The following is a 245,142-nucleotide window of genomic DNA, read 5'->3' on the forward strand; positions in this document are numbered from 1 at the left end:
GTAATGAGCAGAAGGATTGAGAGTGGATTGAGTGGAGCGAGAGTCAAGAATAGTGTGTGGATTGATTTTTGAAAGAGAGGTCTTTCATTTGTGTAATCGGGCCAAGGCCAAGACTATGTAATTATTTTATTGTGAATGAAAGATATTGTGTGTGTGATCAATTATCAAGCTCGTGGAAAACCTAATTTTTCTTTTGTTTCCTTTGTATTTGGGACGAGTGATTATCCCTTTGTTTTGCTATGTTTCACACCTAAATCATATGATTGATAGAATTCAGAGGCTTTATTACAAATTTCATTGTTTGGTGCCACTTTAATCCTGATCGTTGGATCACCCATATCGGGTCGGCGAAGTTTGTTTGCATAGTTTCAGTCGCGTGAGTGTAAATCCAATTTACACTAAGATTTAGCACAAAACACAGTCGGATCTGAAATCCGGACTTGAAATTTTATCGACGGGAACATATACCCTTATCAGGTCTATAAGACTGATTGGATCGGTGCATTGAAGTGGAAGGAGTCTGGCCAGTGGACATTTTGATTTGCGATCTTGCGATTCAACCGTGGTCGTTGGATCATGAACTAATCGCAACCGTTGGATTGTGAAAGTAGTTTTGCAACAGTGAATGGTATTTCAAGTGGCTTAAGAGCTGTAAGAGATATTGAAGGTTGGTCCCCCGATCCCATTCACCATTCGACATGTAGAAGCGGAGGAGAGAGAGAAAACCATTTATCGGGTGGTTAACCCACGGCTTGTTGTCTCATCCAAAATATCCGACAGCCGTCAAATCAAACGAATCTAGATCAACGGTCACAAAGGATCATGCACATTGACTTATTAGTGTACGACAAAGCACGCCAAAATTTAAAAGGTAAAAGTCATTGTTTTGACCTCTTTCCAAAGGCATTATGGTTTAAAAGGAAAAGGTCAAGTTATAATAAAAACGTGAATCGTAGGGTGATTGTTGGGGTTTATTAAGCCACTATTTCCACCTGGATCATTTGTGGTATTAGAGAATAAGCTAAGGTTGATTGCAGAAAAATGTCGTCGAGGAGAGGAGCTGGCATTGGTCGAGGAAGAGCTAAAGAAAATGCAGTTCTGTTAGAGGAGATCCAAAAGTCTGCGTACGAGAATGGAAACAATTGAGACTGCTCAGAGAAGAATACCTGATGAAGGAGCTGACAGTACTAAAGAAGAATCTTCTGAGGAAGAAGAAGAGGAGGAAAATGAAACTACCAGAGTTATCAAGATGTTGGTGAAAGTAGGAGGAAAACCAAACATGGAAATTCCCACGTATGAAGGGAGTCTCAATGCAGAAGAGCTAATGGATTGGATCAATTCATTGGACAAATATTTTGACTGTGAAGAGGAAGATGATGACAAAAAGAAGGTGAGATTTGTAGTTACCAGATTGAAGGGTCATGCAGCTATCTAGTGGGATGAGCTATAGACATCCAGAACGAGGAAAGGAAAGTCCAAGATAAAGCAATGGGACAAAATGGTGAGTAAAATGAAAGCCAAATTTATGCCTAAAGATTATCAGTTAAATATTTTTTAAAAATTGCAAAATTTAAGGCAAAAAGGAATGTCCGTTAAGGAATATATAGAAGAGTTTTATAGACTGAGTATTAGAGAAAGACATGTAGAAGATGACATGGAGAAGGTAGCTATATATATCAATAGATTAAGGTATGACATCCAAGATGAGATTAGCTTGTTGAGTCTGAAGACTATTGGAGATGCCTATCAAGCAGGTTTGAAGGCAAAAGAGAAGATGTTGAGAAAACAAAATCACGGGAATAGAGGAAGAAGCTCAGTAAGAGGTAGAGGAACTACCAAACCAAGAGGACAACAACATCAGCATGAAGTAAGAAGCTCAAGTGGCAAACCACCATAGAGGGGATAATTTAACATAGGAAGATTTGCACCCAGAGGAAGAGGCTGAGGAAGAGATGTTCATAATTATACATGTGGAGAGTGGGGACATGTGTCATGGGACTGTCCTCATAATAAACTAGCAAGTTAGAGGAATGAAAATGTGGTTGAGGCAAAGCTAGAACCACCTCGACTTATGGAAAAGGAATAATCCCCTGAAGTAGGAGAATCATTGTTATTGAGAAGGACCTTGCTTAAGGCAGAGAAGGAGATTGAAGAACCAGCTCATAGGAAGAGTTTGTTCAGAACTACATGTAAATCTAAAGGTAAGTGTTGTAAAGTGATAATTGATAGTGAAATCACTGATAACCTTATTTCTACAGAGATGGTGGACAAGCTAGGATTGGTAAAGACAATACACCCTACTCCTTACAGAGTGTCATGGTTATAGAAAGGACATCAGATTATTGTGATAGAACAATGCAAGGTTGAGATATAAATTGGTACGTATAAAGATGTGATATTGTGTGATGTAATTCCCATGGATGTATGCCATGTATTACTGGGAAGACCATGGCAATTTGATCGAAAAGATATTCATGATCAGAGGAGAAACACTTATACTCTAGACAAGGATGGAACTAAACATACATTGCTTCTATTAAAGGACGATGCTAACAAAGGAACACCTGGAAGTAGTGTTATGATGATGAGTGGGAAAGAGTTGTTACAAGAGGTTGAAAAAGGTGAAGAAATGCATTTTGCTGTCCTAGGGAGACCAAAGGTAATTTTAACTTCCACAAACTTGGATGATTTTCCTAAAGAGGTTAAAACTTTGTTAAATGATCTTTCTAATATTATTTTGGATGAGTTGCCAAATGCATTGCCACCAATCAGGAGTATTATTCATCATATTAATCTAATACCAGGAGCAAGTTTGCCAAACAAAGCATCATACAAATTAACTCCTCAAGAGAATGCAGAAGTTGGAAGACAAGTGCAAGAGCTGATGGATAAGGGGCTAATTAGACAAAGTCTTAGTCCATGTGTCGTACCAACAGTAATCAGTCCAAAGGAAGGAGGAGAATGGCGTATGTGCACAGATTCCAGAGCCATAAACAAGATCACTATCAAGTATAGATTTCCTTTGCCACGCATGTATGATTTAATGGATTGTTTGAGTGGATCAAAGTATTTTACTAAAATAGATTTGAAGAGTGGATATCATCGAATAAGAATTCGAGAAGGCGATGAATGGAAGATTGCATTTAAAAAAAACAGTGGGTTGTATGAGTGGTTAGTGATGCCTTTTGGACTCACTAATGCACCTAGTGCATTCATGAGATTGATGAATTAAGTTTTGAAGGAATATGCAGGCAAGTTTGCCACTGTTTATCTTGATGATATTCTATTTTTAGTAAAAGTAAGGAAGAACATCTAGAGCATCTTAAATTGGTTTTAATAACTCTACAGAAAGAGAAACTACTGATAAATCTGAAGAAATGTAGTTTCATGAAGGAAGAATTGATTTACTTGGGGTTTGTAGTTTCTAAAGAAGTATTGAAAATGGATCAAGAGAAAGTCCGAGCAATTTGGAATTGGCCTATTCCCAGAAATATATTTGAGGTAAGGAGCTTCCATGGTCTTGCAAGTTTTTAGAGAAAGTTTATCAAAGGCTTTAGTCAACAAAGTGAAAGTTTGTTCACATGTTGTGGTTAAAAGAGTTCAATTTCATAACCTAATTGGTCAAAAGCCAATTTTACTAAGAGGGTTGGATCTCTCAAGAAATGAGTTGTATTTCATTATTGTAATAGTTATAAATTGTCTTATTTTAGTTTCAAAAATGAGTTGTTAGCATAGGTGTGTGGTAGAGCTAGGAATTAGAGATTTGCTATTAGATTGATTAAAAATAGAGGTTGAGTTGTTAGGCACAGTTAGAATAATCCTCAATTGATAAAAAGAAGAAAAAATGTAATGAGCGGAAGGATTGAGAGTGGATTGAGTGGAGCGAGAGTCAAGAATAGTGTGTGGATTGATTTTTGAAAGAGAGGTCTTTCATTTGTGTAATCGGGCCAAGGTCGAGACTCTGTAATTATTTTATTGTGAATGAATGATATTGTGTGTGTGATCAATTATCAAGCCTACGGAAACCCTCGTTGTGCTTTTGTTTCCTTTGTATTCGGGCCGAGTGATTATCCCTTTGTTTTACTATGTTTCACGCCTAAATCATATGATTGATAGAAGTTGAAGGCTTTATTATAAATTTCATTGTTTGGTGTCGCTTTAATCCTGACCGTTGGATCACCCATATCGGGTTGGCGAATTTTGTTTGCATAGTTTCGGTCCTGTGAGCGTAAATCCAATTTACACTAAGATTTGTTGTAAAGCAAAGTCGGATCCAAAATCTAGACTTGAAATTTTATCAACGGGAACCTATACTCTTATCGGGTTCGTAAGACTGATTGGATCGGTGAATTGAAGTGGAAGGAGTCTAGCCAGTGGACATTGTGATTTTGATCATCCAATTTAACCGTGGTCGTTGGATCGTGAACTAATCGCAACCGTTGGATCACGAAAGTAGTTTTGCAACAGTAAACGGTATTTCGAGTGGCTCAAGAGCTGTAAGCGGTATTGAAGGTTGGTCCCCCAATCCCATTCACCATTTGACACATAGCAGCAGAGGAGAGAGAGAAAACCGTTTATTAGGCAGCTAACCCTCGGCTTGTTGTCTCATCCAAAATCTTCGACAGCTGTCAGATCAAACGGATCTAGATCGACGGTCACAAAGGATCGTGCATGTTGACTTATTGGTGTACGATGAAGCACGCCAAATTTAAAAGGTAAATGTCATTGTTTTGGCCTCTTTCCAAAGGCATTCCAATTTAAAAGGAAAAGGTCGAGTTATAATAAAAAGGTGAATCGCAGGGTGATTTTTTGGGTTTATTAAACCATTGTTTCTGCCTGCGTCAACTCTGTTCTTCGGTGTTTGTTTCCGCCTACAATACTAGTTCACTGGACTATTCGCTCCATGTCCTGGCATCTTGGTTATACTCTAATGGTCCTGAAGCCACTTGACAAGGATCAAGACATCAGAGAAAGGTACAAGGATATAAAGGCCAGGAATGAGAGGCTAAAAGCGTAGACTTATGCATAATAGCTAAAGATGGTACCTACAAACCAGACAAGGCTAATGTCAACCTATGATGTGAAAGAGGTCAAATGCATATGACATTCATGAAGCCCACTACTCAACAACCAAGGACAACAGTGGACTTCAAAAGGGTAGATTTTAAAGTACTGGCAAAGCACATACATCATATTGACCAGATTGAGTTGCACAAATAGACAGGGGAGATGATTTACTCCACCTTGACAGGGAAAACCATCACAACTCATCAATTGCAAAATTCCCTAAATAACATAGCAGCCCAGTTCCAATTAGATAAGGCCTCTTCATAGGCTAAATACACCAGAATCAAGTCCTTAGAAGACTTAATAATTGAGTTGGGACATGATCCCAAAGATGTGAAGGCCATTGAAAGACTGATCAAGAAGAAAAATGATGACATAGCTGCTTTAAAGAAGCAACTTAAGATTCCACCACTACATCACCGACAAATAACAGAAGTCCTAGAGACCCAAAAAGGACAAGAAGAGCTTATGGACTTAGTCCTAAAGCTAAATGACTAGTTGAAAAAAGTAGACAAAGAATTGGACACATTGATTCAGTCCAAACAAAGTGAACTAGCCACCACTTCTACAACTGCCATTCCCACAGTAACAACTGCACTTCCCTCGACACTAGCAGCATCCTTGGCACCAACAGCTCCACCTGCCCAGCACTTCCAGTCACAACTGAGTCTACAATAGCAGGCACTTCAACAAAAAAAACAACAGAACTAGTGAAAGCCATGGAGGAAATGTCCATCCAGGCAACGGAACTTAAAAGGCTTAAGGAGAAAGTGGAAAGCTTAGAAACTGACTAAAAGCTTGCCCAACTACAACAGAGGGAAGAAACACAGAAATCCTTAAGGATGCATGAGAAGATTAAGGTCCTTGAAAAAAATTTAACTCTACAAAAGCCACTAGGACAGACCAAAGAGATGCTCTGGGCCAATATCATTGACTCTGTCGATGATACCTAGCCTTCAATTCAAGTAATATTTGAGCAAATATAACTGGTCAAAGTGGCCACCAAAGCAATTCAAAAGGTAAAGGATGACTTAGGAGACCAACCTGAGGATGTTAATCTACTCATACGCTTCTTGAACATCAAGAACAGGCATGAACTAAATGAGCTTGGTGTGGAGGACAGAACTGAAGCCATCATAGAAGTCAAACAGGTTCTTTCTAAAAGAAACCTTATGCTTAACCTAGAGGAAAAATGTCATAACATGCAGGTGGGCATTGATAGATTCATGGTAAAGTTTAAAATTTTGAGGGATAAAGGCCTTCCAAGTCCTATGGTCATCCATGACAAGCTAATGACCCAATTGGATTATGTTGATAGATTAAGGAAGTTTTCCAAAGGACAAGTAATCACTTCAAGAATCAAAGCCTTGCCAACAGGGAAAGTATTGTATGATACTTTAGAGAATCTGTTTTTCCTAGAGCATAAGGTGAAACATCTCTTCGTCACCAAGCCTAATTTTGCCAAATACACTGAGGCAGACGAGATCTATAGGAGAATGCTCAAAGTAAAGTTACCTAAGGATGAATGGTGGGAAAAAATGATAGATTTACTATAAGTTACCACAGTAAATATGAATGACAGCCAGATGAAATAGGTGAACAGGGTCAAAGAGTAGCAGGTTAAAGAGTATCAGTAGAAGACTAAAGACAAAGATGATTCCAGTGTACAAATATCAGCCAACTTAAAAGGGCTCAAATTCAACTACCATAGCCAACACTACCACAATAAGAGGTACATCATGATGCAGTTTTCCATCTATCTCTATCTTCATGCTTGAAGATATTTTTATTTCCTTAATTAAATCTCAAACTGTTATGAGATATTTTGTAATATTGTTTGTATAAATACTTCCCATTTCGAAGTATTGAGGGTGGATTCGAAGACATTTCTATAGACCTTTATCTTAAAATCAAAGCGTTATTGTATCAAAATTGGATTGGCTTGGTGGATCATGGAATAAAGTTCAGACATTTTACAAGATTCTTGTGTAAAGCGAAAATCAAATAAGTATTCTCTCATGTGTATTATTTTTTTTTCCTTATGTTTATTAATAATCATATGTGTTTGTATGAAATCTGAATGGTAAACTAGGAATGATATTTCAGAACTTTCTTTAATGCACTCTATCTTGGTCATTTACCTTCTTATTGTTTTCTACTAAACTATCTTAGTTAGGGAATTCTTAAATGCTCCCTTACTTCTGTAGTTTCTCCCTGTGGTCTATGTAGCAAAGGATTCTTAATTGCTCTTTGTTGATGATCACCCTCTATTCCTCATTTTGATCCCGGTCTAAGGATTCTTCATTGCCCTTTTACCCTCGTTAGAATCATTCCATCCATCAGCCCTTTGACGATTTTCCTTTTTCTTTGCTAGCCTGCCTTGTGAAAAATCCCTTTAATGATCTAGTCTAGTTAAGCTATCATTTTATTGACTCCATAGCCCAATGGCTTAAAGACCTAGCCCTATCCATCTGTTCAAAGAATTCCACCACCCAACTTTCAATCAAAATCAAAATCCTCATGAACACTAAGAACTAGCCTAAAATCTAAATAAGAAACAAAGTTAAATTATAAAGAGAGAGCCCTCTCTGGACTTAGGTTGGCTAGAACCTGAGTCTAAAAGATTTGGTTTGTGGTTATCTCGGATTATTCCTTCTTTTGATAACTTCTAGGGAAAACTTCTAAGTGATAACAGGGTCCACCAGTAATTTTAAAACTGTTAATTTTACTGTCGATACTCATAAGCTTCCAACGCTTGACAAGATCATTTTGCACATGCAAACTAGGTAGTTGATTGTAAGTGTTTTGCACAAAACAAATGCAGTTGCTATTAAATCGGAGAAAATGTTGAACAGGGTAATTCAGCAATTGAAGTTGGAGAAAGCCAACTCCAAGGCTCTAAATGCCCAAGTAGATGAATTAAAGAAATTATTGTAAAAATAGGTGTCAACCCTGATGATTAACCTGCAATACAAAAGTTGTTATAATATACTAAGTTAGAGAATAGGGTTTTAAAGAAGAAATTGAATTTTCCTACAGGTGAGCATCCCATTGCTGCAGGGATAGCTGAAGTTGAAAATGAAAAGGAAAAACTTCGACAAGATGTATTGCAGAAAACTGAAGAAGTTTCTTTACTTAAAGAATCTTTGGATAATCTGCAACAATAGGTAGATACTTATGTTTGTACAATAGTAATTCCAGCTAATGCAGAGGATCCAGCAACACAAGTATTACAATTGGGAACAAAGCTAAAAATGGTTGAGCATGATGTAAAGAAAGCACTAAGGGAATTGGAAACAACTTGTAAGTTATTGAATTTAAGTGAAGAAGAAGCAATAATGGAAAAGGAAAACACAAAAAAGTACAAATAGGATCTTCTAAGGGCTAAAGAGGAAATTAAAAGACTGAAGGAGAAAATGAAGGGCAATATGTCCTTAATTCAAGCGAGGGAGATTGTATGGGATGAAATCATTGAAGTTGTCAGAGGCATCTAGGAGTTCCTTGTTATTATCTCCGAGGAGAAATAAATTGTCCGAGACATGCAAGGTGTGGTTATGCAAAATAAGAAAAAAGATTTAGATAGATCAAAGCTTGCAAAGAGAATGATAGATTTTATTAATTCTAAGTCTACTTCAGAACTAAAGGAGCATGACATGCTAGACATAGCTCAATGTGCAATAGATTTTAACAAGATGATTGTCAGAAATATTTACAAAAATACTGCTGAGAAGAAAATAATGGAGATAAAGGAAGCAGTTTCCAAGTTTAACATCCTATTTGATAAAAGGGTTAGAGCTAGACTTCCTTCTTGCTAGGATCTGTAAGGAAATTTTCTACCATGGAAGACATATGAGGCTTTGGTAGTTGAGGCAAAAAGAAAAGTTGACAACACTCATGAAAAGATAGCATTAATGAAGGGAGCCACTATTGTGAATTACCTTAATAAATATTTTAAGCTTCTGTGGATGGTGAAGAATCCGTTTACAGATAAGCCTACTTATAGTAGGATTACAACATGCAGGATAACACTTGACAAATTGGAAGAAGAACCAAAGTCAAATGTACCATTGTGGAGAAAATGCAAGGAATGGATGATAAAACAAACCAAAGATAAACCAGCAGGACCACCTACTCAAGCCACAGATTCAAACAATGATCAACAATCACCAATCGTACTTTAATTTCTTTTACTTTATGTTATCTTATTTCTTGAGAAAAATGAGGTGCCTTTTCCCCTCTAATGTAATGTTCTGTAATGCCTTTTACTTTAGACAGTTGGAAAGTAGTTAGGTAGTTTGAAAGTTTTGGTAGTTACCAACTGTCTCGTCATGTATATAAACAGGGAAAATTATAGACGAAAGGTCCTAATTTTGAAGAACCTGAAGATTGTACTATTTTGTACTTGATAGATTGATGATTAATGATAGAATCAAGAGTTTTCCATACAGTGTTGGGTATGATTTTGTAATTTCTCTATTATGTGTCATTATGTCTCTTCCTCTCTTTAAATATGGTAATGAAGATGCGGGTCTTTGTTTTCTTATGTGAATAAAATTAAAATTCCTTAAAAGAGCGCTCCCATATTTAAAACTCCTTTCTCTATGTTTCTTCTAAGTTACAGATGATAGTTTCTATCAAACACAACATATTGTCTTTAATTTCTCAAAATATTCTTCATAGAGCATTTATATTCAGCATCACATGGCATCTTGAGATTTTCATATCAGCTAAATATTAATGGTTTAAGGTCAGGTCCTTCAGATCCTTCAAAAGAAGATACATTATACAAATAAGTGACATGCATAATAAAATTTAATGTCTTAAGAACAATTTCTCTGCAACCTAGAAATTGGGTTCTTAAGGGACAACAGGTGGGTTGTGATCAAAATTATATTTTTCCTAGGGAGATCATCCAATCTCTTAATAATCAAGGTATTTTTCATCTTATTTAGTTTTATCTCCACCTTAAGGTTAGAGTCCCACAAGGGTGGGAAACAAGTTAAGACCTGGGCCTAAGAGATCACCCAACTACTATGTGGGATATCTACATCATATATATCATGTTGAGTCATATTTATCTCTCAAATTCTCCAGACAATCTAGTTTGGACCTGTCATACTACTGGTAGATAGAACCCTAAGGCTGGGTATCTCAAGGTTTCTTTTGAATCTCTCCATGTACAACAACTCTAAAAGGGAAAATGATTTGGAAGGAAAAGTGTCCTACAAAATCAAATTTTTTGAGTGGCATATGATCCAGAACAAAGTATCGATCTCAGGAAACCTTTAGAAACATTCTTTGCATGCCCCAGGAAGATATTCTCTGTGCCATTTGGAGGGAAAATCAGCTCTCCACATTTTTGTTTATTATCTCTTTTTAAAATTCAGTTGGTCAAAAATGGGTTGGATTATGAAGTTGAATCTTATATGGGAAGGAGAAAATATTGAATGTTGTCTATAGAGATGGTATTTAGGACATATTCCGAAGTAATATAATGTTCTCTCCTTTGTTTATGAATGGAGAATATGACTAGAACACAACCAAGCCATTTTTTATTTCAATCCCTCCTATGGATGTCAAAATGGAAACTTAGTGTCTTGGAATCATGACTTCTAATGCACATGTCCCTTCCTCTCATCCATACTCCTTTTCTATGGATATTCTATTCAAACTCATTTTAGTTGGGCTTTCTTTGATGGTGTAGAATAGATGAGTTCGCCAGAATGTGGGGAAGGGGGTATACTATGTTTCTCAGATATAGACTCGAGTCTCCTTTAGCGTTAGTTTCAAGGGTCCTCCTACAAACAGTCGGGTTTAATTGACAATGTTTAAACCACTTATCCAACTTGATTTTGATCATAATGTAAATCAATTACATGTTTATGAGGACTCTACTTTGGTCATAAATTGGATGAAATGAGTTTATAAGCTTTCTGATTTTTCTCTTTTGTTGCTTTTCAAAAATATTCAGAACATGATTGCTTTAGTTTCTCACATAAATTTTGATCATGTCTACAGGAACCAAAACCAAGTTTCAGACTCCCTAACAAAGCAGAGTATATAATTTCCTCGAGAGTCTGGTTGGTCACAAGATTAGAACACAGTCTTAAAAAATAATCCATCCATCATCACTGGGTAGATGATGGGACCTTAAATCATCTAAATAACATTACGTAACTCTTATCTCTATTTGGGCAGCTTTTAAAATTTTGTGATGTATATGGTCTATATATTTATGACAATTACCAACTAATATATGTAATTCTACTTGCTATAGTGATTGGTCATGGATAATATTGGATATAAACAAAGGATGGGTCACACTTTGAATATAATATTAGTACTTATTGCAACCTTCACGAAGATTCATATTATAATTTGAATATAGAATATTCATAGTTTATAATATTAGTCACATTGAATATAATATTAATACTATTCATATCATTCATCTGGGTTTATAACATAATATGAATACACAGTCTAACTAATGTACTAAATGAACCTTTGATAGGCACTTTTTTCTGGTTAATTTTGCTAAAAACTTGGTAGAGATTTTTAAGAATCGTAAGTCATACTTCTTTAATATGAAAAGTTCTAGTGCCTGTGGGACCTTTTAATGTGTTGAATTCATTTATGTGTTCAAAATTGCATTTTAAACAATAGGAAATCACAATCTTGGTCAAAATTGTATTGTTGTATTCTCACCCAAAAAACAATTTCATCTATTAGTTAGACTATTCCATATGAATATGTCATACTTTAATATAATATTGGCACTTCTTCTAGCCTTCAGGTAGATTTATAACATAATTTGAATATGAAATATTCATGCTTGATAATATTAGTCATTATTTGAAATATCTATCCATATTATTTACAAATATTTTTATTTAAGATCACATCAATATATTTTTTATTATTATTTATATTGTTAAACATATTTTCAATTTAATTTAAATCCTAAATATATATATTGTAGTATAAGAATTGAGTTGTAAATATACATTTGCTACAAAATAGAAAACTTTTATTTATTATTATATCTTTTAGGAGGTCCATTTTAGACCTCAAATTTCTCTAATATGATTGTGTCCATGCAATATTAAGAGGAAATGGTGTTTATTGTGTTAGCGACCGAAGAACAAAAGAACAATGTTCTTTCAAATTTGAGTTGAAAGATAAATTCCAAAATGGCTTGTGCTAAGTTGGACATGAAGCCATCTCACTCTAAGAGAAGTTTTATTATGATGAATAGAGCTGGATGAGACATGAAAAAATCTAGAGAAGAAAAGTATGTAACCAAGAATGGTTATGTAGTCACAAGAATAAGTGAAAGAGGCACAAATTTTCCATGTGCATATTAGAATGATATGTGAATTGAAGGATTAGTAGAAGAGTTTTAGTTGTAGTTTGTGGCCGCAACATAAGGTTGTTATTTTATCTTTCCTAGAGAGTGTAATGTAGGGGCATTTGATCGAGATACCCTATAATTCTTTTCCATCCCTCTGATCCCATCCAATGGTCCAAATGCCATTGTAGTGGTTGATTAGATTAACAAAGAAAATTGGTTTGGGTCACCATGGAAATTATAATTATTTCCTATCACCTCCTTTGATGAATGAGAGTATCTCATCAGGTTGAATTACTATAGTGAAAGGAGTAGTGGACGATCAATTTTTTTAAGCCATTCTATCTCTTCCCATTTAGTGATAATTGTTTCTTGTGTTGCCTTATTTTCAGTTGTGGATAGAAGGGGGAGTCAAAAGCGTGATCAGGTAATTAGTTGAATTGTGGAACTGATGGAACTCAGGCCACTGCTTAGGACTCCATGAAACTTCTAGGAATGATAAATAACATGGAAACAAAGATGCTAATGCAAAAAATTAACTAATTATTTGATCATACCCCTACCAACCATGACAGACATTTTGTCAAACACATCACACATATGCAATATACATGTCATAACAACATATCTAAGCATAGGGGTCTCACACTTATCTGTGATCCGCTAGGAAGCATTGGTGCCTCATCCCAATAACTCCATTACCATCTATTAAGCTATATATTCATTATAAATTCATTGATTAATCAAAACATGATGAAAGCCATACATCATCATTGTCATGAAACTAACTCATAACCAACATATAACCAACATAAATATCAAGGATATAATAGTCATATAAACCACATATAAACAAGTATATTTGACCATAAAATACCAAGGAGAATTAGCTCTTATTGATGAATGCATAGGCCAACCAGGTATGGGACTTCCATGAACCACCCGACCATAGATTAGGTTGAACAAAATAATTCTTTCAACCAATCACCCTCGTGCCATATTCCAAGCATGAACGTGGGATCTCATAAAACAAATCAATCAAAACCAAACTAAGTCTTTCAGAGGTCAAACCACCTCAACCCTCAACCAGTGATTCCACCTGATGTTTTGACATCACTAACCATTACCAGATTGGTCTCTACCCATGCTATCCAGGGCTCCAGAGTGTTTGTTCCAGCCAGAGCTTCCAGGACTAGTAAATCAACACACCAAGGGCTTCTAGAGCATTTTTCCAACCAAGGCCTCCAGGACTAGTAACTCAACCCAAGTTGTTATAGGGCTTCTATTATACAACAAAATGACCTCCTCATCAACTCAAAGGAGAAATACACATTGGTTGGAAGAAAGATCTAAGTTATAGGCCTATTTTCCAAGGTATCGCACCCCAAAAAAAGACAAGAGGAATTATAACGATTTTTAGCTTTTAGACAAAAGTGTTAATCCCTAGGTTAACACTCTATTTTTCCTAAAGGGTAGTGTTACTATATATTTATGAGATTCTTAAGGTCAAAGTGTGAGTTAACTGATTGACACTCTGCTTTTCACTCAAATGTCAGCTCAAAAAGCAAGAAACATCTACCTCACGTCTCACTAAGGACATTTTTATTCCTAATAGAGCTTCACAGGAAGGGAAAGACCAATAAATCGAGGCAACATCCAAGCCTTTTCCTCATTTGAACTCATGAAATAATTGGAAAGGATGAGCCTCTCTCCATCTATAAATTGAAAGCTTGTTCATTGTAACAAATTTCGAATGGTGGTTGAAAGTTTGAAGAGCTTAAGTATTATTATGTTGCCAAGAAGTTGAGAGAGAGAGAGAGAGAGAGAGTGGAGCTGGAGGACTAGAGGAGGCTTGATCCAGCCAAGATTGTTGTAATCATCCTTCTTCTATCTAATAATATAGATAAGTTTATGTTTTCTATACTTGATGGTGTCGATATTGTATTTCTTTAGATGTTGGTTCGATGGTGTGATTGATAAGTAGCTTAGATGCACGTTGATTTATATTTTCTTATATTTTAATGCTTTGGTTGTAAAGGTTCATATCTTGTGGAGATTACACTTTTTCTTTTTTATGTGTAGGTTCTGATCTGTTGGGTTGTGTTATATTCTTTCCACGACTAACCCACGTAGTTAAACGGGGGGTTAGAGGGGGGCGGCAGACCCCCTTCGTTGTGCCGATTGTGCAGTGGGGGGGTCACAGGGGGGGCGGCAGCCCCCCCTGTCCGAGGGGTTTGAGGGGGGCGGGTAGCCCCCCTCTACGGGGTGCGGGGCAGCGCCCCGGGAAAAATTTTTTTTGGACCCTATATTAGGTTGGGCGAACCTACCTATGGTTTTGTGCATGTTTTTCGCACATGGTATTGGACGCGATGGTTTTTCGGTCCATGGTATTGGATGCTTCGGCATGTATAAATATGTATTGTAACATTGAAAGGAACATAATGAAAAATCAAGCTGGTAGTCCCAGTTTTGGGATCCAGGGAAAAATCTCTGTGCATATGTGTTTTATGGGTTATGCTCTCGCATTGTTTATTTTCTTTGTTTAAGAATTCGTATGCAGGTAATTTCTGTACAGGGTTAAAACCTACATTTGGTATCAGAGCTGTTTTGGCTTCAAGGGGACGCCTTTGTTGCTAAGGGGTTTCGCTCGGGCCTGTGGTAGACCTTGTTCAGTGGGAGATCTGCGAGATCGATTCTAGTGGTGAAAGAAGATGGCGAGCAGTGGAAAGATCGAGATTGAGAAGTTCAATGGTCAGAGTTTTCAGTTGTGGAAACTCAAGATGGAGGATCTGTTGGTCGATAAAGATCAGTGGATCGCAGTAGATCCGGGTACTAAACCATCGGGAGTGACCGATGAAGAATGGAAGAAATTGGATCAGAAGGCAAAGAGCACAATACGATTGTGTGTCTCAGATTCAGTATTGCTGAATGTATCAGGGGAAGCTACGGCAAACGCTTTGTGGGTCAAGTTAGGGACTTTGTACCAATCTAAGTCTCTGGTGAATAAACTGTTCCTGTGGAAAAAGCTGTATAACCTGAGGATGAAAGATGGAGACTCGGTGACAGAGCATCTGAATGCGTTTAATATTGTGGTAAGTCAATTATTATCTTTTGATATTAAAATTTCAGATGAAGATAATTGCATCAGTCTATTGTGTTCTCTACCAGATTCGTGGGATAGTCTAGTTATTGCAATAGGTAGCAATGCAACTACTTTGGAGTTTGATGAAATAGTCTCAGCCTTGCTGACGGAGGAGATGAGACGGAAGAATATGGACAACCAGAATGGTGATGCCTTGTCTGTACGAGGACGGTCCCAGAACAGAAACAAAAATAAGTCATCGAGTGGGAGATCTAAATCTAGATGGAGATCTAAATCTCCAGGAAAACCTACAAAGGTGGTGTGCTGGAAATGCGGAAAGGAAGGGCACTTCAGAAGGGATTGTAAATCTAAAGCTCCTGATAAAGGAAAGGGATCTGATGATGCTCCTTCTGCAGAGGCGAAAACCACCTCAGATGAAGGTGGGGATGTGTACTTGGCTTCTTCAAGTACACATGTAGATCATGAGGCATGGTTGATTGACTCAGGTGCATCCTTTCACTTCACTCCCCATAGAGAGTGGTTCTGCGAGTATGAGAAATACGATGGTGGTGATGTATTCTTAGGAGATGATAGGAAGGCTAGAATCATTGGTCGGGGAAAAGTAAAGTTGAAGTTGCAAGGTGGAAGGGTTAGAACACTTCCGGGTGTTCTACATATTCCTGCATTGGCCAGAAATCTGATTTCTGTAAGCAAGTTGGATGATGCAGGTGTAAAGACGGTGTTCGAGAAAGATACTTGCAAGATGGTTCGAGGAGCACTGATATTGATGCGGGGAGTTCGGATTGGAACTCTGTACAAGCTGCAAGGTAGCACTGTTGTTGATGGGTGCAATAGTTCTATGGTTCCTGAAAATGGAGTAGAAAATCTAGTGGTCTCTGGAGAGAAGACTATGTTGTGGCATCAAAGGCTTGGACATATTGGAGAGAAGGGCCTTCAAATACTTCATGGTAAAGGTATGGTAGAAGGTATGAATGATAGCTCTCTAGATTTTGATTTCTGTGAAAATTGTGTGTATGGGAAGCAGAATTGAGTGAGTTTCCCCTCTGGTGGTAAGAGGACGAAACAGATATTAGAGCTTGTGCACAGTGATGTGTTTGGACCTGTGAAGGTTCCATCACTGGGTAAGTCTGTGTACTATGTATCATTCATAGATGACTTCTCAAGGAATACATGGATATATTTCCTTAAGAAGAAATCTGAAGTCTTTGACAGGTTTAAAGAATTTAAGGCTCTGGTGGAAAATCAGACAGAGAAGAAGATAAAGGTGCTGAGGACAGATAATGGTGGAGAATTTTGCAGCAAGGAATTTGAAGAATTTTGTAAGAAGTGTGGTATAGCACGGCAGAAGACTACTCCATATACACCTCAGAAAAATGGAGTCGCAGAAAGAATGAACAAGACGTTGATGGAAAGGGCAAGAAGCATGCTCAGTGGTGTCGGGTTAGGACAGGAATTCTGGGCAGAGGCGGTGGATACTGCACGTTACCTGATCAACAGATCACCCTCATCAGCGTTGGAGGATAAGACTCCACAAGAAGTATGGACTGGTAAGAAACCCTCTCTTTCACATCTGAGGGTATTTGGATGTGATGCATATGTACATGTTCCAAAGGAGAAACGAACCAAGTTGGATAGTAAATCTGAAAAGTGCATCTTTATTGGGTATAAGGATGGTTTAAAGGGTTATAAGCTTTGGAACCCAGTCACACGGAAGGTTGTGTACAGCCGAGATGTGGTGTTCAGAGAGGTAAAAGATGTTATTCAACATGAAGTCCAACCAAAGGAACCTGAGAAGATAGAGTTTGAGCCAAAGGAGGAAGAATCAGACTCTGCAGCAGAGGAGGAATTAGAAGATGAAGAGCCACAAACTCCGGCTGTGAGAAGATCAGGTCGAGAAAGAAGGCAGCCAGAAAGGTATAATCCATTTGCTTTCAGTTCAAATTTTGCTTTGTTTGTTACTGATGATGATCCCAGAACTGTGAAGGAAGCAGTGGATTCAGAGGATGGAAAACTCTAGAAAGAGGCCATGGTTGATGAAATGGCATCTTTGCACAAAAATGAGGCTTGGGATCTGGTAGAGTTGCCGGCTGGAAGGAAACCCATTGGCAGCAAATGGGTGTTCAAGAAGAAGACTAATGCAGAAGGAAAGGTGGAGAAATACAAAGCTCGGTTGGTAGCAAAAGGTTATTCCCAGGTGCCGGGAATTGATTTTGGTGATATTTTTTCTCCTATTGCCAAGGTAGCTTCTATTAGACTACTTTTATCTGTTGCTGCTGCTTTTGATTTTGAGGTAGAACAGATGGATGTGAAGATAGCATTTCTTCACGGGGATTTGGAAGAGGAAATCTACATGAGGCAACCTAAAGGCTTTGCAGTGAAGGGTAAGAAAGAACTGGTATGCAAGTTAAAGAAGTCTCTGTATGGGTTAAAACAGTCACCAAGGATGTGGTATCAAAAATTTGATACATTTATACGGGGACTTGGCTTCACCAGAAGCAAAGCAGATCATTGTGTGTATTTTAAATTAATTGGTGACCGTGTTATTTATCTGGTCTTGTATGTGGATGATATGTTTCTGGTTGGAAATGACAAAGAAATTATCCAGGATTTGAAGACCCAATTGTCCTCCAAATTTGACATGAAAGATCTTGGTGCTGCAAACTATATTTTGGGCATGGAAATTAAAAGAGATCGGGCAAAGAGGAAGCTCTGGTTAAACCAGAGGAAGTATGTCGAGACAATACTGCAGAGGTTTAATATGCAGGATAGTAAACCGGTGAAGGTTCCTATTCCTGTAGGTGTGAGGTTATCTGCTGAACAGTGTCCCAAGACACAAGAAGAGGAAGAGGACATGTCCCGTGTTCCATATGCAAGTGCAGTCGGTAGCTTGATGTATGCAATGGTCTGTACTAGACCAGACATTGCACATGCAGTGGGAGTATTGAGCAGGTTTATGTCAAAACCTGGGAAGGAGCACTGGACAGTAGTGAAGCGGGTTTTCAGGTATTTGCGTGGCACTAGTGATTATGGTTTGTGCTACCAAGGAAGACCAGGATTGGACAGAGTGTTGGATATTCATGGTTTTGTTGATGCAGACTGGGCTGGAGATCTGGATCAGAGAAGATCTACAAGTGGGTATGTGTTTAACCTATTTGGAGGTGCAGTCAGTTGGATGAGTAAGAAACAATCTGTAGTGGCACTATCAACTACAGAGGCAGAATACGTGGCAGCCACTCATGCAAGCAAGGAAGCAGTTTGGTTGCAAAGATTGTGTTCAAGTATGGGGTTAGTACAGGGAGCTATAAGAATAGACTGTGACATCCAAAGTGCAATTTTCTTGGCAAAGAACCCTGCTTATCATTCAAAGACAAAGCACATTGATGTTCAATATCACTTTGTGAGGGATATGATAGAAGACAAAAAGGTGTTGCTGGTAAAGGTGGACATTTTGAAGAATACTGCAGATGCATTGACAAAATCTGTGAGCTCTGAGAAGTTCTCTTGGTGTAGAGAAACAATGGGTGTTTCAAGGATGGAAAAATGACTAAGCTCTCCTGTGGCCCCCTGTGGAAAGAAAACAACAAGTGGGAGATTGTTGGGTTGTGTTATATTCTTTCCACGACTAACCCACGTAGTTAAACGGGGGGTGGAAGCCCCCCTTTGTTGCGCCGATTGCGCAGTGGGGGGGGTCACAGGGGGGCGGGTAGCCCCCCTCTATGGGGTCCGGGGCAGCGCCCCGGGAAAATTTTTTTTTGGACCCTATATTAGGTTGGGCGAACCTACCTATGGTTTTGTGCATGTTTTTCGCACATGGTATTGGACGTGATGGTTTTTCGGTCCATGGTATTGGATGCTTCGGCATGTATAAATATGTATTGTAACATTGAAAGGAACATAATGAAAAATCAAGCTGGTAGTCCCGGTTTTGGGATCCAGGGAAAAATCTCTGTGCATATGTGTTTTATGGGTTATGCTCTCGCATTGTTTATTTTCTTTGTTTAAGAATTCGTATGCAGGTAATTTCTGTACAGGGTTAAAACCTACATGATCTAGGAGCTGGCGGAGAGGTCTTCAACTTTGCCACACTGAGATCTCTAGCAGAACTACACGAAGGACTGGCGTAATCCTTCTCCTTTTTCTTTGTCAATCATGGATTAATATGAATATATGTGTGTTTCCTTGCAAAAATTGTAGTTAATATCAAAGAGTCTATCGTGGGGCTTGTGAAGGGGCAAGAGCATATTTCATCCACAACCACCCATGCAATAAACCCTATATCAACTTCCAAATTGTTTGTCGAACCAAGGCTTCCAAGACTAGTAACTCAACCCAAGATGTTACAAGGCTTTCAAAGCATTTGTCCAACCAAGGCTTCCAGGAACTAATAACTCAACCCACATCCAAAGGAACATGAGCACCAACCAGAAATCAAAAGTAAAACCCACAACACCATGGCTATTCAAGAAATGGTAAGGCTAGGCAAAGCCATTGTCAATCTAGGCAATCCTCCATGCCAATGACAGATCATAGCCAAATGATCACATGCATATGTCATGCATGCCAAAACTAGTAAGGAAATCATACATGCAACTCAGTACCTGCAAGAAAAATCCATTGTAGCTGTTGATCTCGATGTCCTCTATTGCTTTCCTACTTTTCCTTTTCCTTCTTGCTCCAAATCCCAAGTATGTCACACTTCTCCAAGAGCACTCCAAGAAAACTCTAAGTGTCCAAGAGTATGAGAGAGAGAATTGAATGAGAGCTCCAAAACTAAATTGACAAAAGTCTATGAACTAATCCACATAAGCCTTTTTATTAACGAGGCCTCTATTTTCTTCAATTTTCCATTATTTTCCTTCATTTTCCTCCTCACATGCAACCTATGACCTTTCACCTTCCTTTTCTCCTATTTTCCATTATTTTCATAATTAAATGCCAATAAATGCCACTTTTCCTTTCCAAAGCCTTAACCATTTCCTTTTCCAATGTCCATGGCCATTAGTTAATCAAAAGTGATCCCCATCACTAAGTTTTTTCCCAAAATTCATCTTGGAATACGTGTCCCATGACCAAGGTATTATTTTACCTTTATTAAATTTTACATGGATTTTTTACTAGGCTTGTTACAAAATCATCCCCCTTGGGGGGACACCGTCCTCAGTGTTCAATGACACCAAAAACCAACAAGAATGCTAAAAGAAAAACATACTACCCTTGGAGATTTATAACTTAGCTCATTGCAATATTTACAATGATCAACCTGTTGAAGAGAAAACCAACATGAAAACATAACATCATGATAGTCATAACGACATGACACCCATACTGGTTATTGGATATTTATAACATAGCTTGTGGCAGTATTTACATCCATATACATATGTACATAAACCAAAACATCGCACTAAAACATATACAAACACATATACCAAAACATCCACTCAACCAACGAATAGAGAAGGATACATAACCCGCATCTAATCCGCCATCTCCCATCTAGCTTCATCGGGCCCAAAGTGCTTCCAATGCACTTTAACCTACTTGATTGATCGGTTCTGAAGCATGAGCATCTTTCTCTACAAAATTCACTAAGGTTCTGGTTGGAATTCGCCTTTCAGATCTACCTATAATACATACCAATCAATCATATGATCAACATCTTTAGCATACTTCTTAAGCAATGACACGTGAAAAACATCATGGACTTTCACTTTTAGAGGCAGTGCAAGTTGATAGGCTACTGGTCCAATCCTTTCAATAATCTTGAAAGGTCAACAAAACCAAGGTGTTAGCTTGACACCTGATCCAATCCTCAAGGATCTCTTCCCTGGCTTGATACACAAGTACACCTATTCCCCAACCTGAAACTCCTTAAACAACCTGTTCTGATCTGCATAACTTTTCTGTCTATCCTGTGTTGTATTTAGATTCTTCTTGATTACCTACATTTCTTGTTCCATCTCTGCCAACATATTTGATCCTATCAATACCCTGTTGACTAGATCACTCTAACTAATGGAAGTATTGCAACCTCGCCCATAGAGTGCCTCAAACGAACTCATCCTCAGAGACTCCTAATACCCATTATTGTAAGAAAAATATACCATTGGAAGATACCCTTCCCACTTTTGTTGTTGATACATTACATACATCCTTAACATATCCTCCAATATCCTGTTGACCCTCTCTATTTTTCCCTCTTTCTACAGATGATAAGTTTTGCTAAAGGTCAACTCTGTACACAAACCTGCAAATAATGCTTTCAGAAACCTAGAAATGAACTTAGCATCCCTCGCTGACACAATTAGGACTTTTTTTCTTTTTTTCTTTTTTTTTGAATATGCCATGTTAACATGGGTCTCGAGTTTGTGGGAAATGATGTGTGTTTTCCAGTAGATTATTTGCAGTTGAAGATGTAAACCTAGGTATAAGATCTTCATCTTCTTTGTAATGTTTTTTGATAAAAGTTTCAATTACGTTATTGTTATAGACATTTTTGTGCCTCGCAACATGGAGCATGAAATGTCGATAATTACAGGGATCCTCAGTCCCTAAACATGTTGTTCTTACCCCTAAAAGAGCAAGGTCAGCAAACCACAGCACTTCCCATCAGTTCTCCACCTGAAAACACTCAAAAACAGGCTTATTTTGGATCATGTCAGCTGCTCCACTGAGCACCTGCGCTGGAATGCAACTGCTCCTCCTTGTACCTGCGCTGGAAGTCAAATCTAATGAAGGCTACCTGCGCTGGGCGAGATTGGCCAAGTGGCACAGTCATTCTGCAAGGTGTCAATTGCCCAGGAAGCTTCCAAACTGACACTTGGTTCAAGAGATTCGCCCTGTGATGAGTAAGAGGTACTTGATCTCCATGTGTAAGCAAGGATCTCCAAGTGGACTCAAGAACTGAAGATTAACTGAAGAGGGAGAGGACACAAGGCAGCTTTATGTCAGTCTCAAGCTGACTCATCCTCTCTTCTTCTATCCTATATATAGAGCTCTTCTATGAGGTCTAAGGAGGCTGGAATTTTGTGCAAAGTAAGGAAGTGCTGTTGGTTTACAGTTAGAGCTATTGGGTGATTGCTTTTATAGAGGGGAAGAGGAGATTTCTTGCTGCTGGCGAGGTGCTGCTGGATTGGAGCCATTTATGGTTGTAACCTTCTTAGAACCTTTTTCTTCTATCAATAAAGCTTTGATGTTCTCCTATATACTTGTATTGCAATGATGTATTGTTTTCATCTGTATATTTGATTCATCCTAATCCATGCATCAGTTATGAGTACATGTTTCTTGTAGTTTCCCTCTCTTGTTTTTGCAAGATCTTTGTGTAGCTGGGCCGGCAAAGGGAGCAAGGAGCTGGGAACAAGAGGCAAAGATAGAAGACAGGATCGACAAAAGCGAAAGACATCGGTTGGTCAATCTTTTCTTCCTTCTCTGTACTTTCATAAAGGAAAAATATCAAAGCTTTACTTTCAGTTGTTGCTAAGGAACTATCACCCTTAGAGTAGGGATAGGGTCATTCCGAGTCGGATACTTTTCCCCACAACAAACTGGCGACTCCGCTGGGGAGCCTAGTATCTTGTTGGTGTTTGTAGTATCTTTGCTATTCATTTCCTGAACCAAAGAGTACCAAATCGAAAAGCTTTTGACTATATCAAAAGCGAAGTAGAGGGGCTGCTACTCTTGCTCATTTTTGAGCAGATTCATGATTTGAAGAGCTGATCTACAAAAGACTCTTGTACTCTTTGTGATAGCTTTTCATCCTCTTGATCATCCCTTAGCCTGTACTTGACCTATAGCTTTTTATTTCAGCAAAAACAGTGCATTTTTGAGCTTTTTATGACCCGGAAATCCTTGTAAACGCAACTCTCGTGTCCCAGAGCAGGCTGTCCACAGGCAGTCTGCATTACAGCGCAGGTACTCCCTTCGGGAACTGCGCTGAAAGTCAATTTGACAGACCAGAGCCTGCGCTGGACCTGTTAGCCAGTGTCTTCCAGAGGTTTTCCACTGTGTCTTAGCCCTGTTTTCACTGATTTTTTGCTGCTGATTGCTGGTCATTGTACTTGCTGTAAACCAACTTTCCTTGACATTATTCCGCCTCAGTTGTGTGATGAAACTGTGATTGTTCTTTCAGTATTTCTTGTTTCAGTTACAGTCTCCCATTGTGAAAATCAAACCAGTATAGCTGTGGCCTCTTAGATCCTGAACTGTAAAAGTGTCTTTGTGATCTTAAGAGCTAGTTTTATTACTGTTCATGGCTGTTTGAGTTTGTTTGTTTTTCATTTTATGGTTTGAATCTATACATTTCCAGTGTCTAAACAAGTCGATCTTAAGGTGTCTTTTGATTTTGGACAAGCTTGTTTATTTTCGCTTGAAATTAGATTCGAAATTATACAACAGTTTCCTTTCTGTCTTACATCAACATTAAGGAAAAAGAAAAGAAATATCTGCATTGTGCATTTTGCATTTGACTGTGTGCTTGACGATTTAGGAAAATTTTGCATTTTAGTGTGTGTTCTATGATCTGTGGAAAAAGTTGTGTCTTTCTTTTCCCTCAGTAGATTAAGGTTTTCAAAGTTGAAAGATTGAAAAGATTTGCTTCTCATCTTAGATTGCATATAGGAAGTTGTATATATACATCTCGTGGCGACCCTGAAAGGCAAACTGTTAAGCAAGATCAACATTAAAATAAACTCAATTTACATAACAACGCTTTGTAACATAACGCAAACATCTAGAGGTCTAGGTAGAGACGTGTTCCGGCATCGTTAAACATAGTGACTGTCGATCTCTACGAAGGTGGGTGATTCCTCCTGAGAGTCGGTGGCACTAATACGGACTTGTGCTCCCGCGTACCGTCGCGTATATTGGGAGACCCCTATAGGCATTTATCCTTTATCCTTAGGAAGCCGTGTCGGCCGCCCTACTGATCGCGATGCAGTGAACACAGCATTCACGAAGATCGACCACCCGTACCGTAAAACGTATTCTGTGGTTTCGCGAAAGGTTTGGCACACCCTCTGCCTAGATCTCCAGAGCAGTTTCTTTTGGCCTTTTTCAAACTCTATAACTGAAAAAGTCCAACCGAGCATTTGTCACTTCGGGCTCGTTAAAACATCGAAGGCGACTAGAGTCATCTTTAGCTTTTTCTTGACTCTTAAAACATGAAAAAGCAAGTTTGTGTCTAAAAGCGTCGTTAATAAAATTTATTTTAAGCGGAACATAATCACCTGTTATTCCCACGTTGATCTTTCAGTTGAAAAGTATGGAGCCCACCAACCAAGGAAGCAACCTTGGCGGAAGTCCAAATCCCTTCTCCTCTTGGGGAGATGTTGGTGCGCCTCATATGGCAACATTGTCACTTCCAGGATTGACAATTGGCCTACCTGTATGGCTCTTTTCGACTAATGTAGTCCAGATCGCCACTAATCCTGAGCAGTCGAATCAACAGTCAGAGCAGTCTAGAACTACCCACCAGCCTTCCACTTCTTACAATACTTCCTCTGATCCTTCCTCTTCGCAAGGTGGAGCTGGCAAAAGTCAGCCTCCCAAGGGGAAGAAGGAAAAGAAGAAGAGAGAAAAGAAGCAGAAGGGGCCTATGGCGAAGGCGACTGGGGGCAAGCAAAAGGCAGCTGACAAAAACCCACACACTGCACCGACCGGGCCTAAATCGCCATGTGTCATTTGCAAAGGGACCCACTTCCATCGTGATTGTCCTTGTATTCCCCGGATACTAAGGGACTGGTCCCCCAGGTTGCACAATCCGGTAGCATCAACCTCTGGTAGTCATGTTGATTGCAGTCCATCAACCAGCGAGAGTGAAGGACGAAAAGGGAGACCAAGATCACCCTGTATGTTGTGTGAAGGCGATCACGCCATTCACCGATGTCCATTCTTAGATGAGGCGAAGAGAGTTTTGGAAGATCGTCCGGTATCACCGTTACGACTTCCTCCTGGATACCAAAAACTCGTGCCTAATCCCTCGATAGTTGAAAATCCAGCTGGCCCGCTCAAGTGGTCAGCTGAAGCGTCAGTCACTGAAAATGAACCTACTGAATCTAGACCGGACGAAAGTCCAAAGGTCGATACGGCAGTTGACCCGGTTCTACCTTCAGAAGTTTCATCTTCGAATGACACCGTCGCCGAAGAGTCATCTTCATGCGACACCCTCACTGAAGAGAATAAGGATGACACCATCCAGGTTCTTTTCATCAGCACCGACTCTGATGAGCGTCAGGGCAATGCGCCCATTCCTTTATCGCAGGAAGGAACATCATCAGGGTCATATCCGGCCGTATATTCGGTCCCACCACCAAGCAACCTGGTTGTATCCTTTGATTGGAATCAACTAGGCAGACCCCGGTTACCAGCCAGTGTACCATTCAGAATCATTGTCCAGATCTATAGAATGATCATGGCTGGTACTATCATTGATGAAGGGGCGTCTGTGAGTATCCTTTCCTCTGTTGCTTGGAAAACACTGGGTTCCCCGGCGCTTTTACCTGAGTTAAGAAATCTCTCAGGTTTTGATAAAGGAACCAGTCGACCGTTAGGAATCCTCCCCAATGTGCCTGTTACATTGAAAGGGAAGACCGTTAATTTGAACGTGATGGTCGTCCAAGGACCCTTGGATTATAACCTACTCCTTGGACGCTACTATATTTATTGCATGGGAGCGATAGTCTCCTCACTCTTTAGAGTAATGTGTTTTCCACACGAAGGAAGGGTGGTCAAGCTCGTAGACCAACTTTCGTTTCCGGGATCTCGCATCGCAAATAGTCAAATACCATTCCTAAATGGTCTGTTCACTCAAGATTCGCCTCCACCCCCAGTCCTCCTTCCTGATGAGTGCGAGTGATTCGGAAAGAAAGACTGGAACCCAGGGGGCATGCACCCTGGTCTGCTTCGGGCAGAAGAAACCCTGGGTGTAAGGAAGAATTTCCGCAGAAGAATAGACTAGTCCGTACCCCGTCCGGCGGTGGAAGAGGGGTTGTTCTAGAATAATATTCTTTTGTCAAAGTTATGTGAGTGAGATAATCAGCTTCTCGCTCCCCTTGTCTAAATAATCAGGATACCGAGGAAGGGGACCATTTGTGGTAGCAAGTAGTAACCATCTTTGAAGACAAGCCTCACCCATTAAAACATATGTTTTGAAGGATAAGTAGGGGCAGCCTCCAAAGAAAGAGATTCTATTGCTGCAACAGGTGGTCGCCATCTTTGGTAACCCGATAATAGACACCGCCGAAGAAAGGGATTGATTTGCGGCAGCGAATAGAACCCTCTTCGGATAATAAGAAAGAGGCAAGCCTCCCTCAATAGTACCAATGTTTTGTCTTTGAGTAGTGTTCTTCCATTGTCACAAATAGCTGTTTGTTAAAAGTGGGCCGACGGGAAGCCTGAGTACTGCGTAAGACCCCTTAAAATAACGAGAAGACAAGTATCGTTAACATTAGATTGGCAAGATGACAAATAACTGTGAACACCCAAAGAAAAGCAGAGGTAGGGGAGAGGAGGGGCAGCCTCGAAATTCTATCCTATACCTGGGGGCATGCAAACTTTTGGAATGTAAGCAAGGGACGACTATTTATTTTTTTTAAATTTTTAGGTCCTCCCTTTAAACCTGTAGGTCTAACCCTTTAAACTCGTAGGATTAGCCGTTTCCGACCTTACATGAAGAAAGCCTGTGGGGCAAAGGTAAAAACTTGCCAAAATTGGAGCATAGCTTCGTGAGATAAAGCTCCTTAAAAAATAGCTATCTCACAGGAGGCGTTCTTATTATGACTGGTATATCGAGCAGTTTTAGCACATAGTTCATGCTCGTTAAAAAATAAACGCAAGATCCGAGCAGTTTTAGCACATAGTTCATGCTCGTTAAAAAATAAACATAAGTTTATGAGCAGGCTTTCCTTCAGAGTTCAAGCTCATTCAGAAAAAACGAACCGGTAAATAACCTTTTGAGATCGTAAATTCATCAGCCATAAAAGCCTTGGTTGTGTTTGTACACCGTCACCTCCACTGTTCATTTGGCCGATCATTCACCTCCATTTGTGTGTTTACCTCTTTTGAGAAACAGCTGCGAAGAGTGATTTCACCTAGCCATCCTTGTGACACTGCCGTGATTGGAAAATTCCAACCTGTACCTGGAATCTGCTGCTATCCCTGTTTATCACTCGTTCCTCAAAAGACGAGTCTTCTTTGAGCTCTTTTCACTGACTCGTAAAATATGAAAAGTTTGCCGAGTTTTGGCCTTCCAGCTCGTTAAACGACCGGAACGCTATCCCTCCTCTAGATTTTAATCTTTTTTGGACCTGAGGGATTATTGCACAAAAAGATCGAGCGCTTGTTTTGTTCGGCTCGTTAAAGCAATCGAAAACCCATCCCTTCTGTATTGTTTTATACTTTTTCGGACTTAAGGGATTAGATGACGAAAAAGGAATTATGGAGTTAACTTTCTGTACCTTTTCAGACTCTCTAAAAATGAAAAGGACCGAGTTTTCTTTGTCGTTAGACTCGTTAAAATGATTAAATAGCGACAAACTTGTCTTTAGACGAGAATGAGTTTCCCTATCGCTAAGCTCGTTAAATCATAGCGATGGGCTTGCCCGAAGGGCAGGTTATAGAACAAGCATATGTTATCCTCCTCAAGCTTGACAAAAATAAAGAGGTACTGGTCAGAAATGACTGGGGAAAAATTGGGAGAACATCAAAGCTTAATGGTAGCAAGTCACTCTTGAACATGACACTTTTCCTCCGTTCCACATCGGGTTGGGTTGTTTCATTCACCGGTCTCATCACCATGGTCTTCGCCAAACCATCCACATTTGGGGTAATGCTACCGATCCATCGCATCAGTGTCGTTATATGTTCAAGAGGGGTCATTCTGAAAGTGTCAACCGTGTCCCATCCACTGCCATACATTATCCTTCATCCATTCATGATCGCCACCCTGAATCATATATCACAGTTTGTTTTCACCTCCACTAAAATCATTAGCTCCGTTCCGTGTCATTGATGTGGGATTCATTAAGGCCCTCCTTTGACGGATCGCTTCTTGTCGACTTCAGCTCATTATCCAAGAAGTTGATCTAGGAACAACCCCATCAGTACTTTGAAGCTTGCATGCCTCAATGGCAAGTTTCTCACTTCCGGCGACAGGTATACATCAATGACCTTCGACCAGAAGATTTTGCGTGGCGTTCGACGCCAAGTCCTTTATTCACGCCACGTGAATTGTACTGCAGTACCTTGAGGGTCATTATCATTATCGGTGATTCCTCTCGCGCTTGTTAACGGTTTTCATCATTGACCGGTAATCAAGCGATGTCTTTCCATGTTCGACTTCAGCGAAATTCTCACATGGATCGACTTGTACTTAGAGTGAAGATCGAACGAGTTTGAAGACCCCGGATCTAGTTTCATCCATCCGGGCTGCGATACATATTCAGGAAATATAGAAGCATTTGTCGTGTACATCATTGCAGCAGATGATCATCCTACTCAAAGGATGATAATTTCAGCAGAAAATTATCAGTCTACCATCAGACGATCGTCTGTTCTATGTACGAAAATGTATTTATAAAGCTGAGCATGGGAATGCCCACCTCAGCTAGATCATGAAAACAGAATGAAAAATAATGCATTGTATTGTATTGTATTACAGGGCACCTCTCAGCACTTGAATGAACTTCGGACCCTCTGGATAAAGCATTTCACCCGATAAACGGCCTCATACTTTAGGGGGCAACTGTTATAGACATTTTTGTGCCTCGCAACATGGAGCATGAAATGTCGATAATTACAGGGATCCTCAGTCCCTAAACATGTTGTTCTTACCCCTAAAAGAGCAAGGTCAGCAAACCACAGCACTTCCCATCAGTTCTCCACCTGAAAACACTCAAAAACAGGCTTATTTTGGATCATGTCAGCTGCTCCACTGAGCACCTGCGCTGGAATGCAACTGCTCCTCCTTGTACCCGCGCTGGAAGTCAAATCTAATGAAGGCTACCTGCGCTGGGCGAGATTGGCCAAGTGGCACAGTCATTCTGCAAGGTGTCAATTGCCCAAGAAGCTTCCAAACTGACACTTGGTTCAAGAGATTCGCCCTGTGATGAGTAAGAGGTACTTGATCTCCATGTGTAAGCAAGGATCTCCAAGTGGACTCAAGAACTGAAGATTAACTGAAGAGGGAGAGGACACAAGGCAGCTTTATGTCAGTCTCAAGCTGACTCATCCTCTCTTCTTCTATCCTATATATAGAGCTCTTCTATGAGGTCTAAGGAGGCTGGAATTTTGTGCAAAGTAAGGAAGTGCTGTTGGTTTACAGTTAGAGCTATTGGGTGATTGCTTTTATAGAGGGGAAGAGGAGATTTCTTGCTGCTGGGGAGGTGCTGCTGGATTGGAGCCATTTATGGTTGTAACCTTCTCAGAACCTTTTTCTTCTATCAATAAAGCTTTGATGTTCTCCTATATACTTGTATTGCAATGATGTATTGTTTTCATATGTATATTTGATTCATCCTAATCCATGCATCAGTTATGAGTACATGTTTCTTGTAGTTTCCCTCTCTTGTTTTTGCAGGATCTTTGTGTAGCTGGGCCGGCAAAGGGAGCAAGGAGCTAGGAACAAGAGGCAAAGATAGAAGACAGGATCGACAAAAGCGAAAGACATCGGTTGGTCAATCTTTTCTTCCTTCTCTGTACTTTCATAAAGGAAAAATATCAAAGCTTTACTTTCAGTTGTTGCTAAGGAACTATCACCCTTAGAGTAGGGATAGGGTCATTCCGAGTCGGATACTTTTCCCCACAACAGTTATAACATCAACCAGGACCCTAATATCAGTTTCCTAGTTGCCAAAAATTTTAATTGGGGCAAATGTAACCATACCTCTCTCACTATTATTATCTAAAGTGAGATAATTAAAGCATATAGATTCATGTTTAGACGATATTTTTTTCTACACGGTAACATCTCATTTCTTACATTTTACACAGAGCATTGTAGAACAAATATTGACTAAAAAAGTCAGGTAAGTTCTTATATTCATGTGGATCACATCTAGCATAAAGATATTCCTTTTTAACAAGAATTCATTCAAAACACATATATAACAACTAGAAGTGGAAGGCTACTGAAAAAAATATCGAACCTTATTTAAAAAAATTAAAATAACCATCATAAAAAAACCAAGGTCCGTGAAAAAGCAAGACGCACACAGTTTTGATCCTTAATGCGGAAAAACACCAAATCACCAGTAATACTAGAAATTGCCCCAAAATGTGCAAAGAGACGCAGATAGGTTTGTTAAAATGGAAAAGTTGTATGAGGAATACAAGTGAAATAGATTTTCTAGACAATTTAAGTTCATGCGAAATGATTTCCAAATCCTCTATGTCCATGCTTCTTAGGCCTCACATTTTGTTCCTTTTTTGGCACTTCATTACTAAATTTCTTTGCAACATTAATTTTTTTCCTATTTCACACTCACTTTCCTCTCCATTTGATTCTTCTTGTGCTATTGTTCAATTTTTCACATCTCTGAGGTTTAGAGGACATTCCTAGGCTTTATGTGTCTATTGGAAATCAAGCACCTTAAGGGTTTTTGATCTCCAAATCCTTTTAAACCTTTCCTTTCTTAAATATTTTGACCTCAAATTTGGTGCCTCGAGGTTTTTAAAGTATGATTTGAAGTTTTCTCTACAATGTTTTGTTCTTTCACGTGAACTTCTCTCTGTAATACTGTTTAGACTCCTTTCAATATCTAAAATTTATGAGTTTTGCTTTGTGAGATTTTTTCCTAATTTCATAAAAGCCTTTGTTTGATATCAAAAAGTTTACATATAAAAGCCTTTGTTTGATATCAAAAAGTTTACATATAAAAAAGGTTTTATTTCACGAGTTTCCTTTATGTTGTCATAAAACCCCTTGTTTGACATTAGACCCGCGAGACACTATATACAATAGAGGGAAATAGCGTGACGTGTTTTAATGAATAATATGAATAGGCACGAGAAACCAGGATTCTGAATTTTTGTTCATGGAAATGCAAAATATTCAAACATGTTTTCACTTTAACATCTATATGCTAAGCAACTTGACAAATTCATTATACAAGCAACTTTTGTTTCTATATATAATTATATTCATTAAGTGAGCATTTGGTTATTCACATATTATAATATTATTTTCATTCCAAATAATAATATTATTTTCATTCCAAATAATAATATTATTTCCATACCAAATAATTTGCGGGAATGAATATTTTGAATAAAAAATATTATCAAATTATTAAAAATATAATGCATTAATTATATAATGAAAGAAAACAAATTGAATTAGGATGTCATCTCAGTTCTAATTTTCTATCCATAACATAAAAGATAGCAAATTATACTAAAAAAAGAATTCAAACATAATTTAAAAACACAGATCTGTCCCTTATTCCTAAAATAAAGTTCAAATATGACTTTCCTATATAATCCATATGGGTTACACCAATAAGTTATAAATCTTGTTGATAAATGATATATTTTAAGAAAATAATAAATTAAACATAATAATTGTTCATAGTTGAAGAGATTTTGGAACATATCTCATCATTTCATCATGGGATATGTTCAAAGATCATAAATAAATAAATGAAAGTATTAATTAGTCCATTTGATGTATTTTAACTAAGAAGAGAGAGTGATTTTATAATTTGAATAATATCTAAAATTTGTTAATTTAAAAAATATATAAATATTATATTATTAAAATGAATAATTTTATTTGTTTATTTGATGGTTTGATCTGGGGGATTTGAACCTTGAATCACATGGTTTACATAATATGGTGATCACCAATTGAATAGCCCTTATGCATTTTTTATATTTATATTGTTATTATATTACATATGTTCCAAAGTTTATCATATTATTTGTGGGAATTAAATCTAAATGGAAAAGACCTTAATCTTTCCTCTAACCACTAAAGATAAAAATTAACTATGATTGTATTACTTAAAAACACATGCTGACTTTGTATTTTTATCTCTATAATAAATGCGTATAAAAACTATAATAATTTATAATACTAATTTTTTCCAGAAAAAATATAGAATGTCAAATATGCAACAAAAAGAAGAAGGAAGAAGAAAAAGACAAAGACATTGCTAATTGGTTGGGTAAGCTTTCCATTTTGAAGAAGAAGAAAAATACAACGATGACATTGTTAATTGGTTCGGTCAACCCATTTTTTCTTTAATACTATAATACTATAAAAATTGACTATAAAATAATTGTCAATTCAAAATATATATATAAATTTTAATAAAATAATCATAAATTAGTCACCATATATATAAATATAAACATTATTTATAAACAATGAATTGTCTTAATTCATGGAACGCTTGTGCCACTAAGAATGTCAAATATGCAAAAAAAGAAGACAAAGACATTGCTAATTGGTTGGGTAAGCTTTCCATTTTGAAGAAGAAGAAAAATACAACGATGACATTGTTAATTGGTTCGGTCAACCCATTTTTTCTTTAATACTATAATACTATAAAAATTGACTATAAAATAATTGTCAATTCAAAATATATATATAAATTTTAATAAAATAATCATAAATTAGTGACCATATATATAAATATAAACATTATTTATAAACAATGAATTGTCTTAATTCATGGAACGCTTGTGCCACTAAACTTCCTCACCTTGTTTTTTCATAAAGCTTTTTTATATTGAAAGTTTTGGAGGTCTGAGTGATATACCTCCAACTAGGAAGCAATTTCTTGAATCCTTCGAGTCTTCTATTTTTAGCTTTCTTTCTTTCTTTTCATCAAACTTTGAACTTTATAGAAAATCACTTATCATTTTGCCACGCTAGACAAAGAACAAAAGTCATCGATGAGCATTAATGATGCACTCAAATTCATATAATGGACAACCAAACAAAATTCGATATTCTAAACTAGGTTCTTGATGAGGTGTCCATGAATGTCGGCAAACAAATATAGATGTGGCGGGAAGCGAAGCCAACAGATCTTTTCGAGACTCGATGGAGGGATGGAATTTTATGGACAAATTACTTGTCACATGTGATTTTGCTAGTTAAATATAGCTTAAAATCCTTCATTTTTCTCAATAACATTTAAATCAATAACAAAATGAAAATTAAACTTCCAAGAAACCAATGGATCATATATTAAAAACAAACTAAACTTATATCTAAATCATGGAACTCAACCTTCAACATAAAAGATATATGAATCATATATTAAGAACAAACTAAACTTATATCCAAATCATCGAATTGAACCTTCAACATAAAAGATATATGAATCATATATTAAAAACAAACTAAACTTATATCCAAATCATCAAACTGAACCTTCAACATAAAAGATATATGTATCATATATTAAGAACAAACTAAACTTATATCCAAATCATCGAACTCACCATTCAACATAAAATGAAATAAATGGAAACTAAAAAAAGATATGTCTTAGTACAGGAATGAAAAGGACATCAAGGAGTGAGGTAAGATGCTTTTGCATGAACTTGAATGTTAGTACATAAAAGTATGGTATTGCACTAAATTGGAATTAAGTACATAAAAGTATGGTGTTGCATTAAATTGTAATTAAAAAAGAATATCTTTCTTTCTTGTTTATTGTGTTTATATTTTGGTGGAATATTGTAATATGTTGTGTCGAATTACTTATCATTTAGAAAGGATTCATGCCAGAGAAGTAGTCATATTGAAATTGGTGCAACTTGTTTGTTGAGGTAATGGGAGTAGATTGGAAGAGAAACCGAATGTTGAGTTGTCCTGATCAAATTGGATGATGAGATTCTCTTGCATAAGTCTTAATTTGATGCCACCAGATCCTCGCCCCCGTCAACAAAATCTAGATACAATGAATTTTGCTTGTACAACCGCTCCATAGAGTTATCTCCAAGGATCCTCCAAGTAGTTTTTACCTACAAAGCAAGATTGATCGTCAGCACAATGGGATTTGGATCAATGCTCCCTCTATAAGGAGGCTCTCTAGTACTGTTTGCATCGAAATAAACACCCTGACCCAAGGGGCCGTAGGGCAACACCAACGAAACGTGTTTGATCTTCATGCAGTTCACCATCTTGGTGTAGAGGGCCATGAGAGAGTTGTAGATGGGGGTGGCCAATTGCGTGTAGCACACGACAGTGCTCAACTTGGTGTCATCGCATCCCCCTTTGCTGATTTGCAACTTCTCTGTGTCGATCAACACCTCGACGCCATTGACTTTGATTCTCTCAACACTGATATAAAATCCGTGCGTGGAGGGGTGAGTGGAGCCGAGGGATTGTGGATGAGGTGGCGGGTGAGGTTTGTAGTGTATCTGCCTTTTAGTTGAGAGAAGACGAGCAATCCGTCACCAAAGAATAGATACCCGTTTGAATTCTCTTGTGGCAGACTGGTGGAAAACTTGCAACTAAAACCTCAAGAAGTGAAGAGTCGAGGTTGTAGTGCATGTGTGGACGAGCTCATTCCAGCAATGCCAGTGACCTCCTGAGGCAAAGGGGTGCGATCAAAATCATATTGGCAAGGGATGGGCAGGAAGGGGAACTTGGTGGGGTGGCCTAATTCCTGACTGTTGCAACTACACAAATTGCCTCTCCAACAACACTGGTAGTTTTGGTGTCCCAACATAATAATTCTATGTAGATGTCACTGAAATGCCACTCGATAGGATCATGGCACCACCAGCGATTGAAATTGCCATGACATCCAAAGAACGGTGCCACGTTAAGTGGAACTAAACAAATTTTGAATAGATGTCACATTGGACAATAAACTTGAATAGATGTCACATTGGACAATAAACGCAGACATGACGGATGTCAAACTAAAATGAAAAAGGTAGACATGAGGTGATCTGATTCAAAAGAAATGCCTATGAGCATAATTAGTGTCGGAAAAGGAAGGATGCTACCACGAAAATAACACCAGTTTCGAAATCTATAAAATTTGTAATATAAATGATGTCAAATAAGCCATATTTATCTCCTAATTACTTTGTGTATGGATTTATTTACTTTATATTCCAAAAAAAAAAAGGAAACTAGGAATGCATACGTAAAAGGGAAATTAGGAATCCATTTTAGTATACAAATAGGTAAATAACAAACACAAACCATTAATACTGGAAAAGCACTAACCCTGTCAAAAAATATATAAAATACCCAAATAGGCAACGACGAGAAGACATAAAAAAGACACTCACCCTATCAAAATATATATATAATACCCAAATAAACAACGATGACAAGCCATCAAAAAGGCACTAACCCTATCAAAATATATATATAATACCCAAGTTGGCAACGACGACAAGCCATCAAAAAGACACTAACCCTATCAAAATATATATAAAATACCCAAGTTGGCAACGACGACAAGCCATCAAAAAGACACTAACCTTATAAAAATTATATTACTCGTCACTAGACTGGAGAGGCCAGAAAGGTCAACAAGGGAAAGCAATGGAAAAACATACGTCACTAGATTTGAGAAGATGACTATAAATATAAATATAAATATATTCAGTATATTTATATAAAAAAATTAATAATACTATGAATATTGAAATTTTTATAGACATTACATACTAAATAAATGTTAAAACGGAAAAATAATAAAAAAAATGAATTTAAATATAGGAAATAGTAAAAAAAAAATGAGTTTTTAATTAATATCCGTTTTATAAAAAACTATAAATTTATATATATATAACTTAATATTTTATAATATATAAATTTTAAAAAATGTTGATTTACAAAATAACTATGATAAAATATTTATACATTAACAAGAATATTGTTGCTTTATTCAAAGTTGTTGTTGGATGATTTTCAACCACGCATAAGCGGGTGCAGCACCGCCGTAATTTTTCCTTTTACCAATACTTGAGTACACGGTCTGCGCCTACTTCAACACTCAGTCAATTTTCCAGTAAGTGTTCTTAACAATGCAGCGAAAATAACTTACCATAAATTTATCTTCTTCAATTATTCTTTCAACCTGTCGTGTCGTGTGGTCGTGCTGCACTGGCCCGCGGCCAGCACGACACAACTCCACACCTGAACTGCGAACCTGTCCGCCCGACTTTCCCTTCCGCGACGCCCAAACTCTGCCCATCGGTGCGGTCCATAGTGAGGGCGCATTGCCCGCATGCAGTGCGACCTGCCTGCCCGGACAGTAACCCGCCCCGCTCTGCCTGTCCGCGCTACCAAGCCCGACCCGCCCTCTGTAATCCGCCCGCCGGTGCAGCCCTCTTACCCGCGTCCTTCTCTTCCTTCCGTTTTCACCCAACTCCTTTCGCACTTGTTCTACGATGTGGAAGTCTGAGTTCGATGTCCCTTCGTCGAACGCCATCCTCCTTACTTATACGCATCCTTTCGCCCAAGGGCCGTGTCTCTCGAGGATAACAAGGGTCGGCTCCATCAACATGCATGCCCGGCTGACCTGCCACATAACCTCGACACGCCCCATTCCAACGAACCGCCGCGTCCCTTCATGTGCACCGTCGCACCCATGGGTCGGCTCCAACACCTCACCGATTACACCTGTCGCCACACGTCGCACACCTGCCCGCATCCTAACTCGTCCACACATGGTCACCTCTTTCATCCGAGCACGCAACAAGGGTCGCCCGCACGCCTTCCGTCGGTGGCTCGCCCATCGTGCAGGTATCAAGGGGCGTGCGCCATCCCCAACATGGCGCAAGCGACATGGGAACCCGCATGTCACGCCCCCAGGCCTACAGTATTCTTTCAGCCGTACTTGGCGAGGTGCGGCGCCACCGAACACTTTCTTTTCACCAATACTTATGTTCATGGACTACGCCTAACCATTAGTGTACTTAGTTTGTTTTTCGCAACCAAGTATTATTATGTTCCCTTTATGCCAATGAACACCCATACACATTCATTATCATCAGCAATTATACATGAAGAACACAATTGCACAGTGTAAAGGGAGGGGCAACTCCCTGAACAATGAGTTTGCCCGAATACAATATATTATTCAACTCTACAACGTTTACGAGGCTTTACAAGTATACTTGGGAAACACCAAGTTTCATACTTAGCCAATTTTACAAATAGGCAACACCTCTGTGTGCCAACCGAGTTAATTGCCCGAGCTGGGCGGGCGCGCCCTCACACGAGCTGCCAACCGTACTCGTCGACCGAACCTCGTTTACCGCTGCACGACGGGCTGGCGACCTCACCCGAGTCACCCAGTTGTTGGATTGATCCTTATCTGGTGTTGATCACTACTTTGAGGTGTGAAATCGGGTTTATATTTCTAGTATTTAATGTTCAATTATTAAAGTTTGTAATTTCATAGAAAATTTAAAAAATGGTATAATAATTAAATATTTGTAAAATTATTTAATAAATTAATTAATTAAAATATTAAATAATATTTGAGTAGGTTTAATGGTTAAAAAAGTTACACTCTAAAATTTCAAGAGAGATAGAAAAATGTGGAGTAAGTGCACCTCAACTTTAGGTGTACTGAAGCCCTCAACTTGGATCTCATTAACTCAACTTATTCCCTCTACGGGCTCCATGTTTCTTGTTTTACAACATCACCATTGTCTAGAAAAACTTCACCATTATTTCTTAAGTATTTTGTTTTGAAGTAGCTCGATAGGAACTTGCAACGATGTGTTTGCTAGTGAACACCGGAGGATACAAAAAGCAGAGAGGGAGCCTTGGCAGCACTGGGTGAATTGCTAAGACAAGGCCTAGAAGGTAAAGCTTCATGTGTAGTTAAAGAGTGGTCACATTTTCTTAGTCAAGTAATGAAGAAATTGCTTACAATTGAAATGGTTGGTTTGCTTCCTTAAGAAGGTTAACAACGACAATTTTTCATAACTCTTTAGAAGGTTAACAACAACAATGTATCATAAATTGTAATTTCTTCTACATAGCTTTGTTAACTCATTTTCGTTGGATTTATCAAGAAAGCGCCTTGCACGTGTATGATTTTCTGAAGAATAAACTGAGAGAAGGCCACAACATACCATACAATGTGCTCATTGCAGATTTGAAGGTTGGTGGGTGGGGATTGTCAATTGAAGGCTATTGTGTTGTTGAGATTTCTTTATTAATATTGCGTGTCTGTCCTTGTTCCGATTTTGATTGAGTTTCCTAAGGATGGGGTTGATCACTGATAGCTAGGAATGGTATGTGAAGAGTAGCATAATGGTTATGAGTGCTATATGAAGAGTAGCATAACGTTTATGAGTCAATTTCACTAAGAACAAATTGTTTCAATTTGTGATGGACCTGCCCAAATATAAATTACTAAATTTCCTTCAATTAAACACCAATTGAAGAATTGATTTCAACCTTATGTTTAATCCTTATTGGTTCTTGCAATATTTGTCAAACCACTTTTTTTTATACAACCACTTTTTATGTTTACAAAAATAATATATAAATTAAGTAAAAAAATTAGATAATTTTCCATATTTATTACTTTGAGAAATTAACATAAATAGATATAAAAATATACATTAAAATTTAGAAATATATAAAATTTTAAAAACATAAAAAAATACACTTGAAAAAATTAAATTTAATATATTAATTATGAAAACTAAAATATATATATTTTTTAATTTAAAAATCTTATCAACTTTTGTTACCCCTTTTGAAACAATTGTTAATATATAATTTATCATTATTCTAATGCTTATTATGGGTTATGCCCATAAAAAATTCTACTTAATAAAATTAATATTTAATGAAAATAAAAAATTCAAAGTTTCGTAGGTCGATTTAATAAAAAAATGTTTTATGGGTTGAATTTTTTTGGTATTATTTGTTCGTTCATCGAAAATTCGCAACAGGACGAAGTTTGTTAATTACAATTGCAACTGGTTAATCACTCCTATACACGAATATTTTGAACAGGTCTAAGGTTACTTTTTATACACGAATATTTTGAACAGGTCTAAGGCTCCATTACGTACGTCAACGTCCTCCTCATTCTCTCGTCTTCTATTTCTCTTCCTCTTCTTCTCTGCTTACCGTGTCTTACATTTCCTCTATTTGTCGTGTCTTCATGCTTTTTCTGCGACGTTACACTGTGCTCTGACCAGCTGCCATTAACGACGAATTCAAGAAAATAGCAAGAAGTTTGATACGCTCTTCCATTCCATACCATCAATAAATGGGTGAGGGGTTGTAGCTTCAGCTGTCATATTGCAGCTGCCTCCTCCTCACAGAATGACGAGCGCTAACTATCTGATTGCTCACACTCGCAAAATTCATCTCTCAAAGCTTCTGTTCAGTCCTTTCTTGACGGGGGCATTGAAATCCGATGTTTTAGAATGCCCCAACTCCATCAAATCGGAGGTGAATCAGACTTGGAAAATCAGGCTTTCGCTTATATTGATAAAGCTTATCCAGATTGCTGCTGTACCATTAGCCATCTTGGGGACCTGGATAGAATTCTATTTAAATCTGCTTTCTCAGAATGGTGATTTGCTAAAAATACTGTTCAGGCCACTCACTGGTGACTTGGGTGGACAAAAGTGGGAAAACTTTTTGAAGAGTTCAACTCTTGACACGTATTGATTAATAAATTCATCTCTTCGCATCGACTTTTTTTAGAATTTAAAACAGAAACCTGTTTTAATTGACTTTTTTAGAAGAAAAAACAGAAACCTGTGGGCACAATGCAATAAACAATTCTGTGGGTACAATGCCATAAACATGGACTTTATGTGAGGAGTATATGCAATGATTGCGTTGGTTTCTGTCGCCTTTCTATCATGTGTCATTTTTGTCGCGCTGGAAGTGCGTTTTTTTAATATTAATTTCTCTGTTTGAATATTAATAATTTTGGGTGATTCTACGACTTGGGTGGACAAAAGTCGGAAAACTTTTTGAAGAGTTGAACTCTTCACATGTATTGATTAATAAATTCCATCTCTTCGCATGGACTTTTTGACTTGACTCTTTCAGGAAAAAAAAGCAGAAACCTGTTTTAATTGACTCTTTCGGAAGAAAAAACAGAAACCTGTTTTAATGGACTCTTTTAGAAGAAAAAACAGAAATTTGTTTTAATTGGAAATGAAGATTCTTTTTAAAGAAAAAACAGAAATCTGTTTTAATTGGAAATGTAGATCTGGTTTAAATTAAATAATTAACTTTAAAATATAAATAAAATTGGATCATTGATTTAATTAACTCTAAAATATAAACAAAATTGGATAACTCATATGCCATCAGTATATTATTATAATATTGTCAAAAAGATTATTCACATTCAAAACAAAAACATAACATAAAATGAATAGGCACATAACACAATATAGAATGGATATAGTGTATATGTATATATATAATGAATGAATATATTTATATGTATGGTAGAAAAAAAATTAATTAATAAATTTTTTAAAGAGTGTTTTTAAATATATAAGTGGATTCATTAATAATTATGAATATTTAAATTTATAAATTTTATAGTTTTTTTTCATTGTAAAAGAGGTTTTAATATGAAGAGATTTGATTCCTCAAGGTATTTGCTAGATCCAGATTAAGATAATCTAAGTTGGTATAATTCCCTTTTTTAAATAGACCATATTCCACATGAATATTTTGACAAAATACCATGGATTCTCAATACCATGGGCTATTTTCATTTGCTATTATTATTTTATTTTAATAAGATTATTTTTAATTTGTTATTTTTTTACCTAATTAAAATGTTTACATTAAATTATATTAAACTTTTAGTTTAATTTGTTTATTTATTTCTATTTCTATTTTTATTTTTATGTAATTTGATTTAGTTAAAAGGTCAAACATTATATCTCTCCCACACTAACCTCCCATACTAAACTAGAAACAACTTCTTGCCACAAAAATATATTTTAAAAATCAATCTAAAATTTTTGTTTAACCTTTTTATCATATGTCCTTACACAATTACTTTATTATAAGTTATATTTAAATTAAAAATATTATTATTTTTATTTATTAAATAAAATAAAATAAAATTATCTAGTTTAATAAAATTATAAACAACATAGGGCATTAAATCCCACACACTTAACATTTGAATGAAGTGTATCAAGGAAGAAACTCTAGACGCACAAGGCATTAAATCCCACACACTTAGCATTTGAATGAAGTGTATCAAGGAAGAAACTTTGGATGCGAGTCAGTCAAGCTTTTCGAAGGAGCAATTGTTATATCACTCATTTGGTTCGTGGTAAACAATAACAGAGGGACTTTTGGCATGGAAAGAGTGTTTCCAGTGATTAAATTGGTTTATGGCTTGCACGACACCTACCTGGTTCAACCATACCTTGCGTCCCTGTTCGCAACAATTTCAAAGTTCGGTAATGCAGAAGCTGCTAGTTCAAGTTGGTAGTTTGGGACTTGGACCTAACACGTTTGGTCACATCAATGGAAAAATTCGAGACAATATAGGCGTTGTTGCTCTAGAATTGGCCATTATCACTCTTTCTTCTCTTGCAGTTTAGCTATTACTTGTCAACATCTTGTGTTTGTATATTTTGTATTGCCCTGGCAATTTTTTTGTTGAGTTCTTTGTCAATTGGTGGGGGTTGGTGATAGGATATTTTGGCGATGAAAGTCATGGCCCTATGAGTGCTAGTTTTTTTGTGCATGGTAAACAGGAGCGTGGTCAGTACTAGGAATTGTGGGGAGTTGGGAGAGAGCAAAGTTCAAACTTCGAACGAGGAAGGTCACTTCAACATTATGTTTTTTTGTCTCATGGTGTGGTAGGTTGACTTGAATGCGAGGTGGAAAGGGTTAGTGGGAGTTGTAGGTGTGGTTGTTGACGTGGCAAGCCGAGCCAGCTGGTAGTCCCTTTTCATTGAAGGTGGTGTATCGGGGTCTGGCCTGTGGTGTGCGAGTGGTGAATTGCTTGAGAGACGTGACATGTAAAGGCAACGAGGAAGAGTAAGGCAGGATGTTGGCCCAAGAGGCCAAGGGGCAATTCACCATGGAGAGAATTAGGACTTTGGGGAAGCAGTGGAACAACCCAGAGACCAGTCACTAGAGTGGGCGTTCTTACCACCCCCTTTCGATTCTTTGGACTCTCAACTTCACCAAGTCACAGTGCTTATGGAGCAGCTGGCTTAGGACCACCACAATGATAGAAATGAGGTCATTTCTTTCATGAATGACCTGCAGCACAACCAATGGTAGATCTTGGGCCAAATGGCCTCCCTCCATTGTGGACAAATGCATCGGAAAGAAAGTCTAGAGCATCTCGAAGGATGAGTGAGGCATGCAAAAGCCCGTGTACATGAGGCATTAGGCTAGCAACATAGTGAATTAGATGCATTTGATTTCTTGGGAATTTTTGGTCTATATAAGTATATAAGTAATCTGTGTTTGAGCAAACAATTTTTTGTCATTATTATCCGTTGTTTTTGGTATATACCTTCATACCAACAAAAATGAAAGAGAATCTTCGAGGAGAGTGTGATTGATATCTTTCCACCCCACCCAAAAAAAACAAAAGTCACAGGCTCAATATAAATGGAATACGCATGCTTACTGATCTATGTCTTTCTTCAATCCACGTCATGAGTGGGTAACAATAAAGATTTAAATAAAGCACTATTTAAATCTTTATCTTTATTTCCGGAAAAGAAGAGAATATTAACACCTCATCTCTCGTCCCCGCGAAAAACACAAAACCATAGTCACAGGCTGAATAAACTATGGTCGGATTCAAGAAAATATAAATGAATACGCATGCATGACCAGGTAGGTGTAATAATGAAGAACGTCTTTCTTCAATCCACGTCATGACTGGGTAACAACGAAGAACGTCTTTCTTCATCAGTGGGTAATAATAATGAAGAAAGTCTTTCTTCATGAGTGGGTAACAATGAAGAATATGTGTGTTTAAGTGGGTGTATGTAATAATAAAGAATGTCTTCTAGAATGGTAACAATGAAGAATAGGTGTTTTATTTTTACATGGGTAATTCGACACTCTCCTTTTTTTTTAATTGGACACTTTCCTCTTTGTGCATCACATGCGCTTTTTCTTTTTTTAATTTGATACTTTCCTTTTGTTGTGTGATATCATATTTGTTTTTTTGTTAATTTGGAATTTTCTTTTTTGGGCCAGTTCAAACCTTTCTATCTTTTTTAGACGCCCATTACTTCATTTTCCCACTTAAGGAAAGTAAGCAGAGGGAAAGGCAGCACTTGACTTGGTCAACGCCCAGTCTTTTTACTTCATTTACCACCATTTAAGGGAAGGAAGGTCTTACGTGTGAGTGGGTACTTAGCTTCCTTACGCTGATTGGGCGGTTACCCTATTGGGCGTATTTACTGTGCCTTAGGCATGCATACTGGGTGGTTTCTTTACTTGGCGGGTTCCTTACACGTACTGGGTGTACTTGGTGGACTGTTCGTACTTGGCGGACTGTGGGGTGCCTTACGCGGACTGGGACAGGGCGGACAATTAGCTCTAGGCTCAAGGTGAAAGGCTGTTGAATGATTCGTGTGATTTTTCTTTTCTTAATTATGAGACATGTACTTTTTCTTTTCTTAATCATGAGACTTTCTTCTTTATGGCATTATGCAAATTTTTGAACAAGCCATTTCCATGTTTGGTTTCTTTCTAATTGTTATTTCAATTATTTTGGTGAAATCCACCATAATTTTGGCATTTCTACAATTTTAAAGCTTTAATTAAAGCAATTCTTGGCAAGATGAAAAAGGGTTGATTAGTAGTTTGCTTATTGCAAACATGTTTAGTGGTGTGCCATCTTTGAATAAGGAGTCTGGCTCGCTGGCTAGCCCTAGTCCAACTAGCACCTCAAAGGAGAATATTAGTAGGAAATGCATCAACCAGAAAGCAACAGAAACCAATCTTGTGTTGCCATTGGGAGTTTGTCTAAATGACATTAAAACGATGTAGTCGAGAGATTTTCCAACAGGAGAATGAACATGGAGGTACTGAAACATAGGTTTGCTAGTACTTTTCAAGAGTTGTTGGGTTATTTACCGAAATGTATGATTCTGGCAAAGGGCTAGTTGGCATGGACTGTGAAATTGCGAGAGGATGCCAACAAGTTATTGGCACAACATTGGTTTTGGGGTTCTCAAGCCCTCTTCTTGAAAAACTAGCATTTGGACTTTGATGCCCAAATTAAGAAATTGGAGGTTACTACAGTCTAGGTGTGTTTGTTGGGATTTCCTTTGATCTTTTGGTTAGATGATGTGTTTTGGGAAATTGGAAATAAAATCAAGCATTTCTTTGAAGCAAACAACTTGTTTAAGGATACAGGTTATATGGGCATGGCCTAGATTCTAGTAGGGCTTAATGTGACAAAGGGTTTGAAAGATTCCATTAAAATTTCGTAGGGGGACTCCAATATCAAATAACCCCTTGACTATGAGGGTATACCCTTTCATTATGGCCACTATCATACTATAGACACCTAGGAGACGACTTTCAAATGATACACAAACTCAAGAGGTGGCTCCCGAAGTTTGCATCCCCTAGTCTGGAAACTCTGGTTTCAAAAGAAATGGTAGAGGTGAGCAAAGCGATAGAGGAGGTGCCAAAGCTGCTTGATGAAGTCCCTATGTCAACGAAAAATGGGATAAAGGACATGGAGATGCATATGGACATTTCAAAGGTTTCAGTTCCAACGACCACTTCTAGTATGGTTATTGGTTCCCCTTTTCTTATCCCTTCTATTCATGAACTCTTCAATCAACAGTTCAAAAATTTAGGGTTGGGGTGCAAATCGAGTTCAGATACCCCAATCTCTGGGATTCCAATTTCTTCCCCTTCCGGCTCACCTTCTATTGCACCTTCCTAGTCATTGCCACATCCAAGTCCTCCTCAAGCTCCTTGCTCCTTTCCTTCTTTGGGGCCTCCCCACTCCTCCTATAACCTCAGGCCTCAACCTCTCCTAGGACTCTCAAGAACTCTTTTGTCACTTTCCAAATATGGGTGGGGGTCGTGGCTACATTCAATCATCTCATCAGGTCCAACAGGTTTAAGGTGAAAAGTCGAATATCTATAGGGAAATATCAAAGGCTTCAATAAAAATCAGTTCAAGTAAAAAACAATCTATAGTTAGGGCCCTTAGAGCCAAAACCCCTTTGGGGGTTTCCTCATGACTATTTTTCTCTCAATATTTAGGGACTGGCTAGCCCATAGAAAAACTAGCCTTGCAGCGCTTAGCAGAGACGATAGGGTTGTATGCCCTTTTTTGGAAGAATTAATGATGGAGGGAGAAATATATGTTGTTCAGTCGTCCCATATCTTCAAAGGTTGGAAATTCATGTTTATAAATGCACTAGGAAAATATGGGGGACTCATATTTCGCTGGAAATCACTTGATTATATTTTTTGATTTGCTTGGGCCACCATGCATGCTATGGTAATAGATATTTGGTCTCAAACCTTGGACATTCATTTATCACTTTGCAACATATATGGCCCCTTTCTTGACAAAAAGCCTTTCTAGGATATTTTATAGTCACTACACTTCTCTCACCCACATGCTCTCATTTTGGGTGGGGATTTAAATATCTCCTTGGGTCTTGGGAATATTTGGGGTTTTGTAGCTTGAAGGGATCTAGATGAGGATTTTTTCATTGTTCTTTTTGACAAATGGGGGATGATTGATCCCTTGCCCCCAAAGCTTCTCTGACTTGGAGAAATAATAGAAGCAACTCTGATAGAATTGCTAAGTGATTGGATTATTTTTTGGTTGTTGAGGAGCTAGTGGATTCATATTTTTGTATTAGACAACAAGTTTCCTTTGGGGGCCTTCTGACCATTGCCCAATCATCCTTGAGTTGTAGTCCTGTGGTAAAAATTCCCCCCTCCCATTTCAATATTAATCCCCATTGGTTGGAGAATCCCTCCTTCATTCAAGAACTCTAAGTTGGTTGGAGGTCGTACGCTTAGATAATCAGACATCTTCCCCCTTGCACTTCTAAGAAAAAACGATAAAAAAACTATTGCTATTTCATGGGCTTAAAGAAATAAAGAGATGGATTCCAAGTGATTGGTAGAACTGTAAGACAAAATTAAAGACTTCTTACAGGGTGAGGATTATGGCTTTGGCTTCAAGGATCATCAATATCTTCTTCTTGACCTAGAACATCAAAGACAAAAAATTCATTTGGATAGGTAAAAAGGAGTGGAGGACAAAATATAGGGCCCTTTGGCTTTAGGCGAGAGATGAGAACACTAGATTATTCCAAAAAAAATCCAATCATAGGAAATAGATAAAAACTATTTGGTCAATATACAAGGAAGATGGCTCTCAGAATACCTCTTCCCGCGAAATTTCTAAGATAAGGGTCTCTTTCTTTAGGAACTTCTTTAAAAATAATTGTGGAGTTAAAATTGACCACATCCTCAAAATTTCTTCCCATTTCCAAAAATTTGTGGAGGATGTCGATAATGACTTTCTCATGTTATAAACCATAATGGAGGAGCTGAAAAATACATTGAATGGTTTTCATAAAGGTAAAAGCCCTGGTCTAGATGCCTTGCTTATTGAATTTTTCATAACCTACTTTGAGATCATTATCCATGATCTTCTTCAATTTGTGGAATACTCAATACTAAATGGCCATGTTTTTGGTCCCTTTAATTCCACTTTCATAACCTTGATCCCAAAAATCGACAAGCCTACTTGTTTTGTGATTTTCACCATATATCCCTTTGTAACTCTATATACAAAATTATTTCTAAGATTATTGTCTCCTGTATAAAAAATACTCTCTTTGATCACATCTCTCCCAAAAAAATTAGTTTTCTACATGGCAGGAAAATTCGCGATGCCATTGGGATTGCCTAGGAACGTCTCCATTTGATTAAAAAATAAAGGAAGTAGGTGGTGTTGTATAAAGTGGATCTTTATAAAGCTTTTGACTAAGTAAACTTGATTTTAATTTGTATCCTCCTTCTACATCTTGGGTTTCATCAAGATTTTGTGGCCTGGATCTATAACTGCATCAATTCTTTGTCCTCTTCTCTTTTGATCAATGGAGTTATCTTAGAATTGTTTGATGGGGAGCGGGGCTTAAGAAAAGGTTGTCCTATCTCACCTCTTTTATTACTTTTAGTTGCTTAAAGTCTTAGTAGAATCATTTACTCTACATGTGCCCAAAGATCTTTTAAAGGTATGCAATTAGGTTAGAATTACTTCATCTCCCATCTACTCTTTGTTCATGACATCCTTATTCTTTGTGAAGAAAATATACATTACATCCAATCTCTAAAATCCATTTTGAAGGATTTTTGTAAGGCCACTGGTATGTTTATAAACCATAGAAATCCTCCATATATTGTTGGGGTATCCACGACCATTTCAATAAATGGTTGGCAAGGATTCTTGAAGCAAAAGTGGATGATATCATGGGGGGTATCAAATACTTGGACTTCCTGCTCAAGCCAAATAACTATAAAAAAAATATGCTAGTGGTTGATTGCAAAAATTGAAGAACGAATCAAATTTTGGTGTAATAAATGGTTATCTCATGTGGGCGGGTTGGTTCTCATTAAGTTAGTCATAGAGGCCATTCCGATTTTTTGAGAAACTTTAGCATGGATCCCAAAAGGAATCATTAAAAAAATTAGACAAATCTTCCTTCACTTCCTTTGGGTCGGTATAGAGGACAACAGACCATTTGCTTCAACTTCCTGAATTCAATCACATTCCCCACAATACTCGGGGGTTTTCGTTTAAAGGATTTTTTTGGTCCTCTTATGCTCTAGTTGGAAAAAGTGGTTGGATATTTCTTCTTAGGTAGGCGCTATGGGGAAAATTTTTATACAAGGAATATGATTCCCCTACCTCTCTATATGACTAGATACATGTGACTTCCAATAACCATAAAGGTGAATCAATCTTCTAGAAGGCCATTTCTAAAGCTTTTGGTCTCATTAGGATGTGTCTCTATCGGTAGATTGGGAATATGATGGATCTCATAGTGGGCAAGTATCCATGGGTGGGTTGTGATCAAAATTATATTTTTCCTAGGGAGATCATCCAATCTCTTAATAATCAAAGGTATTTTTCATCTTATTGATATTTATCTCCACCTCAAGGTTAGAGTCCCACAAGGGTGGGAAACTAGTTAAGACCTAGGCTTGAGAGATCACCCATCTACTACTTGGGAAATCTACATCATATCTATCATGTTGAGTCATACGTCTCTCTCGAATTCTCCAAAAAATACAGTTTGGACCTATCGTACTACTGGTAGATACACACTTAAGGCCAGTTATCTCAAAGTTTCTTTTGATTCTGTCCATGCACAACAACCTTGAACGGGAAAGTGATTTGGAAGGAAAAGTGTCCTACAAAATTTATTTTTTTGAGTGGAATATGATCAAGAACAAAGTATCGATCTCAAGAAACCTTTAGAAACATTCTTTATAGGCCTTAGGAAGATGTGCTATGTGCCATTTAGATGGAAAATCGACTGTCCACACTTTTGTTTGTTATCTCTTTTCAAGTTCAGTTTGGTCAGAAATGGGTTAGATTCTGCAACTGAATCTTATTTGGGAAGGAGAAAAGATTGAATCTTGTCTATAGAGCTAGTATTTAGGACATATTCCAAAGAAGTATAAGGCTCTCTCCTTTGTTTATGCATGGGGAATATGGTTAGGGCACAACCAAGCCATTTTTTATTTCAATGCTCCTATGGATGTCAAAGTGGCAACTTAGTGTCTTGGAATCATGACTTCTAATGCACGTGTCCCTGCCTCTCATCCATACTCTTTTTCTAGGAATATTCTATTCAAACTCATTTCAGTTGGTATTTCTTTGATGGCGTAGCATATATGAGTTCGCCAAAAGGTGGGGAAGGGGGTATACTATGTTTCTCATATACACACTTGAGTCTCCTTTAGCGCTAGTTTGGGTCCTACTAGAAACAGTCGAGTTGAACTGAAAATGCTTAAAATCCTTCTCCAACTTGTTTTTGAACATAATATCAATCAACTACATGTTTATGAGGACTCTACTTTGGTCATAAATTGGATGAAAGGACTTTATAGGCTTTATGATTTTTCTCTTTTGCCTCTTTTCAAAAATATTCAGAACATGATTGCTTTACTTTCTCACATAGCTTTTGATCATGTCTACATGCACCAAAACCAAGTTGTAGACTCCCTAACAAAGCAAAGTCTAGAATTTCCTCTAGAGTCTAGCTGGTCACAAAATTAGAACACAGCCTTAAAAAAGAATGCATCCATCGTCACTGGGCAGATGGTGGGACCTCAAATCATCCAAATAGCATTACGTACCTCTTATCTCTATTTGGGAAGCAAGTTTAAAATTTTGTGATGTATACGGTCTATATATTTATGACAATTACCAACTGATATATGTAATTTTACTTGCTATAGGGGTCAATCATGGATAATATTGGATATAAACAAAGGATGGATCACACTTTGAACCTGTGAAACAAAGGGGAACCTGTTGGGGTGGCTTGATTCCTAATTGTTGCAACTGCACCAACTGCCTCTCCTACAACACTGGTGGTTTTGGAGTCCCAACATAATTATTCTATGCAAATGTCACTAAAATGACACTCGATAGGATCATGGCAACAATAGCGGTTGAAATTGCCACTGCATCCGAAGAATGGCACCACTTTAAATGGAACAAAACAAATATTGATCAAATGTCACATTGAGCAAAAAAAAACAGACAGGACAAATGTCATGATGAAATGAAAAAGGCAAACAAAACTGAGAGGTGAGTTGATTCAAAGAAATGCCTATCGGCATAATTAGTGCCAGAATATAAGGATGCTACAGGGAAAATAACACGAGTTTCAGAATGTGTCAAATTTTTTAATATAAATGATGTCAAATAAGCCATATTTATCTCATGATTGTTTTGTCTATTGATTTATTTACTTTATACTCCAAAAAATGGAAATTAAAAATGCATACTTAAAAGGAAAAATTAGGAATCCATTTTAGGATGCAAATGGATAGATAACAACCACAAGCCATCATTACTGGAAAAACACTAACCCTAGATATATATATATATATATATATATATATATATATATATATATATATATATATATATATATATATATATATGCAACGATGAGCAGCCATCAAAAAGAGACTAACCCTATAAAAAATTATATTACCCATCACTAGATTCGAGAGGCCAGAAAGGTCAACAAGTGAAAGCATAATTGGAAAAACATATGTTACTAGATTTGAGAGGGTGACTATAAATATAAATATATTCAATATATTTATATAAAAATATTTAATAATACTATAAATATAGAAATTTTAATAGAAATTCCATACTAAATAAATCGTAAAAAGGAAAAATAGTAAAAAGGTGAATTTAAATAAGGGAAATGGTAAAAGAAAGAATGAGTTTTTAAATTAATATTCATTTTATAAAAATTTATAAATTATATAGATATATATAAAGATGTTGATTTAAAAAATAACTATGATAAATTATTTATACATTAACAATAATATTGTTGCTTTATCCAAAGTTGTTGCTAGATGATTGATCCTAGGGCCATTGGTGTTGATCACTACTTTCCGGGTTTGTAATTTCCTGGAAAATTTAAAACATGGTATATGAATTAAATATTTGATAAAATTTATGGGACGATACATCTACATTATTTGTTTAATAAACCAATTAATTAAAATATTAAGTATCATTTGAGTAGGTTTAATGGTTAAAAAAGTTACATGCTCAAATTTACATGCTCAAAGTTACATGCTCATTGACTCAACTTATTCCCTCTACAGGCTCCATCATTCTTTTTTTACAATGTCACCATTGTCTAGATAAACTTCACCATTGTTTCTTAAGTAGAGCGATAGAAAAAAGTGAAGTATTTGCACCTCAACTTTAGGTGTACTGGAGCCCTCAACTTGGATCTCATTGACTCAACTTATTCCCTCTACAGGCTCCATCATTCTTAATTTACAACGTCACCATTGTCTAGATAAACTACACCATTGTTGCTTAAGTGTTTTCTTTTTATACTTTTGTTTTACTCTAGGCACTCCTCCCCTACAATCAACCCCATCCTATATCTCCACTCTTATAAATAAATTTTACTTGATGAGGTTAATGCATATTTTTTTTGTATGCTCCAGTTATGATATAGATTGAAGCAACTCTAGAGGAACTTGCATTGATGTGTTTTCTAGTGAACACTGCAGAATGGAAAAAGAAGAGAGGGAACCTTGGTAGTACCGTGTGAATTGCTAAGACAAGGCCTAGAAGGTAAAGCTTCATGTGTAGTCAGAGACTGGTCAGGTTTTCTTAGTCAAGAAATGAAGAAATTGCTTGCAATTGAAATGTTGGTATTCTTCCTAGAGAATGTTAACAACAACATTTTATCATGATGCTTTAGAAGGTTAACAAAAATAGTTTATCATAACTATTTAGAAGGTTAACAACAACAGTGTATCATAAATTGTAATTGCTTCTACATAGCTATGTTAACTCATATTCGTTGGATTTCTCAAGCAAGTTCCTTTCACTTGTATGATTTTTGTCTTGGTTGTTTCTGAAGAATAAAATGAGATAGGGCCACACCATACCATACAATGTGCTCATTATAGATTTCAAGGTTGGTGGGTGGGGATTGTCAATTGAAGGCTACTGTGTTGTTGAGATTGTTATATTGTTCTGATTCTAATTGAGTACCCTAAGCACATGATTGAAAACTGATAGGTAGGAGTGCTATGTGAAGAGTAACATAATGTTTATGAGTGCTATATGAAGAGTAGCATAATGTTTATGAGTCAATTTCACTAAGAACAAGTTGTTTCCATTTGTGATGGACTTGCCCAAATATAGGCTACTAATTTTCCTTCAGTTAGGCACCAATTGAAGAATTGAAAATTAGGTTCAGGCTTGTGTTTAATCCTTATTGGTTCTTTTTGTACCTGGGTAGGATCAACTTCCTACAATACTTGTCAAGATACTTTTTTGTGCAACCACTGTTTATGTTTTGAAAAGATAATATGTAAACTAAGTAAAAGGATAGGATAATTCTCCATATTTTTTACCTTGATAAAATAACACAAATGAGTATAAATATATACATTGAGACTTAGAGATATATAAAATTTTAAAAACATAAAAATATACACTAAATAAACTCTTTCTTTAATAGTGTAGCATATATGAGTTCGCCAAAAGGTGGGGAAGGGGATATACTATATTTATTAGATACACACTTGAGTCTCCTTTAGCGCTAGTTTGGGTCCTACTACAAACAGTCGAGTTGAACTAAAAATGCTTAAAATCCTTCTCCAAATTGCTTTTGAACATACTATCAATCAACTACATGTTTATGAGGGCTCTACTTTGGTCATAAATTGGATGGAAGGACTTTATAGGCTTTCTGATTTTTCTCTTTTGTCGCTTTTCAAAAATATTCACAACATGACTGCTTTATTTTCTCACATAAATTTTGATCATGTCTACAGGCATCAAAACCAAGTTGCAGACTCCCTAACAAAGTAGTGTCTAGTTGGTCACAAAATTAGAACATAGTCTTAAAGAATCCATCCATCGTCACTGGGCAGATGGTGGGGCCTTAAATTATCTACATAACATTACGTAACTCTTATCTCTATTTGGGAAGCAAGTTTAAAATTTTGTGTTATGAGAATTACCAACTAATATATGTAAGTCTACTTGATATAGTGGTCATTCATGGATAATATTGGATATAAACAAAGGATGGATCGCACTTTGAACCTGTGAAACAAAGGGGAACCTGTTGGGGTGACTTGATTCCTGACTATTGCAACTGCACCAACTGCCTCTCCAACAACACTGACAGGTTTGGAGTCCCAACATAATAATTCTATGAAAATTTCATTGAAATGCCACTCGATAGGATCATGGCAACAATGGTGGTTGAAATTGCCACTGCATCCAGAGAATGGTGCCACTTTAAATGGAACCAAACAAATCTTGAACAAATGTCACATTGAGCAAAAAAAACAGACAGGACAGATGTTAAGTTGAAATGAAAAAGGTAGACAAAACTGAGAGGTGAGTTGATTCAAAAGAAATGTCTATTGGCATAATTAGTGCCAAAATATAAGGATGCTACCGGGAAAATAACACGAGTTTCAGAATGTGTCAAATTTTTTAATATAAATGATGTCAAATAAGCCATAATTATCCCATGATTTCTTTGTCTATTGATTTATTTACTTTATACTCCAAAAAAGGGAAATTAAAAATGCATACTTAAAAGGGGAAATTAGGAATCCATTTTAGTATACACATGGATAGATAACAACCATAGACCATCAATACTGGAAAAACTCTCTCTCTCTCTCTCTCTCTCTCTCTCTCTCTCTCTATATATATATATATATATATACCCAAATAGGCAACGACGAAAAGCCATAAAAAAGACACTAACCCTATCAAAAATTATATTACCTGTCACTAGATTCGAGAGGCCAGAAAGGTCAACAATATTTGAAAAAATATATAATTGGAAAAAACATATGTTACTAGATTTGAGAGGGTGACTATAAATATAAATATATTCAATATATTTATATAAAAATATTTAATAATACTATAAATATAGAAATTTTAATAGACATTCCATACTAAATAAATGGTAAAAAGGAAAAATAGTAAAAAATTGAATTTAAATAAAGGAAGTGGTAAAAGAAAAAATGAGTTTTTAAATTATTATTCATTTTATAAAAAATTATTTATATATATATATATATCTATATATATATATATATATATATATATATATATATATATATATATATAGATGTTGATTTAAAAAATAGCAATGATAAATTATTTATACATTAACAATAATATTGTTGCTTTATCCAAAGTTGTTGCTAGGAGATTGATCCTAGGGTGATTGGTGTTGATCACTAATTTTAGGATTTGTAATTTCATGGAAAATTTAAAAAATGGTATATTCATTAAATATTTGATAAAATTGATGGGACAGTACATCTACATTATTTATTTAATAAACCAATTAACTAAAATATTAAGTATCCTTTGAGTATGTTTAATGGTTAAAAACGCTCAAATTTAAAGAGCGATAGAAAAAAATGGAGTATGTGCACTCAAATTTAGGTGTACTAGAGCCCTCAACTTGGATCTCATTGACTAAACTTATTCCCACTACAGGCTCCGTCATTCTTGTTTTACAACATCACCATTGTTTAGATAAACTTCACCATTGTTGCTAATAAGTAGAGAGATAGAAAAAGGTGGAGTATTTGCAGCTCAACTTTCTCTTGTGTTCCATATGAAAGTGTAGTCAGTAGCCTGATGTATGCAATGGTCTATACTAGACCAGACATTGCACACTCAGTGGGAGTATTAAGCAGGTTTATGTCAAAACCAGGGAATGAGCACTGGACAATAGTGAAGCGGGTTTTAAGGTATTTGTGTTGCACCAGTGATTACGGTTTGTGCTACCAAGGAAGATCAGGATTGGACAGAGTGCTGGATATTTGTGACTTTTTTGAGGCAGACTGGACTGAAGATCTAGATCAAAGAAGATCTACAAGTGGGTATGTGTTTAACCTATTTGGAGGTGCAATTAGTTGGATGAGTAAGAAACAATCTATAGTGGCACTATCAACTATAGAGGAAGAATACATGGCAGCCACTCATGCAAGCAAGGAAGCTATTTGGTTGCAGAGATTGTGTTCAAGTATGGGGTTAGTATAGGGAGCTATAAGGATAGAATATGACAACCAAAGTGCAATTTTCTTGGCAAATAACCCTACATATCATTCAAATACAAATCACACTGATGTTCAGTATCACTTTGTGAGGGATATGATAAAAGACAAAAAGGGGTTGATGGTAAAGGTGAACACTTTGAAGAATACTAGCAGATGCATTGACAAAATCTATGAGCTCTGAGAAGTTCTCTTGGTGTAGAGAAACAATGGGCATTGCAGGGATGTATAAATGTCTAAGCTCTCTTGTTCTCCCTTGTGGAAAGAAAACAACAAGTGCGAGAATGTTGGGTTGTTATATACCTAGGGGGGATAATATGGGGTACCAAGGGAGGTACCCAAGGTAATAATGTAATAATGGGATGGGCCATAGTAATATATAAGGTGGTTAACCCATATCATATAAGGGACCACAAGTAGTTAATAATAATGTAATGGGCCCATGGTATTAGTTGATGGTATGAGGGAACCATGGTAATGACCCATGGTATTGTATGTATGAGGCCTATATAGAGGCTAGAGACCCCACAAAGAAGATAGTGAAGGAATATTGTATGAACAGGCATATGGCTTCTGGAGTGTTCTCCTTCCTCAAGGAGTGAATATATGGTGTTGCTCTACCTTAAGGGTTTGATCAATAAATAATCATTTCATATTATTTCTGGGTTTATTTGCATTTTCTTATATTTTCATATCAGATCTACAAGAAGTGGTATCATAGTACTTTCTTGGGCACAAAAGTGGAATTTTTTTTATTTTTTTTTGCAGGATTTCGGGGGCGACGAGTTTGTAGATCATATCTGTATGTTTTGGTGAAAAATCTGCAAAATCTAATTGCAGATCTATATTATTTGTGAAAAATAGCTGATTTCAAAAACAAATCGGTTGAATTGGAGTCCAGATGAAGGAAATATCGTTGATCTAAAAATCAGTGGGGTTGCAGACAATTTTCAGGGCAGCGATTTTGCGGCACAGATATAGACGTCTTGGTACAAGATCTAAAAAATATGATTGCATATCTGGATTCTATGTAAACAAATACCCGATTTCAAAAAAAAAATCAGTCGAATCGGAGTCCGGATGAGAGAGATATCGCTGATTTAAAATCAGCTATTTTTGCAGAAATTTTGGTGACGACGGGAGAGTTGCAGCGCAGATCTGAAATTTTAAGTGCCGGGATCAAGATTTCTATCACATGGGTAGATGCAGAATGATTGTTCCATTTCTGAAAATAGGTCATAATAGGGATTCTGAACAATATTGACGAAACTGTGACAATTTCAAATTTTCGCCAAGTAAGTGAATTTTTCTCAAACCCTCTTCATGGCGATTCTATATTTTACAGGAAAAGATGATGGTCCTACTATTGAAGAATTCATACAAAGATACAAGTCACAACATGGGACATATTGGAAGATTCCAATGATGATTAATATGAGAGATGAGGCTCAAAAGTGGAATTTATCACTTGACTTAAAACAGTTGCTCAAACTTTCAGATGCAGAATTTGAAAAAAACTTTTTGGACAAATGGTCTCGGGCTAGAAAAAAGGAGAATGACACAGATAAGGGGTTAATTGCTACGGGTGTCTCCTTATTGCAGGTTCATGGATTGATTCAGAAGGAGAAGATCGTTATGTCTATAAATCCTAGTTGTAAGCATAATTTTATCAATGTTAATTTGGCAAAAAAATTGCAAGTTCCAACAAAACACATTGAAAATATATAGGTTGATAATGAGGATGTTCAAGTTTATAAAGATTTGAAGCTTTCTATGGATAAGTATGTGTTGCATTGTGACTTTTATACTTCAGATATGGATAACATGGATGTTATTTTGGGATATCCTTGGATGGAATCTGTGGGTACAGTCAATATTAATGTGCAAAAGAAATTCCTGAAGCTCTGGTATAAAAAGAAGAAAATTACATTACATGATATTTCCATTAATAAACAGGTAGAGTCCAAGGAGGCTAAAGCAGAAGATGTTCCAGGGTCTGAAATATTAGATGATGAGCTAGTGATGATAGACAATCAAACACAAACAGAGACGGAAGCAGAAAAGGTTACAGGTGCTGATACATCAGAGGAGGGCTTAGTGGTTGAAGTCATATTGGAAAAAAAGACACCACAACAGGTACTACAGCAGGGTGAATTAAAGAAAAAGACACCGTGGGTTAAAACTTCAACATATCATCACCCACATCACCCCGCAAGAAAACAACCAACACGATGGAAACCAACTAGCCACAAGGACAACAACCCCCATATGATGGACAATGAGTAGCCTAGATCCACCTACTACACATCAACACTGAAGAGCTGCAACGGTTAACTTCTATCTCAAGCGAGCGAGGCACCAACGAGATCGAGGGTTCATATTTCTCTTGGATGGCTAGATGCACGTGCATGGTACCAATGGACTACTCTTTTGAGTAGATCTTATTATTTTTGTTCTTCCCATGTTTCGGGGACGAAACATGCTTAGGGAGGTGGAATGTTATATACCTAGGGGGGATAATATGGGGTACCAAGGGAGGTACCCAAGGTAATAATGTAATAATGGGATGGGCCATAGTAATAAATAAGGTGGTTAACCCATATCATGTAAGGGACCACAAGTAGTTAATAATAATGTAATGGGCCCATGGTATTAGTTGATGGTATGAGGGAACCATGGTAATTACCCATGGTATTGTATTTATGAGGCCTATATAGAGGCTAGAGACTCCACAAGGAATATAGTCAAGGAATATTGTATGAACAAGCATATGGCTTGTGGAGTGTTCTCCTTCCTTATGGAGTGAATGTATGGTGTTGCCCTACCTTAAGGGTTTGATCAATAAAGAAGCATTTCTATCTATTTCTCTCTTATTGTTTCTGGGTTTATTTCCATTATCATATATTTCTTGGTTAGATCTGTAACATGGGTTGTGTTATATTCTTTCCATGACTAGCCCACATAGTTAACCAGGGTATTAGAGGGGGGCTAGAGCGCCCCCCTTTGTTGCGTCGATTGCATAGCAGGGGGGTCACATGGGATTTGAGGGGTGTAGGTAACCCTCCTCTATGGGGTCCGAGTAGCGCCCCATAAGATTTTGTTTTTTGGACCCTATATTACGTTGGGAGGACCTACCTATGGTTTTGTGCATGTTTTTCGCACATGGTTTTGGATGCGATGGTTTTCGGTCCATGGTTTTGGACGCGATGGTTTTCAGTCGATGGTATTGGATGCTTCGGCATGTACAAATATGTATTGTAACATTGAAAGGAACATAATGAAAAATCAAACTGGTAGTCTCGGTTTTGAGATCCAAGAGAAAATCTTTGTGTATATGTGTTTTATGTGTTATGCTATCGCATTGTTTATTTTCTATACTCTAGAATCATATGCATGTAATTTCTGTACGGGGTTAAAACCTACATGACCAAGGTCTTATTTTATCTTTATTAAATTTTACATGGATTTTTTACTAGGCTTGTTAGAAAACCTTCCCCCTTGGGGGAACACCGTCCTCGATGTTCAATGACACCTACAACCAACAAGAATGCTAAAAGAAAAACATACTGCCCATGGAGATTTATAACTTAACTCGTTGCAGTATTTACAATTATCAACCTGCTGAAGAGAAAACCAACATGAAAACATAACATCATGATAGTCATAACGACATGACAACCATACTGGTTATTGGATATTTATAACAGTTCTCGTGGCAATATTTACATCCATATACATATTTACATAAACCAAAACATCGCACTAAAACATATACAAACACATATACCAAAACATCCACTAAACCAACGAATAGAGAAGGATACATAACCCGCATCTAATCCCTCATCTCCCATGTAGCTTCATTGGACCCAAAGTGTTTCCAATGCACTTTAACCTACTTGATTGATTGGTTCCGAAGCATGAGCATATTTCTTTGCAAAATGCACTATAGTTCTGGCTAGAATTCTCCTTTCGGATCCACCTATAATACAGACCAATCAATCATATGATCAACATCTTTAGCATACTTCTTAAGCAACGACATGTGAAAAACATCATGGACTTTCACTTTTAGAGGTAGTGAAAGTCAATAGGCTACTGGTCCAATCCTTTCAATAATCTTGAAAGGTCCACAAAACCAAGGTGTCAGCTTGACACCTGATCCAATCCTCAAGGATCTCTTCCAGGGCTTGATACACAAGTACACCTATTCCCCAACCTGAAACTCCTTAAACAACCTGTTCCGATCTGCATAACTTTTCTGTCTATCCTATGTTGTATTTAGATTCTTCTTGATTACCTGCATTTCCTTTTCCATCTCTACCAACATATATGATCCTAACAATACCCTGTTGACTAGATCACTATAACTGATGGAAGTATTACAAATTCACCCATAGAGTGCCTCAAGCGATACCACTGGAAGATACCCTTCCCACTTTTGTTGCTGATACATCCCATACATCCTTATCATATCCTCCAATAACTTGTTGACCATCTCTATCTGTCCCTCTTTCTACAGATGATAAGTTGTGCTAAAGGTCGACTCTATACACAAACCTACAAATAACGCTTTCAAAAACCTAGAAGTGAACTTAGCATCCCTCCTTGACACAATTAGGACTTTTTTTCTTTTTTTTTTTTGAATATGTCATGTTATCATGGGTCTTGAGTTTGTGGGAAATGATGTGTGTTTTCCAGCAAATTATTTGCAGTTGAAGATGTAAACCCAGGTCTAAGATCTTCATCTTCTTTGTAATGTTTTCTGATGAAAGTTTCAATGACGTTATAACATCAACCAGGACCCTAATATCAGTTTCCTGGTTGCCAAAATTTTTAATTGGGGCAAATGTAACCATACCTCTCTCACTATTATTATCCAAAGTGAGATAATTAAATCATATTGATTCATGTTTGGCCGATATTTTTTTCTACATTGTAACATCTCATTTCTTACATTTTACACAAAGCATTGTAGAAAAACTATCGACTAAAAAAGTGAGGTAAGTTCTTATATTCATGTGGATCACATCCAGCATAGAGATATGCCATTTTAACAAGATTTCATTCAAAACACATACATAACAACTACAAGTGGAAGGCTACGAAAAAAAATATTGAACCTTATTTAAAAAACTTAAAATAACCATCATAAAAAAAACCAAGGTAGGTGTAATAATGAAGAACGTCTTTCTTCATGAGAGGGTAACAATGAAAAACATGTGTGTTTAAGTGGGCGTATGTAATAATAAAGAATGTCTTCTAGAATGGTAACAACGAAGAATAGGTGTTTCATTTTTACGTGGGTATCACAATTAAAGTAAATGCACACGTTTACGGATCTATATCATGAGTGGGCAAGTGTAATAATAAAGAACTTTTTCCTTTAATGCATGTCATGACTGGGTAAAAGCCTTGGTCTAGATGCCTTGCTTATTGAATTTTTCGTAACTTACATTGAGATCATTATCCATGATCTTCTTCAACTTGTGGAATACTCAATACTAAATGGCCATGTTTTTGGCCCCTTTAATTCCACTTTCATAACTTTGATCCCAAAAATTGACAAGTCTACTTGTTTTGTGATTTTCACCATATATCCCTTTGTAACTCTATATAAAAAATTATTTCTAAGATTATTATCTCCTGTATAAAAAATACTCTCTTTGATCACATCTCTCCCAAAAAAATTAGTTTTATATATGGCAGGAAAATTCGTGATGCCACTAGGATTTCCTAGGAATGTCTCCATTCGATTAAAAAATAAAGGAAGTAGGTGGTGTTGTACAAAGTGGATCTTTATAAGGATTTTGACTAAGTAAACTCAATTTTAATTTGTATCCTCCTTCTACATCTTGGGTTTCATCAAGATTTTGTGGCCTGGATCTATAACTGCATCAAGTCTTTGTCCTTTCCTCTTTTGATCAATGGAGCTATCTTAGAATTGTTTCATGGGGAGCAGGGCTTAAGAAAAGGTTTTCCTCTCTCACCTATTTTATTACTTTTGGTTATTTAAAGTCTTAATCGACTCATTTCCTCTACATGCGTCCAAAGAACTTTCAAAAGTATGCAACTAGGTCATAATTTCTTCATCTCTCATATACTCTTTGTTGATGACATCCTTATTCTTTGTGAAGAAATTATACATTACATCCAAAATCTAAAATCAATTTTGAAGGATTTTTGTTAGGCCACTGCTATTTTTATACACCATTAAAATCCTCCATATATTGTTGGGGTATCCACGATTAGTTCAAGCAATGGTTGGCGAGGATTATTGAAGCAAAAGTGGATGATATCGTGGGGGGTATCAAATACTTAGGCTTGTTGCTCAAGTCCAATAACTATAAAAAAAGAAAATTCTAGTGGTTGATTGCAAAAATTGAAGAATGAATCAGATTTTGGTGTAATAAATGGTTATCTCATGTGGGTGGGTTGGTTCTCATTAAATTAGTCATAGAGGCCATTCTAATTGTTTGAGAAACTTTAGCTTGGATTGTTACACAAAAATATCGTCACCATGATTATTTGTAGTCAGTATGGGTCTATCATCACTTGTATTGTCCTCCTAAGCAAGTCTCAGACCTCAGCTCTTCAAATCAAGCTTTGGAAATGAGAGAAAGACATTAAAATTCAATGTAACTCTGGTTCCGCACTTTCTCTCATGGTCACCTGCGGTCCCGCACCTTCTGTGTACAAAAGCTGCGGACCTGCCCGCTCTGTCCCTAACGGTGTAGGTGCGGACCCCTGTGAAAGTCAAAAGGCGCAAGTTTTATCTTAAAAAACTCACTTTGGGTTAATTCTAGAGGTTTCTAGAAGGAATTTTGATGTGGATTGTTCACTCTGAGGTGGTTCATGCATCCCAAAAGAGAAGGAGCTAATCCCTTGATGAGAGGAGCTATCCCTTTGAAGGAGGGATTTATCCCTTTGAAGGAGGACCTAGTAACCTCCCTCCATTGCACTATAAATATAGGCATTGGGCTAGTTGCTAGAGAGGTTAGAAGCTGAACATTTTTTAGGGTAAATGCTGGTGAAATCAAGACTTCCTAGTTGAGCTTAAGAGGAGAGATCACACATCTTTTTGGCTTCATTGGGGAGTGAGTGAAACTTGTCAAAGTAGAGGAGACTTTTTGCTGGACCCCGGGAAGAGCTTGTACAGCGTCAAGGCAAAGGTTGTAGAGTTCTTCTTCTTTTGAATTAATACAATCAAACTCATTTTTCTCAACAAGTATCTTATGTTATTTGTTTCATGGACTCCTTGACTTTCATGTTAAATATTTTTTTATGCAATTGGCTTTTCAGGTGCTATTTAATTTTTTTGCCTTGTTTGTGTTTGTAGATTTGTGAAAAGGAGCTCATTTGGATCGAAGGAGCGAGGGCATCCACAAGCTTGCGTTGGACCTAAGGTAGGCCCTAAAAGCACTTGTTTGCTATTGTTAATCAAAGCATATTTCGAGAAAGATAGTGTCTGGTTGGTTTGCTTGTCATTAGGTCTTCTTTAGATTCTAGGACGGTCTATCTTGTCCGCAATATCGACTTATTCCGTGCGACAAAATGGCGACTCCACTGGGGACTTGATTGTTTTCCTTGTTTTTACTTTGACCTGAGAAACTGTATTTTTGTTTCTGTTTTTGGCTTGTTGTGTGTAAAATTGGGTAGAGTTTGTAGATCCAGGGTTAATTTTCATTTTTCATAGCTTTGGGAGAGGACCGCACCCTAGCCATTTGACACAGTGCGTACCTACCCGCAGCTTGGCTTTTAGCACAGAGCGGGACCACACTTGTGCCAACTGTGGGCCTGCGGACCCTGTCAAAATTTTGAAAACCCTAAGATTTCCTCTGTTAGTCAGCTTAAATTGTGTTTAGAAATTGTTATCCACTACCCAGACCTGCATATAACTTGTCAAAAGCTTTCCTTGGATTGATTTCGTTAGTGTTAGGGTTTTAGGTGAAATTCCTAGGAGATTTGCTTGTTGGGTTTGTTTTTCATTTTGGTTATGTAGTGGCTCTGAGCTTAGAAGCTGTAGGGACTTCAGATCACCTTAGTGTCTACCAGCCTTCTTATGAGTCTGACCATTGATGAAATCTCCCCTTTTTTGAGAAATCCGCTTTGAGTTTTCTCTTTACAAAACTTCGAAAAGCTTGTGTTTGAAAGTTTGGATTTTCATTTTCAAAAAGAAAACAAAATTAGTTGTTCTTGACTGATTTGTGATTTTGAATAAATTAGTCCTTAGCTTACATCTAGCTAAGTAAAACATCCTTAAAAAAAAACTTTTAGTAGGCTTTGACTTCAAATAGGTTTTTATAGTTTGTAGATCTCAAAGTTAGTCGTTTGCATTAGTTTTGAGTGTTTTATTAAAAAATATAAAAATCTCTTTTGGAAAAAAGTTTGTTTTTTGTAGTGATTGAGTGCTTTGAAACGAAAAAGGGAATTTTTTGTGAAATAACTAGTTGTCTCGTTTTTGAGTGCTTTGGAAAGGGAAAGCTCTTCTTTTAATTTGTTTAATTGAGAAAGATTTGTGTTTACAAAGTATTTGTATTCTCAAACTCTGTCTTAGTTTAGAAGTTCATCGAAGAGAAAAAGATTGTTTAGATCATCTTAGGTGCATTTTTTAGTGATTTTGAGTTGAGTCTTCATACCACGAGTTTCATCTCCGCACCTTTGGACTTAAACAAAAACCACTAAAATTAATGCTTAAAGTAAAATTCACCTAGTAACATTTTTATTTCTAGGGCTCTGATACACCAACTTAGCTTAGGCTAGTGTCTTGGAGTAGGAGAGTAATTAACTCTCCAAGACAGTGAAAACAAACAAGTAGCTGTATCTTGTGGTAGGGAAGAAATCCAATTGTTGCATTTATGCTCTGGGAAATCTCCTCTTAAAGGAGAAGCACGAGATCATGTCCGAACCAGTGTGGGAATCAATCCTTCCTCATTGGGAACGACGCCAAATATTCACATATTAAAAACGGTAAAACTCGGATTAACCATTGTCGTGGAGCCTGGGGACACTTGTTGGTAAACCTTGGATTATGTCAAGGAGCCTTCAAGGGGATTGAGCTTGCTACTCTGCCCTTGCGTGCATCTCGGATCGTAGACTGTTCCCCCAGGTGTATTTGTCTCAGCTGGTAACCTTAGTGACCATATTCTTTAGGACTCTTCCTAAGGTGACAGTGGTGGGAAGATCCCACTATACCTGGAGCAGACGTCGGCTAGACTCACTTTGATTTTCTAGGGGGTTCTCTTCACTCGAGACGGTTAAGTGGAGGAACTTGTGCCAGTCTATTCATTAAGCAGGTTGCCGAGGTAACTATTCCAACCGCCATTTCTGTATTGAACTTTGCGACATTGGATTTCATCACCAACTATTGTTTTCGGTACGGAAAGTTACTGTTTGTGTGTGTTTGATCTCCTAGATTCTTTAGGCGTGTGATTCAAATTTGTTTGGTTCTTTAGAGACTTTAGGTGCTTTTCATTGAGATTTTACTTTGTTTGCGTGTGAAGTAGTTAAAATTCTTTAACTGTGGCTGAATTACCAAGGGAGTCCCATAGACTTTGGGGCCAGTCTCCTGAGTGATTAAACGTGGCTGAGTTACTGAGGAGGTCTCGTAGACTTCGGGGCCAACCTCCTGAGGAAGTATCGAGCCAGTTTGAAGGCTTGAAAGTCCTCGTAACTCCTAGAGACAGTAGAGTTGGGTCACCTGAAGAAGGAGACTCTTCTTTGATAGTACATCCTGATTTTCAACCATTAGTAGCAGATTATAATCCACAGTCAGTGTCTATTTCCGAAATTGCTGCTAGCTTTTCATCTACTAGTGATATAGGTGAGGAACCAGAAATATCTGAGCCTGAAAGTGAATTTGCTGCTACTCCGACATCGGGATTTGTTTCTCCAACTTCTAGTGGTCCTGGTTCACCTAGGGTAGAAAGAGTAATCAACTAAGATCTTCCTTCTGGAGTTATTGCTATTGAAGAACTTGCTCCGGAAGAAGAAGTAGGCATCCCTATCCCTAAAAATCAACCTGTTATTGAACTAAGGGAGCGTGAATCAATTTTTTACAGTCCACCTAGGAGTAGTTCTTGGTATCTTTCTTTGACTAATTTTCTAGAAAACTCAGGGTTACGTTTTTCACCACCTCGTGCTCCTTATCACCCAACACCTAGAGGTTTTTATACTCCTGTCAATATGGCAGGACAGTCATCCATGTTTACTCAATCGCCTGAATCTTTTTTGTACGGCGGTCCTTCTGTTCCCTCCGGGTATCAGTCACTTTCTGGTACTTTTTCGGGAGCATCTCCTCAACCCATTGAGCAAGGGTTATTAACTAAAAAAAATGGTACTAAACCGTTGAGCGTAGAAGACATTCTTATGATGTCAGGTTCTATTCCCAATCCTCAACCTCAAGGTGGCCAGTTACCGCCTGGGGGGCAGCCTCAATTAACGCCTGGGGGGCAACCTCAAGGTACACAATTTTCATCTGGGGGGCAACCTCAAGGATAGTACATACCTATGGGACAGTACGTTCCTCAAGGTCAACCCCAGACTCAATATGTACCCCAAGGCCAACCCCAGTATCAATTTATACCTCAAGGTCAACCCCAGTATCAGTATGTGCCTCAAGGGTATCGACCCCAAGGTCAGTACTCGAACCAAGGTTTCCAACCACCCCAAGGTCAAACATATGTTCAAGGAACGGGAAATGTACCTTTCAATTATCAATCCTACCCTCAACCTGGTTATGGTCCTTAGTATTCTCAACCTGTTATGGGTCAGTACCCTGGAATGAATATAGTGTGGGATCCATCACAAACTCAACAGGTATTGCAGCCAAGTGTATAGTTGTCATCTCAAAATGGACAACCCTTAGTTTCTGGTACATCCCAGCAACCAGTCCAGTCTAACATTCAAACTTCTGTACCTTCGGTAGTTTCTCAGCCTGGGCCTAGTACACCTCGTACTCCACCTCAAACGACTGCTACAACTGCCGCAACATCTGTTCAATCTACCCCACCTACTTCTGGAGTATCGACAACTCCGGTTTCTACTGCTCCTGTATATACTCCTCAGACATCTTTACCACCATCTGGATCTACGATTCAAACTTCGGTTTAGATGCCTGTAGGACAACCTGGTTTAAGTATGGTTATTCCAAGTCAACCACAATTCACTTATCAACCGTACCAGGGACAGTACCAATTCGGTCCTGCTGTGCAGCAGCCAGTCTATCAGTATCAACCATACCCTGGGTACACTTATCAACAACCTCAACAACCCCAGTACGGTCCAGTTAATCCTGGTTTTCCGGGAGGATACAATATCCCAAATGCGATTCTTATTCCTAGTTATCCTGGATATCCTCCTCCTGGAGCTGGTCTCATGACCCAGAGTTTTAGGGATCCTAATCGGCAGTTACCGTTTATCGCAACTTTGAACTTACCTGACCTGTCGCACCTAACGAACGATCCCATTAATTATCTTCCGTTTTGGCCGCCAATGCCGAATAAGTTGCCCAGTGATATTGCCAAGTTCGAAGGTAAATCAGGAGAGGACCTGTCGAACCATGTGATGACTTATCACCTCTAGTGTGCGTCTAACTCCATTACATATGATTCAATCCGTCTTAGACTTTTCTAGTGCACTCTAATTGGTCTCGTGGCCAAGTGGTACATTGAGTTACCGCGATGCACTTTTTATAATTTTAGTCAGTTAGCTACCTCGCTTTTAACTCATTTTCAGTTGCCAGTCCAATATGACAATGGCACGGAACTGTTAACTTTGCTAAAACAGTCGACATCCACTTACATTTCAGATCATATAGATGAGTGGAGACGTCGACGACGTTTAGTGAAGGTATTTATTCCAGATCAAATCTTGGCTGAGTGGTTTGTAAAATATTTGTTGCCAAAGATCACTGAAGATGTTGCTAAAGTCGGAGTTGTTACTGAGGAGCAAGTCATTGCTGTTACAAGGAAAAGTGTCTATATAGAACTGCTCTATCCCACTAAGGTGTGACAGCTGCCTTAGAAACAAATAGAGAAAAGCTACTTTCGTTTTTCCTTTATGAATTATAGATAGAGAGGAACAGAAAGACCAACCTCTGTCTTGCGCTAATCTCCTGATTTGATTCCTCTCTTCTTTGATAGTCTTCAGCTACCTGCTCCCTTGCACGCCCAACTTCACAAAGTACCTATAAGATCATAGAAGCATAGCACTATACAAAGACATGGATCTATAATCATAAACAATCTAGGATCAGATGTAAATTGACCATACAAATGTAGCAAGCATCAATGACACAAAAGCATGGAGGAAAACTTGAATAGCTTTTATTGATAAACAAGAAAAGAGCCAAGAGGAGTTACAACCAGTTGTTCTGACCCAGCATCAACCTCCCAGCAAAGAAGCCCCTCTTCACCTCAAACAAAGCTTAGATCACCCAACAATCTGATGTTTGTCTCAAGAAACCAACAACAATTCCTTACAATATGCAAAATTCCAGCCTCTGGATCTCTGGGATGAGGGATCCATATATAGATATATGTAAGGGGGATGAGTCATCTTGTGATTTGATTAGTGTCTTCCCTCTGATAGTTCTTGCTTCCACTTGGAGATTGATGGTCTCTTACTCATCCTTGGTCGAATTAAGTGAGGCAAGTGTCACAGGAGAAGCTTCTGGAAGCTTCCATTGCCTCTCCACCTCGCGAAATGACACTGCCATTTGTCATTTCTCACCCATCGCACCCCACAGAAGGGATTTGTGAAATGCAATGCACACACACAATGTATTTAGGTGAGATGCAACACACTTAGCCAGTGGAGCAACTGAAATGATCTTGTTTTGACCAATTCTGAGTAGTTTTTCATGGAGAACTTCTGGGAGAAGCTGTAATCTGTTGACCTTGTTCCTTTAGGGGTTAGAACAACACCTTTAGGGACTTAGGAGCCCTTGGTTTATGGACATTTCATGCTTGGGGTTGTAGGGCCCAAAAATGTCTATAACAGTTTCCCCCTAAAGCATGAGGTCGTTAATCTTTTGATGTCGGGTGAAATGCTTTATTATGACGATCCGAAGTTCTTTCAATGCTGGGAGGAGACCTGTAATAAGATACAATACAATACATTATCTTCATAATATTTTCATGATCTAGCTGAGGCGGGCATTCCCATGCTCAGCTTTATAAATTCATTTTCATGTACATAGGACAGACAATCGTCTGAGTGTAGACTGATGATTCTGATAGAGCCATCATCCTTTTGATTGGATGATTATCTGTGCAGCAATGATGTACATTTAATGTCTTTATTTTCCTGAATATATATCGCAGCCCGGATGGATGAAACTAGATCCGAGGTCTTCAATCTCGTTTGATCTTCACTCGAAGTACAAGTCGATCCATGTGAGAAATGTTCTGAAGTCGAACATGGAAAGACATCGCTTGATTACCAGTCAATGATGTAAACTGTTAACAAGCGCGAGAGGAATCACCGATAATGATAATGACCCTCAAGGTATTGCACTACAATTCACGTGGTGTGAATAAAGGACTTGGCATTGAACACCACGCAAAATCATTAGGTTAAATGCCATTGATGTAAACCTGTCGCCGGAAGTGAGAAACTTGCCCTTGAGGTATGCAAGCTTCAAAGTACTGAATGGGGTGTTCCTAGATCAACTTCTTGGATAATGAGCTGATGTCGAAAAGAAGTGATCTATCACAGTAGGGCCTTAATGAATCCCACATCAATGACGCGGAACGGAGCAAATGATTTTAATGGAGGTGAAAACGGTCTGGTGATATAAGGTTCAGGGTAGCGGTCATGAAAGAATGGAGTATAAATGTATGGTAGTGGGTGAGACACAGGTGAATTCTCTGAATGACTTCTCTTGAACATATCGGCGACACTGATGTGATGGATTGGTAGCATTAACCCCAAATGTGGATGGTATGATGGGACCATGGTGATGTGACCGGTGAATGAAACAACCCAACCCGACTCGGACATGGAGTGGAAGTGTCATGTTCAAGAGCGACTTGCTACCAACAAAGTTTCTTCAAGTTTTCTTCCCAATTTTCCCCAGTCATTGCTGACTAGTACCTGTTTATTTTTGTCAAGCTTGAGGAGGATAACATATGCTTGTTCTATAGTTTTCCCTTCGGGCAAACCCATCGCTATGTTTTAACAAGCCTAGCGATAGTGAAACTCGTTCTCGTCTATCGACAAGTTTGTCGCTATTAAAATTTTAACGAGTTTAACGACAAAGATAACTCGGTCCTTTTCAATTTTAGAGAGTCTGAAAAGGAACATAAATGAAACTCCAAAATTCCTTTTTCGTCATCTAATCCCTTATGTTCGAAAAAGTATAAAACAATACAGAAGGGATGAATTTTTGATACTTTTAACGAGCCGAACAAAACAAGCACTCGATCTTTTTGTGTAATGATCCCTCAGGTCCAAAAAGATTAAAATTTAGAGGAGGGATAGCACTTTCGGTCCCTTTAACGAACTGGAGAGGCCAATGGCTCGGAAATCTTTTCATATTTTACGAGTCAGTTGAAAAGAGCTTAAAGGAGACTCATCTTTTGAGGAACGAGTGATAAAAAGGGTAGCAACTGATTCCAGGTAAGGTTTGGAATTTTCCAATCACGACAGTGTTACAAGGATGGCTAGTGAGATCACTCTTCGCAGTTGTTCCTCAAAAAGGGTAAACAATCAAATGGAGGTGAATGATCGGCCAATGCAAAAATGGAGGTGACGGTGCAAACACGACCAAGGCTTTAAAGGCTGAAGTATTTCTTTCACGATGGTTATTTACCAGAAATTGGTTCATTTTTTAATGAGCTTAAACTCTGGAGGAACATGTGCTCATTGCTTATGTTTATTTTTTAACGAGCATGAAGTCCGCGCTAAAACTGCTCGATGCAGGTTTATTTTTTAACGAGCTTGAACCTTGCGGTAACACTGCTCAAGGCTACGTTTATTTTTTAATGAGCTTGAACCCTGCGGTAACGTTGCTCGTGATAAGTTTGCATGCCCCCAGCATAATAACGCAAATCAAGGTGCATGCCCCCCAAGCTTCATTGCATTCATCTCGGTGGTTGTAATGAAGGTTTACCTTCGAGATCTTCGAAAGACTGGACTTGATTTTACAAGATCGTAATCAAAGACTCGATTTGGAAAGGGAGTCATTTCATTTTTTAATGAGGTTGACACAGTAAAAGAACTATCCTCATAATCCACCATATTTACAGTATTTGATAGGAAATCAATAACTGAAGGATGATAAAGGTCATCAGAAGTATTTTCTTCACAATTCGGAAGAAGGGAACGATGGTTGTAATCATCCCATGGTGCTCCTTCAATTACCATTGATTGAACAATTCCTTCATCGATGACATGCACTCGCGACCAAGGATCTAAAGGGGTACCATATTCCTTAGACCTATCTATCCAAATGCTTGATGAGCGTTGATTTGGGTTTGCCTCCCATGCTAGGAACATTGATTGCTACAATATTTCTATTAGGGCGATGATCCATGCTGACAAAATGTTCAGGAATCTTCTAAATTTAGAAGATATCATGTTGCAGGTTCCCACCGTCGCCACTTCCGCCAAATTTTTTGGAGGCGGTAGGGCAAAAGTACCCATTAAGGCAGGGTCTTTTAGGTGGCCTACTCCGATATTTTGAAGCGAATGATTGCTTCCATGGATCATTGGAATGCTTCCCAAACTTGTGAATTGTTGGGGAGAAATGTTTGTTGGTCGACGATTGTAATTCCTCCTTGGAAGGGAAATGCAATCTTCCTGAAGTAGGTCGACACAACTACTTCCATGGCATATATCCAGGGCCTTCCTAGTAGGATGTTGTAATCGAGGTTTTCGTCGATTACTTCAACATTAATTTCTACTTTTTTTCCCCCCAGTTCAACTTGCAAGTTACTTAAGATCCCGTATGGAGTGTATGATCGTCCATCAAATGCTTTTAACGTCGTTGAAGATCTCGACAAGGGTGGTGAGCCTAAATTTTTCCAGCAACTCATCGACATAATACATGTAGATGCCCCCTCATCAATAATTGTTCGATGAACAATTTTGTTCAGGGCTTTCACTTGAATAAGGAAAGCTAGTTGAGCTGGTAACTGAGGGTCATATCCTTTATGATCAAAGGCCACAAGATTGGAATCCATTGGGTCAATCCCACCTATTGCTGATAATAAAGTTTGCTTTTGGGAGGGGCAATTTTGCAGTACGTCAAGTGTCGACATAGCGGACGACGATTGGGAAATTAGAAAAACTAAAGTTTGAAGAACTTTGTGAAATGTTAAGTCAACATGATAAAACTTTTGGGAAGAAGAAGAAAGTTGGTGAAGATGTTTTTCTCATAGAAGCCAGCACAAGTAAGTCATCAGCAGATAGTTCTCAAGGAAGAGGCAGATGGAATCAGAATCAAGCAGCACATAATCGAGGTCGAAGCCAAAGCAGAGGCAACAATTTTAACAGAGGAGGAAGAAATAATTTTCAAGGTAGAGGAAACAACCAAGGAAGAGGCAATTTTCAAGGACAAGGATATAATAGTCACGGTAGAGGACAATCTCAAAATAGAGGTCAAAGCAGAGGCAGATGAAAATCTTCAGGAAGAGGAAGAGACTTAAGTCAAATTGTGTGTCGAAGATGCAACAAAGTTGGCCATTATGCTGAAGATTGTCGAACTTCACTTAATAAAATTCCCAAGTTTCAGCAGCATTCAGCACAATTTGCAAATGATCAAGATGAAGATAACTCAGAATATGTTTTTACTTCCTCACCAGCAACACAAATTTCATCTCATCTTAGAAGTGACTATGAAGATGCCTGGATCTTGGATTCCGGCAAAACTCAGCACATGACTTGTCGACGTGATTTTTTCTGGAATTTTCAAGAATTCCAACTTAATTCAATTTTTCTTGCTGATGATACCAAACATACTCCTTATGGAAAAGGAGTAGTGAAAGTTTTTCTCCCTGACATTGGAGAAAAATTGATTTCCAATGTATGGTATGTACCTAGTTTCAAGAAAAATTTGCTCTCTTTAGTCACGATTCGACAAGCAGGACATCAGGTAATTATTGAAGATGGTTTAGTAAAGATTAATTAAGTGAAACAAAACTTGAAAACAGTTATGATAGGTTATGAAGATGGAAAACTGTTACGGATGAAAGGGACAGTTATTCCAAGGCATTTTGATTTTGCAGGGGCAGTGACTACAGGTATTTCACCTATCATACTATGGCATGTAAGATATGGACATTTGAATTTTGAGAGTCTTTCTCAATTGCAGAAACAAGGAATGGTTAAAGGAATTCCCACATTCAACAGGGAAAATGCAAAATGTAAAGCTTGCATTTATGGCAAACAAAATCGAGAAAGTTTTCCAACAAGTTCATGGCATGCAAACAGGCGGCTACAACTAGTTCACAATGATGTTTGTGGTCCACTACAAACTTCATTTAGAGGTTGCAAATATTTCTTACTATTCGTTGATGATTTCAGCAGAATGACTTGGGTTTACTTCTTGAAGAACAAGTCAGAAGCATTTGATAATTTTAAACTTTTTTGCCAACTTGTTGAAAATGAAGTCAAAGAAAATATAGGTACTCTCAGGACGGATAATGGGGGAGAATTCACTTCAAATTAATTCAAAACTTATTACAGTGAAAATGGCATAAGACGACATCTCACTAATGTTTACACTCCACAGCAAAATGGAGTAGTCGAAAGAATGAATCGCACTTTGTTAGGAATGGCGAGATCCATGTTAACCTTCAAGAGGTTAAGTCCAACATATTGGGCGGAAGCAATTCATACAGCTGTCTACTTAAGAAACAGATCTCCAACTGCTTCTTTAGACGGAATCACACCTTATCAAGCTTGGTTTGGTTTCAAACCTCAAGTTAAACATCTTAGAGTTTTTGGGTCAGTGTGTTATGCCTTAGTTCCGAAAGAAAAACGAACTAAGCTTGACTCAAGAAGTTTAAAATGCACAATGATTGGCTATTCTGATGAGAAGAAATGGTATCGTCTTTTGACCAATGGAAAATTCATTGTGAGCAGGGATGTCATTTTTGATGAAACAAAGAGTAAGAGTGCTGAAGGAATTGAAAATCTTCTTCACAAATTAGAAACTAAGGGAAGTAAAAGAAATGGACAAATGCAAAGTCAACCAACTTCACCAAATTGGTATGAACTTGATTTTCCTTCCTCTGAAGATGAGTCATCCAGTCCATCTACATCAACAACATCATCTGGGTCTTCTAGCAGTTCATCCGCATCTCCAAGCAGCAGCAGCTCTTCAGACAGTGAGTCTCCACATTCTTCACCTGAACGACGTACATCAGTTTATATTAATCCTCTTTGCAATGATAGGGACTTTACAGAAGCGCAAACAAGTGAGCACCAACTTCCGAAATGGGCAGTTCAACTTTTGAAAGATGTAAAGCCTGGTGAATAGAATAAAACTGGCACCAGAAGGGCACATAGAAGTGAAGGTAATTTTGCCTTGATAGCAAATGATTTTACTGAACCTTCCACATACAAAGAGGCAGTAAAACATAAAGAATGGCAACAGGCTATGGTTGAAGAATATCAAGCAGTAATTGATAACAACACTTGGAAACTTGTTGATTGTCCAGCAAATGTTAAACCCATAGGGTGCAAATGGGTTTACATAATTAAGTATAATCAGAAGGGTGAACTTGAAAAGTATAAAGCACGACTTGTCGCAAAGGGTTTTGCATAGCAGGAAGGCATTGATTATGAAGAAACTTTTTCTCCAACAGCTAAATGGAACACCATCCGATTAACAGTTGCATTAGCCGCTCAAAAAGGATGGAAAGTTCATCAAATGGATGTGAAAAGTGCTTTTATCAATGGGGATTTACAGGAGGAAGTGTATATGACCCAACCACCAGGTTTTGAAATGGAAGGACAAGAACATAAAGTCTACAAATTGATCAAGGCTTTATATGGGTTAAAACAAGCTCCCCGGGCCTGGTATGCAAAGATGGATGATTACCTTAAGAAAGTTGGTTTTCAACGAAGTGAATCTGATGATACTTTGTATGTGTGACAATAGGGCAAATATCTGGTAATTCTTGTTATGTATGTTGATGATTTGATCATCACTGGCAATCATGATGATCATATTGCACAGGTCAAAAAGGAATTACATGCAGGTTTTAAGATGACAGATTTGGGATTACTTAACTACTATCTTGGAGTTGAAGTCTTCCAATGTCCACACCATATTTTCATTTCTCATATTAAGTATGCCGCAGAGATTCTACAGCGATTTTGCATGCAAGATTGCAAGCCTGTTCTCACCCCCATGGAGCAAAACTTGAAACTTTCAAAATTTGACGGGGGGGGAAAAGCTGGACAGTACAACTTACAGACAGTTGATTGGAAGCTTGATTTATTTGACAAATACTCGTCCTGATCTATCTTATGCAGTCAGTATTCTTTCACGTTTTATGCAGGAACCACGAGACAGCCACTGGAATACAGCCAAAAAAGTTCTTCGATATATCCAAGGAACAAAAGATTTTGTTATTCTTTACACAAAGACTAAAAATTTTGTACTTGGTGGATATTCTGATGCCGACTTTGCTGGGAGCATTGATGATCGAGCATCAACATCAGGTTATTTAATGAATATGGGATCAGCAGCAGTATCTTGGAGTTGTAAAAAACAAGCTACAGTGGCCACTTCTTCAGCAGAAGCAGAGTACATTTCAGCATGGGAAGCAGCATGTGAAATTGTTTGGTTGTGCCAAATTTTGCAGGACTTGGGCATTTCTCAGGGAGAAGCTACATCATTCTTCATTAGCAACCAATCAGCCATCAAACTTGCCAAGAACCCAGTTTTTCATTCAAAGACAAAGCATGTGGACACCAAGTATCATCATATCAGGTCTCTCATTGCCAAAGATGTCCTCAAACCAATTTATTGTCCTTCCGAAGATCAGATCTCCGACATTTTCACGAAACCGCTTGGCAGAATAAAATTTACTAAGTTCAGGGATGAACTTGGTATTTGTTGTAATGTATCTTTGGATTATAGGGGGGAATGTTAGATGATCCAAAATAGTTTATTATCATAGGTTATAAAATTGAAATAAAATAATTATTAATTTAAGAAATTAAATTAATAATTATTATTCTAGAATGATTAATTAATGGAGACAATTAGAAATTAGTATATTGTTGTAACAAGATATGGCTCTCCAAATGTGTCGTATCTTAGGCTCTATTTTAGGAGATTAGTTAGCTAGTTGGTTTGAATAGCATTTAATGTAAATGGACACTTGTTATTTAATAAGTGATCCATAATTAGAGGTAGTTAGGACATGGAGCTTATAAATAGCTCATTGCAAGAGTGTTTGGTTGTTCGGGTGTAAACTCTTGCAAAATCAATTATGTAATTATTTTTTTCTGATTAATAAAATTACGTGTCTGAGGACACTTCTGCCATTACCAGGTCCTCTACTATATTATAATTCTGTGCTACTTTTGCACGAGGATTAAATGTCGATTTGTGTACTACTCACTTTTGCGACTTTATCATTGGTTCAGGAATGATGGGTGGCACAACTTCGGTCAAAGTCATTGTCGAACTACTAGGTTGTTCATTAGCCTTGTTATTCGACAGCTGTGGATTCCCGTAATCTTTATTCCTTGTCAAAGGATCATTTTGCTGCTTTGAGATATACAACATAAGCACTTGAGATCGGGAGGCATTTTGATTAGCAACTATTTTGGTTCCCGGGTTTGGAAACGGATCAGTCAATACTGCTGAGGTTTTTGAACTCTTAAAGAGTTTCTTAACTTTAGCTTTATGTGGACAATCTCTCGTCCGATGATCCTCATCACATATATGACACCCCGCAGGGGGTTTCCTTTGCCCATAAGGGTTTGCAAAAGGTTTTCCAGGAGATGACTCATCCTGCTTCTTTTTCCTCCCTTTCTTTTTCTTCTTGCCCCCTGGTTGCTTCAGTTTTTTTCCCTTGTCAGTTGACACGGCATTTCCTTCCGAGGCAAGAAGTTCCTCATTTGCATTTTGACTAGAAATCTTACAGGCCTTTCTAGATGTAGCCTTTGTCGATCTCGTGTCTGTTGCACCAATCACACCATCGTCGGCATGAGAGTCATTATTTGATTTAGGAGGAGGAGGGACTGAGAATTCTGGTCTAGGAGCGTCAGATATTTTATCGTAGAGCGTGCGAGAATCAGTGTAAACCAAGTCTAAATATTGTGCACGAGCAATAACTTGCTCTTCGTCGACGACTCCCCCTTTTGCCACATCTTCCGTGATGGAAGGCAATAATGACTTAATAAACCATTTAGCTAAAAGTTGATCAGGAACATACGTTTTTACCATTCTATGACGACATTGCCACTTATGTATATGATCAGATATGTGAGTGGCCGTTGTTTGCTTGAAATTGGTAAGGAGTTTTGTTCCCCTTTCGTACCTTATCGGTAACTGAAAATGGGTTAAAAAGGTTGTGGCTAGGGTACTAAAGTTGTCAAACGAAGCTCTAGGTAATTCGATATACCATTTTGCTGTCGGACCAATTAACGTCCTCTGGAAAAGGTGAAGCCTAATCGAATCATCCTTTAGGGTGTTTGATGAACACCACAGATGAAATGTCATCACATGATTTGACGGGTCTTCATCCGGATTTCCATTAAATTTAGGAATATCTAACGGAAGTTTATGCGGAATTGCTGGCCACCAAGGGGCATAAGCAATTGGATCATTCGTTAGCCGGTTTAGATCTGGTAATTCGAGAGTTGCTACAAAGGGCAACTGTTGGTTCAGGTTAGGCGAAGCATACCCAGGATAAGATGGAATCGCCTGAGCAGTGGGTCTTTGCATACCATCATAAAATATTTGATGATGGTAACTTTGATAAGGTTGATGGGCATAACCATTATAATATGGTTGTTGATAACCGCTTTGGAAATGCGGTTGGCCATTACTTACAAAGACTTGTTGCTCAGGTCCTTGATATGATTGCTGGAATGGCGGTTGTTGAGATTGAATCAGCCATGGTTGTTGGACCATTTGTTGTTGCTCAATACTGGATGATTGACCAAGATGAGGAGTCATAGTACTTGTTTGAGCCTGAGTCGCTCCAGATAAGGAGGCACTAACCTGAGGTTGTGATTGAGTCGTTGAGACAAGAGGTTGTTGTATTGCAACCTGAGAAACTTGGGGTTGACCTACAACAGGTAGTGCTTGTACTTGCGACGCAGTCACCATAGCAGGTATAGTGGGAATATTCGACACAGGGTGGACTGGTTGCATTGAATATACAACCCTTGGTTGCTGAGGCAGTATTGGTACCCAACCGCTGGATGTAATTCCAGTTTGACCTGAACTTTATTGTAAACTCCCATATGGTTGTTCTCTGGGAGGGAACAATGAAAAGGCATATTGACCTCCATATGGTGGAAATCCAGTACTTAAAGGGTAGATTGGCCTTTGAAGACACATGGGATCAATTTGTTGAGTTTCAACATAAGAAATACCAGATGATAATATGGATGAAGAAATAGGAACTAACCATGTCGTCGAAACAGTCCCTGATTGGACTCCGGCTTGTTGTTGATAACTTGACGGGACAGATGGTATACCATCGAACATTGTTGAGTAGCAGCAAGAGGCTCTGCCACTGCTGCGTCGGAAGACACAGTCCTGGATGTCAACGGTTGTTCAGACATATCTAGTCTATCCAAAATATTTTCTAGCGATTCTACAAGAACTTTGCGACGAAGGGAGACTAACTTCTAAGACCAGCGTAGGAAAGGTGATGATTATTCCGTTTAAAATAAATTTTAGACGCTTTGACACAACTTGTTTTTCAATTTTTAAGAGTCGAGAAAAAACAAAAGATGACTCTAGTCGCCTTCGATTTTTAATGAGCCTGAAGTGAAAAGTGCTCAGATGGACCTTTTCTGTTAAGGAGTCTGAAAAGGAATGAAAGGGACTGCTCTGGAAATCTTGGTAGAGGGATTACCAAACCAATCGAAAAACTGCAGAATACTTTTTACAGTATGGTAGTCAATCTTCCCGAATGTTGTGTTCAGTGCATTGCGATCGATAGGGCGGCAGACACGGCTTCCTATGGATAAAGGATTAAGCCTATTGTGGTCTCCCAAAATATATTGGACGGTACATGGGAGCACAAGTCCTTACTGGCACTTATCATCTCAAAGTGGAGGAATCACCCAACCCTCAGTGAGAACAACAGTTACCAGGCTTTATGACGCCGGAATACGTCTCTAGCCTAGACTTCTAAATGTTGTGCGTTAAGTTCGAAAGCGTTGTTAGATTCATTGAATTTATTTTATAGTTGATCTTGTTTATGAAGTTTGCCTTTCAGGTTCACCGCGAGATGTAGATGTAATTCCGAAAATGCAATCTAAGATGATAAACAATCTTTTTATCTTCTTTGTGCAATGAAAATCCTAGCTACTAAGGAAAGAAAGACAGAATCTTTTCACAAAGAGCAAAGAGCACACTCTAAATGCACTTTCCTAAATCAAACCAATTAGACTGTCTATATGCAAATGCACATGCATGTATTTGTTTTCGACTTTCTTAGTATATGAATGATAAGAAGAAAGTTGATGCACAAATCTGAATTTCTTTTCAAGCGACAAATATCAACAAGTTTCTTTTCAAAATAAAAAATGGAGACGATCACAACACCTTATGATTTTGAAATGAATACTCGTTTTCGACACTGAAAAATTACAAATTCAGACCAAAAACAATAGTAACAGGATAATCGACCATCTACAGCAATCAAACTCTTTCCTATGATTGAAATCGACACTTGCGACAATTTCAAATCAAAGGAAGACAGTACGATTACGCTACTTTTGCAAAGGAGAACTGAAAATGATTCAAAAGACACACAAAAAATTTTACAGTTCTTTTGTACAAAGGAGGTGGAATAACAGCACGGAAAAGGGGTTTCAAACAGACATATATTGATCACACACAGCAAAATTTAGGAATAGAACTGGAAAGAATGAATCACAGAAACCAACACTGCACAAAGCCTAATCTGATCAGCGCACCTGCAACACAGAGAATTTGAAATGCAGCGCACCTTCTCCACTCGGGAAGTGCGCTGAAGTATAGATTCTCTGAACAGTACCTGCACTGGGCCAGAAACGAGACTCTGTTTGGGTTCCGGGTCACAGTTTGCAGTTCAGTTCTTGGGTTTTGGCCGAGCAAAAGGTAATCAATAATGCAACAATCAAGGGTAGATCTAAAGAGGATCTAAGAGCTATCACAAGGGCAATCAGAGAGTTTGTGAATCAGTTGTTTAAATCATAAACAAATCCAGTAGATGGATTGAAGTAGAACTTATCTACTTTGTATTTGCTATGGCAAATGTAGTTCAAATGCTACCTCTAAGTTTATGAAATAGACAACAAGGAATGATAAACAAACAAACTAATTCGTCCCCAGCGGAGTTTCCATTTTGTTACAGGGAAAAGTGTCTATATAGAACTGCTCTATCCCACTAAGGTGTGACAGCTGCCTTAGAAACAAACAGAGAAAAGCTACTTTCGTTTTTCCTTTATGAATTATAGATAGAGAGGAACAGAAAGACCAACCTCTGTCTTGCGCTAATCTCCTGATTTGATTCCTCTCTTCTTTGATAATCTTCAGCTACCTGCTCCCTTGCACGCCTAGCTTCACAAAGTACCTGTAAGATCACAGAAGCATAGCACTACACGAAGACATGGATCTATAATCATAAACAATCTAGGATCAGAAGTAAATTAACCATACAAATGTAGCAACCATCAATGACACAAAAGCATGGAGGAAAACTTGAATAGCTTTTATTGATAAACAAGAAAAGAGCCAAGAGGAGTTACAACCAGTTGTTCTGACCCAGCATCAACCTCCCAGCAAAGAAGCCCCTCTTCACCTCAAACAAAGCTTAGATCACCCAACAATCTGATGTTTGTCTCAAGAAACCAATAGCAATTCCTTACAATATGCAAAATTCCAGCCTCTGGATCTCTGGGATGACGGATCCATATATAGATATCTGTAAGGGGGATGAGTCAGCTTGTGATTTGATTAGTGTCTTCCCTCTGATAGTTCTTACTTCCACTTGGATATTGATGGTCTCTTACTCATCCTTGGTCGAATTCAGTGAGGCAAGTGTCACAGGAGAAGTTTCTGGAAGCTTCCATTGCCTCTCTACCTCGCGGAATGACGCTGCCATTTGTCATTTCTCACCCATCGCACCCCACAGAAGGGATTTTTGAAATGCAATGCACCCACACAGTGTATTTAGGTGAGATGCAATGCACTTAGCCAGTGGAGCAGCTGAAATGATCCTGTTTTGACCAATTTTGAGCAGTTTTTCATGGATAACTTCTGGGAGAAGCTGTAATCTGTTGACCTTGTTCCTTTAGGGGTTAGAACAACACTTTTAGGGACTTAGGAGCCCTTGGTTTATGGACATTTCATGCTTGGGGTTCTAGGGCCCAAAAAATTCTATAACAATTACTTAAGCACAGTACCTTGACTTGGTCTATACTCAGTCAGGTACGTTACACGAAAAATCCCCGATCTTCCCAAGCAAAATCAAATCGCTACAGCTCCTTTGGGATCTCATGCCGCCAATGGTATGATTGGTACGGTTAACACTAAAAGTAAGAAGAAGTCTTCCAAGGATTCTTCCCCTATTATAACCTTACCTGATTCCCCAACAGGAGATTCTTCTGCAAAGATTTCCGTCGATATTCACGTTGTAGAGTCATCTACAGCCAAATCAAAATCCGGTGGGAAGAAGAAAGGAAAGAAGAAGAATAAAACGGACAAAAGTTCAAAGGAGAAACCTGAAAAGGCAGAATCCAATGATGAAAAGTGCAAACCTCGTTATCCTTGTCTCATTTGTGATGATGAACATTTTACAAGAGACTGCCCTCATCGTGCAGAGGTTGCGAAGATTGTCAAGGGTTCCCAAACTCCTGCTGTTTTGAAGGATCCTTTTCCGGCTCAAGACAGTAAGATGATAGGTTCATCCTCAAGTGCCAATGAAGAACCCATACTGATGATGTCCCATGTTAGGATTGCGACGATCGCAATATTATGGTAGTAAAAGTCCTGTTGATGGTAAAGAAGCAGAATCTTCTCATTCTAATCCATCAACCTCAGCTCCCGGTTCCGATCCACTACAGATCGAGAAACCTAATCCAGACTTGGTAATCAAACCGCCTGCCAAGGGTATACTTTGAAAGTCAGCTTTCAATCCACATGTGAGAGTGACTCAGAATTATAACATTGTTGAGGATTTAGCTATTTCACCCTCAGCAATGTCGTCTTTGGAAGTGCTGCAATCATGTCCAGCACAACGTAAATTACTTTTGTCAGCTATAGGAGCTGTTGATGTTCAGGACCCGAACCTAATAATCTTCGATCTAGAAAATAGTACACCGCGTTTGCCTCATCAAATAGCTTTCCAGATTCCAGTGATAGTAAAAAACAGGCCTATTCATCGGATTGTAATTGATGAGGGAGCCTCAACGTGTATTATGTTGATACAGTGTTGGAGATCGCTTGGTTCTCCTTCGCTAAATCAATCCCCGACGATTCTAAATGCTTTTGATGGCTGTGGGTTTCATCCTTTTGGCATTCTACAGGATTTGCCTATAGGGGTTGAAGGAAAAACCGTTAGTCTAGATGTGGAGGTGGTTAATGCCCCTCTAGATTACAACCTTCTCATGTGTCGAAGTTGGTCTTACGCTATGACAGCGGTCGTTTCATCGGTCTTTCGAGTAATAAAGTTTCCACATAATGGAAGGATCGTAACAATAGACCAGCTGGCTTAATTTTCATTTGACCTAGCCTCTTCGGAGAGTATTCAGCATGTCAGTAAAACGACTATCCCATATAAAGATGTTGGAGTAGGACTAGTTAAAGATGCCGGTTTACTGGGAACTTTTCCTTTTCCTCCGATCAACGCATCGTCTTCATTTGCAACCATTCATATGATTACATCAGACACCATTGTTTATGATGATCCTTGGATCATTCCTTCTGAATCTGAGATAGACTCATTTGGCAATGCCATGCCTTTGAGTCCATATGAACTTGCCTATGAAGCCGTGCAGTCGTTTTCCAACCCATTTTCAACCGAAAATGACTTAATGAATGTGGTCCCTGAGGAATTACTTTTCACATCAACCTCGGATTTAATCAGTTTTCTGAACTTGTTCACTCTAACGAGAAAATTCGTGAAATCCTATATGTAGATGATTTACCATGGGAAGATCTCCATCACAGATCTTCATTTTTACCCGAGATTGATCGTTTTGAAAATGATTTCTCATCAATTTTTACAACTGAATATGTCAAGGAACCTTAGAATCCAATGAAACATCCCGATTCAGAGTTAAATTTGGGAAACATCTCTCGAACTATTCCTATTGACATTTCGGTTAAGCTCGGAATTGTTGAGAACATTCATATAGGTGCCTCGTGTACAGATGACAAAATTCAATTATATAAGGCCCTATTTCAAGAATTCAGCGACGTGTTTGCCTGGTCCTATGAGGAAATGCCAGGGATCCCGCGATTGTTGTTCATGAGATCAAGACTTACCCGGACGCTAAACCCGTCTGACAACGTTTGCGTTAGATTCACCCACGAAAAGCTGCTGCAATCAAAGCAGAAGTTGAAAAATTATAGAAAGTAGGTTTCATTTATCCGATCCCGTTAACGGATTGGGTATCGAATATTGTTCCAGTTAACAAAAAGCAGGGAACAATAAGAATATGCATCGACTATAGGGACATTAATCGAGCCTGTCCAAAGGACAATTACCCAACTCCCTATATCGATCAAATCATTGATGATTGTGACGACAGTGAAATATTCTCCTTTATGGACGGTTTTTCCGGATACAATCAAATCAACATTCTACTTGCCGATCAACCAAAAACAACTTTCATTTGTCCATGGGGGACATTTTCTTATTGCAAGTTACCTTTTGGGCTGAAGAATGCCGAAGCAACTTTTCAAAGGGCGATGTCTTATGCGTTTCATGACATCAAGCACATTGTGCAACCATATCTCGATGATTTGCCTGCTCATTCATTACATCAAGTTGATCACCTCATCTATTTACGAGCAATCTTTATGATATTATCATAGGCATTATCATATTCGGTTGAACCCACAAAAATGTGTCTTCTGTATAGAAACGGGTCGATTGCTGGGGTTTGTAGTTTTGAAAGCCGGCATTCGCGTTGATCCCTCGAAGGTCGAAGCTATCATTAAATTGCCTCCACCTTCGAGTCTTCGCCATCTCCAAATTTTGCAGGGGAAAGCAAACTTTTTACGACGATTCATTCCTAACTACGCCGAGGTTACAAAGGGTTTTACCCAGTTGTTGAAGAAGAATACTCCATTCTATTGGGATGAGATAGCTCAGAAATCTTTTGATGCACTCAAACACACGTTGACCCATGCACATTTATTGCATCCTCCCAACTACAACCAGGATTACTTCTTGTATCTCGCCGCCTCTCATTCCACCATTAGAATGGTCTTAGTTCAAGAAGATGAATCAGGAACTGAACATGTGATATATTACCTTAGTCGGACTTTAAATCCAACTGAGCTAAAATACTCACATGTGGAGAAATTGGCATTGGCAGCCGTTCAAGTTGTCCAACATTTTCGTCACTACATTTTACTACGTAAAACTACAGTAATTTCGAATTGCAACCATATGATCTACATTTTGACCAAGAAATTGCTAGGGGGCAAGTATTCAAAATGGATTGTTATCCTGCAAGAGTTCGACTTGGAATTTGAGAAATCTAAGTCTAAGAAATCTTTAGTTTTTGCGGAGTTAATGTGTGACTTCCCGCGTGCTGACACGGAAACTGTGGCGGAAGAGCCCATTGCGGACGAATCCTTGTTTCTAATCAGCATTTTAGATCCGTGGTATGGGGATATCATCGTTTATCTCCAGACCCAATCTTTTCGGCTAGAAATTTCAAGGTCAGAACGTCGAAAAATTCGATTCCAGTCCCAACAATTTAGGATTATTGGAGATACTCTTTATCATCGTGGGGCAGATTCTGTTTTTCGACGTTGCTTAACTCACGAGGAAGCTGAAAGGGTTCTAAATGACTGTCGCTTTGGAGCGTGTGGCGGTCATATGTCTGGGTTTTCCATAGCCCAAAAGATATTGTTATATCTCTGATCCAAAAGATATATGAGAATAGAAATAAACCCAAGAATAACAAGATAGAAATAGATATAAATGCTTCTTTATTATCAAACCCTTAAGGTAGGGCAACACCATACATTCACTCCTTAAGGAAGGAGAACACTCCACAGGCCATATGCATGTTCAACAATAATCCTTCACTATCTTGACATGGAGTCTCTAACCTCTATATAGGCCTCATACATACAATACCATGGGTCATTACCATGGTTCCCTCATACCATCAACTAATACCATGGGTCCATTACATTATTACTAACTACTTGTGGTCCCTTACATGATATGGGTTAACCACCTTATTTATTACTATGGCCCATCCCATTATTACATTATTACCTTGGGTACCTCCCTTGGTACCCCATATTATCCCCCCTAGGTATATAACATTCCACCCCGCTTTGTATGTTTCGTCTCCGAAACATGGGAAGAACACAAATAATAAGATCTACTCAAAAGAGTAGTCCATTGGTACCATGCATGTGCATCTAGCCATCCAAGAGAAAGGTGAACCCTTGGTCTTGTTGGTGCCTCACTCGCTTGAGATGGAAGTTGACCATGGCAGCTCTTCTGTGCTGAGTTGTAGTAGGTGGATCTTCGCTCCTCGCTATCCATCATACATGGGTTGTTGTCCTTGTGGCGAATTGGTTGCCATCTTGTTGGTTGTTTTCTTGCGGGGTGATGTGGGTGATGATATGTTGAAGTTTTAACCCACCGTGTCTTTTTCTTTAATTCTCCCTACTGTGGAGCTTGTTGTGGTGTCTTCTTTTCCAATATGACTTCAACCACTGAGCCCTCCTCTGATGTATCATCACCTGTAACCTTTTCTTCTTTAGCCTCTGTTTGTGTTTGAATGTTGATCATCAAAGGCTCATCATCTGATATGTCAGTCCCTAGAACATCTTTTGCTTCAGCCTCCATGTGCTCTACCTGTTTATTGATGGAAATATCATGTAATGTAATTTTCTTCTTTTTATACCAGAGCTTCAAGAATTTCTTCTGTACATTATTATTGATAGTACCCGCAGATGCCATCCAAGGATATCCCAAAACAACATCCATATTATCCATCTCTGAAGTATAAAAATCACCATGCAACACATACTTATCCATAGAAATCTTCAAATCCTTATACAGTTGAACATCCTCATCATCCACCTGTGTGTTTTCAATGTGTTTTGCAGGAACTTGCAATGTTTTTGTCAAATTAGCATTGATGAAATTATGCTTGCAACTAGGATTTATAGAAACAATGATCTTTTCTTTCTGAATCAATCCATGAACCTGAAATAAGGAAACATCAGTAGAAAATAACCCTTTAGGTTCCATGGTTTCCTTCTTTTCTGTGAAAATAAAATCTTTGCTAGGCAATGTGTCTATCCCAAGTCCAAAACCTTCTATTAGAACATTGATGCTCTTGCCACCATTGTCGTCTTTCATTGTCCAAGTACATGCTCCCCACCATAAGCTGAGTCTCATCATCTAAGATGTGATTCAAATTGAAATACTACTCCATTTTTGCTAGCCATCTAGCTGGATGAGAGCCATCAAATTTATACAAGTCCCTCAAATTCCGATTTGGGCCCGCCATCACAAAAAATTTGGCGAAAATTTGAAATGGTCACAAGTTCGTCAATATTGCTCAGAATCCCTATTATAACATGTTTTTGGAAATGGAACAACCATTCTGCATCTGCCCATGTGATAGAAATCCTGATTCAAACACTAGAATTTCAGATCTGCACTGCTACTCTCCCGCCATCACCCAAAATTTCTGAAAAAAGAGTCGATTTTAAATCAGCGATATCTCCCTCATCCGGACTCCGATTCAACTGATTTTTTTTTTGAAATTGGGTATTTTTTCACAAAGAATTCAGATCTGTGATTATATTTTGCAGATCTTGTGCTAGGATTTCCAGATCTGCGCCGAAAATTCGCCGCCCCGAAAATTTATCTGCAACCCCACTGATTTTTAAATCAGTGATATCTCCTTCATCCAGACTCCGATTTGACCGAATTTTTTTTTAAGTCGGGTATTTTTTCACATAGAATCCAGATCTGCAATTATATTTTGCAGATCTTGCACCAAAACGTATAGATCTGAGTTGCAAACTCGCCGCCCAAAAATCCCTGCAAAAATATATATAAAAATAAAAATTCTTCACTTTTGTGCCCAAGAAAGTGCTCTGGTACCACTTGTTATATCTCTGATCCAAAAGATATATGAGAATAGAAATAAACCCAAGAATAACAAGATAGAAATAGATAGAAATGCTTCTTTATTATCAAACCCTTAAGGTAGGGCAACACCATACATTCACTCCTTAAGGAAGGAGAACACTCCACAGGCCATATGCCTGTTCATACAATAATCCTTCACTATCTTGACATAGAGTCTCTAGTCTCTATATAGGCCTCATACATACAATACCATGGGTCATTACCATGGTTCCCTCATACCATCAACTAATACCATGGGCCCATTACATTATTACTAACTACTTGTGGTCCCTTACATGATATGGGTTAACCACCTTATTTATTACTATGGCCCATCCCATTATTACATTATTACCTTGGGTACCTCCCTTGGTACCCCATATTATCCCCCCTAGGTAGCTATGATACCACTTGTTATAGCTCTGATACCACTTGTTATAGATCTAACCCAAAGATATTATGATAATAGAAATAACCCAAGAATAACAAGATAGAAATGCTTCTTTATTGACCAAACCCTTAAGGTATGGCAACACCATACATTCACTCCTTAAGGAAGGAGAACACTCCACAAGCCATATGCCTGTTCATACAATAATCCTTCACTATCTTGACATGGATTCTCTAGCCTCTATTTAGGCCTCATACATACAATACCATGGGTTATTACCATGGTTCCCTCATACCATCAACTAATACCATGGGCCCATTACATTATTACTAACTACTTGTGGTCCCTTACATGATATGGGTTAACCACCTTATTTATTACTATGGCCCATCCCATTATTACATTATTACCTTGGGTACCTCCCTTGGTACCCCATATTATCCCCCCTAGGTATATAACAGATATTGCGCACTGGCTACTTTTGGCCGTCTTTATTTAAAGATTGTATTACGGCAGTCCGAAAATGCCACAACTGCCAAATTTTTGATCGAAAGATGCGCGCTCCACCTGCTCCTCTCCACCCTATAATTATCGTTGGTCCTTTTGCCAAGTGGGGTATCGATTTTATTACATGTAACCCTCACTCGGCCGGGGGGCATGCGTATATCATCCTTGCGGTAGATTATTTTACTAAGTGGGCCGAGGTGATGCCTACATTTGAGGCAGATGGAAAGACAACTGCAATTTTTGTGTTCTATCATATAATTGCTAGGTTTGGTGTCCCACAAGCGATAATCACTGATCATGGGCGTCATTTTCGAAACGTTATGATGACCGAACTTACAGGCCAGCTTGGTTTACGTCATGATAGTTCAACCCCTTATTATCCACAAGTGAATGGTCTGGTTGAATCCATCAAAAAAATTTTAGTCATCATGATCCGACGAGTCATTGGGATTCATCGGTCGAATTGGCACAACATGCTATTTTCAACGCTTTGGGCATACCGAACTTCAGTAAAAACATCAACAGGGTTCACTCCTTTCCAACTAGTCTACAGTTTGGAAGTTGTGTTACCCATTGAATGCGAAATCTCGTCACTGCAAATGGCCATCGAGTTACTTCCAGCCACTTCTGAAGAGGAAAAGCGTTTGTTATACTTGGCTCAATTAGATGAGAATCGACGTGATGCTGCGTTGGCGATCGAGACTCACGCAAAACGAATGAAAGCTCAGTATGATCGAAATGTGACCCCTCAAAATTTTTTGGAAGGAGATCTAGTCTTAGTTTACGATCAAGCTAATGATAAATTAGGCGCTGGAAAATTCGTTCCTATGTGGCATGGTCCCTATGTTGTCAAGCGAAAGCTAGCCAAAGGGGTCTATGAATTGGTAGACTTTGACGGGGACTCTTTGGGTAAACCTAGAAATGGCCTTTACTTGAAGAGGTATTATGCTTAAAATAATGGGTATGGAGATTTAGTTAGGATAATTTTTTCTTTCTAGTTGGTGTGTTTTAGTTTAAACAGTGTGCTTAGCTTAGAGAGTGTTTTTCGTCATTATTCCTGCTTATCTTGGTTTTACTCTTGATATTGCAGATGTCGATGCCTCTCCAAACATACATTGGTTTTGCTGATGGTGCTTGTCGTAATACACGAAACATCTCTTCCGCAGCTTGGGTTATCTATTCGCCCTCTAACGAGTTAGTATCTATGCATGGGGTAACCCTCGATCAAAAAACGAACAACATTACCGAGTATAGTGCAGTGATAGAGTTATTATCTGAATCTATTTCATTTGGGATTCAGAGTTTGATAGTGAGGTTAGATTATGAACTCATTGTATTACAGCTTAATAGAGTGTATGCCATTAGAAATCCAGTGTTGTTAAGATTATTTTTGAGAGTGTGTCTCTTGGAACGTGAATTTGATTATATTGAATATCAGCATATTCCAAGGTATTTAAATACATTAGCAGATGCAATTTCTTCTCGAATGTTAAATAGACATTTGAATAATCATACATGTAAATTTAAAACCATTCCATAACATGATTTACAAGATAAGCCGGTAATAGTGATATATATATAGGAGTGTGTCAAAAAATACATCGTCCTCGATCATAGGTTGAAAAACACCTTATGGTCGGCAGAAATGATAAGTACAAAAAAAAAATGTCACATGTGCCCACAATAGGCGATCATCCTATCACTGGTGATGATCTCTATAAGAAACCACTACACGGGCCACCTTGCAAAGGAACCTCCTAAAAGGTCCTGGGACCCCAATCACATAACGCTGAAGTCGACGAGGAATGTCGTCTATAGTGGTCTCCGGAATATCTCCTGTCAAGCGCTCAAGATGACCCTCCAACTCAGCCAAAACCTCTGCTGATTCGTCCTGTGGGGCTGGCACGGGTGCAACTAGTTGCCTCCTCTCGTAAGGCCGGAGAGCGGCTGGTCGCTGTGGACCCACATCTGCATTTGAAATTTTTACTATCAATTTTGAGACGATGAAAAAATAACAAAAAATTAAAATAGAAAAAATGTTGAAAAGGATTTTACCTGACTCGTCCCACTGCTCTCCTGGTGGAAGAACTATGTCTGGGTCACCACGAAAATCTATCCCAGTGTAAGGGAAGTCCTGAATGGAAAAGACCTGGTTTTCCAGCCGTTGGAAATACTCAGGTTTGAATCGAGCAACCTATGTCCTCTCGTGCGGGTGACGGGCCATGACTGCGACCCATAGCATCAGTTTGGGCTCTCGAGGAAGCCCAACTCCAATAGTAAGGTGCTGTGGGATCAACATAGGAACCCTCTCTAGACCAAAATTCACGACTAAAGCCCCATAACCAAAGGTCTTTAGTCATCCGTTCTTGGCCCTGGTCAGTTGGCCTTTCACATTGGCCAACACTGCATCGCACCAGTTGAAGATGGTGCCTCGAAAGCAATCAACTGCCATACGCATCTGGGATCCGGTGGCAATATTTAATGCGACAGCTCTGCAAAGTCTGGTGACAGTGAATGCAATTACCATGAGCTCAGGACGGGATATCGTATTTACGTCTATCCCTTTGTCTCTAGCCTAGCTGTTGCAGTACTCTAGCCGGAGGCTATCGACAGACTGGCCACCTGGCCTAGTCCCGTGGAGAGTCAAGTATTTGCCTCTCTTAGGCAAACCATTCAAGAAATATATGTCCGCCAACTCGATTTCGAGCTGGTGGTCGCCAATGAAAAACCACTGGTCCTGTATGCTCCATCTGTCAACCAGCCACTGTAAGAAATCCACCTGAGCCCTCATGCCAGGAATGGCCCAGAATTTATACAAGTCGCACGCCCTCAAAGCATCAAGGGAAGGCTGATGATTCCATGCGGCAGCATCCACATCCTCATGCTCTCGTTCACGCCAATCTAGCATGATGTACTCTCTACATCAAGTATAAATAAAAATTAAAATGCTAGAAAATATTTTGTGTGGTCCATTTTTGAGAATTTTTTGGTTAAAAACCCTTACGGCGGGGACCGCACCCTCCAGGTTAGACACAGTGTGTGGGACCGCACTTTGTCTATATGAAAGGTGCGGACCCCGAGCTTTTTCCCAATGGAGAAAAATTCGGGGTCCGCAGGCCCGCAATGGTAAACCTGTGGGCCCCCGCGCGCGGGTTTTGTGCCTAAAAACCCTCCCAAAAATGAAATAAATGACTAAAACAAAAAATTAAACGGTTAAAAATGAAGAGTGGGATGATGTGGATTACCTGGAGAAGACGATGTTCGATTCCAACGGTTGGATTTTCTGCAATCTTCACGGGAAGTTTTCTGAGCAAAAGCACTATTTTCTCACCCAAACTCAAACGGTAAAAATGAATTGACAAAGGCCCCTTTTATAAGTTTTTTGAGTAAATAAATTGCAAATTTGTTTATGTTTCACTTTGAAAAGGTATTTTGCGACATTTTTATCCATTTCAAACAGGTATGAGTAATGTTTGTGTTTTTGTGCAGAATAAAGGATTATTCACACGAAATCTATCATTTTCAACAGAAAAACATGTAGAGTCATCTTTAAGCTCTTTTCTGACTCCTAAAACATGAAAAGATTACCGAGTGTTTCTTTTAAACTCGTTAAAATGGAATTAAAAGACGGTCCACTTACATCTCTTTTCCGACCGTAAAAACATGAAAAGATTGCCGGATTTTTGTCGTTTCAAATTCGATATCAGTCATAAAACGACCTGTCATTGATCACTTTTTTACTTTTTCGGGTCAAAGGCACTAATGACGAAAAGTACTCCTTGGTCGTAAAAGATCAAGCGGTTCTCTCAAGTATTATTTTATACTTTTTCGGGCTTGGGAGACACAAATTTACGAAAAAGGTCAACCCTGGAGTCTTCTTAAGTTTTTCAGACTCTCTAAAATTGAAAAACGCTGAGTTTCTCCTATACTGGACTCGTTAAAATTTCACAGTAAAGGACCTGTTCAATTACAAACAGGAACGAACCAATCCTTCTTAGGGTTTGAATTTAAACTAAGTTTGATGAGCTTATAATCAAGCAAATGTTATCCTCCTCAAGCTTGTCAAAAATAAATAGGTACTTGCCAGAAATGGTAGGGGAAAAGAGAGAAAAATGAGCCTGTTTGTCATACTTTGTAACCACTCTTGAACACGACACTTTCATTCACCTGGGTTGGGAAATCTTTTGCCTAACAGTTGATCAAACCACATTGAAAGTCTTCAGCCGGTTTCTGGGCATTAATTTTGGGTCAATTGTCACCAAGCCATCTTTCGTGTCGTTATGTGTTCAAGAAGTCATTGCCAATAAGCCATTCATCTGCAAAATATCTGTCATCCATCTTGACCATCCCTGAGTCAGTCCTTGCATCTAAATTTCTTCAACTTGATCTATGATTTCGTGTTTTGGGCTTGCCTATGACGGATCGCTTTCTATCGACATCAGCTCATTATCTAGAAAGATGATCTAGGAATCATCAGTACCTTGAAGTATGCATGCCTCAATGGCAGGTTTCTCGCCTTTGACGATAGTTTACATCATTGACTTTCGATCAAAGGATTCCGTGACATGTTCGACATCAACACATTTATTCGCATCTCATGGATTGTACTGGGTACTTTGAGAGCCATTGACATCACTGGTGGTTTCTCTCACACTTGTTAACAGTTTACATCATTGACTGGTAATCAAGTGGTTTCTACCATGTTCAACATCAACACATTCATTCGCATGGATAGAATCGTACTGTTTCGGGAAATAGAAATGAAGACCTTGGATCTAGTTTCCACAACCAGGCTGCGAAGAATTTTGTATTCATTATATAATGGACTATTTATAAACAGATGGCTGCGTCCATACTATGTCCACATGAGTCTTTACTTGTGATGTTTTACAAGATCATTCCTGTATCAGAGCAGTAGTTAGTTTTCTAGTCAGTTTTAATCTAAGTATGGGAATGCCTACCTCAGCGATGATATGATCTCATATATATATCTTGCATTGAATGTTTTTACAGGTTCCAACCGGGCTCTCCACAAGATGATCCTTGAAATGATAAAGTACTTCACTCTTCCTAAATGATAAGAAATCCTCATCTACTACAGACTTCGCACTTTAGGGGGCAATCTGCTACACAAAAATATTGTCACCATGATTATTTGCAGTCAGTATGGGTCTATCATCACTTGTACTGTCCTCCTAAGCAAGTCTCAGACCTCCTTGACTTTCATGTTAAATATGTTTTATGCAATTGGCTTTTCAGGTGCTATTTAATTTGTTTGCCTTGTTTGTGTTTGCAAATTCGTGAAAAGGAGCTCATTTGGATCGAAGGAGCGAGGGCATCCACAAGCTTGCATTGGACATAAGGTAGGCCCTAAAAGCACTTGTTTGCTATTGTTAATCAAAGCATATTTAGAGAAAGATAGTGTCTGGTTGGTTTGCTTGTCATCAGGTCTTCTTTAGATTCTAGGAAGGTCTATCTTGTCCGCAAGATCGAATTATTCCGTGTGACATGGATCCCTAAAAGAATCATTAAAGAAATTAGACAAATCTCCCTTCACTTCATTTGGGCTAGTAGAGAGGACAAGGGACCATTTGCTATAGCTTCTTGAATTCAATCACTTTCCCCAAAAAACTTGGGGATTTGGGTTTAAAAGATATTTTTTGGTCCTCCTATGCTCTGGTTGCAAAAAGTGGTTGGAGATTTCTTCTTACGTAGGTGCTATGGGAAGAATTATTATACAAGGAATATGATTCCCCTGCTTCTCTGTATGAATAGATACATGCGACTTCCAATAGCCATAAAGGTGAATCAATAATATAGAAGGTTATTTCTAAAGCTTTTGGTCTCATTAGGATGTCTCTCTATTGGAAGATTGGGAATAGGATGGATATCATATTGGAAAAGGATCCATGGGTGGTGTTGTAGCATCCCTTGTCATTTGAATTTTATGTTTTAATATTATCACAAAAATAAAAACAAAAAAAATAAAAATAAAAAAATCAAATATTATGTTTAAAGTTTTGAAAAATTAAAAGAGGATTTGAAAGTCCAAAGTAGTGACTTGATTTATGCTATCGGCGACATTCAAAGCAATATAAGGTGGGCCCGACTCATATGCTAAAACTCAAGCAATTTTATGAAATGTGATCAAACGATGGCTTAAGAGGCAGGCAAAGTGCTCTGCGGGAGAACAATGAGCATGAGTTATAATTTAGGCTCAACCCCCGCAGTTGACCATGACGTTGATATGGTTGACCAAGATCTACGGCCTATGATTGTTGTGGGGGTTCAAGCCTGATGAACCTCCCGTACACTCCCTAACCCCACAGCGGGGTCACCCACACCGTTTCACTCCACCTCACTTCCTCCACATCACTCGTCACTCTCATTCATTACCATCCACCTCACCCACCATACACCGTCATCTCATCTACCACCCCATTAATTCGTTACATTAATTATAGGTTTCCCTCCATTTTGCTTACCATAGAAATAAAAGAAAAGTAAAAAACCCCGTTGCATTAGTCATTTTCTTTCAATACTGAGCAACCTCACTTCTAGTTCAGCATTCCAAGTCAATAACCTATTTGGCGCGGGATCCCCCAAGGGCATGTTTGGGGCTTAGAGCCAAAATTTTGGTCCAATTTTTTTATTCCAATGTAAAGACTCCACATTTTGTGGGCACGGAGCGCATAGTTGTTAAAGAGTCATAGGGTTGTTCGCCCTTATTTTGATAATGTAATTTCAGTTGTAAAAGATCTACCCATGGTTCGTGAACCATGGGATTGTATAAATAGAGAAAAGCTCTAAGTATATAGAGACATACAAAATGGAAAAGCAATGAGGATGTATGTGAGATAGCTCTGAAGTGTAAGTCTAGTTTTGGGTCGTAGTGTAGGTAGAGGCTCTGCAGCTGAGTGCGCAGAGGCCTAGAAGTCCACAGCTCAGTGTGCGGACCCTTGCAGATGAGTGCGCAAGGTGAGTTGATTTTGTAATCATCTTGAAGTATTAATAAAGAGAAGTTTCTATCATTTCTGCATCTTTATTTCCTATTTATGCATCTTTCATTGATGCAGGAGCATCATGGTTCTAAAAATGTGTAAATTTAGTAGAATCTAGGTGGTCTTATGTTTTCAAAAGAGTGGTTTTCCTAAGTATATAATTAATGTAATTTTAAATATTTTGAGTGATTTAGGTGAGACATTTAGAATAGGAGTTAATTAAATATTGTGAGGATATTTGTAAATGTTCTCGAATGTGGGAGAACATGAGTGATGATGAGTAATTAGTATGGATTGAGATATTGTAAATCTTAGAAAGTAGTTTGTGATTTATGGAGGATCCTCGGGATTAGTTGAAAGTTGAGATCCTTAAGGGATAAAGAAGATATTTTAGGAACTAATTGAGGAATTAGAGGATTCTTAGGATTTAGTTCAGATGATTGAGGATTTGAACCAAAATTAGTTAACATAATCCTTTTGTGTATAATTTGTAAATCTCGAGGACTTAAAAGAGGGAGTTAGAGAGAGAGAGAGAGTTAGAAGACAAGAAGCTTGGATTGTGAGCCTACAGGTATTGAAATGAGAAAGGGCCATTGATACAGACCATGTAAAGGCCGATATGGCCAAAGCTAGATTGTAAACAGGTTTTTATTTGTATATGTACATTTGTTTAATGAATGAGGAGATTGAATTCAATGTGACATTCATTTTATGTGCTGAGTGATCCATAATTTTGAATTTATGGTTTCTGTGTGATAAAACATGATGAATGAATTCAAGTTGAATTTATGAAAGTCCTTCTGAGTGACAAAAGACTTACCGTCTGGGTAGGATCCATGTGATTTTGGTTTGGATTTAATAGATGTATGTACAGGTCAAGTGAAGAACGAATTACGAAATATGGAAGAAAGGAAATAACACAAAGAGTACTATGTATTCCAGCTCGAAGTGGTGTTAACGAGACAGAGGTATAGTTGCAAGGCAGAGTAAAGAAATTAGAGAAGCATCAACACATTGCTTCTAAGCGGAGAAAGGAGTTGGCAGAATTGAACTTGGTATCAATTCGATCTAGAGGTGAGAAATAAATTTTGTGGAGGCGCAAAGTTTGGTGGAAAAGTGAAATAAGCCAAAGTGAAATGCGTAACTGCTGAGGTTATGAGTCTACGGGTGTCTTGATCGGGGTTGAAGCACCGTACTAAATCCTAGCCATCGATCTAAATTTCAACTGCTTACGTGACAGTCAACTGCGAGGGTTAAGTTGTTTGGTAACCCATGTGTTAGTTGAAGGGACGCAAACCGTTGGATCACTCTTGATGTTGACTGTTGGATTAATATCACATCGCATCATTCATGAGTGAATGAACCCTAGCCAGGAGAAATTGCAATATGCAATATGTGACGATCGGGTGGCTATCAACCATCGGATTAGATAATGAAATCAACAACGTAGAGTGAAGTGCCTGTGTAAAAAGGGAAAGTCAACGTGGGACTAGTCATTGTTCAATTGTTGTTCAATTGCTGAGCGGACCCGAGGAGTTTATGGACACGAGTTTAAATCTATTTGAGGTCTGGTCTTATGCATTCAGGTGGGACTGACGTTCGTTGGTAGATTATGTGTTATATCGCTGTTAGGAGATTGGTGGGTTTTTTTGGTTTAAAACCACAATCTAAAGGCTTCTGATTTCTATAGGTGGGCCATAACCCATAAGTTCACGGTAAGGTGATTATGAAAACTAGGGAAATTTCCTTTAGGTTGTTTTTCCTACGTCAGTTATATTAGCTATGAATTCCACTTATAATGATTATATGATGTGCGACTATGTATAAATGTATTGGTTAAGTGAACACAAGTAAGAACATCTATTTAAACGAAGCTAATTAAGGTTTGTTAATAGATAAGTAGGATACTTAGCCCAGTTTGGGAAATAGCGCAGTTCGCTACCCTAGCAGTGAAAATGCACTTCAACCCCTAGTTAGGGCTGCGAGAAAGATGATTGTAACAGATCGTGAAGGTACTGAAGGGTGGAACAGAGCACGAAGCAATCTAAGCGAAGGCAAGTATAGTTGGAATAAACTGACATCACAACCATCTCAATGGTGTAGAAACTTGGTTCCAGCATCCCCCCATACTACTTCGGGTGAGACTTCAATCCGTGCTCCACGGGTGGATGTCGAAAGGGCTAGTAGTGTAGGGATTTGTTTGGATAACTAACATTGAACCTGGGTCAGGCTCCCTCAAGCCAAAAAATGGTTTCATTGTTGGGACCAAAATATGCATAGAAGATGTGTGATTTCGTATCATTGGAATCCAACTAAGAAATAAATCGAAGGCTAGTTGGATAGAATAATTCACGAGTTCACGCGCAAGAAAAAAGAAACCTGCAACTGTCAAAAGAACAGTGGTTAGATGGCTACCTGTATACAGAGATCCACGAAATCTTTTTCGCGTCCTTCCCTACTGAACTATACGAGTGGATAGCGATGCTAGCAGATAGCTAAGGAAGGTGGAAACTTGACGATTCTATTGTGTGGACCCTGGAGCTACTGCGAAGGTTGGAAACATCAGAGGATAAGATCGCACACGTTGTTGATCATTGGCTCGATCGCATTATAGGAGGATTTTTTACTAAGTTCGCGGTCATCACCTCAATCAGCTATAGCGAGGCAAAGCGACGCTTTCTGAAAGGACTGCGAGGTAAGTACGTAAAGTCTTTGAATACTTGGATTAAAATGTTGTTGTGGGAAAAGTGGATTATGCAACTACCTTGATGTTTGGGGCTACATGAACTGGAAAGGTTTATAGGAACGAAGGAAATAAAGGTAAAAAAATAGCCCCTTGATTTCACCTGCGCAAGGGGACGAGGAAGAGCTCACAAAGGTCTCTTCACGAAGTTCTATTCATATTATAAGACAAAGAATTCCGCAAATACCACCTCCGCCCACACCACCACTGGCTTCACCGCCATCACCTCCATCTTCACCCATACCACCTCCACCACCACCGTGATTCAGTATGGCGAACACAGTGAAGTTGCCTTTGTTCAAAGGCTTGGGAAATGAGGATCCGAACCAATTCTGGTTCATAGTGAAGGCTGTATGGGAAGATCAAGGTGTTACAGATGACCATATAAAGAAAGCAACACTAGTTAGCATCCTGCAGGATTGCGTGCTGACTTGGTATATTAAGGATTCTAATGATAACCTGAATGTGAGAGTAGCGGACATCGAAGCAGCACTGAATAGGGAATTTAGCAGGCCTAAATATGAAGTGCAGTCAATTGTTGGATTCAAGGAAATCATGATGCTACTAGGTGAGATGCCTCGGGAACTAGATCAGAGGTTAAAATGTATGATTCGTGAAGCAAACATGAATTTGACAGATGGACAACATCGCGAGTGGTTTGTAGCTTTGCTACAACCACACTTGAGGGGTACGCTGTCGGAGCAGAAGATAACTACTCAAGTAGAATCCTTGGGGGTTGCCATGAGACTTCATGAGACCCCGATGCAAGATACTAATCTAGGAGTTCAGCAGATCCATGCGTAGCTAATGAATCTATGCCTTGAGATGCAAAGCTTGAAGCAGGATAGGATGGTTCGACTAGAAGTGCGTGAAGAACAGTTGTGCGTGAAATGAAAGAGTCAGGGTCATGACAAAGACCACTTCCCGATCTTTACGAATTACCTTGCAGGAGGAGGATCGATGCCTCTAAGGTTGGAAGCTCAAGTAAGACCTAGTGCGGTGCCTGCTTTGTGGTGTGCTATCTGTCAAGTATTTGGAAATCATTCCACCGATAACTTCCACTTGTTACAGAAGCATACACAAACTCCGCAACAGTTGTTCTGCAACTTTTGTAGATTGGTGGGACATGACGAGCGCACTTGTAGAAGCTATGAATTAATGATGGATAGAACGTCTACCTACAGAGTTCAGGCCAAAATGCAGCCCCTTGATCAAAATGCAAGGATGGCGCGGACAGGATTTCAGGGATGCGGACGAGGCGAAGGTGGAGGAGGACGTGGTAGAGGTCGCAGATAGTTGATTTTCTATAATTGTGGAGGACCAGAAAACTATGCCCGTGATTTCACTAATCCAACGCATCCGTCATGCAAGTATTTCACATTGCTTCATCATGAAACAAAAGATTGTCCTACGCTGATAACTAGGATATGTGACAAAGGATTGCTACCACCTCCCCCAACTCAGAACTTGTAGATCATGAGGTCTGAGCCTCACGAGGAAGATCCAAACGTAAATATTTTGCTCTGAAGTGGAATCACGATGGGAGATGATAAAGGGAAACAACTGGAAGATAGTACTTGGGTTTGCAAAGCCCTGGAGAAATAAGTTGAGTTTGATTTGGAGTGTGCTCGGGAAACCTTCATGGAAGCTAAGAAGATCTTCACTGAGGCCTCCACGTCAGGAAGCAAATATAAGCCTGAGTTGAAGATGGGTCCTTCCATGCTCACAACTTTCCTAGAAACCTATATGAAGTTACTACGCGATAATAAGGTTGTGAAAGGGTTACAGGAACTCATGAACAGATGCACTAGCACCGCACCAGGAGAACCGCACATAGTCCAAAGGATCGAAAAACATAAAACAAGGACAGGGCGTGAAATGAGGCTCATTGCGTAGATCAGAGAATATGAGATGGATCAAGTCATTCTAGATTTGGGATCAGATGTGAATGTTCTACCGAAACAAACATGGGAGCGAATTGGAAGACATGCACTGCAATGGTCTCCGATTCAGTTGAGAATGGCGAACCAACAGAAAATCATACGCTTGGGGTGATTGCAGGGGGTAACCATGGATATTGAGGGAGCGAGCGCGCTGGTAGATTTTGAAGTAATAGAGATTGTTGATGAAAGCAATCCCTACCCCATGTTCCTGGGAATTGACTGGGCTACTAATATGAATGGGGTAATCAATCTGAAGAAGTGAAAGATGATCTTTGAGAAGAAATCATTGCATGTAATAATACCCCTGGATTTTGCTGAAGGATCGTGCTATACGAAACCAGTGTGCGACTATGAGAGAGATGATGATCTAGACTACATCTACAAGATAACAGCGCGAGAACAAAACTGGGTGAATCCCACCACGGATGGGCAGATTACATGGGAGCACGAGAGTTCCTACACTTTAGATTCTAATAAAGTGGAATGATGGCAGAATCACTTACACGAGGTAACTACGTTGAATTGCAACATGATGACCTGGTCTTTGCGCTACGTGTTGATAAAAGTAAGACATATTCCTACTTATGATGGCCTGAGTGAGGTAGATACCTTCTTGGATGCATTTGAAAGGGAGGTGTTGGAAAAGAAATTCTTCCAAGCCTTAGACTGGGTACTATGCACTACACCCGTAAGATGGTGGGGTATGCACAAAGGAAACTTTGATGATTGGTACGAATGTAGGAGAATGATGCAAACACGATTTGGGAAGCCTAAGGTATAATTGACAGACAAGTATGATTGAAAGGATGATCCACATGCGCATTTTGCCAAATGGACATAGGCCTATGGAGAAAAGCCACAACCTTAGTTGGTGCACCTATTCTATCATACCCTAGATGTTATACCCTTGAACTCGTATATAGAAACAGAGCTCTGTCATGGGACAGGTGAATGGGATATCTTATGTGAAGGATTCATGATGACCTTCAGTTTTGAGGATGGATGGGATAATATTAATGAAGCGCTACAAGAGGTAAAAGCAACCATCTTTAGGATACCACTGGAATCTTTAGACCTGATTCAGCCTGAATGGGCTACTCAGCTGAATAGCACAATGGAATGTTATAATGTAACTACTGAAGAAGAGGAGGAGGATCTGCGAAATATTAACATTCCATAAATAGAAAGCCACTGCGAGGTTCAAGGACCAAAGATTTAGAACCCTGATATAACCGCACTGGTGAAATCTAAGCAAGTGAACATTGGTTCGGAGGCAGAACCAAAATTCACAAATATCAGAGACTACTAGGACGACGGGACAGTGGATAAGGTTGATGAATTACTCCACGAATATCTGGACTTATTCCCAACCAAGTTTATGGATTTGAAAGGAATAATCGAAGATCTAGGGGTGATGAAGATCACATTAAAGCCTGACATGAAGCCAGTTAAAAAGAGGCATTATCACTTAAATATGAAATACAAGGAGAAGATCTGCGTAGAACTATAAAAAAAGCTCACAGCAGGCATCATTGAGCCTGTGGAAGAATCTAATTGGGTAAGCCCAATCGTGGTGCAAGAAAAGAAGCAGAAGGATGAGATAAGGATATGCATGGATCTCAGAAAATTGAATGACGCTTGTGTGCATGATCCATTCCCAAATCCATTCATGGATGAAGTGTTGGACAATGTAGGTGGTCAGGAAGCATATTCTTTCACTAATGGGTTCTTTAGGTACCACCAGATCAAAATGACATCGAAGGATAGGAGCAAGATAACCTTCGCGACTGAGTGGGGTTGGTTTCAATATACTGTCATGCTGTTTGGATTGAAGAATGCGCTTGCTATATTTTCGTGGGTGGTTGTTGCGGAATTTAAGGAGTATATTCATAAGTTCTTGGAGGTCGATTTTGATGATTCGACTGTCTTTGGGCTGGTTAAGCGCCATTAGCGAGCTTGTGCTTAATGTTTGATGCATGTTGAAGATATCAAATCGTTCTCAACCTCAAGAAGTGTTTGTTTCTCATTCCTTTTGGGAACCTGTTGGGGCATGTGGTTTGTAGACAAGGGCTGATGGTAGACCCTGTGAAGATCGCGGTGATTCTGAACTTGGAAGCACCGAGAAGTGTGAAATAGTTGCGCGCTACTTCGGGACATATGGGGTATTACAGAAATTTTATCAAAGGCTATGCCCAGATCACCGTGCCGATGGAAAAATTGTTGAAGAATGATGTCACATTCTGTTGGAATGATGATTGTAATAAAACCCTGGATATATTGAAATAAAATATGGTTACTGCGTTGATTCTTGTCTTCCCAAACTGGAAGAAAGAGTTTCATGTACATGTTGACACGTAGTGTATAGCATTGGGGGAAGTACCGACACAGGATGGTGGAGAAGGCTTGGACCACCCTATCGCTTTTGCAAGCCGTAGATTGTCTAAAGCAAAAAAGAACTATTTAACCACTAAGCACAAGGGGCTAGCTATGGTGTATGCACTCTAGAAGTACCAACACTATTTTCTAGGAGGCCACTTTAAGATGTATACAGATCATTCCATGCTGAAGTACCTGGTAAATAAGCCTGTGTTGGGGGGGGGAGAATTTGCAAGTGGCGTTTATTGTTCCAAGAGTACGATTTCAAAGTTGTCGTGAAGCCTAGACATTTGAACACGGGACCAGATCACCTGTCGCGCATCAAGACAGGGGAGGAACCTACTAGCTTGGAGGAAGGATTACCTGATGCGCAACTCTTTGCTATGTGTATAGCGGATGGACATTTTGAAGATATAATACACTTTCTAACAACTGGAACTGCACTGGAAGGATACTTTGTCTAGCAAAAGAAGGAATTAGTGGTGCACGCAGCAGATTTCTCTATCATTGTTGGGCATCTATATAAGATGGGGAATGATGAGATACTGCGAAGGTATGTACCTGAGTTTGAATGAAGCAGCATCCTCGCAGAAGCTTATGGGGGTGCCATGGGAGAACATTATACAGGAAGAGCAACCGCGCAGAAGATTCTACGCAATGGGTTGTGGTGGCCAACCCTTCATTAGGATTCAAAAGCATATTGCAAGGCATGTGATGTATGTCAAAGAACAAGAAGGTCATCATGAAGGGATGAAATTCCTTTGAATCCACAAATGACATTGCAACCTTTCAAAAAATGGGCAATAGATTTTGTAGGACCCATTAAACCTCAAGGAAAGACAGGCGCGAGGTATATTATCATTGCGACGGAGTACTTGACCCATTGGGTAGAAGCGCAATCGGTGAAGGATTGCACGGGTGCAACTGCCGTGAAGTTTCTATTTGAACATGTACTGATGCAATTCGGATGTGCGAAGATCTTGATGAGCAATCAAGGTACACATTTCTTGAATGAGACGATCAATGTGCTAACGAAATAATTTCAGGTGTGTCATCAAAAGAGCACACCTTATCACCCACAGGTTAATGGGACAGTGGAGGTGTTAAACAAAGTGCTTGAAAATGCGCTGACCAAGGTATGCAATGCTCAACGAAGTGATTGGGACCTACACATACCTGCAGTGTTATGGGCTTATCGGACGACATGCAAGAAACTGATGAGACAGACACCTTTTAGGCTTGTTTATGGAGTGGAAGCCATAATTCCTATGGAATACATTGTGCGTAGTCTACGCATAGCAGCACTCACAGGTATGACGAATAGCAGAGCCCTGGAAGAGAGGCTCGCACAGTTGGATGAGATTGAAGAAGAATGATTTTTGGCAAGAATTCACCAGAAGGTCTAAAAGCAACGTGAAAAGGCACGGCACGAGCGACACATCAAGCTGCACACATTCAAGGTAAACGATCTAGTTTTGTTGTATGATAGTAAGTTTAATAAATTCCCTGGAAAGTTCAGGATGACTAGTTAGGGCCGTATATTATTAAGGAGATTACCGACACAGGCGCGGTATAGTTGGTCAAGTTAAATGGAGAACCCTTCCTAGGAGAGGTGAATTGCAGTCACTCGAAGCCATACACTGGCGACCTGACGATGTGACTATATGAAAGTGGCATATTCTTAGTGCTCTAGGTAGATGAAAGGAGGTGCGAGACTATAAACTACTCTTCTCGGGAACTGCACGATGTCAGGACTGCGCACAATAGCGAAGTGTCATAGGGTCCACGACAGCGCAAGGATAGCTATGATGGCATGCACGTCTACTAGAAAGTGACCATTAAAGTTACTATTCATGATTTGATGCTTGGTTTGAGGCCAAATGTACCGGGCGACAGGAATTTAAGGTGAACTTTATGTGCTATACTCATGAAAATCTACCGCCAACCTAGCATTAATGGACCGAATGTGGGGGGAACGGTCGAATTCAAATTCAAAAGGTGCTATAAATTACAATCGGTTGTCCAGCAAACAACACTTGGCAATTTGAGAACCGAGTTGTTGTGCACTCGAGTATTCATGAACTGAGACTTATTCGAGACTTTGAAAGTGAATTCTTTATTTGAGCAACACCGAGAGACCCGGAAAGAACTGTGGAGTAGCGATATGTCAGAACATGAAGAAGCCATGGACATAGGAGTAGTGGTAGTTGAGGAAGCCGCGCAGGAAATTGTGGAAGTGGAAGCCCTAGAGAGTGCCAGAATAATAGTTGACGTCCCTAAATCACTGTGAACACCGAGACCCAAGAAGGACAAGCAGGCTATGATCCCGATGCACGTCTCGCCCCGAAATCCACTGAGGACCAAGCTCACATTGCAGGAAAATGGGAAGGCCATTAATTTGGAGGCTGATGAGGTGGAGTCTGAAAAAATCATGGTGGATGAAGAGGGCGAGGATGTAGAGATGGAAGTTGAAACCCAAGGTGTTGACCCTGTTACCCGGTTACCTGAATATGTTCCTTCGTGAAAGGGCAAAGCTAAGGTGCTGAAGGATATAGATGAGAGCAAGAGCTCTCTGCAAACTCTGCTGCTCCTAGAAAATATTAGTTTTGAGGGAGTGCACTTGGGACAAGTTCCTGTGTTGAAATTTGAAGATTGGGACCTCGCTGGCCACGAGAAGTTCCCACATTTAGCGATTGCGAAGCGAATGTGCCGGAAGATGGAAGCAGTGGCTAGAATGATTGAATTGGAGCTGCGCAAATGGTTTAGAGGTGTCGAGAAAGCATGGTTGCTAAACCTGCTCTCAAGGTTGCATTACCAACATGCCCCAGTGACCATCTTCATTATCAGGTAGCTACTCTGCTTGGTGCATGATGGTTGCTTGCGGCTGGAGGAGCCCATCCCCATCACAGACCATCTGATTCACCGAATTAAATGGCTACCTTTCTTAAGAAAGGATCCAGCAAACATTTCAGAGGGAAAAGGTGGCGAGTGAGGATATGCCATCTCCAGCATCAACAACCTTGCAGTCAAGGTCGCGACACAAATATTAGCATGGAAGGTGATGCGCGTGTGCCACGCAGATGAGGTGCCCACGCTAGTGGTTTCAGTAGTGATGCAATGTGCAGAAGGAGTCCAGTTCAATAGGGTGACCTATCTGTGCGGTGAGTTCCTTGCGAACTGTCACGAGGCACAAGAGCAGGGAAAAACATTTCATTATGCATGGCTCCTATTGTAGATAGTACTGGTGACATGGGAATTTCCCGAAGATAGCCAATTCCCTTAGGTCACACAAGACCTTCTAGAGGCATTGAAGTATGCTTCGCTATGGGTGACCAGGGACATGTAGCGGATCAGAGAAAGTAAGATATTTTGGGTACTCATGGAGATGAATATTAGGAAGGGGATCAATTGCAAGATGTGGTTATCGCCCACAGTCTACAACAATTTGCAGAGCTTTGCAGAGTTCAAATCAGACTTCCACCATGTCTTCATCACGGCACATACAGACCCTACAAAGACGTGGCATGATTTACCGTATTTGGCGACTGAAGATGTGATATTCACAGTCCTTGAGTCTTGGACGCTGGAGTGGAATGCTCCAACTGGCTCCATGGTGGAAACAAAGAAGTCCGTCGCACGACGCAAGAAGGAAGAGACAAAACTTCAAATGTTGCAGCTGGCGAAGAAGTGCACAAAGGAAGAAGCAGTGGCTAAGGCCCAGGTAGCGTGCAATGTTGCGAAGTTGGCAGAGCAATATAAAACAACAAAATAAGAGCGCAAAGGACATAAGCCACATGCGCCTGAACCAGAGACAGACACAGAACAAGGTGGCATGGACCTGCAGAAAAGATCCACCCAACTCAAGCGTCTATGACCATACAAGTAGACAGTGCCGCGAAAGAAGACAAAAGCCTTAAAGACTACTTTCAACCCAATCACCCTCACTGAGGGTAATTTACATGATATCGACGAAACAGTGAGGGATGTCACCTTGGAGGCCCTCCAATAGTTTGAGGAACAACAATAGTTGGTATTGGGGGCTCTCCGGACAGAAATATAGGAGTTGTAAGTTCACACTCCACAGGCTGGCACAGTGTCCACCAGCCTCGTAGTCGGCACTTCAACTGCTGAGGAAATTTTTCACGCCAAGGTGACCAACACAATAGTGCTACTAGATGGGGAACTTACTACAGAGCAGGGGGCCGACAGGGCCATGGTCAGTAGTTTGAAAGGGGTTAGATTAAATATGGCCGTGCTCCCTCAGAGACGCTCTATCTCTTGCAAGATGGAGTCACTGTGGAACTGCAGGTGTTGGGTAGCGAATCCCCCACAACATGTTTTTGGGGCTTAAAGCCCGCATTTTGGTCAATGTAATGTAAATACTCTACGAAGTATGCGTGCGGAGTGTGAAAGTCTAGGATGAGTCATAGGGTTGTCCTCCCTAATAATTGTAAAATAATGTAAAGATGTGTCAGCCTACCCATGGTCTACCGACCATGGGATTGTATAAATAGAGCGAGGCTCTTAATGTAAAAGTAGTTTTTGAAAATCAAGAGATAGATGCAAAGGCATGGTTAGAGGATAGAAGTGGATTTGAAGTGTATTGGGTCGTAGTAGTAGGAAGAGGATTTGCAGCTGCGTGTGCAGAGACCTAGTAGAGTCCACAGTTGAGTGCGCGAACCCCTGCAACTGAGTGCGCAGGGCGGAGTTTATTCTGAATTGGACTGAACTTAAAAAGGATTATTAATAAAGATAAGTTTGATTTGGTATATTGGGCATTTATTTCATGGATCTGTATTTGGATGTTATGCATTAATTGTGTCTATTTATTTATATGCGCTCACTTGATAAACATTGGTATGAATGCTTATGTATGAAATCTTCTAAGTAATTAACGAACAGAACCGAATTAAGGGAGACTTGGGTAATTAACGCGGCTTGCGCTGCGGCTAGAGCTACGCGAAGGACGCAAGGGGCTCGCTGGTGTGCATAGCCCAGTAAGTGCGAAGGTTGAATCGCGTCCCTATCGCCCCATATCAAACATCCCCAGGGTGCAGAAACCTGGTTCCAACACCCTCCCATACTACTTCGGGTGAGACCTTAGTCCACGCTCCGCGGACTATTGCCAAAAGGGCCAGTAGTACCAGGATTTACTTGGATAAATCACTTCTAAACCTGGGTTAGGCCCCACGCAGCCAACAAATGGTTCCGTTGTCGAAACCAGGATCTGCCTAAGGGATGTTTGATTTCATGCCACTAGAACCCAACAAAGAAGGAAATTGAAGAGTGGTGGGGCAAGAAGATTCATGAGTTTGTGATATAGGAAAACATAACTCCACAAGTATCTGAGAAAAAGTGGCTGGATCGCTACGTGTATATGGAAATCCACTAGATTTTCTTTGCATCATTTCCCTCTAAACTATATGAGTGGATCGCGAGGCTAGCCGATAGCCAAGGAAGGTGTAGGCTCAACCAACCAATAGTGTAGACTCCGGAATTAGTACGCAGACTAGAGGCATCAGAAGATAAGATCGCATAAGCTGTGGACCATTAGCTTGAGTGGATAATAGGGGGATTTATCACTGAGTTTGTGGTAGACATGATTGTGAGTTACAGTGAAGCAAAACAACGCTTCCTCAAAGGACCACGAGGTAAGTATATTAAGTCTTTAAATACTTGGATTAAGATGCTATTGTGTGAAAAGAGGGTCATGCGAATACATTAGTGTTTGGGAAAACGTGGACCAGAAAGATCTACAAAAGCAAAAGGTGCAAAGAATTAGGAAACAGTCCCTTAATTTCACCTTCACAAGAGAAAAGGAAGAGCTTGCTAAGGTCTCTCTGAGAAGCACAGTCAGTTTGATAAGGCAGCGCATTCCGCAGTTACCATCTCCACCCACGCCACCACCCGCTTCACCTCCCTCACCTCCATCTCGATCCACTCCACTTCCACCACCTCCACCGTTCAGTATGGCAAGCACAATCAAACTACCAATATTTAAAGGGGTAGGGAATGAAGATCCAGACCAATTATGGTTTGTGATAAGAGCAGTATGGGAAGCGCAAGGTGTCACGGATGACAATATTAAGAAGGCTACATTAGTGAGCATGTTGCAGGATCACGCATTGACATGGTATATCAAGTGCTCCAACGACCACCCAAACGTAGCGATAGCAAAGATCCAGAATGCGTTGAACAAAGAATTTAGCTGTCCGAAATCAAAGACACAATAAATCATCGGGTTTAAAGAGATCATGATGCTTCCATGCAAGACCCCCTGGGATCTAGACCAAAGGCTGAAGAGTATGATTTTCGAGGCCAATATGATGCTAATGGATGCACAACATCACGCATGGTTCGTGGCATCTCTGACACCGCACTTGAGGACGATGCTGTCACAACAAAAACTTTCCACCTAGGCTGAAGCACTGGAGATGGTGATGAGGTTGCATGAGAGCCTGATATAAGACACTGGTTTGGGAGTTCAACAAATCCACGCTCAACTATAGAATATTTTCCTGGAAATGTGGAGTTTTAAGCAGGATAGGGCACTATGGCCAGAGGCACGCAAAGAAGTATGGTGCATAAAATGCAAAGGCCAGGGCCATGACAAGGATCACTGTCCAGTGTTCATGAACTACTTGGCAAGAGGGGGACCAATGTGATTGAGGCCAGATGCACAGGCAGGCCAAGTGTGACACCCGTGTTATGTTGTGCAATCTATCGGATAGGAGGAAAACACACTACGAATAATTGTCATTTGTTGAAGAAGTATACACTAACACCCCAACAACTATTTTGTAATTCCTGTAGGTCAGTAGGCCATGACGAGCGCACTTGTCGCAACTATGAGCTAATGATGGATCGGACCCTAGCCTATAGGATGCAGACAGAAACACGAGCCCTCGACCCAGCTGCGGGGATGGTGCACACTGGATTTCAGGGGCGAGACCTAGGACGAGGAGGAATGGGACCAGGAAGGGGTCGCGGACAATTAATTTGTTACAATTGCGGAGGACCAGGGCACTATGCCCGCGATTGTACTAACCTGCCAAGGATGTCTTGTTCATACTGTGCTCAGTTTGATCATGAAACAATAGATTTTCCTACATTAATCAGACATATGTGCGAAAAATGGGTATTCCAGCCTCCTCCGACTCTGAATATACAAATGATGAGGTCTGAACTGCGTGAAGAAGACCCAAATGTGAACATGATGCTCAGAAGTGGTGTGACCATAGGGGAGGATAAGGGGAAGCAGCTCGAGGAAGATACATGGGTTCGCAAGGCTCCTACAAAGGAACCTGAGTTTGACTTAGAATGCACAAAGGAGATGTTCATGGAAGCTAAGAAGAGCTTCGTGGAGGCCTCCACTTCAGGTAATAAGCATCAACCAAAGCTAAGAATGGATCCTTCAATGCTTACTAACTTTCTGGAGACATGTATGAAACTACTGCAGGACAACAAGGAAGTTAAGGGACTACAAGAGCTGATCACCAGGTGCACAAGGTTAGGAGAACCGTGTGTAATCCAGAAATTGGGAAAGCATGCATTGCGCACTGAGAGGGAAATGAGATTGACTGCGCAGATTGGTGAGTATGAAATGGATCAGGTAATCCTAGATCTGGGTTCAGACGTGAATGTGTTACCGAAGCAAACATGGGAATGCATGGGCAGGCCCGCATTACAGTGGTCCCCTATTCAATTATGAATGGCAAACCAACAGAAGATTTTTCCCATGGGGAGGTTGCAAGGGGTAACAATTGATATTGAAGGCGCGAGCACACAGACGGATTTTGAGGTGATAGAGATTGTCGATGACAACAATCCTATCCTGCACTATTAGGAATAGACTGGGCCACTGATATGAACGAAGTCATCAACCTGAAGAAGTGGAAGATGATATTCGAGAAAAAGTCACTACGCATAGTAGTCCCACTAGACCCAGCTGAAGGAGCGCGCTACACTGAACGAATGCACGATGATGAGATGGATTGTATTTACAAGATAACTGTGCGAGACCAGGATTGGGTGAATCCGAATGTAGATGGGAGAATCTCATGGGAGCGCGAAAGCTCCGGCACTTCGGATTCAGATGAAGAGTTAGAACGATGGAAGAATCGGTTGCACGAAGTGACAATGCTAAACCGCAACATAATGGTTAGATCACTGCGTTGCGTGACAAAATATGATGGATTGACAACGGTGGATGAATTCTTGGGAAAATTTGAAGACACAGTACCCGAACAACAGCGGTTCGATGCATTGAAGTGGGTGCTACGCGCAACACCTACACGCTGGTGGGGAACACATCAAGGAAATTTTGAGGACTGGCATGGATGCAGAAGGATGATGTGCCTACGATTTGGAAGCCCCCAACCTCAAATGAGAATTGGGCAGCTAGGACAAAGTATCTTGCATGCCCACCTGTGTCGATGGGTATAGACGTGTTGTGCAGTCTACATGAACACATCCCAAACTAAGGATAGAAAATCGGAACAAGACGTAACTGCTGGAAAAAAGACATGCACCACAAACATTCCACGTAGAAGCATTCAAGAGGGTATGTGGAATCCTGAATAGGGTTTACCTAGCGAGACGAACTGATTGGGACCTGCGTGTACCAGCAGTCCAATGGGCCTCTAGGGCCATGTACAAAAGCCTGAGTGTGGAGACGATTCCAAAAATGAAGAGCAGAGACGAGACCATAAGAGCAGTGAAGAATCCTCATGCAACAACTCCCATATTGGGGATAGTATGCGAGGAATCAGATGAAGGAATTATGTAGTTATGGTAAGCCATTCAGCAAGGGAACTTTAAACTTCGTGAACTCGAAGAAGATCAGGTACAGATGAGGAAGAAAAACATGTTAATGGACGCTGAAACTAACAAACTAGAAATCGAAATCATGCAAGCCTGTTGCACTGAGGAACTAAGAATGACAGGACAAGATATGGTTAGTCGTACTACAACATTAGAAGATTTCTGCCAAGAATTTGTGGATTTGCTAATAGGGCTATGACTGCACCTTACCAGGCAACGTAACCAGGGGAGCGCACCACATAAAGAAGAACGCGAGGCATTGACTGTCGTGAGGATAATTAAGGAGTGCCCGCAGACTAGGTTGGAAAGTGAATTGAAGCCTTGCATAGGTGGGGCGACCACTTGACTATCCGTAGGGAGCACAGTCTCAGTGCTCCAAGTAGTTGAAAGAGAGCACGAGACTATAAAAGAGTCTACATGGGAGCTGCGCGATAAGGAGATTGTGCGTAGGATCAATATGTCATAGGGGTCGCACCGGTGAACAGGGGTCTGCGCTACCACGCGGGTAGGCTGGGAGGTGACCATTGGTGTCATTGTTCATGACAAGAGGTTCAATTTAAGGAAAAAAGGAGCGGGCGACAGGAAATTAAGACATGAATTAAGAGCTAGATTTCAGATGGTGTGCTTCCAAGAAGGCATTGATGGCGCAGAAGTGGGGGGAATGGTCGAATTCAAATTCAAACGATACTATAAAATCCCCAGGACTAGCCTTGAGGCAACACTTGGTTGTGTGAGAATTGAGCAGTTACATAGCTGTGAGCACTGCATACTCTTACCACCTTTGACTATAGACAAAATGGTTGCTGCTAGAATAAGAGTTTGATTCACCAAAGATACTGCGGAGCCCCATATGACCCATGAGGAGCCTGGAGAGGTGGCAATTATGCCAAAAGTTCCAAAATCACCATGAATGTCGCTGCAGTAGAAAGATAAGCAAACTATGGGGCCAGTGTGTGTATCCCCAAGAAACCCACAGTTTGTCAAATTGTCAATGGCAGAGAAGGAAAAATCCGCCACCATTGAAACAGACGAGGATGAGGAAGACTTACAAGCTCTGATTGCTCAAATTGAGGTGTAAAACGATGAGGGAGAGGATGTCTCACAGATGCCTTCCGTGAAAAAGTTACCTTCGTACGTCCCCCTGTGGAAGGGGAAATCTAAGATACCGAAAGACCTGGAGGCCATGAAGAATGCGCTCCAGACCCCGCTCCTCCTCGATGGTATAATGTTTGAAGGTTCATTGTTGGGACAAATACCTACCATGACGTTCGTGGATTGGAACCTCTTGGATAGCGAGAAGTTCCCATACCTGGCTGCAAAGAAGTTAATGAAGCAGAAATGGTTGTCCGGTGTGGAGAAGGATGGGTTACTCCATCTTCGATGGATAACCCACTACCACCATACACTGTTATAGACAATTTTGTGCCTGGCAGCATCGGGCATGAATTGTCAATAATCCAAGGGATCCAAAGTCCCTAAACATGATGTTCCTACCCCTAGAGGAACAAGGTCAGAAAACCAACAGCTCTCAGATCGGTTCTCCACCTGAAAACACTCAAAAACAAGCAATGCTGAAATCAAAGCAGGTGCTCCACTAGGCTTCTGCGCTGAAACTCAACTCCTCCATGGTGTACCTGCGTTGCAAAGCAGGTAGAACAAAGGCCACCTGCGCTGAGCGAGATGGGACAAGTGGCACACTGAGTCATTGCTCTGGAATCTGCCAAAAATGACACTTGGATCAGGGATTTCGCCTTGTGATGAGTCAGAGGCTCTGTTTCTCCAAGTGGAAGCAAGGTTCTCCAAGTGGACTCAAGAACTGAAGATCAACTGAAGAGAGAGAGGACACAAGGCAGCTACACATCAGTTGCAAGCTGACTCATCCCTTCTCAATTCATCTATATATTGAGCTCTCTCCTATGAGCTCAGGAGGCTGGAATTTTGTGCAAAGTAATGATATGCTGTTGGTTTCATCATAGAACTATTGGGTGATTGCTTGAGGGAGGTGAAGAGGAGAAATTCTTTCTGCTGGGAGGTGTTGCTGGATTGGGGCCTTCAATGGTTGTAACCTTCTCAGAACTTTACTTCTTCATTAATAAAAGCTATTGAGGTTCTTCTATATGCTCTTGTTTCAATGATATATTGTGATAATTGTATATTTGATTTACACTAATCCTTGAATCAGTTATGATTGCATGTTGCTTGTAGTTTCCTTCTTTGTTATTTTGTAGGATCTCATTGTAGCTGGGCCAGCAAAAGAGCAAGGAGCTAGGAGCAAGCAGCAAAAGAGAAGAGTTTGGATTCGACATTAAGCGCAAGGCAACGGTTAGTGCATTTCCTCATTCTCTCTTGCTTTCGTAAAGAAGTAAACCTTCAGTAGTTTCCTTTACAGTTGTTGCTGAGGTACTATCACCCTTAGAGTGGGATAGGGTCATCCGAATCGGATACTTTTCCCTACAACAAACAACTTTCTTTTTGTAATACATCAACATTAAGAAAGGGAAAAGAAAATACATGCATTGTGCATTTTGCATTTGAAAAAGTTTGCATGATGATTTAGGAGAAAGTGCATTAGTTTGTGCTATATGAACTGTGTGAAAAGATATGCCTTTCTTCTCCCTCAGTAGTTAATATTTTCATCAGTCAAAAAGATTTGAAAAATCTTGCTTCTCATCTTAGACTGCATTTAGGAATTTGTATCAAACATCTCGTGGTGAACCTTGAAAGGCAAACTTTAAAAACGATCAACTTAAAATATATTGAATGAACCTAACAACGCTTTGAAACATAACGCAAACACATAGAGGTCTAAGTTAGAGACGTGTTCCGGCGTCGTTAAACATAGTGACTGTCGATCTCGACGAAGGTGGGTGATTCCTCCTGAGAGTCGGTGGCACTAATACGGACTTGTGCTCCCACGTACCGTCGCGTATATATTGGGAGACCCCTATAGGCATATATCTTTTATCCATAGGAAGCTGTGTCGGCCGCCCTACTGATCGCAATGCAGTGAACACAGCATTCACGAAGATCGACCACCCGTACCGTAAAACGTATTCTGTGGTTTTGCGAAAGGTTTGGCACACCCTCTGCCTAGATCTCCAGAGCAGTTTCTTTTGGCCTTTTTCAAACTCTATAACTGAAAAAGTCCATCCGAGCATTTGTCACTTCGGGCTCGTTAAAACATCGAAGGAGACTAGAGTCATCTTTAGCTTTTTCTCGACTCTTTAAAACTGAAAAAGCAAGTTGTGTCTAAAGCGTCGTTATAAAATTTATTTTAAGCGGAATAATCATCACCCTTCCCTCGTTGATCTTCGAAGTTAGTCCACCACAAGTGGAAGTTCCTGTAGAATCGCTAAGAAATCTTTTGGATAGACTAGATATGTCTGAACAACCGTCAACATCTAGGACTGTGTCGTCCGACACAGCAGCAGCAGAGCCTCCTGCTGCTACTCCAACGATGTTCGCTGGTATACCATCTGTCCCGGCAAATTGTCAACAACAAGCCGGAGTCCCATCAGGGACGATGACATGGTTAGTTCCTATTTCTTCGTCCGGATTATCATCTGGTATTTCTTATGTTGAAACTCAACAAATCAATCCAACGTGTCTTCAAAGGCCAATCTACCCTTTAAGTACTGGATTGCCACCATATGGAGGACAGTATGCCTTTTCATTGTTCCCCCCTGGAGAACAACCATATGGGAGTTTACAACAAAATTCAGGTCAAACTGGAATTACATCCAGCGGTTGGGTACCAATACTGCCTCAGCAACCAAGAGTTGCATATTCAATGCAACCAGTCCACCCTGTGTCGAATGTTGCCACTATACCTGGTATGGTGATTGCGTCGCAAGTACAAGCGCTGCCTACTGTATGTCAACCCCAACTTTCTCAGGTTGCCATACAACAGCCTCTTGTCTCGACATCTCAATCGCAACCTCAGGTCAGTGCCTCCTTATCCGGAGCGACTCAGGATCAAACAAGTACTGTGACTCCTCATCTTGGTCAATCATCTAGTATTGGGCATCAGCAAATGGTCCAACAACCAGAGCTGGTTCAAACTCAACAACCGCCATTCCAGCAATCATGTCAAGGACCTGAGCAACAAGTCTTTGTAAGTAATGGGCAACCATACTATAATGGTTATGCCCATCAACCTTGTCAAAGTTGCCAACACTATGCTGGTATGCAAAGACCCACTGCTCAGGCGATTCCATCTTATCCTGGATATGCTTCGCCTAACCTGAATCAACAGTTGCCCTTTGTAGCAACTCTAGAATTACCAGATCTAAACCAGCTGACGAATGATCCAATTTCTTATGCCCCTTGGTGGCCAGCGATTCCGCATAAACTTCCATCAGACATTCCTAAATTTAATGGAAATCCGGGTGAAGATCCGTCAAATCATGTGATGACATTCCATCTATGGTGTTCATCGAACACCCTAAATGATGATTCGATAAGACTTCGCCTCTTTCAGAGGACGTTAACGGGTCCAGTGGCAAAATGGTACATTGAATTGCCTAGAGCTTCGTTCGACAACTTCAGTACCTTAGCCACAACCTTTTTAACCCATTTTCAATTACCGATAAGGTATGAAACGGGAACAGAACTCCTTACCAATTTCAAACAGACGACTGCCACCCACATATCTGATCATATACATGAGTGGCGACGTCGTCGTAGGATGGTAAAAACGTACGTTCCTGATCAGCTATTAGCTGAATGGTTTATCAAGTCGTTACTTCCCGCTATAACGGAAGACGTGGCAAAGGGAGGAGTCGTAACGGAAGAGCAAGTTATCGCTCGTGCGCAATATCTAGACTTGGTCTATACTCAGTCTGGCACGCTCTACGACAAAATACCTGACGCCCCTAGACCGGAATTCTCTATTCCTCCTGCTCCTAAATCAAAAAATGACACTCGCGCCGGTAATGGCGTGATTGGAAAGCACAAAATTTCTAGTCAAAATGCAAATGAAGAACTTCTTGCCTCGGAAGTAAATGCCATGTCGACCGACAAGGGCAAAAAACTGAAGCAACCAGGGGGCAAGAAGAAAAAGACAGGGAGAAAAAGGATACCCCCGGCAGGGTGTCATATATGCGATGAGGATCATTGGACGAAATATTGTCCACATATAGATGAAGTTAAGAAACTCTTCAAGAGTTCAGAAACCCCAGCAGTATTGACTGATCCGTTTCCTAATCCAAGTCAAAATCTGGTTGCTAATCAAAATGCTTCCGGATCCCAAGTGCTTATGTTGTCTACCTCAAAGCAACAGAATAATGCTTTGACAAGGAGTAAAGATTACGGGAATCCAAAGCTGTCAAACAACAAGGTTAATGAACGACCTAGTAGTTCAACAACAACTTTGACCGAAGTTGTGCCACCCATCGTTCCTGAGCCAATGATAAAGTCGCCAAAGGGAGTAGTACACAAATCGACATTTAATCCTCGTGCCAAAGGAGCACAGAATTATAATATAGTAAAGGACCTGGCCCAATCACCGTCCACTATGTCGACACTTGAGGTACCACAAAATTGCCCCTCCCAAGAGCAAGCTTTATCATCAGCAATAGGTGGGATTGGCCCAATGGATTCCAATCTTGTGGCCTTTGATCATAAAGGATATGACCCTCAGTTACCAGCTCAACTAGCTTTCCTTATTCAAGTGAAAGCCCTCAACAAAACTGTTCATCGAACAATTATTGATGAGGGGGCATCTACATGTCTTATGTCGATGAGTTGCTGGAAAGATTTAGGCTCACCACCCTTGTCGAAATCGTCAACGACGTTAAAAGCATTTGATGGACGATCATATACTCCATACGGTTTTTTAAGTAACTTGCAAGTTGAACTGGGGGGCAAAACAGTAGGAATTGATGCTGAAGTAATTGATGGAAACCTCGATTACAACATCCTACTTGGAAGACCATGGATCTATGCCATGGCCGCAGTTGTGTCGACCTACTTCAGGAACATTGCATTTCCCTTCCAAGGAGGAATTACAATCGTCGACCAACAAACTTTTCTCCCCAGCAGTCCACAAGTTACGGGAAGCATTCCAATGATCCATGGAAGGAATCATTCGCTCCAAAATATCGGAGTAGGCCTCCTAAAAGACCCTGCCTTAATGGGTACTTTCGCCCTAACGCCTCCAAATAATCTGGCGAGAGTGGCCACGGTGGAAACCTACAAAATGAAATTTAATCCAATCTTCTGGTTGGATTCGGAAGATTCCTAAATATTTTGTCGGCATGGATCATCGCCCTAATAGAAATACTATAAATACAGTGGGCTCCGAGGATAGTTCTTATCTTGTGTCAACCTCGTTAAAAAATGAAACAAGGAGTCGAGGATAGTTCCTATCTTGTATCAACCTCATTAAAAAATGAAACAAATCCCCGAGGTAAACCTTCATTCCAACCACCGAGTTGGATGCAATGAAGCTTGGGGGGCATGCACCTCGATTTGCATTATTATACTGGGGGCATGCAAACTTATCATCGAGCAGTTTTAGCACACAGTTCATGCTCGTTAAAAAATAAACGCAAGATCCGAGCAGTTTTAGCACATAGTTCATGCTCGTTAAAAATTAAACATAAGTTGTGAGCAATCTTCCCCTAGAGATCAACCTCACCCAGAAAAAATGAACCAGTAAATAACCTTGGTAAATGTAACCTTTGACAGCCATATTAAAGCCCTTGGTCGTGTTCTTGCAGTCTCACCTCCATCCGTTCATTTGGCCAATCGTTCATCTCCATATGTTTGTTTACCCATTTTGAGGAACAGCTGCGAAGAGTGATTTCACTTAGCCATCCTTGTGACACTGCCGTGATTGGAAAATTCCAACCTGTACCTGGAATCTGCTGCTATCCCTGTTTATCACTCGTTCCTCAAAAGACGAGTCTTCTTTGAGCTCTTTTCTCCTGACTCGTAAAATATGAAAAGTTTGCCGAGTTTTGGCCTTCCAGCTCGTTAAACAACCGGAAGAGCTATCCCTCCTCTAGATTTTAATCTTTTTGGACCTGAGGGATTATTGCACAAAAAGATCGAGCGCTTGTTTTGTTCGGATCATTAAAGCAATCGAAAATTCATCCCTTCTCTATTGTTTTATACTTTTTCGGACTTAAGGGATTAGATGACGAAAAAGGAATTCTGGAGTTGACTTTATGTACCTTTTCAGACTCTCTAAAAATGAAAAGGACCGAGTTATCCTTGTCGTTAGACTCGTTAAATTCATTAAATAGCGACAAACTTGTCTTTAGACGAGAACGAGTTTCCCTATCGCTAGGCTCGTAAAAACATAGCGATGGGCTTGCCCGAAGGGCAGGTTATAGAACAAGCATATGTTATCCTCCTCAAGCTTGATAAAAATAAAGAGGTACTGGTCAGCAATGACTGGGGAAAAATTGGGAGAACCTCACAGCTTTAATGGTAGCAAGTCGCTCTTGAACATGACACTTTGTCCTCCGTATCACATCGGGTTGGGTTGTTTCATTCACCGGTCTCATCACCATGGTCCTCGCCACACCATCCACATTTGGGGTAATGCTACCAATCCATCACATCAGTGTCGTTATATGTTCAAGAGATGTTGTTCTGCAAAGAGTCAACCGTGTCCCATCCACTGCCATACATTGTCCTTCATCCATTTCATGACCGCCACCCTGAATCATACATCACAGTTTGTTTTCACCTCATCACAATCACTAGCTCCGTTCCGTGTCACTGATGTGGGATTCATTAAGGCCCTCCTTTGACGGATCGCTCCTTGTCGACATCAGCTCATTATCCAAGGAGTTGATCTAGGAACAACCCCTTCAGTACTTTGAAGCTTGCATGCCTCAATGGCAAGTTTCTCACTTCCGGTGACAGGTATACATCAATGACCTTCGACCAGAAGATTTTGCATGGTGGTCGATGCCAAGTCCTTTATTCCCACCATGTGAATTGTACTGCCGTACCTTGAGGGTCATCATCCTTATCGGTGATTCCTCTCGCGCTTGTTAACGGTTTACATCATTGAACGGTAATCAAGTGATGTCTTTCCATGTTCGACTTCAAGAAATTCTCACGTGGATCGACTTGTACATCGAGTGAAGATCGGAAGAGATTGAAGACCCTGGATCTAGTTTCATCCATCCGGGCTGCGATATATATTCAGGATATAAAGACATTTGATATGTACATCATTGCAGCAGATGATCATCCTTCTCAAAGGATGATAATTTCAGCAGAGAATTATCAGTCTATCATCAGACGATCGTCTGTGCTATGTACCAAAATGAATTTATAAAGCTGAGCATGGGAATGCCCGCCTCAGCTAGATCATGAAAAAGAATGAAAAATAATGTATTGTATTGTATCTTATTACAGGACACTTCTCAGCAGATTGAATGAACTTCGGATCCTCCTAATAAAGCATTTCACCCGATAAACGACCTCATACTTTAGGGGGCATCTGTTATAGAAAATTTTGTGCCTGGCAGCATCGGGCATGAATTGTCAATAATCCAAGGGATCCAAAGTCCCTAAACATGATGTTCCTACCCCTAGAGGAACAAGGTCAGCAAACCAACAGCTCTCAGATCGGTTCTCCACCTGAAAACACTCAAAAACAAGCAATCCTGAAATCAAAGCAGGTGCTCCACTAGGCTTCTGCGCTGAAACTCAACTCCTCCATGGTGTACCTGCGTTGCAAAGCAGGTAGAACAAAGGCCATCTGCGCTGAGCGAGATGGGACAAGTGGCACACTGAGTCATTGCTCTAGAATCTTCCAAAAATGACACTTGGATCAGGGATTTCGCCTTGTGATGAGTCAGAGGCTCTGTTTCTCCAAGTGGAAGCAAGGTTCTCCAAGTGGACTCAAGAACTGAAGATCAACTGAAGAGAGAGAGGACACAAGGCAGCTACACATCAGTTGCAAGCTGACTCATCCCTTCTCAATTCATCTATATATTGAGCTCTCTCCTATGAGCTCAGGAGGCTGGAATTTTGTGCAAAGTAATGATATGCTGTTGGTTTCATCATAGAACTATTGGGTGATTGCTTGAGGGAGGTGAAGAGGAGAAATTCTTTCTGCTGGGAGGTGTTGCTGGATTGGGGCCTTCAATGGTTGTAACCTTCTCAGAACTTTACTTCTTCATTAATAAAAGCTATTGAGGTTCTTCTATATGCTCTTGTTTCAATGATATATTGTGATAATTGTATATTTGATTTACACTAATCCTTGAATTAGTTATGATTGCATGTTGCTTGTAGTTTCCTTCTTTGTTATTTTGCAGGATCTCATTGTAGCTGGGCCAGCAAAAGAGCAAGGAGCTAGGAGCAAGCAGCAAAAGAGAAGAGTTTGGATTCGACATTAAGCGCAAGGCAACGGTTAGTGCATTTCCTCATTCTCTCTTGCTTTCGTAAAGATGTAAACCTTCAGTAGTTTCCTTTACAGTTGTTGCTGAGGTACTATCACCCTTAGAGTGGGATAGGGTCATCCGAATCGGATACTTTTCCCTACAACATACACCCATCACCATTTTCATCATCAGGCAGCTACTGTGCCTGGTGCATGTTGGGTATCTCTAGCAGAAGGAGCCTATTCCCATCACGGCCGACCTAATTCACTAAATTTCTCGACTACCATTCAAAGGACACGACCCTGCGGCCATAGCAGGGAAAAGCAGCGACTTGGCCCTCATAGAAGCCATGAAGGCCAAGTATAAACTAGAGAAGAAAAAACGAGGATACAAAATAGCAAGCATTAAGGACAAAGGGGTGCACATAGCCACCCAGCTACTGACTTGCAAGATAATGTGAAAATGTCATGTCGACAAAGTACCAGTGTCTGTGATTGCATTGGCAAAGCAGTGCGCAAAGGTGGTCCAGTTCAACTGGGTTCAGTTCCTCTACGACGAGTTTTTGATGAATTGCAGGGAGGCCCAGGAGCAGGGTAAGACCTTCCACTACACGTGGTTGCTCTTATCCATCTTGTTGGTTGCAGGGGAGCTGCCGAAAGACATCCAGTTTCCCACTATTGAGGGCGATCTGCCTGAAGCTGCGAGGTACACCTTGCTGTGGACTACAAAAGATGCGAAGAGGATTCGAGAGACAAAGGTGTTATGGGTGTTCGTGGAGGCGAGCATCTGAATGTGGATCAACCAAGGGCCACACCTGTCTCTTATGGTTCATAACAACTTGCAAAGCGTGATAAAGTTCAAGGTAGATATGCATAACCTATATATCCAAGCGCGCAAGGATCCAACACAGAAATGGGTGCAACTTCCATTCATCGCAACAGATGATGTGATCTTCACAATAATGGACTCATGGCCTCTGGATTGACGCACCTCGAATGTGGCAAAAATGGAGAAGGACGTAGTCCATCAAAGAAAGAAGGAAACTAAGTTGCGCATCATGCAGCTGGTTGAAAAGAGGCACCAAGAACAAGAAGAAGCCACATAGCAGAAGGTGGTTGATGCAGCAGCATTAGCACAGACGACAAAAACCACAACAACACCAACCAAAGAGCCCAAGGAGGGCTAGGATATGTCCACGAGACAGCAGACCGAGGAATTGGACAGGGTAGAAGAGCGCGTGAACCCTAGTTCCATATCGACCCAACTCAAGCGGCCACGCGGCCCTAAGAAAACAACACCTAGAAAGAAGGTTAAAACAACAAAGGTGTTCGTCGACCCGATCATCCTCACAGAAGGTGATCTATTTTACATTAGTGAGATGATCCATGAGGTCATGAAGGACACGCTCCAGGAACTGAGGATGGAGAAGAACATTGTGTTGGGGGCACTTGGCGCACAGTTACAAGGCTTACAGGTACTGCCCCCCCAAACAGGGACAATGGCTCAGTAAGTTGCAACAGGAACCGCTGAGGTTGAACAGATGTTGTGCACCCATATGGACAACCCTTTCGTATTGCCCGAAGGTGCACTAGCAGCAACAAGCGAGAATGATCGGGCAGTGATGAGTAGTATGAAAGGCGTTGGCTTGAACTTGGCTGCCCTGCGACGTGAAATTATGTACCAACTGCAGGATGGGGTCATTTCAAAACTTTGTGCCTAGGAAAGTCAAGTGATCCAGGTCCTGAACGAGCAGAAAATCAACATGGACTAGCCCAGCCTCCAGCGTGATGAGTTGGTTGCGCAAGCTCACGGACTGGAGCAGGTAGTAGAGGATGCATGTAGGAGCATCCCAGAGTTGTCTGTGCCAACAGAGCTACCAGCAGCGGAGCGGGTCCATAGATTGGTGGTCGGAGTCTGCAAGGCCAAGGAAGAAATGACAAAGGTTCAGTTAGAGTTGAACTTGCAGATCGCTGAGCTGCGATTGAAGGCGCAACCCTCCATGCCTCCAAAAGTTAGAGAGAAATGCGCCTGTGCTATCCAGATGGGGTTGGAGAAAATTGGCCAGGCGACACAAGATTACACTGGGATGTTGGAGAAGGTACTAACCATGCTCACTATTGGCTTGTTGGGGCCTGACCCAGGTTCAGAAGTGATATAGCCAAACAAATCCCAAAACTACCAGCCCTTTCAGCAACAGTCTGCGGTGTGCGGACTGAGGTCTCACACGAGGTAGTATGAGAGGGTGCTGGAACCAGGTTTCCACACCCTAGGGATGTCTTGATGAAGTCTAGGGAGTTCACGAACCCAATCTGCGCACTTGTACTGCTTCGTGCAGCTGTCTATCCTTCGCAACATGTGCGACTACTTCCATGCATCTCCATAAAGAGCGCGAAGAGGGGCTGTCTAGATCCTTTATCCTTACTGTGCTATTATTATAGATCTTAACTTAATTATGTGGGCCCAATATTCTCATTAATCATTCAACATTCACAACAAGTGCGCGCAATCATAAAACTGTAAAGAAATGAATAAATATAACAAAAGCATAGACATAGAATATTCTAGAATCAACTTATCTTTTATTAACTCTCTGTCTCAGTACAATCCCAACTCCACCTTGTGCACTTAGATGCAGGGGTCTGCACACACAACTGCGGACTCTTGGTGGGCTCCAGTATTGCAGAAATAATGTTGCAACTCCTGGGACTCCCATCTTTACTTTTATCAACCCGGTAGTTTGTAACAAACTTGGAAGCGACGGTGTTGTATGCAGAAGTACTAGCTCTTTCCGTAGCTGTCACTTGGTCAGCTAGCACAAGTCCACTAGGAGCTTAAGCCAACTTCTATGAGCTCTTAGAAGAAGATTTTTAATTGATGGATGAAAGCTAACTCGAAGGAATCTAATCTATTTGTGAAAAGAGATTTAAAAACTGAAGGAAAACGCAAACCCTAACAAACCCTAATTCTACCAGCTAGTCCTACTGATGCAAAGGAGAGAATACAAAATATTGAAAGAGATGCCATTACTTCTATGAAGGTAAAATATATGTGTCTAGACTACCTCTATCTGAAGAAAACATCTTTTTGTATTTTTTATTAAGTCGTCAGTTTCATCATGCATATGCTTTCACTATTCTTTGACGGTGTAGGGGTGGATCAAGGAGGAGAAATGCTTGGAAGAGGTCGGGAAGGTTCAGAGAGGGTCTAAGGAGTCCCTAACACCCTTCCAGAGAGTTTCACAAAGTTTGGCTATCAAGAAACCTCCTTTGTGAGCTTCTACAAGAAGTCTGCAGGGGTTCTACAGGATGTTCAGGAATTTCTACAGGATGTTCAGAAATTTCTACAGGATGTTTAAAAATTGGGTTTTGGAGGATGGGTGAGTGAGGAAAGATGCATGAATGGATATGGAGGTAGGATAGAGGTCTGAAGTGGCCCAGGGACTGGTGGATGGAGTGGTGAGAAGGTGTAGATGGATAAATTGGCTCAAAGAAGGTTGAAACAATGATTGCACAAAAGGGTAGGGTTACGTGGGTAAGAGGACAGATGTGAGACGAGGAACCTAGCTAGGAGATAGAGCAGATGGCTCTTATGAAGCTTAGGTGGATGAAAGAGTGGTAGAGATTCTTTGCACCATATACATTCAACTGAATCAACAAAGTCTTGCGAGTAATCAAGGTCCTAGCTAATCTAATCTAACTAACAATAAAGTGAATGAACAACATCTTTATTTGAAAGAGAACCATGTATAACAACTATGCAATGAAACATTTTAGAGATCTGAACACATAACCAACTTCTGCAAATGAAAATAGTACACTAAGGATTGCATGGTAAAGCAAACTAGTGTTTTTGTTTGGTACAGCACGGTTACTTCAATTCCAGCCCCTGATCCAATAAGGAAGAGGTGAAACCAAAAGTTTTTGTTGACCCTTTTTTGGAGCCTTTGTCCTGTTATTATCCTACCAATCTTTCTAAACATCTGAAGCATTCTATTCATAAACAGCGACCTAGTTAATCAACACAACTTAATCTGCCTAACAGAAATATGTTTGCAAATGCACAAAAGGAAAACAACGATGCTTAAAGGAAAGATAACAGTACATAAAGGAAGCCCTAGGCTCTCAGGTTGGGCCCAACCCTGAGAGCTACGGCTCCTATAGAAAACTTAGAGTTGATATGAAATAGGACTACTTATCATTATCAAAAAATAGTCATCAATCAAGAGTTATGCCAAAATGGCTACAAGAAAACGAGCTAAAGCTGACATCACTGTAGTGAAAAAATATGCAATGGTTTCAAAAAATTCCCTTACGAAGGCTGAGGCCTTATCATTTATACACCAAGAGGGCCCTAGCAGGCCTCCTAAATCTGGGGGACTTGGCTATCCAACTATTAGTAGACAGTCCCTTTTCCAAAATCTGCTTGGCTGCCTTCAAGATCCAGTTTTGGTGGCCTGTGAGCTCGGAGTTTGGGGGTGAAGATCCCAAGGAAGGGCTATTTAATGTCATAGACAACCCCCCTACAAATCCTCACCTCGAGCTTGGCTATCTTCTAGCCCATGATTGCTTGGTTTTGCTCCAACATGTGTCAAAAAAACCTGAAATAAGCACGTGTTAGCCACCTAGGAAGAGTGACCACCCTTATTCATACAAATGAAATAAACATACTAAAAAATAATGCATAATCTATGAAAAATGGAGGATTAAACAAGGAAAAAACAAGGATAATTAGGCAAAATGAGCCCAATAAGTTACCCAATTTTGGGCTCATCAACTCTACCAGCCCTTTGCACACATAGCTACAGAGCCTCTTCCTACTACTACAACCCAAGACTCAGACTTACAGACTCAGAGCTAATTCATCATCCAAGAACATCATAAGACTTAAGTCTCCCTTTACACTTAGAGCCTCGCTCTATTTATACAATCCCATGGTCTGCATATCATGGGTAGGCCAACACACTCTACATTAAATTATATTATTTTAGGGTAGACAACCCTAGACTCTCGTGCTTCATGCCCACATTTCATGGGGTCTTTTCATTACACTTGACCAAAATCTAGGCTTCAAGCCCCAAAAACCCACTATGGTTGGATCCACTGCCCAACAGGCCCCCAACACAATCATCGTGACTCATCCCGAGTCACTTTGTTAGCGCAGTGATCTTCGTGTGAAGTCCATCTAGCTATGCCTGTGCTACACGAAGATCCATAGCACACTTCCTTGCTGTCCACTAGATCCGTTCTGCTCGCTCGACCGAATGCTCTATGTCAGGGTCAAATCCTTGTCTCAGGTCATGCATCACTTTCATTTGCATGAGTTTTCCTTCGATGTTGGCTGTGATGAGGAAGACCTCATCAATCCAAGGTTGTACGTGTGCTTTAAGTACTACCTCTTTTTGGCATCTTTCATCCACTTGCTCCTTCAATGCATTTGCCTGTTGCAACCTCGTGAGCTGCTGAGTTAGGACCACTGTCTGTGCCATCCCGCGCATTCTATCATATTGCATTTAAAGCTCCCACGCCTCTGTTTCTAACTGTTGTATGGTGGGGTCCTCCTGTAAGGTTGTGAGGACCCAAAAGCATTCTTCCAGCAACGTGGTGCAGCTTTGCACTCCCTGTTCAATTTCTTCCAACCCTTTTCGGATATCGTCAGTGCACTGATCTTGAACTTCTAGGGGCGTCGAGGGCTGCGCCCTTAACCGTAGTTCATCAATTTGTAGGTTGAGGTCTAGCTAGATCCTCATAGCTTCATCCTTCACCTCGCAGAATCCACTGGCCAATTTTTGGATCCGCATTCCTATTGGTAGATCTGTCGCAATTTCTAGTTTTGGGACGCGGTGACATGCTTCCTCTACGATATTCTCCAACTGTTGGTTCTGAGCCACCGCTTCATCACCTTGTAGGCTAAGTGATTCGATGTTGATTCATTGTTCACTTAGCATTTGCACTGCAGGTTCCTCCCTAGCGCGAAGTTATATCGTCGCTCTATCCTATAGATGGTATAGAATTTCTCGCGAAAGGGCAGCCAAGTTTAGGCCGAGTCCCTTGATCCATCCTACCACGGCTCTATCCTCCACGTTGTCCATTATCAATACTCCTTCCGGAAGCGCGACGATGTTGGCCATTTTGGCCTGCAACAACTGCTCTGTTGCCGATGCTCCCATGGCACCGTAGACGGCTACCGTTCCTTCTTGTGGGAGTCGCACCTGAAGTCCCTGCAGTTGTGCCTTGAGTGCCCCCAACACATTCTGATGCTCTGTCATTGCTTCTTGGAACCTCATGAACTATGTCGTCAATTTCGTATAGATCACCCTCTGTCAATGTAATAGGCTCCCCATCCAATTTGGAAGCCTTGGTCTTCTTCCGTGGCCCTGTTCGTTCTGTCCTGCACGGCCATTTCAATTGTGTAGAGGTGGTGCTTGGGTCCACGCCTTCCGCTGTATCATCTATCCCATGTCCTGTGGTCAGGTCTGGTCCTCTTTCCTCCTGTGTCGTGGTGGCCCTAGCTGTTGCTGTTTTTCGGCGGCCTTGGTCTATTATGTGGTGGCCTTTACTGCCTGGCAGAAATCCCTTGCCTCCTTGGCTAACTGCTCGTTCCACTTTTGTTGTGCCAGTAGCTTGGTGGCATCCTTCTGTTGTTGTATCGCTGCCTCATTGTGCACTGCCAGATCTGGGGCACGCCATTCCGGTGGCCATGAGTCAAGTAGCGTGAAAATAGTGTCATCAATTATGATGAACAAGAGTTTGGTCCAGTTCTACTTCGTATCCTTCCGCGCCTTGATATACACATTGTGCATACTCGCCTTAAAGTCTGCAAGGCTCCGTAGATTGTTGTATACCATGGGGGATAGGAGAAATTTTTTTGGATCCACATCCGTATGCTCGCCTCCATAAGTATCCAAAAAATATTGTTCTCACAGATGCACATGGCATGCCTTGTCGCCCAGAGCGACGTGTATTTCGCTGCCTCTGGCAAGTCTTGGTTAAGGGGAGGAAACTGATTGTCCTTCGCCAATTCCCCTACAACCAACAAGATGGATAAGAGCAACCACGCGTAGTGGAAGGTCTTACCCTACTCCTGAGCCTCCTTGCAGTTCGTCAGAAACTCCTTGCAAAGGAACTGTGCCTAGTTGATTGTACCCCTTCAGAGCATTGTTCGGCTAGCATGATGACCATTGCTGGTACCTCGTTTCTGTGGCATTTTCTCATCACTTTTCCTGCTAGTAGCTGAGTGGCTACGCGCACCCCGTTGTCTTGAATGCTAGTAATCACATAGCCCCTCTGCTTCTTCTCCAACTTATATTTCTTCTTCATAGCTTCCACAAGTGCCATAGTAGGTGGAGTAGGCCGGCCTCCTCCACCTCGCGCAGCCATTTATGTGGCTACAACACTGTAGCTACCCCCTCCTTACTTTGTTTCATAAGTTGTCTAGTCTCCAAATGTGGGAACTTCTCACTGTCTGCGAGGTCCCAATCTTCAAATTTCATCGTGGGTACAAGGCCCAAGACTGAACCCTCAAATAAAATTTGATCTGGGAGAAGTGGAGGTTTGGGTGTGTTCTTAATGATATCCACATCCTTGGGCACTTTTTATTTCCCTTTCCATGCGGGGACATATTTGGGAAGTTTTGCTGCAGCGTGCACTGGCTGAATGTATTCCTCCACTTCTTCGTCTGGCTCAATCTCTTCTACAAAGGTTTGAAGATCCTCCTCCGCATCATCTATCTCAATATTAATCGTCTTGCCCTTATCTTCCATAGTCAGTTTACCGAACTGTAGATTTCACGGAGACATACGGACCGGTCCTGCTACCTATGGATCCTTTTTGGGCCTCAGTGTCTGGGGCGATTTAGGGATTTCTGGTGTATCCCCTACCAACAACGTAGAGCTCTGTGTGGTTCCCTTGGTTGTTGACATCATTATGATCAAGGAATCCCGTGTCTCCTTTGACAATATTTCAAACCATGGACTTTCTCTCAAAGCCTCCAAATTCATTAGGTCCATACCCATTGGATAGCGCAACCACTTAATTCTCAAAATGCCAAGGGTTGTTCAGTGGACAGCCACCTGTGATTTATAGGCATTTTTGAATTCAAATACGACTGCTCCCCCCTTATTCGACTCATTAATGCAACACTAGCGGCAGTTAGCCTCAAATCTAGTTCTGACTTCGTGTCTTAATTGCCCGTTGCCCACTCCTCATTGCCTTAAATTGGACATCTTGTCATGAATAGTGACTGCAACATTCACTTCCCAACCTACCCGCGTGGCAACACAGCCCCCTCTGCGTAGAAGCGACCCGTGTGTCATATTGATCCTACGCGCAACCTCCTTGTTGTGCAGCGCCCATATAAACTCTTTTATAGTCCCACGCTCTCTTTTAACTACTTGGATCACTGACACTGTGCTTCCTACAGATATTCAAGTGGTCGCACCACTGGTGCAAGGCTTCACGTCACCTTCCAACCCGATCTGCGGTGCTTCCTTAGTCACCCTCGCGCCAGTCTGTGCCTCATGTTCTTCCTTATGCGGTGCACTTCCCTAGTTACTTTGTCTAATAAGGTGTGGTCATAGCCATGGTAGTGTAGCCAGAAATTCTCGGTGACAGTATTCTAGTGTGGTGGTAGGGCTACCCATACGTTGTCCTATACTTCGGTCGACGCGTAATGCTTACGTGATTTCGGTTTCTAGTTTTTTTATATCTACGTCCATTAACATGCTCTTTTTCTTCATTGATACTCGAACTTCTTTCATTTCGCGAAGCTCAAGGTTCCCTCACCGAATGGATTCTTGAATCTGCATATGTTTGTCTTCGTGCGGTTGCATAATTTCTTCGCTCTGGTCCTCACGCGTTGTCCCAATTATGGAAGTTATTGTGTGAGGATTCTTTTCCCATGTTATGGCCTCGACCCTGTTCGTCATCTTCATAATCACTCCCGTGCTTAGGTTCTTGTGCATGGCCCTATAGGCTCATCAGATTGCTAATATGTGCAGGTCCCAGTCAGTTCGCTCTACTTTGTAAACTCTATTCATGATTCCGCAGAGCTTTTTTAATGCTCTGGCGTGGAATATTTGTGGTGCACATCTCTTTTCTTGCTACTATTTTTGGTTCTTATTTTCAATCCTTAGTCTAGGATGTGCTTGCACAACACACATCTACACCCATCGATACAGTTGGGCACGCAAGCTACTTCATCCTGGCTGCCTAGCTCTCGTTTGATGTTGGAGACTTCTAAATCGTAAGTGCATCCATCTTCTACATTTGTGCTATTTCCCATGGTCTTCTGATGTGTACTCCACCATCGTGTGGGTGTTGTGTGTAATTCCCATTAACAACACACCGTAGTATTGTTGTTCTGGTACTGCACTTTCAAATTTGTCCAAGAATTCATCCACCACTGTGACCCCATCATATGTTGGCATTTCCCCTGCTTCCGTCATCATGCACCGCAGTGATATAATCATCATGTTACAATTTAGCATTGTCACTTCCTGCAATCGGTTCTACCAGCACTCTACTTCTTCATCTGAATCTGAAGTATAGGAACTGTTGCGCTCCCATGAGATTCTCCCATCTGCAGTCGGGTTCACCTGATCCTAGTCTCACATCGTTATCTGGTAAATACAATCCAGCTCATTTTCACATCCATCGTCGCGCACTGGTTTAGTATAACATGCTCCCTCGGCTGGGTCTAGTGGAACTACTACGCGTAGGGAATTTTTCTCGAATATCATCTTCTGCTTCTTCAGGTTGATAACTCCATTCATATCGGTGACTCAATCTATTCCTAGCAATGCAGGATAAGTATTGTTCTCGTCAAAAATCTCTATTACTTCAAAGTCTGTCTGCATGCTCATGCCTTTGATATCAACTATTACCCCTTGCAACCTACCCATTGGAAAAATCTTATGTTGGCTCGCCATTCGTAATTGAATAGGGGACAACTGTAATGCGAGCCTGCCCATGCGTTCCCATGTCTGTTTTGGTAACACATTCGCATCTGAACCCAGGTCTAGGATTACCTGGTCCATTTCATATTTTCCGATATGCGTCATTAATCTCATTTCCCTCCCAGTGCGCAATGCATGCTTCCCTAATTTCTGGACTACGCGAGATTACCCAAACCCCGCGCACCTAGTGATCAACTCCTGTAGTCTCTTAACTACCTTATTGTCATGCAACAGTTTCATGCATGTCTCTAAAAATGTAGTAAGCATAGAAGGATCCATGTCTGGCTCTGGTTGATCCTTACTACCTGAAGTATATGCCTCCACGAAGCTCTTCTTAGCTTCCATGAACATATCCTTTGCACATTCTAGGTCAAACTTAGGTTCCTTTGTAGGAGCCTTGCGAACCCTTGTATCTTCCTCGGGTTGCTTCCCCTTAACCTCACCTGTGGTGGCACCGCTTCTGAGCACTATGTTCACATTTGGGTCTTCTTTGCATGGTTCATACCTCATCATTTGGATATTCCGAGTCGAAGTAGGTTGCAGTACCCCTTTCTTGTGCATCTGTGTGATCAACGTAGGAAAATCTACCATTTCATGATCAAATTGAGCACAGTATGAACAATATACTCTCGTTGGGTTGGTACAATCATGAGCGTAGTTCCCTAGTCCTCCACAATTGTAACAAATTCACTATTCACGGCCCCATTCCTCCTCATCCTCGACCTCGCCCCTAAAATCGAGCATGCACCATCTCCGCAGTTGGGTTGAGGGCTTGCATTTCCATCTGCATTCTATAGGCTGGGATCCGATCCATCATTAACTCATAGTTGCAACAAGTACACTTGTCGTGGCCCACTGATCTACAGAAATTACAAAACAACTGCTGGGGAGTCTGAGTATACTTCTACAATCGCACTCGACCCTGCCTGTGCCTCTAGTCTCAATGGCATTGGCCCTCCACCTGCCAAGTACTTCGCGAATACTAGACAGTGGTCTTTGTCATGGCCCTGGCCTTTGCATTTTATGCACCACACTGCCTCACATTCCTCTGGCTGCAGTGCCCTATCCTGTTTCAAGCTCTACATTTCCAGGCAGAGATTCTGTAGTTGCACGTGGATTTGATAAAATCCCAACCCCGGATCCTGTATCGGTGTTTCATGCAACCTCATCTCCATTTCCAACACTTTGACCTAGGTTGAAAGCTTCTGTTGCGACAACACCGTCCTTAGGTGTAGTGTTAAAGATGCCACAAACCATGCGCGGTGCTCCACATCCGTTAGCATCATATTAGCCTCACTTCTTGTAGTCTTTAGCCGCTGATCTATATCCCAGGGGGTCTTTCCTGGAAGCATCACGATCTCTTTAAACCTGATGATTGACTGTGTCTATAATTTCAGCCGACTGAATTCTCTGTTCAAAGCATTATGGATCTCTGCTATTCCCGCATTTGGGTGATCATTATAGTGCTTGATATACCATGTCAATGCATGATCCTGTAGCGCACTCACCAATGTAGCCTTTTTACTGTTGTCATCCATGACCCCTTGTGCTTCCCACACTGCTCTTAACAAAAACCAGAACTGGTCTGAATCCTCATTCTCTACTCCTCTGAATATGGGTAGCTTGATCGCGCTCGCCATGCTGAACTGCGGTTTTGGTGGAGGTGGCGTGGGTGAAGATGGAGGTGAAGGAGGTGAAGCGGGTGGTGGCATAATTGGAGGTGGTAACTACGGAATGCGTTGTCTTATCATATTTACCACACTTCTCGGAGAGATCTGAGTGATCTCTTCCTTGCTCTCTTGCGAAGGTGAAATTAAGGGACTATTTCCCAATTCCCTGTTACCTCTGTAGATCTTTCCGTTCTGCATCGTTCCAAATATTAATGTATTCACATCACCCGATTTTCACATAACAGCATCTTAATGCAGGTATTCAAAGATTTAATGTACTTACCTCCTGGTCCCTTGAGGAAATGTCTTTCTACTTCGATGTAGCTCATGGTTGTGTTTATTGCAAATTCAGTGATAAATCCCCCTATTATATGGTTGAGCCAATGGTCCATAGCTCACGCGATCTTATCTTCTGATGCCTCTAGTCTACGAACTAATTCTAGATTCGACACTATCAGTTGGTCAAGCTTATACCTTCCCTGGCTGTCGGCTAACCTTGTGATCCACTCATACAGTTCAGAAGGAAAGGATGCGAAGAAGATCTCGTGGATTTCCGTATATATGTAGTGATCTAGCCACCTTTTCTCGGATATCTACGGAGTTCTATTTTCTTGTGTCACGAACTCATGAAGCTTCTTGTCCAACCAGTCTTCAGTTTCCTTCTTTTTTGGATTCCAATGGCACGACATTAGACATCCCTTAGGCAGATTCAGGTCTTGGCAACGGAACCATTTGTTGGCTTGTTGGGGCCTGACCCAGTTTCGGAAGTGATATAGCCAAACAAATCTCGAAACCACCAGCCCTTTCAACAACAGTCCGCAGTGCGTGGAATGAGGTCTCACCCAAGGTAGTATGGGAGGGTGCTATAACCAGGTTTCCATACCCTAGGGATGTCTCTATGAAGTCCAGGGAGTTCGCGAACCCAATCTGCACGCTTGCGCTGCTCGGCGCAGCCGTCTGTCCTTTGCAACCTGTGTGACTACTTCCACGCATCTCCGTAAAGAGCGTGAAGAGAGGTTGTCTAGTTCCTTTATCCTAAATGTGCTATTATTATAGATCTTAACTTATTTGTGTGGGCCCAATATTCTCATTAATCATTCAACATTCATAACAAGTGCGTGCAATCATAAAACTATAAAGCAATGCATAAATATAACAGAAGCATAGACACAGAATATTCTAGAATCAACTTATCTTTTATTAACTCTCTGTCTCAGTACAATCCCAACTCCGCCCTGCGCACTCAGCTGCAGGGGTCCATGTACACAACTGCAGACTCTACTAGGCCTCTGCGCACACAGCTACAGAACCTCTTCCTACTACTACAACCCAAGAGTCAGACTTATAGACTCAAAGCTAATTCATCATCCAAGAACATCATGAGACTTAATACTCCCTTTACATTTAAAGCCTCACTCTATTTATACAATCCCATGGTATGCAGACCATGGGTAGGTCGAAACACTCTACATTAAATTATATTATTTTAGGGCGGACAACCCTAGACTCTCGCACTTCGCGCCCACATTTCATGAGGTATTTTCATTAACTTGACCAAAATTCGGGCTTACAGCCGCAAAAAGCTGCTATGGGGGAATCCGCTACCCAACACTTACGCACCTGCAGGAAGACCCGAATCTACAGCGCCTAGAAACCGAGGTGCACGAGTTGTAGCAGGAGTACGATAGTACCTGAGGCACCATGTAGATGTTTTTCCTTACTCAACGACTCGCCAAACTACAGCAGGAAAGGGCACTGAAGGACCAATTAGATGTCGTGCATAAAAAAGAAGCCCTGCTTAAGGCACACATCCAACCATGGATCGATGAAGCTTTCACAATTACAACTACCATTGAAGGGAAGCTGGCACAGATGCAGGGACTTTATGTGGTTGGGAAGGAATGTAACCCTGCTCATGAAGGTTCAGAGATATGTGTGCAACAAGTACAATAGACAGTCGAACTGTGTGTTGCAGAAACCCAAGCTACGCGAGACCTACTAGATAGACTTCATGCAAAGATCACCGCACCAATAGAGTCGCTCGGGATGAATCACAATGATTGTGTTGGGGGCTTGTTATGCAGCAGATCCCCCAACATCATGTTTTTGGGGTTTAAAACCCGAATTTTGGTCAATGTAATGTAAAGACTCCGCGAAGTACGGGCACAGAGTGCGAAAGTCTAGGATGAGTCATAGGGTTGTCCACCCTAAGAATTGTAAAATAATGTAAAGATGTGTCAGCCTACCCATGCTTCGCAGACCATGGGACTATATAAATAAAGTGAGGCTCTAAGTGTAAAAGTAGTTTTTGAAAAACAAGTAAGAGATAGATGCAAAGGCATTGTTGGACGATAGAAGTGGATCTAAAGTGTATTAGGTCATAGTAGTATGAAGAGGCTCTACAACTGAGTGCACAGAGGCCTAGTAGAGTCTGCAACTGAGTGCGCAGACCCCTACAGCTGAGTGCATAAGGCAGAGTCGAGTCTGAATTGGACTGAACTTGAAAAGGATTATTAATAAAGATAAGTTTGATATGGCATATTGTGCATCTATTTCATGGATCTACATTTTGATGTTATGCGTTAATTGCGTCTATTTATTTATATGCGTGCACTTGAGAAACATTGGTATGAATGCTTACGTATGAAACCTTCTAAGTAATTAGTGAACAAAACCTAATTAAGGGAGACTTGGGTAATTGACATGGGTTGCGCTACGGCTAGAGCTGCACGAAGGATGCAAAGGGCTCACTGGTGTGTGTAGCCCAGTAAGCACGAAGGTTGAATCTCATCCCTATCGCCCCATATCAGACATCCCCAGGGTGCGAAAACCTGGTTCCAGCACCCTCCCATACTACTTCGGGTAAGACCTCAGTCTGCGCTCCATGAACTTTTGCCGAAAGGGCCAGTAGTACCGGGATTTCCTTGCCTAAACCACTTTTGAACCTGGGTCAGGCCCCACGCAACCAATAGCGAGCCAGGGAGAGTCATGCTTTACAGGTAATGAGTGAGCAGCACATCAACATTGAGCAGTTGAGCTTGCAGCACAATGAGGTAGTCAGGCAGAATCAACAGATTATACAGGTGATAAAGGAAGCATGTTGAATGGTCCTAGAGTTGGACATTTAGGCAGAAGAACCAGTAGAGGCGCGCGTCTGCAAATTGGCCACAGGGGTGTGCGACGCTGGAGAAGAGATGACCAGGTTTCAATTAGAGCTGAACTTGCAGATCACAGAACTACAGTTGAGGGATCAGCCTTCAACTTCATTGGAAATTAGGGAACAATGAACCACTATTGTTACAGCAGCAATAGCTATGGTTGACAGTGCAGTGGCAAACTGCATGTAGCTGTTCGAATAGTCATTCGAGGTCCTAACCACCCTTCAAGAGGAACCGAATGTAGAGCTAATAGAGACAGAGGCATGCAAGCTACAACAGAAGTATGATGAAGTAAAAGGGACCACGAAGACAGTTGCCCTTACACAGAGGCTTACAGGATGCAGGAGGTAAAGGCACTCAAGGAACAGGTGGATGTCACTCGGCATAAGGAAGCAATCTTAAAAGTGCACCTACAACCATGGATCGATGAGGCTTATAAAATTACAACCTCCATTGGAGAAAAGCTCATGCAATTGCAAGCAACTTAGCAGAGGATTCAAGGCAATAGTTCAGCAGCATCAGTCATCGACCAGTGCATGGAGGAGGTTCAGCAGGCAGCCGCTCAGTGCGATGCCGAAATTGCAACGATCCAAATAGATTTGGGAGGTCTTTTCGCTAAGATCTCCGCACCTACAGAGTGACTTGAGGGTGAGTCACGATGTTTGTGTTGGGGTCGTGTTGGGTGTGGGATTCCCCAAGGGCAGTTTTCGGGCTTAGAACCCAAATTTTGGTCCAATTTTGTAATTCAAATGTAAAGACTCCGCATTTTGTGGACGCGGAGAGCGTAGTTGTTAAAGAGTCATAGGGTTGTCCACCCTTATTTTCATAATGTAATGTCAGTTGTAAAAGGTCTACCCATGGTCCGCAGACCATGGGATTGAATAAATAGAGTGAAGCTCTAAGTAGATAAAGACATACAAAATGGAAAAGCAATGAGGATGTATGTGAGATAGCTTTGAAGTGTAAGTCTAGTTTTGGGTCGTAGTGTAGGTAGTGGCTCTGTAGCTGAGTGCACAGAGGCCTAGAAGTCCGAAACTGTGTGCGAAGACCCTTGCAGCTAAGTGTGCATGCCAAGTCAAGTCTGTAATCATCTAGAAGTATTAATAAAGAGAAGTTTCTATCATTTTTGCATCTTTATTTCATGTTTATGCATCTGTTATATTGGGTATGAATTCCACTTCTAATGCTTATATGATGTGCAAATGTGTATAAATGTATTGGTTAAGTGAACGCAAGTAAGAACATTTTTTTATGCAAAGCTAATTAAGATTTGTTAATAAGATAAGTAGGATACTTAAACAAGTTTGGGAAATCGCACAGTTTGTTTCCCTAGCAGAGCGAAAGGACTTCAGCCCCTGGTTAGGGTCGCACGAAAGATGATTGTAACAAATTGCGAAGGTACTGAAGGGTAGAACAAAGTGCGAAGTGACCTGCACAAAGGAAGGTATAGTTGGAATAGACCGACATCAAAACCATCTCAAGGGTGCGAAAACTTGGTTCGAACATCCCCCCATATAGATTCGAGTGAGACTTCTGTTCGCGCTCCGCGAGCTAATGCTGAAAGGGCCAATAATGTAGGGATTTGTTTGGCTAACTAACATTGAACTTGGGTCAAGCCCCCTCAAGTCAACATAACTACCACTAGCAACTGTCATCTACTGACGCCATGGCCAAACAAGTAAGTTCCTCCTCATTCATCCATACTCCATTAATGGACGTTGAACGTGATATTTCTGATACCCTATGCATAATTAAGCACCTTTCACCATATCAAGAAATGACCCTGATCCATAAAAAGTCCCATATATTCATGGCAATGGTTAGGTCAGGTGTTTTAGCAGCATTTGTCCCAAGGACTCATTTGTTCCCTGAATTCATTCAATGGTTAGCCTCAACAATGTACCCCAAGAAGTGTTTTGTAATGAATCAGTCTGGGGAGAGTGTTTTCCAAGTAACCTCTCAATTAATTCACCAAGCTTTGAATTACCCTGTATCTAGAACTTACACCACCTTTATTGAAGAGTCTTTGGTCTCATATTATGATAACCTATCACCCCAAGAGTTTTCTTATGTTACCTCATTCCTAGCTCCTAAATCTGGACAATTCTCTCTAGATGGAAATCTGTTCTCTTTAGACATTTTTGCAGTTGATATAAGACCTGTCTTGCAAGTAATTTCTAAGATTCTAGGAAAGGAAGACTCCAAGCAGGTTGATAAAGCAGTGTTGGGATTTTTCTCCTTAATGATGAAACCAGAAGTAGTACTAGATATTCCAACATTTTGGGTAGATACTATCAATACTCAATTCATGACTTTGCCTCTTACTAGGTCCTTTAAGTTTCCTTCAGTTGTTATTTATTTATGTACTAGAATGCTGAACATTTTACAGGTTTGGGTCTAAATATTGTTGACATAAATAAAAAGAAGCAGTGTTTGGTCAATCTAGAGTGTCCTAAATTGCTATATTAATTGTCAATTCGGGAGTCATAAACTGTTGAAGTGTGACGCACTATATGTGCAAGATATCCTATTTCTTAATTTTTTGTCGTTTTTGATTTTTATATTTGTTTTGGGGGTTTTTATCTTCGTTTATCTCCTAATGAGAAATGGAAATTCTAAAAGACAAGTATGGATATAAATATTCAAGGCAATTATGTCCTTTAAAATGATTTCCAAAACTTCAAACTTCAGAAGGTCTTAGAACATGCAATGATGAGATTAATTCCTAAAAGAAAATGAAAATGTGCCACTATTCTAATCAAATAAATAGTGAAATATTGATCATGAAACCATTATCCCTACTACTGTCTAAATACAAAAGAAATTGTACTCAAAGAAATCCAAAAATTGCAAGCAAAGTAAAGCTAAAATCAAATTATATTAGTTCATATTCTGACCCCTCGCCAGTTAGTCTCGCTATGGCTTTCGGAGGTAATCATCAACAACCTGAGAAATCTGATATCTAATTGTAGAAAAGTAAACTTAAAATCAAATCACATCAATTCATAGTCTGACCCCTCGCCAGTTAGTCTCGCTATGGCTTTCGGAGGTAATCATCAACAACTTGAGCAATCTGATATCTAATTTGCAGAAAAGTAAACTTAAAATCAAATCACATCAATTCATAGTCTGACCCCTCGCCAGTTAGTCTCGCTATGGCTTTCGAAGGTAATCATCAACAACTTGAGCAATCTGATATCTAATTTGCAGAAAAATAAAACTAATATCAAATTACACACTCATACTTCAATCCCTCACCATTAGTCTCGCTATGGCTTTCGGAGGTAACTGACAATGATATGAGAAATTTAATATCTAAGCTAACTAATAAAGCCAATGAACAAAACTGAAATAAACAAAACAGAACTAAAATTAAAAGCTAAGAAAAGTAAGTCAGCAGAAAGACTGATTCCATGTCATTAGTCATTGTGAAAACTATATGCAAATGCCCAGGCTGCCTACTGTAATCTGGAACATACACACTGATCAGCATTAACAGCAATGTAAAGCATGTAAAATTATGAACAAAAATGAAACGTTAGTACCATAGGAAATGAAATATACATAAGTGAATAACTATGGCATAATAAACATAAAAACACAGCGTGAAACTGTACAACAATATGAAACAAAACCTCGGCGTGTGCAGGGGTCCTATGCACAACTTCGGGCAACAGCTATCAACCAAGAATTATGCTCAAAAACAGAGTCTTCTCATATATTCAGAATGCAGTCATAACAATGAAATAATGTCATGGCACAGTGGGATTTCTAACAACAAAATTACATTACAAAAGACTAACTACTATGCGTATTGAAATGCATTATTTATAGCAAACATTTACATAACTGTTTTCCTAAAAACTGCGCTGACAGAGGACACGTGAACGACAGCTTCCACGGATCTAGCATCATGGCTGCCGAGATGATGCAATCTAATGAAAGCGACTTGTTGGATTTACATCAAGGGCAGCCTACAGGTGTCACCGTGCCTCCAGAAATCTAGAAACGGCCACGAAGATATTCCATCTGCTTGGAAACAGAGTTATGTTGCCGTAGGACTCTTCTGTTGATCACCGCTTGACCACCATTGACCAAGGCCTCTTCTTATGAATCCGACTGAGCCAATAGGACTCGGTCCATGTTAACATTATTTGCAACTTGCCCATGTGGCTCGATTTGCCTGAAGACACCTGTAATATGGACTTTAACAAAAACGGCTGCGGAAAGTTGAAGCAACTGCGGAAAGTGACAAAATTCCACAGCTCAATGAGCAAAAATCTAATTCAAACAGTAGACACAAAACATAGTTAAAAACCACTTTAAATTCTTTTTTATGATTAATATGCAATGATGTTGATAGCTTCGGAGGTCCAGGTGAATGGAAAGAGTCTAGGAAAGTGTATAGGAAAGATGCAAGTTTGGAGCTCAACATACCCCCACTGTGAAGGTGTTGCATGTCCCCATGCAACCAAAATTTTGACCATATTCTCTTCAATCCATATGCTCTGACACCTCTGCCATCCATATGCTCTGACACCTCTACCAGCACATCCAGCGCTCTTCTCCTCTTCCTTGGTACTAATACCATCCTAGGCTTCCTCATCAAGCATCTAAGTTTGAGGTTGATAAGTGATTTACTCAACCTCTTGCATTTCTTCTTCAATTTCTTGTTCTTTTTCTGCCATAGCCCCAGATGTAACATAGTGTTGTCATGAATGATCTTGTCCAATCTGATTTGTTCCTTTAATTCTTCAATTTCATTTTTAATATGTCTATTTAAAACCTCCAATTCAAAGACTTCTTGTTTCAGTGATTGGACTAGAGCTTCTTGTGCTGTGTGAGGTTGAGTGGATGAAGTTCTTGGGACTGTGGCTGCCTTTTCCAAGGATTCTAGATAATCATACATCTCTTGCTGATTCGGGTCTATCTCAGGTGTAGTTTTCCTTGGGCTGACCCCAAAATCCTGTTGAGAAGGACTGATTTCCGAATCTGGCCGAGAAGGACTCATGTCAAAATCTGGCTATGGAATGGAAGTATGGTGTGGGCTACGGTCAGGAGAGGTTGCTGGACGCTGCTCCGGTGTTTCCCCTCCCAAGTCAATAAAGTGGGGTCCTTTGGTTTGCACTTTCCTTAATTTTCCTTTTAGCCTGGAGCTTCTTCTTACAAGCTGTGGACTAGTGTCTTTTTACTCCCTACTCTATTTTTTGTTTCCTTTCTTCTTGGCTACAGCTGACTGTTCCTGAAGGTGAACTAGTCTTTCAAACAAGAATTGATGGTCTTCTTCTGAGGAAGGTTCTGGCGTTTGTTGCACGGCCTCAATGCTTCTTTTCTCTTTTGATTTGGTTGGCTTCTTACCCTCAGTCTTTTCCTTCCTCCTTTTAGATAGTCTTTCTTCTCTACTAGTTTCTTCAACTATGTTAGTAGGATTACTTTGAGTTTTATCACCTGTTCTCTTTCTTCTACTTCTTTTTGATGTATTGCTTTCAGGGGCCTCTTGCGGATCTTGAAAGAAATTTCTGACTAGAAATTGCTCCCATGTGTCTTTCTTTTCTTTTAATTGTTTTTCTATCAAGATTTTCACAAGGCCATGGTGATACAAGTGTGGTTCTACATCCCGTAGATTCTTTTGGACTGTTACAGACATCTTTTTCAAACTGTTCAGTAAAAAGTATGGCAGATTGAGGGTTTGGTTTTCTAGGAAGTTCATCAACAGTCGAGTGTGATACATATACATTGATCCCAAATGTCCCTCACAGGTGATGAACTTTTGAATAATCAGCAATAAACTAGCCCACTTCTCTTCTAAAGCATTGACAAGGATTCCTCATTTAAAAACAGCTATGTCCATACCTGGATTTCGTAGGATAACCCTCCAAGCCTTCTCGTCGAAGCTCTTGCTCTTGAACCAGCATTCACCCTCCTGCGGAAGTTCTGTAGCAGCTGCTATGGATGCCTCGGTGACTGTAAACTTGAGGTCTCCCACTTCCACGTCCAGACCATTAAAAGACCTTGCAAAAGTCTTTGTAATCTCCTTGTTGTGGCCCTTGAATTTTTGAATAAATTGTAGCCACCTTGCCTTTTTCAATATGTTTTTCACTTGCAGGTATCCTTCCAAAAACTTGGGCCTTTTCGATTCTGCCCTTAACAACAGACCCATCCTTCTGTTTTTAAGATCTGTCTGCATGAGTAAGGGTTTTAGCGGAGGTAGATGGCTGGGTTACGGTGATGAACAGGGTTTATGGAGAAGAAAGAAATGACTGTAAATGGAAAACAGAGAACTGGTAGTGGAGGTGAATTCACAGAATGGAGCGGAGACTGATATGAACAAGGTGGAAATGCAACCGGGACTTCAATGAAATAGTAGAGGAGTAAAGTGAACCCGACAGAATTTTAAACTGAATGGCTGCGGAGTGGACGTAAACACATTTATGAAATGGCTGCGGAATTTTTGCGGCAAAGAGAAGCCGTGATCATATCAACCACGTCCCATGATTACATGTGGAGTATCAAAGTACAGCCGAACACGAGTTAAAACCGGAGGCTTGATTATGAGGCCGTTTAAAAATGAATGCAAGGATTGTGGGGGAATCATATAAAGATCGTGGAACGGTTATGGAGTTATCAACGCAATCATTGCAGATAATGGATCTATGGTTTTATAACTATGTAAAAATGTGCTTTGAACGCTATTTGAAATAAATTTCTACTCATACCTTGGAATTCTTGCCATTTTTTCATTAATCTTCGACCAACTGCTCCTTGTTGATGCTTTTAAGTGCCTCATGTATTCATAGTATGTCTTCGGTCATACCTGCATTTGATTTCATGATTATTGAACTAACATTTGACTGTTAGTTTGGAAAAATAGAGTGATAGCTGCGGAAACTGGTTTCAGCTGCGGAAACTAACACAACAATCACTTGACTGAATGGAGATGGATAGATGATAACTGACTGAATGAAAATGGTCATGAAAAAAACTTTTATTGGCGAAATGAAATGAAATGGATAAAATGGAGTGGAATGAAATGAAGTGGAGTGGAATGAAATGAAGTGGAGTATCAAAAAACTGTGAAATGTGAGAGAAATTGTTTTTGGAAAATATAGGGCATCAAGAGTTCCTAATTTTCGCCCTGTATTTTCTGTATAAGACTGCCAATCAGTGATTGGTTTTCAGGCTTATACAATTTTATTTTATTTTTATTTTACTTATTTTATTTATTTTTATTTTTTGGAAACAGAAAGGAACAAAGGCTAGGCTGGTGGAGAAGAAGGATTCTTCTTCACCAGCCTTATTGCAGAACTATCTTGAAACATTTTGACAAATTCCTCTTTTGAGAGTGGCTTATGATAGATCTTTAATCTATCGCCATTCACAATAAGAGGAGTTTGATATTCATCAATGGTCTTGATTCTTATCGATCCATTGCTAAAGATTTTTTCAATTTCATATGGCCCAAGCCAATGAGTCTGAAATTTTCCTTGAAAATCTTTAAACTTGGAATCAAATAGCGATGCCCAATCTCCTTCTTGAAACTTTTTCTCTTTGATGTATCTGTCTTGCCGTTTAGCTCTTTGATATTGAACTAGATCAGTTCTTAGAATTGCCTCTTGTCTGATCTCATCTAGCTCATTCAATTTCTCCATTCTGTGCTTTCGGGCTTTTGATAGATCCATCCCCAACTGAATTGCCATCTTGAAAGTTTTGGCTTGGAACTCAATGGGGAGCAGGACTTCTTTCCCATAAACTAGTTCATAGGGAGAATGTCCTGTTGTATTTCTCCATGTATTTTTGTAGGCCCATAAGGCTTCAGGAAGCCTTTCTGCCCAATCTCTTCTGTGTAGATGAATAGTTTTGGTGATGATGCCTTCGATAAATTTGTTTGTAGACTCCAATTGGCCATTTGCTTGTGGATGGTAAGGAGTAGATTTTCTGTGCTTGATTTTGTATTCTTCCATCAACTTCTCAAATAGGTTGGATGTGAATTGACTTCCCTGATTTGTCACAATTTCTCTTGGAACACCAAAGCGAGTAAAAATATCCTCATAAAGAAAATTAAAAACTGAATTTTCGATAGCAAAAAATAATGCTTAGGCTTCTACCCATTCAGTGACATAATTAGTACATACCAATATATACTTTTTTGTTTAAATGGTGGGTTAATAGGTCCAATGAAATCTAAAGCCCATTTTTCAAAGGGTTCGATGAGTACCTGTGGCTGCAATGGCATTTCATTTGAAAGGGTAGGTTTCCCTACTCTTTGGCAACTGTCACACCTTTTGACATACTATTTTGCATCTTTGAAAAGGGATGGCCAATAATATCCCAAAGAGAGGATTTTATAGGTTGTCCTTTCGTTAGCAAAGTGTCCGCCACATGGTTCATCATGACATGCTTTGAGGATATCAGGCATTTCATCTTCCCTAACACATCTTCTGATCACAAGATCTGGCCCTGTTTTAAACAATTCGTTAGAAATCCATGAATATTTTGAACTCTCCTGAATAATCTTTCTTCTTTCACCAGGAAATAAATGTGGAGGCAATTTCCTTGTAACCAAATAGTTATCTATATCTGCATACCAAGGAGTCTTAGCAGTTACTGCAAATAAATATTCATCAGGAAACTTGTCTTCTATAGGAGAATCTTCTTCAGTATTCTGAATCCTAGACAAGAAATCAGCTATTTTATTTTGTTTCCCTGGTCTATCCAACACATTATTATTGAATTCTTGTAAAAGTAACCGTCACCTTGTAACTCTGCCATTAGTAATAGGTTTTTTCATTAGATATCTAATCGCAGAATGATCAGTATGAATAAAAGTTTCATAGTCTGTTATATAATGTCTAAACTTATTGATTGCATGAACAATAGATAAGAACTCTTTTTCAGTTACAGTATAGTTCAACTCAGTGGGAGTCAAATTTTTACTGGCATAGTAAATGGCATAAGGAACTAAATCCTTTTGACCCAACATAGCCCCTAGAGCTGTATCTGAAGCATCTGTAGAAATATGGAAAGGAAGTTTCCAATTTGGCCCTCTCAAAATGGGTGCTTCAGATATTCTTGTTTTCAAAGTTTCAAATGCTGATTGATAATCAGGATCCCATTTGGATTCACAGTCTTTTGTAAGTATTTTGAAGAGTGGAGATGCTATTTTAGTGAAGTTCTCTATAAATATTCTATAGTACCCAGTAAATCCCAGAAAACTTTTAACATCTTTTTGACAATTTGGAATAGGAAACTTGGAGATGACTTCAACTTTTGATCTATCAACTTTAATCCCATCCCCTAAAATGTGATGTCCCAAAACAATACCTTCAGTAAACATCATAAAGCATCTTTCATGACTTAATGAAAGGTTTGTTTCTTTACATCTTATAAGGACTTTTTCCAAATTCTCTAATGCCTCTTCAAATGAATTACCATAAACTGTAAAATCATCCATATAAACCTGTTATAGACATTTTTGTGCCTCGCAGCATGGAGCATGAAATGTCAATAATTACAGGGATCCTCAGTCCCTAAACATGTTGTTCTTACCCCTAGAAGAACAAGGTCAGCAAACCACAGCACTTCCCATCAGTTCTCCACCTGAAAACACTCAAAAACAGGCTATTTTTGGATCATGTCAGCTGCTCCACTGAGCAACTGCGCTGAATGTCAACTGCTCCTCCTTGTACCTGCGCTGAAAGTCAACTCCAATGAAGGCTACCTGCGCTGGGCAAGATTGGCCAAGTGGCACAGTCATTCTGCAAGGTGTCAATTGCCCAGGAAGCTTCCAAACTGACACTTGGTTCAAGGGATTCGCCCTGTGATGAGTAAGAGGTACTTGATCTCCATGTGTAAGCAAGGATCTCCAAGTGGACTTAAGAACTGAAGATTAACTGAAGAGGGAAAGGACACAAGGCAGCTTTATGTCAGTCTCAAGCTGACTCATCCTTTCTTCTTCTATCCTATATATAGAGATCTTCTATGAGGTCTAAGGAGGCTGGAATTTTGTGCAAAGCAAGGAAGTGCTGTTGGTTTACAGTTAGAGCTATTGGGTGATTGCTTTTATAGAGGTGAAGAGGAGATTTCTTGCTTCTGGGGAGGTGCTGCTGGATTGGAGCCATTGATGGTTGTAACCTTCTCAGAACCTTTTACTTCTATCAATAAAGCTTTGAATGTTCTCCTATATACTTGTATTGCATTGATGTATTGTATTTACTTGTATATCTGATTCACTCTAATTAATGCATCAGTTATGAGTACATGTTTCTTGTAGTTTCCCTCTCTTGTTTGTGCAGGATCTTTGTGTAGCTGGGCCGGCAAGGGAACAAGGAGCTGGGAGCAAGGGACGAAGAGAGAAGACAAGATCGACAAAAGCGAAGGATATCGGTTGGTCAATCTTTTCTTCCTTCTCTGTACTTTCATAAAGGAAAATATCAAAGCTTTACTTTCAGTTGTTGCTAAGGAACTATCGCCCTTAGAGTAGGGATAGGGTCATTCCGAGTCGGATACTTTTCCCCACAACAAACTGGCGACTCCGCTGGGGAGCCTAGTATCTTGTTGGTGTTTGTAGTATCTTTTCTATTCATTTCCTGAACCAAAGAGTACCAAATCGAAAAGCTTTTGACTATATCAAAAGCGAAGTAGAAGGGCTGCTACTCTTGCTCATTTTCTGAGCAGATTCATGATTTGAAGAGCTGATCTACAAAAGACTCTTATGCTCTTTGTGATAGCTTTTCATCCTCTTGATCATCCCTTAGCTTGTACTTGACCTATAGCTTTTTATTTCAGCAAAAACAGTGAATTTTTGAGCTTTTTATGACCCGGAAATCCTTGTAAACGCAACTCTCGTGTCTCAGTGCAGGCTGTCCACAGGCAGTCTGCATTTCAGCGCAGGTACTCCCTTCGGGAACTGTGCTGAGAGTCAATTTGACAGACCAGAGCCTGCGCTGATCCAGTTAGCCATGTCTTGCTGAGGTTTCCTACTGAGTCTTAGCCCTGTTTTCACTGTTATTTTGCTGCTGATTGCTTGTCATTTGTACTTGCTGTAAACCAACTTTCCTTGACATTATTCCGCCTCAGTTGTGTGATGAAACTGTGATTGTTCTTTCAGTATTTCTTGTTTCAGTTACAGTTTCCCATTGTGAAAAGCGAACCAGTATAGCTGTGGCCTCTTAGATCCTGAACTGTAAAAGTGTCTTTGTGATCTTAAGAGCTAGTTTTATTACTGTTCATGGCTGTTTGAGTTTGTTTGTTTTTCATTTTATGGTTTGAATCTATACATTTCCAGTGTCTAAACAAGTCGATCTTAAGGTGTCTTTTGATTTTGGACAAGCTTGTTTACTTTCGCTTGAAATTAGATTCAAAGTTATACAACAGTTTCCTTTTTGTCTTACATCAACATTAAGGAAAAAGAAAAGAAATATCTGCATTGTGCATGTGCATTATTGACAGTTTGTTGATTTAGGAAAAAATGCATTTAGTGTGTGTTCTATGATCTGTGAGAAAAGTTGATATCTTTATTTTCCCTCAGTAGATTAAGGTTTTCAAAGTTGAAAGATTGGAAAGTTTTGCTTCTCATCTTAGATTGCATTTAGGAAGTTGTATATATACATCTCGTGGTGATCCTTAAAGGCAAACTGCTAAGCAAGATCAACATTAAAATAAATCCAATTTACATAACAACGCTTTGTAACATAACGCAAACATCTAGAGGTCTAGGTAGAGACGTGTTCCGGCGTCATTAAACATAGTGACTGTCGATCTCTACGAAGGTGGGTGATTCCTCCTGAGAGTCGGTGGCACTAATACGGACTTGTGCTCCCACGTACCGTCGAGTATATATTGGTAGACCCCTATAGGCAATTATCCTTTATCCATAGGAAGCCGTGTCGACCGCCCTACTGATCGCGATGCAGTGAACACAGCATTCACAAAGATCGACCACCCGTACCGTAAAACGTATTCTGTGGTTTCGCGAAAGGTTTGGCACACCCTCTGCCTAGATCTCCAGAGCAGTTTCTTTTGGCCTTTTTCAAACTCTATAACTGAAAAAGTCCAACCGAGCATTTGTCACTTCGGGCTCGTTAATACATCGAAGGCGACTAGAGTCATCTTTAGCTTTTTCTCGACTCTTAAGACATGAAAAAGCAAGTTTGTGTCTAAAAGCGTCGTTAATAAAATTTATTTTAAGCGGAACAAAATCACCTGTTATTCCCACGTTGATCTTTCAGTTGAAAAGTATGGAGCCCACCAACCAAGGAGGCAACCTTGGCGGAAGTCCAAATCCCTTCTCCTCTTGGGGAGATGTTGGTGCGCCTCATATGGCAACATTGTGACTTCCAGGATTGACAATTGGCCTACCTGTATGGCTCTTTTCAACTAATGTAGTCCAGATCGCCACTAATCCTGAGCAGTCGAATCAACAGTCAGAACAGTCTAGAACTACCCACCAGCCTTCCACTTCTTACAATACTTCCTCTGATCCTTCATCTTCGCAAGGTAGAGCTGGCAAAAGTCAACCTCCCAAGGAGAATAAGGAAAAGAAGAAGAAAGAAAAGAAGTAGAAGGAGCCTATGGCGAAGGCGACTGGGGGCAAGCAGAAGACAGCTGACAAAAACCCACACACTGCACCGACCGGGCCTAAATCGCCATGTGTCATTTGCAAAGGGACCCACTTCCATCGTGATTGTCCTTGCATTCCCCGGATACTAAGGGACTGGTCCCCAAGGTTGCACAATCCGGTAGCATCAACCTCTGATAGTCATGTTGATTGCAGTCCGTCAACTAGCGAGAGTGAAGGACGAAGAGGGAGACCAAGATCACCCTGTGTATTGTGTGAAGGCAAGCATGCCATCCACAAATGTCCATTCTTAGATGAGGCAAAGAGAGTTTTGGAAGATCGTCCGGTTTCACCGTTACGACTTCCTCCTGGATACCAAAAACTCGTGCCTAATCCCTTGATAGTTGAAAATCCAGTTGACCTGCCCAAGTGGTCAGCTGAAGTGTTAGTCATTGAGAATGAACCTACTTAATCCAGACCAGACAAGAGTCTAAAGGTCGAAATGGCAGTTGACCCGATTCTTCCTTCAGAGGTTTCATCGTCCAATGACTCTGTCATTGAAGACCCATCTTCAAATGACACCGTCGCCGAAGAGTCATCTTCATGCGACACCCTCACTGAAGAGAATAAGGATGACACCATCCAGGTTCTTTTCATTAGCACCGACTCTGATGAGCGTCAGGGAAATGCGCCCATTCCTTTATCGCAGGAAGGAACATCATCAGGGTCATACCCGGCCGTATATTCGGTCCCACCACCAAGCAACCTGGTTGTATCCTTTGATTGGAATCAACTAGGCAGACCCCGGCTACCAGCCAGTATACCATTCAGAATCATTGTCCAGATCTATAGAATGATTATGGCTGGTACTATCATTGATGAGGGGGCGTCTGTGAGTATCCTTTCCTCTGTTGCTTGGAAAGCACTGGGTTCCCCGGCGCTTTTACCTGAGTTAAGAAATCTCTCAGGTTTTGATAAAGGAACCAGTCGACCATTAGGAATCCTCCCCAATGTGCCTGTTACATTGAAAGGGAAGACCGTCAATTTGAACGTGATGGTCGTCCAGGGACCCTTGGATTATAACCTACTCCTTGGACGTGACTATATTTATTGCATGGGAGCGATAGTCTCCTCACTCTTTAGAGTAATGTGTTTTCCACACGAAGGAAGGGTGGTCAAGCTCGTAGACCAACTTTCGTTTCCAGGATCTCGCATCGCAAATAGTCAAATACCATTCCTAAATGGTCTGTTCACTCAAGATTCGCCTCCACCACCAGTCCTCCTTCTCGATGAGTGCGAGTGATTCGAAAAGAAAGACTAGAACCCAGGGGGCATGCACCCTGGTCTGCTTCGGGCGGAAGAAACCCTGGGTATAAGGTAGAATTTCCGCAGAAGAATATGACTAGTCCGTACCCCGTCCGACGGTGGAAGAGGGGTTGTTCTGGAATAGTATTCTTTTGTTAAAGTTATGTGTTTGGCAAAAGAGTCATTCACCTTTGTCTAAATAGGTGGGCACTGCCCAAGTAGGAATTCCCTTATTGCAACAAGTAGTAACCATCTTTGGGGAAAAGCAAGCCTCACCCATTAAAACAAATGTTTTGAAGGATAAGTAGGGGCAGCCTCCAAAGAAGGAGATTATATTGTTGTGACAGAGGGTAACCATCTTTGAGTAAGTCCCAATGATAGACATCACCAAAGAAAGAGATTGATTTGCGGCAACAAATAGAACCCTCTTCGGATAATAAGTAAGAGATGGCGGTATCTCGAAATTATACTTTATACCTGGGGGCATGCAAACTTTTGGAATGTAAGCGAGGGACGACTATTTATTTTTTAAATTTTTAGGTCCTCCCTTTAAACCTGTAGGTCTAACCCTTTAAACTCGTAGGATTAGCCGATTCCAACCTTGCATGAAGAAAGTCTGTGGGGCAAAGGTAAAAACTTGCCAAAATTGGAGCATAGCTTCGTGGGGTAAAGCTCCTTAAAAAATAGCTATCTCACAGGAGGCGTTCTTATTTGATGACTGGTATATCGAGCAGTTTTAGCACATAGTTCATGCTCGTTAAAAAATAAACGCAAGATCCGAGCAGTTTTAGCGCATAGTTCATGCTCGTTAAAAAATAAACATAAGTTTATGAGCAGGCTTTCCTTTAGAGTTCAAGCTCATTCAGAAAAAATGAACCGGTAAATAACCTTTTGAGATCGTAAATTCATCAGCCATAAAAGCCTTGGTCGTGTTTGTGCACCGTCACCTCCACTGTTCATTTGGCCGATCATTCACCTCCATTTGTGTGTTTACCTCTTTTGAGAAACAGCTGCGAAGAGTGATTTCACCTAGCCATCCTTGTGACACTGCCGCGATTGGAAAATTCCAACCTGTACCTGGAATCAGTTGCTATCCCTGTTTATCACTCGTTCCTCAAAAGACGAGTCTTCTTTGAGCTCTTTTCACTGACTCGTAAAATATGAAAAGTTTGCCGAGTTTTGGCCTTCCAGCTCGTTAAACGACCGGAAGAGCTATCCTTCCTCTAGATTTTAATCTTTTTGGACCTGAGGGATTATTGCACAAAACGATCGAGCGCTTGTTTTGTTCGGCTCGTTAAAGCAATCGAAAATTCATCCCTTCTGTATTGTTTTATACTTTTTCGGACTTAAGGGATTAGATGACGAAAAAGGAATTATGGAGTTAACTTTATGTACCTTTTCAGACTCTCTAAAAATGAAAAGGACCGAGTTATCCTTGTCGTTAGACTCGTTAAATTCATTAAATAACGACAAACTTGTCTTTAGACGAGAACGAGTTTCCCTATCGCTAAGCTCGTTAAATCATAGCGATGGGCTTGCCCGAAGGGCAAGTTATAGAACAAGCATATGTTATCCTCCTCAAGCTTGACAAAAATAAAGAGGTACTGGTCAGAAATGACTGGGGAAAAATTGGGAGAACATCAAAGTTTAATGGTAGCAAGTCGCTCTTGAACATGACACTTTTCCTCCGTACCACATCGGGTTGGGTTGTTTCATTCACCGGTCTCATCACCATGGTCCTCGCCAAACCATCCACATTTGGGGTAATGCTACCGATCCATCGCATCAGTGTCGTTATATGTTCAAGAGAGGTCATTCTGAAAGTGTCAACCGTGTCGCATCCACTGCCATACATTATCCTTCATCCATTCATGATCGCCACCCTGAATCATATGTCACAGTTTGTTTTCACCTCCACTAAAATCATTAGCTCCGTTCCGTGTCATTGATGTGGGATTCATTAAGGCCCTCCTTTGACGGATCGCTTCTTGTCGACTTCAGCTCATTATCCAAGAAGTTGATCTAGGAACACCCCCATCAGTACTTTGAAGCTTGCATGCCTCAATGGCAAGTTTCTCACTTCCGGCGACAGGTATACATCAATGACCTTCGACCAGAAGATTTTGCGTGGCGTTCGACGCCAAGTCCTTTATTCACGCCACGTGAATTGTACTGCAGTACCTTGAGGGTCATTATCATTATCGGTGACTCCTCTCGCGCTTGTTAACGGTTTTCATTATTGGCCGGTAATCAAGCGATGTCTTTCCATGTTCGACTTCAACGCAATTCTCACATGGATCGACTTGTACATAGAGTGAAGATCGAACGAGTTTGAAGACCCCGGATCTAGTTTCATCCATCCGGGCTGCGATATATATTCAGGAAATATAAAAGCATTTGTCATGTACATCATTGCAGCAGATGATCATCCTATTCAAAGGATGATAATTTCAGCAGAGAATTATCAGTCTACTATCAGACGATCGTCTGTTCTATGTACCAAAATGTATTTATAAAGCTGAGCATGGGAATGCCCGCCTCAGCTACATCATGAAAACAGAATGAAAAATAATGTATTGTATTGTATTGTATTACAGGGCGCCTCCTCAGCACTGGAATGAACTTCGGACCCTCTAGATAAAGCATTTCACCCGATAAACGGCCTCATACTTTAGGGGGCAACTGTTATAGACATTTTTGTGCCTCGCAGCATGGAGCATGAAATGTCAATAATTACAGGGATCCTCAGTCCCTAAACATGTTGTTCTTACCCCTAGAAGAACAAGGTCAGCAAACCACAGCACTTCCCATCAGTTCTCCACCTGAAAACACTCAAAAACAGGCTATTTTTGGATCATGTCAGCTGCTCCACTGAGCAACTGCGTTGAATGTCAACTGCTCCTCCTTGTACCTGCGCTGAAAGTCAACTCCAATGAAGGCTACCTGCGCTGGGCGAGATTGGCCAAGTGGCACAGTCATTCTGCAAGGTGTCAATTGCCCAGGAAGCTTCCAAACTGACACTTGGTTCAAGGGATTCGCCCTGTGATGAGTAAGAGGTACTTGATCTCCATGTGTAAGCAAGGATCTCCAAGTGGACTTAAGAACTGAAGATTAACTGAAGAGGGAAAGGACACAAGGCAGCTTTATGTCAGTCTCAAGCTGACTCATCCTTTCTTCTTCTATCCTATATATAGATCTCTTCTATGAGGTCTAAGGAGGCTGGAATTTTGTGCAAAGCAAGGAAGTGCTGTTGGTTTACAGTTAGAGCTATTGGGTGATTACTTTTATAGAGGTGAAGAGGAGATTTCTTGCTGTTGGGGAGGTGCTGCTGGATTGGAGCCATTGATGGTTGTAACCTTCTCAGAACCTTTTACTTCTATCAATAAAGCTTTGAATGTTCTCCTATATACTTGTATTGCATTGATGTATTGTATTTACTTGTATATCTGATTCACTCTAATCCATGCATCAGTTATGAGTACATGTTTCTTGTAGTTTCCCTCTCTTGTTTGTGCAGGATCTTTGTGTAGCTGGGCCGGCAAGGGAACAAGGAGCTGGGAGCAAGGGACGAAGAGAGAAGACAAGATCGACAAAAGCGAAGGATATCGGTTGGTCAATCTTTTCTTCCTTCTCTGTACTTTCATAAAGGAAAATATCAAAGCTTTACTTTCAGTTGTTGCTAAGGAACTATCGCCCTTAGAGTAGGGATAGGGTCATTCCGAGTCGGATACTTTTCCCCACAACAAAACCTCTACACAAGCATGGATTAGATCAGAAAAGATTCCTAGTACTGCTCTTTGGAATGTTGTGGGTGCATTACATAATCCAAAAGGAAGCACTCGATAAGAAAAAGTTCCCCATGGACAAGTAAATGTAGTCTTGTCTTGATCTTCAGGTGTTACCTGAATTTGATTATAGCCACTAAAACCATCCAAAAATGAAAAGTACTTTTTGCCCGCTAGTGTATCTAATACTTGATCAATAAAGGGCAAAGGAAAGTGATCCTTCAAAGTTGCTTTATTCAATTCCCTGTAATCAATGCATACCCTCCATTTACCATTCTTTTTAGGTACTATAACCAAAGGAGAAACCCATCGACTATCTGAAATTGGATAAATGAAGTTTACATTGAGTAGTTTTTGGAGCTCTTCTTTCACTATCTCCCTAAGGTTTGGATTCATCCTTCTCTGAGTTTGTCTGATTGGTCTACTATTTTCCTCGATGTAGATGTGATGAATGCAAGTCTTAGGATCAATACCTTTCATATTAGTATACTCCCATGCAAATGCAATAGAATATTTTTGCAAGATTTTGGTTAGCTCTTCTTGTTGTGACTTTTCCAAATTTTTATTGATATTCAATGTTTTACCTGGAAAAATATCAATGGCGGAACTACCGAACTCTTCCATAGAGTAAAGAGACATTTGTCTCGTTGATAAATACTCAATGTCAGAATATAACTGAAATTGTGTGTGGTCATATTCTGAAGATGTTTCAAAGTTTTCTAATGTGTTCAGAATTTGACTATATTCACTAATTTCAGAAATGGTAAAGACAGATTGTATAATGTCCTCATCATCAACCCATTCATTATCTCCTACTTCTATAATTGCTTTTGCTGGAGGATACAAATTGAATTTCTTTGTCAAACTACCATAAAAAATATACATATCCCCAGATCTACAGCTAATGAAAGCATCAGCTGTGGCTAGCCAAGGTCTTCCTAAGATGAGTGGGTTCCCTCCTAAATTACTCTTGGGAGTCAAAATCATGAAATCCACTGGATGTTCCCAAGAATCTAAGGAGACTGAAATATCTTCTAATACACCATCTGGTTTGATTATTGATCTATCTGCAAGTTGCAGTAAGGTAGGTGTAAATGAAGATTATGAAGTTTTAGCTGTTCCATAGTCTGTCTACTCATAATGTTGATAGCAGCCCCTAAGTCAATTAATGTGTTTGTAATTTTTACCCCATTTATATGTGTCTTGACAATTGGACTACCGGGATCTACATACTTCTGCATGGTAATTTTTCCCATCATGATATCTGCAATTTTTCCTACCAGGTGGATTCTTCTTGTATCTCTTGGTTTCCTTGCTGGTCTTTTGAGACTCAACTCCTTTATTGTTTTTGCTAGAATAGGAATCTCTCTACTGGCTTGTAGCAAGGGAATCTTGATACAAACATTCTTTAATTCATCTAGGAAATTATAGTCAAGCAACAAGATTTGTTTTTCCAGCCCTTTGTCAATTTGTAATCTTTCAGGGAAAGGAGGTGTGGATGAAGATGCAGGTTGCTCAACTATAGGAGTTTTGGGGGTTGACTCCTTTTCCTTTTCTTTTTGAGTGTTTGGGTTTTGAAGAGATGCTTCAGAACCTTTATTGACTTTAAGAGAATCTTCCTCATAAGTATTTTGCTTTTGAGCATCTATAGAAGGTTTTTCTAAAACTGTACCAGACTTGAGTTGTAAATCATTAAGAGGAACAATCATATAGGTAGGAAATTGTTGTTCTTCTACCATATAAGCATTCTGAGGAATTGTTTTATTAGGATTTGGCAATGGCTGGGCTGGTAGTTGATTTGTCTTTTTTTGGAATGGAAGCAAGATTTGAGAATTTGGATTTTGTTGAGAAGGTTGTTGTTGTTGTGGAAATGGAAATGAAAGTTGTGGGTTTTGATTTGGAAGTTGTGGAGCTTGTTGATTTTGGAAAGATGGAGGATATTGATAAAATTGAGAAAATCTCCCATAAGGATTTTGCATACCTTGTACCCGTGATTGATATGGATTTTGAGGTTGGGACCAATGTTGTTGCCAAGGATTCCAATTTGGCGGGGGTTGAAAGTTCATGGGGTTGTTAAACCCTTGATTTTGTTACCCCTGCTAAGGTCTCCTTGAAACAAAACAGAGAGATTCTACTGAATTTGGATCTTCTTGAAAGACAGCTTTGAGCCCAGGAATCGAAGGACAATCCTTGGTCTCATGGCTTTCCGAGAAAATCATACATGTTTCTACAACTTTTGCATCCAAGGGGAATTCCCTTAGAGCATGTTTCTTCCTACATTTTGGAAAAAATATGGCCAAGGCTTCAGCTTCTGCTTTCTGCTTGTTTTGTATTTTAAGGGTGTCTAGTTGTTCACTAAGGTTCCCTAGAATATCAGTTTTGAACTCATCAAGCATATTGCCAATCTCTGCCCTACTTACTGATCCAGTTGCATATTTGTTTGCTCTAATAAGAGAAGGATCTCTAGGCCCTTTTCCCGTTTTAGATTTTCCCCTTGAGAGATGGACACATAGTTCTACTATGTAACTAAGTGGAAGTCGAGAGATATCTCCCTTTCTCATCATGTTTAAAATATCTATCCATTCATCTCTAATGGATTTTAATAGAAGGGCTTTCAAGGTCTCCTCATCTAAGTTACTCATTTTTTCTCTTTTTAAGTTGTATTGAAATCTTTCAAGTAAATCCTCCAAGTTTTCATCTTCTTTTTGCACCATTTTGAATACCTCATCCTTATGGTTGGTGGGCATGCAATAGTCCAAGTATCTATCCAAAAATGTTTGTTTCATATCATTCCAAGTCCTAATAGATTGAGTGACTAATCCCATGAACCATTTCAAAGCAGCTCCCTTCAATGTTGAAGGAAGCAATTTGAGTTTTTTAGAGTCTTCCATATAGTCACAAGTTCGGCACACGACTTCAAACTCAAATAGAAATGTTTCAGGATCCTCACTTCGCAACCCATAAAATTTTGGGAGGACAGATGGTGAGATGTTTTTCGTTGTTGTATGAGATTCCTCATCAACTATAGGAAATCCAAATGAGTTATCTCCATCCCTATTTTCCCCATTGCTACCTCTACCTCCTCCATTGTTTCCTCCTCCTCTGCCTCTACCTCTACCTCCTCCTCCAAATCCGTTTACTACTTCCTCTGTCATGATAGTTTCCTCAGAGTTTTCAGAGTCCTCCGGTTCTTCTATTAATGGTGAACGAGGAGGAATTTCTCCCTCTTCTTCTACAGGTGATTCTACTTCTTTGATTACAATATGTTCCCTTGTAGAAGTGAAGAAAGGTTCTTTCCCTAGGTCAGATTTGATGGATAGAGTGGGAGAGTTGTTGGAAATAATACTGAGAGGGGGGGTGAATCAGTATTATCAGAACTATAAAACTTTTTCAATGCTTAGAAACATATACGTTACTTTCGTTAAGAGAACCAGCGTGTACACGCAACTGTGAATAAAGAAAACAGCGTATACCTAGAAATCTTATAATTCAGTCAGTTTATCTTCAGTTAAGTGCATGAGGACATTATTCACCATATTAAGAGTAAGCAGATGCAGTAGAACAGATCACACAGAAACCATACACATGAACACCAAGATATAAGGTGGAAACCCATTGTGGGTGAAAACCACCTGCTGCAAGTTGTCTCTATCTTTCTTTAATATGAAACTTCAGTTTACAATCTTTTTGTACTGGTGCAGCCTTATACCAGTACGCAGGCTACAACCTTCTCTCGTTCTCCAAACTTCCTTGGAAGGGAGCTCCAACCCCCCTTTGTTCTTGTACTAGCTAAGATACTAGTATGTAGGTGCTGACCTACAATCTTCTTTCTTTCAGGTACCACCTTTCATACATTTTCAGACTGGATATTCCTGAAGCACAACATTACAATCTGTAGACCCCAATTCATTCAACTTTCACAACAGATCATTGAAGCATAAAACAACCAATACTAGCATTATCAAACTTTGAATCACTGAACCACTGAACCCTGTCAATCACCAGATACCAGAACACAGAGCAGTCTACAGAACTCTGCAATAACAGTCAGATCCAACTGCAAACCCAAAAATCAAGCTTCAAGAGATATACGCTACTTCAATGAGCGAAACCCGCGTATACACGCGCTTTTACCTAAGCCAACCTGCGTACAGATCTAAAAATAAATTCTCTCAACTTGCAGCTGTACCAGACATCAGTTAGACCCAGAACATAATATTGCGACAGTATGCAGATCTAGAAATACGCATAATCAACCATATCATAATAGTGCATTTCAAACCATTAGATCCCGATTTATCCTTAGATCTAGTCTTCCATCAACCGATGTGATTTCTCCTTAGCTCAGATCAAGCAACCCAGACCCTGCATATCAGATCTCTTTCTCTTTCAGATATTCAAGCCTTGTCCAAAAGATGATCTTGCCTAATGATCTTCTTCTCCTTATATAGCCTTAGGCCTTGCTCAATACCAAGAGCCAAAACCATAGTAACACAATACCATCAACTTCAAAACTAGGGATCGACACGCCCGTCGAGACACAATGGTCCGAAACCATAGGCACAACTTCCAAGGACTAACCGCCATGGACCAAAGGTACTTTTCCACATACACGCGCTTTTGCTGAAGCCAACCTGCGTGTACACGTGACTTGGGCTTAACAAACCTGCGTGTATGAACTTCCTTGGAAAGCTGTACTAGGATCTGTCTTCTGATTAAGTTGCCATTACCTGTACCAACCTCTGAGCACCTGTACCAACCTCTGAGTGAGTTGCCATCAAGGACAACACTTGAATCATAATGCCAACAATCTCCCCCTTTGGACTTGATGGCAACCACCACACCAAGTCACTCTCCCCCTTTGACATCAAGGGCAAAGGGCTGTGCTCCCCCTGAGGACATGCTGATACCTCTGCTTGGCTGTGCTGACTCATGCTCCCCCTGACAGTAGGCCAGATCTGCAAAAGATGTTCTTCAACAAGAACCAAGACTTATACACCATAAGGGACCTTCCTATCACCAAAAGACTCAATACATACATCCATACTCCCTACCAAGAGGGGACATATCAGAAACAACCAATTATATTACATCATTCATCCCAGGCATAGTGGGGAAACCAACATAGGCCGTTACATGACCTTGACACCATAAAAGAAATATCACAAAAGAGAGGCATGACATAGAGACAACAGATCTAGACCAAGACTTATGAAAGTCACCAGCAGCATTTGATAAACATCTTTTAGATCAGCAACCAGGATTTCTTTCTGAGAAACCAATAACCAAAACATCGAAATGCCAACAATGCTTTATGAGACTTTTAAGCTGCTCCCCCTGAACCTGTGCCTGCTGCACCCCTTGAAACTGTGTCTGAAGAATTCTGACATACCCATCTCAGATCTTTTAAACCAGAGTTTGCACTTGCTGTTCAGAACTCCATATATGTGATTTCTCCTGCATAGACCAGCGTATGTACGCGGATATACTCTCTGCAACATGCGTACAACATACACGCGACTTACCCCGCATAAATCTGCATATATACGCGGATATCCCTTACGTAACTTGCGTATACCAACTTTTCTGTAGAACAGACAAGATTTAACAGTAGGATGAAGCATCAACTACTCCCAGCTTTTGTCTGAGATATTCAAAAGTTTCCCTGGGCAGTGGTTTTGTGAGAATATCAGCAACTTGTTCCTTAGAAGGAACATACTCCAACTTGACCTTCTGCTCAAGCACTTGCTCCCGAAGAAAATGGTCCTTGATTGGTATGTGCTTGGTCTTTGAGTGCATGACTGGATTTTTTGAAATGCTGATTGCACTTGTATTATCACATAAGATAGAGACTGGTGGAGTGCAAGTGATTTGAAAGTCCTGCAAGGTTTGCATCATCCAAAGAAGTTGTGTACAACAAGATGCCGCAGCCACATATTCTGCTTCAGCTGTAGATAAGGCAATCGAACTCTGTTTCTTGCTGAACCAAGATACTAGTCTGGAACCCATGAAGAAAGCACCACCACTTGTGCTTTTCCTATCATCCACACTTCCAGCCCAATCTGCATCTGTGTAAGCATGAAGAGTGAGATCTGTATTTCTAGGATACCATAAGCCATAGTTTTGTGTCCCTTGAAGATACTTGAAGATTCTTTTGACTGCCTGAAGATGAGTTTCCTTTGGGTTGGCTTGAAATCTTCCAACAATTCCTACTGCATGTGTAATATCTGGTCGGGTACCTGTCAAATAAAGCAAGCTCCCAATCATGGATCTATAAGTGGGTTGATGAACTGCTGCTGATCCATCATTTGCACTGAGGCTGCATCCTGTAACCATGGGTGTACATACAGGCTTTGACTCTTCCATGCCATACTTCTTCAAGATCTGCTTGAGGTATTTGGTTTGAGACAAGAAGATACCTCCTTCATTTTGTTGGATTTCCAATCCAAGAAAGTATGTCAATTCTCCAAGTAGTGACATTTCGAATTCTTTCTGCATAACCAAGGCAAAGTTTTGACTCATAGTCTCTTCATTGCTGCCAAAGATAATATCATCTACATAAACAACAAGAATTAGTAATTTGTTATTTTCAACTTTTATATAGATATTGCTATCTGCTGATCCTTTTGAAAAGCCTTGTTGGTGAAGATATTTGTCCAACCGATAGTACCAAGCCCTTGGAGCTTGTTTGAGTCCATAGAGAGCCTTTTTCAATCTGCATACAAGGTTTGGATCATTCCCAAGAATGAAACCATCTGGCTATTCAATATATACTTCTTCTTCTAAGTCCCCATTCAGAAAGGCTGATTTCACGTCCATTTGAAATACCTTGAAGTTTTGAAAGCTTGAGAGAGCAAGGAACATTCGGATGGCCTCAAGTCTTGCCACAGGAGCAAAGGTCTCTTCAAAATCTATTCCTTCTTGCTGCGCATACCCTTTACAAACAAGTCTGGCCTTGTTTCTAATTACTTCTCCATTTTCATTTAATTTGTTCTTGAAGACCCATTTTGTTCCTATTACATTCTTATCTTTTGGTCTAGGAACTAATTCCCAAGTGTTGTTCTTTTCGATCTGCTCAAGTTCTTCATCCATTGCTTTGACCCAACATTCATCTTTGCAAGCCTCTTTAACATTTTGTGGTTCAGTGGAGGAGAGTAATGCCAAATAGCTTGAAGCTTCTGCAAGTGTCCTTCTTGTTTGTACTCCTACTTCTTTCTGCCCCACAATCTGAGATTCTAGATGATTCTTTTGAACATATCTGGATGGAGTCTTCTCTTCTATTCTTGTCTGCTCCTCTGGTTCTTCCTGAGGTTCTTCTTCTTCTTGAGGTTCTTCTTCTTCATCATTCCGCCTTTGGGGGTAACCTTCATCTTCTTCAATGTCTTCATGATGAACTTGCCTAGGAATATATCCCTTCTCGTCAACCACTACATCAATGTTGTCAACAATTCTGCCAAGTCTTTTATTGTAGCACTTGTATGCTTTGCTATGTGGAGAATAACCAAGAAGAATGCCCTCATATGCTCTTGGTTCAAGTTTGCCAAGTTGCTCATCAGTATTCTTGATATAACATTTGCTTCCAAAGATTTTGAAGTGCTTCACCGAAGGAGTCTTACCACTCCAGAGCTCATGAGGTGTTTGAGTGCTGTTTACTTGGACATTTGTTTTGTTAAGAATAATAACAGCAGCATGTGCAGCTTCACCCCAGAAGGTTGCGGGAGTACCTGATTCATCGAGCATAGCACGAGCCATTTGTTGGATAGTTATGTTCATTCTTTCCACAACCCCATTTTGCTGAGGAGATCTAGCTGTAGAGAATTCTCTTCTTATCCCATGTTCGTCACAGAAATCGAAAAATTCATTTGAGGTGAACTCCCCACCTCTGTCAGATCTGAGGCACTTACTTTTGTGTCCTGATTCATTTTCAACCAAGGCTTTGAAGGATTTGAATTTTTCGAATGCTTCATCTTTGTGCTTCATGAGCCCTAACCAAACAAATCTGGAGAAATCATCAATGAATAATATCATATATTCTTCTCCTCGAGGTGTCCTCTTCCTAAATGGACCACATACATCTGTATGGACTAGCTCGAGAGGCATGCTAGCTGATCCTTCCTTCTCTGGAAAGTTAGTTCTGGTTTGCTTTCCAAACTGACAAGATTTGCATATGGTATTGTCTGGAATTTTGATATCTGGAAGACCACGAACTGCCTGATATTTGCATGCTTTCCTTATTTGTGAAAAGCTTAGATGTCCTAACCTTCGATGCCATAACCAGTGCTCTTCATCCTTGCTTAGATAGCATTGTTGTTGTCCTTCTTCAAATATGTACAGATTATTTGGAGTTCTTTTGCCTTTGAGTACTGTTTTACCTGTATCAAGATCACGAACAAGACATCCATTCGATCTGAAAATAACCTCGGTTCTTTGATCACACATCTGGCTGACACTTAGAAGATTAGCTTCAATCCATCAACATACAAAACATTTCCAGCTTTGACCTTTCCTTTTAACTAAGCAATGCCTTTTCCTTTTATAGTTGCAGGAGTATCGTTTCCAAAAGAGACTTTCTTTCCTTTTTCTAGAACAGAATAAGATTCAAGTTTTTCTTTATCACCTGTCATATGCTTCGAACATCCACTGTCACCATAGATTTTCCTGTCCCTCTGCATAAAATGCTATTCCACATCTTTCTGTTTGAGGTTCCTTTATTCTCCATGTTTTGGTGCTTGAGGCTTGCTCCTTTTTCTGCTGAAACCTGCTCCTGCATTCAGATTCTTCATGACCAAAGTTATTGCAAATAGAACATTCGACTTCATTTTCAAGAACTGAAAAGTTGTTATAGGTCCTTTTTGTCATCCCTGTCATACTTCTTTGTTTTTGAGCTTCCCTAGTCATGATTGTTTTATATGCAACACATTGAGCTGCTTTGTGACCAAAATTATGGCAAGAAAAGCATTGTCCATTGAAGAAGCTTCTGCGGTTATTGAATCTACCTGCCAACTGATTGTAATTTCTATTTTCATCTTTTCTTGAACCAAACTGAGAAGATTTTACCTGTGGCTGGTTGTAGCTTTTGTTCACCCTAAGATGGATTGCCCCTGATAGTTTCTGTTTGTATTTTGTCTCTGCTTTACCTGATTATCTTCATTGTTCTTCTGCTCATTTCTTCTTGCCGCATCAAGATAACTTTTTGAGGTGGATGCTTGAGAGGATTCTCCATTGTAACCCAAACCTGTCTTGTTTAGAGGAGACCGCTGCACATTGATAATCTCATCCAAAGTTTCAGATCCTTTGACAAACTTAAGATTAATAGCTTTTGTTTTCTCAATTTCTTTTCTGAGACCAACAATTTCACCTTCTAGTTTTTCAAGATGTTTTTCTTTTTCATCAATTTGAAATTGTAGAGTATCAATGATCACATTCTTTTCTTCTATACATCTCTTGAGTCTAGTAATTTCATCATAGAGGGTATTCACATCTACAGCATCCTCATAATCATCATCTTCAAATGCCATTAACAACTTATATTTATTACCTTGTTCATCTTCATCACTGTTTGATAAACCATCACTATCTTCATGGGTGTAGTAGCTTTTCTTATTTGCACTTTGTTTCTTGTTCCATCTAGCAGGTTCCTTTCCTTTATCCTTATAAGGACATTTTGCAGCATAATGACCTACTCTTCCACAAGCAAAGCATTTGAAAGGTAGCTTACCTCTGAACCTTCGAGAACCCCTTTGAAGATTTCTGACAAAATTTGATTCTTCTTCCTCTTCTTCTGGAACATGGCTTGCTTCATAGTAATCTTCTTTGCCTGATGCCTTAAAAGCAGCCTCCCTTCTATCTGATGGACCTCCCTTTCTCATTTCATAAGCAGTTAGAATTCCATGTAGCTGAGACATAGTGAGAACACGGAGATTTTCCTTTTCTTCTATTGCAGATACTTTAGATTCAAACTTGGGGGATAATGATCTTAGAATATTTTGAACTACTATAGCCTCTTTTATTTCTTCACCCAAATTTTTCATACAATTAACAATCTCATCTACCCGAAGAAAATAATTAGCCACACTTTCATCATTATACATCTTGAGAGTCTCATATTGAATCCTGAGAGTTTGAAGTTTAGCTTGTTTTACCTGTTCATCTCCTTCATAGCTCGTGACCATTTTGTCCCATATCTCCTTTGCTGATTTGAAGTGCATTACCTTCATGAATTCTGTTTGGGATATACTTCCTAATAGAGTACTGACTGCTTTTGCATTTGTTTCATACTTCTTTTTCTCAGCTGGATCTGTAGGAGTAGCTGAAGGAAAAGCATAGCCTGTTTCTACAATGTCCCAAACTTCTGTACCAAGAGATTGAAGATATGCAGTAACTCTTACCTTCCAATAATTGAAGTTTGTCCCATCAAAAACGGGTGGCCTGATTGATGCTTCTCTCTCGTAGTTGCTCATGATGAACGATCTACCTTCAAGCGATCAAGATTCTCTGAAGGACCTGCTCTGATACCAATTGTTGGAAATAATACTGAGAGGGGGGGTGAATCAGTATTATCAGAACTATAAAACTTTTTCAATGCTTAGAAACATATACGCTACTTTCGTTAAGAGAACCAGCGTGTACACGCAACTGTGAATAAAGAAAACAGTGCATACCTAGAAATCTTATAATTCAGTCAGTTTATCTTCAGTTAAGTGCATGAGGACATTATTCACCATATTAAGAGTAAGCAGATGCAGTAGAACAGATCACACAGAAACCATACACATGAACACCAAGATATAAGGTGGAAACCCAATGTGGGTGAAAACCACCTGCTGCAAGTTGTCTCTATCTTTCTTTAATACGAAACTTCAGTTTACAATCTTTTTGTACTGGTGCAGCCTTATACCAGTACGCAGGCTACAACCTGCAGAAGGCTACAACCTTCTCTCATTCTCCAAACTTCCTTGGAAGGGAGCTCCAACCCCCCTTTGTTCTTGTACTAGCTAAGATACTAGTATGTAGGTGCTGACCTACAATCTTCTTTCTTTCAGGTACCACCTTTCATACATTTTCAGACTGGATATTCCTGAAGCACAACATTACAATCTGTAGACCCCAATTCATTCAACTTTCAAAACAGATCATTGAAGCATAAAACAACCAATACTAGCATTATCAAACTTTGAATCACTGAACCACTGAACCCTGTTAATCACCAGATACCAGAACACAGAGCAGTCTACAGAACTCTGCAATAACAGTCAGATCCAACTGCAAACCCAAAAATCAAGCTTCAAGAGATATACGCTACTTCAATGAGCGAAACCCGCGTATACACGCGCTTTTACCTAAGCCAACCTGCGTACAGATCTAAAAATAAATTCTCTCAACTTGCAGCTGTACCAGACATCAGTTAGACCCAGAACATAATATTGCGACAGTATGCAGATCTAGAAATACGCATAATCAACCATATCATAATAGTGCATTTCAAACCATTAGATCCCGATTTATCCTTAGATCTAGTCCTCCATCAACTGATGTGATTTCTCCTTAGCTCAGATCAAGCAACCCAGACCCTGCATATCAGATCTCTTTCTCTTTCAGATATTCAAGCCTTGTCCAAAAGATGATCTTGCCTAATGATCTTCTTCTCCTTATATAGCCTTAGGCCTTGCTCAATACCAAGAGCCAAAACCATAGTAACACAATACCATCAACTTCAAAACTAGGGATCGACACGCCCGTCGAGACACAATGGTCCGAAACCATAGGCACAACTTCCAAGGACTAACCGCCATGGACCAAAGGTACTTTTCCACATACACGCGCTTTTGCTGAAGCCAACCTGCGTGTACACGCGACTTGGGCTTAACAAACCTGCGTGTATGAACTTCCTTGGCAAGCTGTACTAGGATCTGTCTTCTGATTAAGTTGCCATTACCTGTACCAACCTCTGAGCACCTGTACCAACCTCTGAGTGAGTTGCCATCAAGGACAACACTTGAATCATAATGCCAACAAGAGTCTCCGAATTCAGCTGCTGTCCCTTGAATTCCAGGAATCCTAAGGTTGGGAGTGTGAGTTGGAGATGACGGAGGTGTATCTTGTCTATGCCTTAAAGTAGATGGAGTTGTAAAAATCGAATTCTTCGCCCTGGCTATAAACCTTCCCCTAGAATCTCTTGCTCTATGCATGTCATTTTTTTTATTTTTATCTTCAATTCAGGCTAATAATTCTCTTTCTGATCTTCTATATCACACTAGGTGCAAGAAGAGAGCATACTCAAGAAATTATTGAACCAATAACACTCTTTTCTGATCCTCCCGATCACACTAGGTGCAAGAGGAGAGCATACTTTGAGAAGTTATCAAATTTTCCCTTCTTTGAATTTTTCTTCCTTTTTTTTTTTTTTAAGAAATTGGCTACCTAGTTACACTTCCCTGGCAACGGCACCAAAATGTTTGGTCAATTTAGAATGTCCTAAATTGCTATATTAATTTTCAATTCGGGAATCGTAAATTGTTGAAGTGTGGCGCACTATATGTGCAAGATATCCTATTTCTTACTTTTTTGTCATTTTTTATTTTTCTATTTGTTTTGGGGGTTTTTATCTTCGTTTATCTCCTAATGAGAAATGGAAATTCTAAAAGACAAGTATGGATATAAATATTCAAGGCAATTATGTCCTTTAAAATGATTTCCAAAACTTCAAACTTTAGAAGGTCTTAGAACATGCAATGATGAGATTAACTCCTAAAAGAAAATGAAAATGTACCACTATTCTAATCGAACAAACAGTGAACTATTGATCATGAAACCATTATCCCTGCTGCTATCTAAATACGAAAGAAACTATACTCAAAGAAATCCAAGAATTGAAAGCAAAGTAAAGCTAAAATCAAATTATATCAGTTCATATTCTGACCCCTCGCCAGTTAGTCTCGCTATGGCTTTCGGAGGTAATCATCAACAACCTGAGCAATCTGATATCTAATTGCAGAAAAGTAAACTTAAAATCAAATCACATCAATTCATAGTCTGACCCCTCGCCAATTAGTCTCGCTATGGCTTTCGGAGGTAATCATCAACAACTTGAGCAATCTGATATCTAATTTGCAGAAAAGTAAACTTAAAATCAAATCACATCAATTCATAGTCTAACCCCTCGCCAGTTAGTATCGCTATTGCTTTTGGAGGTAATCATCAACAACTTGAGCAATCTAATATCTAATTTGTAGAAAAATAAAACTAATATCAAATTACACACTCATACTTCAATCCCTCACCATTAGTCTCGCTATGGATTTCGGAGGTAACTAACAATGATATGAGAAATTTAATATCTAAGCTAACTCATAAAGCCAATGAACAAAACTGAAATAAACAAAACATAACTGAAATTAAAAGCTACGAAAAGTAAGTCAGCAGAAAGGTTGATTCCATGTCATTAATCATTGTGAAAACTATATGCAAATGCCTGGGCTGCCTACTATAATCTGGAACATACACACTGATCAACATTAACAGCAATGTAAAGCATGTAAAATTATGAACAAAAATGAAACGTTAGTACCATAGGAAATGCAATATACATAAGTGAATAACTATGGCATAATAAACATAAAAACACAGCGTGAAACTGTACAGCAATATGAAACAAAACCTCGGCGTGTGCAGGGGCCCTCTGCACAACCTCGGGCAACAGCTATCAACCAAGAATTATGCTCAGAAATAGAGTCTTCTCATATATTCAGAACGCAGTCATAACAACGAAACAATGTCACGGCACAGTGGGCTTTCTAACAACAAAATTACATTACAAAAGACTAACTACTATGTGTATAGAAACACATTATTTATAGCAAATGTTTACATAACTGTTTTCCTAAAAACTACGCTGACAGAGGACACCTGAACGACAACGTCCATGAATCTAGCATCATGGCTACCGAGATGATGCAATCTAATGAAATCAGCTTGTTGGATTTACATCATGGGTAGCCTACAGGTGTCAGCATGCCTCCAAAAATCTAGAAACATCCATGAAGATCTTCCACATGCTTGGAAACAGAGTTCTATTGCCGTAGGACTCTTCTGTTAACCACTTCTTGACCACCGTTGACCACGGCCTCTTCTGATGAATCTGACTGAGCCAATAGGACTCGGTCAATGTCCATGTTATTTCCAACTTGCCCATGTGGCTCAATTTGCCTGAAGACAACTGCAATATGGACTTTAACAAAAACAGCTGGGGAAAGTTGAAGCAGCTGCGGAAAGTGACAAGATTCCGCAGCTCAATGAGCAAAAATCTAATTCAAACAACAGACACAAAACATAGTTAAAAACCACATTAAATGCTCTTTTATGATTAATATGCAATGATGTTGATAGCTTCAGAGGTCCAGGTGAATGGAAAGAGTATAGGAAAGTGTATAGGAAAGATGCAAGTTTGGAGCTCAACAAGCAGTCAGTGGTATTTTGGACAAACCTGATAAGGGGTGATCTAGGAGATGGTGGTTTATTTGAATTCACTTCTTTGTTCTCTTGAATTTATCAGACACAGCTTGAATGGAGACCAGGTTCATTTTGTTCCTACGAAGAAAGGTTATTTCTTTAAATTGCCCAAAGCAGTAGGACCCTTCATTGTGAATACTAGATAGGTTGCTCAAAAGGTTGAGAAATTATTGAATGACATGTGTCTTTTACAGGGGATTGAGTGGGCTTATGACCCTCATCAAATTATTTCAAAGAGGAGGATAGATAATGGATATTCAACCTTCGTGCATGAAAGTAGACCAGAAATAGAGAAAATGGCAAATGGAGGTCTACAGAACACCAAGGGGACAGAGATTGAAAACCCTAGTATTTCAGAAAAAGGTGTCGAGAGGGCTAGAGAAGATGTTATTGATTTGTATGAAGAAGAGTCAGAAGAAACAAAAAGAACTAAAATTCTAGATGCAATGTATGCATCTCAACCTGGTTTAGTAATTCAATTGGGAGAAACAGAGGGTACACCAGCTTCCCCATCTTCCAGAGAACCTGTTTGTTATCACAAAACCAGTACTAGGGGCTGCAACCAAGCCAAGTTTCATGTAACTGTTTCAGACCATACTTTAGATTAGGAATTAGCCTTCCTAATCAGAGAGGGCTCTCTCACAACTCTTGATAAAATCCTTCAAACACTAGATGGCTAACTCTTTATTCACTTATGAAAGCATAACTGGTTGGAAACACATCAAACTGGCTCTCATTGGGCTATGGAGTCTATAATATCAAGTAAACAAGGAAAACACAGTGACCTCATAGAAATCAAGGCTCTTAGCATTACATGTCAAACATATTTCACCAAAACATAGCTTGCTGTATACACAGGAAGTCAGAGCATATATTTATGAATTCTGAGTGATTGCATACAACAAAACCATAAAATAACATAAAGTACGACACATCATCACTACATTTGATCATGACAATCCTTCGAGAATCTTGAGAAGAGAATAACTCTGTTTTACTATTACTGTCAAAAAGGTCTTACAATGGCCCAAAACAACACTGTTTTTCTATAAAGTATCCAACCCCTTCTACATCTCACCTTGGCCCATATATAGGCAAGCAAACTAAAACACCTCGAGCTTCCTCCTCCAGCATGAGGGGAGCCTCGAAGGTGGCTATTAACTATTCCTACATGCTACTAACTAATGCATTAATTACAATCATGCTGGGCTGTAATTACATAAAGTCCTAATCAAACTAAAATACTAATTTCACTCTCCTCGTATGCTTGATGCTTCCTTGAATGCTTTGACAGCTGTCCTCCTTCAATTAATCTGATATGGCTGAGTTAGGGATGCAATGAATGCTGACTTGGAATGCTTTGAAAGCTCTGATGGCTCATTTAATGATCAGAAGGTGTGCTCCTATTATAATGGTCTATGTCTCCCAACCTTCTCCGAAAGTGTAGCAACATGTTCCCAAATCATTTAACAACCCCAAGTATGAAGTACTACCATGTTTTTGAATGTACTGTAGGTGGCATAGACAGATGTCTCTCTTCCACAACTCCTGCTCACAGTATTACACTAGCGGCTCTGTGCTTTTAAAATCATCACCTACAGCAGTTTCGTAGCGCGCTACGAAACTGCTGTGTGATTTAAAGAAAACACACTCTTCTCCTCTGGTTTTCTAAATAATCATCAGTGTTCATGGCTTAAGCACTTGATTGTTTTGAAAAGGTTTGCTTGCAACAAATATTTCTCCTGAGGAAAAACTTGTCTCCTCTGTTAAAGGACTCTTGGAACCTTCCACACAAAACAAGTCTTCTAGCTCTGCCATGGTATAACGATACAGAAAACACTGCTAATCTGGATTGCCAAACAAGTCTTCTTTGCATGTTGTAGACAGTCAGAAGCACAACACCCTTTCTCCAAAATTGTTCTCTATGATTGCGCTCAGTATTGATTACACGAACCACAGCATATAACAACTCGCCATGCAACCAAAACTGCAGACTTGTGATACAAGACATAAAACAGAGGGTTATTAATTCATAAAATCACTAATTAGTTAATCCTCTGTGTAGTTCTACTTTTCAAATCTCGGTAACTCTCTTTGAAAGTTCCATACAGTGAAATAATCAATACAGCTCCTGTGAACTAATAACTAATAACCAAAGTTGGCAGCCAAAGTTGGTTATTAGTTATGGTTATTAGCAGGCGCTGCGAAAATTCACTCATTTTATCTCGTGAATAAGACAACAAATAGCTGAAGTTCACACTGAAACTCGGTACTTTGCATCTTGCCACAAGGAGAATGGGTGAGCCTCTCTTGATGAAGAATTAAGATAAATGGAGACTGGACCAAAAACCTTTTGCCACGCTTCTCCAGAACGAAACTTAGGACATAGCTTTTCACCCGCATAATGAGCACTATGAAACATTGCAAGCGATGTTGGCCCAACATGGGATGTCAAGTTTTGTTTTATTGGACCTCCATTATGAAATTCATCGCTAGGAGTGACGACCCAGAACCCAACCATGGGATCAAAGCTGATCCATCCATCATCCTTCAGGTATAAGAAATTCAGCTTGTAGACACTCTGTTCAAACAACCACATGACAATCAACCATATAAACACCCCAAACTGTCTGTAACACTTGAAGCGCTGCAAATCCTCCATAAACTGCTTACAACTCCTTTCCAATGCTCTGTAATAGTGTTTCTCACTAAAAAGCCTGATGCAATCATCAGATTATTTTCTATAACACTTCGCTCTGTATCTTATAGCATTTCTTCACCATCTAAATGGTTACTTTGCTTTCAATTATTCTATTTTGATCTCTGAAGTCAGAGGAAGCTTATGAGGCATTTTGAGCTTGAAGAGCGACGGGCACTTGGCTGCTCCGACCAGCTAGGCAAAACTAGAATAGTTAGTTCTCCGTTAAGTCACAACAACTTCAAACAACAGGAGTGGCACTGGGTAGCCTCCGATTGCAACATCAAGGGAACATTTGCATTCTTCACATATTGAACCTCTGAAACTTCTTGTGTGTCCTTAAAACAATGAAATGTATAACCCGGGCCAACACACAAAGTATCTACATCTGCTTCTGGTCTATGGACCCTTAACTGATAAGACACAAACTTGAATATTTTTGCATTACTGCTCGATTCCCAGCAAGGCGCCCGAATACTCTGCACTTGGTTGTAGCAATTCTATGACAATTTGGTTTCTTTATCGGCATATATACATTACAGTACTCTTTCATTGTAAGAATATTTGAAGCCGCATCTGTATGAGTTACATTTGGCATTAGATGCTCTGCACGTGCCTCTCTGATCTGCGCAACATATTTACAATCTCCGAATACTATCTTAAAACAAGACAGATGTGCCGCCATGTCACCGACAATACATCATTAATTAAAGCATTCGAAATTGCCACAGGACAGAGAATCACTTGGCCGTGGTTAATCATTCACACCTGACAATAAACAATGATTAAACCTTCAAAGCATGACCCAGATCAATGAACATTTGTTTATTCCCACATCCTGGTCCAGATCAACACGCGGGAGCATCTGCATCAATTTGATTTCATGACCAGATCAATATAATAATTTCATTCCACAATTAGGACCCTTGGATTATCATTTTTCCCATGCAATCAACAAGATAAACACGTCATCGCTCAACAAACAATCTGCCACTACGTCGGATTGCATTCCTTCATACACAACAACACATTAATTCATCATGCGCTCTCGACCTCCCTCATTCACCGGTACCATGATATGCTCCATTCAATGCATATAACAACCACAGGTCCACAACGATTATACCAACAACCGACAGTAAACGCACAGTAATCAAATCGACCTCAATCCATCAACAACTCTCTGGTATTCAACTGACATTTAGGGAATCGACCACCTATTATGTAGAGCGGTTTACATTACAGGCTACCCAAATTGCTATGCTTCTGACTTTTGTATTACATATTTAGCATATTGATTTAACCTTTTTGTTACAGGTGCACAAAGAAATCAATAGTCCAATCTGTAAATCCTCCATGCTATTATGTCCTCGAGCGCGGGTTCCAGCAACTGCTTTACTTGAAACAAGGTTATCATTCCTATAAAATAGTTTCTCTGGCGTGCTTCCAATAAAAGCTGATAATTTGGGAAGCTGAAAACAGAATTGATACGCATTTTGATCATTTTCCTGGAGAGAAGATATCAACTCAAAAGGATCAATGTTTCCATCTAAGAGCAGAACCTCAATATAAACCCCTTCATAACTCTGGTTTCTGGTTTATAATGTAAACATTGTTTGCGCTGTATTTAAGAGTGCATAATCCTTCCCTTAGTTTCATGCCAAACTTGCTGAGTCATTGCAGATAGATATATAATGCTTTGAGTTACTTGAATTGCACCTGCGGAGTGAGGAATTGTTCATCATTTACAACTTTAGTAATACCTCTCTCGGCCCTTTCCAGAGCAGGGAAAACAATTCTCTCTTCCACTTTGAGCATGTTCCATTAAAACCTTCAATTCCCTAAGAAGTGGACAGTCCCCCGCGCAAACATTATGGCAACCATTTTTTGAGACACTGAATGCGAGCTTCCCATCTGTAAGCACTCGAGCCAATACTCCAGCTCCTATGGACAGCAAACAACCTTATAGGCCCTTCATGCTTCACATGTCTCGTGACTAATTTATATGCCTCAACAATTGAGATTGCAGGTTTTTGACTGTTCTTTGAAATACTTCATAGATTCACAACAGTTTGCATTACTTTGTTTGGTGATTGCTCATGTGTGCTTGTAAAGGTGTTCCTTGTTTCACTAACTGCCTTTACTCCAGGGATCACAAGTAATCTTGGGTCAAGACCATCTGCAACAGGCTGGGAGAAATAGCCCAGTAAAAGAACCATATGTATCCTGCCTATAGTTAAGAACATCACCGGAATGTCTGTTTACTTCAAGCCTGCACTCATGCATAACCCAATAGATTTTAATAAACATGACAACTGGGTGAAAATGGCAATGATTTCAGACAAATTCCCAATTTGGTAGCGCAACCAATACAAGATCAGTGTTTTCGCTACGAAATCACTAAAACAGATGACGCTGCGAAACTGCTAAAAGAATTCAGGCGCTGCGAAACTGCTCGATCTTTAAGCTAATCTAGAAAAATTTTGACAACATCATTTTCAGTGATAACAGTGGCTCCACTAGGGATAGTGTGCCCTTGTGGTGCGCTAAGAACATGCAGCTCCAGTGCCTTACCCATTTGTAACAAACAAAAATTTGCTTGACAAGCATGACTGTAGGAGAAAGAAACTACTGCTACTGAAAAATAAATGCTCAGCCAACCTTGAGCTTATTTGCAATCTACCTACCTACCCTATCAGCTGCAAACTCCACTTGTAGCTCAAGCAACATGATATTTCCAATGTAGCCAATCATTCATCTTATCTGACATTTGAGTCCTTTGGCTGTGCTTGAAACAAAAATAAATCAGATACTGAAGTAACTGAGGCGGCATGAGGTGTAACTGTTCTTCAACATGAAAATATAACTGGAAGCCGCCTGAACAGTAAATCTTATCCATGTATTCAGCTATAGGGTCAAAAAACACATGGTTAGTTTGCTGATTCTCAAAACTTTCTGTATCTTTAGACAACTTATCTTCAGCCACACCAAATTTATTTGATATACTATCCAACTGCCTATCTGAATGATGCTCACAAACAATGTAATTTTCCTCACTACTATGATCATTATTTGAAGTAAGCTGCTGCAAGGAATTACAAAATTGAGCAAGCTTTTCCTCTGCCTGAGGGTCATAGAAAATTTCCTCCAATATTTCTTCTTGCTGGGTGCAATCAATTTCATCTTCATCATGATCTGAAGCCGGACCAAACTGCTGCATCTCTACATCAATATCAAAGGATAAAACATGGTTTTCACAGGTAAACTCTTGCTGCTCTTCATGCTGTGCTTCATGGAGTGTTATAGCTTCTTCTTGGTGCTGAAAAACATTGTCATGAAGAGCCTCTAAAATTTCTTCATCTGTAAATTCATCATCACCATAATAATCCTCCAAGCACTGAATAAGATTCAAAGAATGCCTACAGCAATCTTTGAGCAGCAACAAAGAAGGATAATATTCTTTATACATTTCACAGAACACATCATGGAAATCAGCAAGAGAAGATAATGAATCATTTTCCAAACTTTTATACCAAGACCATGCTTCTCCTTCTAAAGTAGCCATAAACATCCTCATGAGACAATCTTCAGGGAAATGAACCTTAAGACTGCGTACATGTATGTGAAACTTAACCAAATGGAGAGCAGCATCATCCTTCTTTTCATCTTTAAATATTGGAAGATCATCTAACCAATCAACCTTTGGCATAGGATTTGGAAAACCAGGGATATGAGACCGATTCATAGGAGCATACCTGGCATTCTTTCTTGCAGTGGAATCCATCTTGAAACTTCATCAAGCTACTGATCTTCTAGCAGTGGAGTCACCTTCTAATTTGTTCTTTGATGTGTGGAGTCGCCAAGGTAGTTTTGCAGCCTTGAAAATCATTTGAACTCCTGCTACCTTCAGAAATTCAATCTTAAGCTCCCGGCAGACGCACCAAAATGTTATCACAAAACCAGTACTAGGGGCTGCAACCAAGCCAAGTTTCATGTAACTGTTTCAGACCATACTTTAGATTAGGAATTAGCCTTCCTAATCAGAGAGGGCTCTCTCACAACTCTTGATAAAATCCTTCAAACACTAGATGGCTAACTCTTTATTCACTTATGAAAGCATAACTGGTTGGAAACACATCAAACTGGCTCTCATTGGGCTATGGAGTCTATAATATCAAGTAAACAAGGAAAACACAGTGACCTCATAGAAATCAAGGCTCTTAGCATTACATGTCAAACATATTTCACCAAAACATAGCTTGCTGTATACACAGGAAGTTAGAGCATATATTTATGAATTCTGAGTGATTGCATACAACAAAACCATAAAATAACATAAAGTACGACACATCATCACTACATTTGATCATGACAATCCTTCGAGAATCTTGAGAAGAGAATAACTCTGTTTTACTATTACTGTCAAAAAGGTCTTACAATGGCCCAAAACAACACTGTTTTTCTATAAAGTATCCAACCCCTTCTACATCTCACCTTGGCCCATATATAGGCAAGCAAACTAAAACACCTCGAGCTTCCTCCTCCAGCATGAGGGGAGCCTCGAAGGTGGCTATTAACTATTCCTACATGCTACTAACTAATGCATTAATTACAATCATGCTGGGCTGTAATTACATAAAGTCCTAATCAAACTAAAATACTAATTTCACTCTCCTCGTATGCTTGATGCTTCCTTGAATGCTTTGACAGCTGTCCTCCTTCAATTAATCTGATATGGCTGAGTTAGGGATGCAATGAATGCTGACTTGGGATGCTTTGAAAGCTCTGATGGCTCATTTAATGATCAGAAGGTGTGCTCCTATTATAATGGTCTATGTCTCCCAACCTTCTCCGAAAGTGTAGCAACATGTTCCCAAATCATTTAACAACCCCAAGTATGAAGTACTACCATGTTTTTGAATGTACTGTAGGTGGCATAGACAGATGTCTCTCTTCCACAACTCCTGCTCACAGTATTACACTAGCGGCTCTGTGCTTTTAAAATCATCACCTACAGCAGTTTCGTAGCGCGCTACGAAACTGCTGTGTGATTTAAAGAAAACACACTCTTCCTCTCTGGTTTTCTAAATAATCATCAGTGTTCATGGCTTAAGCACTTGATTGTTTTGAAAAGGTTTGCTTGCAACAAATATTTCTCCTGAGGAAAAACTTGTCTCCTCTGTTAAAGGACTCTTGGAACCTTCCACACAAAACAAGTCTTCTAGCTCTGCCATGGTATAACGATACAGAAAACACTGCTAATCTGGATTGCCAAACAAGTCTTCTTTGCATGTTGTAGACAGTCAGAAGCACAACACCCTTTCTCCAAAATTGTTCTCTATGATTGCGCTCAGTATTGATTACACGAACCACAGCATATAACAACTCGCCATGCAACCAAAACTGCAGACTTGTGATACAAGACATAAAACAGAGGGTTATTAATTCATAAAATCACTAATTAGTTAATCCTCTGTGTAGTTCTACTTTTCAAATCTCGGTAACTCTCTTTGAAAGTTCCATACAGTGAAATAATCAATACAGCTCCTGTGAACTAATAACTAATAACCAAAGTTGGCAGCCAAAGGTGGTTATTAGTTATGGTTATTAGCAGGCGCTGCGAAAATTCACTCATTTTATCTCGTGAATAAGACAACAAATAGCTGAAGTTCACACTGAAACTCGGTACTTTGCATCTTGCCACAAGGAGAATGGGTGAGCCTCTCTTGATGAAGAATTAAGATAAATGGAGACTGGACCAAAAACCTTTTGCCACGCTTCTCCAGAACGAAACTTAGGACATAGCTTTTCACCCGCATAATGAGCACTATGAAACATTGCAAGCGATGTTGGCCCAACATGGGATGTCAAGTTTTGTTTTATTGGACCTCCATTATGAAATTCATCGCTAGGAGTGACGACCCAGAACCCAACCATGGGATCAAAGCTGATCCATCCATCATCCTTCAGGTATAAGAAATTCAGCTTGTAGACACTCTGTTCAAACAACCACATGACAATCAACCATATAAACACCCCAAACTGTCTGTAACACTTGAAGCGCTGCAAATCCTCCATAAACTGCTTACAACTCCTTTCCAATGCTCTGTAATAGTGTTTCTCACTAAAAAGCCTGATGCAATCATCAGATTATTTTCTATAACACTTCGCTCTGTATCTTATAGCATTTCTTCACCATCTAAATGGTTACTTTGCTTTCAATTATTCTATTTTGATCTCTGAAGTCAGAGGAAGCTTATGAGGCATTTTGAGCTTGAAGAGCGACGGGCACTTGGCTGCTCCGACCAGCTAGGCAAAACTAGAATAGTTAGTTCTCCGTTAAGTCACAACAACTTCAAACAACAGGAGTGGCACTGGGTAGCCTCCGATTGCAACATCAAGGGAACATTTGCATTCTTCACATATTGAACCTCTGAAACTTCTTGTGTGTCCTTAAAACAATGAAATGTATAACCCGGGCCAACACACAAAGTATCTACATCTGCTTCTGGTCTATGGACCCTTAACTGATAAGACACAAACTTGAATATTTTTGCATTACTGCTCGATTCCCAGCAAGGCGCCCGAATACTCTGCACTTGGTTGTAGCAATTCTATGACAATTTGGTTTCTTTATCGGCATATATACATTACAGTACTCTTTCATTGTAAGAATATTTGAAGCCGCATCTGTATGAGTTACATTTGGCATTAGATGCTCTGCATGTGCCTCTCTGATCTGCGCAACATATTTACAATCTCCGAATACTATCTTAAAACAAGACAGATGTGCCGCCATGTCACCGACAATACATCATTAATTAAAGCATTCGAAATTGCCACAGGACAGAGAATCACTTGGCCGTGGTTAATCATTCACACCTGACAATAAACAATGATTAAACCTTCAAAGCATGACCCAGATCAATGAACATTTGTTTATTCCCACATCCTGGTCCAGATCAACACGCGGGAGCATCTGCATCAATTTGATTTCATGACCAAATCAATATAATAATTTCATTCCACAATTAGGACCCTTGGATTATCATTTTGCCCATGCAATCAACAAGATAAACACGTCATCGCTCAACAAACAATCTGCCACTACGTCGGATTGCATTCCTTCATACACAACAACACATTAATTCATCATGCGCTCTCGACCTCCCTCATTCACCGGTACCATGATATGCTCCATTCAATGCATATAACAACCACAGGTCCACAACGATTATACCAACAACCGACAGTAAACGCACAGTAATCAAATCGACCTCAATCCATCAACAACTCTCTGGTATTCAACTGACATTTAGGGAATCGACCACCTATTATGTAGAGCGGTTTACATTACAGGCTACCCAAATTGCTATGCTTCTGACTTTTGTATTACATATTTAGCATATTGATTTAACCTTTTTGTTACAGGTGCACAAAGAAATCAATAGTCCAATCTGTAAATCCTCCATGCTATTATGTCCTCGAGCGCGGGTTCCAACAACTGCTTTACTTGAAACAAGGTTATCATTCCTATAAAATAGTTTCTCTGGCGTGCTTCCAATAAAAGCCGATAATTTGGGAAGCTGAAAACAGAATTGATATGCATTTTGATCATTTTCCTGGAGAGAAGATATCAACTCAAAAGGATCAATGTTTCCATCTAAGAGCAGAACCTCAATATAAACCCCTTCATAACTCTGGTTTCTGGTTTATAATGTAAACATTGTTTGCGCTGTATTTAAGAGTGCATAATCCTTCCCTTAGTTTCATGCCAAACTTGCTGAGTCATTGCAGATAGATATATAATGCTTTGAGTTACTTGAATTGCACCTGCGGAGTGAGGAATTGTTCATCATTTACAACTTTAGTAATACCTCTCTCGGCCCTTTCCAGAGCAGGGAAAACAATTCTCTCTTCCACTTTGAGCATGTTCCATTAAAACCTTCAATTCCCTAAGAAGTGGACAGTCCCCCGCGCAAACATTATGGCAACCATTTTTTGAGACACTGAATGCGAGCTTCCCATCTGTAAGCACTCGAGCCAATACTCCAGCTCCTATGGACAGCAAACTACCTTATAGGCCCTTCATGCTTCACATGTCTCGTGACTAATTTATATGCCTCAACAATTGAGATTGCAGGTTTTTGACTGTTCTTTGAAATACTTCATAGATTCACAACAGTTTGCATTACTTTGTTTGGTGATTGCTCATGTGTGCTTGTAAAGGTGTTCCTTGTTTCGCTAACTGCCTTTACTCCAGGGATCACAAGTAATCTTGGGTCAAGACCATCTGCAACAGGCTGGGAGAAATAGCCCAGTAAAAGAACCATATGTATCCTGCCTATAGTTAAGAACATCACCGGAATGTCTGTTTACTTCAAGCCTGCACTCATGCATAACCCAATAGATTTTAATAAACATGACAACTGGGTGAAAATGGCAATGATTTCAAACAAATTCCCAATTTGGTAGCGCAGCCAATACAAGATCAGTGTTTTCGCTACGAAATCACTAAAACAGATGACGCTGCGAAACTGCTAAAAGAATTCAGGCGCTGCGAAACTGCTCGATCTTTAAGCTAATCTAGAAAAATTTTGACAACATCATTTTCAGTGATAACAGTGGCTCCACTAGGGATAGTGTGCCCTTGTGGTGCGCTAAGAACACGCAGCTCCAGTGCCTTACCCATTTGTAACAAACAAAAATTTGCTTGACAAGCATGACTGTAGGAGAAAGAAACTACTGCTACTGAAAAATAAATGCTCAGCCAACCTTGAGCTTATTTGCAATCTACCTACCTACCCTATCAGCTGCAAACTCCACTTGTAGCTCAAGCAACATGATATTTCCAATGTAGCCAATCATTCATCTTATCTGACATTTGAGTCCTTTGGCTGTGCTTGAAACAAAAATAAATCAGATACTGAAGTAACTGAGGCGGCATGAGGTGTAACTGTTCTTCAACATGAAAATATAACTGGAAGCCGCCTGAACAGTAAATCTTATCCATGTATTCAGCTATAGGGTCAAAAAACACATGGTTAGTTTGCTGATTCTCAAAACTTTCTGTATCTTTAGACAACTTATCTTCAGCCACACCAAATTTATTTGATATACTATCCAACTGCCTATCTGAATGATGCTCACAAACAATGTAATTTTCCTCACTACTATGATCATTATTTGAAGTAAGCTGCTGCAAGGAATTACAAAATTGAGCAAGCTTTTCCTCTGCCTGAGGGTCATAGAAAATTTCCTCCAATATTTCTTCTTGCTGGGTGCAATCAATTTCATCTTCATCATGATCTGAAGCCGGACCAAACTGCTGCATCTCTACATCAATATCAAAGGATAAAACATGGTTTTCACAGGTAAACTCTTGCTGCTCTTCATGCTGTGCTTCATGGAGTGTTATAGCTTCTTCTTGGTGCTGAAAAACATTGTCATGAAGAGCCTCTAAAATTTCTTCATCTGTAAATTCATCATCACCATAATAATCCTCCAAGCACTGAATAAGATTCAAAGAATGCCCACAGCAATCTTTTAGCAGCAACAAAGAAGGATAATATTCTTTATACATTTCACAGAACACATCATGGAAATCAGCAAGAGAAGATAATGAATCATTTTCCAAACTTTTATACCAAGACCATGCTTCTCCTTCTAAAGTAGCCATAAACATCCTCATGAGACAATCTTCAGGGAAATGAACCTTAAGACTGCGTACATGTATGTGAAACTTAACCAAATGGAGAGCAGCATCATCCTTCTTTTCATCTTTAAATATTGGAAGATCATCTAACCAATCAACCTTTGGCATAGGATTTGGAAAACCAGGGATATGAGACCGATTCATAGGAGCATACCTGGCATTCTTTCTTGCAGTGGAATCCATCTTGAAACTTCATCAAGCTACTGATCTTCTAGCAGTGGAGTCACCTTCTAATTTGTTCTTTGATGTGTGGAGTCGCCAAGGTAGTTTTGCAGCCTTGAAAATCATTTGAACTCCTGCTACCTTCAGAAATTCAATCTTAAGCTCCCGGCAGACGCACCAAAATGTTATCACAAAACCAGTACTAGGGGCTGCAACCAAGCCAAGTTTCATGTAACTGTTTCAGACCATACTTTAGATTAGGAATTAGCCTTCCTAATCAGAGAGGGCTCTCTCACAACTCTTGATAAAATCCTTCAAACACTAGATGGCTAACTCTTTATTCACTTATGAAAGCATAACTGGTTGGAAACACATCAAACTGGCTCTCATTGGGCTATGGAGTCTATAATATCAAGTAAACAAGGAAAACACAGTGACCTCATAGAAATCAAGGCTCTTAGCATTACATGTCAAACATATTTCACCAAAACATAGCTTGCTGTATACACAGGAAGTCAGAGCATATATTTATGAATTCTGAGTGATTGCATACAACAAAACCATAAAATAACATAAAGTACCACACATCATCACTACATTTGATCATGACAATCCTTCGAGAATCTTGAGAAGAGAATAACTCTGTTTTACTATTACTGTCAAAAAGGTCTTACAATGGCCCAAAACAACACTGTTTTTCTATAAAGTATCCAACCCCTTCTACATCTCACCTTGGCCCATATATAGGCAAGCAAACTAAAACACCTCGAGCTTCCTCCTCCAGCATGAGGGGAGCCTCGAAGGTGGCTATTAACTATTCCTACATGCTACTAACTAATGCATTCATTACAATCATGCTGGGCTGTAATTACATAAAGTCCTAATCAAACTAAAATACTAATTTCACTCTCCTCGTATGCTTGATGCTTCCTTGAATGCTTTGACAGTTGTCCTCCTTCAATTAATCTGATATGGCTGAGTTAGGGATGCAATGAATGCTGACTTGGGATGCTTTGAAAGCTCTGATGGCTCATTTAATGATCAGAAGGTGTGCTCCTATTATAATGGTCTATGTCTCCCAACCTTCTCCGAAAGTGTAGCAACATGTTCCCAAATCATTTAACAACCCCAAGTATGAAGTACTACCATGTTTTTGAATGTACTGTAGGTGGCATAGACAGATGTCTCTCTTCCACAACTCCTGCTCACAGTATTACACTAGCGGCTCTGTGCTTTTAAAATCATCACCTACAGCAGTTTCGTAGCGCGCTACGAAACTGCTGTGTGATTTAAAGAAAACACACTCTTCCTCTCTGGTTTTCTAAATAATCATCAGTGTTCATGGCTTAAGCACTTGATTGTTTTGAAAAGGTTTGCTTGCAACAAATATTTCTCCTGAGGAAAAACTTGTCTCCTCTGTTAAAGGACTCTTGGAACCTTCCACACAAAACAAGTCTTCTAGCTCTGCCATGGTATAACGATACAGAAAACACTGCTAATCTGGATTGCCAAACAAGTCTTCTTTGCATGTTGTAGACATTCAGAAGCACAACACCCTTTCTCCAAAATTGTTCTCTATGATTGCGCTCAGTATTGATTACACGAACCACAGCATATAACAACTCGCCATGCAACCAAAACTGCAGACTTGTGATACAAGACATAAAACAGAGGGTTATTAATTCATAAAATCACTAATTAGTTAATCCTCTGTGTAGTTCTACTTTTCAAATCTCGGTAACTCTCTTTGAAAGTTCCATACAGTGAAATAATCAATACAGCTCCTGTGAACTAATAACTAATAACCAAAGTTGGCAGCCAAAGGTGGTTATTAGTTATGGTTATTAGCAGGCGCTGCGAAAATTCACTCATTTTATCTCGTGAATAAGACAACAAATAGCTGAAGTTCACACTGAAACTCGGTACTTTGCATCTTGCCACAAGGAGAATGGGTGAGCCTCTCTTGATGAAGAATTAAGATAAATGGAGACTGGACCAAAAACCTTTTGCCACGCTTCTCTAGAACGAAACTTAGGACATAGCTTTTCACCCGCATAATGAGCACTATGAAACATTGCAAGCGATGTTGGCCCAACATGGGATGTCAAGTTTTGTTTTATTGGACCTCCATTATGAAATTCATCGCTAGGAGTGACGACCCAGAACCCAACCATGGGATCAAAGCTGATCCATCCATCATCCTTCAGGTATAAGAAATTCAGCTTGTAGACACTCTGTTCAAACAACCACATGACAATCAACCATATAAACACCCCAAACTGTCTGTAACACTTGAAGCGCTGCAAATCCTCCATAAACTGCTTACAACTCCTTTCCAATGCTCTGTAATAGTGTTTCTCACTAAAAAGCCTGATGCAATCATCAGATTATTTTCTATAACACTTCGCTCTGTATCTTATAGCATTTCTTCACCATCTAAATGGTTACTTTGCTTTCAATTATTCTATTTTGATCTCTGAAGTCAGAGGAAGCTTATGAGGCATTTTGAGCTTGAAGAGCGACGGGCACTTGGCTGCTCCGACCAGCTAGGCAAAACTAGAATAGTTAGTTCTCCGTTAAGTCACAACAACTTCAAACAACAGGAGTGGCACTGGGTAGCCTCCGATTGCAACATCAAGGGAACATTTGCATTCTTCACATATTGAACCTCTGAAACTTCTTGTGTGTCCTTAAAACAATGAAATGTATAACCCGGGCCAACACACAAAGTATCTACATCTGCTTCTGGTCTATGGACCCTTAACTGATAAGACACAAACTTGAATATTTTTGCATTACTGCTCGATTCCCAGCAAGGCGCCCGAATACTCTGCACTTGGTTGTAGCAATTCTATGACAATTTGGTTTCTTTATCGGCATATATACATTACAGTACTCTTTCATTGTAAGAATATTTGAAGCCGCATCTGTATGAGTTACATTTGGCATTAGATGCTCTGCACGTGCCTCTCTGATCTGCGCAACATATTTACAATCTCCGAATACTATCTTAAAACAAGACAGATGTGCCGCCATGTCACCGACAATACATCATTAATTAAAGCATTCGAAATTGCCACAGGACAGAGAATCACTTGGCCGTGGTTAATAATTCACACCTGACAATAAACAATGATTAAACCTTCAAAGCATGACCCAGATCAATGAACATTTGTTTATTCCCACATCCTGGTCCAGATCAACACGCGGGAGCATCTGCATCAATTTGATTTCATGACCAGATCAATATAATAATTTCATTCCACAATTAGGACCCTTGGATTATCATTTTGCCCATGCAATCAACAAGATAAACACGTCATCGCTCAACAAACAATCTGCCACTACGTCGGATTGCATTCCTTCATACACAACAACACATTAATTCATCATGCGCTCTCGACCTCCCTCATTCACCGGTACCATGATATGCTCCATTCAATGCATATAACAACCACAGGTCCACAACGATTATACCAACAACCGACAGTAAACACACAGTAATCAACTCGACCTCAATCCATCAACAACTCTCTGGTATTCAACTGACATTTAGGGAATCGACCACCTATTATGTAGAGCGGTTTACATTACAGGCTACCCAAATTGCTATGCTTCTGACTTTTGTATTACATATTTAGCATATTGATTTAACCTTTTTGTTACAGGTGCACAAAGAAATCAATAGTCCAATCTGTAAATCCTCCATGCTATTATGTCCTCGAGCGCGGGTTCCAGCAACTGCTTTACTTGAAACAAGGTTATCATTCCTATAAAATAGTTTCTCTGGCGTGCTTCCAATAAAAGCCGATAATTTGGGAAGCTGAAAACAGAATTGATACGCATTTTGATCATTTTCCTGGAGAGAAGATATCAACTCAAAAGGATCAATGTTTCCATCTAAGAGCAGAACCTCAATATAAACCCCTTCATAACTCTGGTTTCTGGTTTATAATGTAAACATTGTTTGCGCTGTATTTAAGAGTGCATAATCCTTCCCTTAGTTTCATGCCAAACTTGCTGAGTCATTGCAGATAGATATATAATGCTTTGAGTTACTTGAATTGCGCCTGCGGAGTGAGGAATTGTTCATCATTTACAACTTTAGTAATACCTCTCTCGGCCCTTTCCAGAGCAGGGAAAACAATTCTCTCTTCCACTTTGAGCATGTTCCATTAAAACCTTCAATTCCCTAAGAAGTGGACAGTCCCCCGCGCAAACATTATGGCAACCATTTTTTGAGACATTGAATGCGAGCTTCCCATCTGTAAGCACTCGAGCCAATACTCCAGCTCCTATGGACAGCAAACTACCTTATAGGCCCTTCATGCTTCACATGTCTCGTGACTAATTTATATGCCTCAACAATTGAGATTGCAGGTTTTTTACTGTTCTTTGAAATACTTCATAGATTCACAACAGTTTGCATTACTTTGTTTGGTGATTGCTCATGTGTGCTTGTAAAGGTGTTCCTTGTTTCGCTAACTGCCTTTACTCCAGGGATCACAAGTAATCTTGGGTCAAGACCATCTGCAACAGGCTGGGAGAAATAGCCCAGTAAAAGAACCATATGTATCCTGCCTATAGTTAAGAACATCACCGGAATGTCTGTTTACTTCAAGCCTGCACTCATGCATAACCCAATAGATTTTAATAAACATGACAACTGGGTGAAAATGGCAATGATTTCAGACAAATTCCCAATTTGGTAGCGCAGCCAATACAAGATCAGTGTTTTCGCTACGAAATCACTAAAACAGATGACGCTGCGAAACTGCTAAAAGAATTCAGGCGCTGCAAAACTGCTCGATCTTTAAGCTAATCTAGAAAAATTTTGACAACATCATTTTCAGTGATAACACTGTTCATGATCAGGTTCCTTTAATTCAAAGTATGTTTGCTCAAATAGCTGAGAGAAACCAGAAAGTGAAGTTAAATATGGAGGCTCAAGTTGAGTCTCAAGTTGTTTCTAAACAAAGCAGATTGTTATCTCCTATGGATTTGGAGAAAAGTCAACTTAAAATTGCTTTCTCTCATCCTACTGAAATGTTAGTCGGGTCTGTTAGGTTCCTATACCAATAGGAGTCATAATTTTTAAATGACTGAGATTAAACTTGTAATATGTACATACCTTTGCTTTTTGCAAATGTTTTCCATATTCGAAAAATTAAAAAATGTAAAGAGGGTATGTCCTAAAAGAAAAATTAAAGTACAAATAAGAATAAAAGGTCAAAAAAGATGAAAAATATGAACCCCAAGAAAAGAAAAGACCATAAAAGTGTGCTAGTCAAAATGCCACTACTATTTACTTGTTATGAAGAATAAATGATTGTGTGCAGTTTGTAACCTATGCCACAATCCATGATACTCAAAATGTTTAAACTTGGCTATTTCATGTTTCAATTTTGTGTTTATAGATAGAGAATAAAAATTTGACCAAATAGTGTAATCTTGGCAGATAAATAGATTAGGTAGAGTAAATAAAAAGGAGCTCAACTGTTTAATTTGAGCCCTTAGATGTAATAAAGTTATATTTATTTAGATTTTCATTGTAAAGAAAAGAAAAATATTTGATAAGGGTTTTCTAGCTCAAATGCACCCTAATAAAGAGAAGTAAAAATGGTAGGATGAGTAGATGGAAAGGTAGAAGAAAGGTTGCAGAATTGTGATGATTATTAGACAAAAGCATATTTAGCATCCTCATCATGAAAGTTATAAGTATGAATGAGAAAGTGTACTGGCATAAAGTTCACAAAATCAAATTGATTAATTTCCCCTTACTCATTTCACCATTTACTTAACTAATTTCCCACAATAAAGTTGAAGTACCCAAAATCTTAAGTAAAAGGGGCTCAAAGCATTTCTCTCACTTCTAGAGGGACCGGACCCTCAGCCTAATGTCTTATAGATCTTAAGTACTAAAAGCCCCTAATAAACATTCACCCCCTTCAATTCATTCATTTTCCCCCAATAAATCCCTTTCTTAAGGTTAAAACACCATTTTCCTAAGGAAAAGCAATTACCCCCATGGATACCCCTTTTTATGAAAAACCCACAAAAACACACTTAGCCTATGTTATAATGTTTCTATGTAAAAAACAAATGAATTACAAAAATGCATTATGCTTAGCGCAATCCATTTTCCGCCTTTTTCATAATAACTTCTGATTTTATTTATATTTACTAAATCTCGAAAAAACCCCTTTTTCCTGTATATATTTATTAAACCCCTTTAATATTAATATCCCTACCCCCAAGTTTGAAATATAAACTTTATATTATTCAACCCCAACAAATAACATAATTAATCATTCTGCAATTAATTAAAGTCAAACCATCCGCCAATCATATCCCACCCGACACTTTAATCCCTGCCTTAATCCCTCATTAAGCTAAAACCGCCACATTTAATTGCCCGTCTGGCCCCTCCATTACCTTCCATGCAACTCTCACACTCGACCACCACACGATCTCTCCCCTCCCCATCCGATAGCCCATGATGATTTCAGAAGGGCCCGAAACCCAAACGATACCCGCCCAAAATGGGTTGTTTTCTGCTGGGCCCCGAAGTGACGTGGCGCTCGATGAGTGGAATCGGGCGGCCTGTCCCCAATACCGCCGAACACCCAAAGGTTGTGCAAAGCAAACCATATACCGCCAGCCCGCTATAAGCCAAATTTGTCACTGTTCATCCCGATATGCAACAAACGGCCATTGTACACCCATACTCGCCAAATTGACTTTTTGCGCATAAATCCAAAAAGTCCCAAATCATTGTTTTTATCATTTTTAACTGTAATTTTCCATGCATGGGCCTATGAACATTGAAAGCTGTCAACCCATGTACACTTGCACTCTGAAGACACAAAAAGATCCCAGATTGCCTTCCAACCTGATTGAAGCCTTTTCAACCGCTCAGAATTGCGAGTTACCTGGTTCACACCCCGTTTTCTTGAATTCCAGGTATTTAAGCCAGAATCCATTGAAAGCCCTGTTTATTTCCAAACCAGTATCTAATCTTTCTTAATTAAAAATTGAAGGAAACTTTAATAACATAAAACCCACCTAGAATTGAACCCCCATTACCTCAAAGAATGAAAATTTACTTTCCCCCATTCTTAAATCCATGAGAACTAATAATGTCTGCCCCTATTTCCATGTATGGCAGGCCAATCACTACTCCTCACCTGGACCTGGACCACCTTCCTCTTGTTAATAAATATTTCCAAATCAAGGACACCTCTATCCTTGAATCCCCTATCAAACTGTACTACCGATATAGAGACCAATACCTCAACCATGCTGATAAAATAGGTCTTTGGGAGTCTAATTTGCCCAAATACCAATTCCTTGAGGTGCACATCTTTCCAAAGATTGTCCATTATTTCCATGCAAACTACATTCCCAGTCAAAGAGCAGTGATGTCCCCTGACCACACCATACTTTTCACCATCACTGCCGAGTCAATCAATGAAATGCTGCAACTACAACCAGGGCAGAACTTAACCCCTATTTCAATTGGAGACCTACTAGACAGATTTCCCAAGCTTACCACTACCAAACTTGCTGAAATGCTCCAAACCTTCATCAGGGAGGAAAAGCACATCCCAAAAGACCCTCCCCCATATGTGGCTACCATATTTTCCCCATTTGGTCAGGATATAGTAGCAATGATCTCTTGTGTTTTAGGCTATACCACCAGTGAGTACATAGATGAAATCATTTTAGCCTTCATGTCCATTTTTTCTCCTGGACAGCCCCCTGCTGTCATGTATAATTATGCCAAATACATGGCTGATAAGATGCATGAACAATTTCTGAGAATGAGTAATGAAAGAGTATTTAAGTATTCTTCAGTTTTGTACCACATTTTCTTATATTTCCAAGTTGACAAGTTCCCTTTCACTCTCCAAAAGCTTGACACTAAAGGTCATCCTAGGTTAGTAATTTTTTGGACTCCTTTGATACATAAGTATGATTCCCCTTATCCATACACAGATTTCATTTATCTTTTTGTACATCTAGTAGTGACCATGCTATTAGGAAGTCCTCCAAGAATTAGTTCAGATATCAGGAGGATCATTCAGCTGTCAAAACAACAGAAGGTGGGAGATTGGTACTTGTACCAAAATCACATATAAATTAGGATCTATGGCTGTGAGTTTGCCCCATATAAATTGCCCAGATACCCCCCAATGAGTTTATTTTCTCTGGAGTACTATAGGAAGATAATCAAATCAGACGAGGTACATTTTGTTCAGGCCAAAAAGAAGGCCCAACTCAGAATCAAAGATCAACTAGGCCCATTTGTATATAATAGCAGAGAAGCTAGAAAAGAGGCTAAACAAATCCTTCAGAGACTTAAACTAAAACAAAGCTTCATGTGGAGATATGATCCTTGTGACTTCATCTACGACATAAGACAGAAAAATAAGATGGCTACCTACATTCACCATTGAATCCCTGAGATAGAGAAATATGCAAACCAATTGGAATGGGTGGAGAATACTTTAGTGGATAGGGATAACACTCAAGTAGCAGTTGAAAATGCTCTAATTGATTTAGAGAAGAGGCTTGATGAAGGGTCTTTCTTGCAGGTCCCGGGATAATCCCAAGCCCAGGGAGAATCATAGGCAGAAACTGAATCACAGGCCCAGGGAGAATCACAGGCAGAAACTGAATCACAGGCCTAGGGAGAATCATAGGTACAAAGTGAATCTCATATAGAATAAGAGTACCAGGTGCAAGAAGAGTCAAAGCAGCCAAACCTATCAGAGCAATTAAATCAAACAGGTATACAACAACCCACTATGAGTACTCCCTCTAACTTACAAGCTCCTCTAAATGAGGAGAAAAACATCAAAAGGAATAGGGAAGAGGCCACTACATCAGGTAGAGAAACCACACAAACATATGTAGAGACCAGCCTAGTCAAAAGGCATAGGTTAAATCCTGTTGCAAAACAAGAATTCACAGAAGAAACTATTGAGGCCACCAACACTGAAAGAGAAAGAAGCAGGCCTGCCACTCCGTCTGGGGAACACTAGAACCTTCCACATCAAACACTCAGATGTTGGAAACACAACAAAGTGTTGAAGTGTCCTCCTTTAGGATGCTAGATGATAGGGATCAAGACATCAGAGAAAGGTATGAGGATATAAATTCTAGGAATGAGAGGCTAAAAGCCCAGACTTATGCACAATACCTAAAGATGGCACCTACAAACTAGACAAGGCTAATGTCAGCCTATAATGTGAAAGATGGCAAAATGTAGATGACATTCATGAAGCCCACTACTCAACAACCAAGGACAACAGTGGACTTCAAAAGGGTAGATTTCGAAGTACTGGCAAAGCACATACATCTTATTGACCAGATTAAGCTACAAAAATAGACAGGGGAGATGATTTACTCCACCATGATAGGGAAAGTCATCGCAGCTCATTAATTGCAAAATTACCTAAATAACATATCAACCCAGTTCCAATTAGAGAAGGCCTCTTCACAAGCTAAAGACACTAGAATCAAGTCCTTAGAGGACTTAATCATTGAGTTGGGACATGATCCCAAAGATGTGAAGGCCACTGAAAGACTAATCAAGAAGAAAATGATGACATAGCTGCTTTAAAGAAGCAACTTAAGATTCCACCTCTACATCACCCACAGACAACAGAAGTCCTAGAGACCCAAAAATGACAAGAAGAGCTTATGGACTTGGTCCTAAAGCTAAATGACCAATTGAAAGAAATAGAGAAAGAATTGGACACATTGATTCAGTCCAAACAAAGTGAACTAGCCACCACTTCTACAACTGCCATTCCCACAGTAAAAACTGCAGTTCCCTCAACACTGGTAGCATCCTTGGCATCAACAGCTCCACCTACCACAACACTACTAGTCGCAACTGAGTAGACCACAACAAGCACTTCAACAGAAAAAATAGTAGAACTAGTAAAAGCCATGGAGGAAATGTCCATCCAGGCAACAGAACTTAAAAGGCTTAAGGAGAAAGTGGCAAGCTTAGAAACTGACTGCAAGCTTGCCCAAATACAGCAGAGGAAAGAAATAAAGAAAGCCCTAAGGATGGGTGAGAATATTAAGGTCCTTGAAAAAAATTTAACTCTACAAAAGCCACTGGGACAGACGAAAGAGATACTCTGGGCCAATATCATTCTCTGTCGATGATATTTGGCCATCAATTCAAGTAATATTTGAGCAAACAGAACTGGTGAAAGTGGTTGCCGAAGCAATTCAAAAGTTAAAGGAGGACTTAGGAGACTAGCCTAAGGATGCTAATCGACTCATCCACTTCTTGAATGGCAAGAACATGCATGAACTAAATTAGCTTGGTGTGGAGGATAGAACTAAAGCCATCATAGAAGTCAAAAAGGTTCTTTCTAAAAGAAACCTTATGCTTAACTTGGAGGAAAAATGTCATAACATGCAGGTGGGCATTGACAGATTCATGGCAAAGTTTCAAATTTTGAGGTATAAAGGCCTTCCAAGTCCTATGGTCATCCATGACAAGCTAATGACCTAGTTGGATTATGTTGACAGATTAAGGAAGTTGTCCAAAGAACTTTCAAGCACTTCATGAATCAAAGCCTTGCCAACAGGGAAAGTATTGCATGATACTTTAGAAAATCTATTTTTCCTAGGGCATGAGTTGAAACATCTCTTCATCACCAAGCCTAATTTTTCCAAATACAGTGAGGCAAACAAGATCTATAGGAGAATGCTCAAAGTAAATTTATCTGAGGATGAATGGTGGGAAAAAATGACAAATTTACTATAAGTTACCACAATAAATTTGAATGACAGCAAGATGAAACATGTGAACAGGGTCAAAGAGTAGCAGGTTAAAGAGTATCAGTAAAAGGCTAAAGACAAAGATGATTCCAACGTACAAATATCAGCCAGCTTAAAAGGGCTCAAATTCAACTACCACAGCCAGCACTACCACAATAAGAGGGATAGCATGATGTGATTTTCCATCTGTCTCTATCTTCATGCTTGAAGATATTTTTATTTCCTTAATTAAATCTCAAACTGTTATGAGATATTTTGTAATATTTTTTGTATAAATACTTCCCATTTCAAAGTATTGAAGGTGGATTCAAAGACATTTCTGTAGACCTTTATCTAAAAATCAAAGTGTTATTGTATCGGAACTGGATTGGCTTGTTGGATCATGGAATAAAGTTTAGACATTTTACAGGATTCTTGTGTAAAGAGAAAATGAAATAACTATTCTCTCATGTGTATTATTGTTTTTTTCCTTATGTTTATTAATAATCATATGTGTTTCTATGAAATCTAAGTGGTAAACTAGGAATGATATTTCATAACTTGCTTTAACACACTCTGTCTTGGCGGTTTACCTTCTTAATGTTTTCTGCTAAACTACCTTAGTTAGGGAATTCTTAAATGCTCCCTTACTTTCGTAGTTTCTCCCTGTGGTCTATGTAGAAAAGGATTCTTAATTGTTCTTTGTTGATGATCACCCTTCGTTCCTCATTCTAATCCTGGTCTAAGGATTCTTCATTGCCATTTTACCCTGCTTAGAATCATTCCATCCATCAGCCCTTTGACGATTTGCCTTTTTCTTTGCTAGCCTGCCTTGTGAAAAATCCCTTTAATGATCTGGTCCAATTAAGCTATCCTTTTATTGAATCCATAGCCCAATGGCTTAAAGACCTAGCTCTATCCATCTATTCAAAGAATTCCACCACCCAACTTTCAATCAAAATCAAAATCCTCATGAACACTAAGAACTAGACTAAAATCTAAATCAGAAACAAAGTTAAATATAAAGAGAGAGCCCTCTCTAGACTTAGGTTGGCTAGAACCTGAGTCTAAAAGATTTGGTTTGTGGTTACCTCGAATTATTCCTTCTTTGGATAACTTCTAGGTTAAACTTTTGAGTGATAACCTAGTCGTGCCCATACTGGGGACTCAAATCCTCAGTCTTAATAAACCTTTGAGAAATTTCAAATTTTTATTTCAAGCATCTTGAAGGGAAAGAAAGTAACTAGAAAAGTTTGAAACTCTGGCTTCAAGGAGAACTCAATATACTAGGGCCAACCCAAATCCAAACCCTTCCCAAGTATTTGATAATCCTAATATGATTTCAAGAATATCCAGAAGACAAGAAAGTTCAGTCGATCCTACACCTTCACTTAAACCAGATTCATGCCCTAATGAGTGGTAGTTTTTAGAAGACCTCCCCTTTGATGAGTCATTTGACCTTTCCCTATTTAGAACTAGGTCTGAAAGTGCACTTGATGACATAGTTCTAGATCCAGAATTTATTGCAGAACTTGAAGTCCAAAAGGAAAACCTGTCAATTGATCAATACATTCTAAATTCCCCTCAATCATCCCTTACTACTGTTAAGATCCTTGAACTTTCTGAAATAGTTTCAACTCCCTTTAGTTCACCATTATTCCCTTCCATCTTTGAAGTTCATTCCTCACCTCCATTTATACCTTCACTTCCCCACCAACCTACCATTACACATCAGTCACCCATTACTCCTAGTTCCCCATCACCCATTGTATCATCTTCACGAACCCAAACTCCACTTCTTAGTCCTGCCCAACTTAGAGCCATGGAAAATAGATATGCTCCTCTTGTGTTGCTTGCCCCACGAGGTGCCATGCCTCAAGATTACTAGAACAAAATTTTCCAATTTGATGGCATAGGAACTTACACAACACAACAACATACAAACAAAATGACAGATTCCTTTGAATTGCATGAAATTGATATTTAAGATGTCCAAATGAGATTGTTTTCTCAGACTCTAGCTAGTGATGTAAGAACATGGTTTAGATATTTACCTGATAATAGCGTAGACACTTTAGAATTATTTTATTAGCAATTTTTAAATAGACGGGAAAATAAAAAGAACCCTCTACAGCTCCTTTCAGAATATGAAAACATCAAGAGAGGACCAAATGAAACAGTCCAGGATTATTGTACTAGATTCAACAATATATATATAATGCAATACCAATCAATCTCATACCCCCACCAGGCTTAGCTCTGATAAAGTTTCCTAATGAGTTTGATACTGATATTGCTTTCCAACTTAGAGAGAGAAATCATCCAACTTTAGAAGACATGTAGAGTGTAGCAGTTAGTGTAGAAGCTAATTTTCTAGCAAAAAGAGCTAGGGTTAGGAATGAAAGAAGAGGACCCTTGAAAGATGAAGCCTCATCCTCTGACCTTAAAATAGATGCCTTAACCAAAGGAATGGAAAAACTAATGGATATGATAAAGAACATTGAATGGAAGCCTCACTGGGATAATCAACAGACACCTCCAGTGATAAATCCAAACTTTAGAAAGAATCAAAATCAAAACACTAGAAATAATGGACCTGATCATAATATTAGGCCTCCTTTACAAGAAAACTATGTTGAAACTTCCCATTTAGAAGACCCTGGACAATGCACACAAATTAACTTAATGGGATTAGATGAGGAGGAAACTGTATTTTTGACTCAAGATGATCAGGAACTACACATGCTTTAGCAATTGCAAACCCAATCAAGAGAATCATTCGATTACAAGCAAGGGTATGATTCTACTATCTTCGAAGTTCACAAACAATACAACTTGAGGAGTAAAAAGAACACCGATACTCCTGACCAAAACAAGAAAACAACACTAAATCAACCTAAGAAGATCAAAGCAGTTCCAGTTACAAAAACTCTCCAAATCCTCTCTAGACCAAATCAGAATCCTTCTGGTCCCACCATTGTAGATATAACCAATGACCAACCCCCTAATGATCAACCATCCACTTCAATCCCCTCCAAGGAAACAGTGGAGGAATCTCTAAACATCATATTAGAAAATCCACAGAAGAAGACTTCGAATGCAGAAAAAGAAGAGCTACCTACTCCAAATCCTGCCATGAAAATTCCTAATCCTCAAATAGAGAAAGTCCCTTTGCCTTTCAATTTGGGAGCAGAGGTGACTAAGTTAAAAATCTTAGTCCCCTTAATAGAGTTGATTAAAAATGAAACTTACAAGTATTAAATAAGCGAATCCTTAAACTTTGTTGAGAATGAAGACTCTGTTAACTTATTTAATGATCAGCCTAAGCTTATATTCGGTCCTGATGTTAATGGAAAACCATTAGAAGGAGGGATACCACCCTTTTATATTAGCCTTAATATTCATGATAAGATCCTACACAATGCAATGTTAGATTTTGGGGTTTCACAAAATTTAATGCCTAAATCTGTTATGGAAAAATTGAACTTAGACATCACTAGGCCTTACAAGGACCTGTTCTAATTTGATTCAAGTCAAGTAAAGTACCCAGGGCTGATCAAAGACCTATGTGTTTCCTTAGTAAAATATCTTGCTAAGACAATTCTCATGGATCAAGGAAAATTTTAAGAACCACCCTAAATTTATATGTATAATAAATGGGCTAATCCCCATGAAACATAGGAAAAATGGGAGGCGATTTTACCAATAATATAATATGTATATATAATTTTTTTGGTGAATCTCTCACCAGATTATATTATCTTGTATAGTGATGGAGAATCTTTCACTGAATTATAAAATCTTGTAAGATCTTGGCAAATCTTTTACTGAATAATAAACCATTGTGAAGTCTTGGCGAATGTTTTGTTAAAGCATGAAACCATATATGATCATAAGAAAAAATATTCATTAAACTGTAATATACTAACATACATGTTTGGAAAAAAGAAACATAATTTTCTCTTCCTACAAACAATGTTCCAAGTTTCAATCATTGTGTTTGTCAAGGTTCTTACAATACACTTTTTCATATCCTTCTATTAGTTTTGATAATATTCCACAACAAAGTTCGTGTAGGTGTTGATATTGACCACGAATTTTGTCAAGGTAGGAGAGATTAATCTTTTCTCTACAACTTTTGTCAAGCTACTGCTTTTTTCAAGTTATAAAAAATCTTTCTTATTCCATAGACTCCAACTGCGAGATAAAAAAAAAAAACACATCAAGTTTATTTACCCCAACACGCCAAAAAGTAGCAAGCCCCAACTATATTATATAAGAAAGTATTAAGTATACCAAAGGCTTGAAGGGGATCTAATTGAAAGAAGTGACTATTGTGAGAAGCCTTCCAATCAATATATGAATATATAAATGTAGATTTATTATTATTTTAATTGGAAATCTTAAATTAAATAATAAAATTTAATTATGTCTCTCCCAATCTAAATTTCTTATTAGCATAATTCACTACCCTCATATGTCTCACATTTTTTAACAGCCTTGTAACATGTAGATTAATTTCCTTTTTGGTGAAAAATCTCCACCTTTTAGGAAAATATGGTGCAGTGGCTCCAACCCCTATAGATCATTAGGACAAACTAAGAATAGCACAAAAGATGAAAGGTTGTACAAACCAGCTTATTTTTCAAACAACTAATCCAACATCAGTACCTAAAATTTTTCATGAAGATATCATATTGAGAATGTTTGAAAAATGGTGGGAAATCTTGCGGAAAGAGTGATAAGGTTTCACTGTTTTGAATTTTTTTTTGTTAAATCAGAAAAACCAATGTTAATGGAGATATTGGTATTTTTTACTAAATTTTGTGAAGTGACTAAATGTAGATTTAACCATTCACCTTAACATGTTTTTACAATATAATTTCATAAGTCTATTTAATATCTTCATTATCATAAAAACCAACATATATCCATCTTAACTCCACATCTACCACTCTTATAGGGATGAAATCTATTTATCCCTCTGAGCACTTGGTAGACCCAGAATTAAGATGGATCTAAGATGATAGAATTTCCCCTTTAAATAGTCTATGCTCACATGAATACCATGGTATTACCATGGGTCAATACCATGGGTTATCATAAACCTAGAGCTTAAAAAATTACTATTAGTAATTTATAAAAGTTAATAAAATTAATAATTGATTTTTATTTTATTTTTTATTTTAACCAAGTTAAAATGTTTAACATACATTAAATTACAATGTCCATTTTTACTCTTGATCCACCAAGCCCCGAGAGGGATCAAATATTTGTTCACTCTATGCTAGTTTTCATATCACGATATTTGATCCCTCTCGAGGCTTAGTAGATCTAGAGTAAAGATGGATCTATGCTGGTTTAATCCCCCCCTTTGAATAGGCTACATTCCACGTGAATACCATGGGTCAATACCATGTGTCAATTTTATTTTTATTAATACTAATATTATGGTTAATAATGTTTTTTTGAATGGTATTAATAATAATCTAGCCCATGGTATTTGGCCCATAGTATTTTTCCCATAGGTTTCACCTAAATATAACGCATTTTTTTAGTGTTCATAAATATAAGGTGACTTATGGAGTAAATATAAAAAATGTTTTATTTATTTACCATACCTCTCATTTATTTATATTTTTATTAATTTACCATACCTCTTTTACAAATATGGTATTTGGCCCATAGGATTCACTTAAATAAAACCTCACTTTTGAGCCTTCATAAATAGAAAGAGGGTTATGGACTAAATATAAAAGTAGGTTTTATTTATTTACTATCCCTCCACTTTATTTATATTTTTATTTGTTTACACCCTTGCATGTATATAAGGTGACTTCAGCGCCGGATTCCCACCTGAAATAAACCTAACAAGTAAAGACTATGTGTGGAACCAAAAACTCGATTATGAAAGTGCCCTCTTCAGATGTCGATCCTTCTTTGAGACAAGGCATCTAGCCAAAAATTGCCCAAAAGCCTCCCAGAAAAATTCTGCTAGAAAAAACCAACACAAATATACATGGTGGGAAGGAGCACAAAAATAACACTACACTGTCATCAAAGAAGAATACTATAGAGCAAACTCTGAATCACAAGAAATTGGGCAAGAAAGAAACAACTCTCAAGACAACCAGGGAGAAAGCCCCGCCCAACAACAGAAAAGAGAACTCAATGACCCCTCAAGCATCAACAGTTATGAGGATTCGAACATTGCACAAAATAAATATTCATTTAACAGCAAAGTAGATCTCCTAGGCCAAACTTCTTCTCTAACTATCTTTAAAGGGTCAAACACAATAGACCGCGAAGCTAAGACACCAATGTCCCAAGAACCAGAAGAGATGAAGGAGATGCAAGATAAAGGAAGTTGGAAGACCGTAGAGAAAAAAAAGAAAGATAGAACACCAATCTCACCAAGAAAGATGAGGAGCCAGACAATTAAAAACTAAGAAAATTATAGGTCCGATAGACCAATTTGGTCTCAGTGGACGTTAACCACTATCCTCATCATCATCATCATCATCAAAAAATGTTTTATTTATTTACCATACCTCTCAATAATTTATATTTTTATTAATTTACCATACCTCTTTTATAAATATGGTATTTGGCCAATAGGATTCAATAAAACCTATTCTTGAAAATTAGGGCGAATGGAAGGTTGTAACTCCTAATTTCAAGGGCTAAATTTACCTTGTTTACCCTCTCCCTTAAAATAAGGTGGGCTAACCTCCATACCTAATTATTTTATAAGATAAATTTGAGGCGATTTGTAAAAATGTACTATGATACAAAATATTTGCCCACTAAAAATTTAAAACCCCTTAATTTCACCTAAGGGCGAAAATTTGCCCCTAAAATTTTCCATGTCATGGATATAGTTGTTGCTGATATACCACCTAAATATGGCATGCTATTGTCTAGATCATGGGGGGCTAAACTCCAAGGGTCTTTGCAAGTTGACATGTCATATGCCACAATTTTAGTCTTTGGACATCCTAAAAAACTGTATAGAGAGACTCTAATGAAATATGTAGTGAGTATCCATGCTAGGCCTCAAAACTTTCCTATCTATTCCATGCATTCTGACATCAATTCTTTTATTTTGTACGATACTGAACAAACACAAGAAACTATTTCAAATAGCTTTATTTCAGAACCAAAAGAAATTGCAGTTACAGTTCAAAATGAAATTGTCCAAACTCAAGAGCTTTAAGATAAAAAGGATGATCAAGTTACCTTAATCAAAGAAGATTTTGTCCCCCCAGAAAGTAAGGATTATGAACATGAAATATTATGGCATCTTGATTTTCATGGACTAATGAACAAGTTGGGAGCAGGAGCAGGAGTGTGGATTTACAATTTAGAGAATGATTACTCAGTGGGCCATGCCTACAAACTGAATTTGAAATTAACCAACAACATGGCTGAGTATGAAGCACTTCTTTTAGGTCTCAAATTGGTTAAAAAGTTAGGAGCTATAAGAGTTTCTATTATGGGAGATCTTGAGTTGGTTATCAAAAAAATTAATATTATATATATGACCAAAGACCCTAGATTAAGTTTTTATAGAGGAATAGTTATAGAAATATTGAACACTTTTCTAGAAACAAAGCTTGCAGTCATTCCAAGGAAACATAATATGCAGGCTCATAGTTTAGAGATGTTTTCTAGTACTTGTAAGTTACCATTTAAATCGAACCATCAGTACACTGCTAAGGTTAGGCACAGACCTGTTATCCCAAACAACTTGAAAAACTCGCAAGTATTTTCTAATGATCAACAAATCAATAATTTTTTTAACTTTAGAAAAGGAATTTGTAAATAGCAACATAGATACTGACATAACATTAGATCTTGATATTACAGATAAAATAGAAATTAAAAAATTAGAATATGAAGAGATAGATAGATTCCATCCCACGAAGTTTACAAATTCAGATATTCAAAACCTAAAACAAGTTGAAATTGAAGATATAATTAACGAAGATTCTGAAATCATTAATCTCAAAGACAACTTTTTGCCCAAAGGATTAACTCCTTTGGGAGACTTGTTTGATTCAAATGATGTCCCTAGGAAACCAAAGATGGAACCCCTAAAATATGATATAATGGAGTGCAACATAGGGACTGAGGAAAATCCAAAAATGATAAAACTTTCAAAGTCTTTACCTCCTACTAAAAAAGTGAAATACATAGAACTGCTAAAGGAATTCCAAGATGTCTTTTCTTGGAGTTATGAGGACCTCAAGTCCTATGACACTAGCATAATACAACACACTATCCCCATAAAATAAAACCAGAAGCCTTTTAGACAGAAGTTTAGGAGGATTAATTCTATTCTATTGCCTTCTATTGAAAAGGAAATCAGAAGAATGTATGAAGCCAACAGAATAGCACCAATTAGATTCTCTGACTGGGTTTCAAATTTGGTGCCCACAAGGAACAAGACTAGTGATATTAGACTATGTGTTGATCTCAGGAATCTCAATAAAGTTTCACTTAAAGACAATTACCCTCTCCCTAAAATGGATCATATATTACAAAGGGTAGTAGGGTCAACCTGGATCTCATTATTGAATGGGTTTTCTAGTTACAATCAGATTTTAGTTCAGCCAAATGACCAGGCAAAAACTACATTCACTACTCCTTGGGGCACATTCATGATTGTGAAGATGCCTTTTGGGTTAAAGAATGTAGGGGCCACTTTTTAAAGAGCTATGGATATAGCTTTTGCTAAGGAAATCCATGACTTCCTAGTAATATACTTAGATGATATCACTGTATTCTCAAAATATGATAAATAACACTTAGATCATCTAAGGCAGGTTTTCATCAAATGTAGGAAGTATGGAATTTCTTTGAATCCAAAGAAATCTTTATTTGGGTTAGAAGAGGGTAAATTGTTAGGCCACATAATCTCTAAAGATGGTATCCGAATAGATCCTGCAAGAATTGAAGCCATCTTACAGATACAACATCCTAGGAGCATCAAAGAATTACAAGACTTTTTAGGAAAAATAAGCCTTCTTAGGGGATTTATTTCTAACTTAGAAGAATTAATTATATCATTGAATAACATGTTGAAGAAAGATTCGACCATAAAATGGGCAGTTGAGGCTAAGAAGTCCTTTGAAGATACTAAGTTAGCCTTAACAAAAACACTAGTTTTGATCAATCCAAAGTTTGATAGGGATTTCATTATATTCTCTTTTGCCTCAGAACACATAATAGCTACAGTCCTACTATAGAAGAATGATGAGGGTTATGAACAACCTATTGCCTTTTTTAGTAAAGCCCTGAGAGATGCCTCTTTAAAATACAATATAATGGAAAAGCAAGCTTTTGCTTTGGTCAAAGCTATCAAAGATTTTAGAGTTTACATTTTATATTTTCATGTAATAGCTTATGTCCCCAATGTAGTAGTCAAGGATATCCTACCACAGGATGGTCCAAATGAAAATACAGGGAAATGGATAGCTACTATATTATAATATTACCTAGAAATCAAGCCAACAAAGTTAATCAAAGGCCAAGGTTTAGCCAAGCTCATGGCTGAATCAAACTGTCATGCCTTAGACATAAATTTTATCGCAGAAATGGATAATGGAGAGGAAATGGCGACTCCACCAATTAGCCAAGCCTGTATTGAATCGCCATGGCATGCTAACATCATATATGTTTTACAATATTTACAAGCTCCTCCTGAATTATCCAGGACCAAGAGCAGGTTTTTAAAAATGAAATCTTTAAAATTTTGCATAATTGACAATGCTTTGTTTTGGAGGAATCATGAAGGTATCCTTCTTAACTGTTTATTAAAAGAAGAATCTGACAAGGTGTTATAAGAGTTTCATGTAGGTGACTGTGGGGGACATCTTTACTAGAAAACCATTTCTAACAAGATTCTCAGAACCGGTTTCTATTGGCCCACTTTGTTTTCTGATGTAAAGAAATTTGTAACCTCATGTCGTAAATGCCAAATCTTTGAAGGAAATAAAAAGATTTTACCTCTACCCCTAAAACCAATATCTACTAAAGCATCTTCTCAACAATGAGGTCTTGACTTCATTGGTGAAATTCACCCACCTTCCTCTGCCCAACATAAATGGATTCTCACTACTACAGATTACCTTACCAAATGAATAGAAGCCATACCATCAAGGCAATTCATTGACACTATTATAATAACCTTCCTTGAATCCAACATCCTATCTAGATTTGGGTGCCTGACCAAGATCATCACTGATAATGTAGCAGCCTTCATATCTAAGAGAATGGTTGATTTTTGTGATTAGTACCATATAGAATTGGGCCATTCCACAGCTTATTACCCCCAACGAAATGGACTAGCAAAGTCCTCAAATAAAATTCTGGTAAATATCATAAAAAAACTATTAGAAGACAACAAGAAACTATTAAACAATAAGTTAGGAATTTCCTTATGGGCAGACAGGCTAACCACAAAGAAATCCATTGGTACTAGTCCTTATCAATTAGTTTCTGGAATGGAAGTTGTTTTCCCATCTTCCTTGGGAACACCAGTGATGAAGTTGCTCCAAGAGTTGCATGTTGAACCAAATGACATCCAAAGGAGAATCAACCAAACTATTCACTTGCAGCAGACCAGGGAAGAAGTGTACATCAAATCTCAAGTTGTGCAGGAAAGGATCAAGAAGGCTTTTGATAAAAGGACTAAGGAAGAAGATTTTTACCTAGGAGACAAAGTTTTGAAATGGGACTCAAGAAGAGAGGATAAAGGTAAACATGGGAAATTTGATTTCCTATGGAAAGGCCCATATGTCATCTATGCATTCAGAGGTAATAATGTTTTCTTCCTTAGAGAAATGGATGGCACAGAAGCATAAGGAGGACCAGTTAATGGTTGAATGCTTAAACACTACATTGAACCTAGTTATCGATTCCACTAATAATTTGTACATATTCTATTTTTCAAAGTTTATAGTTGATTGGATAGTGATTCTTTGGAGTTGAAGCCCGAAGAGAAGGCCCTAAGCTTCAAAGGTTTTACTGTCATAAATAACAATAATGCAGAAAAGTGAAAAGGAAAAAGTTGCAAAGTGACATCATAGCAATTCAAAAGGCCATTGATCTACAAGGTCTTGACATTTCACCAAGAAATGCCATCCCCAAGTGGAGCCACTGCTAGGTTACTATACCAATAGGAGTCATAATTTTTGAATGGCTGAGATTAAACCTGTAATATGTACATACCTTTGATTTTTGCAAATGTTTTCCATATTCGAAGAATTAAAAAATGTAAATAGGGTATGTCCTAAAAGAAAAATCAAAGGGCAAAAAAGAATAAAAGGTTAAAAAAGATGAAAAATATGAACCCCAAGAAAAGAAAAGACCATGAAAGTGTGCTAGTCAAAATGCTACGAATATTTACTTTTTATGCAAAATAAATGATTGTGTGCAGTTTGTAACCTATGCCATAATCCATGATAGTCAAAATGTTTAAACTTGGCTATTCCATGTTTCAATTTCATGTTTATTGATAATAAAAATCTGACCAAACAATGTAATCTTGGAAGATAAATAGAATAGGTAGAGTAAATAAAAAGGAGCTCAATTGTTTAATCTGAGCCCTTGGATGTAATAAGGTTAGATTTAGTTAGATTTCCATTGTAAAGAAAAGAAAAATGTTTGATAAGGGTTTGCTAGCTCAAATGCACCCTAATAAAGAGAAGTAAAAATGGTAGGATGAGTAGATGGGTAAATAGAAGAAAGGCTGCAAAATTGTGATGATTGTTAGACAAAAGCATATTTATCACCCTCATCATGAAAGTTCTAAGTATGAATGAGTAATTGGACTGTCATAAAGTTCACAAAGTCAAATTTATTAATTTCCCCTCTCTCATTTCACCCTTTACTTAACTAATTTCCTACAGTAAAGTTGAAGTACCCAAAATCTTAAGTCAAAAGGGCTCAGAGCATTTCTCTGACTTCTGGAGGGACCAGACCCTCGGTTCAATGACTTATAGATCTTAAGTACTAAAATCCCCTCATAAACATTTACCCCCTTCAATTCATTCATTTTCCCCCAAGAAATCCCTTTCCTAAGGTTAAAATACTATTTTCCTAAGGAAAAGCAATTACCCCCATGGATACCCCTTTTTATGAAAAACCCACAAAAATACACTTAGCCTAAGTTATAATGTTTCTGTGTAAAAAACAAATGAATTACAAAAAAGCATTATTCTTAGCGCAATCCATTTTTCGCCTTTTTCATATTAACTTATAATTTTATTTATATTTACTAAATCCCGAAAAAAAACCCTTTTCCCTGTATATAGTTATTAAACCCCTTTAATATTAATATCCCTACCCCGAAGTTTGAAATATAAACTTTATATTATCCAACCCCGACAAATGACATAATTAATTGATCTGTGATTAATTAAATTCAACCGCTCTACCAATCATATCCCACCTGACACTTTAATCCCCGCCTTAACCCCTCATTAAGCTAAAATCGTTGCGTTTAATTGTCCGCCGGCCCCCTCCATTGCCTTCTGTGCAACTCCCACACCCGAACACCACACGATCTCCCCCCTCTCCATCCGATGGCCCATGATGATTTTGGAAGGGCTCGAAATATGAATGATACCCACCCGAAATGGGTTGTTTTTGTTGGGCGCCCAAAGCAACGTGGCACTCGATGAGTGGAATCAGGCAGCATCCCCCTAATACCGTCGAATGCCCAAAGGCTGTGCGAATAAAACCACTTACCTCCAGCCCACTACCTTCCAAATCTGTCAATGTTCATCCGACTACGCAACAAACGGTCATTGTACACCCGTACCCTCCAAATTGACTTTTTGCGCATAAATCCAAAAAGGCCCCAAATCATTATTTTTATCATTTTTAACTGTAATTTTCCATGCATGTGCCTGCGAATGTTGAAAGCCGTCAACCCACGTACACTTGCACTCTGAAGACACCAAAAGCTCCCAGATTGCCTTCCAGCCTGATTGAAGCCTTTTCAACTGTTCAGAATTGCTAGTTACCTAGTTCACACCTTGTTTTCTTGAATTCTAGGTATTTAAGCCAGAATCCACTGAAAGCCCTGTTAATTTCAGAACCAATCTCTAAGCTTTCCTAATTAAAAATAAAGGGAACTTTAATAACATAAAACCCACTTGGAATTGAACCCCCATTACCTCAAAGACTGAAAATTTACTTTCCCCCATTCTTAAGTCCACGAGAACTAAGAATGCCTGCCCCTATTATCATGGATTTCAGGCCAATCACTACTCCTCACTTGTACCTGCACCACCTTCCACTTGCTGATAAAGATTTCCAAATCAAGGAAACCTTTGTCCTTGAATCGCCTATCAAACTGTACTGCCAATATAGAGACCAAAACCTCAACCATGTCAATAAAATAGGCCTTTGGGAGTCTAATTTTCCCAAATACCAATTACCTGAGGTGCACATCTTTCTAGATATTGTCCATTATTGCCATGGAAACTAAATTCCCACTCAAAGAGAAGTGATGTCCCCTGACCACACCATACTTTTCACCATCACTATCGAGTCAATCAATGAAATATTGCAACTGCAACCAGGGCAGAACTTAACCGCTATTTCAATTGGGGACCTACTAGACAGATTTCCCAAGCTTACCAATGTGAAACTTGATGAAATTCTCCAAACCTTCATCAAGGAGGAAAAGCGCATCCCAAAAGACCCTCCCCCATATGTGGCTACCATATTTTCCCCATTTGGTTAGGCTATAGTAGTAATGATTTCTTGTGTTTTAGGCTATACTACCAGTGAGTACATAGATGAAATCCTTTTATCCTTCATGTCCATTTTTTCTCCTGGACAGCCCCCCGCTGTCATGTATGATTATGCCAAATACATAGCTGATAGGATGCATGAACAATTTCTGAGAATGAGTAATGAAAGAGTATTTAAGTATTCTTCATTTTTGTGCCACCTTTTCTTATATTACCAAGCTGACAAGTTCCCTTTCACTCTCCGAAAGCTTGACACTAAAGGTCATCCTAGGTCAGTGATTTTTTGGACTCCTTTGATACATAAGTATGATTCCCCATATCCATACACAGATTTTATTGATCTTTTTGTACATCCAGTACTGACAATGCTACTAGGAAGTCCTCCTCCAAGAATCAATTGAGATATTAGGAGTATCCTTTAGCTGCCAAAATAACACAAAGTGGGAGATTGGTACTTGTACCAAAATCACACAAAAATTAGGATCTATGGTTGTGAGTTGGACCCATATAAATTTCCCAGATACCTCCCAATGAGGTTATTTTCTCTGGAGTACTATAGGTAGATAATCAACTTAGATGAGGTACATTTTGTTAAGGCCAAAAAGAAGGCCTAGCTCAGAATCAAAGATCAACTAAGCCCCTTTGTATGTAATAGCAGAGAAGATGAACAAATCCTTTAGAGACTTACATTAAAACAAAGCTTCATGTGAAGATATGATCCCTGTGACTTCATCTGCAACAAAAGAGAGAAAAATAAGATGGCTCCTTACATTCACCACCGAATCCTTGAGATAGAGAAATATGCAAACCAATTGGAATGGGTGGAGAATACTTTAGTGGATAGGGATAGCACTCAAGTAGTAGTTGAAAATTCTCTAATTGATTTAGATAAGAGGCTTGATGAAGGTTCTTTCTTGCAAGTCCCAGGATAATCTCAAGCCCAGGGAGAATCACAGGCACAAACTGAATAACAAGCCCATGGAGAATCACAGGTACAAAGTGAATCTCATATAGAAGAAGAGCCCCAGGTGTAAGAAGAGTCAGAGTAGCCAGACCTATCAGAGGAATTAAATCAAACAGGTATACAATAGCCCACTATGAGTACTCCCCCTAACTTACAAACTCCTCTAAATGAGGAGAAAAGCCTCAAAAGTAATAGGGAAGAGGCCACTACATCAGGCAGAGCAACCACACAAACATATTCAGATACTAGCCTAGTCAAAAGGCAGAGGTTAAATCCTGTCTTAGAACAGGAATTCACAGAAGAAACTTTTGGGAACATTAGCACTAAAAGAGAAAGAAGCAGGTCTGCCACTCCCTCTGGGGGCACACTAGAACCTTCCACATCAAATACTTAGATGTTGGAAAGGAAACAGAGTGTTGAAGTGTCCACCTTTAGGATTCCAGCTAACAGGGATCAAGAATGAGAGGCTAAAGTCCCAGACTTACGCATAGTACCTAAAGATGGTACCTACAAACTATACAAGGCTAATGTCAGCTATGATGTGAAAGAGGGAAAAATGCAGATGACATTCATGAAGCCCACTACTCAACAACCAAGGATAGCAGTGGACTTCAAAAGGGTAGATTTTGAAGTATTGGAAAAGCACATACATCCTATTGACCAGATTGAGCTGCACAAACAGACAGAGGAGATGATTTACTCCACCTTGACAGGGAAAGCCATCGCAAGTCATCAATTGAAAAAATCCCTAAATAACATATCAGCCCAGTTCCAATTAGATAAGGCCTCTTCATAGGCTAAAGACACCAAAATCAAGTCCTTAGAAGACTTAATCATTGAGTTGGGACATGATCCCAAAGATGTGAAGGCCACTAAAAGAATGATCAAGAAGAAAAATGATGACATAGCTTCTTTAAAGAATCAACTTAAGATTCCACCACTACATCACCCACAGACAACAAAAGTCCTAGAGACCCAAAAAGGAAAATAAGAGCTTATGGACCTGGTCCTACAGCTAAATGACCAGTTGAAAGAAACAGAGAAAGAATTGGACACATTGATTCAGTCCAAACAAATTGAACTCACCACCACTTCTACAATTGTCATTCCCACAGTAACAACTGCAGTTCCCTCAACACTAGCAGCATCCTTGGCACCAAAAACTCCACCTCCCACAACACTACCAGTCACAACTGAGTCTACAACAGCAGGCACCTCAACAGAAAAACAACAAAACTAGTGAAAGCCATGGAGGAAATGTCCATCTAGACAACAGAACTTGAAATGCTTAAGGAGAAAGTGGCAACCTTAGAAACGGACTGCAAGCTTGCCTAAATACAGTAGAGGGAAGAAACATAGAAAGCCCTAAGGATGGGTGAGAAGACTAAGGTCCTTGAAAAAAATTTAACTCTACAAAAGCCACTAGGACAAACCAAAGAGATGCTCTAGGCCAATATCATTGACTCTGTCAATGATATTTGGCCATCAATTCAAGTAATATTTGAGCAAATAGAACTGGTGAAAGTGGCCACCGAAGCAATTCAAAAGGTAAAGGAAGACTTAGGAGACCAGCCTGAGGATGCTAATCGACTCATCCACTTCTTGAACAACAAGAACAGGCATGAACTAAATGAGCTTTTTGTGGAGGACAGATGTGAAGCCACCATAGAAATAAAAAAGGTTCTTTCTAAAAGAAACCTTATGCTTAACCTGGAGGAAAAAGTTCATAACATGCAAGTGGGCATTGACAGATTCATGAAAAAGTTTCAAATTTTGAGGGATAAAGGCCTTCCAAGTCCTATGGTCATCCATGCAAGCTAATGACCTAATTGGATTATGTTGATAGATTAAGGAAGTTGTCCAAAGAACATGCACGCACTTCAAGAATCAAAGCCTTTCCAACAGGGAAAGTATTGTATGATACTTTAGAGAATCTGTTTTTCCTAAAGCATGAGGTGAAACATCTCTTCGTCACCAAGCCTAATTTTTCCAAATACACTGAGGCAGACGAGATCTATAGAAGAATTCTCAAAGTAAAGTTACCTGAGGATGAATGGTGGGAAAAAATGACAGATTTACTATACATTACCACATCAAATATGAATGACAACTAGATGAAACAGGTGAAAAAGGTCAAAGAGTAACATGTTAAAGAGTATTAGTAAAAGACTAAAGACAAAGATGATTCCAGCGTACAAATATCAGCTAGCCTAAAAGGGCTCAAATTCAACTACCACATCCAGCACTACCACAATAAGAGGGATATCATGATGCAGTTTTCCATTTATCTCTATCTTCATGCTTGAAGATATTTTGTATTCCCTTAATTAAATCTCAAACTATTATGACATATTTTGTAATATTTTTTGCATAAATACTTCCCATTTCAAAGTATTGAGGGCGGATTCAAAGACATTCTGTAGACCTTTATCTAAAAATCAAAGTTCTATTGTAGCAAAACTGGATTGGCTTGCTGGATCATGGAATAAAGTTTAGACATTTTACATGATTATTGTGTAAAGTGAAAATAAAATATGTGTTCTCTCATGTGCATTATTGTTTTTTTCCTTATGTTTATTAATAATCATATGTGTTTCTATGAAATGTGAATGGTAAGCTAGGAATGATATTTCAGAATTTGCTTTAATGCACTCTATCTTGGTTGTTTACCTTCTTAATGTTTTCTGCTAAACTATCTTAGTTAGGGAATTCCTAAATGCCCCCTTACTTATGTAGTTTCTCCCTGTGGTCTATGTAGCAAAGGATTCTTAATTGCTCTTTGTTGATGATCACCCTCTATTCCTCATTCTGATCCTGGTCTAAGGATTTTTAATTGCCCTCTTACCTTGGTTAGAATCATTCCATCCATCAGCCCTTTGAGGATTTTCCTTTTTCTTTCCTAGCCTGCCCTGTGAAGAATCCCTTTAATGATCTGGTCCAGTTAGGCTATCCTCTTATTGACTCCATAGCCCAATGGCTTAAAGACCTAGCCCTATCCATCTGTTCAAAGAATTCCACCACCCAACTTTCAATGAAAATCAAAATCCTCATGAACACTAAGAACTAGCCTAAAATCTAAATAAGAAAAAAAGTTAAATTATAAAGAGAGAGCCCTCTCTAGACTTAGGTTGGCTAGAACCTGAGTCTAAAAGATTTGGTTTGTGGTTACCTCGGATTATTCCTTCTTTTGATAACTTCTAGGGAAAACTTCTGAGTGATAACAGGGTCCGCCAGTAATTTTAAAACTGTTAATTTTACTGTCGATACTCATAAGCTTCCAATGCTTGACAAGATCAATTTGCACATGCAAACTGGGTAGTTGATTGTAAATGATTTGCACAAAACAAATGCAGTTGCTATTAAAGCAGAGAAAATGTTGAACAAAGTAATTCAACAATTGAAGTTGGAGAAAGCCAACTCCAGGGCTCTGAATGCCCAGGTAGATGAATTAAAGAAAATTATTGTAAAAATAGGTGTCAACCCTGATGATCAACCTGCAATACAAAAGTTGTTACAATCTGCTAAGTCAGAGATTGGGGTTTTAAAGAAGAAATTGAATTTTCCTACAGGTGAGCATCCCATTGCTGCAGGGATAGCTGAAGTTGAAAATGAAAAGGAAAAACTCCTACAAGATGTATTGCAGAAAACTGAAGAAGTTTCTTTACTTAAAGAATCTTTGGATAAGCTGCAACAACAGGTAGATACTCATGTTTGTACAATAGTAATTCCAGCCAATGCAGAGGATCCAACAACACAGGTATTACAGTTGGGAACAAAGCTAAAAATGGTTGAGCATGATGTGAAGAAAGCACAAAGGGAATTGGAAACAGCCTATAAGTTATTGAATTTGAGTGAAGAAGAAGCAAGAATGGAAAAGGAAAATGCAAAAAAGTACAGAGAGGATCTTCTAAGGGCTAAAGAGGAAATTAAAAGACTGAAGGAGAAAATGAAGGGTAATATGTCCTTAATTCAAGCCAGGGAGATTATATGGGATGAAATCATTGAAATTATCAGGGGCATCTGGGAGTTCCTTGTTATTATCTCTGAGGAGAAAGAAATTGTCCGAGACATGGAAGGTGTGGTTATGCAAAATAAGCAAAAAGATTTAGATAGATCAAAGTTTGCAAAGAGAATGATAGATTTTATTAATTCTAAGTCTACTTCAGAACTAAAGGAGCATGACATGCAAGACATAACTCAATGTGCAATATATTTTAAGGAGATGATTGTCAGAAATATTTACAAAAGTATTGCTGAGAAGAAAATAATGGAGATAAAGGAAGTGGTTTCCAAGTTTAACATCCTCCTTGATAAAAGGGTTAGAGCTGGACTTCCTTATTGTTGGGATCTACAAGGAAATTTGCTACCATGGAAGACATATGAGGCTTTTCTAGTTGAGGCAAAAAGAAAAGTTGACAACACTCATGTAGAGATAGCATTAATGAAGGGAGCCACTATTGTGAATTACCTTAATAAAGATTTTAAGCGTCTATGGATGGTTAAGACTCCATTTACAGATAAGCCTACTTATAGTAGGATTAGAACATGCAGGATAACACTTGACAAATTGGAAGAAGAACCAAAGTCAAATGTACCACTGTGGTGAAAATGCAAGGAATGGATGATAAAGCAGACCAAAGATAAACTAGCAGGACCACCTACTCAAGCCACAGATTCAAATAACGATCAGCAATCACCAATCGTACTTTAATTTCTTTTACTTTATGTTATCTTATTTCCTGAGAAAAATGAGGTGCCTTTTACCCTCTAATGTAATGTTTAGTAATGCCTTTTACTTTAGACAGTTAGAAAGTAGTTAAGTAGTTTGAAATTTTTGGTAGTTGCCAACTGTCTCGTGATGTATATAACGAGGGAAAATTATAGATGAAAGGTCCTAATTTTGAAGAACCTGAAGACTATACTATTTTGTACTTGATAGACTGATGATTAATGAGAGATTCAGGAGTTTTCCATACAGTAATGGGTATGATTTTGTAATTTCTCTATTATGTGTCATTATGTCTCTTCCTCTCTTTAAATATGGTAATGAAGATGCAGGTCTTTGTTTTCTTATGTGAATAAAAATTAAAATTCCTTAAAAGAGCGCTCCCATATTTAAAAATCCTTTCTCTATGTTTCTTCTAAGTTACAGATGATAGCTTCTGTCAACCACAACATATTGTCTTTAATTTCTCAAAATATTCTTCACAGAGCATTTATATTCAGCATCACATGGCATCTTGAGATTTTCATATCAGCTAAATATTAAGGGTTTAAGGTTAGGTCCTTCAGATCGTTCAAAAAAAGATACATTATACAAATAAGTGACATGCATAATAAAATTTAATGTCTTAAGCACAATTTCTCCGTGCCCTAGAAATTGATTTCTTAAGGGACAACAGGTGGGTTGTGATCAAAATTATATTTTTCGTAGGGAGGTCATCCAATCTCTTAATAATCAAGGTATTTTTCATCTTATTGAGATTTATCTCCACCTTAAGGTTAGAGTCCCACAAGGGTGGGAAACAAGTTAAGACCTGGGCCTGAGAGATCACCCATCTACTACGTGGGAAATCTACATCATATATATCATGTTGAGTCATATTTATCTCTCAAATTCTCCAGACAATCTAGTTTGGACCTATCATACTACTGGTAGATACACCCCTAAGGTTGGGTATCTCAAGGTTGTTTTTGAATCTCTCCATGTACAACAACCCTAAAAGGGAAAATGATTTGGAAGGAAAAGTGTCCTACAAAATCAAATTTTTTGAGTGGCATATGATCCAGAACAAAGTATCGATCTTAGAAACCTTTAGAAACATTCTTTGCATGCCCCAGGAAGATATGCTCTGTGCCATTTGGAGGGAAAATCGGCTCTCCACATTTTTGTTTGTTATCTCTTTTTAAAATTCAATTGGTCAAAAATGGGTTGGATTCTGCGGTTGAATCTTATATGGGAAGGAGAAAATATTGAATGTTGTCTATAGAGATGGTATTTAGGACATATTCCGAAGTAATATAAATATCTCTCCATATGCATGGGGAATATGACTAGGACACAACCAAGCCATTTTTTATTTCAATCCCCCCTATGGATGTCAAAATGGCAACTTAGTGTGTTGGAATCATGACTTCTAATGCACATGTCCCTTCCTCTCATCCATACTCATTTTCTATGGATATTCTATTCAACCTCATTTCAATTGGGCTTTCTTTGATGGTGTAGAATAGAAGAGTTCGCCAAAAGGTGGGGAAGGGGTTATAATATGTTTCTCGGATACACACTCGAGTCTCCTTTAGCGTTAGTTTGGGTCCTGCTACAAACAGTTAGGTTTAACTGACAATGTTTAAACCCCTTATCCAACTTGATTTTGATCATAATATCAATCAACTACATGTTTATGAGGACTCTACTTTGGTCATAAATTAGATGAAATGAGTTTATAAGCTTTCTGATTTTTCTCTTTTGTCGCTTTTCAAAAATATTCAGAACATGATTGCTTTAGTTTCTCACATAACTTTTGATCATGTCTACAAGCACCAAAACCAAGTTGCAGACTCCCTAACAAAGCAGAGTATAGAATTTCCTCGAGAGTCTGGTTGGTCACAAAATTAGAACATAATCTTTAAAAAGAATCCATCCATCTTCGCTGGGTAGACGATCGGGCCTTAAATCATCTAAATAACATTACGTAACTCTTATCTCTATTTGGGTAGCTTTTAAAATTTTGCGATGCATATGGTCTATATATTTATGACAATTACCAACTAATATATGTAATTCTACTTGCTATAGTGGTTGGTCATGGATAATATTGGATATAAACAAAGGATGGGTCACACTTTGAATATAATATTAGTACTTATTCCAACCTCCATGAAGATTCATATTATAATTTGAATATAGAATATTCATACTTTATAATATTAGTCACATTGAATATAATATTAATACTATTCATTTCCTTCATGTGGGTTTATAACATAATATGAATACACATAGTTTAACTAATATACTAAATGAACCTTTGATAAGCACTTTTTTCTGGTTAATTTTGTTGAAAACTTGGTAGAGATTTTTAAGAATCGTAAGTCATACTCGTTTAATATGAAAACTTCTAGTGCGTCTGGGGCCTTTTAATGTGTTGAATTCATTTGTGTGTTCAAAATTGCATTTTAAACAATAGAAAATCACAATCCTGGTCAAAATTGTATTGTTGTATTCTGACCAAAAAAACCATTTCGTCTATTAGTTAGACTATTCCATATGAATATGTGATACTTTGAATATAATATTGGTACTTCTTCTATCCTTCAGGTAGATTATAACATAATTTGAATATGAAATATTCATGCTTGATAATATTAGTCATTATTTGAAATATCTATTCATATTATTTAAAAATATTTTTATTTAAGATCACATCAATAGATATTTTATTATTATTTATATTGTTAAACATATTTTCAATTTAATTTAAATCCTAATTATATATATTGTAGTATAAGAATTGAGTTGTAAATATACATTTCCTACAAAATAGCTAACTTTTATTTATTATTATATCTTTTAGGAGGTCCATTTTAGACCTCAAATTTCTCTAATATGATTGTGTCCATGCAATATTAAGAGGAAATGGCGTTTATTGTGTTAGTGACCGAAGAACAAAAGAACAATGTGCTTTCAAATTTGAGTTGAAAGATAAAATCCAAAATGTCTTGTGCTAAGTTGGACATGAAGCCATCTCACTCTAAGAGAAGTTTTATTATGATGAATAGCGTTAGATGAGGCATGAAAAAAATCTAGAGAAGAAAAGAATGTAACCAAGAATGCTTATGTAGTCACAAGAATAAGTGAAAGAGACACAAATTTTCCATGTACATATTAGAATGATATGTGAATTGAAGGATTAGTAGAAGAGTTTTAGTTGTAGCTTGTGGCTACAACATGAGGTTGTTATTTTATCTTTCCTAGAGAGTGTAATGTAGGGGCATTTGATCAAGATACCTTATAATTTTTTTCCATCCCTCTGATCCCATCCAATGGTCCAAACACCATTGTAGTGGTTGATTATATTAACAAATAAAATTGGTTTGGGTCACCATGGAAATTCTAATTATTTCCTGTCACCTCCTTTGATGAATGAGAGTATCTCATCAGGTTGAATTACTATATTGAAAGGAGTAGTGGGAGATCAATTTTTTTTAAGCCATTCTATCTCTTCCCATTTAGTGATAGTTGTTTCTTGTGTTGCCTTGTTTTCAGTTGTGGATAGAAGGGGGAGTCAAGAGAGTGATTAGGTGATTAGTTGAATTGTGGAACTGATGGAACTCAGGCTACTGCCTAGGACTCCATGAAACTTCTAGGAATAATAAATAACATGGAAACAAAGATGCTAATGCAAAAAATTAACTAATTACTTAATTGGACTCCTACTAACCATGACAGACATTTTTTCAAACACATCACACATATGCTATATACATGTCATAGCAACATATCTGAGCATAGGGGTCTCACACTTATCTGTGATTTGCTAGGAAGCATTGGTGCCTCATCCCAATAACTCCATTACCATCTATTAAGCCATATATTCATTATAAATTCATTGATTAATCAAAAAATGATGAGAGCCATACATCATCATTGTCATGAAACTAACTCATAACCAACATATAACCAACATAAATATCAAGGATATAATAGTCATATAAAGCACATATAAACAAGTATATTTGACCATAAAATACCAAGGAGAATTAGCTATTATTGATGAATGCATAGGCCAACCAGGTATGGGACTTCCACAAACCACCCAACCATAGATTAGGTTGAACAAAATATCTCTTTCAACAAATCACCCCCGTGCCATATTCCAAGCATGAACGTGGGATCTCATAAAACAAATCAATCAAAAACAAACCAAGGCTTTCAGAGGTCAAACCACCTGAACCCTCAACCAGTGATTCCACCTGATGTTTGGACATCATTAATAATTACCAGATTGGTCTTTACCCAAGCTATCCAGGGCTCTAGAGTGTTTGTTCCAGTCAGGGCTTCCAGGACTAGTAAATCAATGCACCAAGGGCTTCTAGAGCATTTTTCCAACCAAGGCTTCCAGCACTAGTAACTCAACCCAATTTGTTATAGGGCTTCTATTATACAACAAAATGACCTCCTCATCAGCTCAAAGGAGAAATACACATTGGTTGGAAGAAAGATCTAAGTTACAGGCCTATTTTCCAAGGTATCGCACCCCAAAAAAAGACAAGAGGAATTATAACGATTTTCAGCTTTTAGACAAAAGTGTTAATCCCTAGGTTAACGCTCTATTTTTCCTAAAGGGTAGTGTTGCTATATATTTATGAGATTCTTAAGGTCAAAGTGCAAGTTAACTGATTGACACTTTGCTTTTCAGTCAAATGTCAGCTCAAAAAGCAGGAAACATCTACTTCAAGCCTCACTAAGGACATTGTTATTCCTAATAGAGCTTCATAGGAAGGGAAAGACCAATAAATCGAGGCAACATCCAAGCTTTTTCCTCATTGGAACTCATGAAATAATTGGAAAGGATGAGCCTCTCTCCATCTATAAATTGAAAGCTCATTCATTGTAACAAAGGTCGAATGGTGGTTGAAAGTTTGAAGAGCTTAAGTATTGTTATGTTGCCAAGAAGTTGAGAGAGAGAGAGAGAGTGGAGCTGGAGGACTAGAGGAGGCTTGATCCCACGAAGATTGTTGTAATCATCCTTATTCTATCTAATAATATAGATAATTTTATGTTTTCTGTACTTTATGGTGTCGATATTGTATTTCTTTAGATGTTGGTTCGATGGTGTGATTGATAAGTAGCTTAGATGCATGTTAATTTATATTTTCTTATATTTTAATGTGTTGGTTGTAAAGGTTCATATGTTGTGGAGATTACACTTTGTCTTGTTTATGTGTAGGTTTTGATATAGGAGTTGGCAGAGAGGTCTTCAAGTTTGCCACACTGAGATATCTAGTAGAACTACATGAAGGACTGGCGTAATCCTTCTCCTTTTGCTTTGTCAATCATGGATTAATATGAATATATGTGTGTTTCCTTACGAAAATTGTAGTTAATATCAAACATTCTATCATGGGGCTTATGAATACGCAAGAGGATATTTCATCCACAACCACCCATGCAATAAACCCTATATCAGCTTCCAAAGCGTTTGTGGAACCAAGGCTTCCAGGATTAGTAACTCAACCCAAGATGTTACAAGGCTTTCAAAGCATTTGTCCAACCAAGGCTTCCAGGAACTAATAACTCAACCCACATCCAAAGGAACATGAGCACCAACCATAAATCAATAGTAAAACCCACAACACCATGGCTATCCACGAAATGGTAAGGCTAGGAAAATCCATTTTCAATCTAGGCAATCCTCCATGCCAATGACAGATCATAGCCAAATGATCACATGCATATGTCATGCATGCCAAAACTAGTAAGGAAATCATACATGCAACTCAGTACTTGCAAGAAAAATCCATTGTAGTTATTGATCTCGATGTCCTCTTGTGCTTTCCTACTTTTCCTTTTCCTTCTTGCTCCAAATTCCAAGTATGTCACACTTCCCCAAGAGCGCTCCAAGAAAACTCTAAGTGTCCAAGAGTATGAGAGAGAGAATAGAACGAGAGCTCCAAAATTGAATTGACAAAAGTCTGTGAACTGATCCACATAACCCTTTTTATTAATGAGGCTTCTATTTTCTTCAATTTTCCATTATTTTCCTCCTCACATGCAACCTGTGACCTTTCACCTTCCTTTTCTCCTATTTTCCATTATTTTCATAATTAAATGCCAATAAATGCCACTTTTCCTTTCCAAAGCCTTAGCCATTTCCTTTTCCAATTTCCATGGCCATTAGTTAATCAAAAGTGATCCCCATCACTATGCTTTTTCCCAACAGTCATCTTGGAATACGTGTCCCATGACCAAGGTATTATTTTACCTTTATTAAATTTTACATGGATTTTCTACTAGGCTTGTTACAAAACCATCCCCCTTGGGGGAACATCGTCCTCGGTGTTCAATGAAACCTACAACAAACAAGAATGCTAAAAGAAAAACATAATACCCATGGATATTTATAACTTAGGTCATTGCAATATTTACAATGATCAACCTGTTGAAGAGAAAACCAACATAAAAACATAACATCATGACATTCATAATGACATGACACCCATACCGGTTATTGGATATTTATAACATAGCTTGTGGCAGTATTTAAATCCATATACATATGTACATAAACCAAAACATCGCACTAAAACATACATAAACACATATACCAAAACATCCACTCAACCAACGAATAGAGAAGGATACATAACCCGCATCTAATCTGTCATCTCCCATGTAGCTTCATCAGGCCCAAAGTGCTTCCAACGCACTTTAACCTACTTGATTGATCAGTTCTGAAGCATGAGCATATTTCTCTACAAAATTCACTAAGGTTCTAGCTAGAATTATCCTTTCAGATCCACCTGTAATACAAACCAATCAATCATATGATCAACATCTTTAGCATACTTCTTAAGCAATGACACGTGAAAAACATCATGGACTTGCAATTTTAGAGGTAGTGCAAGTTGATTGGCTACTGGTCCAATCCTTTCAATAATCTTGAAAGGTCCACAAAACCAAGGTGTTAGCTTGACACCTGATCCAATCCTCAAGGATCTCTTCTCGGGCTTGATACACAAGTACACCTATTCCCCAACCTAAAATTCCTTAAACAACCTATTTCGATCTGCATAAATTTTCTGTCTATCCTAGTTGTATTTAGATTCTTCTTGATTACCTACATTTCCTATTCCATCTCTGCTAACATATCTGATCCTATCAATACCTTGTTGACTAGATCACTCTAACTGATGGAAGTATTACAACTTCGCCCATAGAGTGCCTCAAACGAACTCATCCTCAGAGACTCCTAATACCAATTATTGTAAGAAAATTATACCATTGGAAGATACCCTTCCCACTTTTTTTGTTGATACATTACATACAACATATCTTCCAATATCCTGTTGACCCTCTCTATCTGTCCCTCTTTCTACAGATGATAAGTTGTGCTAAAGGTCAACTCTATACACAAACCTGCAAATAACGCTTTCAGAAACCTAGACAATTATGACTTTTTTTTTTTTTTTTTTTTTTTAATATGCCATGTTAACATGGGTCTTGAGTTTGTGGGAAATGATGTGTGTTTTCCAGCAGATTATTTGCAGTTGAAGATGTAAACCTAGGTCTAAGATCTTCATCTTCTTTGTAATGTTTTCTAATAAAAGTTTCAATGATGTTATAACATCAACCAGGACCCTAATATCAGTTTCCTAGTTGCCAAAAATATTAATTGGGGCAAATGTAACCATACCTCTCTCACTATTATTATCCAAAGTGAGATAATTAAAGAATACAGATTCATGTTTAGACAATATTTTTTTCTACACTGTAACATCTCATTTTTTACATTTTACACAGAGCATTGTAGAACAAATATCGACTAAAAAAGTGAGGTAAGTTCTTATATTCATGTGGATCACATCCATCATAGAGATATGCCTTTTTAACAAGATTTCATTCAAAACACATACATAACAACTAGAAGTGGAAGGCTACCGAAAAAAATATAAAACCTTATTTAAAAAATTTAAAATAACCGTCATAAAAAAACCAAGGTCCATGAAAAAGCAAGACGCACACAATTTTGATCCTTAATGCGGAAAAACACAAAATCACCAGTGATACTAGAAATTGCCCCAAAATGTGCAAAGAGACGTCGATAGGTTTGTTAAAATGGAAAATTTGTATGAGGAATACAAGTGAAATAGATTTTCTAGACAATTTAAGTTCATGTGAGATGATTTACAAATCCTCTATGTCCATGCTTCTTAGGCCTCACATTTTGTTCCTTTTTTGGCACTTCATTACTAAATTTCTTTGCAACATTAATGTTTTTCCTATTTCACACTCACTTTCCTCTCCATGTGATTCTTCTTGTGCTATTGTTTACTTTTTCACATCTCTGAGGTTTAGAGGACATTCCTAGGCTTTATGTGTCTATTGGAAATCAAGCACCTTAAGGGTGTTTGATCTCCAAATCCTTTTAAACCTTCCCTTTCTTAAATATTTTGACCTTAAATTTGGTGCCTAGAGGTTTTTAAAGGATGATTTGAAGTTTTCTCTACATTTTTTTGTTCCTTCACGTGAACTTCTCTTTGTAATATTTTTTACACTCTTTTCAATATCTAAAATTTATGAGTTTTACTTTGGGAGATTTTTTCCTAATTTCATAAAAGCCTTTGTTTGATATCAAAAAGTTTACATATATAAGCCTTTGTTTGACATCAAAAAGTTTACCTATAAAAAAGGTTTTATTTCATGAGTTTCCTTTATGTTGTCATAAAACCCCTTGTTTGACATTAAGACCCACGAGACACTATATAAAATAGAGGGAAATAGTGTGACGTGTTTTAATGAATAATATGAATAGGCACGAGAAACCAGGATTCTGAATTTTTGTTCATGGAAATGCAAAATATTCAAACATGTTTTCACTTTAACATCTATTTTCTAAGCAACTTGACAAATTCATTATACAAGCAACTTTTGTTTCTATATATAATTATATTCATTAAGTGAGCATTTTGTTATTCACGTATTATAATATTATTTCCATTCCAAATAATTTGTGAGAATGAATATTTTGAATAAAAAATATTATAAAATTATTAAAAATATAATGCATTAAATATATAATGAAAGAAAACAAATTGAATTAGGATGTCATCTCAGTTCTAATTTTCTATCAATAACATAAAAGATAACAAATTATACTAAAAAAACATTCAAACATAATTTAAAAACACAGATCTCTCCCTTATGCCTAAAATAAAGTTCAAATATGACTTTCCTATATAATCCATATGGGTTACACCAATAAGTTATAAATCTTGTTGATAAATGATATATTTTAAGAAAATAATAAATTAAACATAATAATTGTTCGTAGTGGAAGAGATTTTGGAACATATCCCATCATTTCATCACGGGATATGTTCAAAGATCATAAATAAATAAATGAAAGTAGTAATTAGTCCATTTGATGTATTTTAATTAAGAAGAGAGAGTGATTTTATAATTTGATTAATATCTAAAATTTGTTAATTTAAAAAAAATATAAATATTATACTAATAAAATGAATAATATTATTTGTTTATTTGATGATTTGATTTGGGGAATTTGAACCTTGAATCACATGGTTTACATAATATGGTGATCGCCAATTGAATAACCCTTATGCATTTTTTATATTTATATTATTATTATATTACATATGTTCCAAAGTTTATCATATTATTTGTGGAAATTAAATCTAAATAAAAAAGACCTTAATCTTTCCTCTGACCACTAAAAATAAAATAAAATTAAAATAAAATATAAATTAACTATGATGGTATTACGTAGAAACACATGCTCTCTTTGTATTTTTATCTCTATAATAAACGCATATAAAAATATAATAATTTATAATACTAATCTTTTACAGAACAAACATAAAATGTCAAATATACAACCAAAAAAAGAAGACGACAAAGACATTGCTAATGGGTTGGGTCAGCTTTCCATTTTGAAGAAGAAGAAAAATATAACGACGACATTGTTAATTGGTTGGGTCAGCCCATTTTTTCTTTAATACTATAAAATTAGCAACGTAAGGCACTACACTTTATAAAGTGATAAAGTTGTCCCATTACTTAAATTTATATTATAAAATAACATCTTTACGGAGCAATAACGCTGAGTAAAGTTTATAAAGTGATAACTTTGTATTGTTATTGTATTGTTTATAAAGTGAAGTGAATAAAAGATGTGTATATTTTAAAGAAATTCTTCGTATTATTAACACATATATATGTATGTATAACAGCTTTCAAAGTATAAGAAGCGAGCGGCCACCGTGGTGGACGTGGACTTTTGCTTTACTTTGTTTGTTGTACAACGTTTTGCTCTCTATCATTATCACACCCGCACAGAATTTTCATTATAATATCCAAAAGGCACTCACCTTATCGAAATATATATAAAATACCCAAGTTGGTAACGAGGACAAGCTATCAAAAAGACACTAATCTTATAACTAGCAATTGTCCCAAAAGGTACAAAGAGAGGCCGATAGGATTATTAATTTGGAATGGTAAAATTTAGTAGCAAATATTGCAGAGGAAAATCTAATGATATTACAGAATGAAATCCCATCCTATTACAAGTAAAACTGAGAAATTTCATATACCACAATACAAGTAAAACTGAAAGCAATCTTGTAGAGTGAAATCCCATCATATTATAAAATGAAATCTCATTATATAGGATTTATTAGGGTCATTACAGAGAAAATTAGCACAAGTGGAGAGCTGATTCAGAAGGTATGACATGGACTCTGTAGAGTGAATAGAGTGAATCTCATCATATTACAGAATGAAATAGAAGTCTAAAGGATTTATCAGAGACATTACAAAGAACACTATCACAATGGAGAGTTGCTTCACAAGGCAGGACATGGATTCTGCTTATTCACCACAGAAACTCTTGTTGTTGAAGATGAGAAGCAGCACAAAAGTAAGCCATTCCACAACTACTACAAACTTACAACAATATTAACATACTGCAAATATTCTCATCTATGAGGAGCTTTGGGTGCCTATAGATTACAAGAGAATAGCAGAAATTCTTCACTAAACATGTTAGTAGCATACTGATCATCTTGGCGGTTGGAGACAGAACTGGTGTTGAAGCTCTCTTTCCTCACAAACCCTGCAGGGGCTTTCTTGTCATAATTCTGAGTACGAAATTTGACTGTCATTTTCTGCATCTTTCTATTTATATACATTGTTTGAACTCCTGTACAAAATTTCCCACAGAAGAGAAACAAAAGATATTACAATCATATTGTAAGATAAACAAAAGATATTACAATCATATTGTAAGAGAAATGATATGGCTACTAACAAATGAAAACCAACATGAAATGATGATTCAAACACTACAAAGCTAAATTCTAGTTTTTAAAATACATTCTGTATTAACTGCGTGTGGGCATCAGACTGTCCTTGTACAGTGACTTAAGCTATTTGGCTAGCAAGAAATGAAAAGAATTCAAGTCAAAAGCCATACAAGTCAAAAAGAATGCCGGATGAGATATAGTGTACATTTTTAATTTTAATTTGAAAAAATGTATACCTTGCCCCAGTTTTGGCGGAGGGAATCCTGAGCTAACTGTAGATTATAGCTTGGAATTCTTTGAGAAATATGATGGGGAATATGAACATTAATGTCATGGCACAACAATTCAATCCTGCAAAATAAATATATGAGTGATCTGCAAAGGCCTCATTATCCTGACACACACAAAATAATAAGATGAAGAAAAACAAATTGAATGAAAATAGAAAAAGGATGAATTAGTAAAATTGAGCATCACCAATGTGGATAACTGCAATGAACTGTTCCACCTAATTGAGCTTGTGTAGCATTCCAGTGTTTGGGATGTTTGAAAGGTATATGAGGTGCTGTATGATGGACCATAGTAAAAGTACTCATCTGCACAATTTCATGTCAGAAAAAGGCACACAAAGAATGCCACAAGCTTTAACGAATCCTTGTACAATTTCAGAAGCAGTAAATTAAATAAACTACATAACCAGTAGAAAATCATAGGACGAACATGCCCATTTGAATAGAGTTGATGACAAATATGAGAGAAGAGAAGTTTACCCAAAAGTGATATCCAAGCCATGGCATGAGCCAAAACTTGAACCAGCCTATAACTCCTGTCTTGTATATTATCAGTGGGCATCCAATAGCCATGAATGCAAAGACCCAAGTCAAACTTATAAGAACTTTCTTTCTTTCATATGCTCTAAATTTGTTCAAATCAAAGTGGCAATTCAACCTGTCATAAAGCAGAAAATGTGTGTGGGTATAATAGAGTATGATACAGACAAAAGCTGTTACGAGATTGGATTCATCGTTTTTCATGCTTCCTAGGTGAAGCTCTCAGCATAACAAAGGAAAAACAAATAGAAAACGTCAACTACATTCATTTAATCTTATTTGTCAAAGATCATCTTGAATTAAATGGTACATCATGCCCTATCGTACTGTAATATGGACATCCGAGACCATTAAGATAGTCCTTTAATATAGATGCATACCAGTGACCAACTGATAACCATGGACGTAATGGACCAAATCCAGCATCAAACAATGGCCTCAAAGACAGTGGTAAACAGTCATAATTTTCCCTTAGCAATGGGTGCCATGCAGTTTCTTCACCTAGCCTAGGCACAAAAGAGTCACAACTTATGTCAAGGTGCAAAGAAATTAGTCACAGATCATATCAATATCCAAATATTAGTAACTGTTCTTGTCAAGGTGCCATTACTGGACTATAAGTGTAAAATTAGTGATCCGCTGTCAAGGAGGAACCTTCACTTCTCATCTTTTTCTAGGTGGATTGCAGGAAATCTCTCTCACACACATATAGAGCCAGCCTCCAGGTCGACATGCATGGAATAATGCACAAACAACAAATATTTATTTTCGTTTGAGTATTCTAGATACATATTTGTCCATAAGTTGAGGCTTGGCAGATATGTTCTTCACTTAGGCTTTTGTTATTTAATAACTGTTTATGCCAAACCATTCTATAGGCTGAACTGGTAGCAACTATTTATCCAATGGCTAATATTGTAGAAAAAATAATAAACTCAAGTAAGAATTCCACTCTCACATAATTGCATCAGGTCCATTTAATCTCAGATGAGTTATCATATAGACTGTAACTTTTTCTGGAATGTAGGCTAAATACAAACAACTAAAAGGACTCATCATTGTCTAGAAAAATCCAAAGTAGATCCTCTCCAGGCATACTAGCAGATTCGATAATAATTTGCTTCCTTACATGCAAATGAGAAAGAAATGAAACTATTTGTTATGAATTATAGTCAGCATTTTAACCAAATTAAACAAATACCATTTGCTTCACTAATTTCCCTCTGTTCAAACTTCACACATACAGAGAGAGAGAGAACATGTTTGTCTTGGCATGATGTCTCTCATGCTTGATTCACCATGGTTCATATGGATAGATTAGAGGTAAGAAGGCCAGCGTCCCAACAATATCCTCTATCATCTTGTTTTTTGAAAAGCACTTGTGTGCACAATCATGTCCTATCACAAAGAACTACAAACAAAAACAATTAGCAGAAGAATACAAACAAAAAAGGCATGATGACAAAATTCCCAAATTGTACAACTCCTCTTTTCAAAAATTAACATTCTCACTGTCATGAAAGCATCGTTTGATATATAAAAATAAACTGACCCCAGTGATTGCAGTTCCAGTCCATGCCCAAGCAAGAGGGAGGAGGTACCAAGGTGCTCTTGATATGATATAAATCCCTAGTGAATAAGCAGTAACTGATGTAACTACAGTTCTCCAAGCCTTAAAATAGTTAATATCAAATGCCTGTCCAGGTATTACAAAGCAGAATTAGGTGACCTTAAAATACACCACAACTTGCACGTCTAGAGGATTTGTAATTACATGTCAAAACAACTGAGACAACGAGATACCTCCTGAGGTAGTGTATCAATGACATGCTTCAATGTCACATTATCAGGAACGGGCTCCCCAATTTGGGTAAATCCATAATCTTCAGCAAGGTGCATTCTTTCCTCTTTGTCATTAACTGGAGGTGGAGGAATAGGAACAGCCACAGTTGTGATGAATCTCAATGCCTTCTTCCTTAACCCACATAGTTGGGTTGGTGTTCTCTGTTCAGGTTGCCAACAAAGTAACGTTTATGGAATTTAAAGAATAGCAAGCATCAGCGAAAATTCAAATACTGGGAACAGCGGAGACAGAGATGTACTTCGTTATTGATTGAATGACTCAAATGCCTTCCTAAAATGATACCTGTAAATCAGCTCTCTTTTATTAACACATCAATATCACAAAAAGTGGGCAATTAGTGCAAAACAAAACAAGAGGAAATTGAATGCATGGGCAAAACCCCACATAGGGTATTGCATGTTTAGTTTTTAATCTAGTCCAGTGGGTTAACTCAAGTGGTTGAGTGTTGTGCATTACAAGCAGGATGCTACCTCTGTGTATATTATTGGGCCTCATTCAATGTTCGGGCTAGGTTAGGTTGCCAAAAATTGCAACTGGCCAGTTCACCCCGTTTACCATACTCAAAATCAGAAGTGACCAGAGAGTTTCCTTGGGATGTGCATTCACTGGAGAAAATTAAAATTAGATTAAAACTAAATTACAAAAATTGCAACCGGCCAGTTCACCCCGGCTACCATCCTCGAAATCAGAAGTGACCAGAGAGTTTCCCTGGGATGTGCATTCACTGTAGAAAATTAAAATTAGCTTAAAACTAAATCAAATACTCCCTGCGCATAAATTTCAGCTTTGGTTATGCTGTTAAAATTAAATTCTGCGTATAAAAGTTATTGGCACTCTAAATCAATTTGCTGGGCTTAGAAAATCTAACATCACACCTCAACTCAATAGATAAGCCAGAAATAAATCAGATCAGCAACCTATCACAAAGGCATATTGCTTCTCTCAGGGACAAACAACACTCCAATCACTGGAGCAGTTAGGGAATCACAACCTAAAACCTCTCAAAGGATTGGAATGCTTCAACCATTGAAGCTCTTGGGCATCATAACCACTGAAATCTTCCAACAGCTCCCACTCACAGGCAGCACTCTTCTCCATGCACTGATTCCTAAAAGATTTCAGATCTGCAGCTGTGATACCATGTTAAATTTCAAATTCATGGTAAACAGACCACTCCTACAAACCCGAGGTAGTTTAAGGAATGAAAGCATCTCAAAATTGCAAGTAAGAATGCTAGTTCTATAAATACATGGATAATTGAAAAATATGAACAGCCAGAACTAAGATTCTGTAGCATTCAATCACATATGTTTTCTCTATTAACTAGAACACAAACTCTCAGACAGAGACTCTAAGAAACCTTACAGCCTAAAAACCTAATGAAACCAGTAATCATAATAAAAAAATCCCATTATGATATTCAATAATAATGCAAGCAAAGCAGTGCGGTAATCTTACATTAGTGTAATCTCGGTCGGTGAGCCACCACAAGCATTTACTGGTAACATCGTAGACCCTTCTATACACAAACGCCGAAACCCCCGAGGGAAGTTGAACACCCTTGCTGAGAAACGCGACTTTACAGGGATGAAGCAACGATGCCCCCGATATCTCATCCTGGTGGAACGAATAAAATACCTCGTTGGGCGGCAGGGGGTCAATTGAGGCGCCTTTGCCTAATTTCACGTCAGCAGGCCTGTAAAGCCAATTCACTCCCAGCTTTACGTCGCCCTCCTCGTCTACGACTTGGTGCCGTATTATTCCAATGAATGGCGGTGCATTGCCGGCCCTAAATAGCGCGCAGTCCCCATTGCTAATCTTGCGACCATCCTGCAAACAAATAACAAAAATAGGCAAAAAGACACAAAAAGAAAAGTTTCAAACCTAACGCTTAATCAAAACCGGTGCCAAATTAAGATAAATTTTGCCAAAAACGTAAAATGAACGGGCAGAGGAGGGGAGATTCAGCTAACCTTTGAGACGAGGAAGCTGTGAGTGGAAGACAACATGTGCCACCGCTGGTGACTTAGGTGCCCATGCATAAGAATCTCATTCCTCCTCCCTTTTCCATCGCACAACACAGTTCGCTCAGAAGATCTCCACTTCCATTCCAAATAAAAAACCCATTCAGCTTTTGCAGAGGTCCGGATTCGACCTCGCGACCTGTCAGTGACTGGCTTTGTATACAGAGTCACGGGCAAAAAGAGACACGGAAACCCATCCTTGGCTTTTTCACGGAGTGCCTCGATCTGATCTGTAACTGCACTTGCCCTTATTCTGCGACCTTTTGCCCTGATTCTGCGACCTTATTCTGTGATGGCTACGTCGTGGCTTGCCCACTCCGCCAGGTGTCAGCATGAGAATCAAAGTTGAACAAATACTAAACAAATTTCACAATCCGCGAGGTGTCAGCGTGAGAATCAAAAGGACGACGAAAGTCCCTTTCAAAGGAAGGCCTATCGGCCTAAAAATTATATTACCCGTCACTAGATTGGAGAAGCCAGAGAGGTCAACCAGGGAAAGCAATCGAAAAACATACGTTACTAGATTTGAGAAGGTGACTATAAATATAAATATATTCAATATATTTATATAAAAAGATTGAATTTAAATATAGAAAATAGTAGAAAAAAATGAGTTTTTAATTAATATTCATTTTATAAAAAACTATAAATTTTTTTATATATAATTTAATATTTTATAATATATAAATTTTAAAAAATGTTGATTTACAAAATAGTTATGATAAAATATTTATACATTAACACTAATATTGTTGCTTTATTCAAAGTTGTTGTTGGATGATTGATTCTTATCTGGTGTTGATCACTACTTTGAGGTGTGAAATCAGGTTTATATTTCTAGGATTTAATGTTTAATTATTAAAATTTGTAATTTCATGGAAAATTTAAAAAATGGTATAATAATTAAATATTTGTAAAATTATTTAATAAATTAATTAATTAAAATATTAAATATTATTTGAGTAGGTTTAATGGTTAAAAAAGTTACACTCTAAAATTTCAAGAGAGATATAAAAAAGTGGAGTAAGTGCACCTCAAGTTTAGGTGTATTGGAGCCCTCAACTTGGATCTCATTAACTCAACTTATTCCCTCTATCGGCTCCATGTTTCTTGTTTTACAACATCACCATTGTCTAGATAAACTTCACCATTATTTCTTAAGTATTTTGTTTTGAAGCATCTCGATAGGAACTTGCAACGATGTGTTTGCTAGTGAACACCAGAGAATACAAAAAGCAAAGAGGGAGCCTTGGAAGCACTAGGTGAATTGCTAAGACAAGGCCTAGAAGGTAAAGCTTCATGTGTAGTTAAAGAGTGGTCACATTTTCTTAGTCAAGCAATGAAGAAATTTCCTACAATTGAAATGGTTGGTTTGCTTCCTTGAGAAGGTTAACAACAACAGTTTATCATAACTCTTTAGAAGGTTAACAACAACAATGTATCATAAATTGTAATTGCTTCTACATAGCTTTGTTAACTCATATTCGTTGGATTTATCAAGAAAGCGCCTTTCACGTGTATGATTTTTTAAAGAATAAACTAAGAGAAAGCCACAACATACCATACAATGTGCTCATTGCAGATTTGAAGGTTGGTGGGTGGGGATTGTCAATTGAAGGCTATTGTGTTGTTGAGATTTCTATATTAATATTGCACGTTTGTCCTTGTTCCAATTTTGATTGAGTTGCCTAAGGACGGGGTTGATAATTGATAGCTAGGAATGGTATGTGAAGAGTAGCATAATGGTTATGAGTGCTATATGAAGAGTAGCATAACGTTTATGAGTCAATTTCACTAAGAACAAATTGTTTCAATTTGTGATGGACCTACCCAAATATAGGTTACTAAATTTCCTTCACTTAAACACGAATTGAAAAATTGATTTCAACCTTATGTTTAATCCTTATTAGTTCTTGCAATATTTGTCAAACCACTTTTTTTATATAACCACTTTTTATGTTTGCAAAAATAATATATAAATAAAGTTAAAAAAAACCATATTTATTACTTCAAGAAACTAACATAAATAAATATAAAAATACACATTAAAACTTAGAGATATATAAAATTTTAAAAACATAAAAAAAATAAACTTAAAAAATTTAAATTTAATATATTAATTATGAAAACTGAAAAAAAATAAAAATATATATATATATATATATATATAAAAGTCTTATCAACTTTTTTTATCCTTTTGAAACAATTGTTAAGATATCATTTATCATTATTCTAATGCTTGGTATGGGTTATGCCCATAACAAAAAATTTACTTAATAAAATTAATATTTCAATGAAAATGAAAAATTCAATGATTCGTAGGTCGATTTAATAATAAATCAATGTTTTATGGGTTGATTTTTTTTATTATTTGTTCGTTCATTGAAAATTCGCAACTAGAGGTAATGAAGCGGTAAAATTAATGCTGACGAAGTTTGTTAATTACAATTTCCACTCGTTAATCACTCGTATGCACGAATATTTTGAATAGGTCTAAGGCTCCTTTGTATACACGAATATTTTGAACTGTTCTAAGGCTCCTTATTTTCAAATTACAATACCTGAAGAGTTGAAGAGTTAAACTCTTCACACGGATTGATTAGTAAATTCCATCTTTTCACACGGATTGATTAATAAATTTCAAGACCAGCCATTACGTACCTGAACGTCCTTCTCATTCTCTCGTCTTTTATTTCTCTTTCTCTTCTTCTCTATTCACCGTGTCTTACATTTCCTCTATTTGTCAAGTCTTCATGCTTTTTCGGCGACGTCACACTGTGCTCTGACGAGCCGCCATTAACACTGTGCTCACCAGCAGCCATTAACGACGAATTCAAGAAAATAGAAAGAAGTTTGATATGTTGGGAATTTTTGATAATTTCAGAACAAAAATGAACAGAGAATAATGCTCTGTTTCTCAAACTCACGGATACAAAAAAAACAGACTTCTTTTACTAGACTAATTACGCCAAGAATGCTTCAGATGCAGTTCCAAAGACTTCACTCTGTCTCTCCTGGAAAAAATTAACGCACTGTCTTTGCACTGCTGTGCATTAAAAAAAAATCTCTGTCTCTTCTTAAAAAAATAACACTAGTGTCTCTGCACTGTTGTGCATTACAAAAACACTTTGTCTCTCACTACAAAGATTTACACTGTTGTGCATAACTTTACGTTTCACTTGTGCCATAAAAAAAAAATTAAAATTAAAGTCTTCACCTACATTTACCAACCGCAGTAAGTTTCCATTAATTACTTCACATGGCGATATATATTTTTATTATTAACCGTAGATTTTACTCCACGTTAATCGGACGATTGTTAGTCAAAATCGCACGGCTTTTTTTATCAAACCTTACGTGCGGGGGAAAGTTGTTTTTGCAAAACCACTCAGGCACGTGTCGGTTGAAGAATGTGCTCACTGCCCTCAGAGAAATACCACTATTTCGTAAACGGCGGTGCGAGGAATCCTCAGACGATTTTCCAAAATAAACGTTGCAGTCGAAAGTACCATTTCAACACTCCCCTTTAATTTCAATTGCTGGGTTATCAGTCATACCCAAACATTTCCTCAAAAAACTCAAAACTTTTCTGCCCCAATGGTTTGGTCAGAATATCTGCAACCTACTCCCGAGTTTTGCAGTGTTCTAAAACAATTTCTCCATTGTTTACCAATTCCCCGATGTAATGAAACTTTGTGTCAATGTGTTTCATTCTCTTATGAAACACAAAATTTTTGGATAATGTAATAGCTGAGCTATTGTCACAAAAAATTACAGTTCTTTTTACTTGCTCTTAGCATAAACTCCTTAACATCCTTCTCATCCAAATTGCTTGACACGCTGCTGCTGTAGCTACCACATATTCTGCCTCTGTTGTAAACAATGCTACAATACGTTGTTTTTTAGAAGCCCATGAAATGGGTCCTGAACCCATGTGAAAAATATAACCGGACGTGTTTTTACGATCATCTACACTTCCAGCCCAATTACTATCAGGTATCCAATTAGATTTGAACATTCTGAAACAGTATATAAAATGTCAAACCTTTTAGTACCTTTAACATACATGAGAATCCTTTTTGTTGCCTGCCAATGTGCTTCTTTTGGCCTCTCCATGAATCTGGAAATCAAACTAACAGCATGCATTATATCCGCCCTAGTTGCAGTCAAATACATGAGACTGCCAACTATGCTCTTGTACAAACTAGGATCAAATTCCTTGTTGTTGTCCTCTTTGCTGAGTTTTAATCCCATCACTGTGGGAGTGATTGTTGCTTTGTTCTCCTGCATATTAAATCTTTCCAACACTTCATTAACATATTTCACTTGTGCGATAAAAATACCATTTCCATTTTGTTCTACTTCTATTCCTAAGAAGTATCTCAGCAAACCCATGTCAGTCATTTCAAATTCTTCCTTCATGACTGTTTTGAAATTTTCAATAAGGTAATCATCATTACGTGTGAAAATAACATCATGAACATATAACACAACAATTAGTATTTTACCATCCTTTTCTTTGATGTAGAGGGTGGGTTCTCCCTCACACTTTTCAAATCCATTTTCTAGTGGATAGGAACCTATCCTACTATACCACGCTCTTGGTGCTTGCTTCAGCCCATAAAGAGCTTTCTTCAATCTGCACACTTTGTGCTCTTGACCTTTCTTTTCATAGCCTAGAGGTTGTTCAATGTAAACCTCTTCCATTAACACTTCATTTAGGAATGATGACTTCACGTCCATTTGGTAAACTTTCCACTTGTTTTGTGCTGCTATGGACAACACTGCTCTCACGGTTTCCATTCTAGCAATTGGTGCAAAAGTTTCCTCATAGTCTCTCCCATGCCGCTGCTTATATCCTTTGACAACAAGTCTTGCCTTGTGTCTTTCTATTTTGCCTTCAGCATTACTCTTGGTCTTGTAGACCCATTTAACTCCAATGACTTTTTTTCCTTTTGGTAGTTCAACTAAATCCCATGTCTTGTTTTTTTCTATGGCATTGATCTCCTCATCTATGGCTTCTATCCATTTCCTATCCTTAATTGCTTCTTCGAAATGAACAGGGTCGTCAACATGACAATATAAAGCAAACAAAGAGTTTATACCTTCATTTGTTGCCTCTTGTTCATAAATGTCACTTAAATTTTTGAACTTCTTACCTCTTTCATTTGGTTTACAAGTGCTTGAAGAAGCACTTGAATCTCCTCCTTGTAGTGTGCTTGGAGAAGCACTTTCATTTCTCCTCAAGGGTGTCTCTTGCTGCCCTTGTGTTGGTGCTGCTGTTTGTGGATGTATTTCAACCATCTCCTCATCATCTTCATCATGAGACAAAGAGTTTTTAACATTCACTGTTTTCTCTATGCTTCCATCCCAAGCTTCCTCCTCAATGAACTGAACATCTCTACTCACAGTAAGCTTCTTGGTGGATGGGTTATACAACCTATAAGTTTTGGATTCCTCACTGTATCCAATGAAAATACATTTCTCCCCTTTGTTGTCCAACTTCTTCCTTAGTTGATCTGGAATGTGTGCATAAGCCACACATCCAAAAACTTTCATGTGGGTGACTCCTTGCTTTGTCCCACTCCATGCTTCTTCCAACACTCTGTTCATGACTGCTTTTGTAGGGCATCTATTCAAAATGTACGCTGCACATTGTACAGCTTTAACCTAATAATCATTTGAAAAATGCTTTGCCTTTAACATACTCCTCGCCATATCCATGATTATCATATTCTTCCTTTCGACAACTCCATTTTGCCGCGGAGTGTACCCAGTGGTAAACTGCTTATGAATTCCATTTTTTCTACAAAACGTAGAAATTATTTGGATATATACTCACCTCCTCTATCAGTTCTTAGAACTTTGATATGCAGCCCATTTTGGTTTTCTACAAGTGTCTTGAAATTGCAAAATCTTTAAAACACTTCACTTTTGTTCTTTAGGAAATAAACCCAATTTTTTCTAGTAAAATCATCAATAAATGTTAGTATATAGTGGTTACTTGCACGTGATGGAGTTATAAAAATTATATTAGCCGTCACTAGATTGGAGAGGCCAGAAAGGTCAACAAGGGAAAGCAATGGAAAAACATACGTCACTCGATTTGAGAAGGTGACTATAAATATAAATATATTCAATATATTTATATAAAAAAAATTAATAATACTATGAATATTGAAATTTTTATAGACATTCCATACTAAATAAATGTTAAAAAAAAAAAATGGTGAATTTAAATATAGAAAATAGTAAAAGAAATGAGTTTTTAATTAATATTCATTTTATAAAAACTATAATTTTTTTAATATATAACTTAATATTTTGTAATATATAAATTTTAAAAAATGTTGATTTACAAAATAATTATGATAAAATATTTAGACATTAACAAGAATATTGTTGCTTTATTCAAAGTTGTTGTTGGATGATTGATTCTTATTTGGTGTTAACAGATCACCACTTTGAGGTGTGAAATCAGGTTTACATTTCTAGTATCTAATGTTTAATTATTACAGTTTGAAATTTTTTTAAAATGGTATAATAATTAAATATTTGTAAAATTATTTAATAAATTAATTAATTAAAATATTAAATATTATTTGAGTAGGTTTAATGGCTAAAAAAGTTACATTCTAAAATTTCAAGAGAGAGAAAAAAGTGGTGTAAGTGCACCTCAACTTTAGGTGTACTCGAGCCCTCAACTTGGATCTCATTAACTCAACTTATTCCCTCTACGGGCTCCATGTTTCTTGTTTTACAACATCACCATTGTCTAGATAAACTTCACCATTATTTCTTAAGTATTTTGTTTTGAAGCATCTCGATAGGAATTTGCACACCGGAGAATACAAAAAGCAGAAAGAGCCTTGGCAGCACTGGGTGAATTGTTAAGACAAGGCCTAGAAGGTAAAGCTTCGTGTGTAGTTAAAGAGTGGTCACATTTTCTTAGTCAAGCAATGAAGAAATTGCTTACAATTGAAATGGTTGGTTTGCTTCCTTGAGAAGGTTAACAATAACAATGTATCATAAATTGTAATTGCTTCTACATAGATTTGTTAACTCATATTCGTTGGATTTATCAACAAAGGCCCTTGCACCTGTATGATTTTCTGAAGAATAAACTGAGAGAAGGCAACAACATACCATACAATGTGCTCATTGCAGATTTGAAGATTGGTGGGTGGGGATTGTCAATTGAAGGTTATTGTGTTGTTGAGATTTCTACATTAATATTGTGCATCTGTCCTTGTTGATTGAGTTGCCTAAGGATGGGGTTGATAAGTGATAGCTAGGAATGGTATGTGAAGAGTAGCATAATGGTTATGAGTGCTATATGAAGAGTAGCATAATGTTTATGAGTCAATTTCACTAAGAACAAATTGTTTCAATTTGTGGTGGACCTGCCCAAATATAAGTTACTAAATTTCCTTCAATTAAACACCAATTGAAAAATTGATTTCAACCTTATATTCAATCCTTATTAGTTCTTGCAATATTTGTCAAACCACTTTTTTTCATACAACCACTTTTTTTGCAAAATTAATATATAAATTAAGTAAAAAGATTAGATAATTTTCCATATTTATTACTTTGAGAAACTAACGTAAATAAATATAAAAATATGCATTAAAATTTAGAGATATATAAAATTTTAAAAACATAAAGAAAATACAATTACACAACTTAAATTTAATATATCTATTATTATTTGTTTAATTATGAAAACTTTTATGTATATATATTAATTTAAAAATCTTATCAACATCTTTTACCCCTTTTGAAACAATTGTTAATATATGATTTATCATTATTCTAATGCTTATTATGGGTTATGCCCATAAAAAAATTCTACTTAATAAAAAAATGAGTATTTAATGAAAATAAAAAATTCAGTTTCGTAGGTCGATTTAATAAAAAATCAATGTTTTATGGATTGATTTTTTTTGTATTATTTGTTCGTTCATCGAAAATTCGCAACTAGAGGTAATGAAGCGGTAAAATCAACGCTGACGAAGTTTGTTAATTACAATTGCAACTGGTTAATCATTCCTATATTTTGAACTGGTCTAAGGCTCCTTATTTTCAAATTACAAGACCAGCCATTACGTACCTCAACGTCCTCCTCATTCTCTCGTCTTCTATTTCTCTTCCTCTTCTTCTCAACGTCCTCCTCATTCTCTCGTCTTCTATTTCTCTTCTTCTTCTTCTCTCCTTACCGTGTCTTACGTTTCCTCTATTTGTCGTGTCTTCATGCTTTTTCGGCGACGTCACACTGTGCTCTGACCAGCCACCATTAACACTGTGCTCGCACCAGCCGCCATTAACGACGAATTCAAGAAAATAGAAAGAAGTTTGATACGCTCATCCATTCCATACAATCAATAAATGGGTGAGGGGTTGTAGCTTCAGCTGTCATATTGCAGCTGCCTCCTCCTCACAGAATGACGAGCGCTAACTATCTCATTGCTCACGCTCGTAAAATTCATCTCTCAAAGCTTCTGTTCAGTCCTTTCTTGACGGGGGCATTGAAATCCGATGTTTTAGAATGCCCCAACTCCCTCAAATCGGAGGTGAATCAGACTTGGAAAATAAGGCTTTCGCTTATATTGATAAAACTTATCCAGATTGCTGCTGTACCATTAGCCATCTTGGGGACCTGGATAGAATTCTATTTAAATCTGCTTTCTCAGAATGGTGGTTTGCTAAAGATACTGTTCAGGCCACTCACTGGTGATTTTATTCATCCTTTTCTTTATTGTATAAGCGCTTTTAAAGTATTAAGAATGAAATAAGGATTTTATCCTCAGCCAACATCATGAGTTAGGGACTGGTGATTTTTATTGGTCTGTTTCTTTCTCATAGATCTCTTCTTAATATATTGAAAAATTGAATAAGGAATTCATCCTCAGCCAACATCATTAATTAGGGTTTGGCTGAATGTTTTGATTTGTTCAGGCCAAAGTATCGTAATACCGAGAAGAGGGTCCGACACGTTCCTCAGTATCATCGGCCTTCTTGAGCATCGCGTAAACTTGTATCATGGCGGAACCAGGGGAGTTATTGACTCAACCATTGAACCCGGGAAAAGGTTCTATGCAGACCTTTGTGCCATGGCTTCAACTGTAGCTTATGAAAACAAACTGGTTATCAGAAACAGAGTCACAGAACATTGGGAGGTAGTGTTTAATTTCCATGAATTTTAGTACTTGTTTATTCATGCAAAACTCTATTTGATTTAATAAATATTTCAACCTGATCCTGCAGATGCACTTCGTGGAGTTCTTAGACTGCTGGAACGGTATATATGCAACTCTTTGGCTTCAATAATCTATGATTCAGTCATATATTGTGTGAATAATTTTTCGTTCATTAATTGATGCTAAGATTGACTTGTATATATAATCAGATCACTTGCAAAAGAAATCAACGCAAGCCTTTATATTCTGTGATAAGGAGGTGGACGCCCAGCTAATAGTGATAGCCTTCAGAGGAACAGAGCCATTTAATGCAGATGACTGGGAAACAGATCTCGATTTCTCATGGTATGAATTCAGCCAAATCGGAAAGGTTCATCTTGGATTTCTGGAAGCTTTGGGTCTTGCAAACCGTTCACAAAACCCCCAGATCTTCGATAATCATAAAGAAGATCCTCATGAAAAGCCTTTGGCTTATTATGTTCTTCGTAAGAAATTGAAAGAATTATTACAAGTTCACAGAAATGCAAAATTCATAGTGACAGGCCACAGCCTTGGTGGAGCCTTGGCTGTGTTGTTTCCAGCAATACTATTTATACGCAAGGAAGAGGCGCTGTTGGAGAAAATGGTTGGTGTTTATACATTCGGACAGCCGAGGGTTGGAGATGAAGCATTCGCAAAGTTTATGAACAACAACATAAACGAAACAGTACCCACATATTTTAGAATCGTCTACTGCAATGACCTAGTTCCCAGACTGCCCTTCGATGATCCAATATTTGAGTACAAGCACTTTGGTGTATGCCTTTACTACAACAGCTGCTACAAAGAGAAGGTACTTATACTATATTCTCTTCAACCAGAAAATCCCGTTTCATTTCTGATACAATATTTTGTTCAAACTCACGCTCATATTAAATGGTTTATTTTATGACAGAATCTTGTGGAGGAGCCCAACAGAAATTTCTCGCTATTATATTTCATCCCCCTACGCATAAATGCTGTGTGGGAATTGGTGCAGAGTTTATTGTTGCAATACACAAAAGGAAGGGACTTCAAAGAAACGAAATTGTCGACACTGTTCAGGATAGCAGGGCTTATAATTCCGGGGATTTCGTCTCATAGCCCCGTAAATTATATCAACGCGGTTAGATTGGGCCCATCCACGCTGAACCCAACAATGTGGAGGCCTCAGCGTTCACTCCAAATTAGTGAGGTGACCACTTATAACCGCGCTGATCTGATTGGGATGTAATCAACCAACAACAGCGTCAAATCACTAAACAAACCCCAGCGGCTTCATTTGTTTTCTGTAATAAATAAATATCGTCTTCTGCGATTGAAGAATTGAAATGAATTCCAGAGATCGCGGTTCAATGTTTTCAAAATCTGTCGTGATCTGTTTGGCCCGTGGACTTTATGTGAGGAATGCATGCGATGATTGCGTTGGTTTCTGTCGCCCTTCTATCATGTGTCATTTTTGTTTTTTTAATATTAATTTCTCTGTTTGAATATTAATAATTTTGGGTGATAGTACGACTTGGGTGGACAAAAGTGGGAAAACTTTTTGAAGAGTTGAACTCTTGACACGTATTGATTAATAAATTCCATCTCTTCGCATGGACTTTTTTTTAGAGTTTAAAACAGAAACCTGTTTTAATTGGAAATGAAGATTCTTTTACATTAGCATAAGTATATTGTAGATCTGGTTTAAATTAAATAATTAACTTTAAAATATAAACAAAATTGGATCACTGATTTAATTAACTTTAAAATATAAACAAAATTGGATCACTCATAAATGGAATATATTATATATATATAATGAATGGAATATATTTATATGTGTGGTAGGAAAAAATTTAATCAGTGAATTTTTTTAAGAGTGCTTTTAAAGATATAATAGGATTCACTATTGTGAATATTTAAATTTTATAAATTAAATAATTTAAATTTATTTAGTGTAAAAGTGGTTTTAATATAAAGAGATTTGATCTTTGGTACTAAATAAATTCAGACTTAATATGGATCTAGGTTGATTTAATTTTCCTTTTTAAATAAACCATATTCCACATGAATACATTAAGTCAATATTATGGATTCTTAATCTCACGAGGTATTTTTATTTGTTATTATTATTTTATTTTAATAGGATTATTTTTAATTTGTTATTTTTTTACCTAATTAAAATGTTTACATTATATTAAACTTTTAATTTATTTATTTCTATATCTATTTTTATTTCTATGTAATTTGATTTAGTTAAAAAGTTAAAAATGACATTTCTCCTACACTAAGCTCCCATACTAAACTAGAAACAACGTCTTACCACAAAAATATATTTTAAAAATCAATCTAAAATTTTTGTTTACATTTCTCCCACACTAAGCTCCCATACTAAACTAGAAACAACATCTTACAACAAAAATATATTTTAAAAATCAATCTAAAATTTTTGTTTAACCTTTTTATCATATGTCCTTACACAATTACTTTATTATAATTTATATTTAAATTAAAAATATTATTATTTTTATTTATTAAATAAAATAAAATAAAATTATCTAGTTTAATAAAATTATAAATATTAACTGTTTGATGGAGGTAATGAACATAAAAAACGGCAATCAACATAGGGCATTAAATCCCACACACTTAACATTTGAATGAAGTGTATCAAGGAAGAAACTCTAGACACACAAGGCATTAAATCCCACACACTTAGCATTTGAATGAAGTGTATCAAGGAAGAAACTTTGGATGCGAGTCAGTCAAGCTTTATGAAGGAGCAATCGTTATATGACTCATTTGGTTCGTGGTAAACAATAACAGAGGGACTTTTGGCATGGAAAGAGTGTTTCCAGTGATTAAATTGATTTATGGCTTGCACAGCACCTGCCTGGTTCAACCATACCCTGCCTCCCTGTTCGCAACAATTTCAAATTTCGGTATTGCAGAAGCTGCTACTTCAAGTTGGTAGTTTGGGACTTGGACCTAACGCATTTGGTCACGTCAATGGAAAAATTGGGGACAATATAGGCGTTGTTGCTCTAGAATTGGCCATTATCACTCTTTCTTCTCTTGTGGTTTAGCTATTACTTGTCAACATCTTGTGTTTGTATATTTTGTATTGCCCTAGCCATTTTTTTGTTGAGTTCTTTGTCAATTGGTGGGGCTTGGTGAGGGTATATTTTTGCGATGAAAGTCATGGCCCTATGAGTGCTAGTTCTTTTGTGCATGGTAAACAGGAGCGTGATCAGTACTAGGAATTGTGGGGAGTTGGGAGAGAGCAAAGTTCAAACTTCGAACCACGCGATGGAGGAAGGTCACTGCAACATTATGTTTTTTTGTCTCATGGGGTGGTAGGTTGACTTGAACGCGAGGTGGAAAGGGTTAGTGGGAGTTGTAAGTGTGGTTGTTGACGTGGCAAGCCGACCCAGCTGGTAGTCCCTTTTCATTGAAGGTGGTGTATCGGGGTCTGGCCTGTGGTGTGCGAGTGGTGAATTGCTTGAGAGACGTGACATGCAAAGGCAATGAGGAAGAGTAAGGCAGGATGTTGGCGCAAGAGGCGAGGGGGCAGTTCACCATGGAGAGCATCAGGACTTTGGGGAAGCAGTGGAACAACCTAGAGACCAGTTGCTAGAGTGGGCATTCTTACCACCCCCTTTCGATTCTTTGGAGTCTCAACTTCACCAGGTCACAATGCTTATGGAGTAGTTGGCTTAGGACCACCACAATGATAGAAATGAGGTCATTTCTTTCATGAATGACCTCTAGCACAACCAATGGTAGATCTTGGGCTGAATGGCCTCCCTCCATTGTGGACAAATGCATTGGAAAGAAAGTCTAGACCATCTCGAAGGATGAGTGATGCATGCAAAAGCCCGTGTACATGAAGCATTACACTAGCAACATGGTGAGTTGGGTGCATTTGATATCTTGGGAATTTTTGGTCTATATGGGTAATGTGTGTTTGGGCAAATAATTTTTTGTCATTGTTATCAGTTGTTTTTGGTATAACCTTCATACCAACAAGTTTGATAGGAATAAGGCCAATAACATTTTAAAGCAAAGCACATCAAGATATAATATTTTTCTAAATTAATACAGCTTTTCAACTTTATATATGTAAATAATTATATAATTATAAGTTCAATATAATTAGCACAAAAATAAATTTTAAATAATTATTACTACCAAAAAATAATTAATTCTAAATTAAAATATCAAATTTATTTTTGATTATTAAAAAATTGTCATATGAATAAATAAAAAGATAAAAAATATTTTCTTAGAAAAATATAATTTTGATTATCCACAATAATATATTTTAAAAATAAAAAACATTTTTTATTAAAATACCCAAAAATCCATTACATTTAATCGAATTCTCTAATTCTCAAAACATTTATAGAAAAGGATTGAACTCCATCCCGTCTTATCCATTACTAATTCTCAAAGCATTTATGAAAAAGGATTGGGATCCATCACGTCCTATCCATTAGTATTAATGTTTTCTTCCACGGCACTATTTAAATCTTAATTTCCGGAAAAGAAGAGTATATTAACAAATAGGAAATGCCCAATCTCATTAACACCCGATTTGCCTCTCGTCAAGTTGCTCGGGGAATCTTCGAGGAGAGTGTGACCGATATCCGTCCACCCCCACCCAAAAAAAACACAAAAGTCACAGGCTCAATATAAATGGAATACGCATGCTTACTGATCTATGTCATAAGTGCGTGGGTATAATAATGGAGAACGTCTTTCTTCAATCCACGTCATCAGTAGGTAACAATAAAGCACTATTTAAATCTTTATCTTTATTTCCGGAAAAGAAGAGAATATTAACACCTCATCTCTCGTCCCCGCCAAAAACACAAAACCATAGTCACAGGCTGAATAAACTATGGTCGGATTCAAGAAAATAAAAATGGAATACGCATGCTTACAAATCTATATCATCACTTAGTAGGTGTAATAATGAAGAACGTCTTTCTTCAATCCACGTCATGAGTGGGTAACAACGAAGAACGTCTTTCTTCATGAGTGGGTAATAATGATGAAGAACGTCTTTTTTCATGAGTGGGTAACAATGAAGAACATGTGTGTTTGAGTGGGTGTATGTAATAATAAAGAATGTCTTCTAGAATGGTAACAATGAAGAATAGGTGTTTCATTTTTACATGGGTAATTCGGCACTCTCCTCCTTTTTTTAATTGGACATTTTCCTCTTTGTCATGGTTACATTCAATCATCTCATCAGGTCTCATAAGGTCCAACGAGTTTAAGGTGAAAAGTCAAATATCTACAGGGAAATATCAAAGGCTTCAATAAAAATCAGTTTGAGTAAAAGACAATTTATAAGAGTAAAAGATAATTTATAGTTAAGGCCCTTAGAGCGAGAACTCCTTTGGGGGTTTTCTCATGATTATTTTCTCAATATTTAGGGACTGGCTAGCCCATAGAAAAACTAGACTTGCAGCGCTTAGCAGAGACGATAGGGTTGGATGCCCTTTTTGCAAGAATTAATGATGGAGGGAGAAATATATGTTGTTCACTCGTCCCATATCTTCAAAGGTTGGAAATTCATGTTTATAAATGCATTGGAAAAATATGAGGGACTCATATTTCGCTCGAAATCACTTGATTATATTTTTTGATTTCCTTGGGCCACCATGCATGCTATGGTAATAGATATTTGGTCTCAAACCTTGGACATTCATTTATCACTTTGCAACATATATGGCCCCTTCCTTGACAAAAAGCCTTTCTAGGAGATTTTACAGTCACTACACTTCTCTCACCCACATGCTCTCATTTTGGGTGGGGATTTAAATATCTCCTTGGGTCTTGGGAATATTTGGGGTTTTGTAGCTTGAAGGGATCTAAATGAAGATATTTTCATTGTTCTTTTTGACAAATGGGGGATGATCGATCCCTTGCCCCCAAAGCTTCTCTGACTTGGAGAAATGATAGAAGCAACTCTGATAGAATTGCTAAGTGATTGGATTATTTTTTAGTTGTTGAGGAGCTAGTGGATTCATATTTTTGTATTAGAGAACAAGTTTCCTTTGGGGGCCTTCTAACCATTTCCCAATCATCCTTGAGTTGTAGTCCTGAGGTAAAAATTCCCCCATCCCATTTCAATATTAATCCCCATTAGCTAGAGAACCCCTCCTTCATTCAAGAACTCTAAGTTGGTTGGAGGTCATACGCTTAGATAATCAAACATCTTCCCCCTTGCACTTCTAAGAAAAAATGGTAAAAAAACTACTGCTATTTCATGGGCTTAAAGAAATAAAGAGATGGATTCCAAGTGACTGGTAGAACCGTAAGACAAAATTAAAGACTTCTTAGAGGGTGAGGATTGTGGCTTTGGCTTTGAGGATCATCAATATCTTCTTCTTGACCTAGAACATCAAAGACAAAACATTCATTTGGATAGGTAAAAAGGAGTGGAGGACAAAATATAGGGCCCTTTGGCTTCAGGCGGGAGATGAGAACACTACATTATTTCAAAAAAAATCCAATCATAGGAAATAGATAAAAACTATTTGGTCAATATACAGGGAAGATGGCTCCCAGAATACCTCTTCTCGAGAAATTTCTAAGATAAGGGTCTCTTTCTTTAGGAACCTCTTTAAAAATAATTGTGGAGTTAATATTGACCACATCCTCAAAATTTCTTCCCATTTCCCCAAATTTGTGGAGGATGTCGATAATGACTTTCTCATGTTATAAACCATAATGGAGGAGCTGAAAAATACATTGAATGGTTTTCATGAAGGTAAAAGCCTTGGTCTAGATGCCTTGCTTATTGAATTTTTCATAACCTACTTTGAGATCATTATCCGTGATCTTCTTCAATTTGTGGAATACTCAATACTAAATGACCATGTTTTTGGTCCCTTTAATTCCACTTTCATAACCTTGATCCCAAAAATTGACAAGCCTACTTGTTTTGTGATTTTCACCATATATCCCGTGGTAACTCTATATACAAAAGTATTTCTAAGATTATTGTCTACTGTATAAAAAATACTCTCTTTCATCACATCTCTCCCAAAAAAATTAGTTTTCTACATGGCAGGAAAATTTGCGATGCCATTGGGATTGCCTAGGAACATCTCCATTCAATTAAAAAATAAAGGAAGTAGGTGGTGTTGTATAAAGTGGATCTTTATAAAGCTTTTGACTAAGTAAACTTGATTTTAATTTGTATCCTCCTTCTACATCTTGGGTTTCATCAAGATTTTGTGGCCTGGATCTATAACTACATCAATTCTTTGTCCTTTTCTCTTTTGATCAATGGAGTTATCTTAGAATTGTTTGATGGGGAGCAGGGCTTAAGAAAAGGTTGTCCTATCTCACCCCTTTTATTACTTTTAGTTACTTAAAGTCTTAGTAGACTCATTCACTCTACATGTGCCCAAAGATCTTTTAAAGGTATGCAATTAGGTCAGAATTACTTCATCTCCCATCTACTCTTTGTTCATGACATCCTTATTCTTTGTGAAGAAAATATACATTACATCCAATCTCTAAAATCCATTTTGAAGGACTTTTGTAAGGCCACTGGTATGCTTATAAACCATAGAAATCCTCCATATATTGTTGGGGCATCCATGACCATTTCAAGAAATGGTTGGCAAGGATTCTTGAAGCAAAAGTGGATGATATCGTGGGGGGTATCAAATACTTGGACTTCCTGCTCAAGCCCAATAACTATAAAAAACAAATATGCTAGTGGTTGATTGCAAAAATTGAAGAACGAATCAAATTTTGGTGTAATAAATGGTTATCTCATGTGGGCGGGTTTGTTCTCATTAAGTTAGTCATAGAGGCCATTCCGATTTTTTGAGAAACTTTAGCATGGATCCCAAAAGGAGTCATTAAAAAAATTAGACAAATCTTCCTTCACTTCCTTTGGGTCGGTATAGAGGACAAGAGACCATTTGGTTCAGCTTCCTGAATTCAATCACGTTCCGAAAAATACTTGGGGGTTTTGGTTTAAAGGATTTTTTTGGTCCTCTTATGCTCTGGTTGGAAAAAGTGGTTGGATATTTCTTCTTAGATAGGCGATATGGGGAAATTCTTATACAAGGAATATGATTCCCCTACCTCTCTATATGGCTAGACACAAGTGACTTCCAATAACCATAAAGGTGAATCAATCTTCTAGAAGGCCATTTCTAAAGCTTTTGGTCTCATTAGGATGTGTCTCTATTGGCAGATTGAGAATATGATGGATCTCATAGTGGGAAAGTACCCATGGGTGGGTTGTGATAAAAAATATATTTTTCCTAGGGAGATCATCCAATCTCTTAATAATCAAAGGTATTTTTCATCTTATTGATATTTATCTCCACCTCAAGGTTAGAGTCCGACAAGGGTGAGAAACTAGTTAATACCTAGGCTTGAGAGATCACCCATCTACTACTTGGGAAATCTACATCATATCTATCATGTTGAGTCATACGTCTCTCTCAAATTCTCCAGAAAATATAGTTTGGACCTATCGTACTACTGGTAGATACACCCTTAAGGCCAGTTATCTCAAAGTTGCTTTTGATTCTGTCCATGAACAACAACCCTGAACGGGAAAATGATTTGGAAGGAAAAGTGTCCTACAAAATTTATTTTTTTTGAGTGGAATATGATCAAGAACAAAGTATCAATCTCGGGAAACCTTTAGAAACATTCTTTATAGGCCTTAGGAAGATGTGCTATGTGCCATTTAGATGGAAAATCGACTGTCCACACTTTTGTTTGTTATCTCTTTTCAAGTTCAGTTTGGTCATAAATGGGTTAGATTCTGCAACTAAATATTATTTGGGAAGGAGAAAAGATTGAATCTTGTCTATAGAGCTAGTATTTAGGACATATTATAAAGAAATATAAGGTTCTATCCTTTGTTTATGCATGTGGAATATGGTTAGGCACAACCAAGCCATTTTTTTATTTCAATCACCCTATGGATGTAAAAGTGGCAACTTAGTGTCTTGGAATCATGACTTCTAATGCACGTGTCTCTGCCTCTCATCCATACTCTTTTTCTATGAATATTTTATTCAAACTCATTTCAGTTGGTCTTTCTTTGATGGTGTAGCATATGTGAGTTCGCCAAAAGGTGGGGAAGGGGGTATACTATGTTTCTCATATACACACTTGAGTCTCCTTTAGCGCTAGTTTGGGTCCTACTAGAAACAGTAGGGTTGAACTGAAAATGCTTAAAATCCTTCTCCAACTTGCTTTTGAACATAATATCAATCAACTACATGTTTATGAGGACTCTACTTTGGTCATAAATTGGATGAAAGGACTTTATAGGTTTTATGATTTTTCTCTTTTGCTGCTTTTCAAAAATATTCAGAACATGATTGCTTTACTTTCTCACATAACTTTTGATCATGTCTACAGGCACCAAAACCAAGTTGTAGACTCCCTAACAAAGCAAAGTCTAGAATTTCCTCCAGAGTCTAGATGGTCACAAAATTAGAACATAGCCTTGAAAAAGAATCCATCCATCGTCACTGGGCAGATGGTGGGACCTTAAATCATCCAAATAACATTATGTAACTCTTATCTCTATTAGGGAAGCAAGTTTAAAATTTTGTGATGTATACGGTCTATATATTTATGACAATTACCAACTGATATATGTAATTTTACTTGCTATAGGGGTCAGTCATGGATAATATTGGATATAAACAAAGGATGGATCACACTTTGAACCTATGAAGCAAAGGGGAAACTGTTGGGGCGGCTTGATTCCTAATTCTTGCAACTGCACCAACTGCCTCTCCTACAACACTGGTGGTTTCAGAGTCCCAACATAATAATTCTATGCAAATGTCACTGAAATGACACTCGATAGGATCATGGCAACAACGGCGGTTGAAATTGCCACTGCATCCGAAAAATGGCACCACTTTAAATGGAACAAAACAAATATTGAACAAATGTCACATTGAGAAAAAAAACAGACAGGATAGATGTCAAGATGAAATGAAAAAGGAAGAAAAAACTGAGAGGTGAGTTGATTCAAAAGAAATGCCTATCGGCATAATTAGTGCCAGAATATAAGGATGCTACAGGGAAAATAACACGATGTTCAGAATGTGTCAAATTTTTTAATAAAAA

The 245,142-nt window shown here is 38.7% G+C and overlaps 3 protein-coding genes across 4 annotated transcripts; 1 reads left to right on the forward strand and 2 right to left on the reverse strand.

Annotated features, from left to right (window-relative positions):
• The first annotated feature begins 39,795 nt into the window (after window positions 1-39,795).
• LOC149257097 (triacylglycerol lipase OBL1-like) lies at window positions 39,796-236,269 on the forward strand. Of its 2 annotated transcripts, none has more exons than XM_089369112.1 (5): window positions 39,796-40,087; window positions 234,758-234,978; window positions 235,067-235,100; window positions 235,209-235,831; window positions 235,934-236,269. In XM_089369112.1, exons 1-5 carry the CDS (start codon window positions 39,799-39,801, stop codon window positions 236,249-236,251), a joined length of 1,485 nt encoding a protein of 494 aa, XP_089225238.1. In that variant the 5' UTR covers window positions 39,796-39,798; the 3' UTR covers window positions 236,252-236,269. The 2 variants fall into 2 exon arrangements, with proteins under 2 accessions (XP_089225238.1, XP_089225235.1); XM_089369109.1 differs by lacking the exon at window positions 39,796-40,087 and adding an exon at window positions 234,086-234,532.
• LOC149257098 (omega-6 fatty acid desaturase, chloroplastic-like) lies at window positions 221,282-224,873 on the reverse strand. Its single transcript, XM_089433829.1, has 9 exons — window positions 224,774-224,873; window positions 224,417-224,499; window positions 223,715-223,915; window positions 223,464-223,607; window positions 223,210-223,322; window positions 222,292-222,438; window positions 221,852-222,029; window positions 221,559-221,677; window positions 221,282-221,432 (listed from the first exon to the last, which is right to left on the reverse strand). Exons 1-9 carry the CDS (start codon window positions 224,871-224,873, stop codon window positions 221,297-221,299), a joined length of 1,221 nt encoding a protein of 406 aa, XP_089289955.1. The 3' UTR covers window positions 221,282-221,296.
• On the reverse strand, window positions 225,152-226,015 carry LOC149257099 (ASI1-immunoprecipitated protein 3-like). Its single transcript, XM_089369103.1, has 2 exons — window positions 225,749-226,015; window positions 225,152-225,605 (listed from the first exon to the last, which is right to left on the reverse strand). The coding sequence occupies exons 1-2, from the start codon at window positions 225,815-225,817 to the stop codon at window positions 225,168-225,170; spliced, it is 507 nt and encodes a 168-aa protein (XP_089225229.1). The 5' UTR covers window positions 225,818-226,015; the 3' UTR covers window positions 225,152-225,167.
• Window positions 236,270-245,142: the final 8,873 nt, after the last annotated feature.

Source organism: Pinus tabuliformis, chromosome 6, assembly GCF_031772625.1.
Source record: "Pinus tabuliformis cultivar Carrire ecotype Pingquan chromosome 6, CPIR1, whole genome shotgun sequence".
Taxonomy (NCBI): domain Eukaryota; kingdom Viridiplantae; phylum Streptophyta; class Pinopsida; order Pinales; family Pinaceae; genus Pinus; species Pinus tabuliformis.

Excerpts from the sequence above, each read along its gene's own strand:
- LOC149257097 (XM_089369112.1), top strand. The coding sequence starts at position 39,799 with ATGACGAGCGCTAACTATCTGATTGCTCACACTCGCAAAATTCATCTC. Across the intron at positions 234,979-235,066 it reads GAGTCACAGAACATTGGGAG|ATGCACTTCGTGGAGTTCTT; the intron begins GTAGTGTTTAAT and ends CTGATCCTGCAG. Across the intron at positions 235,832-235,933 it reads ACAGCTGCTACAAAGAGAAG|AATCTTGTGGAGGAGCCCAA; the intron begins GTACTTATACTA and ends ATTTTATGACAG.
- LOC149257098 (XM_089433829.1), bottom strand. The coding sequence starts at position 224,873 with ATGGAGAAGAGTGCTGCCTGTGAGTGGGAGCTGTTGGAAGATTTCAGT. Across the intron at positions 224,500-224,773 it reads GCATTCCAATCCTTTGAGAG|TGAATGCACATCCCAGGGAA; the intron begins GTTTTAGGTTGT and ends AATTTTCTACAG. Across the intron at positions 223,916-224,416 it reads ACTGGCCGGTTGCAATTTTT|AGAACACCAACCCAACTATG; the intron begins GTAATTTAGTTT and ends CAACCTGAACAG.
- LOC149257099 (XM_089369103.1), bottom strand. The coding sequence starts at position 225,817 with ATGCATGGGCACCTAAGTCACCAGCGGTGGCACATGTTGTCTTCCACT. Across the intron at positions 225,606-225,748 it reads ACAGCTTCCTCGTCTCAAAG|GATGGTCGCAAGATTAGCAA; the intron begins GTTAGCTGAATC and ends ATTTGTTTGCAG.